At 39.5% G+C, this 288358-nt stretch overlaps 2 protein-coding genes and 1 long non-coding RNA gene across 10 annotated transcripts; all 3 read right to left on the bottom strand.

Annotated features, from left to right (window-relative positions):
* Positions 1 to 45654: 45654 nt before the first annotated feature.
* LOC148224879 (uncharacterized) lies at positions 45655 to 47257 on the bottom strand. The gene is made up of 3 exons (XR_015801988.1): positions 47163 to 47257; positions 46339 to 46421; positions 45655 to 46244 (listed from the first exon to the last, which is right to left on the bottom strand). It is a non-coding gene; the product is annotated as an uncharacterized LOC148224879 (long non-coding RNA).
* Positions 47258 to 86465: 39208 nt separating this feature from the next.
* Positions 86466 to 286925, bottom strand: DHRSX (dehydrogenase/reductase X-linked). Of its 3 annotated transcripts, none has more exons than XM_088159907.1 (8): positions 286781 to 286925; positions 283294 to 283435; positions 209441 to 209548; positions 197028 to 197096; positions 144704 to 144805; positions 131922 to 132129; positions 115993 to 116200; positions 86466 to 86924 (listed from the first exon to the last, which is right to left on the bottom strand). In XM_088159907.1, exons 2-8 carry the CDS (start codon positions 283358 to 283360, stop codon positions 86727 to 86729), a joined length of 960 nt encoding a protein of 319 aa, XP_088016033.1. In that variant the 5' UTR covers positions 283361 to 283435; positions 286781 to 286925; the 3' UTR covers positions 86466 to 86726. The 3 variants fall into 3 exon arrangements, 2 of the variants coding, with proteins under 2 accessions (XP_088016033.1, XP_014747586.1); XR_015801604.1 differs by lacking the exons at positions 283294 to 283435; positions 286781 to 286925 and adding exons at positions 96619 to 96748; positions 245226 to 245525 and having other exon boundaries at positions 86793 to 86924; XM_014892100.2 differs by lacking the exons at positions 283294 to 283435; positions 286781 to 286925 and adding an exon at positions 245226 to 245525.
* Positions 233304 to 283431, bottom strand: ZBED1 (zinc finger BED-type containing 1). 6 transcript variants are annotated; one of them, XR_015801603.1, is made up of 3 exons: positions 283294 to 283431; positions 270471 to 270583; positions 265513 to 266380 (listed from the first exon to the last, which is right to left on the bottom strand). XR_015801603.1 is itself a non-coding variant. In XM_088159906.1 (2 exons), the coding sequence occupies exon 2, from the start codon at positions 238263 to 238265 to the stop codon at positions 236178 to 236180; it is 2088 nt and encodes a 695-aa protein (XP_088016032.1). In that variant the 5' UTR covers positions 238266 to 238316; positions 283294 to 283419; the 3' UTR covers positions 233304 to 236177. The 6 variants fall into 6 exon arrangements, 4 of the variants coding, with proteins under 4 accessions (XP_088016032.1, XP_014747565.1, XP_088016031.1 ...); XR_015801602.1 differs by having other exon boundaries at positions 270475 to 270583; XM_088159906.1 differs by lacking the exons at positions 265513 to 266380; positions 270471 to 270583 and adding an exon at positions 233304 to 238316 and having other exon boundaries at positions 283294 to 283419.
* Positions 286926 to 288358: the final 1433 nt, after the last annotated feature.

The raw sequence follows: 288358 nt of genomic DNA, 5'->3' as shown, positions 1-288358 counted from the left end.
TTCTGGTGCCTAGTACCTGGCAGAAGACAAGTGAGCATTTCTAGCAGCAATGGCAGTAGAGCCCAAGTATCCCAAGCTTAGGTGTGCACAATTAAAGCTGTTACCAGTAAAGCAAACTGTACTGGTTAGCAGTGTGCATTTAATCACACTCTGGACATAGAATCTTAGAAATATTAAGGTTGGAAAAGATCTCCAAGATCATTGAGTCCAGCCTTTGATCCAACACCACATCAACCAAACCATAGCACTAAGTGCCATGTCCAGTTGTTTCATGAGCACTTCCAAGGATGCTGACTCCACGTCCTCACTAGGCAGTTCATTCCAATGCCTAACCAGTTTTTCAGTGAAAAAATTCTTCCTGATATCCAAACTAAACCTTCTGTGGTGCAGCTTGCGGCCATTTCTTCTAATCCTGTCCCTGGATATGTGGGAGAGACAACTGGCACTCATCTTAATATGATTTTCTTTCATGTAGTTGTACAGAGCACTAAGGTTTCCACTGAGTCTCTTTTATTCCCCTCAATGTCTTTCTTGTAGTGAGGGGCTCAGAAGTGATCACAGCACTGGAGGTGCAGCTTCACCAGTGCTGAGTGCACGGGGAAAGTCACTGCCTGGTCCTGCTGGCCACACTACTGCTGATACAGACCAAGATGCCATTGGTCTTCTTGCCTGCCTGGGCACATGTTGGCTCATGTTCAGCTGCTGTCAACCATCATTCCTAGGTCTTTTTCCACCAGGCAGCTTTCCAGCCACATTGCCCCCAGCCTGCAGTGCCATATGGGGTTCTTGTGACCCAAGTGCAGGACCTCTTACTTTACCTTAATAAACCTCATACCATTATCCTCAGCCCATTGATCCAGCGTGTTCAGTCTCTCTACACAGCCTTCCTAATCTCCAGCAGACCAGCACTCCTGCCCAACTTAGTGTCATCTGCAAAGTGATTGAGGGTGCAGTCTATCCCCTTGTCTTTGGCTGCATCAACAAAGGTTTTAACAAATGCAGAAATACAGCAACGTGAAAAAAACCAAGCAACTCACACCTAATACTTCATTGTTTTGTTCAAATGAAAACTTCAGTCTTTGAGAATGAACCTGTGCTGGTCGTCTGCCCTCCTCTGTGCTCTGCATTTGTTCTAGGCAGCCTGTCCCCCCAGCTACTGATGTTTATTGCCATTCCACTACAAATTCAAGCTCTTTAAAAATTAAATGACAACACCTTCTAAGCCTGATATGTCACTAAAAATTGTTTCTGTTACAAGCCATTCTCTCAGCTCATATGGTGTATATGGATTGAATAGCCTCAAGATTTAGCCCTGCTGTTCATTTTCCTTTCTAACTTTCTACATGTCGTAAAGTGTGTTGCTGTATTTTTCAAGCAAAATATTAGCATGCTTATTCAGAAATACAAAACTTATACAATTCTGTTTCAGCAAATCTTGTTTGTGACTTCTTTGTAAGATGCAGGTTGTAGCAAAACTAAAAGAAACCATTGATCCAGAAGTATTCTCTATTCACTGCAAAGTAGGGACAGCAAATTTGATAATGAGATTGCAGAATAGAGATGCATTCTTGTTTCAGCAGTCTGGAATAGGATTTTAAAAGGATTGAATTCTTTATCTCTTAATACTGAGTTTATCTCTGATGCCAAGGGCAATCATTATCACATACCCAGAAAATATCAGTCTTAAAAATGGGAATTCCTGTCTTCTGACTGCTTAGTGAGCAAGACTACAGTTCTTTAAAAAGAAGTATTACTTTTGTTATTTTTAATACTAGTTTTTCTGTGTAGTTTATTATTTGAATCACTAATATTTCTTAAAACAGAGATTTCTTCTCATGTTCATGGACCTGTTGAGTTTTTGACTATACCTTGCTTGTTATTTTTTTAAATATTTTTTCCCCTGTAGATACAGAACGCTTTTATTTATGCATAGGAGTATAAGTTAGAGAAATATTTCCTGACTCAAATTAAAAATTATAAGCTATCTTATTCTCTATCTATCTCTACATCACTTTTAAGAAGATAAGATAATTTTCAATATTTAATAATGTTTGAAAAGTGCACTCTACTGTTTCATGTTATGCCATGGAAGCTGACAGTCTACATACCAACTCAGACTTTATGTCTTATGATATCCATGAGCAACTGTGAGAAGACTTACTACATGTATTAATTAATTAATTAATATATTTTGCAAGTACTTTCAGATGGAGAAAAAATGTTTCTGTATTTTCAATGCTACTGATTATAGGTTTTAAAATTTTGATTATTCTGAATGTTGCAAAATACAAAGCTAGGGTTTTGGTGCTGAGAAATGAAAGTTTGTTGGTTTAATACAAATATATTTTCTAAAGCATAAGGAACATTGAGAAAATAGTTTCCGAGGAATTTCATATTGTAAACATTAGAATTACATATGTGTCTTGTCTAGAAATTCATTGTACAGATTCAACCTATTTTTCATGCCAAATGTGAAAACAATGTAGCTTTATTTACATGGTGATAGGGAAATGAATATTTATGGCTATCAGTATTTAGTTACTGGGTTTGGTTATTGTATATGACTCAAAATAGAAAATGACGTGGCATTGTACTGGCTTGATAAGGCTTGTCACAGTATTAGAATACATTAGTTGGTCTTTAGTAATTTCAAAAAGATGTTAGGAAGTTGCCTGGGAGACAGGAGATAAGATGTACACATCTAAGGGAAACTGCCTTCTCAGCAGTCATCATTATGGCTATGTCTTGGCTAGCCAAAATATTGTTTAGATCTATTGCTTTCGCTGCTCCTGCAGCTTTCCTTGTTGCTATAAGATGACGTGACAAGCTTATTCTTCCTAAGACCTTCAAGAATAAATTATCTACAGAAGTAGAGAATATTCCAGTGAAAAAAGGAGAGAAACCCATTTCTTTTTAATTTGTCTTCCTCAGTCAGGCCAGTTCTGCAACATATAAACACACACTTGTCATTTTTCAAATGTCTTAATATTGGTGCCTCTTTATAGCAAAATGATTATTCCAATTGCAGCTGTTGTCACTGGCCCTTACATGGCTTTGGTGGTTCAAAGGCTGCAAGGGAATTTAAAGCTGGTTCTTCACTCCCAGATGTTGTTGAAGGTCAACACAGAACAACAAAACCCACTGTAGCACTGAGATAAATCATCGGCCTTGAGCTGATAGTAAAGATTAGTTCATACCTTAGGATAGTACAAAAATCACTGGAAAGAAGCAACAGGCAGGAGGGGAGCCCAGGAGATACCCTCCTGCCATGTGCAGAGCACACACCTGGGCACACACAGCATGAAAGCCATCACAGATCAGGCACAACAAAATCCATCAGTTGCTGCCAGTGCATCTACATGGACTGAAACAACTTTCCCTCTACTCTGGCCCAAGCTAATGAAAAACAGGGCACCTCCAGTCCAGCCATTAGAGAATGGTGCTGTGCTTAGGCTCTCACTCGCCTGTGGCCAGGCAGAGTCAAAACTGTTCTGTGTAAACGAACCCTTCCTACTCAGCTGGCACTGCCTCTAAATGCTGCTCAGCACAGCACAGAACCCAGTCTAGCTCTGAGTGTTCAGCATCCTAGCGAAGGCTTCAAAGTACATTCAGTGTCAGGCTTGGAAGATAAGCAATAGTTACCAGTATTGGGACAGGGGGCAGTCTTTCTAACAGCTAATGTACCTGAAGTATTGACATATTTACAATTTTGTTTGGCAATTACCTGAGATTGCTGGCATTACTCTCTGTTTTCAATTGTATCTCTGTTTTAGTCAAGGTAGTTTTTCTTGTTATAGGCAGCTAAACCAACATACCTGTGTCCACTGTGGGGAGAAAGAATTTTTTTCTCAGGGACAGTTGTACAAAGCCAATCTTAAATGAGCCTGTTTCCTTGCACAGTCCATGAACAGAATACCACACTCTTGTAACTCAGTAGAGCTGCATGGGCACAAGACAAATCTTGTTCTCCTGCTGCTCCTTCTTTCCTGAGAAGATGAGTTCATCGCAATGTCATTCAATACTCTTAAATATATTATATCTTAAATATACAGTCACAACTGTATTTAACTGAATAGTGCCCAAAGTATAGTGAAGCAAACTATTCTTGCAAGTAAATGAACATCAAGAGGCTAAATATTCAGTTACTGTTAGACATTTCAAGGTCTGAAAGATGAGATCAGAAGATAATTATGGGTTATAAGAACAAAAAATGTGACTCCTTTTAATGTAGTTATTAAATAGAAAAAATGTATTGATTTGCAGAGTATCATTAGGAGGGTTTATCTTCACAATATATCCTTCTTTATTAAATGTTCTGGACTATGCTATTTAGAACAAAATCGGTACTGTAAAAGTGAATGTTACACCTGCCCTTCAGAAAAGAGAAGAAATGTGAATGCATTGCAATGGAACACTGCCTAAATCATTTACATTAACCGAAACAGAAGTTCAGTTTTGTTTGCTGTCATAATCACAAAGGTTTCAATGGGTTTATGACAATTTTGACCTGAAAAGATTCTGCTTCATTATTCTAACTGCAGAGAGGATCATCTGAGTTTTCTCTTAATACCTTATACTTGAGGTTAAAATCTGAAGGAGAAGGCCTGGTTTGCCTCTTTGGCCTACTTCTCCCTTACTGTTTCTGCTTTTGCCTTTTAAAAGTCTCTTTTATAGAAGTAAAAGGAAGGAAAATGTGTGGTGGTGATAGCCAGAGATGAGTGAGGTTGCAGAGAGTGCCACAGCCTTTTGAGGCATCCTGGGATTCACATGGCTCTATGGGTTTAAGGCTATAACTGAAAGAAATCACAAATCTGCAGACAATCTAAGATTTATTTTTTTTCCATTTCTCACAATCTTGTGGGAGGGAACAATCTGGTCAATGGAAACAATTATTATTTTTCTATCACCTACTCAATAATTGTTTAAATAACATTTCTTCACCAAAACGTAACCCATGAAAATTAAGGAATGATCACTTATCTAGGACAGATTCTTTACAGCTGAGACCAGTAATGTATATCTCTAGTAAAATACACCGATTTTACATAAGATGTCACTTCATGCTACTAATTCAATACACAGAATGGGAACTAGATAAACAAAGAAACAAAACTACTGAAAAAGAGGTAACAACAACAGAGATTGTAATTTAATGTTAATGTTTTGACTGATTTCTGTCCATATACACGAGTTTTATATAACCAGACTTCAGACTGCCTCTGCCTTGGGCTGTCCTTTCTGCTTCAACTTTGTGTTTCCCATTAGCCTCGAGCCTTGGTGGATTCCTTTCTCCCTTTCAGAGGGACAGGCTAAAGCAATGCTCCACTGCTTCCTCCTGACTTCTTCCCTGCAAATGCAGGGTATTCCCACAATGAGCCAGGCAGGATTAGCCTTGGAGCTGCTCCTGGGATCATCAAGGCAGAGGCTCTGGCCCTGCTGGTCACTCCAGGCTGGAGATGGCAGCCACACAGACACCTGCATACACACTCAGGGTATGTGAGTTCCTTACACATACATGAGATTCACAAACAACATTCAAACCACTGGATTTTTAAGAGTTATAGTTGACACCGAAACTATGCTTTGTTCTGCTCCATTGTTTTGATAAACCTGTAGTGCCAGAAATACTTTGTGGCATTAAGCTTAATGAAACATCAGTTTAAAAAGGAGTAATAGAAGAGAACTTTCCGGACATTTGTAGTGAAAATAGATAAAGTTACTACCTCATACTAAAAGAACCTAATTGTTTGTGTGGAGATCTTCATTTAGAGGACTAATTTGCAAGTCACATGGGACTGTTTGATCTCTTCATGTGGAGAATGGCAGAGCTCTGTTAATTTGAAGCAGAGACAATCACATAATGAATTTACCCATCAGGAAAACAGAGGTCATTGAGCAAGTGTGCCCAGAGCTGTTAGTGCCAGGGAATGACCTCTCATATCTGATTTTACACTGTAATGACCGATGGCAGAGCTCTCTGAATTTACATCTTTGCTCAGCAAACTTAAAGAGAAAGCACTCAAAATATTTTAAAGCACAACTTCTGTTTTGCTCCCTCAAAATAAAACCTTCACCTGACACAATGTAGGCTTGTAAGTATCCGGAGAGAAATGTTACCTCTACTGAAAAATTGCTTCTTCAGGAAGTACATTGAGGAAAGATGGTTACATTTTTTTCCTCTTCATTCATTAAGGAATAATGTCACATTTTTCTCCCATGTGCTGTTCCCTGGGAAGTAAATCCTTGCAAATAATTCTAATTCCGTCTTATTTCATAAAAAAAAAAAAAGAGCCAAACAAAACAACAAACCAAAACAAAAATAACTCCACCAAGCCCCATTTATTAGGTGCAGTGATCATCTTGACAGGAGCACTAAGAATAGAGGTGCTTCTTGCCACTTCAGCTTCCATTAGTCTCTCAAAATCTTGACATAACAGAAGGACACTGTTTGTCCTGATCTTTGTCATCCACTCTCTATTTCCAGAACCATTTACAAAAATCAGACTGGAGATATATGCAGCTAGGCTCTAGCTGTGACAACGGACCACCTTGATTTTCCACCCTGGCTTCTCTTCTCACTTCATCTATTTTAAATCTGATGGCACACAGTCTGCTGTCTGGATGTAACAATTTTGATGTCATATAGGTTAGTTTTTAGAAAAGAGTAATTTTGCAAGTTCAGAGTAGTGCCAGTCCCTTCACAGAGGTGGGAAAGAGTGTTCCTCCTCAGAAAAATAATGTTTTCACACAAATGCTGTGAATTACTATGCAATACAAAAAGCAGGTAAAAAACCAATGTGACAGAGACGATACACAGAGAAAGCATGAACTAGCAGTTTAAATAGTGCAGGGGATATTTCCAGACCCTGAAAGGAGTCCTTCCCCTGCTCCACCAGGGAGTCCTTCCCATGGCAGACAGGTCTCCATGGGTTTCTGCAATATGAGCCCACCCCATGGGCAGCTGTCCTTCAGGAACTGCTGCAACACGGGTCACTTCTTCAGGAGGTGCTGTCCTTCAGGAGCAGCCTGCTCCAGAGTGGGTACCTCACAGGGTCACAATTCCTACCAGGAAACCTGCTCCAGCATGGGCTCCTCTCTCCAAAAGCCCACAGATCACTGCCAGGAGTCTTCTCCAGCACAGGTTTCCCATGGGCTCACAACCCTCTTTCAGAAATCACTGCCCTGGTGTGGGTCTCCTCCATGACCTGCAGGTGGATCTCTGCATCCTTGTGCTCCTCCAGAGGCTGAATGGGAATCTCACCCCTGGTTCCTGGAGCACCTCCTGCCCTTTCCCCACTGACCTTTGTGTCTGCAGAGTTGTTCCTCTCACACACTCTCACTCTTCTTTGAGAGAAATTGCATCCAATCAATAACATTTTTTTCCTTTTTAAATACGTTATCACCGAGGCATTACTATCATTCCTGATGGGATAGGTCTTGGCCAGAAGCAGGTCCATCATGGGGCCAGCTGGCATTGGCACTGCTGCATGTGGGGGAAGCTTCTGGAAGTTTCTCACAGAAGCCACCCCTGCAGCCCCTCTCACTACCAAAACCAGGTCACACAAATCCAATGCAGGCTGTCTGCCCATTGATTTGCTGAATAAAGAGAAAGAGATTTAGGAAAGATTTCCTCTGAGTCCTGTTTTGACAAGCAGAGACATTGGAGCCTTTCAGCCTTCTTACTATGAGCATGTCTAGTGTCTCTTGCTTGTTGGCCACCACAGGCATGGCCCACGTGGCAGAGACAGTCTGGCTCTGTTCTGTGAGGTGAAAGCATCAGAAAACTGCCTGACATTTTAAGTCTGTACTTCTAACCCTAAGAAGTAACCATAGAACATCATTCCCTACTTGCTCAATTGCACATTCTTGTCCAAGAGGAAAGCTCTGAAAGAGGAAGGCATATCTATGGAAATCTATGAAAGAGGAAGATCTACATCTCTATGTGCAGGACAAGTGCTTTTGGGTTTTTTGTTTTTTTTTTGTTTTTTTTTTTAATGTGGGTCTAAGAATGGGGGGTTTGGTAAAAGATGACCAGAACACAGCATTCTCTGTCATGTCATTAAGGCTTTCTTCTTGGAGAGCGAGCACTGCACAGATAGTGACTATAACAGAAAGGGAAAAAGAGCAAAAATATATCCTTTTAACTTCCTTGTAAAAAAGTATGGTAGAGGCCCATCAATGGCCTTAGCCTTCTCATTGTAATCTCTGTTTTGGGATGTCTTGAAAATGCTCTTTTCGTGTGTATTACACACTGTATCAGAGGTCTGGTAAGATGAGGCTTCAGTGAGATATACCGTTCGCATAAAAATGACAGATTTCAGTCACAAGATGCTATCAGTAACTTGGGAGATAGTGAAATGAAAACTCTTCAGAAAGCAGACTGCACAGAGCAATTCTGCTGAAAGATGACAGTGCCACAGGACGACCTCACACATCTGATTCCCTGCCAGTGAAGGCAGATGGGGCTGTGTGGTGTGCTGTAGGCACTAGGTTGCTTCCCTTGAGTGATCAAATACAAGGGCTGAAACAATCACTGAGGCAGAGAATTGTGCAATGCTGCTGCTCCTATCCACACACTTTCTACTGAGCATCTTATGAAAAAGTGGTCAAGGGGAAACAGAAATATAGAAATGTAGTGGTGCAGACTTCTTTTGCAAAGTGTTTTCTGACCAGAAGATTAAAGCCAAATGTGAACCATATTATTATTAGCAATACTATTTGGCAAACAAATGCATTACAACATTTGGAACAATGAAATTTAGTGTTTGCAACTTTTAAATAGAAAAATCCCGCGAGACACGTACAGAGCTGTCCCTTTCTTACAGGAGATGTAACACAGGGAAATGCTTCAGAAGTTTGTTTAAAACATGATTAACTCTGTTGCTTTTCACATTTTCTCCTCACATTTTAAAATCATCTTTGAAAGTAAGCGATGTCATTGCTGTACCAGCTGGAGAATGGCACAAACAAAGTGTACTGGAACAGGACTGACAGACTGCAGGGCAGCTCTAATTAATAAATGACTTGCTTTGCCAGGCACAAAGCAGTTGGGTATTGACCCTATGAAGAAATGGAGCTTTTGCATGAGTAATATAATACTAAATAAAGCAGTGTATGCATGTTTTGAAAAAGTACCTAGCAGGGGGTTGTATGGAAAAGAGAGGAGTGTTGGGGTTTTGTTTCTTTGTTTACTGCTTCTTCCTTTTGTGCTTTGCTGTGCGCTTTTCAGTCTGAAACTGGAAGGGTGGCCAACAGGGAGCGATTCTTCTGCATCAGCAAAGGGCTCTACCACAGCTCTCATTCCTCTGGTGCCTTCATCTTCTTCTCTGTAGACACCAGTACAGAGCACTGACAAAGTAAAAAATTCTTGCAGCAGGTTACAGTCACTTCCTGGAGTAATATACGTTTTTCAGAGTATGATTTGTCATTAGATATATTTATTTTTGATGACTACGCAGGTTTCTGTTAAAGTGAACCATCAACTGTCGACGTATATTTTATTCTACTCTCTGTATGTTCATTCCTTTCTATACCTGTGGAAACCTGCAGGAAGTTGTTATGTAAGGGATATTTATCAAATGTGCTTTCTATCTCTTCCACCCACACTTCTTTATTTGTTGTTGAAATCTCTCTGGGCATCACAAAGCTGAATAAACTCATGTTGTAGCCCTATGGGCCTTTTAATTTCCATATGGGTCTTTAAGCTCCATACAGATGATGCATACATCAAAACTTCAACTTTGGCTTGCTGTGCTTGCAAAGTTTTCTGGTAAGGCTGTGTTTGTCTTGGGCTTCTCCCAAAGTCATACACCCACACCACTATAGACCAGTGGGTTGGCAATGCACCTTTCTGTGTCTCTAACCTCAGGCTAGGCCGCTTGTTCTGGGAGACACAACAGTGGATATAAAGTGTTGTAAACACTAGAGAGAGATTTTTAATACAAAATGTGTTGTTCAAACAGGGAACAGACAAAATAATAATCATCATGGTCATCGTCATTATCTCTAAATTGAACCTGGTCTCTTCTTATTCATAACTAAATATTTTTTGGAGTTTGTTCACTCATTTTCCTGATCCTCTTGCTCTGAGCTTTCTCAGTATTTATCTATGGCTTAGAAGTGTTTTGCCCTTTGTCCCTCCTATAGCCAGCTTGCTTTGTCAGATGCAGAAATTCATTAATCAGTTCCATTGCACTTGGAAAAGGACTGCTTTTCTTTCAAATACATCTTATTTTTTTGGGGAGAGAGAAGTACTTGCTTCCTTAGTTTCTTATTTCATGCCTGTACCCGATGAACTGGTAAAGTTGGTTTCTGTCTGGACACAAACCTGTCTCAGAACCAGACCAAAAGTCATTTAGAGTGAACAGTGTGTTTTCCTATTCTGGAGCTTCATCATGCATCACACTTCCTCCAGGCCCAGTAGTGATTTAGGGATTTATTTCAAATTGAACTTTTGAGTTACATGTGAAACTTAGAATAATAAATTGATAAAAGGTCCTTTAAAATATTTTTAATAACAAACAAAAAACTAAACCAACCTGAAGAATTTATTTTTCTTTCAAATAAAGTTAACCTAGGCCTACAAAACACTCTTCCCTAACACTATGTTAAGGAACTATGTCAACTATGTTTTAACTATGTCAAAAGTTAAATAGTCTATTCTACTGCCTCTTTTCACACAAGCGGAATTGAGTGGGCAATAAAATTAAAGTCAGGATCATGGCTTTAGAGATGGTCCTTTTCTCATTATCTGTTGTCATTTGCAGCCTATGCACACATATATGAGCTACTTGGTCACCCCTAAGTATTTCTAGAGAGCAATTTATTTATCCATTGCACATACCTACCTGCATATCATCTCTGTAAGTGCCTCCATTCCTGCCTTGAATGCAGTGACTCTGGGTGAGTGTCTCAGGAACCTCACCCCACATCTCTATGGCTGTGCCTTGTAATTCCAAGGTCATACAGATAAAATTATCTGGGATTATATATCTTGGTGATTACAATGGAATCATTATCAAGGACACATTTGCTTCCACAATTGCGGCGATGGAATTACATTTCTACTGTAAAATTGGGTTCTGTTAAATGAGATAGTGGCTTTCCACCTTCAAGGTGTTACCAATTTCCATATCCTACTTTCTGTGTGCACAAAGAAAAAAGGATTTTATCATCTCTCCCCTCAAACTCATCTCAGATTTCAACAGCTCTGCCCTGTTTTTTTCCAGTTCACACACCAGCACCTCTGAAAGTTAGATAGCAAATGGGATTACAAATGGAATCCTTAAAAATAATGGCAAGCTAACAGTTACACAGGTATAAGTTCTATTTTAGTTTACAGAATATGCACGAAATGACAAGCACATTAGTCAGAATAGGGCATATCAATTCAGAAGAACAAGATAAAACCTAGAGAGGGAGAAAATATAATGTCCAAGACTTACAGTTTTGCTTACAATTCTACTTTTAAACAGAAATAATTAGAAGTTATTTCCATATATATTTAACATTCACTAGACCTTTTTTCATGCAAGAAATATGCAAATATGATTTTTTTTTCCCTCTGATTTCTTACTAAATAACTATACTGACTTGAGATCTGTCAAGGACATACCTATTACTGAACCTCCCATGCATGTGTTGAACACTCTATTAGTACCAGGAAATGGTATAAATCTTACAATTAGGATAGAGGGATTGCCAAAGATATTAACTTAATACTTAATTTTAGCATTAAAAAAAAATTGGAAAAGCTTTTATCCCCTAGGAAAAAAGTGCCAGACATTGAGAACAAAGAAACAATGTAACACTTTTGCAAATTTCTCATAATAAGTTTGTAATTGTCATTTCAAAGAGCCACATGTTGTCATGGAGTCTGTTCTTGTGCCCTGTTTCCCCAGGGTCCTGGTTTTAAAATTGTTATGCAGAGAACACTGCTGAGGAGAATCACTGTTAGCAAACTGGCATAGCAATTTCTATTATTGTAAGGATTTAAGGAGCACATTTGCCTGTCTTAAACACTTTTATGGTGACAGAAGGACTTTGCCACGAGATAAGCACAGAATGGAGCAACAGGATGGTGCTAACTCAAAGCCAGGTGGAGGCAAGATCTGGTTAGCTCATCCTGGTTAATGAATCCAGACAAAAATTCCCACTGTGGCAGACAGTGTAAATAAGCAGTTACTTATATGTATATATAAGTCAAAGAAAGATCACCCCAATTATGGAACAGATGGCATCTGTGACCTCCAATGCCAACAAAACACCCCTGAATATGGATCCTCTGTGGATACCTGGAACATGGACTGTAAGAGAAGCCACCACTTTGGGAACTCGAGATTAGAATAGATGGTACTATTTGCAGATGTTGTCTCAGACATTGGGGGGGGAGGTTAACAAAGCTTAGGGAGCAGAATCTATCACTGATAATGGACACGAATGCAGAATTTATGGACCACAAGGAAAGCCAACTCTGAAACTGTGCTGAAATCAGCTCTGATGAGTAAAAGGTACTTCTGGCAGGAGGAAATTGTGATGATGGACTCACAGCCCATCAACCCAAGAAACCCACAGACTCAAAAGAAGAGAAAGACTGAACCTACAGAATAACGAGCATTAGAAGTGAGGGAATCATTTAAACAATAGTATAAGAGAACCGTGTATCTAGTGAGCCTGAATTCCTGTGTTTGCTGAGATGTATAAACAGGGAAAAGTTTTGAACCCCAGTGTAAAGAAGCAGCAAGGGGATGCCTCTGGATCCATGTATGGTGACCATCTTCTTCTTCTTCTCTCTCACTGTCTCTCCTCGCTTGTCTATTTCTTGTCAATTTCTTTCTCTTCTCTCTTTCTATGTCTCTACCTCACATTCGTTCTTAAATAAAATGCTTATTATTGACTTTGGCATATGATCTTGATTGAACCTTAATTCTGACATAAAAGTCTTTCACTAATCAGATCTTAACAATTACATAAATTATTTGGTACCTATTTCTACCACAAACCTTGTGGTAGATTTGTAATATGAGTAGGTCTTATCACTTGCCAGGCTAGATCTGCTGGGAGAGCCTTGCATCCAGCAGAAAGTATTGTGGTATAATAGGAACCAATTTCCAGAGCATTAGTTGCAACTGAAGACCTGACACCCAAACTTATCTGCATTTCAAGACCTCTTTTCTTTGGATTAACTCTAATAAGGACCAATTTGGTCCTGGTGTCTGAACACTGACTGAAGAGTGCTCTGGGGTCCTGTTATGTTTTTGTTTCACATGAGAATCAGAGCCTAAGTACTATGAATAGTTTCTGGACAAGAACCAAAGTGCATTAGGCAGGGAAATTACAAGATTGGCTTCAAAACCTCAATTCCAGCCTGAATGGAATCACTGGGTGCAGGTGCACCCAGTAAGCCCTATACTCTAAAGCTAACAGCAGGTCTCCCCAGACTCCTTCTACAGTAAACTGAGTAAGCTGGAAGTGCTCTTGAGCATTAATTCTGGCTGTACCAGCAGCGGTGCCTCCTCTATGGGAGCAGCGACTGCAGGGAGAGCGCAGAACTGGCATTGAGACATCCAGGAGTAACACCAGAGTTAAAAATAAATCAGCATTTGGCTGTTTTGCTGGATCAGTTTTGGTTACATTATCATAGTTGCTAAGAAAGGATTTTTCAAAGCCGTGTGCTGCATGAAAGAGCACTTCACATTCCACTTTCTCTTGTGCTCACAGGAGGCACCCCTGCACTCTGTCCCAGAGATTTCCAGGCTGGGCTGGTGTCCAGGCTGGATTGGTTCCCAGCATAGTCAAGCCCAACTTTGGCCAGTCTGTATGGATTCAGATCTTATACTCAAATATGGAGCAGGTGAAGGAGATGAAGATGTCTTACTTTCTTTTCCTTATGTGCTCAGAATATCTCCAGTGATTGATTCAGGACCTAGAACTATTGTAACTCTACTGATGAGAAAAAAACAGCTGTTCATTGAAACACAAATCTATATATCAATATCCTGGTTTACAATGTTTCCTTGATAAAACTAAAAATAAGAATTGCATTAAGCTTATTATTTATATAATTATAATGCATATTAATGTACACTAAAAGGAATTTACATGCAGTTTTTTGGTCTATATAATAAATTTTATCCTATTGAGAGAAGGAAATTTTGGTTTTCTGGACTGAGATCCTATTGAATTTCCTGCTGGTCCTTGAAAAATTTAGAATATCAACTTTTGTTTAAATTTAGAAAAGAAACATCATTCCGATCAGATTTCCCATAAGAACAAAATTCCCTTCTCAGTCCATCTCTAGGCCATAATTCTTCACTCTTTGCTTCCTTACCAAGAATGCTGTATTATGTCTGGCTCTGGTGAGAGCTTACAGAGTGTGCTGAATCCTTCCTCTGTGTTTTATCTATATCTCACCTCTATATCTTTATATATACTCTGTGTGAATGTAAGTTCATCCCACAGCCTTTGAAGGAAACACTGAGAGATCAGGAGGAGCAAAGCTAAGGCCTAAGGCTTACAGCACTTCAAATGAAAGCTCGTGAACTGATTGATTCATCCTCAAACTATCCTTTGTCTTCATGGACACTCCATTTAGAGGCAACTTTCCTTCTGTGTGCCATCAATGGCAGGATCATGGCCATAGACTTTCTACCTTTGAGTAGGCAAATGTCTCCCTGCATTTGTCTGATAAGTGACAGTAAAACCCAAGGATGTTGTGGCAATGAAATAATAAACGCTGAATTTCAACTAGTGTGCACATTTTGCATACTTTCTTCTCCAAATTCAGTACATATTTTCAAATGTATTATATGCAGCCAAGTTCAAGATTTTAGAACATGCCTTTGAGAAATGTCTGCTAATGTTGTACTATAACTCAGTAAAATTTATTCACAGAAACATACATCATAAAGCTGTTTTGTTCCTTAATAAGGAATGTACATGTAGAATGAATTTTAATGCACTGCTTTTGCACCATTGATTTATTTTTGTTCTAATATTTTGAAATATTGATCAAATTTATTTGAGAATGCTGAAAACTACTGCATTAAGGCATGCTTATTTATATTTCTATCTTACATAAATTCACAGTGTATTTTAAAATTATCAATAAAAATAACTGATATGCATCTAATTCTATTTTTTTGGAGTAAAGGTTGGATATGTAATCTATTTCTTTCAGGATCATATGCACCTACAAACACTGCTTTTTTTGCTCTCTTTATAGATTATTTATAGGCAACCAAATCAGTAGAGATTGAATTATAAGAGCAGAAAAGAAAAAAAAAAAAGAAAAAAAAAGTTTTCATGCCTGGACTGAAGCCACACAGATTTTCAGATCATATTTTCAGATCATAAGTAGAAGAAACAGGATTTGGGTGTTTAATCAGGCATTCAGATGCAAAGATGCAACATGTCCTTTCATTTGGCTTTCCCTGCAAAACAACTGTTTCTTAATCTCTCAGTGGTAAAATCTTCATCTAACATCCTTTCAGCAAATTAGAAAGCATGGTCTTTGAAGGCAATCCTTCTTTTAATAATGAAGGCTAAGAAGTCTGTCAGAAGGGACACATAAATTTTCCTGGAATTAGCCCATGTAAAAAAAAATGTTGTCATCTATAAATGTATTGTGATATGAACAGATGAAAATGCCTACTAGATTTTCAGCATATTTGAACACTAAGTTGTTAGTGGCATTTCTCTCATGACAAACAAATATAAAACTTACTATCTGCATCAGCAGTCTAAATTTCCAAAATCTTAGCCTAAAACAATATTTAAAATTACATAAATAATGGAAATATCTCCCTAGTTTTATAAATTAGTTTTATAAATGCTGGAATCCAAACAATGTTAGCTGATCTGCTGGAGACTGGAAAGCTCCCAACACGAAGTTGGGAATGTTCACTGTGTTACTCAGCAGAGTTGGAAATGAGAAATTGATTAAGAGTGATGAAGGATGGGAATGTTTGCATTCAACTCTGAAGCTTTTAACCACTGTGATGCTGCAAACTCCTGAGACCTCACTCTTTGGAGAAAGTCTCACTCAGCAGGCACAGCAGTAACAAATGCTGACACTTTTTTTCTTATGAAGACAGGTGTTCTAGATAATTTTTGTTACTAGAAATTATTGTCTGTCTTTTAGCTGAGAAACCTCTGCTTACTGAGAATTTAGATTTTCATACTCTGAATTGCCCTCTGGATGAAGCTGTTTCTCTCCATCAGCTGTGCTGGCCAGGGAGATAAGGTTTGCAAATTTGAAGCAGTCTTTTAATTGAGCTCATAAGAAGCTCCACTTCCTAATTACTTTTCCCTGGTTTCACTTAGCAGAGGCTGTCTTCTGGGACACATTCTTGTTTCTACTTCAGCCTTATGACATAAGCAGTGGACTTCAAATAGGATGTGCACTGCTAGAAGTACCTCATGCAGCTGTTTCCTCATAATATCTATGCCCTTGACCATCTCTAGGCAGTATTATCTAAGAGGAAGTGTGAGTAGAGATGAGACAATGATATTTTATGGGTGATCCAGGAAATTCTGTTCTTAATTTTCAAATTAATTAGCTTTGACTGTTTTACTCTACTTCCATGTTTTGTGTATGAATATTCCAAAACCCAAGAAAGCAGATTGAAAATAAATAGCAAAATATGAAGGAAATTTACTGTTATAATTTAATTAAGGCTATTCACTCTAGAAATCCAAGTCTACGAGGTGTATTGAATTATGAACATAAAGGTGTGACATAATTGATGGAGCCAAACAGCATATTTCAAACCAAATAGTCTTTGGGGCAAAGTTCATCTCTCGTCTGTGACCACTGAAAATGCAGATATGTAAGTCAGATCAAAAGGGCTTTCTTTAGCTGCACTAGTCAGTTTGGAGGAGTAACAGCTCTAGAAGGAAACTCCTCCCCACTGCTGTAGGCATCTGTGAGAGGAAGATTTTGAGCTTTCTAGACAGAGGCTGCAGTGACTAGTTCACATTCAGAAGTTTTAGAAACCTAAGTGTGTGACCAGTGGATAACTTCCAGCGGTGCACACCCATGAGTCTGAAAGATGTAATCTGCTAATGATGAAAGCCAGCAAGCAGCAGCTCCAACAGAGGACCAGATCTCATCCACAGATAATGGAAAGCACAGTACAAGAGGCAGAGAAGATTATGATAAAATTATAAAGTAAGGCACTCGAGATCCTGACCAATGGGAATAGCATTACAAATTATTTAAATAATACCCTTTACTCACATGAACCTCAGGGAGGGGGAATGTATTCATTCTACAAAGAAGGTGCATTCCTATCTTAAAGTGTAGAAATGCAGGTAGGGTGTAGCTGATGAAGATAAGACTGCAAAACTGTTCATTGTCACTCAAAATCTCATTTTTCACTGCTTGTTTCAGATCATAACCTTGATGGGAATTATCAACTGTTGTTGGATTGTGAGTAGAATGGACTGGGGCAATGTGAAGGCAAAATGCTTTTTAAGATTTTTCTTTGGGAACATTTACTATTTCAGTGATCAGAAACTTAACATTTAGTTGATTAGGTGCTCTTTTCTAGGAATGCTTGAGCCATAAATAATGTAGTACATGGCAACACTGCCATAAACCATTCACAATGATATCCTTGGCCACACATTAATTGTTTCAGCATGAATCTTCAACAGAATTTCATCTACTTTTCCACTTAAATTTTCATGATTTGTGGCATAACTACACATTCATATATGGAACTTTCTAATAGATCATTCTGTCAAAATAAATTCTATGAAAATGCTATCAAAAATAAAAGTTTTCTGAAGAATAGAATGGAATAAAATTAGAGAACAAGTCTTATGAGAAGGGATTGAGGGAGCTGGAGCTGGTTAGCCTGAAGGAAAGAAGGTTCGGGGTGACCACATTGCTCTCTACAAATACCTGAAAGAAGGTTGAAACAAGGTGGAGGAGGTTTTTTTTCCCAGGTAATAAGTGACACGGTGAGAAGGAATGGCCTTAAGTTGTGCCAGGGGAGATTTAGATTGGATATTAGGAAAAATTTCTTCACTGAAATGGTGGTCAGGCACTGGAAAAGACTTCCCTGGGAAGTCATGGAGTCACCATCCTTGGAAGTGTACAAAAAACAGGTGGATATGGCATTTGGGGACACATTTTAGCGAAGAGAACACGGTCGTAGTGGGTTAAGGGTCAAAAGCAACGACCTTAGAAGTCTTTTCCAACCTTAATGATTCTATGATTCTATTAATTTTTCTGATTTTATTTATAAGTATGTTGTCTTCCTCCTCCCATAGCAAAAAAAAAAAAAAAAAACAAAAACCAAAATACCCAAAAAACCACCCAAACAAAGAAAAAAAACCCCAACCGAACAAAAAAAAACCCAAAAAACAAACAAAAAAAGCCCCCAAAACCTTAATGTCTTTCATGTTCAAAACAGAAACTTTTGCAGAGGCACAGATCTAATCACAAAGTAGCAAATGGTCCCTCAGTTGGCCTTAGGTGAAACCAGTGTGGTGGGATGGGACACGGGCAGATCTGAACTCCTCATAAAAGAAGTGGATGTCCTAAGGTCCTGTGTTTTCAGGAATGCTGAGCAGGTTACAACCCCCTCTTTTATGGCTTTCCAGTCACCCTTCCCCCACTTTCAGTGGTGCTGGGGATGCTTCAAGCAAAACACGGATTTGTTAACTTTACTTTTGTTAAGTGCTCACCTTTTGTGTATTTCATATTCCCCCCCCAAGCAATAGTTATTGTGATTCTTGCCCACACTACAAAGGATTATTCTAGACTGGATTCAGAACCTGGAAATAACACACATGCACAGCTGACAACGCATTGCTGGTTGGAGTTTGTGTTGCCCTTGATATGAGCAGACAATGGGCAGAAAGCTGAAAAAACTCACAACTTTGCTCCCTGCTGCTTTACTGAATAAAAATAAACAATCAATTCTCAAAAATAAAGTTGAGGGTTTTTTTTCTTACATTATTTCATGCAATGCAGTTGTTTCTCTTTTAACAGAAAGTATGAAACCAGGTGTAACCACTCAGGATCTAACCCCATAGCCTTTACATCTGGTACCATCAGATGTGACCATGATCTGTAACACACTTTTCGTGTGACAGGCTAATAGTAAAGTACACAAAATTAATGTTTTGGTTGCTCAGAGGAAATATGCTTTCCCGGTTCCTACTGACTGGTATTTGTTAATACCTGAAGCATAAAAATAACATATTTCTTTAGGTTTTTGGTTTGGTTTTCAATATGCTTGAGCATTCAGCTTTTTTTCCCTATCAATACTATACACAGTGTCTCAATCTATGTATCATTCCCTTTGCTTGTGTGAGTTTTATCATTAGTTTGAAAGATCAAAAAACTTACTTATAAAAGTGCTTGGCAATAACTTAGAATCTTATTCTAAAGACAGGGTGTATGCAACTGGCACAACCTTTCATGTCTGGAAGCTGGGAGCTATAAAACATGATCGGCAGGAGAGATATACTAAGTATAATACCTAAAAGGTATCCTAGACTAGTTGTTCATAGGACACTTCTCTTTGAATATAAAGATCCAGCCTTTTTTCTTCTATTTTCCTCCCTTTCTGGATAGTATGCACTCAAGAAGATGCCTGGAAAAATCCCTTGGGCTGTGTGGAGGGTCAGGTTTGCAGCCACCCCTGTTGCTTGGGCAGAAGCCCTGAAAGGAGTGGTAATCCTTTCCTATACACAGACCATGGCCAGTTGCTCCCTCTTTGGACAATTATATTTTCATCTAATTTCTCCAGATATTAAGCCTTTCCAATTCAGTCAGAATTATGTGATTTCACCAAGTTCAGACCCCAGACAAAACTCAGTGTTAATTTTTGCCCACTTTCTGCCTGCTGTAGCCATCCTGGGTTCCCATCTCTGACAGCCTTACTGACATGGAGAATCTCCTCACTGCCCAGTCCTCTCTCTTGGCAGCAAACCAATTTGGATACATAATAAATTCCACAATGACCAATCTAGTTGAATCTGTCCCTAGGGTGTTAGGAATGGATGTGGGGGTTTAGGTAAGACCTTGCCTTTTGCTCAGGCCTCTGGCAGCAGGCAGGAGCTATATTGAGGAGCATCCCAAAAACAAGTTCTTTAATAATGCTTGATTCAGTCTATTATAGAATGAATTATTTATTCAATGGACATAATACTAACAGACATAAGACTTAAAACAAACTTATGTTACACAGGAATAAGGAACTAAAAGAGACTACTAGTAGTCTACTACAGTTTTTCCATTAAAACCTAAGACCTTCATTGCAATGAAAATTGCATGCTAATTTTACAAATATTTCCTGTCATCATTGCAAGACAGCTTTTTTACATAGTTTTCATTGAAGCAACAGAGCAGAAATATAATTTTAAATTTCATAGCCATTCATCTCCATTATTTTGTTAATATGCTGTGCCATTGTCACATCTCCAATCAACCGAAAAATATACTGAATAGTTATAAGTTACAGTTATACCTTCCAAAATAATTGTTTGATCAGGTATAAAGTGTCTCTTTCATGCACAGTCTTTACATTAATGACTGGGTTTAATTAGGCTGGTTAAAAGTCAGAAAGAAGAAATTCGTTCTCAGCATAATAAATTACTAATGCTAATTAGTAATTGCAAGGAAAAGGTTATGGATAAAGAGGACTTTGGTATTAAGGCACATAGCAGAACAACTTCCATTCCCCTCACATTTCCTGCATTTGTTACAAACAATTGCAAAACTCTTTTCAAGGCTTATTGGTCTCTCTTTCCCTACACTACTCTGAGATAAAGAAGCAGCTTTAATGCCAACAGTACCATTTCCATTTTTATAGAGGGTGTAGAGGTATTAAAAGGAACATTGCCAAGACACTGAAGATAGACTCTTAGAATTTCTATTTTTCTGTTTTGTTTTTTTTTTTTATTCAGAAACCAAGTAACAGACACTTCAAAGACTACTGTAGGAATATTTATAAGCATTATTTGTGAAGCTTCATTTCATTTCAAAATACTGAGATTTGGGTCTAGAGAATGCCAAAGTAATCATAATTATAATCGTGAGTGAAATTGTTATGTGATTTTAAAACAAAGGTAACAGCTACCTAATGAATCTTTGATTATTAATTTTTTTTCTTCTTAAGTCAAAACAGTTCGTATTCACACTGCAAGACAGAGCTGTGCTCCATGACAGTCACCCCTGTCCTTGCTGCATGTGTGCATAACCCATGTTTGTTTGTGTGCCAGCAAGGCACTGACATGGCCTTCCATCCCTGTGGGATAATTCAGGCTGGAAGGGGCCTCAGGAGGTTTCTAGTGCAGTTGGATCCTAAGCATTCTGCTTTACTGTATTTAACTAGGACAGTGGGTTACAGGTCAGTATCTCAGTTCACCACCTGATTCAACAACCTGATTCTCAGTTCACCATTTGAAATTGTCAGAGAGACAGAGATGGAAAATCCTTAAATTCCTGATATTGCCATGATTTAAATATGTCTTCTTCAGAAGCTAATTCCACCTCTTTGCCTTTACTAAATGCACTATTTTGAGATATAATTATTCTTATAGTTGTTGCATTTGTTTTGCTACTATAGCAAAAAAAAGCAGAGAAAAATGTTGAGTAAAAGAATTGCAACTAGTTGTGTTCTCACTGAGCCACAACATCAAGAAAAATCAGGATATAAACTCCATTAGCAGATTGCAGGCTTTATAGGTTTATCTGCAACATGCAGTGTTAAAAATATACTCGATTACAAAATGTCTGTGGTTTTGCTGCTGAAAGCAATAATGAGCAACATCTGTGATGAAACATGTCTAAAATGAATGGGCTGATACGCTATTGCTTTCCAGGTATTTCTATTGACCATAGCATCCTAGTACTATTTTCCCTGAGAAAATGCGTTCTTGCTGGCAGTGCAGCATGTCAAGAAGACAACCTTGCCACCCACTTACTTTCACTTCTCTTGTTCTTCAATCTTAATGTTGAAAACCGTACTTTAGGGGAATGACAGAGGCTTCAGAAATATGATAAACAGATAGACAAGTGCATCATTAGGAAGCATTTAGAGTTTTGTGCAGAATCCACTGGAAAATAGGCAAATATTTGATAGCTAGTTAGAGGTCTATACAGGATATCAACATCAAAGAAGGCAGAAAAAAAATCTGTTATGTCTAAATTCCAGCAGCTACTTACTTTACATACTTCAAACCAAAACAAATAGTATGTCTATAAAACCTTACTGCAGAGGGTTGTAACTCAAATCACCCACCAAAACTTCATATAATGGTAAAACAAACTTTAAACACTGTGTACCTGCAGTATTCCTCAGTAATCCATGTGTCTTTACCACTGAGATGGCCAGATGAAGAGGATGAGCTCCTTTACAGCAGGAGTTCAATCTCCTCTCTTCAGGTGTCTGTACAATGATAAACAAGACGCCCTCATTACATCCCTGTCATAGCTGCTGCACAGAACTTGTTTACTGAGAACCAGAACCACTTCCAGCCATGAGAGGAAAGCTGGCAGCACAAAGAGCTGCTAATGCCTTGTCCCATCAGAGGCCACAAAGGTTCACCAAGCATCTCTCAACTTCCAGCAAAGTGGAAGCTGCTGTCAACTTTCCTTAGCTGATACTAGGACAATGTACTTAAGTTAAACCTTCTACTTGAAAAGAAGTAGAAATAAATTGCTTCAGATATGTAGACACACACATGTATATGTCTGTGTATATGCACGTGTGAATATTCACAGGTAAAGATTGTACAGATTGTTATGCACATATGTGAAAGGCATCTCTCTTTCTCTCTCTAGATAAATATACATTTAAGTGGGAATTTGTTTTAATATTTATTTCTTCATATCTGTTTAATTTAGTGTAATTTTATTTAAAGAATTAATCCTATGCAGAGTTATGTTTTAATTCAAAGTTTATTTATATAAAATCTAACATGAAGGTTAAAATTCAGGTTACACTTTTCTTACAGGGTATTGAAAACCTGGGGATCTCTTGCAGGGTCATTCACTTTAGACCCAAGACCTTTCCTGGGATACCTGCCAGGTGCAATCCAGATGAAGCCGTGGTGAATAACATTGAGAAAGCATGTCCTGGAAGCTGTTTGAAGGGCAGTTTCTTCCAGGCAAACTTGAAGCAAGAAACATGGACCTTTCCTTGGAAAAAGCTAACATTTTAAGAGGTTTTAAATACCTTTAGAGTATATGTGGTGTTTTTGAAGCACTAAAATAGCTCTTCCCTCACTCTGAGACTCAGTCCATAGGGTGGTGAATTTTAAGTGTTTTGTATTCAAAGCTCAAACAGTGCTTCTCTGTTTTAAAAGCATAGTTTAAAAGCATGCTCTTGGTGTGAAAATCTTCTGCTGACCACCACTGTTGCATGAATGTTGTAATTCTGCTGCAGAAGTGAGATACTCCCAAGGATTCTGTTTAGGAAGCAAACAGCTGCTGTGGGGGGCCGGGGCAGACACCTCAACTTTTCAGAGGTGTACCATGGGGAAAACGTCACATTTTTATGACATTTTACAAGACCATGAATTATTTCTTTCTTAGCAATGGAAGCTGCTGGATCATACAGATTTGTCACACAGCCTCTGTCTCTGCTTTGTCTGATGACTGATGAATTGCTGAATGTCATTCCTTGTTCCCTCACTGCCCAGGTCCTCGTCCAGCACAATGCCACTCATCATCTGAGCTCCAGAGGTGTAAATTAAAGCTCCTGTGTGCCTCCATTGGCTTATGACAGGTGCACAGTCACACCAGCCAGTCTGCTCTCCACACAGCCTTCTTCTTCCTTGTGGCTCTGTCCATCTCTTTCTATAAATGTTGTACTTCATTAAAATGTGAGACTATAATTTGCTAGGAGTTGTCAAGTACAGGTCACACCATGTACCAAAAAATCATGAGCAAGAAGAATGGAAACAGATATCAGGAGCAAGATAAATAAAAACAGACAAATAGGTGCATGTCAGAAAAATTGTCAAGTATGCCAAACATCCCTGTCTTCCAGAAGTACAATATCACATTCACAAAGGTTATGTTTGCAGACCAGATCCCACTGAGATTAACAATGAATTCCAATTCACCGAAGCAAAAGTTGATTTAATTTTTGAAGACGGCAATTTTGTTTATGCTCCAGCAGAAGTTCAGGCAATCTTTGTTCTAGATATTTACTCTCAAGTATATTTTTACAGAGTGAAAAATTATTTTTTTGAAAGTGCTTCAGAACTCAGAAACTCAAATACTCTAATCTGAAAAATTACTGTAAAAGTAATATCATAATATCCCTTCCTCTTCTCCTCTACTTTATTTCTGATATAAGTACACTTAATGATTAAAATAAGAAGTACTTTAGAAATGAGGAAGTTTACTACAGCTAGTGACAATGTGTCTTCCTGAAGTATGATCAGCAAAAGCAAAATGCACTTTGCAACTCAAGGAGAGATTGTAAGTTCTATTTATTTTTTCACACAAGTGTTTTCTTTAACCTGGGCACAAATAAATTACCTATTGCTTCTTCTCCAGAAGGTTTTACTTATAAGAGTAATAAAAAACCAAACATACAAACAAACAAAACAAAACAAAACAAAAATGCAAACAAACAAACAAAAAACTAAACAAACAAACAAAAGAAAAAAAAATCCCATCAAAGATACAGAACGAGTCTCTGAAAAAAAAACCCAAACAAACACATGCATTTTTTTCCAAACTATCAGTTGCTTTCTGCATATCTCTTGCTTTCTGTAGAAATGAGCATAACTTTTCCAAGGAAAAAACACCCGAAAATGTTCATCAATGGATGAAATTGGTTTAGTTCCCTTTTCTGTATTAGACTTCATTTTTCGTAAATGGAGGAAAATCAATTCACATCACATCAAGGGCACACTGTTTGGTGCATATAATTCCTCCAGCAATATTTCCACATAAAAATGGAGACTCAGATGTTCCTGGATGAGAGTGGAACAATAGTAACCAGAAATTCTATTTAATGTACTGCTCAATGATAATTACAGGCAAATATACTCTGCTCCCTTCTTCCAGATTCAACAGACAGCTGCTGTCATAAAAGTTACTGACTGTGTAAAGACCATAGTGTGGCCAGGTATAGATTACTTCAGTTCAGATATGCAGTAACTTGAACTGTTTCAGATGCCATTAACCTTCCTATTCCTATTATAGAAAGCAAGAAAATTTATAAAAATCAACCCCAAGCTTATGCAGCTACAGGCCATGCAGTTATATAATTTGAAGTGCAACCTAGAGTACATTCTGGTGTTTTGAAAGGCTCAGAGGCCTGAATCAATGCCATAAATCAGAGGAATAAATTCTGGTACAGAAAATAGATTTCTGCTTAAGTTCAAGTAAAACTCAGACATTTAAAATGTATGCCTCCATTCTCAAAACGACAAACAGAAGATAGCTGGAATTTAATTGTCAGTACAGGTCTGATGTGTGGGCTGCATACCCTACTTGCCTTTATAACACAATGATATCCTGACAACAGTGGGCACATTTGATTTTTTAACATGACATATATTATTTTTCTGTAACCAGAGGGACCAAAGTCATTTGATGAAATAGTATTATTCATGGTGGCTTTATAGAACAAGTATTTCATGGTATGTACCACAGTGCATTCCATGCATTATGGATGGTTTTGCTGTTAATCAAAGGATTCTCTGTTTGCCAGAAAAGTCAGAATTGACATATGATAGAAAATCATGAAAGCCCTTTTATTAGACACAGCTTAGTATGTCAGAAATTGTTTCTGTTCCCAAAGAGACCAGTGAATTGTCAAAAGCAATCATGGATGTTCCAGAGAGACAATCATCCAGGGAAAATTACGTACAGCACTTACTGGCTGCAAAAGAGTTGTATAGTTTTGCTGCCCCCAAGATGATTGAAACCATCAAAATCAGTTTCACAAGACCCACGGTGGGCTGTACTTTAAACAACAGCAACAACAAAAATCTGCCCTTGTATCTTCCACATATTTTAAACTATCCGTTTCCCTTTTACATTTTCCCAGTTCCATTTCTAATGTACTCAAAATAAAATATCAAGAAGGGTTAGGCCAAGAAAAGTCTATCTAGCCGTCTGTCCTTCAGCATGCCTGGAAGGGCTACAAACATATTAGCAGTATAAAAAAATATCAATAATAATTATCTAAGAATATTGACATGCTCAGCAATACTTCCTCATAATGCCTTTCCAGTCTCTGCAAACTGTGGCTCAGAGACCTCCTGGGCAGGGATAGAGTCTTTTCCTTTGAGAGTCACTAATGCAGTTTTTGTCCCCTTGATTTGTCCAACTGTTTCTTGACATTATGCAAACTTTTAACTCCACCATATCCAGTTGTAAAATCCATCGTGCAAGATGTGAAAAATAGTCTCTTTTTTTTTGTTGTTGTTGATGCTTTAAATATACAATTTATTGCTTTCACTAGGTCCCCCTTGAACTGAAGAAGACGAGGAAAATCCATTCCCTGTTGACAATGAAGTCAGCCAGCATATTACCTGCTCTGTGTTCCTCCATTTCCCACCTGGTGAGCTCTTACATCTAGTCATTCTTCATTTATAAAACCATTTCCCTCCTTTGGCCCTTGTCACTGCCTTCAGTGAATCTTTCCCACTTCTGCTTTACTAGATGGAGACCTAAGATCTCTATTAAGTGTTCAAGGTGCAAACACCCTATGAGTGTGTTTATACTGAGCCATGACACTGTTGTTGTTTTGCTGCTTCTCCTTTCATCATACTTCCCAATACTTGTTGTACCTTCTGAAAACTGCTCCCTGCTGATCTGGTTGTTGTGAGACTCTCCCAGCAGCCCCAGCCCTCTGGTCTGGGGGACAGCTGCTGCCTTAGAGGACCAGGGGCTGTGGCCATCTTAGTACTTGGGAAAGGATATAGGGAGTTGTGCCATAAAACACTCAGGATTTAGAGTTGGTTGAAGACTCATGTTCAGTGGTGGAACCGACCTTTCCATCATATGGTTTTTCTCTGGAGGAAGGCATGAACTGTATTTTTGGACAGACTTTGGCCATGTCAGTAAACTTTCCCCATCTTTACTAGCACACTTTTACAGCAGTCTAGTCTCCATGACAGTGCTGTCCTAGACTTGTTGTTGCAGTTTTAAATTTAAATGTTTTGCATTGGAGGCATGTTTTGTGTTCCATACCCTTATTATACTAGTTGAAGTGCTGTTGAGCACAGTGTGATGCTTATTATTGTAATGATATTAAACCCCATTCGGGAACTAAATTTTGTGCAGTTATTGTGGGATTTTTATCTCTTAGGTTTGGTTTTCCCACCCCCATTAGGAGGGTGAAAGGTTTTAATGAAGCAGCCCATGCAGAGAGAACTGGCAGCTAGAAGCATGCTGCTGCTCCCTTTCAAAGCAAGAACTATGAGGCAATCTGGTTGTTTGGTTTTTATTCTATTCCAGTTGAGGAAACATGTTTATAGAGCTTATAATCTCCTTGCAGGACTCCTGGACATGCACAAAGAGCTGCCTTGCAGTGGGAGGATCTAATCAAATTCTCTTTAGAAAGCATTTAAAGTTCTGAAGAACAGACATGCAGGACCAGTTGGGGGCTGAAATTAAGAAATAAAGTGAACAAACAAAACATACTGGAGCCTTGTTGTTTCATTTAATCATGGCATTATAGTTTATTATACATTTCAACATCATCATTGCTATTTAAGAGATTATCATTGGTGTGTTCTCTAAAAAAAAATTAAAAAGGAATGGCAAGTTTTGGTTCATTTTGGTTTTGCCATTGAGCTTTGACTTGATCAAGAGTGATATGAAAGCATGGGTTGGGCAGAATGGAACTTTGATATAATTGATATAATATATTATTACCTTGATATAATTGGAGATGTGGGGAGCATACTAACTTGAAAAAACTGACTTAAGGAGTTCAATGAGGAATCCACAAAGGTAATAATTATTGTCATTGACTGTTAGGGAAAGTGTTAAACAAATATTAAAGCAAAAAAAAAAAGGGCAAAGAGAGGAATGAGGTTTGCTATTGTATATAGTTTCAATGATACTTTAATTTTTTGAATGCCAGATGTAAGGCTCTTTGCTTGGCTCAGATGCTTTGCTTCAGAGCTCTGATGAAGACATCTAAACAGAAGCATGGCAGTTCTAAAAAGGTATGCAAATTCATCTATGACCAAGTATAGCTTGTTGCTGTTTCCAAAACAGACAGCTTTTTACTGGTTTTCATATTCCTAACTCTTTTTTTCTTCTTCACATGCTTTTGACTTTAATTTTTATGAATTTGACCATGGGTAGGAAGGTACTGAAAGTCCACCTCTGGGGGTGGGACTTTCAGCAGTCAGACCCAGAACTAGCTATGGAAAATGGGGCTGACACCATCAATAACTTGGCACCATTCACTCTCTGCTTCAGATTCACTCACCTGTTAGATGAAACCAGGGAAGAACAAGCAAGAATTTGTCTCAGCTTGTAAGTGTGATATAAATTAAGTACTAATTTGGAAAAAAAAATTGCAAACATATTTTCATTGCAAATCAAAAGATGCATTGGAACAGTGTTCTGGTTTCAGTTTCTACAGTAGTATTAGGGAAAAATTCAGGTGCAATAAAACCTGATAGCTTTCTTGACAGCTGTAACTATCTATCTTGACAGTGAATAAAATTACTGTTCATTTAAATCTGAATTTTGGTTGAAATGTATATGAATATGAGCAATCTGGTATGGCAGAAAAACACAACAGTAAATGATGAAGGAGAGTTTGATGCACTTTCAACAGAAAACCAAAACTACTATTTTACTTTGCTATCACCTTAAAATGCCTCTCTTTCCTGTGACAATCCTTTTTCTCTTTCAAAAAGGCTTAATAATTATCCATCCAAGGTAGCAGAAGATTTTCTCACAGTTTTAAAAACTAGAGCACCTTAATTTCTCCATGACTGTCATTATGAAAATGGGGCGCTTATGAAACTGGGGCACCTGGTGACCTTACCAAAGATTTATACTGAAAATAATAATGTTAAAAGCAGAGAAGCTATCTAAATTAATCACATTTTTTATAAAGCTAAACCCCTTCCTGTGTAAGTAGGAATGGAATTTGGAGAGTTAGTATCTGTACACTTGCATTCAGCCTGTCTGCATGCACACAGCTTGGGTGCTTCCATGAGCACATGGGCAGAAAGTCAACAGGCATTTGCACATGGCAGTGTGGCCACTTCTGAATGAGAAGATCTGAAGCTGTGCCACCTGGGACAGCATGGCAGCCTCTCCACTGTTGGAACCACAATCTCATGACACACCTCAGCAGCAGGGCTGGATCAAGGAGCTCTTCCCCTGACCCCTCTCACCCTTCCCTGGACAGCCCGGTGAACGAGTCCCCAAGTCACATCTCAGTGGGGAGTTTCTGAGGACCAGCTCAGTGATGCCTGGGCCGACTAGAAACACTCCTGTGTGCAGACCAGGCCACCAATGGAGAGTCTCATTCCACCAGGAGCTGCACAAGAGGAGCCACGGGGCAGCCCCATCAGACAGGCTCATGCTGCAGCTACCAGGCTGAAGGACTCCAGCCTGAGGGAACACACTGGTTGTGTGATGGAGCTCATCCTGAGCAAGGGCATCTTGCTCAGTGGATCCATGCTCTGCATCAGTGTCCAGAGTATGGACAAGGCTGTGGGGCTAAAACCCACCTGAGCTATACCAGGGCATCTGTGGAAATAGGGGCCTAGGGATGCAGGGGAGATAAAATATAGCTGCTTCTGAGGAACAGATGCAAAATAGCCTGTACTAGCCTTTTGTCCAACGTGTCAAAAAGATAGTCTGAAGGCAAAGGGATCTGAGGGAATCTGCATAAGTAGAGTAGATGCACACCTAATTTATTAGAAATCTAAACTGTTATGGGAGTCCTCAATAAATATACAGTTTGAACTCTGTCTGCAGTGCTCTGCTGTTCATCAGCCAGGCAGGGGATATCACTATTCAACTGCCTGAGTGGAGAGGGCCACTTTGGGGATAATAAGCTTTTTCACCTTAGAAACATGATGGAAAAGAGCATGGAAAATTATTCAGTAGCAGAGCAAAACGCCCAAAGCACACCTGGGAGCTTTGGGGAAGGGGAGATTAATATATTATCTATATATCTGTTCATAGCTTTGTACATTTCTGTTGTAGTTATGAAGAGCTTACTATGTTTACAACATTACAGGCATTGTCTGTGGTGTGTTAGACCTGCATGTGCCCCTGATAAAGCCACATTGTAAATGGCACTGACACCAATCACCTTCCCAGAAAATGATGTACTTAGTTAATGAAGCAGCTTGGAGTTCCGAGGTTATGCCAGAGGACTGAAGAGACTGGCTAAGGTTGGATTTGAGGACTGTTGTGGCTTCCTTTCAGGTTTCCCCCAGTATGCTTTTGTACTGACTTCAGGGCAGGACAAACCTGTGGAGATGCATGTGGGAGAGAAGGAGCAGAGCAAGCCTGCTTCTCTGGATGTGTAAGGCAGCTGTAGAGGTCAACACTCATTTTCTTACACTTTTAGGACTTGCCTGCATAGTAATGTGAAAGCTGAGCATGGCTGCTGGTGGTCTTCTCTACCACACATCATAGAGTTTTCACACATGCACTTGAAGGGACAGTTTGGTTTTCACAATTCCAAGTGCTCCTATGGTTTTTTTAATGGTACTGTATCACTTAATAGTCTGTCTTTATTTATGTATACATTGCATTTTCTGCAAGACCGTCATTGAGAGCTCCAAATTATTCCTGAGATAGTTATTCCTATCTTATGAGGCATTTAAAAAAAAAAGTAGTCATTACTCTCTCCCATACTGGAAGAACTTTTTATTTCAGCATTTATATCTTCTAAAAGGTAAAAACAAAACTTAAATGGGGTTAGAGGGGGAAAGCAATTACTGCTTTCTTGTGTATGTTACAGTTTGGGGATCTTACCAGGGAACCGCAGTGCTCTTGATGTATGAGTTCCAGTCCTGCCTTTGCTCTGTTAGAACATTTGGCAGCAACAATGAAACTGGAATCTAGTGTACACAATGTTAAGAAAAATTGCCTTTTCAAAGCCAAGTTCAGTCCTTACAGCCTGATTATGGAGGAGTTTTATTGTTTGTTTAATTTAGGGACAAAGCACGGAACAAACCAGAGTGGCTTAAACCTGTATATTTTCAATATCACTGAAGCATGACATTTTTACATAAACCACAGTGGCTGTGGTGGGACATTGCAAAAGAGAATCAGTCATGTACCCTGTGAAAACAAAGCTCTGTTTCACAACTACTTATTGACTTTTATTCAGTATGTAGTGCTAAGAAAATGTCGCAAGAGTACTTGTTCTCTGATATTAAAAAAATAAATTCTGGAGTGCTGTAACTTATTAACTTTGATTTTGAGACTGTCTGTAAGTGTTTATAAGGACCATTTTCTGTCACTGTTTATCAGTGTTTGCTGGCAGAGCTTAGCACTTGGAGTTAGGAGCAGTGAATACTAATTCAGGAGCTACTTACAGCTGTTTGCACCTTGACTTTGACAGTGTCCATTTCAGAGGGCAGAAATAGTGGTTTTCTCCCTCCCTCTTTTTGCAGTAGGCTACCACATTTGCAAGATCCATATTAATTTATATCTCCAAAGAAGAATAAATTTTGCATGTTTTGACATGAGAAAATTTATCTCATTGCCTTCTGTCTGACCCCACTTTTATTTTAGTTCTTATTTAAATTCACACAGAGTCTTTATCACAAAGGTTATCCTAACATTCATCTTTTGTATTTGTCACTGGAACAACTTGTTCTTGTCTATTGTATGAATATAGCACTCAGATCTCCTTGAAGATCTCCTTCTACAACATAGTCCTTAACAAGACAAAATAATGATTTCAGTGGTGTTCCTTTTAAAAAAATAATTACACTCCCCTCCCCCCCAAAAAAAAGGAAAAAAAAAAAGAATAAAAAAAAGAAAAACAGAACAAATCCTTATCATTCAACAGAGATGAAGTCACAGTCAGGAATAGCTTAAGAAAGAGACTGAACAAGCCTTGCTAAATCTGCAGAGAGTTAGGATGAATAAAACTCATGGAATCCTGGTGTTATGATGGCTAGTGCAGTGTAGAAAATAGCATCATGAAGGCTGTAGGCTGCCCCATATCAATGGAAGCTAATAAAAACAAATACTCAAAGGACAGATCTCCCGTTGAGGTTGTGGATGAGAGGGAACTTAGCTTCATTTAGTGATGTTCAATGAAATAATTCAAAATGCATATATGAGTTTTTGTTAAACCTTAGAATCAATGTAAAAGAAGAAATATTACCTATTACATATTGCTGGAACTGGTACAAGAGGATAGAAGGCATCTTCGAAGACACTGAAAAATACTGAAGAATCTTTTTTCTGTTCAATGAATATATGTAAGAGTTAAGTGATCAATGAAAAGGTAGGAGCCGAGATGGCCATTTCCACACTCCAACCTTTACCATTAAGGTGCTCAGGTTTTCAGACAATTCACTTCATCCTGTGCCAAGTCACCTTGAAGGCTGGAAAAGACATGTCCCGAGGAAACAGGGGAGCCTGCCCTCCAGAGGTAACGATTTTTCTCCATCGACTGTAGAGGGAGCCTAGAAACTGACTTTGGCTTGGTGACTGACAGGCACAGAAAGGTGCAATCCCTCTGGCTGTGTTTACAGCCATGCACCACTGCAAACAGAGCTGGATGCATGCTCAGATGGGAGAGACCACCTATGACTTCGAGCATTTTGATTCATTCTTGTGTCTTTAGTAGTGTGACTCAGCAAACATCCTTTGTCACATTTATTTTTACTGCCATTGCATGACCATTACCCTCCAGGCAACTCCTAAACGATTCTGCTTAGCTAGGATTTTCTTAACAAGAAAAAAATGAAAAGCTACATGAAGCTCTTGTAGGCCTGGTCTTAAGAGTAGGTAAAGCAGTTTGTAACATAAACACAGGATTTCTTCTCCCTTTTCACTTTTGAAAACAAACAAAAAAGGAAAATAAGGAAAAGAAATACTTTTTTTGTTTTAATGTGTACCCACCTTTCCTCTATTATTGTGTATTTTGAATTATGATTTTTGTTCAAAAATATTCCTGTGTCCTGTCTGCAGGACAGGACGTACCAGTACAAAAATGTTATAGCAGATATTAGTCTTGCAGAAATGTTCATCAAAATACACAGAAAATGAGAAGATTTCCCCTTCATGCTGTTCACTTGATAGCTGCTTTTAAAAAAAGGCATTCATCTGTATCAGAACATTTTAGCAGACTACACAGTTTGATGTATTTGTATTTTGCTGCTTAAAATTGATTCTTGACCTTTTGACATTTCACTGTTTGGATCTAACATGGCACAAGAATGGAAGCAGGAGACAGTGATTAACAGATCATATCTTCTCTAGTCTGCAAGCTTCCTCAAGGCCCTTATTTTGAGCCACTCTTTCAGAAGGTGGAAGATGATCACCCAAGTGCCTATGCAGAATGAAACTTCTGCTGATGAAGGATGGGGTGGAACTGATTCATTCCCATTGTTTCAAAATTCCTTCCACTCCAGAATGGAAAAAAAAAAAGCTTCTGGAAATTCCCTGAAACTTCTACAGTTATTTGTGAGCTGGTAAACAACATGGCATATTGAGAAGTGAAAACAAAATATTTCAGTTTCTCGCCAGTCCAGGGAGAAATATCACCTCTAGCTTTTTTCAGGGTGTGTCTCTTTGTTGCTCAACCCTGACTTTTCTCCTAAATGAGACTCCTACTGCAGGCTCCTGTGGGTCTCAGAGCAGCTACGTCTTGTGCAACCAGGACACTGGTCTAGTCTACAATAACCTCTAAAAATAAAGCATTAGTGATTAAGAGTCTTTTCAACTCTAAATGCAGAAAACAAATATATTTTACACACATCCAAGCTGGCAGTTTCTCCCTCCTCTGTCTCACCACCCCTAGGTTCCTTTCACTCCCTGCACCAGCTATCACCCTCCTAGTGAAGCATCCGGAGACCTCACTCAGTGTGTGGTTTGAAGCTCTAGTCACAGCGTTTGCCTGCACTCTGCTCCCCTTGGCTGGCAGTCAGTAAGGAGTCAATGCCCAGCTGTGGACTGCCAGTGTGATCTCCAGGAGAGCATGTGCCATCTGTTTCCAGGCAGGCATATCTAGACAGGTATGAGCACACTCGGGTCAGCATGGAACTTTCACTCTCCTGGCCCAGAGAAGGCAGGAATCATATCCAATGCCAAGGAGACCTTAACATAAGGCAAACATACAGCCTGCACTGCTCTATTGTTTTCAGCTGGCATATGTTTACAATATGTTATTTTAATTTAAAAAAATGCTTTCAAAAGGTGGTTCTTTAATATCTAATCTTTTTCCAGAGTTGCCTTTTCATCGAAGTACATCAGATTTTTATAATTTAGTCTTAACAAAAACAAAACTGCAAAACTGAAACCAATGGCCACAACAGAACCAAAGCCCCGCTAAAGAACCAAATAAACCACAGTCTCTGAAAATTTCAGAATAGACCTTCCCTTGTTACCTCTTGCTGGATGATGGGAAGGGCCACATTCTGCTCCTGAAACCTTTTCAGGAAGAACTGTGGGATCTTTCATGGACTATGCCCGTGGCACATCTGGATGCTTAACAGGTGAGGGGGAAGCAGGGAAGGACCGTGTGCTTCCATAGCACTGGGAAGGGATTCTGGATCACAGATCCTCTAAAAACTGCTGGGCACTTGCCCACTGACCATTCAACAAATGCAGGGATATTGAACTAGAAATATAACTTTATTTTTTGATATTATGAGGGAGGAAAATACAATGTCTTTTTGACTGTGAACATCTAGACTTTACCTTTTCCAAGAAATCTCCTGCAAAAGATTTGATTGAAGAAACTTTAATATGAGCAGGCATCCAGTTATATGCCTCCACTATTCCCCAGTGACACTGCCAAGCAGTTCAGAGGAATGTGCCCATAGGATCCCATCTAGAACCTGCCTTGGTCTTGTCTTTCTCCATCCTAATCTCAACCCTAGAAAAAGTCACTTATCCATCCCAACCTTCATAATTCCATGTGAGAGGAATCCACTTGGTTTCAGCCATAGTTGCAGCAACTCTTTGAAGGAGACTTGCTCTGGGATCTTGCCTCTAATGCAATTTTTTACCCCAAGAGTTTGCACATTCTGGTTCCCAGTGCATTCAGGCAGGATAATATAGTACAGACCAAGGTAAAGGAAATCAGACAACATTTATTATACAGAGGCACATACTGGAAAGATAAAAAACAGTGGTTCAGAGGTAAGCAAATCTTTGCAGTGCCTAGAAATCAGTCATGCCATGATTAAATCATAGCTCTAATATTATGCATATTGATTTTCAAAGAAATTCAAATGGGTACCTTAGTCCTTTTGCATGCACAGTTGGAGACCTTGAAAGAATTTTGTTTCTCAGCCCTCATCACTCTTAATTGCTGCCTTTTCAGTGTAGTACACAAAGTCACCAGTCACCTTTCAAAGGTTTGACAGGTGTGTCTTATCACATCAGTTAAATCTATGCATGAACGGTCTTGGTTAGGAAACCTGCAACCAAGTCCAGTAGCCGGACCAGCAGTTAATTCTTCCCTGCCTCTCTGGCCTCATGTTCACCTCAAACAATAAGCCCAGTAATAAACCAGTTAAGCATAAAATATTTATAAAGGCAAAAATAAGAACAGAGGAAGAAGTGAAAACCAACCATCAGAAAATTGTGCTGGCATTTTATTCTTCACAGCTGATTTTTGTCTAGAAGATTGCTCAGTCACCCTTACAGCACAGGCACTGCAGCATTGCGTAATGCAAAGCTGGCTCTAGGGTGACTTTTAGTGCTCCCTGTCTGTGCTCTGCTCCACTCTTTCTGTGCATCACAGGAAACAGGACTGTGTCTGCTTTATAAAGAATGCTGTTCAGCTGTTTAAAGGAGAAGTAACAATCTCACCCTTTATTGTTTCCCCTGTAAGTAAGGAATATCCTTGACTCTCTGCTGCAGTTTGTACCATGGCTCAGCTTAGGCAGCCCTTTTAGAGTCAGGGAGAGAATGCAGAGGATGTTTTCCAGCAGACTTGAGCATCTCCTGCCCAAGTGGATACTACATTAGGAAGCCCTGCAGCTGGAGAAGAATAACCAGGACAGTGTGGTCCTGACAATGCTGTTCAGGGACCAGTCACAAGGAAGAGAACATCAGCTAGTGTCCACTTACAGAGCTTTTGTGATATGCATGCCTGCAGTCTAGGACATCCACTGCCAAGTGTAGTGTTCATGAAAAACACCAGGTATGTGCAACATAGCAGGGGTTAAGTGTGGATCAGCCATTTGGATCTCAGGGTAGAGAGCTTAACTAATTTACAGGAAATTTATCTACACTGTAGATGTAAAGTTATGTTAAACAGTCCTGCCCTCTGCACTGCCCTCTTTTTAACCACCTATTAAGATGCTCCGACTTTTGGCCAGAACTTGTTTTGAAGCCAGCTTGAGGGCTAAGGAATGGGAAAGGAGGCTTGCATCCAGAAGCCAGGAGCTTGAAGAAAGAATTTGTTATTTTTAAACATCATGATCATTATAGCTTTTCCCTTTGAGACATCTGTGAGAGAGATAATTTTTACTGGATAACTTTCTAGTTGTTTTTGGAAATGGAGGTATCATATGTCAAAGCTGGTTTTCTGATAAGTTTCTGCTTTGGCTGACTTTTTCAATGTTTCTGCTCCCCATTTGTTGGGGTTTTTTTGTGTGATGAACTGAAATTTAGTTACACTACATTTGGAAACTGAGCCCTATATTGGTTATTTATTGAAGATCAGTCGTGGTCACAAATATTTCTTTTCTTAGATATAAAATCAAGGCAACAGAACTGTACAGATATATCTACTTTCAGAGATGCAATCTGTCTTTCAATACAGAAAGTACTACATGACCATTCTCCACTCCTTCAGATGATTCTGCAATTTGTACCTTAGGTTGTGAACAGCTGCACTGTTATTGCCTCCCTTTCCCCACTTTCACTACAACTGATGATACAGGAGGTTTTACTTAACAGAGAATTAAGTGTTTGCAATTAAGTTCCTCAGGAATACTAATGACACCAGTAGTCCTTGAGCATGTGCTTAAATACCTAGCAGATTGTTTAAAAATTGGTAAAATAGGTACTACAAACCAAATTTTCTCCATTTCTTAGTTTTACAAAACAATCTGGTCTATTCCTCTTTCTGTCAAACAAAATGTGGTGTAATAACAGAGATGGAATCTGCTTGCAATCAAAAATAGCAATGAAAGCTACTGTGTTCCCCCAGAGCATCAAGGGAAAGATTCAGTCCAAAGCATCTGGGCTTAGCATTGCAAAAATTAAAAAGAACAATAAGACAAGATCTTCTTAAATGTAAGTTTAGATTGTGCTTTAGAACACTGTATCTGTACCTGTGGTATGATGTAATGCTACCACATCTTTCCCAACTTAATTCAGCACAAATCCTCATCTGATAGTTCACATTTTAATCAAAAGGTTAGAACAACATTTTAGCTCTCATTTTCCAACATGAGCTGGAAAAAAAATGAGTAGGCACAATATTCTGGCTAATCTTAGAGAGCATTTTTTTTCCCAATTTGTTAATGTTTTCAGATACATGTTTCTCACCTCTCTAAGGGAGAAATAAGTGGAGTTTGAGCACAAGAGACAAAAGATCCAGGGACTAAACATGGTATGTGGTACTAATGACTGGCAGCTAGCCATGCAAGCTCAGATCAAGTATGATTTGAAGGATATGGCAAGGAGGCCTTTTCAGTCTTTTTACGGTGCAGATGCTTGCTTCTTAAATTTTGAGGCAACCTCTTTCTCTGTGTGCTAAGAAAGTAGGTTCCATTTTCAATATCAAGTATTAAAGACCTACCTTTTCATTATTCTCTATCCATAAAGAAAAATAGTCTTCAAATTTTTCAGGGCACAATGACTATAATTCCCTGTTCTAGCGGATGAGTTAGACCTTCCTAAAACCTGGGAAATTTTGCTTTAGACAGATAAGGTGCTGAATTTTCTTTCTCAGCTGAGAATCTTTTGACATTACTAATCCCCAGCTGCAACAGTAAATACACTGAGCTTTAAAGATGACTAAATTAGATACAAATCCACAGGGGATTTCCTATTACCTTCATAAATGTAAGTATCTCCTGCTGATTAAGTGCCCTGTAAACATTCTTAGACAGTTGCTCATGCAGGTTGATTGTACAGTAGGACTAGAGAAAAACACCTACTTAGCTGAATAAGATATTGTGGAAACATTTTTAAGGCAGTAAGAGGCTAGAAGAAAAGCCCAGAAGTAAAGGCTAGAAGAATTACCACAATTTTGGCACTGAGAGGAAAAGAACAGCTAGGTACTGTTGGAGGGGCTGTGCATCTGTCCTGTTCATGCTTCCACTATCCAACAGTACTGCGGCTTAAGTTATCTCTATCTTATCCACACTCTAAACAGATATTTGTACCTAGATAGTAGGGCAAAATGCACAATCATTCCATTTCTGCACCAGTTAGATTAATAGGAGAAATGTAGTAAATTATTCCCTCTAAAGTACATAGAAATAGATTGATTTGAATGGATATGTGCAAATAATGAACATATATTTTTATGTGGAATTACTGTCACATTTTATTTCACCATCAAATTTTCCCCAAAAAATTAAAATAGAATTAGTTGTCACTTAAATGCTTATAGCTCTAATGGAAATATTTCTGTTTCTCTTCAGTTTTAAGTGCCTGTTATGGGGCTCTAGGTGGGCTTTTTAGTTATGCAAAAATAACCAAACATGACAATGTTTTTGAAAATAAAGTCTATAGTAAATATTTTACATACAACACCTATTGTTTTTGCTTGGTTTGGAGTTTGCTTTTAATGGAGGTGTGTGGGTTTTTTGTTTTTGTTTTGTTTGTGGTTTTGTTTGATTTGGAGGGTTTTGGTTGGTTGGTTTCATTTTTTTGTTTGGCTTTTTTTTCTGGCTGGTTGGTTTTGGTTTTTCTTGGAGTTCAAGAATTTAATGAACAAGGAAACAACAGTTTTGAGGAATATCGGTGATAACATAGCAATATTAATACTATTTAATACTAATGCAATATTAATACTAAAACAAATGTTAGAGTTTAACATTTAACTTTTGTTAGAAAATAAATATTTGGGAGATAGGTGAATCAAACAGTAATGAGTCATCTCCCATATGAATGGAACACAAAGTTCCACTTGATAATATTCCCAAGTTTCATTCTCTGACATGTTCCCACTGAAACACAAAGAGTACACAAGGGACAGATTAATAAATATTCCCCCAGCTCAGAATCCTTCTGCATCTTCTGCTGAGCCCACAGAATGCAAAAGTCAGTCCCACTAAGCAGAAAGAGATAGTTCTCCCCTGCCTCCTCCTAGCAGGAATCTTTGATATTGATCTCAAACACAGATACCTTTTTAGGAGATTCATATGATTTTGGAATCCTCTTCAAGTTCCTAGCCTGGGACAATAAGCACGGGGATGGTGCAGTTCAAATTGCATTTTGCTGGTCTTTCTTCTTCAGCTTCTAACTTCTCCTGTCCTCAAGGCACCCTCAGGGTGCCATCCATTGAGACTTCAGCTAAATATTTGTATAGACAAGGGCACTTTGTTCTTTTATGATTCATGAAAGTGTACTGGCCCATTAGCATCAGCAAGAATAAAATCTACTCTTTCTTTCATTTAAATAAATCTCTTGCATCTGTATGACTCCATCAGTCTGACAGCCTTAACACTGATGCACCTTTCTTTAAGTGTGTACCAAATCAAAGCCAAAAGACAAAATGTCCAATAAACAGGGAACTCTATTATTATTCTTTTAACTGAGGAAAAGGAAATGAAACAGAGTGAGATTACACAAGGTGTTGACATATTTAGACTTCTGTAAGGCACCTAAAATGTTAGACTGCACTAAATCATTTAGGAGAATGAATGATATAAAAGAGGTATGCTTTTCATTCAAAGGATGATTGTTATGTCTCTACCTATAATCATAAGCAGTAAATCACTTCAAATGGACATTTTAAAAAATTAGATCCTTCTAATCTTTGCAATACAACTTTAAAATAATTTTCTTATCTTGTTATACAACTTTCTGATATCCAAAGACTGAGAAAATTGGAATCATAAGGAGAACATGGTTACAGGGTATTCTTATTTGCTCAGCAAAGTGGAAATTTCAGCACCAACTGACGTGTACTACCAAAGCCAAGAACAATAATGAGACTGTAGGACAAGCAGAATAACAGCTGCTAGCCTGGGAAAAAGAATTACTCTGAAAAAACCCCAGAGGTAAATATTTAGATGAACATAATTTCTCGTGGAATTTTATGATCAAGAGATTAACATGCTAAAGTGAATGTATGCATCAACTGATGAACTGTGTAGGGACAGTGTGAGCAGAACTCAGCTGCTAGAACAGGGGTCTAGTGCTGTGTGAAGGGCTGTTCAGTGCCCAAATCACAAGACCAGGGTGCAAAAATGTGGCAAAGGGCCTACCAGAGATGAATACCTATCTGGATTGGCAAATAGAAGTTCAGCAAAATACCATCTAAATATTCACTAGACATATACAATTAGGCAAACAAACCCTACCTCTGTTACTACTGAATTTTAGTATCAGTATAATTACTACCAGGACATGGTTCCCTGCTCTACTTTCAACATCTTACCGTGTTGACTACGGGAAACTCAGCAAATATTTTGAGACTTAAAGAAAAATACAATTGACCATAGGCTAGAGTTTCCATATGAGAAAGTTAAGCCTGAGAATACGCAGGTTTCTAATGTAAAAGATGAAATTCTGCTAACTGCCACTCAAAGACAGATGCACTCTTAGCAAAAAATTAAATGGGATTTTTCACACAGGTGTCAAGGGTTATAGCCTGGGTGAGGACAAAGAGTTTTGTTAGTTTTCACTTATTACTGGAAAGTGGCAATTACATTTGAAGACTTCCCTAAAAGAGGAGCTCTAGTTCAAGCAAAAATTAAGTTTTGATCCGTGTGATGGATGTGGTTTGTGTTTTTAATCTGAGTTCATGAACTGGCTTCACTATACATTGCAAGAAAAGCAAATTATAGACCTGGGTTCAAGTTGATAGTGACCTTGAGAAGGGGGAGAAATGGATCAACCAGAATCTCATGATGTTTAACAAATGGAAAAGCAAAGCCCTTAGAATAGAGAGGAATAACCTCATGTACCAGCACAGGCTGGGGAGCCAGCAGCAGAAAAGAAGCTTTACAGAAAAGGTGCTGAGGGTTCTGGTGTACAGCAAAGTGTGGTGGTGTACTGTGCCAGTAAAGCCCCCTGAGGGCAAACAAGGCCAACAGCTTTCTGGTCTGCATTAGGAGGAGTGCTGCCAACAGGCAGCATCACTGCAGAGACACACCTGGAAGGTCCAGTTCTGGGCAGCCCAACACAGCAGCAGTGGGCAGATATGGACACACTGGAGTGAGTAGAATGAGGAGCCACAATGGTATTAAAGGAATTAATACATGTATGGAGGCCCAGAGACATGCCACACATGGAAGAAATGCACTGCTTGGTTTCAAGTGCTTGAATGAACTTAATGTTGATTTAATTTAACCCTAAAGCTAGACTTTGAAAACACAGAAATGAGACCAGAGACTAACCAAATGCTTAAGCATGTTCCTATAATTCCTTTCAGATAAATACATATTTTTGGAGAGTTGTTTGAAAAAAAGAGCATATACAAATGGAGGGGTGAAGGGGGGGTCACAAGCTTTTCTCAATTGGTCTGCTAATAGCAATTTTGACCTTTCTTTCATAACAGAACTTTTAGAAGATTAAAGGAAAGAACCAGTCCTTTGAAAACTCCAACAAATGTGAAGCATTTTAGAGAGTAGAAGCTATTTTTAGACAGTTCTTTTTATAGAGTGATTGAATTATTCTTAGGACAGATTTTCGGGTTTACATAAACAATGATTCATTGTTTTGTGATTTTCAGTTCTGTATGGCTGAATTAAATACTGCTTAGTGGCCAGTCATTGTGAAACTATACTATACAGAGGTGAATTAAAAGCGAACTTAACTCACACATAACAAGAAGAAATATTGATGACATACTTGTTCAATTGACTGCTTGAGAATTTACAGAAAATAACTACATGAATAAATATAACAGGCTACCAGGAAGAAAAATGGAGAAGGAACCAGCTTGCCCACCTCAGGTATCTAACTTGCACCTAGCTTTTGCCAGTCTGGTGTTGCAGTCTCTTCCAATCCCTTCTTATCTGCATGTGAAGAGGTGACTGGAGGCTTCCAGAGGGATAACTGGACTGACTTAGGTGCCTCTACTGAGGAGCTGAGACCTTCAGAGATGTTTGTTTCCCCCTTGTGCCAAAGGAACTGAAACATTTCAGGGAGTTCCTTCCATCTGAGCTCAAAATTTCTACCCCTGCTATGTGCCTAAGTGACACAATATTTTATAGATGCTTTATCACCATGGAGTGGATTACATATTCGAAGTCTTGTTCTGTCCTACAAAATAATTTCTGAACTTTCATTTATTGAAAATTTGACTGCAGCTACTGGTCCAGTAAAGCAGTGTCTCTCATCTTCCAAAAGTCTTTTTATCCAGTGTGAAAGTAAAGTGTAAGTACTCAACTACTCCATTACTTCCCAAGATGTCTCTGCTGTAACCACCTTTAGGTACTCAGCTCATTTACACAGCCACCAGTATTGCCATCATTGCACACTGAGAACTGGATTCAAACTGCAAAACCTTCTTGCATTATCACTGATAGGACCAGTCTCATACCACTCACTTAAGAGAAATGTTAATTAGCTGTTTGGAGGTCAAACCCCCAAATGTCAGTAAATCCAGCTACAAATAATGCAGCAGAGATATAGGCTCATTGTGCCTGGACACAGCTGTTTAATTTAAAATTAACTATCTGCTCAGTCAGGGGGGAAATATTTTCATTGGTACTTTTGGAGAAAGGGAGAGAAAACATAAAATCACTGAGATGTTTCATATGTCGGGAGGAGGAGAGAATTGCATTATGAATGAAGCAAAGTAGTCAACCCAGCTGTCCTTTCCCCATCAGCTTTAGCCTCTGTCATATAAATTAAGGATGCCCAACTGTTCAGAAAAAAATATGTAAAAAAAATTAATTATATTTCAGATTAATCTCTGATTTAGATTGATTTTTTTGTTGTTGTTGTTGTTTTGTTTGTTTGGGTTTTGGTTTTTTTGTTTGATTGTTTGTTCTGTGAATTTTCTTCAGGTTGAATGATTTTGTGGGAACCTTCATGCTGTGAGGAGTTCTCACCTGGATGAGAATGCATCTACAAATATGTAAGATACTTAAATATTAATGGAAATACTTAGCAGATTATTCTTCTGTTTGTGCTCTGTATTGTGAAAGCTGTGGGAAGAGAAGAAGCTAAAGTTAAAAAAGAGAAATCTGAAAACAGGAAGAATTTTGAAGACATACTGTTGTATTTGATGGGTTTTTTTCACTCCCTTGAAAACTGTGCCCATCCCTGAAATTATGGGAAAAGATGTACTGTGATATAGGGTTTGCTGCTGTCCTTGGTCTCTGTCTTTGGCAGAAAGTCTTGGTTTCACTGACATGGGATTGTCAACTTTCTGCAACTTAAGGGAAAGACTCTCTATAAAAAGATTTCCAACTTGAAAAATGCCAAGGAAGTAGAAGGTGTCAAAGGTGCTAAATTGAGTGCACAGGGTTCATTATTTCAGTAATATACTATATGGAATATAAACTGAAGCTGTGAATAAATTTTATGCACACACATGGTCTTCACATACCTTATCCTCTCATAAAATGACCTCCTTTATATGAGATAATACTGATTGCCACTATAATTATACAATTCCACCATTTTTGTTTAGGAGAAGGCTGAAAACCCTTTTTAAAAAATATATTTTACTTTTACACTCAGCAATTAGGGTGGCATTATTCCACAACAACTATGAGAAAAGATTGGATGCATAATTAGGCTGTTGTCTTCTATTTTATAGTAGTCTAAAAAAAAAAGAACTGACAGGTGTAAAATTTGATGTTAACCCTGACCAACAACTAAACACCAACCACCAACTCACTCTCCCATAGAGGGACTGGGGACACAAATAGAAAAACAAAAGCAAAAAACCCCTGAATCCTGAGATAAAGACAGTTGAAGTGAAGCATACAAATTCATCTCTCACTGCCTCCTAATAGACTGATGCTCAGTCAGGCTCTGAGCAGCAACTACCTTGGAAAATCTAGTCCCCCTCCCCAGTTTTTACTGAGTTTAACCCAGTTTTTATGCATCCCATATGGTAAGGAATGTCCCTTTAGTCAGTTTGGGTCAGGTGTCCTGGCTGTGTCCCACTCCAAATTCTTGCCAAAGCCCAGTCTGCTCACTGGCAGGACAGAGTGACAAACAGAGAGAACCTAGAGAGTGAGTAAACATTGATCAGAAACAGCTAAAACACCCTTTGAAATCAACACTGTCTTGGTCCCAAATTCAGGAGAGCACTACATGAGCTACCAAGAATAAAGTTAGGCCCATTCCAGCCACTTGTCTAAATTAATACCTGAGTCACACCCGTATTTCTTTAGGTTTCCAGCCATTGTTTCCCTTTCACATATTAAAGCATTCAAAACAAGTATAAAGTCAGATTGCAGTGTAGAGTGAAAATGGGTTTAGTGTGTTTGATTGCCTCCACTTGTATTGACCAATTAAGCTCCTCTGCTACCTGTCATTTACCTAGGCTTGACTTTCTTCTTCACCACATTGCATTGTATGTGTTTTTCTAATAACAGAGGATTACTTTTCATGTTCTCTCTGCCATTCCAGTTGTCAGGCACATCACACAGGTTACAACTGCAGCAGCTAGAAACTGAGATTCCTCTATAAAGAGGCAGACAGCCCTCTTATTTTAAGATTATGTCTGTGACAGAACTTAGAAGATAAATTGCAGCTGGTGGACACTCTTAAACTTGTCTTGATAACAGCGAAGCTGAGATACCACGAAGCTAAGGACAGAATGTAGGATGCCAAGATCCCAAAATAAATATTTATGCAGTTTGCATCAAACTAACTTAAGTATCTTTACAACTCAAAATATTTAAGTGTAGTAGTTTTTTTGTACAGTAGAGAATGAAAAAGCCATTCTAGTTGATGCCCTGTCATAGCTCTTCTCCATGGGAGGCTGAAATCGTGGATTGGTGTAACAGAAATAAATTCTCTGTGACTGGAAAAGTTCTTATCTGAGGTATATAGATAATCAAGGTGTTTGGAGTTTTATCTAGGAAAAATCCAGGAGCATAGATGATCTAAGAAGACACTTTCTAGATGTTGCACTCAATGGATGTCCTCAAAGTCTTGAAATCAAGCAAAACAGGAATGGTTGGATATATAAAGCTGTGGTTTAACACATAAAAGAGCGTACTTACAATAGATCCTCTTTTAAAATCCTATATGAAAGGTCCAGATAACTCAATTAACTTTCCAATTTTTTCAGTAATTATTTCTGAGAATTTTCCCAAACAGAACAGGCAGTGCATTAGCTTTTTATGATAAGAATAATTTAATTAAGGGAAATACAGGTTGGATATTAGGAAAAAGTTTTTTGCAGGAAGAGTGATAATAGAATGGTCTTCCCAGGCAGGTGGTGGAGTCTCTTCATCATCCCTGGTTTTAAAACCATCTCTGGATGTGTTTAAAAAAAGACTGGAAGTGACACTCAGTGCCACGGTTTAGTTGAGGTGTTAGGGCTTGGGTTGGACTTGATGATCTTGGAGGTCTCTTCCAATCTAATGATTCTGTGATTCTATGATTCTGTGATTTTATTGAGTTCACTAAGAGACTTTTAACTCAGAGCATACATACTAGAACAGCCATCAGTAGCACAAGAAACCCACATGTTCATTGCATCTTTTGTTCTAAGGGATGCCCATTAAACTCCACTGCTAATAGAAATTTTAATTTCCACTAGCCTATGTTGCTGAAACAGTTCCAGACACCTCCTCTGGAAGAGTTGATCAGGCTCCTTCTGTGGTCAGTGGACATGGCAGACAACCCCAGAGCTGGTACACACCTCCAGATACATCCAGCAGAATTACAGGGAGTTCACAGGTTAATTTGGACTACATGCAATAGGCTAGATGCCTTCACTGTGTGTCACGTTCACATTAACATTAGTCTGCAACAAAGCAAATCACATTGAAGACAATGATTTTCCCAGGCCCACCACAGTATATCAGTGACATAAAAAGAAAAAAAATTGCTGCCCTGACCTGAGTCTTGGCTAGCAGGGATCTTGGGTCAGACAGTACACAGAATCTTAGATGTTTCTGAGGGAGAACGGGACTTCAGGTGCCTGGAAAAAAAAAACAAAACACAGAAATGTCAGTGTTAAATGCAAAATAAAATAATAATAAATAAAGAACCTCTACTTCTCTTTCGTTCCTTTTTTTTTTTTCTTTTCTTCTGCAGCTTAAGGAGACTATTTTTTGCATTTCTTGTTACAAGTGGTATTCTAATGAAGGTATCTTTCAAATCTGTTTTCTTTCTTGTCAGCTCCTTTTGGAATGAACAACAATATCTTCAATTCTAGCATGACTCGCATCTAAATTTTAAAACATATTTTGATTTATAGACAATGAAGGAAATAGTTCTATATACTGCAAGTTTCACAGAACTTTGTTTTTCTTAAGACAGCAGATTTGCTTGAAAGAAAACCAAACAGTTCTAATTCACTGAGTATTCAAAGGATACTGTTGGCACAAACTATGACAAAAAACAACTCATCACAGTCCTGCTCTACAAATCAGCTCTTTTTCTCCATCTTATACAGAAAAGAATCTGAACAGTCATCAAAATGTTGACACAAAATTTCTTTGGACACTTTGGACATGCAAGTAGCAATTTGTAAATATACTATACTAAATGTTTGCTGCCTATAGAAAACTTTATGAGGGCTGTTTAAGATTTGTAAAGCTGAAAGGCCAATCAAATCATACACTAGTAAGAAGTTTCTACAGCTTTCTGTCTCAATTATGCTGAAATTTTTGTGAAACTTAAGGGAGTAAATTAGCTCAGGCAAGAACCTGCAGCCTACCCTGGCATTCTTTGCCTTTCCTCTCCTCCAAGGCCATCCAAGACAGCACAGGGATAGCAGCAGCTGCCAGGGTCCATGGTTTGCTGATTGTACAGGCAGAACCCACACAAAAAATTCTCTGCTTTCCACTGCACCAAGGAAACTTGTGTGTGTGCCTGTGGTTGGTGACTCTTCTGAGCTGCCTCTTTTGTCATTCAACAGTGAACTGTCTAAGGGTAAGGACACAAAAAGCACGGGTTGCCAGGCTTATTGGCAGAACTCCCATTCGGAACAGCAGCAGAGCAGGACTCTGAGGACAAGGTTTTGAAACTCACATCCTAGAAAAGTGGATGTGGATCACTGACTCCTCTCCTGAATTTCTCTGAGGTCTTGGTAGTATGCAACATCAACTAGATGAAAATGTACCCCTTAGATACAGTCCTTGAGACTTTGCATGCAGAATCACTAGAATCTGGACTGATTGGATGTAGTACACAATTCCAACAGCTTGCACATCATACTGCAAGCATCCAGTGTTAGGTTAGGTTTTCCTCTCTATACAGAGAGAAAAAGAGATTTCTTTAAAACCTTCCCTCAGCCTTTATAGTTGGACGGCCTGAATCTCCATACAATTACACTCTGTAGCTAGATGCCTGAAATAGGAAGTTGAGTATTCTTTCTACCTACAAAAGTATCAAGTAGAAACACCGACGTGGCTTCCACCCCTGTCCAGTGAAGATCCATTCTGTTCTTTGCAGCCATTTTCTATCTGTGGCCCTGGCTCTTAACATTCAAGGAATTTTCTCTAAATGCTTAGCACTAAAGCAAAATTGCAAAGAAAACTCATATATCATGTTTGAGTCATGTGGAACACAAGGCATATTTTCCTGATGCTCTGCAGCTTACGTGCAATTAGAAAACAACCTGCTCTTTTTTATTGGTAATATAATATAGAGCAGAGAAAATGAAGACATATTATAAAAGTTCAGAAATAAAGCATCTGTCTGAAAGCTTATCTAATTCTTTAATACACCATTTAAATACACTATTCCCTAGTCTTTGCTTAGATAATTTCATCCGAACAGCTTCAAACCTTTCTTTAATCCCAGTTGTCTTCAACAGCTTGCTATATGGCTCTGTGCATTGTTCTAGTGAAATCCATTTGACACATATAAGAAAAGGGCATTTGCCCTGTAGAATTCTTTCGACTTCTTACTGAACCAATTTTAATTTCATTTTTTGTCATTCGAAATAAGGAAACATTCCCTGTCTGTGAAACCAGACACGTTGTGTCTTTAGGAATTTGCAGAAGGCAACACCGGAACAGTTTCAGCGGGGACTATCAGCAAAGCATCAGGATGTGTTGAAACCGGGGATTAACCTTTTTGAGAATAGGATGCAGTTGCTAGGGCTTCCAGCACAACAGAACCTTTCTCGTTGTGTTCCCTTGCTGTTATCAGAGTTTAAGTCTCAAAGAAATACTGTTAATTCTGCAGTGTGTTGTTGTGAGATTCCAAATAACCCAGAACTGTTTCAAACCAGCATGCGTGAGACTACTGTAGAAGTAGCAATGGTAATTGTACTAAAGAATCTTAATGTTTTCAGTATGATGAACACTTTTGAATACAGTTAACCTTAGTCACAAAAAAAAATAGAAAAGCATGTGTGATTTCAAGCAACAGCAAAATAAAATTGTAATGCCCCTATATTTCAGTTTTATATTTTGCTGTCATTGCCTCATCTTTGCATTCATAACCCTTGTTCCATTTTTTATGCTCAGTTATGAGCCTAGTTATTTGTATACATATGTTTAAGCATATAGTCGTCTGTCTACATTGTTAAATCATCCTGTTTGCTGGAACAAAATGAGGTCTATTCAGAACAGCAGGCATTTGTGTAAATGGCTGGCATCTGTCAGCCGAGGTGTGAAATCCTCTGTAGAGTGTGGCCTTCTTTGTATGAAGGTGAAGGTGAAGCCTCTAAGTGCCAAGATAAGGGAGGTGCCAAATGAGTTACAGTATGTTTCCAGTAATATAATTAAGGAGTGATCAGCTAAACTTTGAACATGATTATCATAAAATGCTTCACCAATCAATATTTGCAAGTTGAGGTGCCAAGCTGCAATTCGAGGCTAAAGGCCAGGAGTCAGATGGCATGTGAGGGCTGTGAGGAGCCCTGTGCCCAGCCATGGCTATCAGCTGCTAGTCTGTGCTTTTTCAAAGAGCTAGGGGTCCTGGGGGCAGAAAAGGAAAAGGTTGGTGAATGATCAAAATCTCACAAAGTGTTCGGCTGGTGTAGTGTGGGTCTGAATTGCCAATAATGCTCGGCAGCTTTATGGTCCCTCACAGGAGAAATGTGAGTGTGCACAGTAAAAGGAAAACAAATGCCTCTGAGGTATTTTGTTTAGGCATTTCTGGAATGCCTTCTATTTGTATTCTACAATTAAGAGGAACTGGAGCTGAAATGTGAACTAATCACAAAATGAACATTCCTGGATTCTGCAGTATAAATATCAGCAGACACCTGGATACAGCTACTGCTGGCCAAAACCTATTTTTTTTAAGCTCAGGCTTCTAAAAACAGTGACAATTCCAAAATGGGGTAAGTATTTATTTCCTAGAAGAAGCCCTAGATGATTCTAGTAGCAAAATACCTACAGGCAAGTGTGAAGCTGTTGGTAGGATGAAAGGAGCAATTTTCTCTGAGCAGCAAAAACCTTCTCCCTCTTTTTAGCTGTCTCTGTCACTTAACCCATTCTCCTTGGTACACTGCCCCTGCCACTTGCCCTGCCTGGTAGGTTAGTGGTCGTAAGATAATGAGCACTAATGAGTTTCTGCAGTGAATGTTGTGACTTGGCTGAGGTTAAATATTACAAGCAGCCACTTGAATAATGAATGATAAAGAACATGAAGGCAACCTGTTGTTAGCACTTTGGCCTTCGAACCTCTGAAGTTGCTTGCTATTAGTTCTGACATTCAGCAGAGCTATAGCCCAGCCAGCAGAAATCAGCAGTAAAAGTGAAGAAAGTTGTTTCAATATGCAAGCAAGTACAAACTTTGAAAATGTCTGTTCTGCACTGGTTTTGCAGAATTTTTTTCCCAGATAATCTTATTTAGCTAAATTGTCTGTTTTGACTACTTAAGTATATAGACTTGTGGGAGGAGCACTTCAAAATGAACTTGTCAAGGTTATTTTTGTTCTGTTCCCCTTCAGGAATAGCTGTGATATTTTTGGATGAAGTATGGAAAATAACATAATTAACAAAAGTGAGTTGTCATGAGCAGAACCCAATGATTTTAAAGTTTTACACAAAAATACTGTTTTGGTTGATTCAAAGTTATTTTAAAATTCTAGTCAGATTCTCAAAATAGTTTTGAACAAATAAAATTATATATAAGAAACTTTGAAAGAAACCATCCTGATATGTTCTGAAAAAAGTATCTCAAAAAATTTCAATGCTATTTCAATAAACCTGGAGGTAGAATGGAAGAAGAAATAATAAATATTTGTTTGTCAAAAAAGAAACTGAAAAGTAATCTAAAATGTTAGAATTCTTGCATGAGAAGTGAGAGGTTTTAATTTCAGTTCATGCTTCCTTTGTTTTTAAATGCTTAACGAAAAATTTTGAAGCTGGAGCAGAAGAGAATGAAAAACTTTAACATAGAATCTCATCTAGTCCAGCAATGTGGGTGTTCAATGATGAATAAAACTAGCTTTTTGGCTTTTTAGAAGTGTTCTTAGTCAAATATTTTGCCTATCCACACTGTTTTGATTTGATAGCTTTATTGACAAAATTGTTTGAAGTCAATTTGGGAAAAAATATTTAGAAATTAATTTTGAGTACCAACCAAAAGCAATCATGGTCATAACCATAGCTTGTAAGTGTCAAATATTCTTAACAGGGAAGGAATTGTTTTTACTCCCACCAAGAAAGAAGCAGAGATAACTGTTAGAAGAAAGAAGATTTTTTTTTTAAATCCAAGTGTCTGCCATCTAAATATATTGCTGTTTACCAAAACAAATTAAAATTTGATTTCTTTGGTTTTCTGCAAGTTCCTGAGCATGGTAAAAAAGCCAGGGGATATATTATACATTGTTATACATTATTATACATAAATGAAATGTTTCATGCTTGCATACACAGCACTAGAATGGATTCACTCCTTTATTACACCACTTTTAAATGTAGGCTTAGCAGTGGGAGTGTGTGTGTGTGTGTGTGTGGTTGGTTGGTTGGTTGGTTTTATTAATAGTAGACTTTGTAATATTGTCGCGAGGATTTTTCCTCATAGCCATTCTAAATGATTAATTTATCAGAATTAATCTTTATCATCAGAATCATGTAAATTTGAAATAATTTTAATTAGATAATTTTTGGCAAAAAAAATATTTCCAATGAACTTTGCTTTAATTGCATGATGTGTTTTTGTGGAGGAATGGTTAATTTATTGTCATTTCTTCAGGTGTAAATATTGGTTCTATTCGCTTGGAGGGTTGGTAGGGGCCTTCAATTTACTTTTGTGTCTATTCATGCTTCTCATCAAAGTCTGACTGATGTCCATGCCTTCCTGTAGTGTTTTCTACCTGCCTTCTCAATGTTTGTCTGGGGTATTTTGTACCTTTTTAGTTCTCTGGATCTCATTTGCATGCCAATACTGAAGAAAATGTTTCTGTATGGCTTGGTCTCTCTCTTCTGTTTTACTAAAAAAAGCACCATTTCTTAATACCCATAAATTAAATATTTCATACCCATAGCCTGAATTTAAGATGGTATTTATACGCTATCTCAATTTCTGAGTTATCAATACATTAATTAGCTTCACATCTTACTTTTTTTGTCTGTTTGTTTTGCATACTAGAGTGAAAGAGTTAGCTTGAAGTGTTTCCATAATATAGCTATTTAAGTTTCCCTAACTATTATCTAATGCATCTACTCCCATTATTATATAATATTAATTACAGCCATATTTCTTTCTGGACAGAGGATTATTGTTATTACTGTAACACTTTCTAGTATGATCTAGGCTTATAGTGGAAAGAAGTAGTAACAGTACAGGAAAGGGCCAAAATGCTTGGTCTTTTGAATGTATGCCAAGGAAAATAAATTCATTATTACCTGTCTTTATCAGGTAATCTTGCTGGTGCTGAGTAGGACATAGAAAAAAATGTTCTGCTGCCATGCATAAACATCTCACCTGAAAGCAACTTAAATGGAGTAACCTCAAATACATACTTATGCCAAGAACCAGAACCCAGAGGTTTAGCTCTTCTGCTTATTTTCAGTGTGCTTTCCATGTGAGAGATACAGATGAAATAGATGTCCACCAGCCTTACACAGCCCCTGCCATTCAAACGCAGACCTAGACATTTGTTTGAAAACTCAATTTGACGTCTGTCTCCCTAAACTGCTTCTGATGGGGAGATAACGCTGCTCTTGCAAGTGGTTTGGCTTAACACTGAAAGTTGTCTTGCTAACTTTGTCGTCAATTTATTCTTTTTACAGCTAACTGATGTTTCTGAGTAAAAACATCAAAGAAATCAGGTATCATACATGACTCCCTGGACAAGATCAGTAAAGACACTTAACAGTTTCCTTGTTCTCTTTAACCACTCTGGGAGGTTGAAACAAATGACACTAATTTCTATCATCTTCCTTGCTTCTTATGGGTGAAGAACTCAATTCACTTTTGTGAGTATCTTTCAGATGCATAATTCAGCTGACTTCTGGCAGTTCTCACTTTCCTCAGTCTAAGGTGATAAACATCAAGAATTAAATCTGTCATTGTGGGCATAACTTTCAGTATTTAGACATATCTACAGTCATAATATAGAGATCCTTGATCCATGTATATATTTAAACCGCAGGGCTTTTCAGTGATTCATCAAATTGTCTCAGAAGAAATATTTTAACATCCTTTCCTACATACTCTGCAACTTCTAATCTGCTACGGAACCCTCATTCATCTGAGCCCTCTTCAGCCAGGTTTCAATACTACAGTGATTCAGAAGTGTCACTTCACTTTTCCTCTCTTCCATTCCTCATTTCTAAGGCATCCACATCACAGCCCAGTATCCCTGACACCTGCAATGGTGTCAGTCCTTCAAGATAAACTTTTTTTACCTGATTGCATACCTGTTATGGGAAGTTAGATATTTTCATCAAAATCAACTCATGTTGTTTGTTTTTAATTCTTGTTGCTATGCACTTAGATTCCTCCCTTAGGAATGGATGAATTCCAGAGATATGACTTAAACCTTTTCTTTGCACATTTTAGCCTAGCGTAGAAAGTCTTGACCAACTCCAGTGTAAGTTCTTGTCCGGATGCCAAGACAACTCAGTAGAGTCCTCTCTGATATTTTCAAGAACCCTAATCCAATCCTGCTTTTCAGTTCTGGTTTTCTTTACAACAGGTCCTGTGATAGGATTTTAATTTTACTTTTCATAATTAGGGCCTTTTCCTGGTACAAGTTCTGGTTTTCTCAACACCAGCTACCAAGCACTCCTTGGCCCTCCATTTCTCTTTCCTTTGTGCACTAAATGTGCTGTCTTCTCATTTTCCAACTTATCTTGTGTTCCCACCTCTTCTTTTTCTTATTTCATGAAGCAGACCTCCAGCTCTGACTTCTCTCTTTTCCTGTGTTTCCAGATTCTCTTTCTTGTTCTGGAGTTTGCTCTGTAGTTTTGATATGCAGCACAGTTGCTGAACATTAATATGCCCAAAATTCAAGAGATCTACAGCTCAAGCATATTGTCAAGTATTACATCTTCCATCTCTTGGACATCCTCAGACCCTGAAGTCTGTCACCACCTCTGGTTATGCCACTCATTTCTCTTCATTTTACTGAGTTCCAGATGATAACTCTACAGCCAAAACAAATATGTGTACTTGTATACTGCTGGCAGGAAAAGAGGAGGAAATTATACCACCAAAGGTTTTAATAAAGTAATTCAGCAGACTTGGTCTTTACTAAGAGACTTTTTTTTCATTACAAAGGCTTTGTCAAGCTCCTGAATTCACATTATGTTCTGGAGCCTTGAAACACTTTGAATTATTATAGCACAAATGCATAAGTGTTTAGCTTTAATTTCTAATATATGTAGGGTAATTTATATTTCTTTATGGGAGAGGGGTTAAAAAGAACTCATATATATATTTTTTTCTCCTGCTTTATTTTCTTTTTTTTTTTTATGCTGCAGAAAAGCTAGTATCAGGTTAAGATCTGTGCAGCTATAAACCTTTGCCACTGGCAGGAATCTAGCAGTCACAAACAATTAGTTCTTTCTGTGAATGGTTCAAGGTTAATTTTAGCCTCCTAAACTGTCTCCTGCCAGATCTGATAAGTTTTCTGCTTTAGCTCCAGCTGTCTGGTCCCTGATGGGATTTGGCTACAAGGAGGATGGCATTATCAGCCCATTAACTATCACTAGCAGGAGAACTGTGATGCTGATGAATATTGATCACCGGTTCCACGGGGTTATCAGATGATGCTGAGTGAACCTGACGCTTGGTTGTTTCTGTGGGCAGATTTTATTTTTTACTGGCTGATGGCACTTCTCTCCCTGGTTCTGCCAGGGAGTTCTGAGGAGAGAGCACCACAGCAGGGAATCTCTGCTTTTGCCAGCCATCAACAGGTTATGTTTGACTGCAGGAAGGGATTGGAGCGAGTCTTTTGCCCCCTCTCTGTTTCCCTTCTCACATAGATTTGCAAAACATTTTTGTTAGTGAAGCAGGGTGGATAGAAAGGATTCTGAATGGGCTTGCAATCACTGGAGGGATCTGTGTGGTACTCTCTAGGGTGGGTAGGTGCACTTCTACTGAAGTTGTGCCAGGGGAGGTTTAGGTTCAATTTTAGAAAAAGGTTCCTCCCCCAGTTGGACACTGGAACAGCTCCCCAGGGCACTGGTCACAGCACCAGCCTGACAGAGTTCAAGAAGAATTTGAACAATGCTCTTGGGCACACTGTGTGATTCTTGGGGCTGTCCCCTGCAGGGCCAGGAGTTGGATTCTTTATGGGTCCCTTCCAACTCAGGATATTCTATGATTCTAAAAGATGTGGAAGGTCTACCCGATAGGAGAGCAGTGTGCAACCCAGATTCCTGTGGACACTTGAAATCAGAGGGTGTGCTTGGTTGCTTTGTTTTTCGAAGCAGACAGTTATGAAAAAAAATATCTGTATACTGCTGATATTTTCTTTCTAAACAGAGCAATATTTCTTAAGGTTCTGGAGGCTAAACATTACTTTGGGTTTTTTTTCTAAATCAATTTGGAAAAAAATAAATGTTTTATTACTTTTCAAGGCATAGCAGCACAAATTCTGGGACTAGAATCAGGAACAAGGCATTGTTTATTAATACATAAAATATCCTATCAATTAATAAAGTAATAATTTTACAAAAGTCCGTTATTTTTGATATTACTTCCCCTTTTATTTTATTACTCTAACAGTCACAATTAATTCAAGACATGAGGGGAGATAGGAACAAATCATGGTTATCATATTAAGACAAAGAAAATGAACAGATGTTTCCTAGGAGAGGTAGTGCCTTGGAATAAAGAGGGAAGAAAAAAATCTAAAAGAGATAGTCTGAAATTTTCTCAGTGTCTGTTTTGCCCAATCTTGCTCCAGTGCATGGTAGGAGAGGAATAGACTTTCTATTCAAGATAACTGAACTTCCTTTGAATTCTAAATTAAATGCTCAACAGATTTTTAAAAACCTTATTAATAACTGTTGCAATTTAGTTTGATAGTTTTAGGGAACATTAGAATAAAGTTGATTTTTTTTTCCTTTTGCTTCTTTATGCAAGCATCTAAGGGATGTTGTCTTTGTGTACAAGTATGCTTTCTAAATATGGAAAATTCTAGTAGCAATCAGCAATTCCTCAACTTTTTTTCCAGCTTAATCAGTAAAATGGGTATCAGTTTTAGCATGGGAACATCCATATATGAATGGTGGAGGAAAAGGAGATTATAGTGTCTGAAATGGAGATGATTTAAGTGTTGCGCTCCTACTTTGGAAAAAAACAATCTGAAAAAAACCTTTCCTAATTTAGAAAGGGAAAAAAATGTCATGCCCTTCAGCAGATGGAAGCTTTGGAAAGCTTGCAAGCTCCAGCTGCTGCCAACTGGCTGTGACCTGTAGGCAAGGCTTCCCCAGTATCACAGCAAAATCTTGGCCTGCCCAATGCTCTTCATTTTGAGAAAGAAGACCTGCCCATCAAAACTGTACCTCTGTTCTGCTCAAAACACATCACAACCAACACGCTTCTACCAGTACATTTGCTTCAACATATCAGCCCATTTTATAAATACTGGGGTTTCTGTGAGAAAACGTTTTGTCAAGAGACTCGAGTACTTCAGTGTTTAAACTCAGCAGCATTAGAATGCAGAATGGTAGTTGAGAAATTGGATGGGAAAAGAAACAAAAAGGAAAGCAAACAGAAGAGGGACATAAGAGTCTGTTGGGGTTTTTTTTAAGTTCGAGATCAGTAACACTGAGATGGTCTTGATTACTCAGTGGAAATAGTTTGAGGAAAGCACAGAAATGTAAATTGAAATGCTCAGACACCAGTTACAAATGTGTTCCTCTTGATGGCAGATTATTTTCATACCTATACATTTGCAAAAGCTATTTATTTGGACTTTGCAGCTCCCAGATTTTTGGCCTTTATTAGCAAAAACAAACCAAACCACCAAACAACATAACCCTGAAACAAACAAAATGGAAAATCACCATCGAATCAACTAGCACAAAGCACTTCAAGGGTGAAATAATTCAAAACCAATTTTTGTGTGGCTTCCATCCAAACTCCTGATGCCCACTATCTGCAGTGTTTTTCTTTCTCCCAATTGGGATATCTGCGAGATGTAGTTGTGACACCCAAAACTTGAAAATCACAAAAATATATTTTTTGATCAAGTATCACCTGTCATAAGAAGAAGAAATCAGTAAAATATCAAGAAATTATATTTTTGACATAAATGTAATAGAGGAAATCTAATCTTCTTTGCACTTCTTGACTTCTGAAAGTTAATTTCTGATTATATATTGTAGTAGTTCCAGTAGGATCCTGTGAAGCTCCATAGTGCCTTTGTAGAGCTTACATATTTGTGTTCCTGTGTGAGTTTAAAAAAGTCAATCTTTCCAGGATTGCTAAATGATAGAAAAGCTTAATTCAATTAATACTTCCCTTTTTATGTCAGGAACTGCTCAGACCAGCAGAAACCAATCCTCCATGAACATAGGGTTTTACCTTCACAAAGCATTTCTGAAGTCCCAGACGAAAAACAAACAAATAAATTAGAGATCCTTGCTGAGTGGTTAAGGCTGGACACAGGATGGGCTTCCAGACCCAACACATTTGAAGGTCCGTGTATTTGACCATAAAGGATTGACTACTAGCAGCTCTCGAGAGAAGGAGCAGAGCACTCAGTACACTAATGTCACAGCAGTGCAGTCCAGTATCACCTCAAGAGACATGCTGTGACACCCATGGATTGTTCAAGAAAAACTCCACATGCAAAGAAGGAAAGAAACAAGAAAAACCAACACACACACACACAGTCTCACCCTTATTGTTGTTTCACATCGCTTGTTCCCCTCTATCTCAGACCATGGCAGAACAAATGCTGGTGTATAGATGCAGTCAATATTTTCTACAGGTTCTTAGAAACTCTCTGAGGACATCACTCAAGTCCAATAGACCAGAACAACCTCTGGAGGTGACTGAGTTCTCTGTGCAATAGAGGAACACTAAATGACACAGACTTGAGCTGTCTCTGGAGAAATGCAAAGGTGTCTTCCACACCTCATTAATTGTGTGACTGTGACAGATAAGGGACCTCAGTTAGGGACCTAAACAATGGGGCAGAATTCTCTCCCATTCACTGATTTTTCATAGCTCATCTTAAAGAGAAAATAAGAAGAAAATAAGAGCTGTCACTGTTCTGTTGGTTTCTCTAATAGAAAAGAATACAACTTCTCTTTGCCTGACAGTTCACATTCAAGTATATTTCTATGAAAAAAAAATGGGAATTGTGGCTCCCATTAAAGCATTCATATCTTCCTGAGTGACTTATGCAAATCTGGACTTGGTCCAGCTTCCAGCTGAGCAGGAGCAACTCAGTCATTCTGGAAGAGCAGCATCTACCTAGGGCATAATTCAGATAAAATAACTGTGCTTTGAATTCATAATTTGTTTAAAAGTGATTTAGCTTTTAAGAAGCACTAATGTACATGCAGTCAGGGATTAAAAAACACAAACAAATTCCAGAGAAATATGAGAATGAAAACATCACAATAACCACACTTGTGGATGTCGCCCTACATTGGAAAATTCAGGAAAAGCGCTTGATCACAGGTTTGGTTTTGGGCACAAGTTTCTTGAGCCTTTTGAATTCTGCATTTGGAAGCTTTGAAGTTGTTTCGTCCTCTCATGCTGAGCCTTGTAGGGGATGGATGTGCATACTGTCTTTCTGGCCTTTGAATCTTCTTAAACCTTATATATTTTTAATGTTTTTAAAAAGCCACCAGAAAGCCTACAAAACACAATAGCTCAAGCCATAGCTATAGAATACATACTTCAATGGGGCATTACGCATCAAAGGACTGTGATAGAGCAGGACTATGAAAACACTGATACTGGGACAAGTTAAAATACAGTTATAAACTAAGACTGTGTTACTCTGTGACCCCAAAAGTCCTTGTTCAACAGGCAAAAAGAGTATGTGGTGAATTCATGATTGTAAATGAAAGGCTCAGACATCCAGCAGCATGAATCCATCAATCCATTCATAACCTCTTGAAATGTTTTCTAGAATTTGCAGAATTAGCCCTCTTTTCTGTTTCTGATTAATCATCTTTCTGGCTCTGCTAGGGGTGGACATCTTGGAAATAATGGCATGGAAATGAGGCTATTGTGGTGCTACCTGTTGTGCTCAGCTTGCCTTTGGTGATGGTTAAGCTCAGCACAATCGAATCAGGGATCAAAGACCAAGTGAATTGGGCAAGGGGTCATGGGCATGGTGCTCATTAATTTCTGTTCATTGATCTTGACGTGGTAAAGAGATGCCAATTTTGGAGTTGGATATTGTGCCTGTTTAATGACAGGCAGTGTTTCCTATCCCTCTCTGCCTGTTATTGTCTCCTTTCCCTTTGCTGCGAATATTTGCAGCATTTGTTTTAATTTGGATGCAGTGGCTGGCACTCCAGTGGGGAAAAAGCTGCTTAGGAGCTAGTTATTCCACATAATTCTCTGCTTCTTGGTTTGGTGGGGATTATTTAGCATAGGAGTGATTATGCAGAGAAGAACATTTCTGAGCTGCTGAAATAAAAGCTGCTCTTCACAACGTATTAGAGAGGTAGAAACTTAAAGGGGCATGCTTAAAACGATAGCTTCTCAGAAATTAGGAAAGATCAAAGACAAAATAACTCTTAATAGTATAAAAAACTTTGGCAAACTGACACAGAAATATAGAACTCTAGAAACCAGATCATACATTAGAAAGGCATTGATAGAAATTACTGACAAATTACTGTGCCCTTAAAAGTTCTGGGAGTCTTGGACAGAGAGCAATTCTGCTGCTCTACATATGGTGCCATCAGCACCTTGCATCCACCAGTTTCCCTACCTCAAGTAAGTGCCCTAACCATTTGTCACAGTTACCAGAAGTCCATTCTGCCCTGAGGAATCCTTCTGAAAACATTTAATTGCAACCATATGTTCCCATCAGAAGCTTGAACAAGTCAGCATTTCCTTTGCTTGTCATCAAAGCTTTATCACCCAGCTCTAATTGCCAAATCTATCAGAAGGGGCTGTAGAGACAACTAAAGGAGTGTATTGCTCATCTGCAATTAAACTTTGCCTTAAAACTGATTGCAGGTACTGATACTCTGGCCAAAGCTGCTGTGAGTCCTTCCTACTCAAAGCAAGGCTGATAGACAGGCTCTGGTGTGGTCAGGGATTGGGCAGAAGGTGGGGGAAGCCACCTGTAAAAGGGCACATGCCCAGGGACTGACTGCATTTTTTTTGCCCAAGGGTATGCCACCCACATTTGTTGTTTCTTTAGAAAAGTTGAACTAAGGCAAAAAGTTAACAAAAATTTTTCTGACAAATTATTGAAATAGCTGAGTTTTAGCTGGCAGCTCGAGGAGAGCTGCCTGATGAGCTGTTGTGAGGACAGAGCTGGAAAACATCACAGAGCCTCAGAGCCTCAGAGAAGGCTGAGCACAGTGACAGCTGAAGTTTTGAGAACAATATGCACAGGAATGCTTATTTGCTTCTGCTCAGAAAACTAACTTCAAATAGTGAGGTTATTTTGTTTATCAGCTCCTACTACAATTATTTATTTACCCAAATTTGTTTAATTTCTACAGAAAGAAGATGAACATGTTTTGTCTTGTTCATTAGATTTGTCCTGAATGATCTAATATTATGCTTACAATAAATGAAATAAAAAATACTAATTGATTCTTTAACTTCATTGCTGACCATTAGTGGTACCTTCTTTTCAAAGCCATGTGTATTTGTGAGAGCTACTCTTATGAAGCCCCCTGGCTATAGCTGTGCTTTCAGGCTGTACTTCCATCTGCTTAATTCATTTCTCAGACTTTAAAACTTCACATCATAATAATCTACTAAACTCCATAAAAACCTGTGCATTGCTTATGTCTTAACCACAGAATTTTTCCTCTACATTAATCATGATCTGCTTGCAACACCAATAAGGGAAACCAGTGCCAAATGATACTTCATTAATGAAATGTCTGATGCTCTCAGAAGAAATAAAGACAGAATCACAGAATATGCCAAGTTGAAAGGGACCCACAAGGATCATTGGGTCCAACTCCTGGCTGGCCCTGCACAGCACCATCCCCAAGCGTCCCATCATGTCTGAGGGCATTGTCCCCATGCTTCCTGAACTGTCAGGCTAGTGCTATGACCCCTTCCCTGGGGAGTTGTTCTAGTGCCCAGCCACCCTCTGGGTGAAGAATCTTTTCCTAAAATGTAACCTGAACCTCCCCTGATACAACTTCAGTTCATTCTCTTTGGTCCTGTCACTGGTCACCACAGCGAAGACATCAATGCCTGCCCCTCCTCTCCCCCTCACGAGGAAGTTGTAGACTATTGAAAGAAAACTACAGTATCTGCAATAATGAAAACATTAGAATATTTTAGTAGTGTATAACGTCTTTCAGATGATGGTGTTAGATTTATTAATAGCATTTTAGAGACTGTGCACTGCTTTGATAGAGAGTTGAATGTCACCTGTTTCAACAGGGTTAAATAACTTCATAAAAGAAGCAATGTACACGTATTAAGGGCTCCAGGCACTTCTCTTATCTTGTTGCAGCTGGCTTTGGAGTCAGATATTTCTACCAGGATAAGATGCTGCTGGGCTAATCCTACATCAAAAGCAGTGTGGCCAGCAGAGCAAGGGAAGGGATCCTCCCCTTTTCTCTCATGAAATGCTGTCCCAAGTGCTGCATTCAGCTCTGGAGTCCCCAGCCTAAGAAGGACATGGACCTGTTGGAATGAGTCCAGTGGAAGGTCATAAAGATCGGAGGGCTGGAGCACCTCTCATGTGAGGTCAGGTTAAGAGCACTGGTATTGTACAGACTGGGTAAGAGAAGGCTTTAGGGAGAATTTAGAACATCCTTTGGTAGGTTTAGATGAGATATTAGGAAGAAATCCTTTACCATGAGGGCTGTGAGGCCATAGCATTATGTTGCCCAAAGGAACTGCAGATGCTGCATCCTTGGAAGTGTCCAAAACCAGGCTGGATGTGGCTTTGAGCAACCTGGGCTGGTAAAAGGTGTCCCCACCCATGACAGGGGGCTTGGAACTAGATGAGCTTTAAGTACTCTTCCAACCCACACCATTTTATGATTCTGTTATAAGATTCAGTCAGGTAAGTAATGAAAAATAGCAGTTACCACATGACAGCTATCTGACCGTCAGACTTTTGGCATTTCAATTGAGGTAAGTTTTGAGAGGAAACTTGAATACGGACAGTGAAGTCACTTTGCAGAATTTTCTGCCATGCAAAGGGAGCGACATGGGAAAAGAAAACCGTGTGACTCATTTCCGAAGATGTAATTTTGAGTAGTATGGCCTCAGTTTTGGAAAAATATTTGATGTGATAGATAATGAAGATTTCAGACCCCTCCAAGATCTGGACTCCAAATGTTGCTGCAATAAATGGGACAGGGGAAGGATGAGAATTTTCAGGAGGTTTAACAAAGAAATAGTATCATGAAATGCAGATGATGAATATGGGAAAGTAAACTCAGGTCATGGAAAGGATTTATTGGCAAGACTGTGAAGACTCAGACAGGTAACTTCAGGGCATATATGAAATGATAAATCATGTGTCATGGACGACCTACACTTGTTCTTTTTAAACTTGAACTTCGCCAGTGCAGAAATGAAAGAGCAAGCCTTAGTATTTCTGCTAATTTCATAGAATTTAACTTAAATAACTATAACACATTTTCCTTATCTTTATATCTCCCTTTCCCAAGTGAATAACTACAAAATGATGAAACTTTTGTTTGGCTGCAAATAAGAATTTAGAAAATTGGAGAAAATTGAAAAGAAGATTAATTAATCGTTGTCCCCTTATAGGGGAAACAGAATAGATAGAAACACCTGTCATATGATTTGTAAGTACAGAATAATACTAGGGTTTCATTTATGTCTTATCTCACCATGAGCTTGTCACAGAAGAAGAGAGAGAGAATCAAAAGGATGAGACAAAAGCCTAAAGGGAGCTATTTTGCACCAGAGACTTAAAAACTGCCCTCATTAAACACATTCTTTTAGCACTATGCACAGGAGAGCAGAAGAACCAAACCAACTAGCTGTAAAGTCTCTAAAGCTTTCTCACCTGCTCCTATCTGTAGGTTTTCCATTGCCCAGGTATACAAGGGCGTGTCTGCTGACCTGAACTAGCCAAAGGGATATTCCATACCATAGAATGTGATGCTTAGAATGTAAACTGGGGAGAGTTGGCTGGGAGCTGCCCATCACTGCTCAAGGACAGGCTGGGCATTGGTCAGCAGATAGAGAGCACTTGCTTTTCTCAGGTTTCATTCCTCTTTCTTTGTTGCCTTTTTTGCCTGTTTTGTTACAATTATACTACTACTACTAGTAGAAATAACATTTTCATTTTAGCTCAATGATTAAACTGTTCTTATCTCAACCCATGGGTTTACCTTTTTCTCCAATTCTTCTTTCCATCCCACAGTGGGGGCATGGTGGAATGTGGGTGCGAGTACGGAGCTGCATAGTGTTCAGTCGCCACCAGGCTTAAATGATTCCATTGATGACACTTCCAAAGATTTGATATGAATCAAGATAATGTTCCATACTATTTGATTGCAAAATAAGAAAATTAAATATCAAAGGCATGTTAAAATACTTGGTTTTAATTTTCTTTTTGCACTAGTGCAGCAGTGCAGTTAAAATTAAAGGAGAATAACATATCAGATTTGAAGTTTGAGAAATACTGAGATCTCCATTATGCCCTCTAGAATTCTTGCTTTGCAGATCAACAGCAGTGAGAACACAGGATATGACTTGTTAGATGCATAATTTTCATTTAAAATTAAAATAGTGTCAGTACTGACTAAGTCGTTCCTGGAATTTATATACATTTCCCAACCCAACTGACAACAAACTTCAGCCCTGTTATGCTTCTGTGATCTTTCCTTCATTAAAATGTGTAAATAAATGATGTGGTAAATTATCTCATGTCTAGCTCTTGTCTTGCTAGTAATCTAGAGGGAGATTAAGTTCTTAGAACAGGGCAGGAAAGACAGAAAATACAAGATTATTAACTTATCTTCAATTTCACTAACAACACGATTTTTAAAAATAGATGTTTATTCTTTAAAATATGTTTTTCTAATTGCAGAGAAGTGATCCTTTTATGACAATAATCTTTTACCTTGAAGTGGTAAAGAAAAACACCCTCTAATAGAAGTTCCCACAAATTGAAATTAATCCTGCAGGAGTTAATTACAGAGAGCTAAGGATGAGGTTTTTTTACCTGTTTATTTGTATTCTGGATAAAAATAAAAATGAAAACCCTCCATTGCTCACTCTTATATTAAAAAATATAATTATTATTTATTCATTCCTCATGCAGATGATAGTTGTTGCCAATAGGCAAATAAAAATGAAGCACTCTGTCCCAAAGAGTTTATAATTCATATTTGCATGTAATGGATGGGAGAGGGATAAGTAAAATGGAAGAATAATGGCTACAGAAAAAGGTCCCTGCAGGCCCTTTGGTTTATTTTGCACATGTCTAGGTAATATGACAAATAAATGTACATCTGTGTTTGTATGTTGTATGAAGCACACATAGCATGAAATCCTAGTTATGGTCCAACTAAACTTGTGAGAAGATTTACCCTCTGTTTGTGGACCAAGGACTCACAGGCAGAGGGGAGAAACCATCAAGAGTGGCAATAAAAAGCCAGTGGAAATAAAGCACAAAGTGGATGGGGAGCAGGAAGGGGAGGAGGTGGGAACAGGAATGCATCCCAGGAGCTGGTACCACAGGACAGGGAAGCCTCATTCCTGCCATGCAGTTTAGCTGGAGGAAGATCTATGGGCTATGCCAGCAGATGTGAATTCCCCAATGACAGTCCCCTTCCTGCTGTTGTAGGGAATGGTCTCACATTCCTCATGCTTCCCAAGAGCCCAGAGCTGTCTAATGTGGACAGTGCAACAAACTAGTCATGCTGAGCTCAGATGTGCCAAGGTGCTTTACAGAAAAGGATCTCTTGGAGAAATTGTTAAAGGTTCTTTCAGACAGAAAAATTAAATATGTTCTCTATCTGTCAATAAAATGCCAATTAAATAATATAATGATCATTGAATCGCACACGGAGCACTCAGTACAATCTTCTATAATGACTGAAAAATGAACAAAAATATTCCTTCTGGAAAACCAAAAAGTGAAAATTAAGTACCGGCATCTTTCTTCTATAGCTGCACAGGCTTGTTTCTTTAATGAGGAATCCCCCTTTGTTCTCTCATGAAAGAGAGCTCATGAGAGCCAGGAAGCCAAACTTCATTTCAGAAAAATACTCCTGTATCAGTAAAAAGGATGATTATGCACACAAACCCCAGGGAAAAAAAAATTAAAAAAAGAACAACAAAAAACCTTCCTGGCCATCTTGCCTACAAGAGCAGACATCTGCCTTTGCATTTGAAAATGACCAAGCAGTGCCAGTTGGCATTTAGGCTGGCGAAATGTGCACAAGTAGGGCACAGGCTCAGAGTGGTTATCAGCCCATTGAAAATGTAATAAAAAATCTGTGCACATCGGTGGCTTAGAGATATTTAAACATGATTATTAAATGTAACATGACTGTAGTTTAAGAGTCTGTCTTGGTGGACATATTTAGTCTTGTAAAAATTCCAGAGCAACCAGGCTGCTTCCTTAGCTTTAGTTGTAACTGGTTGTGTAGACAACTGAGGGAAGTTTGAACAGGAAACCCAGGATTGTACAGGCAACTGAGCATCAGACCAGGGGAATGATGCAAATAGAAAAGGTGATTTAGCCTTTCTGTGCCTAGCAGGAAAACAAGAAAAAAAATGCCTCTTCTGCTGGGCCAGGAAGGAGGCCTAGAAGGCCTTGCCTGCCTGTGACAATATCACAGGTTCCACCAGGGTCTGAAGAGGCAGATTTGTAATTGCTCACCAGGAGCAGAGGGAAGGGACAGGCTTCCCTCTGGGACATTGGTGCTCCCCTGCCATCCTGAGGTGGGCATCTTTGAGGAACTGTGTATTTGTGACCTCTACTGCTCTTCAGTCTCTTTGAATACTGGGGATTTGGGAGAAGGGTTTCGAGAGAAGAAAGGCACTGGTTGACATCTAGCTGACCCTGTGAAAGGCTGGATAAGGACAATGACAATGGCTCCTCTCACTCAATAGTCTATTAATGTCAGCATCTGACCAGGACACACTGAACTCCAGCTTCCCATATCCCCAAAGTGGAAGGTAACCCAGAAGATACCTGGGAGAAAACAGCTTTGTTTTCTGCATTTTTCGGCTGCCGTGAGATTGTACTTTAGAGATGGGAGAAAGGTGCAGAAGTGAAATATTCCATTGCTTCAGTTTCCATCACCTCCTGTTACATGCTTTCCCCCTGTGTTCCTGTTAGACATTTCAGCTTGCTTTCATGGTTCACAGGGAGTGTATGGCAACACCTTTCCCGCTGGAATGCAGCCGCTGTGCTGTGCCCTCCCTGCTTGGCTGACAGCACCAAACCAGCCCCCAAAGGGATGTCCAGCAGCAGGGATGTTCCTTCCTTGCACACCGGGACAGAGGCACTTTCCTTTCCGGGCCGTGTGATGCAATACAGAGCAGAAACACATCCTTGCCCCACAGAACAGATCCTAGAAGGCAGAGTGCTCTCTGCAGTTTGCAGCCACCCAGAGCCCTGCAGATTCTCACTGGTCAGCCAGAGACTTCTGCATGAAACACTGTAGCAACATCTCTATGAGGTATGGCAGCAATTTACTTCATTATCTAGCTTATTCTCTTGATTAATGCTAAATTAATTTATTTCAATGATTTTGATGGCAACAAATGCAGAAAACAGCAAAATAGTACTTTATAATTAGACTACAATATTGCTTTTCTCCAAGTGCTGCAGCCTGTTTCTGAGATGCTGAATAATTTCTGCTTTCAGAGGCCTGAAATTATTTTTCAAGACTCAAATCAAAATAATTTTCTCTTTCAGCTTTTCTTGCGTCAAATGTTTTTCAATTTTATGCAACGTTCTTATAAAGTAATTTATAAAGCTTTTTAGCTTGGACCAGCCCTGCAAAAGCATTTCGGATATTGGATATATTAAAGCATATTAAAGCACTATATAAAACACTATTAGAAGCGTCCATCAAAGAGCTGATAGAGATGTTTAGCTCTTGTGCATAATACTGGTTTCACTGAAAACTGTGAAAGTTTCTGATAGTTTCAAATATATTTGTCTTCAAGTTTTTTCCTTTTTACTTCATTCATTCTTTACTCTCTTTGAAGAGAATAGGAGTTTGATGATGCTTTGATGATGCTTGTGGATCCTTCCAGCTCATGATACACTATGATTCTTCAAGAATGCAAAATTCAAAGTCTGAAACATGTAAAAGCAGGAAAAATCACAAGGGTAATTTTAAAAAACTATTAAAATAAAGACAATCATACACCAAATCCCTTCTTTCACTGAACTAAGCATGGAGAAAAAAAATCACTTCTTGGATGGAAAAAAAATGAAATGGTTTTAAAAAGAATTAAGGGACCTAAAAGTGTTCATTTCAGGGATTTAATTTTTTTTTTTTTACAATTTTTAGGAAAACCATTTTAATTTTTTTCCTCTTTTCCTATTCAAATAGTGTAAGAAGCAGATTTTTTTAACCTAGTTTCATTACTTTGTGCTGTAATGGTAAACCTTGGCACAGCCAGCTAATTAGAACCATATTCAGTCAGGTGTTGCATTCATTGGGACAAAGTTGCTTAATTTGTAAATCTGACTGTAAAATAATTTGGACTTTTCCAAATTGGACAGAAAGGACATAAGAAGGACAAAACCTGAGTCTTTGTAGGCAGTTCAAGGGCAATCCTTTCACTGGCAAATCTAATCATTTAACATCAATCCAATTTAGGTTCTGTTGAATAATAAGAGCAAGCGGTCACTTGGAGGCATATAAATTCCTTCATATTAAACATTTATACTTAAAAACAATAAGTAAATTATTGTCCATACTGTCTGTTTCTAAAAAGTCATTCACTTCATGTTGCATCAATTTGATTGGAATGGTTCTGGTTTTAAGTGACATTGTGACACTTGCAAATGGGTGATGGATCTGTCACCGTTACTGACCTTATCTAAAAAGTAACCCCAAACCCTCCAAAATTCTCTGTAATGAATTTGCACCTTATTTTACAAAAGTGTAAAGAATCTAATGGCCATAATGAACATGTGGTTCTTAGCCAAGTCTGTCTGTCTGAATAGACTGTTGGCATTGGCATTTTTGGGACATTCTGTCTACTGGCTGGAATTGAATTGAATTTTAGTTCTAATCATTATTCAGTTAATGGAGGAGGGAGGTTGCTGTTTGGGTCTTTTTCCACTTCTAAGGCTTCTGTAGAAATTAAATCTGCTGTTGTGCATATATCACCATAAGATATATTCCTCTGGATTCTTGACCTCTACCCCTCTCCTACCCTCTTCTGAGGATTAGGATAAAATTTCATTGATGCACTGGCTTTCTGCTGATCTTTTCCATAGGGACAACCTTCCTGAATAAAACCTTTGAAAATACAAGCAGAATTGGTTTCATTTCAGGGATTAATGACAATTCTAAAAAGACCAATAATAAATTCTTCTAGGTTGCTTAACTGCACTAGAGCGTATCTGAACCACTGACTCACTCCAGGCTACCACTTTCTGCTGAATAATTTTATATGAAAGTTATTTTAAATGTAACCTACAATATCCCAAAGTACCCCAGGCTCATTTGCTTTAATATTATAAGCATCCTGTTTCTTGAAGACAGCATAGTTATGCAACTTTTGAACAAGGATGAAAAAAGAGGTTGAGGCAAACAAACTGCAAACACTGCTCTTGTGTTACTGGAGGAAACCTTACACAGAACAGGTAGACTTGATCATGTCAAATGCAAGGCACTTATTTACATGCATGTTATAAAGACTAATATTTGGCAGTGGTAGAAATTGGAAGTGCCGTCTTCTCTTTTCAAATCTGCCTTTAATATGCAGTATTCTCTAAATAGGAGATATTAGCATGTTTCTAGCCTCAAGAAAATTATAAAGGGGAACTTGGGTATTCACTGCAAATTATTTCCTGACACTGCAAAGGTCTAGGATTTTTTTGGCACCACGCTACTGCTATGCTACCCTGTGATTTGCCTTTTCCCCTTGGTAATTCATAGTGACAGACTTTTAAACAGAATTACATCCCCCTAAGCAGTTTCCTGTTCTCTGGTAATGGGCAGGACAGCACAAACAATAAGGAAACATGACTGGAATACAGACATGGCTGTCCTTGTTTGGCATCCACACAGAGATAGGTGTTCAGCTTTTGTTTTCTCCAAGAATGAAGGAACCCCCTGTGCCCTCCATGCCTTTTATTTCGGAGGCAAAATCAGTGTGTTTGGGAAGATGCATAAAGAGGGGAAAAGTTTAGAAAAGAAACCCCTAATAGACCACTGTTTCTCAAAGGCTGAAGTTTGTTATTCTCACAAGATCAGACCTTTAAGGCAGCTCAGCTCTTTCACAAACCTATTGTTGCTATGCCAGAATGCTCTCATTGTGGACACACATTTTATCCAGTCTCCTCATCCCTTATGTCTGTGCTATGAGTCCATAATTGAGAGGCAATATAGCACTACACCTTTTAAAGAACTTCAGAATAGAATGCATTACTGCCACACGTGGCTGTAACAGAACAAAAAGCCTTTTTGAGCATTGATTTTTCTGTGGGGAAAGAAGGAACCATTGTCTTTTACGTGAAGAACAGTTAACACACAGCCTGGAACGTGCCCTAATTATCTTCCTCCAAAATCTGTATGTCTATAGGGAAGATAATTGCATATTTTTATGTCATTTACATATTCAAACACTTTTCATGGCTTTGCAAATGAAAAAAAAGGATAAGCATGCAGATACCTAGAAGCACCTGTGGGGTAAGCACAGACATGCACTACTGAAGAATCTTTATGTGTTTTGTGTTATTTTGTATGTATCTTCCCCATCTTTTACATACCATAAAAACATAAAATAGTATCACAGTAACAGATTATGAACTGGTAAGGTTTCATCCACTTCCATCTACTTCCATTATGGATTTACTGTTATAAATCGAGAAGACAGGTCTGACTCAAACCTTTTTTTCCACTTCCTTATGTAGAATGAAAGAGTTTTTCCTTAATGCCAGCCAACTATCCGAGACAGCAGTGAAAACTGCAAGAGAGAATTCATAATTAGCCTCTGTGGCTCTATTGCCAACAACCTTTTAATCATCAGAGATTTTTTTTGAAGAAATTAGTTTTTGCCCTTGTTGCTGAAGAGGAAGGATCTGATTCTGCTCATAAAATTTATAAGACTCTATATGTCATTAATTTATTTTCCTTTTTCTTACAGTTTTGCCATCCTGCAGCACAGGAATCAAATGTGAACTTGCTTATGGTCAGATGCACACACCCCGTGGATTGCATTGCAATAGTGTGGAAAGGTCACACATGGAAGAAAAGAGCAGGATAGGATCAACTGGCACTGAAGCACTTCCCATGAGGAAAAAATTAACAGAAATCTCTTAGGTAGAGCTCTGGTTTTGGGTGGAAAATATGAAAGTCAGACTCCCAGGCCCTGCTCTGATCGAAGACCCTGGTACTTCATGGTCAATTTTGAGGCTCTTGTTTCTCCAAAGCTGAACCCAGGCCTCTGAATAAGTCTCTGTTATAGTCAAAATTTGTTCCCTTACAAAGGGAACTAAAAGGGAGGGGTTTTTTGAGTTAGAAGCTCTCTAATATCTTGCATAAATGAAACTTTTCAGTTTCCAAGTACGTTATCTAGCTGTGTATTGAGATGTCTCTATTACAGATATGCAGCCCAGAAGACTGTCATAAATGTTAAATGCTGTTGCCCTTCACATAAAAAAATATGAAAAGGTATACTACTAGATTCCTGTGGTGGTTGAAGTGCAAGGCTAATCTTTATTTTTAAATCCTGGAGTCCTTAGATCCTGTACACTAGTTAGACTACAAGTTAGGCAGGACAAATCTCCTGTCTTATGATTAACACAAAGTTTAAGAACCATGGACTATATTTTTGATTGGATTTAGCATACTTTTACCCTCCTTGCTCCAGACTAAATGGACAATTGAAGATGACTGGACCACAAGCCATGGGGTTTTTTTCCCAACCCACAGAATCCAACCCCTCCTCTTCCCTCCCTCCCTCCCCTCCCTTTTCTTCAAAAAGGACAAAGTTTGCCATCAGGGTACCCTGCAGAGACAAGGACTCATAGTCTTGGTGAGCCCTTCCAGGTGGAAAATATCTCTACAAGCCACCTGGTCCAAATCTCTGCTCAAAGCAAGGTAAATTCTGACTCACGAGACCTTCCTTGGCTTTGTCAATCCCAGACTAAAGTATCTCTAAACTGCTCTGAGCAGTCTGGTGCCTCTCAGGAAGCCACACACTTCCTGGCCCTGTTGGTTTACACCAGCTCTGCTCTGAGCCTGCTGCCTGCCTCCTTGGCAGGAGCACCCAGAGGGAGATTCATCCAGCCTGAAAGCTGACCTGGACCTCAGAAGGCTTCAGTCTGCCACATAGAAACAGGTGCTTTTAAAAGTGAATTGTGTGCCACTTTTTCTCCTCTTATTATACAGCTTGCAGCCTATTTAGTTCCTCAGAGAAAAGCTCCTTTCACAGGTTCAGGGGTTTCAACCTAAGCCAAACAAGAAGAAAATACTAAGCTTGCTTGAGAGCAGAATGTGGGCAGAGACATAATTAAAGCTAGCTGAGGAACTTTTAAGCTATTTTGGTGAAGTAATGTGGTTCAGAAGCACAGATTGTGAGAATGTTTGGTTCAGTTCACTGTTTCAGATTTTTTGCTAACACCAGGACAGTAATTTAAAAGTGCATCAAGGAAATAGAACATGTGAAGATTTACTTCCAAAACAAACAGGACATCAGGAATAATTAGAGCTTCTCACCTTTTTGCAATAAAATAGTGATAAGTAAAAGGTGTTTCTCTCCAGACAGCAAAATCTGAAGCAGTATTTCAAGACAAACAGAAGGGTTCTATTTATTTACTCTGTTTTCTTCAAAGGGCCTAACTGGGATTATATTCTCTTTTCTTCTTCAGCTGCCTTCTCCACAGTCTGTTTTATCTCTGGCAATTTGCTTTTTCCTTCTTAGATTGCATCATTCATATTTCTTTATCTCACCTTTTCTCAGAAATTGCTGTCCAGCCTGTTGTTTTGTTCTTTAGCCAGCATACTTATTTTTATTTTTGTTTTCTGCTCTGTCTTTTCACACTTTCCTATTGCAATTTACCTTTGGCGAGCTCCAGTTACCTAACACAGCCAGACAAGATCTCCCTCTGGGGAGCTGCAGACTCCTCTCAGTCTCCACTGACTCTGTGGTGAGCAATGGAGTTACTGGAGTTCAGAGGCTGGTTTCACTAAGACCCTGGAATTTAGAAGCAAGCTGGGTAGAGAGAACTAATATTTCTTGTCATACAGACTTTTTGATGTTTAATCCCTTCATTCTACTATTTTTCACTTGTATCCTCCGGCTTTCTCCAGATTTTTTTTCTCCAACATTTCCTACATCCCTTTTAAAACTGTGCCTGCACAGACAGCAAAGCCCCTCTCAAACTTGGATTGGTTTGAACACCTCATATCTGAACATAATACCTTCTTTCTTTGAAGCATTTATGTTTCAGAACTTCATCTCTGGCACTGCAGCAATACTGGGGCACCACAGGAGAGCAAAGTCTCTGAATTCTGCTACAGTTCCCACACTGGAAAAGTAACTGGATGCAGTAAGAGCATCTCCTGGTCTTTCTGCATTCACATATAATTCAGATACATAAATGAAGCCTTTAAGTAAAAATGTTGCTCTATTTTTCCTTCTCTCAAATGTCATCTATTTTACCTACTGTTAGGAATGACCCAAACTCCCATGTGTTAGTCCATTTTTGAGCTGATAATCTCTACCCTTTATGCCCCCCAGACATGTTTTTTTGTCATGCTTTCACTCATAGCAAAAGTTAAAAAGGAAAAGGCTGTACCAAAAAAAATTATAATCTCATCTGAACTTATATGATCTATGCTGACAAGCAACCATCACTCACTACCCTCATCCTTGCATACCTGCACAAGATGAGGAGAGACACCAGGAGCACCGTGCCAGCCCCAGCTTTCCAGAATCCCTGCTGGCAGCACAGTGTGCTTAGTGCTATCTGCACCTCATCAGTCATATCTGAGAACATAATACCAAGAAAATTATCTACTTGGAAAGTGTGGGAGGGGAAGAGGCATTTTTATATCAAATTAGCCAACAAAATTTCTCAGAACTGTATGACTGAACTCAGTAGGAAAGCTGAAGGAGTTTAACTACAGGAGGTTTCCCAATTTCTTGGAATAGAGAGCACCAGGCTTTCACAACATCACATAGTGCTTCTGGGGTCCTTCTGGTCCCAAAAGAATCACCTATGATGTGGTCAGAATGTGTCAAAGCCTCTATCATGTAGACATGGATTTAAAGCACTCAAAACCAGGATGTGAATTCAAGAGTAGCTAAACCAATTTTTTTACCAGACCCTACTCCCCACCCCCATTCGCTCCTTCTCCTCCTGCCCTGAAAAGGCTAATTCAGACATTTAGAACTTAACTGTGTATGTGTTGTTTACAGGTATGAAGACTGAAAAATCACCACAGAGAAAGACTAGATACTCTGGTCAAGACTACCCTTGTAACACGCTAGAGACCAAGTTCCCTTGGAAAGAGAGGAATCTCCGAAGTAAAAGTAGGGGATTCCTCTGTTCCCTCACTATACTTGGATGCTGAGCTACAGAACAAGCCTCTAATGTGGTTTAAAGCCAGAATCTTTATTGCTTTCTGAATAAAATTTCTAATAGGATCCTTGTTAATTTCTCTTTTCTTTTACAATTCTAGTCAGTGCAAGAAATCTTTGCTAGTGGAAGGCAGCCTAGGCCTGTCATTCCTAAAAATCCTGCAACAGTTCTCATGAGTAACCAGCATTCACCAGAATGCAAACTGCACTCCAGAAAGTGTGATGTTAAATATGTCAAAGAATTAAAGTTTGCAAGAAGCTATTCATGTCATCAAGCTCAGGTCCACTGCAGTGTATTTAGCCACCTCTGCTCTAATGGGACTCCAGGTTAAATTTCTTAAATAACACTTAAATTTCTTTACTTCCCCTAATCCTGTTAAAACTCTTCCTGGGACAAAACTCCAGATCGTAAGAAATTTCTACTGCTGTTCAACCTTATTTTCCCATCACTAAATTATTGCTCTTTCTGCTACCACCCCTGTCTTTTAGCTTAAATATTCCTTTTCCCCCTCAGTGTTTACAGATGAGAGCTAGAGTTTCTCTACAGAGAAACAGGCACTGGGCTGTTTCAAAGAAACACTCCTGTACCCAGTGCAGCTGGGATGTGTTTAGACATCTACCATCTGGGTCTCACCTTACACAGATGCTGTTTGTAATTACATGTATTCTTTTGGAGGAAAGAGGGAAGGAGAGCACACAAAGAACAAGTGCAATGGCCATCCCTTTCAACAGTTTGGCTTTTGTATTAATTTCATATTTTTTTGTCAGGGATGTTTCTTTTGGGTTTGATTGCTCCTTGTGTCTCCTGAAGTTCATTTTCGTGTTCTGAACAGGGAGGATTTTGGGTGCCCAGGGCAGGCAGATACCCTTCAGCCCTTGACCAGCTGCTGCCTTGTGCTGCTTTCCCACCAGCAATAAAACGTTTCTGATCTGGCTGCTCTAGCACTATGCTCCAGTGAAAACATACCAACCAACCAACCAACCAACCAACCAACCAACCAAAACTTCTAAAATAAGACAGAGATGAACACCCTAGTATCAAAATGTCCCACCAAAAATATTCCTGCTTAGTACTTACCTAAATATAAGGGCAGTCCAACTCATTAGAAGTCTCCCTGTCTCACCTGGGATTCCCTCAGGCACCCAGAAATCTGCTAATGTGCATGACAAGGACCTTCTCCATCTTGACAGTCGATGCTCCTATAAGAACTCTTTTACCCAGGAATTAGGCACATCCATGCTTAAATCTTCTACAGTCTGAACTGTATTCCGAGCTCCCCTAAACTTCTTTTGTAAGGTTTGGATACCTACAACAGGAACTGGGACTGTTTTGTTTATAAATTACCAAGATCACCACCTCTTCAGTGCTAGGGGAGTGAGTTCCCTCTCTTTCCTCACTCTTCCAATTAGTCTCCCTCTTTCCAGGAGCACAGCACAGACATCAAAGGATTAGGAGCTCTAGGCAGGTAGGCTCATCTTTCACAGCCAGTGCTGAAATTCTGCCAGGCTGCAGAGCAGCAAATACAGGAGGAAAACAAAGCAGGAAGTCTGAAGCTCTGCAGTTTCCTGAACATGCACTCACCTGGAGCAGGGAGGTGCCAGCCCTGCTGCTTCCTGTTGACTGGAGCATCATCTCAGCTCACGTTTACTTTAAGCTTGTTTACTTTCATTGTCTACTAAGAGAATTCACATACTACCTTAGCCACATCTCACCCCACCAGACTCACCAATTTTTTCTAACACCTACAGAGCAATTTTCTTCGTTTTTGTTTCATTTCCAGCAACATTCAGGCCACTTGAATGCCATATAAACTTGTCCTGCTCCTTAGTTTCCTCTGCACAACTATCTCATTCCCTGGGATTGAAAGCTCTTGTTTCCTTTTGCCAAGAAGATTTCTTCAGGCCCATAGCTGTCAGTAAAGCTTTTTCATTGATTAACATAATGAAGTTAAACTGAGAACAATTAGTCTCAAGATCAGTAATTGTATTTTTTTAGACCCATAGAAGGCTTTATGAGCTGCAAGCTTGACTGTTTCTCCCACAGCCATACCAGCTGGTGTGGAGAATGATGCGTGCTTTGTCTCACTCCTGTTTGTGTTCCCAACAGCTATAGTACAGGCTCATCTCAAATACACAATTTTAACTGTGTTTCATAACTCCATGTGCATTTTTGGGGAGGTGGATGGAAGAGATGGCAAGAGGCACCTACTATTTTGCCTGGCAGAGGGAAGATGGAAAGCAGGCCAGCTGCAGGTAGTCAGGGTAAAAAGCTGCTGCTGTGCCATTTTAGAATTGGCAATTTGCAATTGTGAGAGACATTTTTTCTATCCTGCCAGCTGGAGGCTCTTGGCAATGTGGTTATGTTTTTAGAAACCAAACAAATCAATCTTTCGTAGTTTTCCTCTGAGTTTTGGATTTTACCTCATGAGATTTGATCTGAAGCTTTTTCTCTCATCTGACTAACAAAAGACTCATTAAAAATTAAAGAAGACACAAGAAAAATAGGAGGAAGTACAAGTGTTCATCTGTATTAAGCATATCAACTGCTTTGAACATATGAAAACCAAGTGGTTCTGAATTTATTTTCCATTCATGGAATAAGCCATTTCATGCTGGCATATGGTTACCACTCCAGTTTAAATCCCTGTAAAGAAGTGCAGGGGTTTGAGCTGTTTTGTAGTACTGCGCATAAAAACTCTGTGCTTTTTCTCTTTAGCAAGCTTCGATGTATGGTTTGAACTTATAGAATATGACTATTTGTTCTGCAATAGAGCACTAGTTTTGGTTTTCTATTTACAAAATATATTTTATTGTCTGTATTATTTTTCTCCGGAGGTTATGCAGACAATGATTTTCTGATTGAAACGGATTGAACTAAAAGGCTTAAAGTTTAAACTTATCTTTTGTTTAGCACAGATGTTTATGAAAAAGCTTGTAAACATGGAGACCATTTGTCTTTGTCTTTATTTCAGAGAAAAATTATCCCTCTAACTCATACTGTGTATTATACCTACTGAGGTGTGATTTCAAACCCTTTTTGTCACTTGTCCCACATTTGTAGCTCAACACACTGTAGCACCAAGTCAGTAAAGCACATGCAGAAATTTGAGCATATCCTTAAAAGGAATTTACTTATTAGAATATGCTCAAGTGTATGCTTTTATACTAATGTGCTTTATAAGTGCAATGTCCCAAAACATCTACTCTCAGGGCAATTAGGTCATGTAGGTTTATGAAACTTCACTGTAAGGAAAAATTACAAATTCAGCCTAACCTATTCCCCAGATCTTTTCATTGGCTTTACAAGAATGTAGAATAGAAAGGTATTTGTAGGATCAAAACATTAATAAAACTACTTTGCAGATATTCAAGTTCAAAAGCTGTTGTTTAGATAACTCTGGTGCTTTCTCCAGACCTCAAAGTCTTTAAAAAGTAATCGAATAATTCTGCATTAATTTGTCCTTGAATTAAGAGGCTAATATTTCAAAAAAAGAGCAACACCCAGCATTTGACTTTTTCAGCTGTACTGCAAACAGCAGCCACTTCATATTACCAGCTATGGTGAACAAAGGTGAAGAAGCATGGAAGCTAAGACTCATTTTAAGAGAGGGTAAGTCATACCCATAACATATGGGACAAAATTCCCCAGTTCCTCTGACCCTGAGAGCTACTCTTCAAGAACATAATCAAATCTGAGATATAGAATCACAGAATCACTTAGCTTGGATAAGACCTCCAAGTTTATCCAACCACAAACCTAACACTGCCAAGCCCACTACTAAACCATGTTCCTGTGTGCCACATCTACAAGTCTTTTAAATATCTCCAGGAATGATGACACAGCCTGGGCAGCCTGTTCCAATGTTTGACCATTCTTTCCATTAAGAAATTTTTTCTGAATCAACCTAGAAAAATCCCAGTGAACACATCAGGTATATGAAGTACTTAGTCTGATGAAGATTTGGATAACAACTATTTTATTGTTTGCTCTTTTGTAATGGAAGCAAATTGCTGGTAATTTCCTTCTCCTGTTTTCATACAGCCTTCAGACATGAAACAAGTGGAGGGAGAGGAGATGAAAAATCAAGCATATATATTGTATCCTCCTTTCTGGATCTTCATGGACCCCAGCAGTGTGATGTGGAAGAAAAATTTCTATGCAATGAGTCCTCTCTTATAGTTTAAGTCATCAAGTCATTGTCAAAAGGAAAATCTCTTCTAAGTACAATTGCTAAAGATACGAAATTTAATTTTCAGAGCGGAATGAAAGGCATGCCTTTCACTAACAGACTTTTCCCTGAGCTGGTTTGAGAAACAACTTTATTGCAAAATGCTGCACCATGTAAACAAAATATGAAGGACACAATCATATTGATCCAGATCACTTCAAACTTGAGTGAAATCTAGAAGAGTCAGTATTTTAAGATTTTAATAACACCAGTGCCTTTTCAATGTTATCTAAATCAAACCTTTGGATTAGACAGCTTCAGTTTGCCAAAAGAAATCACTCAGAACCTGTGTTCTGCAGGAAATACCTGCATGTTGGGATTTTGTTCCAACATAGGATGAGAATTGTACTTTTCAGTATTTCAAACAATGAGCTGGTGGTAAAATGGTTTCTGCTCTACACGAGAATGGGTGATAAATGCAGCAGTAATTGTGTATCAAGTAAATGTGGTATGAAATGTGGTTTAGAGTTCCATAAAACAGATGGTAATGCTTCTCCTCATAATAAGCAGAAAAGCTGTGAATTTGCAGCTTGAATTCAGTGTCCAGAAATAAGACCCAGCAGGGCAAGAGGGAGTTACAATACTGCAATCACAACTGCTCTGCCAAGTGACTGCGTAGAACAAAACTTGTTTCTATCAGCTCTGGGAGAAGCCCCCCATCTTTACAGAGGACCATAAAGAGAAGTCACATATGAGAGGAAAACAGAGGCTAGAAAAGAAAGATTAATACTAAATTATATAAAAAAAAGAAAAATCTCTGAGAGCCTAATCTGCTTTTCTGTATCAGTCTTCGAGCCAATGTTTGTAGCCAAGTTGCTGAAGCTCCAGCACTGTGCTGAAGTACTGTGTAATTGCTGGGGGATCTCGTCGCTTCAGAGGTGCAGAGCAATATGCATTTATCCTGCTAGTTCAGTCTGGGATGAGACAGAGAAACATCTTCTGGGAGATTCTGTCAGAATGATAAATAACAGAAATAATTTCTAAAACAAAGGAAATTACTGCTTTGGTGAAATTTGTTATGTTCCAGATAAAGCAAGTCACTGTGCACTATTTTATCTATGACTTCAGCTGCTGAACTAGGGCACGTTTCCATGATGTCAGTGCTCTAACTCTCAGGCCCTGTTGCATCTCCTGACTCAACGGCTCCAGAACATTCTCAAGCACTCTTTAGTGCAGATTTGGGGCTTTAATGGTGGAAATAAATCATAATAAAAGAAGCATTTAGAGTTCTATTAGATCATCCGTCTTGAAACAAATCAAGTAGACTGTATGTAGAGTATAAGGCTTTACGTGTCTGAAAAAAAGCTTATAGAATCTCCAAATCTGAGTTCCTCTATGATGCTTCAGGAAAGGAGGTCCTTATGGTCTTGGGGTATAGGAACAGAAAAAATAAGCTGACTAGTGAGGCTATATTACCAATGTAAATCAAAATGAGCTGCTAAAATCTCAAAAGCAGGAGGAAAGTTGAAAAATCAGATAAGATTCACAAAGACATAAGAAGATGGTTGAAAGATGTAAAACATGACTTCCAATGGAAGATTCAAAGAGCTTGATCAAGCTAGTTCATCAAAAATATGCCAAGAGATGCCTTCCTCACTGCCTGTCCATCTCCATTAGGAGAGCATGAGTTCTTCAGCCCAGCAGATAAAAGTGTAAATACATCAAATAGCTGTGAGCTGAAAAGCAACTCTGATTCAAAAATTAAATAAAGCTCTTTTTTTTAAGCTGAAAAATATTGTGGCTGGAAAGAACATATATAAGATGCTCTGTTTCACTGAAAATTTTTAAACTTGGGCTGACAAATATCTAGAAGAGATGGTCCAGCCAGTTCAAATAAGGGTTAGATGATCTTTGTTGTGCAGAAGATCAAACTTACTGTAAATTAGCTATGGTGCCTTTTGAGCTAAGAAACTTAGGGGGGATAGCAGGGGAGGAGGAAGAGGGGAGTTGGGAGAAGACAAAAAAAAGAAAACAAAACAAAAAAATACCAGAAAAGAAAAAACCCCTTTGCTCTCAGGCAGTTTAAGTGCATGGAGAGCTGCGTGAGTCAACAAGAGCTGATACAAGCCCTATGAGGAGTGGCTGAGGAAGCTGGGGTTGTTTAACCTGGAGAAAAGGAGGCTCAGGGGTGACCTTGTCACTCTCTACAACCATGAAAGGAGGCTGTAGCCAGGGGAGGGTCAGCATCTTCTCCCAGGCAACCAGCGACAGGAGAAGAGGACACAGTCCTAAGCTGTGCCAGGCGAGAGTTAGGTTTAACATAGGGAACAAGTTCTTCACAGAAAGGGTGAATAGATACTGGAATGGCTGCCTAGGGAGGTGGTGCAGTCACCATCCCTGGAGGTGTTTAAGAAGACTGGACATGGCACTCAGTGCCGTGGTCTAGTTGACAGGGTGGTGTTGGGTTATAGATTGGATTTGATGATCTCAAAAGTCTTTTCCAACCTAATTGATTCTGTGATTCTACAATGTACAGGTACTGGACATTTACCTTAGGCTACCAGTCTGTTTTCCCTCTCTGGACAGCCAGAGAGATGGCATCTTGACTCATTTCCCACTCAAACAGCAGGCAGAGGAGTTGTCCCATAGGAGTATTATACTCATTGACCACAGATGGAACCTAACTCATAGGCTTAGATCATCTATCCTGCTCTTAGATGATTTTAAGTAAGATAAATGCTACCCTCTTTTCTCAATACACCATATCAGTGGAATTTTTAGGTTGCACATTATTTAGACTAATTTCTTTGAGATAAAGAGAGCGTTTTACTATATTAAAATAATATAGTAGAAGCACAAAGTATCTTTCACTCCAGAGATAATGTACTGAGGCATTATCAAATTTAAATGATACAAGGTTTTTATAGCTTCTTCTGCTATTAAGTTACTTGTCTTTGTACAGTGATTCTGGGATGTCTCATTAACTTCAGCAGAGCTGTGTAATGTAGTTCAGAGAAAAGTTCTGTGCAAATGTTTTACGTTAACTTTCTTGAATGTGGTCTTACTTTCCTTATGTCAGTAAAGAACTGACATTGTCTTCAGTGGAAGTTTTCCCTGAGGAAAAAGAAAGAAGCAGGATTTGGCCCTTAGCTATCCTGTTCATCTTAAAAGGAATTTATTCTTTTCCTTCATATTATTAAAAAAGCCTGAGATACAGTACACATTTTCAACATATGCAGATCAATGTGGAGACTAAATAATCAGTTCCAAAAATGTGGACAAGCTGAAATAAATTTTGTTTCTACTTTCAAAAGAGGGAAGATGAGTGATAAATTAAATTGATCTGCTTGTTTGCAAATACTGATGTTACTTGAGCTAATTTTGAGAGTTCAGGCAATGCTAAGATAGAGGAGAGAGAAATGTTTGTTGATCTGTATTCTTTGGAAAGGACATAAGGCATCTTAGCATCTTAATGTGTCTTGCATTCTGACTGTGAAGAGGTGACCAGGTTTAATATCTCAAAAAGTGCCATAGTCTGGTTTTTGGCTCTTCACACCCCCACCCCCACTTTTTCTTTTCTGAGATTAGGAAATCTTGTACTTTAAAGTGATTGTTTTCAATCTATACAGTTTGTCTGAATAAATGAGTCAGTGCTACATTTTGACTCTTCTTGACTGCCTGTGTGAAAGGAATTCTTGGCTAAGGTCCATTTCCAAAGGGAAAGAAGCCAACAAATGTTGATGAATACAGTATGGAAGCCAGTAACTATATGTATTTGGAAACAGCACTCTTGGCCACTGGTCTGTTTTCTTCCTGTTACTTTCCTTCAGTGTTGCCACAGTAGATTGCCAAAACACAGTAAATTTGTTTTAAAAAGGAATAAAATTACCTTCAAAGAATTGTTTGTGGCTTACTCTTCTTGCCTGGCCGGATGTTGTGCAATATGTTTTGCACTGACTTCCTCAGTTATTACAAATGGGTCAGTATACTCAGCCTTCGCCCCCTTAAAATCATGGGAGCTCTATCTTATCTGTTTTCATGTTAACTTCACTGGAATCTGATTTTTGTCTTTCCATGGTGGCAGCTGAAGCAGAAATCATGTAATGGAACAAGGCAGCCTAACACCAGAACTGAACAAGAGCCTGTACGTAGAAAATTTATTTAGGATGAGCATTTAAATATCTGCCATGTGTTATTATGATTAGAGTTAACACTACTGTGCATTTGGAAGAGGGGCAGTAAACCTGATGTTAAACAACAAAGTCTTTTGTTTCTACAGTACCAATTCTCACTGTGTACTGAAGTAATTGATAGTTGTATAAAGAGTCAACTATAATGTCTAAATATTTATAAAATACAATTTTTTAGTGTGGCTGATGGCTCCATATCTAGCTCTTAAACTCAGTCTTGAACTGGAAGTAAGAATGTAGCTAGCTCATCATGTACAAATAATAGTGTATTCACACACAAATTAGAGAACTTACCTTTCCAGTTTATAAATAATTTCCCCACAGTTGACAAATAAAGCAGTTAATTATTGAGGAAATTATAATTCTTTTTCTAAGTAACTTAGAGCTCTTTTGTCAGCAAGTTATTTATTTTCTATACAAGTTCGTTGTTTAACATTGCCTTATCAAATTCCTAGACAACTTAATTCTCATAAGATGCATTCATTCCTGTAAGATCTATATTTATTTATTTATTTGAACTATCCTTCATAACAGGAGTAATCTTTTTTTGGTCATTTTTTAGAGAATTTTTTTTTTTACTTTTAAATTTGCAATCTATTTTTAATAGAAAAGCAAATTGGTTTGACATGACTTCATTCTGCTACCAAAGGCAGTAGACTCAGATCACCTTGATACTTAGAGGATGCTTCTGTTTATCTCAGACCTGAACTTGGCAATAGATTTCATGTGTCTTTTCGTGCCAAGGTAGAGGGGCTTCGATTTCTGAACTAAATATTAGCTTGGGAGGAGTACTGGCAAGGAAATATCCATTTTAGAAGTTGTGAGCAATGGGTCACTCTCATATTAGTCAAGATTAATGCTGCCATTGTGGACGTGAGGGAGAATCTAAGTATGACTTCACTGTGACTGACCTACTTTTCTTAGGAGCCTCCCTGGCCTATTTGCCAGGTGTCATTTCAGAGGCATCTTTTAATTATCTTCAGATACCAGATCTACATGTTCTAATATGAAATCACTCTCAGAGAGGATCTGCTTTCCTGTTGGAAGATTAATATGTTTACCTCCAATTTGCCATTACTGGGGCATGTTTAGCCTTTCTTTGCAAGGTTAAAGAGCTCTCAGGTATTTTTTCTATACGTGTGTACCTACTACAAAGCCACCCCTCAGCCATGTATTCAGTGAAGTGAAATACAGCTCTGCTCAGATCTCTGGAAATCCCATGACCTTAAAACGTGAAATTAAATCAGTTCTAACCATTTGTCTGTGCAAAAGTAAAATCATTGCCACCAATTTACATGTTTCATATATTTTTTCCCTAGATAGTTATGTTAAGAATTATTTTTGATTTTTGCAGCAGTATCACGAGTGATTTTTCTCATTCACACTGGGAGTACTTTATAATAATACTGGGTTTTGCTCCAGAGAAGCTCACGTGCTTACGTGACATTGCAAAACTGTTTTCTGCTTTTAGTTCCTGAGATAACAGTTTTGCAACTAGCTCAACTGTATTTTCATGAGCTGCAATGCTCTAGAAATCCCTGGCTTTAGGATGCCTTTTTTCCCCCCTCACTCAGCTACATCTGTGTTCCTGGTTCTCACAAACCGTGCTTTCACTGTTTAAAACAGATTTAATTGGACTGAGAGAGTTAATAAATTAGTTGAGATTACACTGAAAGTGTAACTAGCTGACTTTACTGTTTGCTAATTCACTAATCCCTACACCACTTGAAACTGTTTGTGCTAATATTATGGAGCTTTGAGAGAGTTAAAACTGATGGTAATCTCATCCCATCTAGTTTGAGTAATCCTGGACACGCTTTTAGCAGCAATAATGTTCCATGGGAATGCTATGGCAACATCAAAATGTTGGCTGTCTAGCAGGCTTACTGCATCCTGTGCATGATCCGTGAATAAACAGAGGAATTTAGTTCCCGGAGTGTCAGTCTGGCACATTTCACAAGCACTACATTCACTTACCAAAAAAAAGTCAGCCAGTCATACAGAGAAAGTGCTATAGTGACTGAGTGATGAATCTCCTGCTGCTAACCCTTGTATTTACTAACTCTAAGAAGCTAAAAATAGATCATGCATGGCTTAATTTAGACAGGAAATATGCTCTCCCTCAATTGTTTATTACTTTTGTTCCAGATGCTTTTATGAGTTTTGTTTTGTTTTTTGTTTGGTTTTGTTGTTTTGGGAGGGGGGGTTGGTTGGGTTTTTTTTGTTTGTTTTTTGGGTTTTGTGTTTTGGTTTGTTTTTTGTTTGTTTGTTTATTTGGTTGGTTTTTTGGTTGGTTTTTTTTGGTTGTTTTTTCTGTCAGTGCATCTTCTTCCTAGACTCTGGACATATGAGCATGCTTGCTTTTACTTAGCTGTGATCTTCCTCTGAACCAAAGGTTGGAGATAAGGTCACTTGGAGTGAAGTACCACGTTTGAGCTAAAAAGCCCAAGAGAGATATTAGTCCAGGGTTCAGTGCATAGGAACATATTCCTATTGTTTCTAGTCTGCTGCAAATGAGAGCACGATGCTGTGTTTGCACTTGGTTCTGTCATGCAGTGATTTCCAGCTCCTCAAAATGAATATAAACTTTTATATTAGCCCACCTATTAGTCTTTCCCTGTGTATCTGGAAAAAAATAAATGCAAGGACATTCATAGGATTATGTGGCTTTTTTAGATGGCATCTAAAATCAACGAGATGGGAGCAGGACAGACCTTACTCCATTAACAATAAGACCTCAAGCTCTCTAGACACACGTCCCATGCTTGGGAAGACTCACTGAGAAGAGATCAAAGCATCACAGAATGGATTTGATCAGAATGGATCTTAAAAACCATCTGTTTCCAACTGCCCTGCCACGGGCAGGGATGTTTTCCACTAAACAAAGTCCCATCCAACCTGATCTTGAACACTTCCAGGGATGGGACATCCACAGTCAGTGTGGGCAACCTGTTCCAGTGCTTCAGCACCCTGACAGTGAGGTATTTCTTCCTAATGTCTAACTTAAATCTTCTCCCTCTCAGTTTAGAACCATTACTCCCCCATTCAATCACTACACTGCCCAAGCCCTTCCCCATCTTTCCTGTATGCCCCTGTAAGTACCCTAAGGCTGCTGTAAGTCTCCCCAGACACTTCCAGATGTTTTTTGTGAGACTTACAATCTTGACTGAAACTGTCCAGGGAAGTTTCTCTGCAAATTATTCTCATGGTTTACCACTATTCCCATGAAACTATTTCTATCTCCAATCCAGTTTTTTTCCTCTAGTTATTTGAGCTTGTATAAATTCAGGCTATCTTTGTGCTTTCCAATGTCTGTTTTGTTTTTTACTCCACGAATGTGAACATCATTTGTAAAGATTCTCTTTGGCAGACATAGGTAGAGTTCCCTGAACTGTACACAACTGAGGTGTGTTCAAAACTGACAGCATCTGAACCAGCTGCTATCCCACAGAGCGGGGGGAAGCTGTAGTGTTTGCTGAAAAAAGCTCCAAAAAAATAAATCAGCCCCACACTCAGAGACAGTCAAATGAAATTTAAAAAAAAAATAGCTACTAAGAAATTTTAGGGAAGTCATACACAACTAAAGGGAAGATACCCTCTTGTTCCTATGTAAGTCAGATGAATAGGCAGGGGCTACTCTTAAAAATGGCAAAGAGACAGTTTAAGGAGGATGCATTGTACGTCTCCAGAAAGAGGCAAAAGTGGGCTGGCATTAATTACGGTCTCTGCCAAACTATGAATTCTAGTTCTGAAACTAATTGAACTAGGATCAAAACCAGCAAAAGGTGATTCTTCATGCAACAGTACATGAGTGACTCTCCTTGTCAAAGAAAATGAATGAAACTGCAGATGCAACATCACAGGGGTTCAGGAGAAAAAAGGGGAGAAGTAAATCTTAGCCCACTGACAAGACAATAGGTCAACTGCATCCTCTGCCAAAGTCCTGTGTTGCCATTATGATGTTTGATCCCTTCCTCACCTTTATAGGAGAGACGAATTTAAACTGGAAACAAGTGAATTTAATATCCTGTTTGAAGAAGACCATATTTATTTACTTTTTCTTGTTGTTCTGCCCTTCAGTTAATATCTCTGGATAAAGGCTGACATATAAAACTAACTTTAAGACAGAAACAAGATCATGATCATGAATGCCAAGCTTCTGCATTAGAACAAGCTGATGAAAGTGTCTTATAGATTAATGAAGCTTAAGGAAATAAAGATACAACTTTTAAAACGGATTTAAAAGAGTAACTAATATGTACAAAGGTGGTTTAATTCAAAACCTCCCAGCACAATATGCTCAAGCATTATTTTTGTTGAACAAAACAATGAAAACTCATCTCTGCACATGTTTAAAGATTGTATTTTAATCACAGACTGAAACAGAATGATTTACAAAACTGATGGTTAGATTTAAAACCAACCACTACACCTTTCTTTGGGAATATTCCCCCCACACCCTGGATTAGGGATTCAAGTGAAGAACAGAGCTGTTCACGTTTGCCTTTGGGACTGAACAGTGATTTCCAGGATGATGACTGATGCTGCAAGAATTCACCTAAGATGCTTTTCAATGCATTTCATTTACCCAGCTGAAAGTGGCTTCTTCTAGAGAAGCCTGTTGGCTTCATCAGAAATCCCAACCATCTTGCAGCTTTCTGTCCAGAGCATTCTCTGCAGCTCCTCATCATATGCTACATCAGCCGATTTTGTCCTTTCCTCATTGTAAAGGTAGCAGCCACCAGCTCCTTCCACCTCGGGCGATACTGCTGCATAGATGGTTGTAGAGGCTCCTTCTTCTGGGGTCTGCAGAAACAAAAAAACCCAAATTCAAGTGAGGCAGGTACAGCAGAAGAATTATATTACCACTATAGGATAAATATCTTCCCTAATTTTGCTTTACACTTCTGATCCTTATGCAAACCTGAAGCCTGTAATAACAAGAAAGCCACTTATTCAATTGGCAGAGTCCGTTTCTTCAACGGTGCTATTTTCAGTTAGCTTAAAGCCAGAACAGATATATGGAAAACTCCAGTCTATTTTTTCAAGAGTTAGTCAGATGGAACATACAAAATAATTGATTTAGCTTTCACAGTTAGAGCTAACAAACCCAAAAGCAAGCACAAATATTAAAATCCTAGTTTAATTATTCATTTTGCAAGGATGAAAGGGTCTGTGCTCTGCCTTAAGAAGATGAAGGCTATGCTGTACATGCAATGTGTTCATTGTAACAACAATGTGGCATAAGCAAAGGATCATGGAAACAATGACAGCAAAATAGGATTCTGCAGTTCAGTCCAAGCAGGCAGGTAAATAAGGGAACAATATTTTAGACACAGCGGTTATCAGGGTTCTGCTCTGTCATAAAGCAAAATGATGACTGATCTTTAATGTCTGATATACTATGAGTATTAAATGAAAATTAAGAAGTGAATAGCATAAAGTGATAACTCCTTTCGTCCTGAATATATGCAAAAATTTTACATTCTGCATTCAGAAGGATAACTTAACTACCACTGAAATTATTTCCATGGCATTTTTATTCTAATTAAAGGATATATTTAAAACACAACTTTTGATATGCTTTGCCTTTATCAGTGATATAATTATGATCAATGCCTGCTAGACAATAATGTATGATTTTGCAATCCTTGAGTCATTATCTGAGGCATTAACAGTTCTGATGCTGCTCAGAGTTTTTTCTGCAGCACCTGACAGGATGTCTTTTCCTGAAGAACTCACTTGATGAATGAGACAGTAGTAAATAGGTCACCCAGTGCCTTATAAAAACTAGTAAATCTAAGTAATTGGAAGCTTTTTGTTATGTTTGGTTTTGTTTAAAAAGTGATTGTACTATGATATTCTATCTAAAATCACTTAAAAATGCTCATTTAGCTTGGTTTAGGACCTACAACTACTTCAGAAGCCTTCTTTATCCTAAGGAAAATAGTGCTATTCATACCCAGTACATAATGTAAATAAAATAAAGGGCCTGCACAACTCCTTGCTCACAGAGTGGCTAATATAATGATCAATTATGAACAGCGGTATAAAATGTCTTGATATTGTAAAGTAGCAGAACAATGATGAATATGAGCATTCATATTTTATACAACTTATTCTGGATGACAGAGAAAAACTGAAAGTTTTTTACATACTCTTGTCCTCTGCTTAAAAAAATAGTGACACAAATAAACCATTACTTCATGTGATGGTTCACTGGACTTTATGTTCCTGAGTTTAACAGCTCTCCAGCACAAACAGGCATAAATGTCAATATCATGACTCCCAAATCTTAATGACAACAGCTCAACACTAAAATGCTTTAGAAAAATTGTCTGTGGGTGGAATTTGTGTGATTATGTTCTTATGAGCAGGGCTCTCTACAGCCTCAGAGACTGGTCTGCATGGATATTGTCACAGCATCAGAAATACCACGCTGCCTCTGCTGATTCCATAGTAAGGTTCTCCCGGGATATGCAGAATTTTTCAGGATTTTTACTTTTGATGATACGTCATTTAAGTTCCCCACAGAGGAAATCTGTAGCAAGAGAGTAGTCAAACACTGGAGCTGGCTTCTTAGAGAGGTAGTTGGTGTCCCAAGCCTGTCAGTGGCATTTGAACAATGCTTTAAAAATATGCTTTATCATTTGGTCAGTCATGAACTGGTCACTGCAATTGTAGGTCCCTTTCAACAGAAACAGTCTATTTTATTCCCTTCTATTCAAAATAATATCAAATATTTTAAATAAAGGTTATGCACTTACATGCCCACACTGTGACTTATAAGCACAGTAACACTGACCATCCATTAAAGTCAGCTTGTGTAACTTTTCATATGATCTACTCTGCTCCTCCCATCCACCATATGTAACATACTGAGTTAAAAGTTCTGTGCAAAAATCCTGTTTAGCTTCTACCACCTGTTGCTAGAAGCAATTATCGAAACATACAATGAAAAAGACCAACTACATTACATTAGGGAATTAGCCATCACTTGAAGTGTTCAAGGACATGTTGGATAAAGCTCTGAGCAGCCTGATCTAGTGGAAAACATCTCTTCCCATGGCAGGGGAATGGGAACTAGATAGTCTTTAACGTGTCTTCCAACCCAAGCCATTCTAGGATTCTAGGATTCTAGATATTGTGGAAATATGATAAAGAAAACAAATTTTTCACTGCAAAAGACAGTGAGTTCCTCATGAATGACTAATGAATTGTCCTATTCCCTCTTTTGAGTGCTTAATTAATGATGAAAGTTTTAATTTTATCTTTCTTTATAATCTCTTCATTGTCTTAGCATGTTTTCTGTTTTAATGAAAGTAAAAATGAAACCCTACACCAGGAGTGCCCTGACCTTCCTGCGGGTGACCTATCTGTTTTGAGAGGTTGGAAGTAAAGCACTTGTTGTGAATCCTTCTCTGGATCTTGTCCATGACTACTATGACAGCAACTGCACATCCACACACAGTCAAGACTTTCTGGGAAAGTGCTGGGTCTACCATACATCCCAAAAACCAACTGTGACAAAGAGACAGACAAGTGCAGATATCTAGTCTGTACACCAGTGCCTGAGGACCTCTTGGGAAGGGTGACGCTGGCAACAGGCTGCAAACACTGGAGCAATTAATTTGTATCTGAACAAGGAGCAGGATTAATTGTTCCATCAGTGGCAGACTCACTCCTGGTTGCCAACTTTCCTTTGAAGAGCTTTTCCATAGCTTTCTCTTTTACATGATGGGCCATCAAAAGATGAGGAGGAGCCACAAAGCCCTTGGAAAAGAAAACAGCCACAAACAGCAGACTACTGTCAAAGCAACACATCTGACCCACCCTTTGAGGCCAGTGGCTTTCTAGGAAGGAGAGCACCTGATAAAGGACCAGAGAAATCACCAGCCAGTGGACAAATATCTTGACATATAAAACACCAGGATGTTTCTCATGATGCTCTATACAAACATACAATGAAAAAAAAACCAAACTACACTACATTAAGGAATTAGCCATCACTTGAAGTGTTCAAGGGCAGGTTGGATGAAGCTCTGAGCAACCTAGTCTAGTGGAAGATGTCTCTTTCCATGGTAGGGGAGCTGGAATTAAATGGACTTTAAAGTCTCTTCCATTAAGTATTATATCATGAGTTCCAGGTAGACAGGAAGTAATGATAAGTATAATTCAAATCACAGGGGAGGATTCTCTACACATTGTCAGTGTAAAAAAGCCTTGAAAACCAGTAAAAGAATAATATTCATATATATAGAATCAGTAACATCTTGTTCATTAATTGACTGGACTTGTCCTAAGAGAAAGGCAATGCCTATAAATTGCACAACGATTCTTCATTCTTCAGTTACCAAATTATTGGTGCTGAATTTTATTTTAAATTGGAATTTTATTTACAAACTGTTATTAATATCCAATGAACTATAACCAGTGGCTTTGTAATATGCAAGTAAAACTGATTTCTGCTCAACTTCTTAATGAAATTCTGAATCTCTATTTCCCTTTGCTTGTTATAGTATTGATCACAACTTTTACTTTCTTTTTCAATTAATTATATGTTTGTCTTCAACAGTAAATAAAGGCCTGATTGAAAGTATACATCTTTGCTTGTTAAATGTATAAGTTGTGGAGGGAGAGAAAAGATAGTATGTGACCAGCTTATTTAAGCAAAATGTTGCCTAAATATATAAAATGACATTATTTTGGCACTATCTATTCCCAAAGAAAAAGTCTTTTTCTTTTTACAGAAATTCTGATTTTTTTTCTTACGTATTCATCAATTATAACGCATCGACAAAGAATAATTTTCCCTCAGTATGAAATGGAATATTCTGTTCTAGGAAAACTAGGACAAGTGCTAAGAGGGTTTGCATTTTAGCGTTGCTTTTTAAGTACTTGCTAGTTCATGCATTTTGATTAACGCAGTTTTAAGGGACATATAATTTTGTCCACACTGTGTGCTAATTCTTGCAAAATGTGTTAGCTGACAACAGTCAGTTCCTACAGCCATGTCACTATGAAATATTACATCCTTCCCATTTGTCTAAACCTGGAGCAACAGCTTAACTCTTTAGAAATCATGTGTCTGCACAGTTACACATGATGGCTTTGTGGTGCTTTCCATGATAATCCATGTACTCATCCACTTCCACCTTCACCTGAATTCATAGCTCAGAGTCCTTGGTAGGCAGTGTGTAATGTTCATCAGAAACCACAGAAAACTGGACTGGAAGAAAAAATTATAAGCTCCTATAGTTCCTCCTCTGTAATCCCTTCATTGTCTGCAAGTACCATTTGCAGTAGCTACCAGCAAACAGTGACAACTGTTCTATGTGTCTTAAACACTGTGACAAATAACTTGAATGGACTGCATGCATATACTTCTATTTGTACTGGTTAACAGCTGGCCATACGATTGAAAGGGCAGCAGTTATACAAACCATGGTATAAGAGAACTTACGACTTTGGAATAGCTTCCCCTCATCCCACTCAATCAGAAAATTGTACTTGGTTTGTATTTCATGAATCCAGGATTCTGCCATCTCGAGAGATTATAGGAGAGAAGGTTGGGCACAGAAGACAGAGAGTAGCTGGCAGAATCACTCACTGACATCACAGCTGAGTTTTGAGAGACATGAGCAAGGGGTCAAACAGAGAGATGCTCACACAGGACTTCCTGGTAAGCTGGAAAATCACTTAATGCTGAGAAAAAGACATGTTAAAGCACCTTTATCCCTATAATTTGTGCTGCAGAATACATCAAGTATTGATGGAATAACCCACATCAGCAACATTAGGTAGACTGCTGTGGGAACTCTCATCAAAAGTGGGCTTACAACACTGGTCCTAGCCCATGTACCATTCATTAAATCATGCACTTTTCAGTTCATGTGGGAAATCTACTCATGAGCTGATAAGTTAAATGAGCTTGCAGATGTTTTATGGTTTGAGAAATTTACTCATGAGCTGATGAGTTAAATGAGCTTGCAGATGTTTTATGGTTTGGGAGATCTGCCCATGGGCTGATGAGTTAAACTATCTTACAGATGGTTTTCGGTTTGGTTTTCTTTTTCAGGTGTTCATGGTGTTCGCTCTATGGCTTCGTTTTTTTTTAAACGAGTGATTCCATCAGGCCATTCCTGGAGTGGATAACAAATTCCCTGGGTCCAGCTAGGAAAACACAGAAAGCACTGAACTGGCCATCTTCTGGGCTTCAGTACTCAGGCACTTTTGCCTGTGTTCCTTCACCTTTCTCAATGATAATTATTCTGGTAATATTTTTAAAATGTTGGTATATTACTTACTTGCTTCTGTTCTGAAAAAAATCTGTATATGCAAAGTTTTCTTCTTTTTCTGTCTTTCTTCAGGAAAGGCAATTATGATCTGTGATATCTGAGCAGTACTATGCATATATACTGTAGGGATTAGCAATAACAATTAGCAATAGTAATTACTGTTACTTGGTACAGCAGTCTTTCATCTATTTGGTGGCAGCTAGTGGAGGAGTGACACCCAGTCACCCTCAATGCACTGCTTAACTCTCAAGAACAAAGGCAAACACAGAACACGCAACAGTTTGAAAAATTTCACAAACAGAGTAGCTGGGATTGTGTTCCCATGAATATTAAAGGAAACAAGCTTGTGAGAAGCAAATTACCTTTGTTCTAGGGTGCACTGATTACTATGGTCTGTGAACCACTGAATTGTTTCAAAGCCAGGTGTTTTGGGAAGACACCAGGTTACTTTCTGCAAGAGTCCAAGGTGAAACAACAACAGCTGCTGTAGAGACACTGCCTCCACGTGAAGACAGGGGCTGTGTGTGTTCAGTGTGCATTGTGTAACTTGCACTGTCTAGACCTCCTAACGTGATTGTTGCTTTGAAAATGCCAGACAAAAGTAATCCATTGAAATACTGAGTATGAAAACAAAGGCTAGAAAGGAAACCATGACGCAGGTGTGTGGACGTGTTCAGCCACCTTTGATCAATAAGGCTGCAGCAGCTGACTTTATGTCCTGGTGAAACCAGTGGCCAGGACCAACTGCTGGGTCCCTAGGAAGACAAAGCTGACAGAGAAGTGTGGCAGCACAGCTTTTCAGCAATCTCTGCCTTCACTCAAAAGCCCTGGTTTCTATCTGCATTCTCTCTTTCCTTCTATTCTTTCATATGTAACTTGCTATTATGCTATTTCTATCCAATTTCTGCCTTGATAATAGACTAGAAAGAGATATTTTATTGAATATAATTCTCCCTAGATACCCAGTCAGCACTACCAAATTAATTTCTCTTCAATCCCCAACTTGTGACAATGAGAATTCTTTAGTAAATTCACTCCATAATAAAATTCTTCAGATTTTCTCTTTGAAAGAGATAGCAGAAATGGCTCAGTTAAAGTGTGAAGCCTTTCTCCTGACAATGTTGTGGCCACAGAGAAATAATTTCTTAATCAAATATATAAATATATAATAAAAGATGAAACTTCAATGAATTAAAGCAATTTTCATACTAAAATTGCATCAAAATTTGGAAGGAAAGGAGCTTTTATAATCTGAATAATTTATTACTATTCAGAGAAAAAGTTTTCCCTGAGCATAAGATACTGAAAGAACAGAAGCAGAGATAGCTGGCAAACAGAGACAGAAAGTATCAAATCCTGAATCTCCTTTCCTTTTGAAAGCAAATTTTCTGGAAAGACCTTAAAAAAATTCAGGTAAACAGAGAAACTGGGAAGTCCCATCTAATCTTCACATCAGCCCTGCATAGGTGGCTGGGATGCCTGTAGATAGGGCAGACTACAGAAGAAAGGAGCTGTCCTCAAAAGACAGTCAGGGTCAGCCTGTTGCTCATGGAGCCCAAGAAGCAGGCACGTGCTCAGGTATGAACACCTCCTTTCCTAAGAACCTTTTGATGGAGTTGGTGGTGGAAGGTTTTAGTTGGTTTTGTGTCAGAGATATGCCTTCTGAGAAATCTGCTTTGCTGAAAAATGGCCAAGTAGCTCTAGTCTGAAGCCATGGGATGAGTCTTGTTGCAGATTCAAATTATGAGCAAAATTTTACTGAGGAAGGCAGCTGCCATGACCCTGAACCATCTTCTAAAGCAGCTACTTCAGGCTAAGCAGGTGTGCTGCCTTTGGCTGGGGTAGAGTTAATTTTCTTCACAGTGGCTGGTGTAGGGCTGTGTTTTAGATTTGTTCTGAACACAGGGTTGATAATATGGAGATATTTCTGTTATTGCTGAGCAGGGCTTACACAGAGCCAAGGCCTTTTCTGCTTTTTACTGCACACTGGCAAGGAACTTGGGGGTGTGTGGGAGGTTGGAAGGAGACACAGGTGGGACAGGGGATCCCAAATGACCAAAGGGGTATTCCAAACAATATGACATCATGTTCAAGATAGAAAGTAGGGGGAAAAGATGGGGAGATATTTGGAGTGATAGCATTTGTCTTCCCAAGTCACCATCACATGGGGCCCTGCTCTCCTGGAGATGGCTGACTACCCATGAGAAACAGAGAATCAATTCCTTGTTTTCCTTTGCCTGTGTGCACAGTTTTTGCTTTTCCTATTAAATTGTCTTTATCTCAACCCATGAGTTTTATACCTCTTACCCCTTCTAACTCTCCCACAGGTTAGGAGTGAGCAAGCTGATGCATGGGGCTTGGTTGCTGGCTGATGTCAAACCACAACAACAGGACATCATGAGTCATGTCAAATAACATGAGATACTTGTGTTCTCAGGCAGATGAATGAAGCTCCTGTTGGCTGGCCAGCTTTCTGGGCTAAACTGAAGAAAACTCCACTGATATCAAGGAGCAGCTCCAACAGTGAGGTCACTTGTGGGTATTATAAATAATAGATATAATAATAAAATTATATTTGTCTCTTAATTTCAAACTGAATGTCTCTCAAGTTAGAATTGCAATATAATGTTGGTGATGTGAACAGGACTGTTTCTGGATTCACACTTTGCATTTTCTAAGATATTGACTAGAGCACTAAAAGAATAATGTTCACTTTTAAGCAATTTTGAAATAGAAACAAGAACCCAACTTTACATGATTGAATTTGAGCAGGGACTTGAAACTTTGGGTCAAAGTCATTAATCATGTCTGAGTCCTTTATTCATTTTGTCAAGTGCATTGAGGAATATTACTTTGCCTGGAGGCTGATCCCTCAGTTTGCTCTGCAGCAGACAGCAATGTCTTCAAAGTCAGAACTGAGATATCACTGCAGCCACTGAAATCACATTACACTTGTTACCTCGCTCAGCTCGGTAACTGTATGCAAAATTTGGCAGATAGGAACCTGCTGCCCCAGACATTGCATAAACATCCAACCAGAGACACTCACTTGCTGGAACATCCAATCTCTAGGAAATAAGACAGGCAATAACAGGCAGAGAGAGCTGAGAAAGTACAGGTGCTTCACAAAATACTGAAGCTTCTGTGAGCATAACACTCTGCCTGGTCAACGAGCTCTCTGGAAACCAGGTGATGCCCTCCAGCTACCTGTTGCTGAGGATGCATGAGTTAAATCACTGAGAATTGTCCTGGATATCCTCACATCACCTGGAATTTTCTGCAACATTTCTATTCAGAGACCCACAAGAGATTTATTGAAGCAAATGTGCAGGTTAGAAGAGATGAGGAAAGAATGAGTCTCCGAAATCCTAATCCTGATGCCTCACGCACTAGGCTGTAACTCCTGCGTCTGTAAAGGAAAGCACACCATTTATTTGTTTACTTCCAGCTTAAATTTTAAATGCATTATCTTACACAAGTACATAGGTCCGCCTTAGTTTCTTGAATTCTTTCAAAGATAGATTTTGGCAGTCAAAACAACACAGCGAAGCACACAGAAGTACTTGCGTTTGAAGTGGTAGCTGCATTTTTAGCAGCCCCAGAGAATGGGGGACACAGCAAGGCTCAAGGTGCTGTTGACAATGCTCCTGAGTACATATAGCTCTGAACAATTTATTACCTGACTGCTCATGCAGAGTAAAGTATCTGTGCTGGCTTTTGGTGAAAACATAAGACATTAGGAATAATATATATGGCAACTTCTGACTTATAGCCCCCTACCATCATCTCTACTTTTTTACTGTTTAATATTTGATGAGTCATGCATCTTGTTTTCTCTTGTTAGAAAATAGAAACTGACACATCTCCCACTTCACAACTTTCTTATAATAACTGTTTTTTATTTTTTAATTACTAAAAGAACTCAGGATGGGCATGGAACTCCTAAATATTTAAAAGAAAACCACAATATAGAAAGCCTTTATGAACTATGAGATCAAAAAGCAAAAAAGACTGTACAGAACACAGACAAAATGAAATAACCCAAAATTACCTAAGTCAGCAGCTACTTCACAGCTTCTTTTGTTATAAATTGCTACAACCCCCATTTTGCACCCCAAACAACAGCAGGACTATTTCCAGCTGTGTGCTCAGCCAGGTGGAGGAGGGCTGTGAGAGAGCAGCTGCCAGCCTCAGTTTCCTACCTTTCCCACTGGAAGCACATCCTGAAAGCAGACTATGAAGGTATGAAGGTGCAAATCCTTTGCTGGGTCAGCAGGAAAGGTCAGCAGAGAACACTTTTCCCCCAGGACTCAGGCAGGCCATATGCCTGCACTGCCAAAGATGAGAACCAGAACTAGCAAGGTGCACAAACTATCTCAAAAAGACTACAGGGTGCTACATCTATGCATTAAGAGCATGCAAGATGGAAATATGTCTGGGAAGATGGGAGAGATGAAAACAAAAGTACACTTTAGCCCAAATTTCTTAGCTCTACATTGCAGCGGCAATTACAGCTGGGCTGTAATATGTCCTGCTGATGGGTCTGCTCCGCACAAAGCTCCTGCATGGAGCACTCACAGTGCTTATCCTCACCCTGGGTCTCAGCCATTGTCTCCTTGTCCCTGAGCTGCCAGGAAGAAAGGAGTTTAAAGCAGGTCACCAAATACCACTGTTGCAGTTCAATTGCCAGCTGGCAATTAAGCTGCTTACTCCCCTCCCATCCCCCAGTGGGATGGGGAAGAGAGTCAGAAAAAGATAAAATCCATGACTGCTCACTACCAACTGGCTGACGCCTCCTGAGCAGCACCCAATGGCTCCTGGCCAGTGGTCCCCAGTTTATACACTGAGCATGGTGTTCTATGATACAGGACATCTCTTAGGCCAGTTTGGGTCAGCTCTCCTGGCCATGCTACCTCACGGCTTCTTGTGCATCTTCTCACTGGCAGAGCACAGCAAACTGAAAAGTCCTTGGCTTAGCATAAGCACCACTTAATGATAGCTACAACATCACTGTGTTATCAACGTTATTCTCATACTGAATTCAAAACTCTACCAGTCGCTAAGAAGAAAATTAATTCTATCTCAGTCCAAACCAGAACAACCATTTAGTACTGTCCGTGTCCCAGCTGCTCTGAGTTTCTGGGTTTTATAGGGTTATTCTTATTAAATTTTAGTTTCATAATATTCCCCAGACTAACAGGAGAAAGTCAAAACTGGAAGACAGATAAAAGTGGTGGGGAGGGAAGAAATCTTTTTTCTGGAAATTTGTTTCACATAATTCCAGTTGCTGGCAATTTCATAGTTTAATCTTGAATGATAAACCAAAAAGATATAAACAAGAGGGTTAATTTACATCTGTCCCTAGTAACATACCATAAAGATGGAAAACAAGAAGACCAGACTTATTTTCTATAGTTATTTTAGTGGAAGACTAGAATTAGGTGAGAGTGGCTCAGATTTTCTAATCATATCTTTTTAAGAGATAGTTAGTTCAAATAAGTAATTATAGATTTTTACATCCTCGATTTTGCATTGAATAAGTTCAGGCCTTTTCTGTTTAAGTAATAAAACCCCTGAAAAATTACAGTTCTCTTCATTTTAATCAAACTCTATTTTATCAGGAAGCAGCTTGTAAAAATAAATTTAAAAAAAGAAAAGTCATCATGTAAACAGAACTACCATTTCCCATTTTCTATCACAATGCTATCAGATTGCTAAAGTCATGCAATAATGGATACATTCTGAAACTATACCATTATGGAGCTGTCTATACAGCTTATCCTTTGTTACCCAAGAGAAGTTCTAAGTTTAAAGGCAAAGGCTACATTCAGTTGCAAATTGACATATCTGAATGCTTATTAACCACCAGAATCAACTTGTTTTTAACAAAATAACTAAAAATGCAAATGTAAAGGATGACTGAATCTGATTATTCAAATCAAGCTTTTTGTTTGTAGACTGAAAATGAAGTTAAGCTCTGTAACTTAAATCCTTTTGTTTAAATCAATCAACCTCAGGGCTATTCACTATCTGCAAAGGAATCTATTGAAAGCTTAAATTCAGAGGAGACCCAAAGAACATGTATAACTTTAGACAGGCAAAGAGTGCCATTGATTTCAATGAGATTAGTCTCTAAAACTATGACAGAGAAGATCTGAGGCATCATATCTCTAACTGCAGAGCTTAGTCGACAGAGAGAAAACACACAGACCCTCAGCCATACAAATAATTCCCAAGGTTTGAAATGGAAGTAAAAAACTTTCATCTTGAAAACAATTATTCAAGACTTTAAGCTCATCACATTTAACCAGCTAAATTGTCTGAAAGAAGGGCAAGGTGGTACTTATAATGCAGAGAAAGGTATAAGCCTATGGAGAGGTGATATAGCTATTCATTTGCAGGGGGTCTAAAGGAAAAACAAGCATCAGTTCTTGTCAGTGGAACACATAAAGGAAAGTGTGAAATGGCATGTACATAAAATTGTTAACTACTGTTAAATAGAAAAAACAGATCTACTATCCACTGGAGCTGTCAAATTTAATACCTAGGCTTATTTCTAAGGGTTTTTTGTAAACTTTCATTAAGGGAGATGGACTTTTAAAAAATCGTGTGTCCATTGCAAAATGTAGAATTGGATTTGGTGACAGATGTGGTCCTTGCCACGTTCTTGTTTCCTTTTCTGGATGACAGAATCACAACAGAGGTGTCACATTGCTCTACAGGTGATACAGCATACCCCATTCCTGTGTGAATGACCACACTGTCCCAGCTTTTGTTGAAGGAAGAATTAGTTCAAATTCCAAAAATGAGATCCATAGTGAATGATCAAATCGTATTAACTGAAACAGGACAATGAAAAACTGGAAAGGAGAAAAACCATTTAATCCCTTTTCCACCAAACATCTTTCCCCAGTCATCTATTAAAAAAAAAAAAAAAAAAAAAAAAAAAAGAGGGGTTGTGAGGCATGAATGTTAAACATTTCAACAATCTTCCTGAAAGTTTTCTTATTCCTTTTATTTCATCTTCAGGTAACTGCTGTTTCTGCAGTTTCTGACTGGGGCTTTGATACTGGGTTAATTCAGGGCTGAGGTAGCCATGGCCCAGAGGCCTGCTCTTGGAGAACTATTGATAGACAAAATAAAACAGTGAGAATTAACCTTTTCATTAAGCTCCCCAGGAGAGTTTCTGTTGCACTGGAATTCATAGGGCTTTTTGACATAAAGGTTAGACCAGTTGTTTAGAATGGGAAACAAATACTGTGATGTTTTGTGGTTTGATGAGTACATTTTACTGATTCATCTGGTGTTGAAATAATTCACTTTCTTTAGAAAGCTCAGCATTGAACTACACTCTTTGGTAGTTTCATTTTGCTACACATCCTTTGGCCCTGATAGTTCAATCAATGAGTCCCCCTTACCCCCTCTCATTCATTCACTTGAGGTGATACACTGAAAGCAGCAAAGCTCCAGATGATTAAACTTCTGCTTCCCAGGAAAAAACCCAGCTGAATTAATGCAGAAGTGTGCTAAGGTTCAAGCAACTGCTTTTAACTCATGAAAGCACAGGCTGAGGTCTGAGCAGAGCTCGAACAGCAGTGCTGGGTGCTCCCCCAGCCCTCCCCTCTGCCTCTCCTGCCCGCACAGCCGCTTGCTTAAAATTCTGCTCTTCACCTGCAAGTCTGCACAGCTCCGCAGCCGCCTATTGTTATTTAACATGTACTTCACAGTGGAATTGAATTGTTCCAATCAAGATTAGTTTCTGTTTCTCTGTGTGGTATGCAAAGCATGTCTGCAGACAAAACTTTCATCCATTTCTCTCACCTGCCTTTTCATTGTACCCCACAACAATCTCACCGACAGTTCCAATGCTTTTTCATTCCCTTTTCTTCATGAATTCCTAAATGCCTCTTGCCAGGCCCTCTCTGAGTGTGGCTGCTACATCAGCGTGCCACTTGCCCCACTGGCTCAGATCCCTTTCTGCAACACATACACCGTGTGGAGGAGGAAGGGGCTCAGGGTGGGAGGGTTTCCCAGTGCAGCACCAACAATAACCCTCCTCAGATCACCCATCCGTGTCACCAAGCCCCTTCAGAAAGCAAAAAGGGGTAAAAAGCAGACTTCAAAGCATGAGCTCTTGGGGTAGATGGTATTTACAATCTGTGGTGCAAACAAAGGAGCGAGCCCAAGCCTTATCATAGTAGAAAGAGGAGAGGAAGATACAGGGTGAAACCTTGTCAATGCATTGACCCAGCCAAATCTCATTATTCAGGAGAAATGGTGGGTCCGCAAGCAGTGCCAAACGCCTGGGGCAGGTCAGACAGCAAGGCTCCTCTTTGAAGCAGAGTGGTGTGACAGGATGTTTCACTGCTGGACACGTGGGGCTGCAGTAAAGGACTGCAAGCCAGGCTGGTCCCTGGCCACCAGCACCAGCCACGATCCCGACTGCTGCTCGGCTCTTGCCAGGGCATGGGACACTCCTGCAGCCAGAGGAACAAGCTGCCAAGCCCCCTTTACTCTGCCAGTCTGCTGAGCTGATGTGGCTATAAGGCTGCCACAGTCAAACGGATTCCAAGCACGTGGAAATGGTTGGGTTTTATCAATTGCATAAACTCCTGAGTGTCAAAAACATAACTGACCTTTGCTTTTAAATCTATGTTCAATAAAAGATGATTCCAACTGATTGTGAACTTTGCAAAGCCTGTGACATGGTTCAGGGAAAAAATGTATTTAATTTCCCTAATAGCTGCTGACAGTCTGTGAAACAAATAGTTTTAATTATTTTCTCCTTGGTGAATTTCAGCTCTCATCATTTAATCAAAAAGTAGCACATTACCAACAATTGAGATTAAATGGAGAGACGTACAGTAGGGAAAAAAGGAAATTGTATTAGCACTAAAGAGTGACAAATATGTCCTTCTTATTGTACTCTTGTCCTGATACAGCAGAACATTTACAATGCCCTGATTAAAAAAACTCATAAAAACCCAAATGAGTCTTTTAGATATTTCCCACTTATCCGGAGATTTATAGATACTGAAAATGTGGATGAAGTCTCTGCAATTAAAGAAAAAAAAAATTAAAAAATTAAAAAAAAAAAATAAAAATTAAAAAAATTAATGACTCCTTTCACTTCTTGATGAACAATGTACAGATCTTACACATTGGTGTAAAATAGGTGTTACTCATTTTTTACTGGCACTACTGATGCATGAAAATAACTACAGAGCTAATCAATAGGTAATGACGGTCTTTCAGGAGTAATGCTCTGTTCAGAGGAAAAAAAATGACTGCAATTCACAAACAATTATTGACACCATGAAGCACATGAATCAATGCCCACTAGAGATCTGCACGTTATTTAAAATTTCTTCAGCAGTATTTGTCTTTGCTCCTTAGTCCCAGTGTAATTTTTCCTGCCTGTTATACTGTGAATATATTAAATGTTAATGTGAATATATTGATGAAAACTAGAAAAAAATGTAAAAGCTAGACTTCTGATGGGTAAGTCCAGCTACTAGCAGTGGCATGACGATTACTGGAGCACTGTAGCCATGGGATTCAATGCGAAGCTCTTTCTTGCATAAGACATTTTATGTCACAGAATGATCAAGATCTCACCTCTTAAAGTTCCAGTATAACTCTGTTGGGATTCAATTTTTTTAAGTCTTCCCCATTGCTTTTTCTGCCTGCAATGGTTTACTGCTGAGAGCAACTAGAAGGACATGAAGTGGCCAGAGCTGGAGGTGGTGTGCCTCAGGGCTTACTGAAGTGTACCAAGGAGACAGATTTATCACGACTCCTACAGGGAGCCAATGAATTCCAATTGGCCTAATTCTCTAAATATAGCTGTTTGCCTTGTTTTTATTGTTATCTCTGTGTAGAGCAAGGGAAAATTGTGAAACAGTCTAAGGTACAAATCTGAATTCTCATTTGTTAACACTGGGGAGAGAACAACACATCTGTTCTTCACCTGCATCAACAAATATCCGAGATGTACAGGGCAGTGAAGGACATAATTGCCACTGGGTCTCACATTTTTCTTTTTTTTCACATGTGGCTTGAGACATGTGGCTACAGCCTGATATGATACTCCTTTACTTGAGGTTTTAGCTGCAAATCAATTCTGCTTAGCCTAGAAAAAACATCTGGTCTTTGCTTAGAAAATGAATTGAAACAACATCATGCCTGCCATCAGAGCACAGCTACTTGAACATCTGACAACAGTTACCAGCAGCACCTGATAGGAGGGACAGATTTTCGAAAGAATAAATGCCCAGCTGTGATGAGAAACATATTTGGGTGTCTTGCTACAGTTCTGCATAAGAAAACAGCAATCATTTTTAATTACTAACATAATAAAATGAGGAAAAGCAGTTTGGCTCTTGAAAAATCAGGGAGATTCCTCTCCTAGTCTAAATTAATATTAAGATGAATTTACAAATATTTTCAGACAACCACAGCAGAAAAAAAGCACGCCAAAGAACAAATATAACCACAAAGAGAAATCCAGAGAGAAAATAGCACTAAGGTACACATCTATACACCACATGTTTGTCTAAGGGAAAATAGATACCTGAGCCAAGTATGCTCTTGAACTCCTTCTCTGAAAATATAAACTCATTTCCAAAGAGCTCATCCAGGGTATTTGTTTCTTTTTATTTAGGCAAGTATGAGAAATCATAAAATAAGATTGAAAATTGTCTCAGCATACACCTCACTTGCAAGTAGTAGACAGCTGCTCAATCTCATAAAGTTTACTTTTGTGTTGAAAAGGAAATAAAATCTATACAGTGCTCTAGCTGGAGCTAACTACTGCTACATTAAATAAGTACAAATATAACCAAAACTATAAACGATGAAGTAGGCTCAATGAAATGGAGATGAGAGTATAGCCCAGAATATATTCACATAATTTAAAAATAAACATTAAAAATGTATTTATGGGGGGATGAGCAGGAGAGGAGCTGCTCTTCCAAAGCTCTGAGCATACAGCCTGCTGACTTCTGATTTTCTAGTTTAATTTAGACAAAAGGTTACAATCATCGATCTCATTCCACGAGTTGTCAGAAAAGCCAGCCCTACGTATTTCATCATTAAGAAGCCCCACTGAAGAAGTGTTTTAAACACTTGCAATGGAGGTTAACTGACCACTTGCCAGCTGCTCTGTAGCTCTGCCCTTTCTTCTAATTCAAAAGTATATTAACTGGAGGACAATTGCAGATGTTCTCATCCATAATCTACAGTGACAATAAAAAACAGCAGATCAAATTGAAAGAATCTTGCAGTCTCCCAAAATATTCAGTGCTTTGCATTTTGTTAGGGCTATTTGTCTATCCTTCCTAAAAATTCCTAGGTACGGCTGATGAGTAAGGTTAAGAGTGGAAGAATATTATTGAAAACTACTTATATTATCTGTTTAACTTGTAAACCTACAGTAGGTAACAGTTTTGGTTAGTGTATGATTAAAAAGGAAATTACATTTTATTAATATAATTTTGCATATTAAAAAGTTCTCTACTTGAAAGTAAGCAATATCTTAACATGAAAATCATCTAATCTCCACAAATTTAATCAAAGGGACTCCACAGCATGAGAGTCTCCTGGATTTTAAGTATATCTATTTTTCTGTAATAAAGACACTAAGTAACAGGATTAATGCTTGAAAAATTCTGTTAATAAATACCTACTGTCATCTAAAGTTTTACAGAAATACTAGTTGATAGTGAAAACATGTACAAACATGAAATGAAATTATATGCACTTGCTTAACAAAAATACCTTCCATCTACCACACATAAAAATAAAGAATTTTTTATGCAAGAAAGATGCTTACATGAAGAAATACCTGGTAGTACAAATGACCCAGCAATGTGGTGTTTACCACAGAAACTATGGAGTGCTTAATAATTCCTTCAACTGGAAAAAAAACCACATGCATCTCAGTGACATGATTCATTGACAGATATTTCCATCATAAATATAACAGAAACCCTACAGGCTGCTGACAGCAATGAAAGGTGAATGAGAGATTACTGAAATACAGCTAAATTGTGGGTGTCTTGAGACCTATGTTTCAGTTCACCACACCATTTATTTCTTGACAGTTTAAATTTTCTGTATAATCCAAAGGATTTATTTTGAAATCTAGACAGTCATTCATATCAGGGGCAAACTTGTACTCAGTCTTTTGGAGCATTGACACATTTTAGCTGCAGCAAGTCTACTGCTCTGATTTGAAAGACTCACCTAAGAAAGATCAGGCACTCAGTCTTGACTTCCCTATAATATCACATCATGGTTTAAATTAAAAAGGCCACAAAATCAGAAAACAAAGAAAATTTAAAAAAGGAAAAAAAAAAACACTTAAAAAAAATTAAATCATGTAGTATAATTTCTCCATAAGAAAAATACAGCAAGTAGCAGTGAAAATACCAATTAAAGTCAAGGAGAGCTGACATCACAAAAGAGGAATGTAATTATTTTCCTTCCCTTTTTCTCCTGTAACCAAAAGCAAGGATTAGACTGTTGGACAGTTCAACACAGCTCATCAGCAAACTGGAAGAACTACTGCCATGAAAGGCAAGGATGGAGGTGAGTGCAAGAAATGGCACATCTTCACCATAGGTTTTCCTAATGAACAATTTCCTAGGTACTCAACAAGTTCAAAATCAAAATGGATGTTTCTTGGAAAATCTTCACTTTTGTACTCTTATACTGGATTCCTTTTTTTCTTTTCAGCATGGGAGCAAACCAGGTAAACCTGGGGCAAGAAAAAAAACTTATTCTAAATACAAAAATAATTCAGAAGCAACAATCCATCTTGGGACATCTCTGATCTAATTTTGCAGATAATCTATCAGCTGATCTTCTTCTCCAAAACCTATTTAAACTCCATCATAAAAACAACACTCCTCTTATAGCTGCCTCACTGTGGAAGCCATTCTCAGAGTATGATTTGAAAGATTAGAAACAAGCTTCTTCTTTTTTATTTTTTCTTTCTCTGTTTCTCAAAGTAAATGCATTTCTAGTCACTTCACTTTAATTCATTCTTGTATTGAGTAAATTGTTTCCCTAAAAGCATTCTTACTTCTGCTTGATTAGAGACTATTGCTAGATATAATGATATAAATTGACAATAAAAAGAAGAGAAAAGAATTGCCAAGAGCTTCTACAGAGTCAAATTGAAACCAGCCCACGAAAGGTGTGTTGTCGTTATGGTGAGGGTGACAGCACTGGTTCCAACCTTGAGCATGATGGTGCCTGCTCATATCTACAAAGCCTAATGACTCTGATACTGCAAATTCTTTCTTTCCAACCAGGAGAGCGTGTGACACATCGTACATCAAATGTACAAGAGCTGCTTCTGAGCATTGGAGGTACTTTATGATTCCCCTGACTCCTCTGAGGAAACCACTGAGTAGTGACCTGGAGATGACAAATCCAGGTACCTGAGCACAAACACGTTTCATATTTTATCATTTTTTCAAAAAGCTGAAAATAATGACACCAACAATCTGCCTTTAACCTAGAACTATACCAAGTGGGTCAAAGCTCTCATGGGAGAAATTGTGCAGCCAAGATATCGGGTTATGGATCTATTTTGCAGTGAAAATAGTGCTTGAGGCTTGCCTTACAATGAGAAGAAAAAAACCCTCACCATTAAGTGTATAAAAAATAATATTAACAGGATAATTTTAAAAATCCCAAGGAAAATGCCCTGTTTCCTGTCTTCCAGATCTTCTTGAATGCATTTCAAGCAACATCAGCTGAACCCAGTAATATAAACATTTGAAATACTTGCTACCTCTGGAGATTTGCAGGCCCTCTAAAGCGATTAGGGTTCAGTGTATCTGTGCCAGCCTTAATCCACTTCCCGAGATAACAGGCATATAAAATAGGACACATGTGCCACAAACCTAAACCAGGCAAGAAAAATAAAAGGCCAGCCCCAGATCAAGGAGAACCTCTAAGGAGCAGGATCAGACATGTCTTACATGCTTTACAAAAGAACAGTACTTCACACAGAGGATGTGAAATCAAATCAGATAATCCTTAGTAGAAGAATATGCAGTAAGATTTGGGCCTGGATGATTTTATGTTCAGATCTTATTTACTTCTTTAGCAGGTTCTGATCAACTACACTTGTATAAAGCCACTGATGAAGTACCACAAACTTCATGATGACGGAAGTAATCATTTCATGTACAAAGGAAAATGGGGACTTAAGTTCTTGTTACTGGTTTTGTTGCATGAGAGTTGTGATAACCAAAGTCCTCCCTGAAAAATTACCAGGCTACATTCACAGCTTGGGCAGTCATAAAAGTAGCTTTTGTAACTGGACAATGTACAGCCCTGACAGAAGAAACAAGTATACTGCCTCATAGTGTCCTTCCTGTATAATTTTTAGAATCAAAAAACAGTTTGGGTTGGAAGGGATCTTAAAGATGACCTAGTTCCAACACAACTTCCATGGGCTGGGACACTTTCCACTATCCCAGGCTGCTCAGAGTGCCATTCAGCCTGGCCTTGAACACTTCCAGGAATGAGTCATCCACAACTTCTCTGGGCAATTTGTTCCAGCACATCACCACCCTCACAGTAAAGAAATTTTTCCGAATATCTAATCTAAATGTACTCTTTCAGTTTGAAGCCATTTCCCCTTGTTCTGTCACTACATGTCCTTGTAAAAGAAAAAGTCTCTGTCTTGTAAGCTCACTTCAAAAACAGTCAGGTAACCATGAAGTTTTCTCTCTTCCAGGCTGAACTATCCTAATTCTCTTTGCCTTTCCTTGTAAGAGACATCCTCCATCCATTTAATCTTCTTGATATCTCTCCTCTGAACTTGCTCCAACAGCTCAATGCACTTCCTGTGCTGGGGAGCCCAGAACTGGATGCAGCATTCTAAGTGGGAGGCACTCAAATATACTTACAGTCGGTATAAGTTTATTTTCAACACTCTGCGCTCCAAAAACAACAAGACAGCTTTTCTCTTTCTACATTTTTAAATCATCTTAGGATAGTATATGACAAGTGACAGACTGTGGAAGACTGAATTTTGCATCTTAAGCTTGGCAGGCAACAATACTGAATAAGTCTCTTCATGAGACACAGCCAGCCTCATCATACTGCTGCTGGCTGCAGGGAGGTGACACGGCTGGGCTGGGGCTCACAGCACCTCTCACAGCAAAGCCCTGGGAAAACAGCACCAACTCTGGCCCCTGCTATTCATTCAAAAAGTAATAGATATACTACATTGGGTAAAATATTGATAAGACAGTAAGTTAAGCTTGTAAGTAGGTGGTGGCTAGCTCCAAGACTTTGATGAGCAATTAAGAGAAATGGGGAGCAACTCAGTTTTTCAGACGGTGCCTGAGCCTAGGACCAGCAGCAGCACCTCCTTCCTATTCCAGTGACAGCAAAGTAGGTCAGCACCATGGGGCAAAATAAATACCACTACAAATCCCATCTCTGATAAGCTGTCCAAGTTCATTCTTGTTTTATTGCACATTGCTCTGGTTTCATCCAAATCCTCTTCTGCATATATTCTGTATTTCCTGCAGAGTGCCTGGTCTGTGGCAACATAACCCCTGTGGTTACTTCCCCTTTCCCCAGCACTGAGATGGCACCACACAGATGTAGTCATTTGCCCTGAAGAGACTCACAGACACAATTTAAACAGAATGTAATAATGTACACAAACCACTAGCTCTTGAGAGATTGCATTAATGATGTGCTTGATGTGCATCTAGGATCAGGTTCCTTCTAGAAAAAAAATGGGGACTAGAGGCACTAAACCAAAGTCCCTTCTTGTATTTAATTATAAAATCCACCAAATCCCAAGTGTTTAGCTCAGAACATAATGAGAACAAAAAGAGCCATATGAACTACATCTCGTAGTATTTCTGTAGTCTTTCTAAAATGCAACACAGAAGTTTGTGGCTTGCAATCATAATCATTATAGTCATTATAGTCATTACTAAAGCCAGAGATACTCATGTGCCTTCTGAATTGAAAGTTTTCATAACTCATAAATTGGGTGATCCTGTTAAATTAAAAAAATGTGTTTACTGTTTCCAATTTGTCCTCAAATAGTAGATGGTGCTTGCTTCCCATGGTTGTCTCTTGTTACAAACATTAGGCTATTGTAAATGCACACAGGGAGTACACACAGCTACCCATGTAAATGCATGGCGATATCTGCGTGATAAACTAAGGAGGCACACCATGAATTGTAAACACTTATGAGAAATATATTTCATAAGTAACTGGGATTTCCTAACCCAGGGCTGCTGTAGTGAAGGCACACAATAGATTATAAACATATATGAGAAATACATTTCATAAGTAACTGGGATTTCCTCATCTGTAGCTGCCCACGAGCACATTTCCCACTTATATGGGAAATGGTCTAACACCTGAGAGCTGCCATTTGCAAAACCAGCTTGATAGCAGATTACTTGTGCCCCAGATCTAAGAAAAAACCTTTACAGTTCCTATTCTCTCCTGTGCACGTTCAAAATCCTACTATCTTCAATTTACTTCTTAAAAAAACCTAGAAAATGAACATTGTGTACCTTTGCAAAGGATTCATCTTAACCAGCTTTATACATCTACAGCTGAGCTAGTCACCAGAGGACCCCTTTGTCATTCACAGGGATGAACTGGCACTTGAAGGATTTAATTCAGCTGCCCAAATCTAGATATTTATCTCAGGACAAGACAGGTTATGTAGTAGCAGTGACCATTAGGAAATCACACCTCTGATGCTGGCATTCATATTGCAGACATTTATGAACCAGAAGACCCGTCAGAGTTGACTTCCAGGCAAAAATACCTTAGACCTCTAGAAAAAGAGATGTTTTCAGCTTCTTGATAGAACCTGACATTTTTGTCAACCTTTGAAAACTCAGGAAAACCACCAAAAATTGTTGTTCATGGAAGAATTTCCTTACTTCACACTGAAAGGTTTTTCAGTCTCCTTCAATTACTGGTAACTTACAGACTCTCATATTGAGAGAGGGGGAAAGGAGAGTCTGTAGATCTCCAAAATCTCCTAAAATTATATTTCACTGTAGTGACTTAGATCTTTAAGTAATGGGGCTCTGCAATACAAATGTTTTGTTAGGGACACATAACTCACAACTAACAAAGCAATGAGGAATTTAGATAGACCCTACACTTATATATGATTATATGAATATGAAATATATGAATATATATATATAAAATATACCTGAATATACACTCCCCACAGCCTACTCCTCTGCATCTTTTTATTTTCATTCCAGCATGCTGCTCACCCATAAGCTCATTTGGAGGATTTTCCAAGGGAAGCCAGTGGTCTTTCTCCCTAACTCTGTTTTACAACTCATTCACATGGAAGACAGAAACTGCCAGCAACTCCTTTTCCTACCCTTGCTGAATGGGTCATTTCACTGGGGCTGAGGTTGTTTGCTCTCTCTTTTGTTCTTTCTCTGAGAGATATACTGATGAGAAAGATTAGTGGCTGCTCTGTATCCTGCTGCCAGTGGTTTCAAGTTTCCAAGTGGTGTTAGACTACCTGATCAGAAGAAAACAGAATTTTAGCACGTGGTGATTGACTTAGTACTTTACTTCTCTGATGCATGAGGAAGAATTACAGTAGTGTGGTGCTATAACCTGTAATTTAAAAGATTGTGCTAATGGTCTAGTGGAAATTTCAAGATTCTCTAATTTCCCAATCTTTCAGCCTCTTTTTTGATACCTTTAAATTAGAGGCATTGAGGAGCTTTTCTTTTAAACTGAGAGGAATCAGTCCTGAGTGTCTGATATGTGTTTGATCCATAGCAAAATTATCCTCTTTTTTTGTGTTTTCTCCATTTTCAACAAGTCTGTCTGGGAATAGATTACCACACAAAGTTATTAATCAAATACTTAGGAAAGTCCTGCAAGGAATAGATTGATTGATGGAAAATGTCTTTCCTAACTCACTCTGCGGTTTCTGAATATGAAACCAGTTACAGATTGCAGGGATAGGTGCTGATGTGCTAACACTGGTTAGGCTCATATATTTTCACAATTTCTTAACTGTTTACTTACTCTCACCCCAGTGCAGCAATGGAGGGACTATTTTTCCCACTCTTTTGGATACAAATTTAAACTCTTTCACATAAAATGAAATCATCTTCCTGGGCTGTCAGGTTAAATCAGCAATCCTCTACCACACCAGAGTTAAGGATAAACCCTTTCTCACAGAGTAGGACACACAGCTTCTGACATTTCAGTTGCTTACCACTCCAAAACAATTTCATATAGGGCAAGCATGGGTTTTCTCATAGAGCACAGTGTAGTTTTAACCTGTTTTCCTTTAGACCATTTTCTGGGCTAAAAAGGGTGAATCCTGCAGGCAATGCTAGAGATGGAGACAGTTTTCCTGTCCTGTGAACAATTTTGAAAGATGGAAGACAATCCTCCCATTTCACACCGTCAGAAGGAAAAAAAAAGGAAGAAGGGATGCTTCTTTTAATTAAAGAACTAAAACTGCAGCCCAGGATGTAAGATGTAACTCTGTGCACACTACCACTGCTTCATTTTCTGCTTGCTCCATGGCTGCGTTTCAGCCTGTTCCAACTGGCACCCTTCAAGAGGAAGATTAGGTGTGGCTTGGGGATAAATCACACCAGCAGCTGCTCCAAATAAGTTATAAACAAGAGCTTCAACATCTCTGACTCGCTGTGATGCACTGAGACACAGTCCCAGCCATTTTGTGCTGCTCTGTACAGCAACCATACACTCCTCTGTGTGCCATACACTGAGGCAAGCAACACAAATCCTTCATTTTCCTGCCATCAAAACACCCTGTCACAACTCTCAACGTGTCTCTTGAAATAAATATTTTAACCACCTAGACCTTAGAAAACATGCAGGAAAACAGTGATATCTTGGGATGCAGGGGAGTCACAGGCCCAGTGGACACCAGGGCCAAGTGCTATTTATGTGTGCCTTGGAGGGGTCTGATGTGACTTTGAACAGACACACAGGGCTTTGTGTTCAGAAGGCTCTGTGCTCAGCAGTTACAATAAATAAAGTGGTCAAGCTCCTTCCACATAGCCCATAACAGGCAGGACCTGGGTGCTTAACCAAATCCAGGGGTTCACACACAAGCAAAAACCCCAGATCACCAGGATTTGAGAGCTTAACAGTAGGTTATTCACTAGCCTTCTCAGGCCAGTCCCTCCATCGTTCCCTCCAGAATCATTCTATGGCTGTACAAATAATAAAATACTTAATAAATGGAAAAAAGGACTCTGAAAGCTTAAATCCCTTTACCTATGTGTACAACAGTGGTATCTGCTGAAAGACCAGTGTCACTGGATTCAAGCAGACTGTTTTCTTCTCTGTGTTTTTGACCAGAAAAACCTTTTGTAAAAATTAGTTGCAAATTATACGTTTCTGCAAGTTTTCATTTTGTGAGAAAGGCCCAGATTAGCTTTATGTGAGGACCACACACTCTCATGCACAGAAGATGTTGATGCTGATGAATTGCTGCTTTCAGCTGTGGGATTTAATTACTCTCATTCTCTACAGCTGGTGTTATTGTGTGGTGATGTGTTTGTCTTCTGACACCTGGGGGGTAGGATGAAATAAATTTACTATATTCACAGTGCCAAAGGGACAGTTTGAATAAGAAAAGCTGCAATAAGACCTGCATGACTATGTTCTCTGGCATGAATAATGAATCCAGGTCCTTTAGATCTTGTTTTCTAGACGTGCTTACAGACTGGAAGCGTTTTTTAAAAAAATGTTATAGGAAAATTACACTAATGTTAAGCCTATTTTGAGAAGGGGAAGGAAACGAATTAGTTTCTATCGGCTGATGTCTATCTATCCCATGTTCCTGAAGCCTTTCCCTTCATTTTTACAGGCTGGCAGGGTCACTAATCCTACTCATTTTCAGTTTGTCAGTCAATAATCACTTCTGTGGCACTATGTCTTTGGAAATGACAGCTGAGACAGGATCTGATGCAAAGCCTTCCTAAATACCAATCTGAGCCAGCTGAAAGGACCAAATACTCTACATCTGGTAATGACATGTTCACCAAGCTTGTCATAAACAAGGTTTTGGGGAACTTTACAACACCACTATCTGTCAAATGTCTCTACTTTGATGCCATAATGAAGTCATGTGAAGCAGAACGGTCCATATTATCGGACATTAATGAGAGTCAACGTTTTTGTTTTGTTTTAAGGCATTTTAATTGTATCACAAGTAGAGAGCATCTGGCTTAAGAATGAATATTCAGTATCTGCTGCAGATGCAGAAATACTTGGGAGAGAAATGGTACTTCCTGGTTTCCATCTTGCACGGTACCCAAGGCTAAAGCTGGTTGCACACTTAGCTAAATTGCAATTTGATGCTCAAAGAATGACTTTTTAGGTTACTACTATTTCATTAATTAGTTAGAGTTTATTAGTTTGGACTTTATCTCTTCAAAAAGAAGATAAATTTATGTTAAAAATCACTAAAGGATAATATACTTCACTGCATTCTGCAGAGGAACGTGTCAGCTCATCAAGCTTTATTTACCAGAAGTCATAGGGATAGAAATAATTTTTTTAGGAATAAACATAATTTGTCTCTTGTGTAACAGGTACAGTCCATGTTTATGAGAACTACAGAGAAAACATTTGCAAAGTGCAAATTTAGAGTATTACAGCAGACAATAACTTTTCTGAGAAATAATTGAGCTGAGAAAGAATGAAACCATCACTTCTAAAGGGCAGGCATCAATATCATAAATTTTATGACTGTCACCAGAACCTTTAGTTTGGCCTATCTTATTTCTACAGGAATGCCTCTCACTGCAACTTGCAGGGGGAAAAACACCAAACTGATTTGGCTAAGACTTTTCTAAGCCATGTATAAAGTCTAGAAGATAATGGTTTGTAGTTTTAAGAAAATCAAGCTGTTAATACTTTGAGTAAATTATGCATACATATCATGGCCTATTTACAAGACTGTAGGTCTATTTGTTTAAGTACCTAAATATCTTGAGGCAGCTCCAAGGAAGATATTGAGTCAACAGCCTTGTCTGCCACACTGAGCTGCCTCAGTGAAGGTGGGGGCCAGGCTGCAATCCCTAAGAGGTATTTGACTTGAACATAACTGGAACCAGTGCTGGCAGAAATGCATTGAAAAGTAGTGGGGGCTCTGCCACTTTATTTTGGAATTAAATCAAAGATGCTGACTCTCTCCTGAGGGAATGTGGTGTGATGCATTTCCTCACTGAAGCTCTCTGGGCTGTGCAGGCTCTCAAGAGCTGCCATGTTGCAGTGAGTGAAGCAATTTCCAGCACGCATTTAGAACCCACTCTGGAATACTTCAGGGTGACAATAGTTAGTTAAGACAATATTATTAGAGAGCTATCACCTCATTTTCATTGCATTACTGCCATAATCTTAGAAGGAAGATTCATATAAGTGCTTGGGAACAAAATTCCAGGGGAGAAAAAATCCATACTAGCAACTATCAGCTAATATTATGAGACAAGTGAATTTTCTTGTACTTGCTTTCTTACTTTTCTCAGGGGAAATTTACCCTAATGCACGAGACCAACACAAGACTCACACTGGCTTGAATGTTGAATACTACAGCCCTCAGTAGAGCACTACTAAATTTTCCAGGCAGGCTTTCAATGTGAGCTTGCTGTGGAGCTAAACATCTCCTTGTGACGCTAAATAGGGTGTGCCTCTGGGATGAAGCACTTCCAAACACATAGATATATCCAAAGCAATAAGCAAAGAGCAGAAGTTGGAACTGTAGCTCAGAGGTCTAAGAAAGGATGGGAAGAGAGAAAGGAAGAATTTCCCTCTCCTCTGACTTTTGGGAAAAACACATGGGGTGTTAAACAAAAATGTGAAAATCTCAACCTTGATAATTGAAGCATTCAGATATCCAAACCTGAGGTTATTCTGGCTCAGAAAGCAATTGATATATTTGCTTTTCAGGCAGTATAGGCATCACTCTTCCATACAGATCAGTACGTCTGTCTGTCACCTATTTCAAGACAGAATTTCTTTTTAGCAGTATCTCATCCAAAGAAGAAGGAAGTGATCAGGAACTATCAGCAGCAAGACTGTTAGGGTTGTAAGAATGGGAATCTCTCTTGTGATGAATCATTTTAAATGTTCAATGACATCCAATTCAGTGTCTAAACATCAACAGTATAACACAAAAATGTCTCCTGGGCACATCAATAAAACTGGGTGGGATTGAGTGCTGTAAACAAGAGACTGGAAACTCACTCTCAGACACAAGAATTTAGTCTGAATTTTGTCTCTCCAGAGGAAATTCTAAGCACAACCTAAAAATCTACATGAAACTTTTATATTAGCAAGGTGAAGTAAGTCCAATGAGAAAACACCACCACCTGAGACTGATATTTAAAATGGCAATCACAAGAGGCAAAACAAGTTTAATGTACATGGTTTGGCAAAGCTGCAGTCTGTTTATTTAAGAATGCATCACAGATTATGAGCATTCTTATTGCAATTTTATTGCAATATTCAAGGTGCACTCAGAAGATACTATTCTTTTTAAAATATGGGTCTATTTGTTTGCATCTTATTTTACAGTCACTCTTCCAGCCTCCAGTTCATTTCTGAAATGAAAGCAACTGATATTTCCATATCAAAGTTTAAAATTAATTTCCTTTGTGGGACATGCTCCTTGATGTAAAATACTTCATTTTAATTAGGACATTTAATTTTCTCTAATGGAATCAAATTCCATTTACTTAATCCAAAACTACTTTCTGAAAGAGCAATAAGCAGTACATTTTCTAAGCACAAGCCCTTCAAAGGCCTGTGTGCATGAGGAGATTGCACCTACACAGCTAAACTGATTTCAGCTTAATCTACTTACACTCCTACAAAATGTTGCCCATAACTGAGTCTGCCCCACTCCTGGACCAGTTTTATGAAACAACTTTTTGTTTCCTAGTGCAGACCAGGATTGGACAATAAAAAATCAAGTACCATTACAAGTATGTGTTAGAATGAAAAACTTAATTAAAAATTATCCCATCTGCCTGAGCACAAGTTTCTGGACCCCACATCTGGAGCACAGCCAGTTCCCACTGCCCTTTTGTACAACTTCCTTCTTCCCCTTGCCCTCCTCTCTGTAACACGTTGTGTACCTGTAGACCATGAGAGATCATGCCTGCTTCCCTTTAAGAGAATGTACAAGTCATTTCTGAGGAAAGCTTTGCATATTCTGGCTCCATGTTAGGATGATGTCCTGCCCCATGCACGCACAGAGGCACGTGGATAGATCAGAGCAGAGATAACCAGTGCAGAGGCACAGACTGTGAAAGGCATTCCCTTTCCCTGCTGTGACAGCCTGCTCCCTCCATTTAAAATAAATGTTTTTTTTGCTGGAAAGCCTGTCTTTATTGATTTTGTACATCTCATCAGCACAGAGAAATGCAATAAATACCATACACTATTATAAACTCTGAAACACCTTCAGCTCCAGGCTGACTGCAGCTTTCACAATTCAGGGGCACAGCAACAAAATTATTTTAAAAACAAAATACCTTGAAAAATAGCCAGGCTGTCATCCATTTGACCACTTTCACAACCCAAAAGACATGCCTGTAGAGCTCAGTATTCACTACTCCAGGGTCTACTACATTAGCAGTCACATGGCTTCCATTTGCAGTCAGAAGATGCTGTAGTCGATAGGTAAATAGCACAAGGGCAAGTTTGCTTTGGGCATAGGCTCCATGGGGTGAATACGAACATCTGTACACAGGAGAGAAAAAGAGAGGGAGATGCATGTAAAAATAACCAGAAGGAGAACAGAATTGCACAAATATCAAATGTACCACATGTTGCAATATCCAGATATACACTGAGTCGTTAGAAGAAACAGCTTATCACTGGCAGGTGTGTTGTTTACTCAAGTTCTGGTGATTATTCAATCAGACACCAAGTCTTATTTATAGTAGGGAAAAATATTAAAATAAAATGACACAATACCTGCCAAAATCTCTCTGTCAAACTCTGTAAACTAGAAATGCTGAGGCATCAATCTCATCTAACCTTTTCTGTGCTTAAAAGGTAAATGGTGGCATTAGAGACAGCTCATAGGCAAAGCAGGCAGGAGCCTAAAGCAACAGGCTCCTGGGAAGAGTGAAGCCACTCCAGCCCCCATCCGTTTTGCCTCTGCTGAAGCCTGGGGAGGTGATGCTGCATGCTGCAGCTGCTGCCCATGAGGACTCTGGGGTTAGGGCCATGCAGTAGCAGAACCTTAACCTGTTGGTGAAAGGTGATAGAGAGGCACCCACCCAAGAACAGACCTCTCTTTCCTAGTTCCTTCCTTTCCCCTGGGTGTTGTCCTGTCTCTGTGGTGGCTGCAGCTACAGCTCCATCCTCTACACCTTCACCCTAAGTGCAAGAAATGCCCTGGCTAGGGATGCTCTTACTCTGCTGGAAAGCTTGCCTGTGATCGCTGTGGCTGTTACTATGTGCAAGTTTTTTATTTTGAATGAATAGTAAACATATGAGTTCATTTTGTTATCTCATTCTTGTTGAATATCTTATTTATAATATCCTGTGCACTTCATCACAGAAAGCCCTGGATGTTAAGAATCAGGTTGACTCTCTACAGAGGTATAAGGCTACTGAAGCAATTTAACTGTCCATGTTATCTGAAAGGACGGAGAAATTTGGAGACACCACATTAAATAATACAGCTTAGCCACAGGAAGTAAAAGACTGAACCTCCAGTGCAACTCTTTCTTTTTTTTTTTTTTTCCCTCAGTCTCTTTTCTTTACAAGCAAATCACAAGCAGTCTACAAAAGCATGATATAAATTGAGAACCAAAAAGGACAGCTGATCATAGGTGGCTCTTGCAGCAACCAACGGCCTCATCTGTACCGTGCTGGATAACATACCTTCATTATCATAAGGATATCAGCTGCACCTTTGGGCAAAATGGCTATTTAAAGAGTAGAGAACAATCACTGCATGAATATAAAAGTGACTTGGCATTAGACAGGAAATTGCAGTTACATTTTAAATTCAGTAACGTCCATGCTCTGATTTGAGACTCTCAAAATGTCACCTTATGCTTCATGCATATTCCAAACCCTTTAACTTGAAGGACCAGATCCTCAGCTGCTGCAAGCTTCCCGTGTGCACAGCCGTGCAGGGCAGAGCTCACACCACCCATGGGAAGCAGCATTCATCCCAAGCCGCCTCCGGCAGCCAGCTGGCAGCCAACCCTGGCACTCCTCCATCCGCGCCACCATTCCCCCGCTCAACGCAAGCTGGGGCACGGGACAAGCCTCCCGAGCTGAACTGGAGTGATCTTGTCAGGCAAGTGGCTCACAGGGAAGCAGAGCTGGGGACGACTCTGACTTGTTCTGCCTGGGTTTGGTCTGGCCTTCAGTAATCTTCAGATGCCAGGCAGGAGGATGCTGAGTGCTCCCCATGACTCCCCATTCCCACATTTTGTGTGAGTGCTGTTTTGACTTACCTTGTGGCAATGAAGCATGAACTACAAAGGCTGGATCCTCCAAAGCCTTGTATTTTGCATAGGTAAGTATGTCAGAGAAACATGAGTGCTGAGAAGATATAAAAGCTACCCAATCAATGAGGAAGCCTTTTATATCACAGTGCAGAGATGCAAATGATCTGCAAGGCAGCCAGGAATCAGATTTCAGTAACATAATATAGATATGAAAAATATAAAATTGGATACACAGAGCGAAAACCTTTGGCAGAGTCTCTGCAATGATTACCTTCTCTCTTCCCAATTTCTGTGTGTGTGTTTTTTGCTTTTCAGGAATCCGACGTCAATGGACTACATAAGACAGAGGAATAATGTGATACAGAACTGATGAAGATTTATCTTGAACTGTCTTGTTTGTCAGACCTCATTTTAGTAGAATCACGTTATTTAAACACCACATTGAAAAATAAATCAACACTGGTTATTTGACTTCATTAGATCCAGTGTTGATTTTATGCATCAGAAAAATCGAAAAATAGTACAGAACCACATAGGCACCTGTACTTATACCATGATTCTGTCTCCTATGCACACACATGTAGAATCACAGAAGGGTTTGGGTTGGAAGTTTAAAGATCACCTACTTCCACAACCCTACCATAAGAAGAGACGTCTTTCCACTTGACAATGTTGTTCAAAGTCCCATCCAACCTGGCTTTGAATGGATGGGGCATCCACACTGTCTCTGGACAACTCATTCCTGTGTCTCACCATCCCCATCATAAAAATTTCTTTCTTTTGTCCAATCTAAATTTATCCTCTTTTAGTTTAAAACCATAAAATGTATTCGTCTTACACATGGAATTATCTGGCTTTATGCATCTAAATCTAGCCTCTCTCAGCACTTTATGCTCTGTATGCACATTTTTTACAATGAATTGCATACTAAATAAAATAATATTGATATTATGCATTTCCACATTTTCTAAAGGTTCTAAAATGTTTCTGAAATCAAAGTACATACAAGATGCAACCATCCAAGCAGAACACAGCTTACCAGCAAACTGTGCTAGCAGAGCAGTGCACACGAGGTGCCTGTGATGCTTTGACATTTGCTGCTTTGAGGACACAGGGTATTGATGCTTCACAGCCAGGCAAGCAGACTCTTAAGCAGAGAAACTGCCTCCTAACTAGGCAACCAGCCAGGCAAAAGACTGGTAGCTCCCAGCTCCCAGGGGGATATGTGGGTGCTGGTCAGTTAGCCAGGGAGCTAGGGAGGTGCTGGTGCTGGATGCCCAGGGATACAGCCCAATAAATACTGCCCACCCAGCTCGGGTGATGCCAAACAGCATGTGCTATGTCAATCTTGTACACAGTCAGCAGCTAGGAAAAGTGGAGCAAGGACTTGGTGGGAAGAAGTTCAGTGGGACAGCACAGCATGACTGGCATCAATAGCTTGGAGAAGTTCATGCTCACTCCCTTGTTGGAGTGGGGCTTGCTGTGGACCACTCTTCCTACCACAGAAAACAGTGGCATGCCCCAGGAGATGCCCTCCATAGCATTTTGCTGAGTCAGTGCTGATAAAACAAGGCAATGCACAACTCACTAAATGAAAAGAAGTTAAGGCAGGCAGAATTTAATTCACTGCTTTGAAATCTGTCCGAGAGAGCACCATACACAAGACCTTCTCCTTCCTTTGAAAATAATGTTTTATGGATTCTATGCTGATGAATAAGGGATCAGGATAAAGCAGGTTCTGAATTTTGTGTCCAATTAATTTTTAGGGGAAGTTCTGACTTCTGGCTTAAGACTTTTTGATATAAGACACAGGTTTGGTGTACTATTACAAAAATTAAGGAGGAGAAAAGAAAGAGATTGTTTTGAATTTTTGAAAGAACAAAATAGTAGGCATTCAATTCTGGAGTGAGTGCCTTGAGGTTTGCTGATTTTTTTTTCCTTCTTTTTTTTTTTTAATTTTTCCTTCTTTTCCACTAGAATCTGATTAGCTGATTTTGCCACTTATCTCCATGGTGCAGTCTCCAGCAGCAGTCTCCCTATGGAATGTATTTTCAAAAAGTAATGAGAAGTCAAATTTCAAACTGAAGCCTGCAGTGGCTAATTAGGTGTTTAAATATGGACTCAGCTGCTATCCCAGTTTGAAAACTGGATTCATATTTAGCACATCTCTTGGCAGTCTTACTTGTTTCTCCTCAGGTTGGCTTTAGTTGGTCTGTTTTCTACAGTGGTCTCCCAGTTATGTCCCATGATCCCATATTTTGTGAAGAGCATTAAGTGAGATCACTGAGTAACAGGGGAAACTGTGCTTCTTAGCACAGATCACTTCCTTCACCCTCCTGTGCATGAGACTCTTCTGATGCTTTCAGCTTTCCCACTGTCACTGAGGGCTCCTTTCACGTTGTGCACACAAATAACAGACATTATGGACTCACTGACAGCACCCTGTACCCCTTCACATCTTGCTTCAGCAGAAAGAAGAGGACCTGTGACCACCCTGACTGGCACACAGATCAGTTTAACCCAGCCAGTGAAGCTTTCCTGATGTGAACCTTTCACAATTGTCTTGCACATCATCCTCCTTGCACCCATCACCGTGCTCCCCAATTTCCAGTGTGTTAATTTGCCTGGAGGGCAGAGTGCACCAAGATCAGACTGCAGAAAACCCAGCTGCTATGTGCTCCATTAAAAGACAAGTGATGCAAAACGTGGCTGACATGCTGGGCTTTTTAATGAAAGGCCACAGAAAATTTCAATATATGCCTTAGGATGAATCAGGGAGTTAAGCAAAACATGGGCTTGCTGTATTAAAATGACTAAAGCTTCCTAATGATTTATGTATTAATCTTGCAATACATCATCACCATTGCTTAGTCAAGACTATAAAAGTCTATTATTAAACACTCATGAAGCTTTCACAGTCTTAAATTTTCTTTCTTCAGGGAATGCAGCGCAGGATTTTTCAAGTTTTGATAGCATTTGCAGCTTATTTTGAAGCAGCTAGAGAAATGTACTGGAAAATAAGCATGTCTTTAGTGGTTGTCATAAGCAGTTTCTTTCTCTTATGATAAAGTTTGAGTCCTAAATATTGTTTATTAGATTAAAGCAGGCTTCCTGGCAGGGCTACCTATATTTATCCTGTGAACACATTTTCTGAGTCTCAATAATTGTGATTTTCTCTCAATAAAAAACAAACAAACAACAAAACAAACAAATAAACAAAAAACCCAACCAAACAATAACAAACAACCCCCCCAAAAAAACCCAAAAAAACAACCAACCAACCAACCAACCAATCAACCAAACAAACAAAAAAACACAAAAAAACCCCCACTCAAACAAAAAACCCCCCAAAACAAAAACAAAGAACAAGGAGAAAAGACCAGGCTGGAGACATGAGAATAATATATTCCCACTGACAATCAGTATTCTACTACTATAGGCTATTGCACAGTCACTCATCTCATGTACATGACTGTGCATTTTGTGTGTTCCTGGGCAACTTCTCATGTACTTCTTCATGTACATTTCTTTCATATATGTGATATGTAACCTTAAAAAGTAAATTGGGACAGTATACATATAACAGTTAAGGTGGTTGAAGCATAAACCTTGAGTGAATAAAGAATGCAGCATTAGGGACTTCTGAAGAATCCTTGTGACCCTGTGATGAACTTGTTCAAAAGGAAGGCTACTAGACCAATACATGAAATTAGTGGTTCTACACGAGGTAAAAAGCAAATCTTTCATGTCCTAATTTGTGGCATGGGGGTTACTTAAGCAGTCATAGGCCAGTGGCAGAGAAACCCATCTTGCCTTTCATTCCTCTTCCTGCAGTGAGCTCTTCAGTTCCACATGTTGCTCGCACACAGCTCTGGACAAATCCAGGCTTTGTCTGGTATCTTTCAACTGTAGTAAAATAACTTTTTTTCTACCTAAAGTTAGAGTGTAAGGGCAAAAGCCCAGAGGTGGGAAATGCTCTCTCTCTCTCTAGCAGGTAAAGTGTTGGTAATGGTCTCAGTAACTGGTATCTCCTCAGCAGATCAGTGACTCCTGCCTTGTGCTTAACCCACAACGCAGTAGGAGTCAGAAGCTGGAAGTTGGGTGGTATTTTGGTTTTTGTTTCTATTTTAAAGCCATGCTTCCCAGCTTCCAGCACTTCACTCTATATATACATAGCATTCAGTGACTAGCCTCTTCTAATAGCCTTTAGGAATGCAGAGGGAACAAAGATTAACTTACTGTCTCTTGAGGACTACGTTTAGTAAAGAAACACACAATGTCTTTATTTTAAAATCATTTATAACAGGCAAAATAAGGTAGGGCTTGTCATCCTGGGCGTTACTGTCATCCAGATGGAATCAGAGCATCATTTTTCATTTGGCTGATCCCTACTCCTAATGGCAGGAGGTGAGATGCCGAGAGCTATTCTGGTCTAATGAGAGTTGCTGTGTGCAGCTCAGTTGCTGTGTGCTCAGCATAGCTCTCAAATGCATATAACATGCATTAAAATATCACCAGAATCAGTACCTTTAAAGAAGTCAATTTTTTCTGTTTGTGTACTGTTGGTGTTGATTTCAAATGTTTTGGATTATTTTAAATATCAATGTCAAATTCAAGATATAATTACTGTAATTCCATTCTTCCAGGAAATATATACCTTTATTTAGAATGATATAAATTGCCACTTTTCTACAGTCAGGGCATTTGATCAGTGTTAAGTACATGCTAAGAGTTGAAGTGGTATTTGAGCATAATAGTATCCCTTCGTTCAATTAAAAATCTCCATTAAACAAATGAATGAGTAAATATATAAAAGGAAGCAAGGGTTTGCATTGCTTTACCCAAGAAAAAGATCACAGCTAAAAGACCTACATTCTGTGTCCTTATGACTCTTTTGAGGGATGGGGAAACAACATGGACACATATCTTTTAATATTATTTCTTGGGTAATCTGGATCTTGGGTTATTGAAGATTGTCACACATCTTGTAAGATTATCTATAAGATTATAAATGGGGGGAGGTACTCTCCACCCACTTGTGGAAAGCTTCCTACCTCTCCTGCAATAGAGCTTTTAAGCTGAAGGAAGTAATTGGGGGTTTTATGATTTCTTTGCTTCCACCAGAATGCACATAGGACCACAAAAACCCCAGCAATAACTTGAATTATCAAAAATATTCTTTAAAATCATCTTGAAACTGGTGTAGACTTTTGCAGATTAGCTGCAAGTTGTGAGATTTTCATTCTGGGCCTGAGAAGGAACTGTAGGGTCTGAATAAGCATAATGAGGTGCTGCCATTTCAAACCCAGTGCAGTGCACCAGCTGTGGTTGGCAGATTTACAGTAGACTCTGTTGGTGTATATGCCAAGATAATTTAAGGTTTAATTGTGGTGGGCTCAACCCACTGCACAGCCTTGGATTTAAGGAGGGGCTGAATATGTTGTGCAAGAGTAAATATTCACCACACTGAAGGGCTGGTCTGTCTTACCAGAGATGTCCCTGCAAAATAATTTTACCTTTGAGATGTCTATAACTACTGTGCAGAAAATGCTATGCCATCAATCATTGTTTACAGAAATAACAAAATATTAGCAAGTCTGGCACAACATACTTTTGAAAATCACTTTCTGCTTGTTGCAACAATTTAACAACTTCTGTTTTTTAGAAGTTTTCTTATGGAGTGAGAATACGAACATCACAACCTCAATCTGAGTGGTAATAGTGACTAACTCCCAGTATATGAGGTGAGACAAGGAAAAAACTCATGAAAAAGGACAGCTATTTGTTAAAAGCCATCACAAGATGCCTTGTCCCCAGTTGGAAGGCCTTCTTAGGATAAAGAAGAAATACAGCTGAATGCCAACAGGTACCAGAGGAACTAAAATGTGGAAGTATTCTGCATCCATGAAATGACTCACAGTCCAGACACAGCATGAAAGGCTTTTGTTCTTGTGAGACTGTACATCAACAGCATCACTCATCCACTATTAGAAATCAGGTGAGATTTAGTAAGATTTAAATATGAAAGGGGCCTGTGAAGAGGGAGGATCTTATCTGAGGAATTTCTTTAAATAAAAATACCGACTTCCGCAAAACACAAAAACCTACAAGAAAGGAGTAAGATACAAAGCAGTCCACAGCCAGCATTGCAAAGTGTTTTTTTCTAAGTACCTTAAAGGACAGTGTCAGCAATCATTTTGCTGACCATTTGGCCTTAGAGCTGAGTTTTGGGGTTTGTTTTATAAATTTCCCAACACTGTTTCACCCTGAAATACTGTGAACAGGGATCTGATCTTTCCACTGAAAACCAAGCATTTCATAAGAAGGGGCATAGCATGGCCTGGGACCAGAATGCTAAAGACCTCTTACACTTGCAGACATGCCTGAACCTAGTGAAATCTGGCAGGTTTAGCTTTCCAGGAAATGACAAGAAGTTTCATGTCCTGGAATACCAACAGTCACAGAGCTGCCTTGCCCCAGCCCTCACTGAAAAAAGAATGTAAAGAAACTGCTGCTTTGACTGATTGATTGATTGACTGATTGATTGACTGATTCTTTTGTGCCAATTCAGGTAGTGAACATGCCTACCACTCCTTTAACATCACTGTTAAAAGATCTTAGATCTTGAGCTTCCCCTAAAGCTACAGTGAGCCACAGTGCTCCTCAGTCTCTGTCCCTCTTGGGAAGCTGAGACTTTGCAGTGTACAGCCCCTCTCCCCCTCCCATGGCAAGAGAGGCTGGGCTGCCACAGCACCCAACACATCATGAGAACAGAAGAAATGGAGGGACAAAGCCACAACCATATCAGGCATTCTGGCAATATTAAAACTCCTGGGGGGATAAAATATTTTATTCATTTTTACTTAGAAAGCATAGTTTTAACAACTTTTTTTTATCAAGAACTTGATTTAATCGAAAGGCCAATTTTTCTTCACAGCTGTAAGTTTCAACTACTTCGTCTGCTTTTGAACAGATGAAGTTCTCCTTCCCAGAAAAAAGAGGTTTAGGATGAGGACTAGAGAAAAGGTTAAGAGTTAATAAATCTGCCTTCAGCTGCCTGCACAATACCTCATAATCTTTAATGTATGTGGCAAGACATGGATTGTATGGCTATGAGGAACTGGCAGCAACAGCAGGGCTGAACTGGAGGAGGTTTCTGGGAGGTGAGCTGACAATTTTGACCATTTCTCAATTATTCCACAGATTTATAGGCATGTGTGCCAGCCTTCCCTAGCTATGCTAGGCAGCCCAAAGAACAACTCCACTGACAAGATACTGGGAGGATGGTGGCAGTTATGGCAATCAAGAGAAATGCTTAAAACATTTGAATAATCACCCAGGACCTGAACTCCAAAGATTTTAAGGTTCATTCAGGCTTAATGAGTCTTTTTGCTGAAAGAAAGATATTGAAGTAACTTTCTCCTCTCAAGGGCAACAAGCTCTCTCTCTGCTTCCAGTTCTCCAGGTCCTTTTGCACTCTCTATCACATGAATGCAAGATATTAACTTTCAAATTACATAGAACTGTCTAGCCTCTCTGGAAAGCAACACATCTGTGAGAACCACTGTCCTGAATGCCATGCAGAGCTGGCCTCTCCCACTCAATCCATGGTGCAGGGAGAGGCTGGGCAGCAGGAGCACCCATACCTCACATACTTCCCAGCTGGCTGTGATTTCAAATTAGTTCAGAAACACCATGTCCTACTAAACCAATAACCATTATTAACACTCCTTCATTATAAACATTAATTCTTTTAGACAAAAAGGAATTTAATATCGTGACAACAAAGTAGCTACACTTAATATCCCCAAATACATATAAGTCTAACATTAACTTTGTGGTATCAGTGTTACACTCTGTTAATGTTCTTCAGAAGTCAATCAAGTCTAAAAGCATTTTGATTAGACAAAACAAAAATACATTGATAAATGTAAAATGAAAGCTTTCTGGAGTGGGCATCATGACATAAATATTCCTTTGTTATTGGTTGCAGGAATGGACAAGAAGAGATAAAAACACTTGATGCATTTGAGCTAGAACTCTGTCTTTTGAATTGATGAATGGGTCTGCCGACTGTGTAGCCCATTTATTTTTTAAAATTAACTTATAGAATTTGAGATCTGTGCCTTCCCCGGTACACTCATTTTCCAGGCCAGTCAATTTTTGCAATTAATGCTAATTGCTGCAAACACAAGGGATCGTTTTGCAAAGCAGCAAATAATCCTTTTGCATTTATACAGAAAGTGTCTGGCAAAGAAGGATTTATGTGTGTGCAGTAAGCAGTTAAATACTTATCATCTAGCTCTGTACAGGAAAACTTGATAACCTGCTGCAGGAAGGACATGTCTAAATGAATACAGCACTGTACTGCAGTTGGCTTTTGGTCTTGTCAAGGCAACATGATTTATCTTGCAAATAGAACCAGAATATGCAACAGAAGATATCGTGGAGAAGCTGCTTAAACACCAGAACTCAAAGAAAAGCATATATTCCATGATTTAAATAAAACTTATGATAATATGTATCTATCTAATGATCTAGAACAACCTTTTATTATTAAAATTTCTGTATTTTTCACAGCATTTTATTGAACAACAGTCCAGTGACACGGCTCTTTATACGTTATTATGAAAGACTTCTGTACTGACTAAATTGGATTTACAAAAAAGGGGTAATAATGAAAATCTCTCCTACTTCCTTTTCCAACTTTTCCTGTACTATATAAAAAATAGAAAAATACTCAACAACACTGTGCTGCTACTATGCTACCCCAGCTTCATGTCTGTTTTCACTCGAATATACGATGGTATACTTCCAGTTTTTCCAGTCAGAGAGAATTAAAAAACTTTAAGTGATAGATCAATCATGAAAAGGCACTGAAGGAACTAATTGGGTATTTTAAAAATAGAAGCCTCCATTGGAGAAAAAAGTTGACTCATCAAACCATTCCTAGGAAAAAAAATATATACATATATTTTACACAAATGTCCAGCTTGGGGAAAAAAAATAAAAAGAAAGAGAAAAAAGAAAAAAATAAATTTGAAACTGATGGAGATACTTGAAAAGGATAATTTAGAAATTAAAGGTTGATAGTTTCAGTTTTACTGTTGTACTTCCAAATCTGGATACCATTGTACTCATAGAGATAATTACAAATAAATTTTAAAACATTTTTTAAACACTGAAATCAAATGTTTTGGTTTCAAAAATGGATAAATATTTTCTGAAAGTAATTCAACTTCTTAACTTTAGTTGCTGTTCATGGAAAATATTTTCCAAAATTTCAGTAATGCTGATGGAAAAAAATCTTCAATTTTCTGCCCAAACTTAATACAACTTTTTTAACTAACAATCATCACACACATGGAAGAAGAGAAGATGAAGGACACCCCTCATCTGAGAACAGGAGGTCTCCAGACACTTTGCCATCAGTACCTAACACTTCCTGTTACAGTTCCTTATGAACTGCCTAACAGAGGAGATGAACTGGAGCTGCCTGGTCTCTCCAGAATTTTCCCAGGTCTCAGGCAGAGCTGTTTATCCTATTTTATACCAGCTAGGACATACATGTGGCAGCTGGGAATTTTGCAATTATTTTCATTGAACTTGTATTGTCTCTGACATGATTCATGCACTAGAGCTACAGGGAAAAATACAGAAATTATATCTAATGTATTATATTCAGCTTAGAGAGTTTCAAAAAAACCCAGCTCCTTCTGCCGTTGGAGAGCAAAGGAAAGGGAGCAGAAAAGTGTGACTAACTGTTCTTGAATATACAAGAGATGTGAACCAGAAAAGGAGCTGTGTTTCTGTGGCTGGGGAGTTCATAGATCTGTGATTCACAGCATTACAGGGCCCATTTGGTATGCAAAAAGAGAAGATGATGAAAGGAATAGTTAGTCATGGAGAAAAAGCTAGACAGAACACACAAAGATGCTAACCCCTGGGAAAGGAACATATTCAAGTGTGATCCACAGCCTGGGAAAGAGAATACAGTCTTTCTTTACTTTATTTCCCTAAAAATACCTTCTTACTTTGGTAGGTAGAGCACTCAAAGAAGTTTCCTACATCTCAGTCTTGGAAGAGCACCATGAAATCCAGTGCACTGCCCAAGCCTATCTCAACCCTGTGGATGGTACATTATTCTTCAAGCTTTTGCTGAAACCAGACAGCCATATTCTCTCATGACCATGCTTTTTTCCTCTCAGTTTAGAAAGTATTATTTAAGGCAGGCAAAAGAGGAAAGAAAGCCATGCTAGCTGTGCTGCTGGAGCACGCAGTGTACTCCCCTCTGCATGCAATTGCTGAAATCACCTTTGTGGAAATGCTTGCAGGTAGGTTGTGTTTCTCTTAAACTTTCACCTCCCTGAAAACAGTCATGTTCAAAGTAGGGATGAAGGAAAATGATTTGCCTTAGGGATCCCCTTGTCGACTCATGTGATTGCTGTTGAAAATGGTCTGGATCTAAACGACCACAAAGGCGTTTGATGTTCTTCATTTATATCCTTCAGCAAAAGAACTGGGAGAACAGTCAATGCTCTTGTGCATGTACGTTTGCATTTTCAATAACACACATGAAACAAGCTGTGCCCTGCCTGCTTGGAACAAGCTCTATCCTGCCTTTAAGTACCCATACCATGTCTCTTCCACTGATGTGTATGTGTGTGTGTGTGTGTGTGTGTGTGTGTGTGTGTGTGTGTGTGTGAAGAGGAGGGGCAAGAAGGGGGAGAAATGGCATTCATAGGGAAGAGAGGGGCTAGGGAGCAAAAGATAAGAGGAAGATAAATGGAGAGGAGGAGATAAAGTGGTGGATAGAAATAAGACAGCCTCAAAGAAAAAAAATATGAGATAGGGAGGGAAGAGGCAATTCAAACAAAAAAAGCTCAAAAGACACAGATGAAGAAGCAGGAAAGCATGAAGAAAGAGACAACAGAGGAAGGAAAATAATGCAAAATGCAAAAAGACAAAATTAAATTAACCATCCTACTGAAAAGAGCTAACCAGAGCAACACAGGATAAATCCAGTTGGTAAGATGGCAAGAAACAAAGCAAAGAGGAAACATGGAGGACGGTAACACAAGCTTCATTTAGCACTGTTCATGGGACAGGCCTTCCAACAATTGTTTGTTATGCAGTTGCCCTGTGGTCGCTGATATGGATGATGGCTGGTTTCAGATCAGATCTCTCAGCAGCAAGTACAAACAATGAGGAAAAATGGCCAAAAATGTGAGTGCCAACCTTAAGTCTCCTGGGTGAGAGAAGGATTCCACAGAAAAGTCAGTGGTAAAGCAGAGAACTGAACCTCAGTTTACTGCCTCCTTTAATTCAAGTCTTCTGCCTTTCCTTCTCTGCCATGCTTGATGGATGAATCCCTGCTCCAGTACTGTCACTCACCTCTAGTCAGCACACTAGCCCAACTAGCATCTAGGAATAATGGGACAAGACTATGGTAAACAAGTCAGCCTGCTGCCAGCAGTAATTTCTCCAGCACAGAGTACAGCCCCCCCTTTCTCCCATAATGACTCTAGATGGTTTTGCTGCTTTCCTGCTAGGTTAGGACTACCAGGCAATCTGGGTACATACACCCAAGTCATGAAATGAATTATGGCCAACTGCCAACTGAAAAAAAAAAAAAAAAAAAAAAAAAAAGAGAAAAAAATTTTTAGACTTATTTCCCATTCACACAAGCAGCAGAAATGAGACATGCTATCACCAGGAAACTGTTTACCATGGGTGTCTTTACCACCTCCATTAAAGCTCTTGAATGTTGCTCTGAATCACAAGGCATGTCCAGGGCCCTGTGGAGTAGGCAATGCCTGGGTATGATACCCCCCAACAGCCCTCCCACTAAACCCCCTGCTCATGCTGTGGGGACACGCTCAAACACACAAAGTGATATTACTGGTTTCTGCAGCACTATTTATGGTGATGTCAAACTATTCACCTGAGTGGGGGATTATTGGCAGTTAGGCTAAAAAAAATAATACCCAGGAGCATCTTTTTACATATGAACCAAGGAAAGGGTTGGACCTGAATTTACAGCCCACTCTGGGTTTCACCAGTGTGCATATGTGCAGGCAGCACTGCTGCCCCTGAGTGATTCAGAGCATCTGTGTGGGAATGAGTAGGCAAAATCAGTCAGAGTCTGTCATTCTTTATGGTCCTTCTTACATGAATAATGTTGAAATGTAAAGGACACGAAAGCTGCAGGTAAATCTCACTGGTATATTATTATTTTTTAAGTCAGACTAGTCATGTTCTTACTCAACCGTAGCTTTCCAAACTGAAACATTTCTGGTTCCTTTAAAATATGAGTTAATAATGATAAATCAAAGATAGGGATGATCTTAAATTAGAGAGGCACAGTACAAGGCCTTGCTATAATCAAGGAAACTAACTACTGTTATCTAGAGACACAGAACAGTCACATTTAATTCTGCATTCCACACTTCAGCCCAAAGAAATACTAATCCCCTTAGCCCCTTTGCATGGTGCCATCCAGCACGTGCCCATCAGAAACAATGAATATATACATCAAGTGAAGAGTGAGGGTAATTTCCTGTGGTTGTTTAACAAACAAGAGATTAAATTGTGACTAACCTGCAGAGGATTAAACAATGACTTGTAATAAAACTGATGCCATAATATGTAATCAGAAGTTTGACATGCCTAATGCAGCATTCATATGTAAAATGTCTGCAGTGGAAAGAGCCCAGCCCTCTAATTTCCGTCTTTGTTTGGAAATGAAAGCTTGGGCCAGGTACCTCTGATCACCTGCTGAAGTCTCTGCCAAAGGATGGAGACAGATTTTCATGGAAATGACACACAAGTCAGAGTGGCTGCATGCAGCCAGGCAGAAGCTCTCTGGAGCCCAGGAGAAGGCAGGCTCTGCTTGAGCCTGTTAGTAAGCACATCATTGCCATGCATGACTGCACAGGGACATTTTGAAATTTATCTGTTATCCTGCCCGTTCCTCCGCTAACTAAACCACTCCACACGGCTCCTGTATGATACCGGAGACTCCCACCACATCATCTGATGTCTTCCTAATGTTAGAAATATCCCACAGACATTCATCCACAGTTTTCCTAAATGAAAGCCGGAGGTCAGAAGCCATCCATTCATTTAAACCCATTTTACTGGATTAAAACCCAGGGTGTCCACATTCTGGCTCTCAGTGAACTCTTGGGGGTGACAGGGGGTGACGTGGACTCGAGCCAGGGTCTAGCGCTGGCAGTGGATCGCCAGGCTGATGTGTGAGAGGGCAGGGACCACGGGTCGGGCAGGGACAGGGACAGGCAGGGTGACACTGGCGGGGTGACACAGCCGGGGGCCGGGGTGATTGAGGGAAGCTGGAGCTGGGCTGTGAGGGAAGCCACGGGCGGACACAGGGATGTGAGGAGCGGAGCAGCCAGAGGCACAGGGAGCTGCGGGCGGGCGGGCAGAGCTGCCGGGCAGGAAGGAGCAGCAGGCAGCCGAGCGCCGGCACAGCAGCTGGGAGGCAGCTGGACAGCAAGGGCGAGCTGCCTTCCAGAGCCCAGCCAGCATCCCTGAGCAGCCACGGGGCCTCTGTGCACTCATCCTCCCGGGGACCTGGCTATTAGCATCCACACAAGCCATTTCAAAGCATCCCGGCTATGGAGCGTCTCCCTGATTAGGCAGTGGCGAGTCCGGGAGCTGCATGCACCGCAAGCATCACTTCAGTATCCGCATCAGAAAGCAAAGTGAGCTTTTCAAAGTCCAGAATAAAACACGCCGTTCAGAATTTATAAACTATTTGTACCTTCGGCTCAAGGCTGCAAGCTTTGATCAAATATTAAATATATTAAGCGAGTGCTTGAGAAGCACCATATACTGTATAAAAAAAATAATAAAAAAAAAAAAAGGCAACAAACCCCCGCCTCTTTCAGTAGTCAGTAACAATTCTCTTGTAGTTTAATCTGCACACGATTACTACAGATCAGTGAATACCAAAAAGGAATGGGTACCTGCTTTGTAAGTCGTTTAGGTGCAATTTGCCTACATAATGGGTGGCTGATGAGACAGTGATGATCCTAGCGTTGTGACTGTGCGTTCCTGATTGCTTCAGCGTATCCAAGAGGAGGTTAGTCAACAGGAAGTGTCCCAAGTAGTTCAAGCCGAAGTGCTCCTCAAACCCATCCTCCGTCTTCCTTTCAGGGACCAGCATCACCCCAGCTGGAGGAAAAAGTAGAGGTAAAACCTGTTGATTTATTTCAGAGGAGCAGCAAGCTAGAAGGAGTACGGATCTACTACTGCAATTAGAGCACTTAGAGCACTGAGTGACTAGTGATGGCATGTAAAGTCGACACTGATTGATTCCTGACAAGAAAAATGTCTAAACCCCCACGTTTTTTTCTTTAACGTGTTGATTGACTCTCTCTCCCCCTCCCTGCAGGACTGTGAGTTCATTTGCGAAGTGTTTTCAAGAGGTGGGAGCTGGGCAACATTCCCTCCATCAAAGCTCTGAGCAGTGGAGACAAGACCAGGCTGAGCAGCAGACCTGCTCTCCTAGACAGCTTTCTCCTGGAGAAAACTCCTGGCTGGAGTTTAAAGCTCTGGTGAGTCTACATCTGAAATCTGCAACTTCTGTCTCCCTAGTGTGGGTGAGAACAGATGTAGTAAATTTACCCAATATATCTTAATTACCATGCTTACAAGCAGCTGCATATTGAAATTAGGTTTTCAATGCTTATTTTGGCAATATTTTTGCATCAATTTCCACAAACCACAATTTTCAAACTCAGTGTCTAAAATAAGTATCCACATCCCCAACATGCAATGTTGATTTCAGCATCTTGCAGAGAATTCTGAGCTCATGCATAAATTATATCATGTATTGAGGCTGTGTGAGGGATAGTTACCCTGCTCAATTATAGCACAGACTTGAATGCTATAAATTATTCTTAATTTATTAAAATTTAATTACTGTACAAGTGGACATGACCTTTATAATTTAAATGTAGATGGACATATCTCATAGAGAATCCTGTTATAGAATGCTTCTCTCTAACACTCATAAATATGATACAGCAGAAAGGCCACCTCTGCACACAAGACATGAGAGAATGTCAGCTTAATCCTCATGCTACTTCATGTGCCCACCAAAAAGCCTTTGACATCCCATTTCCTGATGTCAGCCTGACCTGATGATTGCACATAAAATGACCATTTTAAATTGCACATGCTGTGCATCTACATCACTGCTTTGGGGGTTCCTGGCACCCGACAGTCCTGCTTTGTTGCTGTCACTTGGGCTGAAAGAGAGATATTTTTGGGACCTTTTTTAGTATGGCAAACACCCATAGGGTGTGGCTGTGGCTTCCTACTGCTTAATGGAGCAACTGGAGAAGCAGTGTGAGGGGAAGAAACTCAAGAAGACCACAGAGAAAACAAAAGTTTAGGGTGGAACATAGCATACCTGCAAATGGAGAACTTAAGACTGAACATGAGCGATGCTGACTGGTGGTACAGTGAAAGAAACACAACACAAATTACATAATGATGTTCCACAAAAGCTCTGATTAGCATCTCTCTATGTCATTTACTGCTGTAAACTGTGTATAATCACATCTGTAACAGTGGCTGGGACTGAGAAATGGCGTGAAGGTTATGGACAGATGCAAATACAAGACAAGCTCAGCTGTGACTTGTTCTTGTTTTCTGGGAAGAAGGAGAGGATGGAAATTGCTTGGGGATGGAACAAACCCCAGGCTCCCAGACCAAGTCTCAGCCTGCTACAGTGCAAGTTTTAGCACAGACAGAACTCAGCATGAGCTGTTGGAGGGTAGATGAAAACATTGCTGCATCTCTGAGCACCAGGGCTAGTACAAGGAAATTATTTGCATATCTCTGAGGCCATCCTGCCCTCCGAAGCTCTGGTACTTGGAAAAGGTGAAAGGAAGCAGTTTGCCAGTGTTCTGTTTGCAGCAACACAGGTAAAATACAAGCCCAAGAAAGGCAATCAATATAAAAGAGCCCTGGCGCAGCAAGGCTGACCTGCACTCCAAATGCCACTTCTGCATCTGCTGGGATTGCTGCAGAGCTCGATATAGGACCCCTCCGTGCACAGACACACTTCTGTTGGTAAAGTCAGATGGAGGGATGGAGAAATTTGTCCTGAGAGAAGCGTGTTAGACAACTGCTACAGCCCTTCAGCTTTGCACCATGGCCAGCAGGCAAACACAGGGCGGCTGCCATCGCTCACATTAGCCACAGCAACTTCACCCTCGACCTCCAGAGAGGCACAGGATTTCAAGAACACATAGAGGCTTTGCCCTCCACCCCAATTAGTCTCCACCATCTGTGCTGTACATCCTGGAAGCAAAAAAAAACAGATCTGACCTCAGGTCAGGAGAGAGAAAAAAATTTCATTTATGCGATGTACAACTGTAAAGATACACAGTCCCCAATATTGTTTTGCTCATTCTTCAAGAGCATCCCCTGAGCAGAAATTCTGGTCAAGTCCTTGAGCAGGCACAATCACCTCTGCCTGCATCTGATGCTACTACAATTCCTTTTTTGTCTTCAAGAGCTGCTCAAATAATATTAAGCCAAAACACCTTTGAAAGACTTTTTTTGGGGGGGTTTTAAAGGCTCTCATCTTTCAGGTAGTTTATATCAAGGCAGTCATAAAAATCTTACCCTGTAGTCTGAAGGCAGTTTCTCTTACTTGAGGAAAAGCCATTTTTAATTCACTAAAAGTGAACATGCAAAGTTGCCCAACAGGCAACTGAATCTGTCTCCTTCCTTAACAGAAGGAAAAACCTTGTAAGTGTAATAGCAAGCTCTCTTTTTTAAATTATTAACTACCTAACATTCAGTAGATAATAGAAGTGGCATGCTATTGATTTTCCCTTTTCCAGAAACATCCTCATCTTTACTTAAGAGTCCCAAATGTTAACTCAGAAATGAAAGCTGGTTCTACTTGTAATTCTTTGAATTAGTCCAATACTACTTGAAATATTAACAAATTTCATTTGTTTCATTGTAAACTAAGAATGATATGCTTATTCTTCTGGTATGGAATCAAAAAAACTCAGTATCTTTCTCATTTTAATTATAAATAATTTATATATATATAATATAATTTATATAAAATATGTACTTCTGTATAATTTTAATATTTATACTTTATACATTATAATTATAATTTTTTCAGAGTGTATATGAAATTTGAACTGGCAGCTCACAAACCATGAATGCCAAACACCTCAATTCTGATATAACCTTATATGTTTTCCCCTGTGATTTAGCTGGATCATCTCCAGAAGATTCAGTTTTAAAATATCACTGATAACATCATGGCATAAGAAAATGAATTAATAAGTAAATTGAACATGAGTTTCTACTTTGTAATTGATTAGCTCTTGCTGAAATATTCTGGCAAAAGACTGATAGTATGGGAACAAAAAACTGACTAAACAAAACATGGATGTGTGATTTTGCAGAGGTAGAAATAAATTAGAATAAGGAAAATTTTTTTTTCTCAAAACTATGCTGAACAAGTGTTCTTATAGATATGGAAATACATTCCAGTGTGCTGCAGTTTTGAATTTATTGTAATATGTTCAAACTACGCACATTTTTAATTCTTTAATGAATAACAAAAATTACATTCTTTTAAAATTCTATGATTATGTAATAATCATATTTCTCACTCAAATAATCAATACACTTCAAGAGAGCTGTCAGTAAACAGGAATTTATGATGATTTTCTACAAAAGTTTGTAATGAAACTCTTGGTTTCTAATCCATCTTGTGTAATTTTAAAAACAAAATGGATCTGACACTTCATGCAGCATAAAAAAAATTATGACAGCTGTAAATATTATAGGCCAGACATACAATTTTTATTGAATTATACAGGAGAATTTGCACTATGCCTGCTTGTACTGCAGATGATGATAAATGTTGCTCTAACTCCCATACCTCCCACTTCAAAGACATCCTTCATCTCCATTATAAAATGTGTTTTAAGAGCTGTAAAAATACAAGTATTTCCCTCATCTGGATTTATTTACAGTGAGCTACTTGGAGGTTTTTTAAGTCAGGTCTCTCAAACTCACTGTAAAAGAAAAATTTAGAATCTCTTTTTCACATGCAGAACAAAATGCCTGCCTTCCCAGCCAGGCTCGCAGAAGAGGGTTTGGAGGCAGATCCCCCTCACACAAATTCTTTAATCTCCGGACAGCCAAAGAGGGGGCAGATAAGGCAATAGGTCAGCCACAAACACACATAACACCTCCACAGCAGGAGCTGAACCTTTATAATCACATTCACCCAGTCCCTGCCATTTACAAGGAAGAGATACATACTGTACCAAAAATGTTCCCAAGGGGAAAAATTAGGAGACAGTTACTTTCAGTAAAAGCACGAAGCCCTTCCTCTGTACAGGCTTTGCACTGTCTTAGCTGATGCCTTTAGCAACATTTCCAATCCCACGAGTGCAGCCACATGGGACAGCCCACTCCATCCACAGAATGTCAGAACTGCTCTGTTCTGCACACCCATGCAACAATACACCTCTGGGGTTGTGGAGAAGAACCATCTCCAGAGGACTAGGTCTCTCCTGCCTCATCCCAGGACAACTTCTCCACAGGAGTCTGCCTGAGCCTCTGCTCCAGCACTGAACAAGTTGCCATGAACTCTCATCTCCTCCTTCATTCTCCAAAATGCCCTGTACCACCCATTGCCTTTTTTGATTACCTTTCCCGACAGCTTCCCCAACTCTCTGTGCCAGGAAAAATGCATGGCCATGATGAACCAAACACAGTGTTCTGCATCCCAGCCTTCCTTCCTCCCTTAACCCCCACAGTCCAGTGATCCCATTCTGCTCCTATCGAGGAACAGCATGTGTTCAAGAAGAGGGCAGAGGTTCAGTCCCAGTCATGCATATCAGCTCCATCTTCCTCTCTGCTTCCCTGCAAAGGTAAGTTCCTTCTCCCTAATTCTCTTATCCAGCCCCTGTAGCTCCTTTGTGTCTCAATCCCACCTCACCCTGCACCATGCAGGCACACCTGTCACACACCTGGCTTACCATCCCCTCACTCCTGAGGGTTGTTTCCTGCTGGAGCCACAATCTCGGCTCTGAGGCTTCTCCCAGCTTCCCCATCCCCACTTCAGTATCCACCAGCTGTGACTAAGTTACAAGTCTCTTTGTGCAAATTACATCGAGGGGAATGAGCAAGCAGAAGAGAGGTTCCAGTCCCTTCTCACCAGGAGCGATTATTCACATCTCTGCTAAATATCAGTAAACTTGCAAATTAGAGATCAGTCAAGAATGCCCTCATGGAGAAAAGATTCAATCACATAGTACCCAACAGAGATTCCAGTCCTCAAGGTTAAGGACTCAATCCTTGTGAATTATATGGTGTCTGAGTATTTCCAGCCTCTGATTGAGACATCTCCTACAGTTCAGACATACCTAATGACTCTCTTTGTCCTCATTACCCACCCCAGCTTTATCTCAGTACTTGCTCTCTTATTATTTTTCTGATATTTAACAAGAATATATGCTATGTTCATAGTTTAATTCCCTATAAAAGACTTTTAATCAGAAAATTCAAATGTTTTGCAATCAAGGTTTCTGTCATCGTGATGGTTCCCAACTAACTATCCTGTTCCTCCCACCCACCAACTCTTCAGAGTCTATTTTTCATGGGAGAAAAACTTGTCACAGAAGACATGGAAGACTGAGGCCACCAGTCTGGATAGAGGAGAGGCTGGAGAAGCCTGAAGTGAGACCCAGTGCCCATCTCCAGCAAGCTCAGAGGCAGCCAGGAAGAGTAGGTGGGATGCTGGTGCCCAGTCTCAGCACTGGTGCATTTACCTGCATGCAGCACCTCCCACCACAGCTCAGGGTTGTGATTTGGGCAGAAAGAACTGCTCAAGCTCAACTCAGGACATGCTTGATATAGGCAAAATACTCAGTGAGGAACATATAAAAGGTGGCTTACAAAATGCAGTGTTTAGCGGGCTTCTGACTTGACCCATCAGGGGAATATTCCATATGTGGCAAAAGATGCAGCCACCACTGACACAAGATCTTGTGTGTGTTCAATTCCATACTGTGTGTTAACACCACAGCCTTTATGAAAAACTTTGCCATCATTTTTGACATTTAAAACAAACAAACAAAAAAAAACTCCTAAGATGTTTGTCTTATTATTGCTGGAAAGAGATAAACTGTTTTATCTGGCATTACAAAATAAAGAAAAAAAAGTCAGCTTAAGGCAAATACTTGGCATAGAAACTCTTAGCCCAAACACTAAAAGTTTGGCTAAGTAGTAAGGAACTGAAAACTGAGTAATGTCTTCTGCTGGTGCTCCCAGATCCACCTATAATGTCCACAAAAACATTAGTATTACCTGTGCCAAAAAAGGTAAAGCAATGTGTCTTTCCAGAAAAAAACCCAAGTTCTTAGTTTCTCAGTAAGTTAAAGAAAAGGGAAAAATGCAGACAATCCACATTCAAGGAGTGTGAGAACAACAATCACATTTTGGTAGGTTCAGAACATAACTGAACTGGCTGTAATACCTCAGTAAGAACAGATTCACATTCTGAATCAATGTCACACTGCTACATGTGAACACAGCACAAGGTAGTTCCTTGGAAAATGTATCAGTTAAAAAATGTAAATACATTCCATAACCAAGGTTTTGATTTTACACTAAAATAAATCAGAGCATTCCTAATTAGGTCTGGTTGAAAAAAAAACCCTTTGTTTCCTAAAAATATGCTCAGTAACTGTTTGGTTATTCAAGTTGGCACAACAATGAGTCAGCCCACTCACAATCAGAAAATAGGAAAGTCAATCACAGCTTTCTAATTCAATAGGATATTCTCTCAGAAGTAAAATATTTCAAACTGCAATTTGTCTAAAAAATATTTTTACCTAAAAGCTATGAAAGGATTAAGTAAAAATAAAACATGGCTCACTCCTGCCTTTCAGAAAAGCCAATGGCAAATGTTCCACACGCTTAAGTAGAACCAGTTGGGTTTCCTAATCCATCAGTAGCTGAATTTTGTATCTGTCTTACACTGATAAAACGTTCACATTTAAGACATAAAAGCAAATGGGTCAAAAACCTGCAACATGTGGAGCGTGAGATATTTCCCCTTTCACAAAGTGTTTGATATCACAGAGAGAGAAAAAGCTTTGGAAATAATCAGAAAGATAAAGATAATATCAAACAAAAGTCAGGATTTTCATGAATGAAATCCTTATTCTTTGAAAGCCAGAAGAGTCTAAGGTTACCCCTCTAACTTATTAGTTCTTCAAATAAAAAATAAAACCTTTTATAGGAAATCTGACATCTTCTTATAAGATACATATAATTCTAGCAGACAAAAGTGCTATCCTAGCACAATAAAATCTCTAGCTGACAACTGCTGCTCAAAGTCCATATGCCAGATAAACGTGGGCATGGCACAACCCTCATTTTCTCTGAATGAGCCAGGCTGGGTCCTGTCAGCAGTGTCATGGTGCTCTGACCCCTGTGCCCAGACAAGTTATCACAATACCCAAGGCACCTAATACCTGTGAAGAGCAGTGTGTGAGCAGGCAACCCCCCCACAGTCAGCTCTCCTAAAAGATTATTTCTTCTGAAAAATCTGAGAAGATGGCACCTGCCGTGCACCAAACTTCATGAAAAGATATGGCTCTGGGAGTTTCTTTTCCTTTTAGAACATGTTAATACCATCACATCTTAAGGTCCTCATGAATCTTCCTGTTTTTCCCACCATACATGGAAGATCCATTGTAAGCCAATCTCTCCACCACCTCAAATTAACTTTTGCAGGTAAAACCATCTCCCAAGGGCCCAGCTCTTCCATGATATCCAGTACTTATCATCCATTGCATTCAGGTAAAAGTTATTTACTCTTCTGCTCATCCCCTTATCTCTTTGTTCCTATCCCTCTACACCATTTCCATCACAACTTTGCTTGGTTATTGCTCTAATTTGTCTTCGAGGAAGGATAGAGATGAAACATGATGTTGTAAGCAAGACACTGGAAGACCTTTAATGATATATCATACTCTGAATTCACCACAGCTTTCCTGTGTGGCTGGAGAAGAAGCATTAATTTCAATTAAATCCGAATTTCACTGGAGTAACAGCAGCCCTCCTCACTAACTTTCCCTCAAGGCCTTCTCCAGTGAATTTCCACATCTCTGAGGTTTCTTTCCTTTTCATCAGAACAGTCAGTGTAGCCTGCAGCTGCTACAGGCAAGGGAGCTGGCTCTTACCTAATCCAGTGGGACAGGATCTTTTCATAGATCCCACTGTGATAATTTCAAACAATTTAACTATTAGTAAATTCATCTTATAAATATGACCTGTGAGTAGATAAGTATGTGTAGAATTGTTTGCATTTGATACATGCCCTTGTTCCCAGCCCTCAAATTTCACTCTTCTTCTGATCTGATCCTGCAAATACTCAAATGCAAGAATAATTTAATATATGATCAACCATGACAGCATCCATGGGACTATTCAAAGGACTCCTGGCAAAAGATTATGACCTTCACGTGGCTGGATTGTGTGTAGGCAACACAAGGAAATATATATATTTCACATACTCAGCTACTGATACAGCTTTTAATGTGCTCTAGGAACTGAAGAGGTAAGCTTATACAGACTTATTCTATCAAGAGACTGATAATTTCTCAGATGATCCACAAAGTACCAAATATGATCATCTGAATTAGCTAGCAGTTCAGGAATATTGATTTTAAATTGCCTTAGATAGGCTTCAACCTGAAATATATTAACTGTAATCTGTCTGCAATAGGCTAATAATAGCCTGAAATCTCTAAGTTGGCATTTCATTGTTATGAGCTAGACAGTGCATGTTTGGCATCCAGAGGTATTCTGGTGTCACTAAATATCTGGTGATTTTTGTGTTGGCTCTGTTGGTTTTAAGATCATTAAGTACTGTAAACAACATGCAAGCAAAAACATTAACTACAACGTGCTGAGGAACAGTTCTAGCCAGAGGAAATGACTGCCTTCAAGGTTAGGAAAAAAACACCTCTGGCACGAAACAGACTACTGGAATTTTTGAATTTTACAAAGTGTTTTAGTATCTGTCCCCTTTTCAACCACAATAAGAGAGCAGACTTTCTAATGCATTTTAACAGCAATGACATTTTTAGGAATGTATTAAATAATTAACACTAGCGTACATGCTGTAATTTGCTAAATGCTTTTCTGCTGTACAAAGACATTTCTTTCCAAAACAAAACTAAAAATTAGCACCCAATTGCTAATTAGCAGACTAGAAGACACATTCTTCTGACCTTCTGTCAGATTAAGCATTGCACTGCTTGTGCTGCCTCCCTCTTTCTGTGGCTCACAGTTCTACCATTTAGTTTACTTCTTGTTTTCTACAGAAAGTGAACATATTTTCTGTATCATAACATTTTTCTCTTTTTAGCGCTAGCACATTATATTTAAAAACAAAGGTTTATATAATAGTCTAATAATATTTGCATTTTTAATATGTTTTGTTTATTTTAAAAACCAAGAGCTGAGCATGCACATTACTGATGCAGAAAGCATGGTAATGGAAAAACAGGCCCTTATTTGTCAGCTGAAATAATGTGTGCATTCAACCAAATTTTTCCTATTAAATTAGAAATTAGAAAGTTAAATGTACATACTAAAATAAGCTATAACAAAAAGAGGAGGTGACTAGTGCACTAATCTCCATTTAGTTGGATACCTAAACCTACACATGATTATTGTGGGACCTGGATGTTTAACTCTAGGAGAACACTTTGAAACTCAAGATTTTAGTATTAATTTAATTTCCAACTAAATCCTTGAGTTAGGTAAGGAATAGTGATGAAAAGACATTTTTTAAAAAAAAAAGTCACCAGTGACCTTAAAAATTGCTGAACTTCATAACAATCTTAGGTCAGACGTAGAATTGATTATTTATTTAGTACAGTAATTCACATTAAATCCCTTGTCTTTAATAATATTTCAATGTTATTTTCATACCTTGCATTCTTGTAAAATGTGGGAACTTTTATCAAGTCATCTTCAGATGTTTGGCTTTTTGACAGGTTTGCACAAGTCCTCAATGAATATCATACACCTTCATATACATGTGGGATACATACCCATGGAGATAATATGGGGAAAGTTCACTAACATAGACACATGATTATATCAATCAATTTAAAAGATTTAGATTTAAGCAATTAAATAATACTAGTATGTAGTCCAAAATTTTCAGTGTAACAGTTCTTGCATTTTTGCAATAAATGTAACAGCGGAGTACAGTGCTGATAATAAAATGCTTGGTCCTATGAAGACAGAAATTTTAAAAATTTACTAGCTTGCTTATAGTTTGATCCAGAAGTCATGTGATGCATACAAAGTCTGATTTCCCAAATATAGAGGAAAGGCAGAGGAACAGGCAACTGTGATGAGGCTTTTGAGAGAGTAGTGCTTCCAGCTCTGCAGTCCATGATGGACTGAATCATCCTCCATAGTGCAATGAAACAAAACAAAACAAAACAAAACAAAAAAACAAAAGTAAAACAACAACAACAAAAACTAAACAAAAAAAATTTTAAAAAAATGAGGAAGGGAAAGGGAAAAAGAAAAGCCAACTAGATAGCCCAAATGTCAGCACTTGTCTTGGTTGTGCTCAATACTGGTGATTTTTGCATCATGGCATTTCTCCTCTATTAAGTATGTTCATTTTCCTCTTATGTAGCAAGGAAACATTTCGGGTTTCACTATGAAACAAAAGTTACTGGTGAAAGTGGGCTTTCTTGATAACAAAACTAAAGGCTACAGATTATTTACAAAAGCAAATAAAAAGGACCGTTAAAACATAAATAAATTTTAAAAGGTATGGGAAAAAGCATTCAAAAGTGGAGTCATTGCCAGGCAATGGCCAGAGACTAACCTAATTCTATGGAATTCTTTACCTGTGATTCTTTACCTGCTTTGGATGTGATTTTGTTAAGGCAAAAAAATTACTTGGACCATTCATTTCATTGTAGATTCTAAAAGGATTTTCTCAAACAACAGATTTCTCTTGCCAACTGTATTTGGTAAAACAGCATAAATGAAATCAAATGGCTTTCTTGCAAGTCACAAATATGTGAGAATATATTCACAGACTGAAGCAGGCAAATTTTACTCTCAACCTCCTTTCTTAAAATAAGTTTTGGGCTTACGCAATTTGGTCTTGTAACATTTTAGGAACATTAGGAGAACCATTTTCATGCAACTTTGTTTCTTGGATAAGAAGACACATTTAATTTTCATCCAACCCAATTCAGCAGCAGCTAGGGCAGAAAAAAATCTTGTATTCCAGAGGGCTTCCCAGTTGCTTCAGCCTCATCATTTTTCCTCCAACTGGCCTCCAATCCCCTGCTGACAATGCTGGCTTTGCTCATGCTGAAAACTAGTGCAGGGCAGGGGATGCCTGATGGGTGCATAGAACTGAAAGCTTCTTTTCCCATAAAATGTTTTTTGATACAGTGTTGTTCCCATCTGTGTAACAGTTTTTACTCTGCATGTTTAGAAGTAAATCTGGAAAGACTTTGTAACTAGGCTTAGATATCCATTAATTAACTATAACTATAACTAGACTTAAATATCCACCTCTAATTATTGCATGATTAAAACAATAATGGTAGGCTTTTTTGACTAATCAAAGAAAAATGAGCTCTTAACTGAACATTTCAAAAATGTGTCATATCTATCAGCAAATAAAAAACACTTGAATTTTTATTGCAGTATTTACTTGTGTTACTGAGAGCTCTTTAAGGCATCAATGAATATAACAAAACCATTTATTAACAGCATGTTTGCTCTCACTAGGATTGAAGTTCACACAGGAAAACAGAAAATGTTCTCTGGGATGTCTTAATAAAAACATATGTAAATAGTTTAGAAAACAAGAACAGCAGCATATAACAGCAGCAAACAGCAGCAAGCCAAAATTGTTGCTGGTGGGTTTTTCCCCTAGTTAAATAGACAGGTGATAATTCCCCTTTAGGACAATTCATGCAGAGCATGCATGGTTTCTGGAAGAAAGTTATTGTACAGGCTGGCTCCTAAAAATATTGTAGCTATAATAAAAAATGTAATAGCAAGTATGGAAGAATAATGAGATTCATTTGATAATTGTATGAATGCAAGATAAATATTATCTTTTTAATTTGTGCTCTGACCACTGAGAATGCAGTTTTATGAACAGCTTTCCAGTAGCACCTGGATCTATGCAGTGACTTCTCTGAGGTTGCTGGATAATTTGCCAGATTATATTTCAAGTGGATTAAACCCCCAGCCCAGCTCATCAGCCACCCACAGTAAAGAAGTGTTTATACAGGGAAAAACATAAGGGGAGAGAAAGCAAATAAAGGTGAAAAGACAGATTTTCTACCAGTATAAAATACAGCTTCTCTTTCCATTCTTATTTTTGCTCAGATTCTTGTATAATCACATTCTTGTTCGTGCTGGTGAGCTAAAAACTCACAGCAAAGGAACCAGGCTTGCAATAACAACATGAGCAGATGTGGCATTGAAGTGTTCAGACTTCTCACCTGACAATCTCTCAAAAAAATGCAATTTACCTCTAGAAAGACATACCACAATGCAGCCTTGTGGTAACCTGCTGTATGGTTCAGGTATTCTATTTGAAATGTGAAGTGATAGACGAGACCTCCATTTGTCACATCTTCCCTTGCAGATATGAGAAGAAAAAAACAGAACTCACCATTATTCACCAGGACATGGAGTGGACAATTCTTTTCTCTAAACTGCTGCACAAATTGCCGTATAGACTTCATAGAAGCCAAATCACAGTATAAAAACTCCACTGGGAGAGAAGAGGAGATAAAAACAAAGATAGTTAAGTCAGTTGCAATGACATAAAAACACATAGAGATCAACAAGGACTCCTGTGATAACTTCACTAGTAAAGTAAAAGTTTTAAAAAGAAAACAAACTTCAAAATCATGGGTGAAGCTGGTATCAGATTCTTTGTTTCTCCTTTCTCCCTTCATTTCTGTTTTTAAACTATTGATTCTTCACAGAGTGAATATGGGGAAAGGAGGTGAAGGAGAGCATCAAAGGAAGTAAATATGCACCAGCCCTACTATTCTCACAGGACACAGCAGCTGGAAATCAAATGGGGGGAGGAGAAGGCACATCAGACACCACAAGGTTTCCCTTTGTTTCTGATGCAAATACGCTGCCCTTTGGTTTTTCCCAGATTATCTGCTGAGTACCTGTGGTTTGAATACTTTATAAAACAAAGCTTTAATGCCAATAGGAGAGATGAGCAGCAGCACACCCTGAACACAGCAACTGCACTGATCACTAAAAGCAAATAGAGCATCATAAGTAATGCTGTGGCTCCTGTGGGCATCCAGGGACATTTGGTGTCCAGGTCGCCTGGGAGCAACAACCCACCACAAAAATGCCATTTAAATGTGGGTAAGAGTCATACCCACAGAGACCCTTGTCTTTGGCAATGGCAGTGTGATTTGAGAGGAACATACCTCACATTAATATTGTGGGTGGCATCCTGCCTACACTGCCGATCCTGCCAGTCAAAGGGCAGGGTGGCAGGGGGCTGGCAATCTGACTGCAACAACGAGATTGCTCAAGGGGCGGGGTATCAGTGGCCCAAAAGGTATTTGATACCAGTATATCTTCATTTCCAATAAAACACATGGCAAACAAGCGTCCTTTTATTCAAAGCATTACTCAGCCATTGACCTGCACTAGAATGCTACAAAATTAATTAGTCAAAATGAAAAATATTACTTTAATTCCCCAGCAGCTTTAAACCCATCAGGTCTTAAAATTCTGCTGCAGTTGTTCAGCTTTCAACCCCAGGCTCTCACAGCACTGCCTCATCGATTGCCTTGCCTTGCATGAAGCTATGGCCGGAGTTATGAAGTGAAAATAAGCAGTGCCCCCTGCCAACAGCAGTAGCTGTCCCCACACAAACAATCCAAATTCTTTAGAAGCTCTGCAAACGGGGAAAAAGAAAGAAAATTATGACCTTGTCAAACTGTTTTAGCCTTTAAAAAAGTATATATTGTATGCCAGGCTTTTGGGTTTTTTCAGCATTAGCTATGTTTTAAGGAAGAAAATGTGATGCTCTACCACAGATATTAATTAGTCTCTCTTCTGGTTTCCTTCTTGTCACTGTGGGAACCCAAGTCAGCCAACTGCTGTCATCTCCACCCTGCCAAGACATTAGGTTATGAGGTGGATTTGCTTGCACCTCCTCCTTTAAAGTGAATTTTCCAAGGAAGAGAAAAAGGTGTTTCAAACTGAGAAAGTAAAAAAATACTGAGCAACATTCTGTGACTAGATCCATCAGAGACATAGGCAAAGTCTGTACAAAGCATCTCTCCTTGCTCACTGTGTCCTTGCAGGGTGAGCCCTTACTATCCTGTTTCGTTTCAATGAGCTCCCAGATTTCCCAGACTGTGGCAACCTCTGCACAGATGCTCAGTGTCCAGGATGGTTTTGGCCACCACATCAAAGGACTGGGGTTTCAGAGGCTCACCTGTTTTCTCCCCTCCCTGCTGCCCTCCCTCCTCCTGGCCCCAGGGCTGCTGCCCTGTGCTGCACAGGAAGGAGCAGCCACTCCCCTCCTTGCACATTGGTTCCCCCACCTCTTCTTATGAAAGAATCAGCCTTTGAAAGAAGGGGAAATTAAAGAGATATAGCTCTTCAAAAATGCCTTTCTGATAGGAGGATTAAGCTATTGGATAAGTAGGTTCTAGTGCAGCCTGTAATAAGAGACTTTTACTTTCTTCCCTGGTCCATCAGGGATGTTCATCCTGTCCCTACCAAGGCTCTGAGCTATACTGCCTCTTTATAGCATGTCAGTACAATAAGAGATTAGGAATGTCTGCAGGCACAACAACAAGATAAATAAAAAGATATTCACAACTGTTCTTTAATTCCTTTCCAGGAGAACAGTTTCTTTAGCTTCCTTAGTATGAGGCTTTAATAATCCTTATGTATTTGGAACTTAGACAGTATTAGTTCTCTGAAATGGTCTTAGTGAATGTATATAAATTATTCAGTGGTCTTTCCCAATAAAAACAAACAAACAAACAAACAAACAAGAATGCTTAGATTCCAGTTATAAGATAGTGTAAATACATTTTTTCAAAGTGGTTCCAAAGTAATACCATTTCAACAACACTGTCCCATGAATAGAAGTGGACAATTCCTTGATCTCTCTGCAGACCCTTAGGCACTCAGCAATTTTCTTTAATTTCACTGGAGCCCTGCACCTGGAGATGGTAAGGAAATGCAGAAGTCATTAACTTCTCTCCATGAAGAGAGTTGCTCAGGCCATTCCTCCTGTGGTCTAGCCACTCTATAAAACCACATTAATGGCACTGTAATTGCTCAGATATCCAAAACCTGGTCGTAATAAATTATTAATAATTAGTGCAACGAGTGAAGACCTAGATGAAGTTTTATGCTGACTCTGCTGTTCTATTTCATTAGGCAGCTCATCAAGGAAAGAGATTAGGGAAAGCATGATCTGCTTCTTAGGAGGCAGTCACACTGCCAGTGGAGGAGTCGCTTTCAATACAAAAATATTTATCTTGGTACAGGGGGCATTAGGCCTTCATTAGCTGTGGTATTTTGTGGCAAGTGCTGGTTGCCACCACTTCTTCGTCACCAGTAAAGACTCTGACAATGTTATTGACTGGATTGCTGTTAGATATGCAAGAAAAGCAGACATCTGAGGACATCCACTAAGCTAAATTTTCATCTCTTCCCTTATCTGACCTTGTATTGCCAACAAGAATGGTGGCTGGATAATGTGTGCCAAGGCTTTTTTGCCTGACCAACACAGTCTCATCCTTCCTGATAATTAACTTTTTGCTGCAGCTGTCTGATCTCCCCTCCCTTAATTTTGCAGCTCTGCACAACAAATTTTGTCCTTCATTATGACTGTACAGTGCCCAGACTAATGGCACACTAGACCAAGGCTATCATTACTAAACTTATTTATTTGTTTACTTGGGAAGCATGTCATCATACTCAGTATTTGTAATGCACTAGCTATCAAAAAATGGGAACATGCCTTGGAAAGGAAAACAAACCAACAAATCAACCCCAAACTTTTCTTTTTGCTCACAGGACAGAAACATTGGTGGCCAGAGCCCTCGTTGGTGCTCACTCGTGCATGGCAGCTCTTTGCCAGGGAGGCAGATTCCCTGGCACAGCTGACCAGGCACCATGCCCCACGAGAAATGTGCCAAAATGTGGCTCCAACTCTTGTGCTGACTCAAGGCCTTGAGCAGAAACTGAGTTTCCTATTCCTCCCATCATGATTTTTTTATCAGTGTACTGAATTGCAAATTTAGAAGCTAAGAACAGTGGTAAGTTTTTAGAATATTTTGAAGCGTTCACAAATATACTAAGCATGACAATTTTTTACATGCCTTAGTTAATAAAGATTAGCGTTTAATGCTGTGAGCAAATGACCAAACTGGATTGTGAACTAGGAATGTAACTTGAATTACTTAATGGAAACAAGAATGACAATGTTTTTCCATATAGGATAGGTATAAGCAAAAAGATGTGCATTAACAAGAAAACTGAAACATGCCAAAATTCTTGTCTTTCACCACAATAGTCGCCTTTCTGCTTTAGAGTTTAATAATACAATAAGTTTTTATAACTACCTAGTTCTTTTCATTTTCTTTATGCTGTTAAGTACAAAAATGGAGAGTAGAAGCTACATACAGAGCATCTGCAGATAATGCTACTGCAATATTCAAATTTCTAACTCTACCCCATTTTATCTCTCCTTTTCCTGTACTACTTGCTTTCAGGTACTTCTGTACTGACAGACATGCCCGTATTTCTTTCTTCTACTGGATGTATCCCATGTTCTTATCTAAATAATGTTTCCAATGAATGCGAGTACATCCATAATTGTCAGACACTGGCTAAAATTTTCACTCTTAAAAATATTTTTATATTATTTTATTGTAATTTGATGATTCACTTGTCAGAGAGTTATTAGGTATTGAAATACAGAAGGAGCAAAATTTCCCAAAAGACAGCCAGAGTTACTTATGCTATTAACTACATATGAATAGATACGTATATGATGGTGCTACAATTGCTGCTTTCCCTAATTACTTTCTTTCAAACAAGTATCTGCCTGGTGCAGCAATTTTCAGCCACAGAGAAGGCAGCACAATGTTTTCTGGCTGCCCATACAGACCCCACAAAGCCACACTGGCTGTGTGACACTGCTGAGTACCTGTACTGTGCAGTGCCTGCTCCCACATTTTGCACTCTTCACTTGCCTGCTCATGGTAACTAAAATGAGAGAGCATGAATGACTGGCATCTAGTAGCTCCTGGAGAGCTTTCTGACACCCTGACCCTCACAAAATCCAGGTGGAGGCCCAGCATTAGGAGAGCCTGAGACAGCCCCTGAGTGCTCAAACTCCCCTGAGCTTCCCCATCAGGATCAGCTTCCCCATTTCTGTCCACCTGCTTCTTCACACTATTACCACACCTTTCTTCACCTTCAGGGTTCCCCTCCTTTGTTTTCCACACCAGCACAGAAGACTGTGACTGCACATTTCCTCTGTGTCTTATCACACGGCATAGAAAGCATGAAACGGGAACTTCAGTCTGGTATGGAAGGCAAATTCAGAAGCAAAAAAGAATTTCAGTGAATGATCAGGGACTGTAACTCCTGAGATGTTTACTGATCATCTGAGCACAGGAAAATGCATTGCTTTGATTCCCTCAAAGACTACGCCACTTAGGCTTGGTTTAGATCAGATTGAGATAAACCCACCCACCAATTATCACTTTTTATGCATTCAGCTCTAACTCACCATGTTGAAATTTTTATGGACAGTTACAGCTCTGATTCAGCAGAAATCATAAATCAAAGTCTACTTGCTTTTAGAACTTATGCCACAGCAGTTTTCGGTTATGCTTTCAATTCCTTTGTGTTAAAAACAAATGCAGAGGATACATTCTAAGGAAAGCTGCAAGTCTACCCAGAACTGTGGGGAGCTGAGGGCTACAAAAAGGATTGCTTTGCCTCTTCCTACTTGCCACCCATCTATCCAGTGTCCGAAGATAGCAGAAGGAAGAGTTACTTCTTCAGCAAGGAACAAGAAATGTTTCCTAGACAAGATAACAAAAATGGTGCTCAGTAGTCAGGTACTGATGTTCAAAAAAACATCTCACAGGTACATCACATTCTGGTTTCTGTATCTCCACAGAAGAGTTATACTTGGTCATCTGCACAGCAGCAAGAAAAAATTCTGTCATGCTTATATACAACTGAGCATGATTCTGAGAACCTGGACAGTGCCATAGAGACGTTTATCAGAAAGGACCCTTGACAAGTCAAAAACCTACCGTCTGCTAGATGCTGCACTGCAGAGCTAGGGAAGCTCTGTCAGCAAGGTGGCAGGTGAAATGAAGTGGAGCAAACCTCAGGAAAGAAAGAGCATGAGCTGTGAGGGGAAGAAGACGTGAAGCAGTACTGGCTGGAGTCTACCAGCCTTTTTTCATCACAGCTGTCCTTGCTGTGAGTGGAAAATGCAAAAGCAGTTCTATACTGCTAACACAAACTTGTGGTTTATCATTCTGCCAGCTGGGTATGTGCAGCAGCACACAAAGTCCCCACCTACAAAACATAACTCCCGTTAACAGAATTTTCCTATATTGTCTGGGACTCACACAAGGGCTGTAATGTAAGTTCTGCTGAGACATGCATGATGACAGAACACTGCATGCTATTCAGGACCATAAAATGCTTACTTTGAAAGGACTTTTCAGTAAACAAAACCAAACAAAATCCTTCAGGTAAATAAGGCATGTACCAACCAACTGCATATTGAGCACAATGGGAGGCAGCCAACACAAATGCAGCAAGCACAGTGTCTCCTCCATGCACTTGATGACCTCTCTGGCCTCTACACCACAAGCACTATATAATTTCCTCCATTCTGCGCTAGCAGCCAAGATTCACAGGAGTAAAACATTAGAGTGATTAGCACACAGAAAATCCTAGTATGTGCAATCCTACCCATGACATTGGTTGACGTTGAATTCCAGTCATGGTTATGGTGACAATTTGCAGAATTTTGATTCCTAGTCCTGATCAAATTATTATAAACACGTGACCTTGGACAAATGTCTGCAGGACATTTTATAAATTCTCCCCAGTATTATTCTCTGTCTTTTATTAGCCTGAATAATTTTGTGGCCCTTTATCAGACCACTGATCTTTCACAGACTATTAGCAGAAATAATAAACCATGGGTAACTAGAGCAGATTTACTGTTCAAGCTGATGCTTGTGATATACCACTGAAGAAGAAGACAAATGGAAGACATCCATCTGGCAAAGTCTGTGAGTGCAGTAGCACAGATCAAAATAGTGAGTATATTTAAAGATATACCATTTGAGTATTTTTTTAATATTAAAAGATTCACTCACAATTTAAGGCAGCCTAGTTTGTCTACAGCCTTTCAGCAGGCAAGCAAGAGTACCTAAATTCAGCTGCTTCTTCTCTGAGTCATCCATTCCAGCACCTCTAACTTTAAAGGCAGTATAAAGAAATGAACTTCCTGTGCCTAATGTCAGCCTTTGTAAACAGCCTCTGTGTGTCATCCTCCAGCCAGTTCAGAGGAACAAGAGCTCTGCATTAGTGCTACAATATAAGGAGAAATCACATTAGGCAAATATTAGAAATTAATGGTTTTTTGGTTTTTTCCTTCTTCATGAAAGCTTGAACTTTTTCTGCTCAAAGAGCTATTATAAAATAAATGCACTTTGTGATACCATTTCTTGACCCCAGAGCTTTACCCCACTGTACTAAGAGAAATGGGGGAAAACATCTTCAGCTGGGAGCTGTTTTCTTTGTCAGAGGTGGTAGAGCAAAATAAAAGAAGGAATTGACTTTCAGAAACTGAACAGTCCGCCTTAGCTACTTCCAGCTTCCACAAGAGAAGTGTGTGGCCTAGCACAGTGATCCTTTAACTTGTTACATTCAAGAAACGCTCCGGTAGCTCTCGAGTACTGATTAATCAAAATGGACAAAATTTAAGGAAAATAACAATGTTCCAGTTCCATCACGACCAGCAGCTCCCATTTCTGCTAAAATGTCAGCTCATCACAGCAGAGACGCCTGAACAGCTTCACAAGGCACATTGCCAGGGTGCTGGGACCTGACAGCAGTACAGAAGGGAGGGAGTCCATCTAAAGCAGCACAAATGCCCACTTGTGACTCTGCTGTTGTGCTGTTGCAACACCAGGTGGGATGTAATTTAGATATGTTATCTTTTCAGCACAGTTCATACAGGCATGGCATGCTCTGGGTTTTCCAAACATGCAAGCAGTGCTTTGCTGCATATTACTTGACATTTTCTGTTCAGTGGGGCCAGAGCTTGAAAAGAAAAAAGCTGCCATCAGCTTGTCAGAAACGTAACCTTGGGAGATGATGGCAGCAGTGGGATCTACAAGCATCTCTCAGGGTGAGAAAGGTTATCTCAGCTTCCCATGGGTAAAATTTCCTCCAGATTATTCACTGGGGAGGCTTAGCTTTTTTAGAATAGCAAATATACAACAATAGATACATAGAAAATTTCCCCACGTGCTTCCTCCTCATGAGTTGAGGTGCTCATCACCCAGGTTTCTGACTGTAGAGATAAAGCCCTCTGACATCCTCTCCTGTTGCTATGGGAAGACTTTGTTTTCACCCCTCTGAACAACTGTTTTGAAACCTCCTTCTGTCACCATTTTGAGTAACTATGGCTGTGCCTTCACGTAAGCTGACAGGAAATATGACTTTGGCTTTTCATAGGACCATTTAGAGCCCTGTAAAGAAATGGTGGGAAAATGCCATGGCCACATTAATTTCAGTCTGAGCAGAATTTAAAAAAAAAATGTCACAGTGAAAATGCTTCTCATATCTGTTTCTGAGGACTGAGGAAGGCAGCATTCCTCCTGCTAACAGCTAAGCACGCTTTCTTCCCTCCAGAAGGATCAAAACCAAAAGGACGTGCCTAGGTAAAATCCCTCTGCTTCATGGGGACAGAAGAACCCCCAGTGAGCTTCTGAAGATTCATCATTTATGGACAGAAGAGAAGATGGTTTAGAATACCTTCTTTATTATTATTACCCTCATTGCAGGGGGATTGGACTGGATGATCTTTAAGAGTCCCTTCCAACCCAAACTATTCTCTGATTCTGTATACTTTTAGCCCTACTTTCCTCTTGCTCCCTGGTGAACAGATTTTATATTAAATTTCATTGCTGTATTTTGTGAATTGTAGATATGTTTTTTTTTTTTTTTTCTCAGGTGGCATTTAGTCTTTGGAATGGCTTCACTCTACACTGTGACTTATATCTGATTTAAAACCTAAAAATATATGGCACATATGGGGTGCACACAACACAGTATCCTCTATTGACACTCTCTGTCTGGTCTGAAACTAAAGTGAAGAGCTTTTTGGATGTAATACAGAGTCAAGCTGTTAATGAAGATAAAAGTCAGCAAGGCTTATACAAGATGACAAAAGGAGAATGTACTTCAGAGCAAGCTCTATTTCCAGTTTCTCAGCTCTGGATTTGCACATTCCCAATGCATCTTGGGTTGCATAGCTTCAAAGCTAAAAAATCAAATCACTTGTATGATCTGATGATCAAGGACACGTACAAGTATATGAAAGAGAGATGGCAAAAAAAGGGCCAGAGACCTTTTGCTGGTAGTCTTCTCCTTCAGAATATTTTATTAGATGAGTATCCTGACTAAAACAAGCATCAGCACTCATCTTGAGCTGTTTCTGTCTCAACTTGCAGAACTTTTTTCTACATGAACAGCTTACTTTTCACAAGAAATTTAAATTTCTTTATTTATTCAAAACATTTTCCCCAAGCTAGCCAAACCCTACCAAATTCAATTCAGTTTCAAATTAGATACTTGCTCGTATCTGTACACCCTTAAATCTTGCTTCCTTCAGCCTCCCTAATTTATTTAACTTTTAGTATGAAAGAAGTCCTCACATTCCTAATGCACACATTTTGGAGGGAGAATCAACATGAGCATCAATGAAAAACAGGCTGTTCAGAAAGTGAGTGGTTTGCTAAAACAGGGCTTTAATTACAGACACTCATAGAGCCATAATGTTTGTAGAACTGACAAACATTATTGTTTTAGTTGCTACAATAATAAATCTCCAAATCCAGTAAGTCTTTTGGATTGAAATGGCTTAGTGCTGATGATACCTCAGTTCCCACAGTAGCCCAGGACTGATCTGGGCCACTTGGTCATTGTTGATGCAGGTCTGACTTCTGTCATGGATGTAATTGTCAAGAGATGTAAACTGAATTGTAACCTTCAGTCTTCAGGTAAATTTTACCTGCCATTCTAGATTTAAGTCTCAAATGCTTCAGTCAAAATTCAGAATGCAACCAGCATGTCCTAGTCTGTCATGCAGGAGCTTCTTTCCATAAGCCAATATCAAGTATATATTGGAGATCTGAAATAAATCACTTCTAGTAGGACATTTGTTAGTCTGTCTAGATATTTAATAGATAATATAAAATTTTGGTTCCTGGCCAGACTTTAATACCAGAGAAGCATTATGTGATGGCAGAACAGATCTCCCATTGGCTACATTTCCTGAAAAGAACATGCATTTTCTGAGAATACTTGCTTACCTTTACAAAACCAGGAAAATAAAAACCTCTGGTGTGAAGAAGCATGTTTGTAATAAGCTTCAGTATTACCACAAAAACACCTCAGCAAATATTCTGCCTCACACCCTCTGAGGTAACACAGAGAGGCTGATAATGTCTGTGCTTTGTAGTACTTCGAGGATAGAAACCTTGCAGAATCAAGGAAAATAAAAAAGAAGGGAATAATATTTCCAAGCTCCAGGCAATAACAACTTGGAGTCGTCCAGAATACTACATCTTTTTCTCTAGATGTGAGAACTATCCATAAAACATACTTTGACAAAGACTACCTTCCTTTTTCCCAGAGGTTTTCTGCTCTTCCTTCTCATGTCAGTCCTACTGCTCATGAGGCAAGCTTGAGGGGCTCTCAGATCCAATTTCAATCCACTTTTTTTTTCTTTTTTTTCTCTTTACTTGGAGATACTCTTTGCATGAATAATCAAATCACGGCTTCCCTGTGGCAGCAGAGGCAGCAAATGTGGCAGAGAGGAGGCAACAGGAGCAGGAACGGGGGGGAGAAACTGCAGGAGTCCAGGGCTACCCCTTCAGATTTAGGGCCAGGTTAATCACAGCTCACCTGGTTTCACCCAGTGGGGTGGCTGCTCTCCCCTCACTGTTTACCTCGTTTCATTCCACCCACACAGATCTGCTGGTGCCACTGCTTCTCCTGCTTCATGCCAGCCTATACCTGGGATGTCACCTGGGTTATGGTAAGGGCACATCAATAACCGTGCATAGCAATGCTGTCATCCTTTCCCACTCCTCCAAGAACCAAGGTACATGGGCTTGCTTCTCCCTTTTTCTACAGATCTGACATGAGACTGTTTCTCTTTATGCTTAAGCAAGCTTAGGTCTGTAGAGGGCTTCTAAGATATGATTCATCTGACCTGTTTCACAAATCTAGTTTAAGATGAGATGAATCACATCTTACAACTATTTATTCCTCTCCACAGACTGCAAAAGGAGCTTGGGGACACTGACTCAGATTAAAACCTCTGCATTATGAACCTCAAAATTTAGGGGATTTGAATCTGAGTGTTCAGTTTCAACTACTAATGAACAAACAGAAGAGGTGGAAAAAATCTGAGAACCGGGAATGTGTGCAGATGACTCAGTGTTATTCACTATACTCAAGATTTGGAAAAAAAAAAAAAAAGAGTGAGAACTTCCAGAAGAATCTTGCCAAAGGCTCATGAATAGCTGTAACAAAGAAAATTCTTGTTGGAAAGAGACAAGAAATCTTGCAGGGAGTGTTTAAATTCTTCCCTTATTGAGAATGCCTCTGAAATAACTGTGACTTCTCAACAGAAAATTTGAGATACTGCTTCACACTCTAAATGATGAACACATCCTGAGAGTCAGAAATGGTAAAGATAATTGTAGTGGCTGTTTTTGTTGAAATTGTGTATGTATATGCATGCAACTATGTCTGCTTAAGTAAGTCTCATGTACGTGCATGAGACTGAGCTTAAGCAAACTGCAAGACATCATAATTTTTACAATAATGACACTATAGCTATGTATCCCAGGTGAGAACTGGCAGCTTTGCAGCTACTCTATAAATCACACACCTCTCACAGCTACTAATCTGCTGCAGAGATCTTTCAGGCTAGCAAAGTGACAGGAAAAAGGAAGAATAAAATGCTAAGAATAGAACCAGTCTCTTGATTGCTGCTTCACAGGCTGCCCTGTGCACTGGATCCCACCTCCTTTCTCTTTTTACTTCTGTACAAATAGGTATTTCTTATTATTTTTATGAATGTATTAATATAAAAAAGGCTTTGATGTTTTTCTTTGAGATAGATTAATCTTTAGGAAACTTTAGATCTCTTCCCTCACCCCATCCTGTTTTGTTGCTTTATTATTCTTCTCGCCTCACCTCCCTTGCTGATCCTCTAGAACTTTTAACATGATCACTCTAATGTGGTGTCCCTAGTTAGTAATGGGGCTTTAAAGCAATTATCTTTTATAGCACTTCACTGCTAATGCTGACCTGAAATTTCAGACAATGTCAGCCAGAGCTGCTGAGCAAGGAGCCACAGGGTTCTTCTCCATCTCAATATTCAGTGCTTCTGGTATTTTCATGCTTCTTGAAGGCAAACTGACTTTTGGACATCTGTATAATTCATTCCCTCAGAGATATGCATCCCGTGTATTGTTCAGTATTGGGTCATGCTGTTGAGTTCTTTCATTAGACATTTTGTGAAAATTATTCCTTTTGTTAGAAAAAATAACCCTGGGAAGGCTATGTCCAGCTGGAAAAGGTATACTTATTTGGGAACTATTTAGGAAAGGAGCAAATACTTTTAACTGCCTATAACTCCCTTTTATTTTCCAAGAAAAAAACAAACAAACTGTTTTTTTCTAAAGGTGCATCTTGGGGGAAGTACCAAATGAATAAAAAGGGGATACTTATGTCTTTCTCCTATTCAAAAATCCAACTTGTACATGGAAGTCTTTTTCCACTGCCCTTTACACCAGCTTTAGAGAAAGAACTATCTGTACAGGTAAATCTGCATTCCCATTCAGGCTCTGGACTTTACAGAGATATTTCATTTGCTAAACTAATTTTTAAAAGATGTTGGCGAGATAGTTCTCCAGATCTGAATTTCTTGCCTGCAGAAGGGACACAAGGTATGGATCAATGTGTCAGTCAAACTACAGTGAAGGCAGCCAAGCTGAATTGGTCAAAAGAGATCTATAGCACATTTAAACACATAAGAAGTGCATAAATCTATTTCTATGTACACCTGCTCTCTCCTTAGCTGGGAGAAGACCAGCATCAGAAAGGTCCATGTTTTAAAAGGCAAAAGTCACAGCACTGTTTTTTCCTTTGGTGCACACCCTTCAGGGAAAAGCCTTTAAGAGAGGTGAGGGAGAAAACAGATTGCCATTAGTCTGCTTATTCCCAAGGATAGCTCAATACAGTTAAAATGGATTTTTCTCCATTCTCTGACCTAAGAAAAATGAACACAGAAAAACAAACCTCTTTTAAATTTTGCATCCTCTGCAGGGAATTAATAACGTATGAAATTATTCTTCCTATGCATCCTGATGTATTACTGGCATTTACTTAATGACAAAGCTAGAAATTCTCCTCACCATAGACTACTATTTCTAATTCAGTGAAAACTGTGATCCTGACACTATGAAGAAGGGAATTAGTGATCTGCATCTGGCAGGACACTGGATCTGAGAACACACAGATTTTGGATTTCTGCATGTCGATAAACTAGTACTTTTGGGGAAGATAATACCACATACACATATTGGGAAAAAATCAGATAATAACTTTTTTTTATTCATTTGAGCATGAGATTCTAGCAAACAACCTTTAACAGCAGGTCTGGATCTGAATGGTACTGTTTGAATACAGTTTGAATTGCTGCAGAGCACCAGATTAATAGTGCTGCAAGATCAAAAGTCTATGATGCAAAATTTTAGTGTTGCAAGTCATAACATATAAAGCCCACACTGCCTGCTTTTAGCAGATTCTCACCCACTAAAGCGCCTCCATAAGCCTGTGTTTGTGGTTCAGCTCAACATCTGTAAAAGGTTGAATTTGGCCTCCAATGACACAGGAGGGATTGTACAACCCACCCTGGTGCTGGGAAGGGTTGTGGGTCTCCTTCCTGCCCTCCCTCTCCTATCCAGGGAAGGGCAGCACAAATGAGCTGATGCCCAACTGGGAAAACATGTCAGCTCTGCCTGGGAAAAATGGGGAGTGGGGCTGCTGTGAGGCTTGGAGCAAGCACCCAGCCCTGGCATCACTTGTGTTTCCCCTGGTTATTTCATAAGAGTGACACAGATTCCCTCAGCTGTTATTTGGGGGACCAAAGTACAATTGGTTAGCCGTGTATAAAGCTCTGGAACAGCACATTTCTAATAGGTAGGTAGAGTGCTAATTTAATGGTAAATTATATATTTGGGTTAGCAGCTTGGCTGCTTTGTTGTTTGGTTCTTTCAGACAACTTGGATGGCAGCCATCAGCTCTCTGTGATTTATCTCTATTTAATTTTTCCACTTTTTCAGACCTTTAGCTGTTGGTAATTCAGTTTCTGGCAACTGCAGACCTTCACTCCTATTATAAGTTGCACCCCAAGGCAGACATACTGCCATCTGCACTGCAACGGTGGTGGTAGCTAGTGGATGCAGAGAGGCAAGCGTCCAGATGCCACTTGGGCTCTGGAACAGCTTTAATATACAAATGACTGTTTGGATTAGAAATATTATCTAAATCTAAATATGAGCCCCTCAAAAACATTAGGGTAGTCTCCCAAGGGATCAGTCCACTCTGTACTCCACTCTTGTATTTTGCTTGTCCTGACAGCTTTCATGGATGAGGAAAATGAAGTATTTTCCTTCGCTCGGCCTCCAAAATCATCAAAGGAGGAACTAATCCCCATCCAATCATCCTTCATACACACTCACTTCACTTCCCACATCTTCCTTGATCCTCTCCCCCCAGTCTCCACACTTTCCAGAAAAAAAAATCTTTCAGGAGATTTGTGCTTATAGCAAATCATCAGCTGTTGCTTTCCTGAGGAACACATCTTGTTCCCAGCCACTTGCAGCAGGTCTTCACAGGTGGCAGGCACAGAGTAGTGCCACAAGGTGCTGCTGCACTTAAGAGCAGGTAGGCATCATTCCCTGTCCAACAAACCTGAAAATGATACTAGTCTTGTTCTGAATTAAAGTGAGATGATTATGTTATAGGCATAAATTACCTCAAAATCTTTCTAAAAAGCTCAAAAATACATCACGTACCATGAGGTGGGAAGACAATTCAGGAATGTTCAGATCAGCCCCAGAATAGCCCATCTTTCTGACCTCCTGCATGACACAGAGCCTGACCCCACACTCACTCATGAGTCAAACCTACAACTTCTCAATGAGCTGTGGCACTGCTTGATGAGCTACTAGCAAGAAACAAGGATGCTGCCACTTCTCCATGAGCTGGTTATCCTGAGATTTAGAAAGCCTATGTGACCATGGTTACTTCTCCCTGTTCTCTGATGAGAAAGAGGTCAGGTTATCCTGCATGATAACCAAGGGGGTGCAGAGTTGCTCATGACACCACTGGAGAATTCCTTTGTTCCTTTTTATGTCTCCTTGGATAAATATTTAAATGTATAAAGTGCAGGTTTATTGGCATCTCCTAAGCAGAGATCCACCTGATACTATCCAGGCAGTGTTTCAGCTATCTCTACCCAAAGGCTTCAGTATCTGTTTGATAATTTATCTTTAAACTTTCTGGGCTCCACAGTGAGAATGTGAACATTTCATTTACTCCTTGTTGGTAAGCACAGCTATCTATAATACATATGCAAACAGCCTGTGTGGGTAACAGCCCACCATACTCAGCCTTCATTTCTGCTTTAGGGCTACCTTCCCAAAGAGAACAGGTGAAGTGGAAAGACATCAGGGTCTCTAACCCCTATCCTCTGATAAACTGTTCTGAAAGTCATGATAAAAAAAAGGTAAATCTATCATGAGTGTTTCCTATTAAAAACAAAACCTTCATTCTTGTTCACTAAAGATATCTTTGCTGTTGCCTCAGCGAAGTTAATGAAAAAGAAAGGGAAACCCAAGCCAGAGAGAACAGAGAACAATTTAAAGACATTTGGGGAATGCGGAATTAAAGCCTGCTGGAAGGCAATATTCACTTTCCACATAATTTTGTTTTTGTGAAATAAAAGACTTGTTACAGCTTGGCAATGCTTTTTAAGAGATCTAAATTTCTAACAGAAAACAAACCCTTTAAGATGCTTGACTTGCATTGTTCCAAATTATTACATTCTTTAGCTCTAGTCAAGATGTTTTTGATATTTTAATATCTATTTTATTAACATAAGCAGAAGTTGCATTGTGTCTGCACATGATGTGACTCAAAGCAATGATATTATACTACTTCAATGTAGGACTGTTTTCAAAAATGTATCAAAAAACCTGGGAAAGCAATTTGTACCTCGGCAAAGATTTTTTAAAAATTAAGAAATCAAGAAGAAAAAGGTTTTAAAAACCTACTTTATTCAATATCTCTCTTACAGAAGCAGCAGGTAAAGCACCAATATTGACAAAACTTGTCACTTTCATATTTTAAGAAAACTTTCAAACACTCAGAAAGTGAAGCACAGGCTGCAGAGCCTTAAAAGACATGGCTCTAGAAGAGCCACTAGTCATGAAAAACCTTGACCTAAGTATTCAGGTGAGCTAGCAAAGATTAAAGTGCAATATGGTTTATATACTTGAAACATCACAAGATTAGCAGAACCATAGAAAAAGGTGAGATTGTTTTCTACAAATAGTGAGAATCCTGTGGGCCCTTGCTGCAGTTACAGTTTAGTGGGATCCCTTTGAAGCCAGAGGATAAGCTATCCTGAGCGAGAACATCAAAGTAGTCAAATAGTGACACATTGGTGTGGCAAATGCTGCGGCTTTCCCTTATCTGTTCACAGCTCTGCATTCCTGCAGGGCAGCGTGGGCAGCACAGCAACGTGCACCAGGATGGCCCGACAGATACGGATACTCACCCGTGATGATAACAAATGGTACAATTACCAGGTTCACAACAAAGCACGGAACTGAAAAATTACTAATTCAGCGTTCATATCACTTTACCCAATCTACCTGAAAAGAATGCAGTGGGAAAAACTGTTATGAATTTTGAAAAAGTGTTAAAGAAATCATCAGACCATGCAAAAGGCATCTCCTTAACCTATGAGCCGTTTCCTGGCCACTTATCACATTTATTCCAGCAGTCTGTGTCCTCGATCTGTTAAAATGTAGCATTAGCTGGGGAAGGTATTCAGTGCCATCTGAATGTTTGAGAGCTCCTTGAATCCAAGATTTCAAACAGCTTTGTAAGCAAAAGTGGCAGTGTTTATCAGGAAGGGTAAAATACAGGAAAATAATTATATACACTTGTAGTTAATTATTTCACTATTGAAATGCAAAAATTGATTTGTGAAAAATAATTATTAAGAACTCTTAAGAGTGAAAATACAATGACAATTTTCTAAATTAATTTAACAGTTGACTTACTTTAATTAGTGATAAATTGTTTATTGCAAGTTTCTTTAATCACCTTCTATTTACACATGGGAGCCCCAAAGTTATAGAAATCACTGTAATAATAAACAATGCAAGATATTATCTAATCCTTATGGCCTTGAGTTCATTTGTGGAAGAGACAGCAAAAGGATTGAAAGACTTACTTTTATTTTACTTTATTAAATTATGTGCAAACCACCAATTTGAATTTAAAGTTAGGAAGCACGGAGTGAGCATGACCTTTTCAAATCATAGGCATACCCACATGTCCTATGTCATATCCCATCAAAAACTCATCAACTTCTACTTGAAATACATCTTTACTTGCAGTATTATGGGAAGCCTAAGTCCTAATTTCACTTATCCAGATTATGGGAAAATAACTTCTAAACTTCTAACCTTCATGGCTAGTTTACACCTCATTGGTTTTGCAAATTGCCTTTTACTATGAATGTGCGTCTACTGGTTTCATTATTTGTCCTAGTGCCATATCTATGAGCAGCAAGAGCATCTTCTCTCACATTGAATTATTTTTGGACATAACCAGCTAAGTTCATTTAGTCCTCCTTTGTTAAAGCAGACTCTGTTTACCTCAGAAAGCGTCCTCCACTTCAGTTTGAGTTCATTTTACTGAACTTCAAGAGCAGGAGAGTACTTTGTATTTTAGGTGGAATGCAATGTAAGTTGAATATTTCCTAATTTCCTTTGGGTATATACCACCAAATGAATCTTAGGATCATTTGTCTTGTACACAGGAATATGAAAGCCTAAACCACCACAGACATGGCTTCCTCTGACACCTTTAGTCATCCTAATAACACTGAACACACAGATGTCCTCCTTTTCCTCTGCTATTTTTAACAGATGGGCTTTGAGTTTATAGCTAAAATCTTATTTTATGTTACAGCTCAGGGAAGACTTTTGATACCAGACAGACAAAAAATCATCTCAGTGTTAATATTTTGCAGCTTATTAGCACAGCATACTTCTGCTGAATTTCATTGCACCACACAGAGCTTCATTTGAGATGATTAAAATTTAATATAAAGACGTTCAACTAAGCTATGCTGGAAAATCTGCCATTAAAATTCGTTTAAGTTTCATCACACCGATCCATGGAAAAATCAGCTATGACAGGCTCAGGAAAGTTCACATTTAAATAATGCTCTTTATACTCATATAGAGCACATAGAAAAAGTCAGCACCAAATATCACAGCAATTTTTTAACACATTACCCCTTCTTTGCTCAATCTTTGGGAGTGTATGGGAAGAAAATGGGAGAGCAGAAGAAAGGACAGTGCTTCGAGGTAAAGGTTTCTGATCTCATTGAATGGAAAAACACCAGATAAAACATGTAAAGAATGCAAATGAAAGTGAAGACTTTTTCCACAATGTATAATAAGCTGTAGTAACGTGACTAATAAAACCACAACAGTTACTTTGGCTTGAATTTTTGTTGGAAGGAGATAAATTAAACAGCAAAGTTTTGAACAACTTTTTTTCTCAAGCAAGTCTGGTGACCATGATGAACTGTTAGAAAAGATAAGCATGAAGATTGTTGGAGTTTGGGGTCTGTTTGTTTTCTTTTTTTTTTTTGTCTGGACTTGTGGCAATAGAGGCTTTTTCCTTCCGTGATGTTTTTGGTTTTGTTGTTATTGTTGTTTTGGGTTTTGGTTAGGTGTTTTGGGAAGGTAGATGTTTGTTTGTGGGTTTTTCTTTTATTTTTAATGGAGAGAATTTATTTTAAAATTTGTTTCCAGTTTTATCAACAGTACTTAGCTCTTGGAGGGCTGCATCTCTATTTTTGACTTGCATTCTAATCGGAGAAATCAAAGTGCTCCAGACACACTGACTCAGTCACAACCAGCAGACCAGCTACTGTGGCCTGGCTGAGTTCCTGGCAAGCAAATTTCTGCTCTGGAACTACATAGCCATAAGAATAAACTTTACTTTCCTGACTGTAAACTTCCTTAATATTTTTCATTATTCCCTCGCTCCTCTTTGATAAACCATATTATTACAAGCTATATTGATTTTTTACATATTTTTTGTACTCTCTTTGTCATTATTGTACATTGTCCTACCAACATGCATATCCTATCACAGTTTCCATCAATACATCATATCTCTTTTGATTAATGACTTTTTTTTCTAGTGTCAAATCATATCCCTTTTCACCACATTCTTAGTTATAACGGGAGAAGGAATTGGTGATTCAAAGCTTATTTTCATTCTTCCTTCATACTTTGCACCTGCTCCAGAAAGAATTGTTTTTTTCCCCAGTGTACAGATAGCTCTTGCACTTATGCTCTGTGCAAGCTGTGGTGGGTAATTGAAATCCGTTTGTTCATGAGTAATTGCTACGTCCAACCCAAAAACTCGCTATCTTGTCTCCTTCTTCCTGCAGCTATCTGTGGGGTCAGATGTCCCTCTTTTGGCCTAAGTCTCTGTCCTGTTATTTAAACATCTATCTCCCTGTGCATTCCTTCTCCAGCATGGGCCAGACCTGGAGGATCCCAGAGTAAAGAGTGGAAGATTAAAGAGCTCATCTTTGTTCCATCAGACCTGTAACCCGGGTCAGGATAGACAAGCTTGCTCTAACCCTATCCCCTCAAAGCTTGTGAATCCATCCCTGACATCTGTACCAATGCATTTGAACAGCTTAGGCCACAGTGTGTTCCAGCCAGTACACTGGCCAAGCCATTTTTAGTTATTCTTATCAAACACTCTGGAATTCATCAAGGCTACAGAAATATAAATTGTGCTAAATTGGGAAAGAAGAGGCTGAAAAACAGAATACCAAGATTGCAATAACTAAGATAAAGAAGGGCTGTGAAGCACTGGACTGTAACCAGTCATATTTCCTGAAAGGTGGGGGCAGAGCTGGTGGACAAGATAGAGGCACCAATGAAAAAATGCGTGGTCACACGGACAGTAGTTTTAGAATGTATAAGTAGAGCATAATGTAAACAATAAAATGGCTTCTGCTTAATCACACTGGTAAGTTGTTCAGAGGTCCTGAGCTCCTGCAGACATCTCACAGGATTCACTGCACACCAGTGCTGTCACTCATGATCATATCCTTACTCTGGCCTGATGCTTATGGATTAGAAAATGTATCACATGTTTAAGCACATGAAAGGCAAGCAGGTAGCATGTGATCTTTGTTTTCTATTTTTCTTTTAATGGAATTCCATTATGTTGGAAAGAATTTTAATGAAATGCATGCAGGAAACAAGCAGAAATTGTTTCAAAATTAGATTTAATTATATATGAACTGCGAGTCTTGCATGCAATAGCCTGATACAGTACTTAACATGTTTATAATTAGAAATTTAATGATAAAAACAACCAAAAACGCTTTTGGTCCCTCTAACAGTTGGACAAAAGCATAATTTAATTGGCTTGTTAATGGGTAGAAAGTCAGAGGGATCCAGGAATGTGACTATCTGCCTAGAGGATTAGAATAAACAAGTATGATGAGAAAGCAAAAATGTTTATATTTCCATTTTCTCGGATGATAATTTTTAGCACTTATATAGAATATGAGTACTAAGAAAGTAAATTACTTCCCCAGTGTCACATTTGTCAGAGGTATCTCAAAGAGTGGTAGCTGGAGATGTTTTGTGATGTTCATGTTTGCTGCAAAAGTCTGTGTCCAGATGTAATAATTATCCATGAGAAACTGCATTCTTTGTGCATTCTACTTCTACCATGACGCTGAAAAATGAAACCAATTTACCTGCTTATCTATTCCAGCTTTTGTTCTTCTGCTAAGAATCCATTGACCCATGTAACAGTTTTCTTATTCACCTCATAACAGTTTTCTCAGAGATTTGGTGAGCTCATTAATTTATATTTCAAAACCAGAAGCACCTCTTTCAGAAAGGAAAGCTATTTTGATCTAAGACTAGCCAAGATGAAAAATTCATCTCATCTGGAAATTTTTATTTCATTTATTTTGTTTTATCAGCCTTGTTATTAAACCCGATTTCTCATTTGACCTTATTTGCCTTTAACTGAGGGACATACATCCAATGATACCCTCCCTGTTCAAATTTTTCAATCCAATTCTAGTCTTCACAGGAGACCACACATATACAATCACTGCTATAACCATCCAAAATGTTGTTGTTACAACTGTTTTTCAGCTCTCCCTAACATTGCTTCTGTTGTGCCTTTTATTTTTCCCTCTGCTGCTAACAGCCCTTTTGCTTTCGTACCTTTTGCATTTTTTTCTCTTAAAATTTATGACAACGGTCTGTGCTATTCCAAGGAAAATCTACAAAGTCAGGCAGAAACTCAACACAGATTTTTTGCCTGGGGTGTAAACTGGCAGGATGCAAGCTGGCTCTGGTCTGGAATTTGATATAGAGTTGTGCATAAGCAAATACATTTGGCCAATACTTGGATAATATCTAATTTCCCCTTTAAGGCACTTTCTCCAGCTCTTCAGTCATTTCCTTATGTGTGTGTATGCATACATGTATGTATGTACACATATATGTATGCACGTACACACATATATATTTTGTTGCAGCAAGTCTGAGTTTTGGAGTATCATTTCAGGGAATTAAAGTGCTTCTCCTTCCTTTGATTTTGCACAGCACTTCACAGAGTAAGTATTCTTGACTTCCTTAATCTTTGGGTCTTGTTTTTTTGATCCACTGTTGTGTTTAGTGTTGTTTTCCTTTTTTTTGTTTTTTCCCTAGGAAAAAAGAGACTGATGCATACAATTATCAGGAGCACACAGAAAATTAGTTAAGACAAATTCTTGACTTGCCTACTTTTGTGTGGCCTATGGGCTATCCCAATTTATTAAGGTTAACAGTGAAATTACTCTAACGTAAGGCAAGTTATTTAACAGGTATGCAAGTTGAGGGGTGGGATTTCATTCTTTCTTTTCCAAGCCAAACTGTAATTCTGCCAATTGGAGACACTTTGCTCTGCCCCCAGAAACCAACCACTTCCAATGAAACATCAGAAGAGAATATTTTCTAGCCAGATCTTTGCATCAACAGTGTGCATGCAGCTGAGAAGCAGCTGGCCAGATTTTAATTGAGCTTTTTCAAGTAATGGACCTCAGCATGGGGTCAAGCACAGGGAAGGTATGAAGCAGCTGAAGAGGAGGGGAGGTGACAGACATTCAAATAGTAAATGAAGCAGCAGTAGCTGCCGTGGGTAGGAGTCTCAGAGATCTGCAGTAAATTTCAGTCTGGAATGCCTGGCTGATAGCTCCTTCACACCTGGCCTCCTCAGGTTACAAACAATCCTCCTGGAATGTTTTCTCCTGCTGGCGGTTCCCGCATCTGTACCAAGGCTGCCAGCTGTGCGCTGGGGCTCGAGCACCCACGGCTCTGCTCCTCACTGTGCTGCCCACTGGGGCTGTGTGCCCACGGGGCAAGAAACCTCCTCCTGCTGCAAAGAACCCCTTGCTCTTCATGTCAGCAGCTGCCAAACATGTTGACAGTCTCCTTCGCCCTTAAGACGCCCAAACCATGGATGACTGATGGAGGCTGAAGAGCAATTCAAACCCAACAAGTTTTGGAAATGCTGTGCTGTGATGAAACCGTGCAAGAAACTCATCTTCTAGGGAAAAAAGTCCTCATTAGATGAAAAGTACATAGAAATAGCTACAAAAAATATATCAGAGCTGTACTGCAGGGTTTCAGTATCATTTGCCTCATATTCATTACTGAAATTAATTCACAAGACTTTCCATGATATGCTGATAGAATACAGCTGTAATACTTTAAGCTGTTGTTAAGAATTCAAAACATGACAATCAGAACAGTTCTCTTTATACACAATTAGAACATTCATTTGCTTGTTCATCGCAAAATTAGGTAGTAGAAGCAACCAGGAGCTGGGAAAGCAGCCAAGCAATAAAATTGATTGATTGCCCAAACACATAAAAATCATATCCACAGCTTTCAAACATTCTCTCAAAAGCAGAAAATCATCTTTTCAACATTACTGAACAACCTGGTTAGACAGGATGGCAAACCTGTTGCTATGCAGAAGACAAAGTTTTCTGTGAGGTGTAGCTTACACAATTACTGATTGCTCAAAATAGCATGTACCTCCATTAACTGCTTAAACTAATTACCAGAAATTATTAAGAAATGTAATTTTTCTTTATTTTTCAATTACATCAGACATATAGTTGTGTGCTGAGAGAAAACACACCAGTCACATCACCCATGTTTTTTTATTTCTGAAAATATGCACTCATTTTACTTTCCAACTACTTCTTTCACAAGGCTACAGACCACTTCCCCACAGCACAGCAGTTTTCTTTGGTTCATACATTACAATCAAAGTGGATCAATCCTTACATTCAAAGGATCCAGATTTCAAATTATATCCATTTCTTCTGGACTGCCACATCATTTTCTCAAAGTCAGCATTGTCCAAACTAAGTATTAAACAAATATTTATAGTACGAATGCAGTATAAATTGCAGAAATGGAAGGAAATTCGGGACATTAGCAGACAGATTTTTCAGTGAAAGGCTGGTATATTCAACCTGTAGTTGTCATCAGAAGAATAAGAAGAACTTTTCAAAACTGGGCAAATAATTCAACTAAAGGTATTTTAATTAAGCAAATTAACTGCTTTTTCATTGAAAGAATTTCCAGTAAGGAATCTGAATTCAGCCTAGGAGAAGGTGTTGAATACAGCTCTCTGTGTTTTAAAGTAATCTCAAAAACTCTTTCTGATCCTCACTGACCGAATCAAGGCCACAGGTGTGCATACAAAATTCACATTGGTTTTCGTTATTATTATGTGTGACAGCTCTAGTCAATATGAAGGGTCAGAATTCATGACACAGAGCATTTAGAGGGATTCAGTGTCTTGTCCTGGCAGAAGCTATTGAAAATCCAAGACTTTTCAGACTCTGATCATGGAAAAAGAAAATACTGCTGACAGGTCCAAAAACTTGTTGAAATACTTTTCACAGGAGAAGTTGCTTATGAGACAAAAATCTAACAAATATATGGCAATAAATATCTTCAAAGACTTTTGAAAGTATTAACTAACAAAAATTAATTTCACTAAAACTTCTACTTGACTCTTAAGTGGTTGGTTAAACAAAACAGCCAAACAAACCTACCTGCATGCTTAAACTAGAGCTTCTAAAACAGATTTGATCCACATTAATTACTAAAAAATAATAAAGCATCATGTATTTTACCTACATATATTGAATGGACATTACTCAGCAATCTCTGAACTGTAAGAGTTGCAATAGTTCTTTTTGGTTTTTAAATTGTGGTTCAGTTTTCCATATCATTGTAATTACTGCAGCTGCACTGTTGCCAGCAAAATCCTAGACTCGAAGCTCTTGGCTATGACAGCACATCTAAGTAAGCACCATGGAATACTAGGCTCAACTCAAACAGGTTTCTTTTTATGAGCTATATACATGAGCAAAAGCTAGAGCATGTTTAAACAAAGCAAATCAATTCAAGTCAAGCCTCCCTCCCTAATAGATTCACACAGCTTATTAAGAAGAGCAAACATGCCTTAATGAAGAACACCCATCTTCTAAATGAGAGAAATAAGGCCTTGGTTGTGTTATCCAGGCAGGGCAGGGCATAGCCCCAGTTTCAGGATGTCTCAGTGCTCAGAGAAGCAAATCCATTATGAAATGAGTTTACTGTGGACTTTTCATTCCTCTACCCATTGCTTGTTGTCCTACTTTGCTACTTGGAGGAGCTGTCTTGATTAGCTGATGATTCCTACCCTTTGCAGGATAGCAGGAGTCATGGCTAAAGTGACTTCTTATTCAGCTGGGCTTTTCAAATGACAGGATAGCTTCTTCCACTTCCCCTTCTAGAAAATCCCCAAGTACTTCAGAAACTTGTAAGGTATAAACAAATACTGGCTCTAAAGAAATATTTGAAGTAATATTCTTAGTGGAAACTACTGCCATAATTTCCTATAATGAAAACTCTTCACATATTTTATTCCAACCCTAGAAAAACTTGAAGAAATTGTCAATGTAAGCTGATCAACAGCTGTGTTATCCTTGGGCTGTGACAACTCAGATGATACAAGCTTTTTCCACTGACTGTCCATTATAGGAAAAAACAACTGAAATGGCTCTAATTTGTCTGTGAGATAGCCATTGCCACGCTAGGGCCTGTGAGTGATGAATGCCACACTACAAACATTATTTTTAAAAGGTACTCAGACACACAGATTTGGAGACAACAGCCCCAAACCAAGAAACTCTACTCTCCTTAGATTACACCATACTTGGGTAGGAAGGTGGTCAGAGTATTACAAATAACATCTTTGAGAAGACACGGTTGGTCTGATTTTCCTTATATTTTGCCCCAGTAGCTGTAAGTATGGACAGTATAGGCAATAGAAGTGCAAAAAAAGGCTATTATTTTAATTTGCAGCACTTAACAACTCCTTACCCGTGGTGAATTTGTCTAGATGAGTGACTAGAATGAACTGGAAGGCTCAAAAGCTCCAGAACAGGAATTGATTAGCTGAGAATCTCTTATCAGAAGCACTGGGCATAGGTCCATGGTTCATATACACAGACACACATCACATTCAGAAATTAACTGCTTAGTTCATTATGTAAATTTTTACAGCTAATTACAAAATACATGCTAAGCAGTGTTTCATATTCCAAGGGATTTTGATCTCTATGAAAATTATTAAATACAGAATTGGTAACTAGATTAATAATTTAATAAAATTTTAAAAGGAAAATATAGGAAAATTAAAACAACTACTATATAACACTGTGACTTCATGCAGAATTAATTCAGAATTTCAAATAGAAAATCCAGTTTGCTTGGAGGTTTTCCTGTTTATCATATTTTTTTAAACTGTCTATTTGACATCATCATTTACTGTGCACAGTACATCTTGCAGTCATTCCTATTCTCTCTTTGATTGCGTCACCTCTCTGACCAAACAACCTGAAAATACATGATTACTTATGAAGAGAATTTAAATGGATCAAATGCTAATATAAGCGGTATTGAATGGCATTAGAAAGCTCTCCAATATTACTGAACAGATTAAATTAGTATTCTTCTACAACATTAAGACTATCACAGAATGCAGCTCAGAGTACATGCCTTTCTCTATCTTTTATTCAAATTAACGCCCCTTGTTTTCCTTGTTTTGTGGCTTTATACTAATGGAGAATTATGCTGGAGCACTCAGATGCTGCCTAGGTATTACTACTCACAGTAGTCCCAAACCCCACCAGACAGTCAAAATATATATTAAATAACTAATGTGATATATGCCATATGAATGTCTGGTTCTGTCATGAACAGAAATATTTTAATACTTTCTTTTGTTTTCTTCTCCTCTCATCAGTCAGGAGATACTCTCATGAGCTGAAGATACTCGTAGTTTTGTGGTTAGAGCAGCATTTCCTCATTATCTACTACATACAATACTGCAAAGGGCCTGAAAAGATAACTTTTCATGCATCAGGATTAAATCATGCAAAAAGCTGCAGAGATGCTATGCATTAGCTAAGGCATAAACCCAGGTTCAACCTGTTTTATTAAAACAGAGACATGTCACACCATGGCACCACAAAAAATTACAATTCAAGCATCTTAATACAGAATTTAGACGCAGTTGTTAACACTTGACAAGAAGACCCCTGTTTTTCCTTGATCTAAGTTTTCCTCTAGGCCTTCAGCTTCAAGAAGATCTGAAAAGTATCTTTTTCCTCACTGACAGAAGTGTACATGGGTAAGCTCAATGCCATCTTGACATATTTCTCTTGGCTGGATTTTTTTCCTATCTTGACTTGCATTTCTTCTTCAGACAGGGAATTCTATGTAATTGCCTTTATGATTCTGTGCAATAGTGGGACCATTAAAGAAATACAGGTTCACAGGCCAGAGGAATCCATCTGTTTCCAGATATTTTTTGTAAAACATCATCTTCCCTCCTGTGAAAACATGAAAGCTGCAATATCACAGTCTATGTTAGGTGTTTCCAAGGTGGGATCTCCTCTACAATTCTATCTGCAGTGGGTTCTTTCCGAAGAATTATTTCAATATACTATAGTTAATGTGTGATATCTGAACTACAAATCCTGTATCTCTGGCATACAGGAATTTCTTTCATGAGATAAAATTCAAGCACTCACAAAAAATTTATGGTGTTACAATGATGCTTTATGATGGGAAAAAAACCAAACACACCCAAACAAACCAAACAAAAGCCCTAACTGAAAAGCTCTGCATTATAAATTTTCATTCTTTTATAACTTTTCACTGACATCAGGTGATCTACCCTCTTTGTACTGAGCATCCATGAATAAGCTGAGAAGTAGCCAGCTTGATCAGAAGTATTTACAAAGCAAATCTCAAAGTGTTTCAGCAGTCCCGCAGTGTTGCATGTGGAGCTTGATATTCTTTGTGCTGAAGTCAGAGATACATTTATATCAGTGGGAGGCTTTAGAGAAACAAAATGAAAAAAGGAAGGATAATGATCAAAACCGTTGAAGTCCCAGGGGAAGTTGTGCATATTGACCCAGAATAAGGCTGGGTAACATACCATGATGTAAGAAACTAGGGCTTATAGGAGGAAGAGATGAAGCAGGCAGATGGAACAACAGATAACTGAAGGGATTTATCAGAAGAATTTACATCACAAAAGCTGAAAATAGAGGTAAATATGAGCAGTAACCTGGGGAGAAAAAAAAAAGATGATGGAGATGGTCAGCAATTTAGATAAGCTTAAAGTGAGATACGCATAAGACTTGGAGATGAAATGATTGATACCTTAAGCAGGGAAAAAAAACAAAGGGGGAAAAAAAACACTAAGAGAAGCTTCTGTATTACCCTATTTCTAAGCAGAATACTTCTAACTCCCTCAGGTGTTGCATGTTCTAGAAAACTTGTAAATTTTTAAGTTATAATTGAATGCAGCTAAATCAGAAACATTTGATACAAAAATCAAAAAAATAAATAAGACAGAAAAAAAAGAGATAATTTGAAAGAGCTTCTGCAATAAAGCCTCCTGCTGAAAGACATGAAACAGAACATAGAAAAACATTTAGCAGATAATGTTTCTGCAGCTTTACAATAGTCTATTTCAGAGCAGCCAGGATACTTTGCACTCTATCATGTCAGACAGTCTGTGAGACTGAGAATGAGCAATCTGACCAACTGGAAGCACAACAAAGGACCAGCAGGAACTCTACTAACAACAGAAGATTAAAGGAGATGAACAATTGCATTGAGTGTCTGCTTCAGAATTGCAACTGGAGAAGGAATACTGCTGGGGAAAAAGAGACTAGAGAAAAACAGAAGAATTCTATTCTGGACTAGCACAGACAGAAAACAAGAACACACTCAGACTAGGGAGTCTCAGGACAGGTCTACTGTGCATAATTTTATCAAAAGGAGGCTTTAACACTGATCAATACATAGGATTTCCTTTGGGGAGGGAGAATAAAAATATCTTTGAGCTAGGGGGAAAAGCATTAATAACTTCAGTGAGAACGACATATATTGATACCAGTTTGTGATGTCCTTTGGAGAGCTGTAAATATGAGGGGTCTCTAGGAAGATGAAAGTTGTGACTAGGAAGCAGCAAGATGAACTAGAGTTATGCAGAAGTAGCTACGGGAAGCCACATAGGGGTAGGTTGTATGATACCCCACTCAAAAGTAATGCACAAGATATAAATCAGTGACTATAAAGAAGAAACACATACACCATTTTTAGATTTAAAATAAATGATGGTGGAATTGCCTTCATTGGTACTGCAAATTCTATTGGCTTATAACCACTTTTGCATGGCATTTCTGGATTTTCCCAGAACTCTGAGCTGGGTTCTGCATTGTGTCTGCAAGCAAAATCAATAATTTCTGAAAGATGCAATGGGAAGCGTTCTCATGTATCTACAACAACCACTTTCGTTTCAGCTGCAGGTAATGTTTAGAGAAAACAAATGTGAGATAAAATAGAGCACAGAAGATCATTCAGAGAAAGTGTATTTGCCCCACTTGGTGAAATATATTTTCTGGATTTTGCCCAAAAGGGAAAAAATGGTGGCTTAGTCAATGAGTATTTTTGTTTCTAGAAAAAAGTGTTTTGAGTTAATTAATACCCTTGACAGTACTGAAGAGGGAAATTATTAGAAAATTGTATTGGAAATATTACCTTGAAGTTTTAAGCACATGTTCCAATAATCTGAAATGAAATAATTCAGCTCTCTAGGTATTATTGACTGACAGTAAGGATACTAACGTTTAATCAGAATTGCACTTCTTTTTCAAACTATACATTAACGAAACATACAGTTTAAAGGAAAGCGATACATTTGTTATGATTGCATTAATATTAGGCAGAGTTACAACACATTGCAAAAACTATTTAATTAAAAGTAATGTACAGCAAAACTACTCAAAAAAATTCACCAGCACAGAAGATCTTAAAAATATATAGTGAGGTAACTCTTCTTTATAGATAATACAGAATATTGTTTATTTATAATTCTACTGAAAATTTACTCTAATTTCTGCTTCTCTCATCTGTTGAAATCTGAAGCTTTGTTCTGTCATTAACATTCAATCAATCTACTCACATTGACTTTATGAAGAGAAAAGAACCAAAAGTACTTCTCAACCAATTTGGACACTATGTCATTTTCAAGAGAGATCAGATTTCCTGAATTAATGTTTCTCCTTTCATCTTCATACAAGAGTGCTATCGTCACAAACACAGAGTATTGAAGGACATATTCAACGCTATTTTAATAGAGTATTAGGAATACTGGGTATTTATTAATTGAATCATTTAGTTATGTAAAAGGAATAATGCACAGATAGGTCATCCTTTGGATCCACAGACCCTGTACACAATACATGCAAGATTTCTTCAAGGCTGAATTTCCAGGCTCTGTGTATTACCAGAATAAAAGAAGGAAAAAAAAGAAGCTAGAGGCATTTGAAAAGCATGACAGCTCAGAGAAATCATCTGCATACCATCTATATGACACAGCTAGAATAAGTCCAGGAGTGTTCACCCAGCTGCAGCCTAAGGGATCTGTCACGCAGCCAGCTGCTGCTGCTATTTGACATCTGGGATCTGTAACTGGCATTGAAAAGGAAAAAAAAAAAAAAGGCAAAGAACTGAAGAGTTATGTGAGGTTAACTACAAAACAAAAATTCCCAACACTAAAGGTATTTCTAAAGAAAGAAGTAAATTTTGTTGCTACGGAACAGAGCCTCCATGCACTGCGTGCATACAGCCCACAAATGAAAGGTCAAACGACTCCTGGCAAATGAGTGAAATGAATGTAACACAACGAAACTCTCAGAGAAACACATTCATTCTGCTAAAAGCAGCACCCTATGCCCATATCTGACCAGCAGTTTTGTTACTTACAACTCCAGTTGCAAAGATTACCAGGGCTAATTCATGCCATGGGGGTGAGAGCTCCTGGTTAAGACTGACTCAGTGGTCTCAAGCATTATGCCAAGGGTATCCAATTCTCCACACAGAGGAAACCTCAGCCTGATTTCCCATGCCTGTGCTTACTGGGCACAGAGAGAAGTTTCAATTAGTGAAGTGACTTCCCTGAGAATCAGCAGAGCTGGGGAAGAAAAAGCCATCCTGCCAAAGAAATGCCCCTTGCACCAAAGCTGGGATCCTCCTACTACACCAGGGACCAGGTGCACAGCATCTGTGGGGTAATGCAGATGTGTGTGTTTTAGGTTTCAGTGTTTTGCAGATCTCTACAAAAGACAATAAAACTGTCAATCAGTGCTTCCAGATTACTGCACAAGCTGCAGACAGCCTCCCTGTCTGTGGCCTGAGCACTTCATCAAAGGTTAATGTCTCTGTCTGAAGAGCTTCTCATCCTCATATGACCCCCTCTTCCTCTCATGATTGAGAGCACTTGATATGCACATGGTTCAGATATGCCTACATGAAATCCCATGAAAGTGTAATAGTATAGAAGCAAATTGCCTGATTCTCTGAGCTGGATCAGCAATGTTTCCCCCGTCAACCTGCAATGCTAGTGAAGCTTTGAACTGCTGCAGTGACTCTGAGAGAGAGACCTCGCTGGCAAAGATCACGGGTGGGAAAAAATGACTTCTGTGCCCTTGCACGTGTTTCTGTGGCAGTTTCTATATTTGCATCTTTAGGGAACTAACTCTGGGCCAGATTTTGTCACTCCTATTCACAGTGAAGAGTATCTCACTGCACAAATAGTCCCGAGGGACTATACTGAGGCAATCTGGATCATGTTGAAGAGCTCTTTCCATTGTGAGAGGTTTATTTTTCTGTCTGGCTTAAAGATGGCTTCAGCTGAACTATTTGTAGCATTCATAGTGGTGGCAGCCTGAGACATTTACACGGGAAGGAACATATCTGCCAAGGGTCCTCTGCTCAGAGAAGGGACAGATGGCACTGCTTTGAGCTTGGAGCATCTGCATGAAATAAGGAATGAGAAAGGTTAGGAGTATCTGCATTACACTGATGCTACTCACAGGCACCTCACCAGCAAGTACAGACACAGCACTGTGCAAATCTCTGAAGAACAAATAAAACATTCCAGACAATGAAGACTTGACCTTTGCTCTTGGCATCAGACAATTGCAGTGTTGTGCTAGCCTGGAAATGACATTTTTGTAAGCTATGGAGCTGACAGCTGTATCTAACATGTATAGATGTTGATACTGAGTACATGTGCTAAAAGTGAGCGTCTGTTTGAGGCTTGGATGCTGGAGCTGTGGCTGTCACACCAGCAGCCTTTCACAGAGGTCAGAGCTTCTTCCTGAGGCATAAGGAAAATCCCACTGCATGAAGCAAACATACAAACATGCATAAGGTATGACTAAGCATATTCATAGATAACAGGTAGATAAATAGATCAACCACAAAAGTAACTCCTAATATTTTTTTTATGTTCCTTTCAGCATACCTACATTTCTCTGAAATCTTGCATAGCAAAGTATCTCATTGATGGATAAACACTATTTGACACAACTAGAAGGCAGTTTGAATGCCCAGAGATTTTACTGTGTCTCTAGCTTAAATAACAAGACACAGGCAGAAGAACTGAAATAGGGAAAAATATCAGTTATTCACGCTTGGCCTTAAGGCCAAACACAGAGAAGTATATAAAAATGCACTGTGCAATTCCAGGATATTCGGGGGAAAAAATCCTTGAACATAGTGATATATTCCTGTTACAAAGATTTATTACTGCCTAGGTTATTGAAAAATTATGATGGGCCCTTATCTAAACTATTTACTCCATAAATGACACAAATTATTTCATGCCCTTTCATTATTTCATTCAGTGATCCAAGTTGCCTCAGCCCCTAAACTAAAACCAAAACTAGAGAGAGAACAAACTCTTAGCGTTGCAAAGGTTAAGCCTTCCTTTCTGAGCCTGTGATCAATAATGATTGTGCTCTGGCTGTGTTTAGGTTGGGCTCAAATCCTGCCTGACACATATTGAATCCATATAAATTTCACCCAGGTTGAAGGATAAGGGACTAGGTGAGGGCTGGCATGCAACACAGAGAAACTGTAGAAAAGGAAAACTCTGTGAGTTCAGGGGTGCAAACAAATCTGCCAGGTTGATTTTTGGTGAGGGTAGGGAGTGGCTGGTAAACATAACCTTGGACCAGGTTGTGGTCTTTCCCTCTTGGGTTATCAAAAACTGCAGCCCAATAGGCTAAATGGATCAAGACACAAGATCAATGCCTTTAAAAGCATAAGGAGGAGGAGCTAAGCAAATTTCGTTTTGTGAAGGGTTACCCACGACTAATTGCTTTGTTGAGGTCAGCTACCCTAGCATACATCTCTTTTGAGTTTGTCTGGAAGTGGTAAGTGTATTGTTTGTTAAATTACTCTTCCTTACCTCATATGAAAAAAAAAAAGTATATACATTTTCCTACAAAGAGAGACATATTGTTTTATAGCAGACTGAAATACTTATATATATAGACATAGATATATACATATATAGATATATGGATATCTAGATAGATATATATATCTTCCTGGGAGCCTTTAATCTGTTCTTTCACTAATTCCAACAAACACTTGTCTTCTCTGTAAAGGGTTGAATTATGCATGGCAGCAAAGGTTCAGAAAGAAAGAAGGCAATCAGTTAGCTAGGGTTGCCTAGATGACACCTGTCTAGCTCCATCTAGCCACTTAGGCTGCCATCCTTAAAAGAGCTGTCTAAGGTGAAGAAAATCACCTTTTAGATGTGCCAGTCTCTCTCCTGTTGGTAGCGAAAGTGTTTGGGTAAAGATCTTGAAGGATTCAACCAGTTCTCAAGTGGCTGAAACTGGTGAGGAGTTCCGTAGTGCCAGGGAGCACAGCTCAGGACCACAAGAGCCTGAGTTCAAGCTACCAAAATCATCCTCACCAGCATTGTTGGTTTCTTTATTTCTTCATGGCCTGCCAAAGGGCAGTCCAGCTCCCCAGGAGCAGTTCAGTTTTATTCTACAATCAACTGCAGCAAACGTTCTCAAGCTGCAGCGACACAGCAGAGCTGCCTTTTACACAGCGGTTGCTGCTGAGACTGAGCAGGAGGAGGGCTTGTCCAGCCCACTAGCTACTGCTGATTCCCACAGCACTTCCCATCAGCTCCCAGGCACTGGTGGCTTAGACACGCTTACTGCCCAAGCTATGCCTTGGAGACACTTTGGCAAGTGAGAAGACCACAAGTTACTCAACAGAGTCCACAAAGGCTTTCTCAGTCACTGAGTTTAAGCAATAGCATAGATGAGGTTAGACAGACTGTCCATAGCATGCCCAACATTAGCCAAAGGACTGTTTCTAAAGGGAATATCATGCTGAGTAATGAAAGCCCTTGCTTCTTTCATGGAATAAAAAATGCATGAAGTATGCCCGAGTTTCTTCCTCACAAAGGCATCTGTTGCTACATGAATGAGGAAAGATACTTGCTCGCTGTCTCCTGACATCTTCAGAAAAAAAGTGCCTAAAACCTATATCTGGAAGAACTTGTTCATACCAGATGAGGTCTTTACACCAGATGAAATTGAGGTTTTGATTCAGCAGGGTGGATGAGATGCCTCATACAAACCTCTAGGATATATACCTCCCTCTAAACCCTCATTGCTAGCTGCTGAAATCTCCAACTCTCATAATGCTGAAATATGATTTTATCCCTTGATCACCTTGATCAGAAATTCAAGAATCTCAATATTTCATACAACATACATTCACCATATCTTACCCCCTGTGGAATATTTAACCATGTCACTAATGGTTTTGACTTGATGACTACTTCCAAATCAAGTATTTTGGTGGGAGCAGTTTTCCATAGTTTCCAGATTTCCTCTCTGGAAAAACAAAGGTGACAATCAGCATTGGTATGTGCCACTGTCACATATCCTGATATGTGATGCAGATACTACCAGTCAGAAGCACCTTCTTGGTCATTTGGTTTACACATAGCTCTTCAGGAACTATTGAGACCAGATTATATTTCCCAGTCCCAGAAAGCCATGTGGCTATATCACCCAAAGTCATGACATGGGTAGGTACTATATAACAGACACCTTAACTGAGCCTATTACAGTCTAAACATTCCTAAATAGGTACAAGGCTCTTTGATCTTGGAGATGAAAGAGCAACATGATTCAAAAATATAAGTTAGGTACTTCAAAAAGCTAAAGTTAAGCCTGGCAACAGCAAGCAATTTTTTTAATAGCAGTAACTAATAAGCACTTCATACTGCATGTGATATATTCTTCCTAAGTTGCATCAGATGTAGTCTTGGGGCCTCTTTCTCTTCCCATATAGGTCTAAGAAAAGGTCGGCTGACCATCTTATCTTACATCTCTCTTTTCAATATATTGCATGATGTTTTTCTTAAATAACCTTGAGACTTACTAGTTTGCTTATAGCATACATGAAAATTGAACATTTCAAATCATGCATTTATTATGAAACTATTTCACTGACATAACCACATTTTCTCCCCATGCTTTGCTGATGCCCATATTCTCCCTTCTGCACAGTAAAAACAGCTAAATCTTCACTTCTGCCTATTTTAACATCTCCCAGCTTCTGTCTCATCTATCACAACTGCACACTTTGAAAGGCTCCGCTCAGAAACTGCATTTGAGTTAAAAATCAAACCATTATTTAGGTAATCATCTGTACTTTTCCCTCTGTAACTAGAGGGAAAATCCAAACGGACATAGAAGTTCTAAAGCATTCTAAGGTCTCTTATTTCCCATTTCCTCCAGACTCCTCCCCATGAAAGTCTTTCTGCAAGTCTGAAGGAAACAAGGCAGGGAAGAATACGTTTTATGAGAAAATGTTTCTATGGGATCTGCATAAAAACATTGCACCTTTGTTCTGAAGCTCCGTCACGAAGAATTGTTCAAACATGGCAAAGATGATTAATATGCTGCAACATCTTAGGCAGGAAAGCTTATCCTTCAGGTGGATCAAGGAATCCAGGTGTTTGGAAAGCTGTCCCCTGCCTCCTCCAAGGATTCCAAAATCGCATACTGTTTCTGGAGCTTTTTCAAACCACCTTGTTAAAACACCTGGGCTCTCAGCTCCTTCTGCTAGATATTGCCATGGGGAAGTATTACATATTCCTCATGTGAGCCTGGATACAACTCACAAAAATAAGTGATCAATGACAATGTGAGACCCAGGCATTCTCAATTAAGATCATATCAGCTCATAAAATAGATTTTTTCTTTTATGCCTGCCAATTCTTAATTAAAACAGGTAAACACATAAGTGCTAAAATTGAATTTGGAAAGGTTGAAATTCCCAAAGACAAACTGTTATTGACCCGTTAGAGAAGAAACAAAATATTGTTTCCTTTACAAGTTTTCACTTTTGGCTTACATAAGAAAAGATTAATATCTAGCCAAAATAAGTCTCAATTTATAATTCTCCCTATACTCACATAGTGAAATGAAGCTTTTAGATCTTCACTGTAATAATAAATAGCACATTAAAAAAAGAAAGTCCAAAGAACAAAGGATACTCATGAATTCAGAGGCTGAGCTGACTGTAATTAAAAAGTCCAACATTTGCTCATATTTAGAAACCATTCCTGTATCTCATCCACACTGTTCTGCTTTCTGAGACTTTCACAAAATAAGCCAGGATACTGAAAGGACCATTTAGTCAGCAATTTATATCACTCTTGAAACTGAATATGGAGATTCAATACCAACTGCTGTTTATTTATAGTGTTAAGAAACGCGAAGGGTCTGTGTGTATACAGCAAATGTGTCCAATATAGCCAGCAGCTCTCCAGTTGCAGTTGACTTCACAGTCATCCCTCAGCTATTCCTGTCTCTTCCACCATTATTATTGCATCCCTAGGCTTGGATCTATTTCTTGAAACTCTCCCTTGTGATAAAAATCCTCTATGAAAGAAACTCAAAAATCTTACATTTATCTAGTTGTGTTATCCTCATGCATCCCTTTCAGTTCAATATATCCAGGTTAAAAGCACATGTCACAGTATTCACAAAAAACCTTTACAAAGCCTTCTGATGTTCTCACCAGCAGCTCATGTCGCCCTGACTCCTTCTCTTACTCCAACAAAAAGGAAAAAAAGCCTCCAAATTTATCCAACTTTTTCCTATATATTTCCTTGCTGCATTCACTTAAAATTAGCTTCACTTTCCAGACAAGGTTTCTGATCAGTCGACACAGCATTCCCATTGCTCTGTGTCTAATGGCTTGCTCTTCCATCTTCTCAGTAGACTTGACTCCCACATACTGAGGTAGGTAATACACTGGAGAACTCCTGAATAAAATGCCCTCTTTCCAAAGATGCTACACAACAGCAGATTGCATCCTAGTGTGCTACCATCTTTGTGCCTCCAGCTCCTTGTTTTTGCAACCTGCAAGTTTCATTCTTCAGTACCCCAGAGATTAGGACAACTGTTATTATAAGATGGGGTTGATTTGAAGCAAAGGCACTGGCTATTTCCAAATCATGATTGTTTGTTTTATTTGAGCATTTTCTGTTCTGTACGCACATCACTGGAAAAACAACCAACGAACTAATTAACCAACCAACCAGCCAACCAAAAAACCCAGTCCAGGTTTGTTTGGACCCCAAGGAGAACCTTTCCCTATGCACCTGACTCTAAGACTGACTCATGGTCCTATTCACCAGGAGCAGTCATTGCCTCAACCTGCTGCCAGTTCTGAGAAACATAGTGGTTCATTTGCTTCATACCCAAACAAGTTCTAGGTGCCAGGTGTTAGGAATTTTCTGTAGAGCAGGCTGAATAGACAGGTGGTGAAAGTTGCTGACAGCACAGAAATATTTAGCTTAACAGAGGCTTGGGAGGATCATTAGGAACTTCCTGAAAGATGGAGCGAAAGTGCGCAATTAGACAGCACTTAACAGGGGAATGATTGCAGATACGTGCAAGGTGCTGCTCCTGAGCAGAGAAAAATAAACAATGTTCTGGAAGAGTGTGACCTCCTCAGAATAAGCAGCTCATTAAAGGAAGGACTGCAAAATGCCTGCAACTGTGTGTGTACAGCAGGCAGGGGTGTATAGTATAAAGCAACTAAGATCTTTGATTTGTTGGCTGGAACTACCATGAATAAAAGAAAACAGCAGTTACAGAGACTATTTTTGGCTCGATTTCATCTTTAATAAAGAAAAGCCTGGTTCAGCCTCATTGCACTGGAACTGAAAGCTGTTGGGAACGCACAAGAATCCAGCTGCTTGTCAGGCAATGTGTAGACAAAAGGTGACTAAAAACAGCTAATAGCCAAGCTTTACAGGCTACTCTCCCTGCAAATTAGTCTGGTGCTATGCAGTGTTTTCTAAGCAGTCAGACTGATTAGCACATGTGAACTCTGGCATATACAGAAATCACACCACTATTCAGCACTGTACAGGGTAAATAAGGGTTTAGAAGCCTTCAAAATAATCCTTGCAATTAACTGTAAATTCACTGGAAACAAAAATATTACAAGGCACGCATTTTAAAATATGTAGCTGAATTACATTCTTACTGACTGAAGAAATAGAAAAATTTAGGTTGTGGGTCCTTTAGTAGCAAGTGTGTACATGGGTGGGAATAGCAGCTGCCTGCACTGATTATTATGATTCAGATTTGAAGAGCCATGAGACTCGCCCCCCAGAACAAATTTATGGCCAACTAGGATCAAAATTCTGACCTTTCTGCAGTACCTCTGAGTAACTGTCCAGATGAATTGATGGAATTGTCACTTCCCCTATAAATCTGAGGCAAGCTTCTAATTAAGGCAGTACGTTTGAAATGATGGGGTAGAATCCCTGATTACATTAAAGTCAATTGTAAGTTTAGCATTGTTTCAAGAAGACATGGAATTGCAGCCCTAAACTCCATTATTTAGAAGGCTATAATACTCCTCCCACAAGGGTTAGAAATATGTGGATGCAACAATCAAGTAGCTTTGTGAGTCACTTTTATTGAATGTAATCATACAAATTGTTAGGTACAGAATGGTTGACAGTTCTTTGACCTGCAAAAATGACAAGTTCTTTCCTGACCATAATATTATATTAATTTCCCTTTAATGTTCACTTTTTAAGGAGTTAAGGAGTTACTTGGCTCCTAACAGGGAAGGATACAGGTCAACTTAAAAGGAAAAAAAAAATCAAGAAGGAAAAGTAACATTAACGGGTTTTTTTCTCATTCTATCTTTCTAAATCTCTAGTGTGGTTTCACAGGTTTCTACCTGCTTGCTGTTTATGTCCAGAATGAACATAAAACCTCTAAAACATCTTCCCAGATTTTAATAATGCTTGAGAATTGGGTCAATATATGCTGATTGAAGCACTTCAAATGCACCTGCCACAAAAGAGAGGGGGAAGAATGAACAGGGCTTCTAAGCTCACTGGTGGTGATCTGTAATGCCCTCTCAGCCTCTATTGTACAAAACACAGGGAGCAGTGTGAGTCTCCAATCCCTAGACAGCAGGGGGAAGTTCTGTGCCTCCATGCCATGGATGGAGGCTTTGGCTGTCCTTCCTCAGGGCATAACTCAGGGGCTTTCCTTGCTCACTTAGGGAAGGAGAAAATGTTTATCTGTGCAAGGGATGACCAAAAAGCTCCCATGTCAAAGGCAAAAGAGAGCCACACTAACAAGGACCTGGTTGGAGGCAGTAATGAAAATACATAGATGGATAAGTAGAGGTTAAGTTCCTGCCTTTACATTTCTGTGTCTGCTCACTGATACCTACTTCTGCCTTGCCTTTGGCAGCCAAAATCAGAATTTGTAGTTCTGAGATATAAAAAGTGAAGCCAGAAATGTTTAGAAACGCATACAGGACTTGAGAAGGAAGGTTTGGGAAAAGGACAGAGGGATGGTTCATTGGAAATGGAGATGCCAGGGAGACACTGAGATAAAGAGGGCAGGAACACAAGAAAACCCATCATTCGCTATTTCATTCCCTTTAGAGAAAATTAGCTTAATGATTCAGTCACTCTTTGCTGCTTTTCACTTGGATAATAATGGAAGAAGCTATCTTTCAGGCTTTTCCCAAGGCTAGCATGATACCTCTTCCTAGGACAAAAACACCCACTGGACATAACATGTCACTCTTACTTCATGTTTTTTTTTTAATTTGACCGCTTTGAAACTAATTTAACAGAATAGTTGCCAGACAAAAGATATCATGCAATCCATATCATTCAGGTGCACTTTTCCAATACTGTATAAAATCATTGAAGAAACTTGTTTTTCCTGGTTGGAGAGTAGGTTTATGTCTCCATCTCAAAAGTCAGCTTTAGAGAAACTAAAAAAACTTAGCATAGTGAATGAAATATGGAGAATAGCAAATCACATTGTTCCATTTAAAAATGTGCATTTTTTCTAACTGTACAAGCACCATTAATCTGGGATTATTTTTAAAATTGAAAATGAAAAAGCACAATAAAGCTACAGGTTGTTCCCATAGCTATTTAATGCTGGCTTGCAGTACACAAACCACAGAACGCAAAGCAACTTCTGTGAGTACGAGTACCATCTTAAACACAATATGAAATAGACAGATACGATTTACAAAGCTGTATTTTCCATTCTGTATTTCTTTTTTTAAAGAAAGATAGGAAAAGAGAGATAGAGTAAGGAATGAAGAGAAAGAGTAAGGAAGAAAGAAAGAGAAAAGAGTGACATAGATGGAAATGCAAATGTGACAGGAATGCTGAACACTTTGGAAGATCTTCAGAGAAGACAAGGAAAGTAAGACAAGGACAGTTAAGCATATAGAATGGAAAGGAAAACACACAATTTTCCTTTATGGATCATTAGGGGGGAATATGCAAGCTGAGGGCTAAAATAAACTCTGTACCCTTACACATCCTGCCTGGGGGGTTAAAGAAGCCTTGTGTACACTGTGCTAGCCCATTCTTGTAAGCAGGTATGGCTGTGAAAGCTGTGTCACTGCTGACCAGGACGTGACTCTCTGAGAGTTTCTCTAACTTCTTACTGAAATAAATGCAACTTCCAACAATGAAATCCTGAACTATGGAGTAACTCCAATTCTTTATTCAGGGACCATCTACTCAATGGTAGCATAAAAACTAAATAAACAGTCAGCCCCTGCACATAATATTTTCTGGGTATGATCTTATGCTCCTTCAAACTTATGTGGCAGCAACCTCTTTTGAGGTTCTTCTTTCTGTGTTCATATGCTTCTTCATCCTTGTCTACTCCTTGCGTTGGTTTTCTCCTTAGTCTCTCTTTCCTCTCAGCCTTTAGTATCTCTCCATTTTTTTGGGCTTCTTAACGTGCATTTTAGTGTCTTAACTGTCTATTTTGTATTAAATTTAAAACTAAATTAAAATATATGACCATTCAAAAAGAAAATGGAACATGAAATGTGGAATTCATGTTGTGGGGGTTTTTTTTCTCCTATCATTCTGTAATCTGATTTCTTTTTTTCCACCCATTTTCTCTTATTTTATGTGTCTGATTCAGTTGCTCTTTGAAAACGTTGGTACATATTCCTTTTTATTGTATCCATTTCAGTAGAAGGCTGATTTTTATTTAACTCAAAGACTAAACTATATTAAAAAAATATTATCTGAAATGAATCTGCAAAATCTGAAATTAGCCTGCAAGAAAAGAGAAATTATTAAAAAAAAAAAAAAGTTTTAAAAATAAAAAGGGTCAGTAAAAAAAATCTATTTTTCAAGTAAAAGAATAATTTAGTGCTGGTAGCATAAATTTATATCCTCCTTCTGAGGCTGAATACTCCTTATATCATCAGTGACATATAATCTCACCTGGTGCTAAAAAGGAATTGAAGGAAAAACATCACTAATTTTTAGCACCAGAAGATGATGTGCTTTAAAAGGTTGCTGCAATGGCAGCTTGTGGAAAACACATGAATCCAGGCAGCAGGGAAAGCACCACCTAGGTCCATTCCCCATCCAGCTGCAGAGAACAGGCTGAAGCTGGGACTCACAGCCTCAGTTTCCTTCCAGCCCCCACCCACTCCTTACACAGCTGTCCCCCATGAATCACCACACTGCACTGGACCCAAACTCCCCAGAGCAGTGCTTCTTACTGTAGGCTGAAGGAAATTAATTAAATCCCATGTTCTGTCCTCATTTTGCTGCCTTACAAATCCCAAAAATTGGGGCTGGCAGGTAGCACTTTTCCAGCTGAAATGAAGGATTAACCATTTTGCATCCAACTTCTGAAAAATAAGCCCCATGGAAACACTTTGGAAGCACAAAAAAAAAAGGTTTTATTTCAAAACATTATCTTCAGAAAATAAGGTAAAATTACATTTAAGAGACTAAGGATATCGGTGCTAAATTTTCACACAACCTAAGAATGATATCTCTGGACTACCCTCGAAAAATTACCTTTGGCACCAGCAGTTTGCATTACCTGATGAGCTCTTTGTCATGTAAACAACAAAATAAAAATTACTAACATCTCTGTCTCAGACTCCAATAAAGTCTGTGCACCCACTGCACAAGGCTGAGGTGCCAGGCTCTGCCCCAGGAGGCAGGGGCAGAGCTCAGAGCTCAGAGCTCAGAGGGGTGAAAGACCCTCTCAGCCCAGCTTGGCAGCTGCCCAAAGGTGCTGCAGCCACAATGTTCTGCCCAGCTCCACTGACACACACACTGCCAGCACCTGGGGCCCAGTGCTCACCAGTAAATGCAAACATGGCCCTAAATGCTCTGCTTTTGATTGCACTGAGATGAAAATAAGTTAATTGGATATGGGAACACTGCAAAAAATTGTTCTCTTTTGCAAGCAAAGGCAAACATACTATCTCATCCTGTTGGGTGGAAACATAGAAATGAGTACTGCTTTCTGACTAGAATGTTTCTAGAGGTATGCCTCCAGCAAATTAAAAACAAACAAACAAACAAACAATATTCTGTCTCTTCTGTCTGTAGGGATGACTGAAAGGGCATCTGGAGAGGCAAACACAATACAGTTATATGTCACTGGTAGTCAAGACAACTACAGGATTATGGTTCCAGATTAAAAAGTTGTTTCACATATCTTCTATTATAGTCTTCTTCCAGCCACTTGAGATCGTCTTAACTGGAGAAAGAGCCCAAGAGTCTCAGGAGAAGTGCTCAGTGTATCAGCCTTGTTCTATCCAAAATAAGCACATGTTTGACATCTCCCTCTATTATCTATAGCTAGTGTTTCAAAGTATAGGCCTTCATGGTGCTGGAGATGTACTTTGTCTGCTACTTTCAGAAACAAAAGTCTTGAAGGAAATCACATTTGAAGATTTCACTTAGCCAGATCTTGAAGGAAATCACATTTGAAAATTTCACTTAGCCAGGGACAGAACAATTAATTTTTGCACCAGCTCAAAAAAACCAAACCAAAACAAAACAAAGCAAACCAAACCAAAACAAATACACTGATGGAAAGGGAATTCAGACTCACACTAAAGAAGAATTTTCCATAGGATATTTCTATTTTGTGGCAATTTTTAAACAAAAACTTTTTTTAAACAAACTTTTGCAAAATTTTCTTGTGAAATAAATCCCAAATCATTTATAGCATGCATTTGCAAATCAACACAAAACATTGAAAAGCAGAAGTTTATTAATTCAAGAATATTTTAAAGTCTAGATTCTAAAACAAAGATTGTCTTTAATAGTACAGCAGTCTGAGACATAAGAAACACAGTTGGGATGAAAAACCTTTGATCTGGATCAGCTGAACACAAACTGCCACTCTTCAAGTTAATCCCTTCTACAGAGATTCTGCACTTTCTCTGTGTTATTTTGTAGATATGTAAAAATGCTTCTGTAATGTAAATGTAAAACTGTAGAGTGTAAAAATGTTTCTGTCTCTCTTTTGACAATAAACACTCCCATTCAAACAGGCATATCTCTAGTAAAAATTCCGTCTTCAAAAAAAATTGTTCAAATTAGGGCCATGGGATTTTTGCATGGACTGACTTTCAAGTGTTGAGTATAAGCTAGGAGAAAGACTACAATATTTTAGGTTGGAAAATGAACTTGTTACAAACTTCCAGTTCAGAAGCCCTCAACTGCCATGACAAAGTTTTGAAAAGGAGACATTTCTTTTTTCCTTATATTACTTTTCCTTCCTTTTATTCTCCCTCTGATAGGCCATCAAAGTCATAAAGAGACAGAAGTATAGACACAGTATCATTTAAATGAGATCCATGTTCCAGGAAGCTTAGTTGTTGTAATTTTTTTTTTTTTAAAAAAAGCACAAGTGAGCATAAGTGAGATTGGAGTAAAATAAGAGGAAACACAGAACAACAGCAAATCTTACCCAGGGCCATGGAGATCTCTCTCCAACCATAGGCCCACGTTTTTCATGCTTGGGAGCTAAAACATTGGCAAGGATTATTTTTCAACTAGGTCAAAGTAAATGCTGGAAAGATGATTTGATTTATTTTGTCTCCTCGAGTCACATCAGTTGTGAAGAGCTGCTCCTGCCAAGCAGCCTGAAGTCAACAGTAATCTTGGTATGAGAAGTCAATGGCAGACATAATGTGAAAATTAAATAAGGAATGAAACACAGCTGAGCATTATCTTGGGGAAGTTAATGAGGTAGTGGTAACAGTTCACATCACCTTGTCCAGACACAGTGCCTCAACATATGAAGAGAGATCCAAACTGAGACATGATTACTAGGCATGTAATGATTCTCATGGTAGATTTTTGGCTTAATGGAAGAGTCTGTAAGTGCCTTTAGGAATATTTCTTTTTTTTTCCTTACAAGCAAGATTTTCTAGCATCAGGTATCAGATAAGACCATTAAAAAATGCTGTCATTACACACTTCTTACAAGGCTCTAGGCTAAGAAGGGCTTCAAAGTGTACATGAGCATAATTCACAGTCAGATGATAAAAATGTGCCAGAGATGACATGCATCATGTAACCTTGAACACATTCAGTTTGAAACCTATATTTTAAAAGTTAATTCTTAAAAAAAACCTCTATGCCCTGCACAAAAAAACCCCAAACAAAACAGCAAACAAAAACCAAGAACAAACCAAAAACCAACCAAGCAAAACACACAAAAAACACTCAAACAAACAAAAAACACTCAAATAACAGCAGCAAAAATAACGGCAACAACAATAAAAAACCTAAAATCCAAAACACCAAAAGAAACAAGAATGGAAGCTGCTTCAGAGTCATTCTTACTCTAAACATCAGCATTCCTACCCTTCTTCCCTTTGTTTCCACAGAATGGCTTCTTTTCTTGCACAGATGTGATTTCTTACATTGCTATAAAGTTATTTTCAAATACCTGCTTCCTTAGCAGGTATTCATTATGGTCAAATTATTGCTATTCTGATCACTCTATACACCTGAGAGTCTTAATATTGGCACTGTTTGAACACTGACACAGTTTCTGGAAGGCTCTGAAGTCCTGAAACTTGTGTATGTTACAGTACCTGTATTCAGGTCTGAACACACAAAGCAAACAGGGCTTCATGTGAGTTTTGCAGCTAAAATTTGCTAGACTTACAAAGTTACAGGGTGGCTGAGGCTGAAAGGAGATTGTCCCTGCTCATACTGGGCCACCTGGAGGTGGTTGCCCAGGACTGTGTTCAGATGGCTTTTGAATATCTCTCAAGATGGAGAATCTACAAACTTTCTGGGCAACCTGTGCTGATACTCAAAAGCTGTTATGTTAAAACAAACAAACAAACAAACAAACAAATAAATAAATAAATACATAGTTTTTCTATTTTTTAAATAGAATTTATCACAATTCAGGTTGTGTCCATTGATTCTTGTCCTGTCACTGGGCACTGCTGGGGAGAGCCTGGCTCATAACTCATTTAAGAACTGGGACATCTATTCAGAGCTTCAATTCGTCACTCTTGAAAAATAGTCCTTGAAGCACCAATTAAGCATAGGCACAGAAGCATTGGTGCTTTGGAGGTGCAGAGGCTGTCTCCTAGCACTGCTTCCTCTGGAGCTTTGCCATAGTGCTGCAAGGATGGAGCTGACAAGGAAAGAACAGCACTGCCTGTGCTCTCAGGCTGACCAGCATCTGTTGTTTGATGTGCAGCTCATACCTGTGAGGTTGCTCACACAGCATACAGGCTCTGCTTATTCCACGTTTAATACAGCCCACAAGTTCTCCATGCTCTTGGCAGCTGGATCCCCAGCACAGAAGCCAATGGCATTCCCACAGAAAATATTGTACTTGTTATAAGCAAATTAACTTCTAAAGCCCTGTATGTAACCCACAGAAGATACGTCTATATAACGTAGCTCTTGGAAGAGAAATATGAAAGCATTCCAGAGAGAAAACAAATTGTTTTTTCTTGGCTTTGTCTTTCAGTATCTGCTGGCAATTTTCTTGAAAACAGACAAGGTCTGGAAATATCTCACACAATCTGCCTGCAACTACTGCTAGAGATGGAAAAAATAATGGCATATTAAAGGAGGTGGCAAGCCCAGGAGCACCTTTATTCAGTCACTGTACAACACCATGACTCTACAAGTATATACAAGAGAATCAAAATCCTGTAAAAATCTGAAATGGGAGCTTTTTCCAGTCTTGAAGAGGCAATTTTAATTTGAAACTCCCTTTCTCCAGATTGCCTTCAGTAAGGCAGCACAATCAGCAAAATCCTAACCTCAGAGCTTCGGTGCCATTAGTCACACAAAGCTTTGGTGATTTGCAGTCAGAAAATAATTTCAAGACATCTGACGGGACTTTGTTATTCTGCCTACAGCTACACCTGTGCACTTCTTTGTCTCTAAGTTTCAATTAGAGATAATTTAAATAAGAGAAAATCATGTTTCTTAGTGGCAGAGCCTGTTAATGAAATGTGTTTCACATTTCCAATGGAAATGGGAATTCAGGAAACCAACAGGCAGAGCTTGTGCATGCATTATGAATACATTTCACATTTGAAAGACTTTATCTCCATCTCAGTATCCAGATATGCAACTCATCTTCAGCTATGTGAACCATATTCATATTGCTCTTAATTTCTGATTTGCTACACTGTTAACATGACCACTCAATTTCCACAGTGTTTTAAGAAACCCAAAAATAGGGAGCTCTCCATTGTTTAAAGTATCTGTAAGAACGGAGAGGGGAAACCTTGAATTATGTTACACTGGAAGTCAAAAGGAGAACACGAAAAGATACAAGCAGACAGGCTTAATGAATTTAACCATGGTTTTGCATCAAAGAATTATGTAAAACTAACAGAAAAGCAGGACAATTGATTTGAAAACTTTTCACCTAAGTGATTTTATCAGAGGGCTCTGGGGACACCTTTCTGTGGATTAAAATCTTCCCTGTGTAATATAAAGCAAAAAGTCACCAGCTTCACTGGATAAGGAACATAAGTGCTATAAGCACAGAGAAAAAATATTAGCCCATGCATTACTTTCCTACTCCAGAAAGGAGTCTTCCATCCCTTGTGCATGGGGAGGATCCAGTCACAAATTTAGATTAACACATCCAATATTCCAATATTTTCACATGGCTTAAATATACCTGATATATACCTGATATAACCTTAGATGAGACTATGAAAGGAAAAGAAATTTTAATGTTTAGGCAAGGTTCTTATACCTGTCATCAAGTGACAAAGCAGAAAGACTCTGCAGTTCCCCACAGGGTCCTACCATCAGCATACTGTCAGAATGAGACTTCTCTACTCCCATTCATATCACCACCTTGGCTTTCAAGATGTCTTCATAAACCTGGTGTTCAGCTGTGAAACTCTATCTGAGGGCAGTAATTCACCTGCCAAAGCCAAGAACTGGAGATAATGCACCAGCATGAGAAAGGAAGCCACGTACGTGGAAACTGCACTGTAATTGTCAGGAAGCTCTTTAAACCAATCCTACAGGTCTTTCAGCACCAGCAGTGGTAGAGAAAGGATATTCCAATAGCAGGATGTGGTGGAAGAGATGAAGTAGCCACATTAGGTCTAGCCACAAGCCCAGGCTATTATGCTTTTACAACTCAAAACTACACCACAAAAAAAAGTGACACAAGTAAGCATAAACTCACACATTCTTATGCACACTTGTAGAAGATATGTCTCAAATACCAGTATTTTCCACTATTTTTGACTAGTTGGATGACCACTTCCAAAATGACATCTTTGACATGCCATGCTAAAGAAAGAGTCCTGGCATTTTTTTATTAACAAGGCATCAGTCCTTGCTGAACTGAACTCTTTGCTGAAGACAACTCCAACTAATATGCTGGGAATATCATCATGAAGTTTAAAAGCTTGTGACTTTGGGAACTCGGCAGATGACTCCTCTAGCCTGCAGGGAAAGCTAACAACAGACTGTCTGGTACAGAGCAGAAAAAGTTGGACTGCTCTGTTAGAAATGGTGCCTGACATACAGCAAATGGGGGTGGAGAAACCACCCACGAGTTATTCTGTAATTACACGTGGTACATATTGGTTGTATTAGCCCTTCTTTCTTCATGCCTTCTTTCAGCCTTTCTTCAATCTCAGATCTCTAATAAAAAGGAAAAAATCCTTATTTATTAGCAAGCTATACTATAAAAGGGAGTAAGAGACCTTGTCATCTCCTTATTCCCTGTCTGAGCCACATGTAATATAAACATCTCTAGAGAAAGCTCTGAGGAAAAGCCAGGCTTGTTAAATACACATAAATTGTTTTTAAGACAATTCATCCTACTATTTGGCCCACGCTGTCTTGATGTGGGTCAGACTGTAAATGATACAACTTGGTTGCCACTGTGCTAACCTCTGCATTCCTTTGAATCTGAGGGAGAAAGTCTCTTCTTCCTTTCTCACCTGACTTCAAATGGAAGTCCCACAGACACTGTGAATTCAGCTCGTAGTTTTATAATTGTGGTTTTATTTGAATTGCCACAAAAATGTTGGGCGAGATTAAACGCAAGCTTCTCCTTTTGAAGAGGTCTGTGCTTAATATGACTTTTACACCCTCTTTGCTCACTAAATGTTAATTTTTTTCTCCTTTGACTCTAGGTCTCCTACACTCTGATTGTGAGAGCCTTCCTCTGGTTCTGTGCTATGTGATATTTATGCATAAAGTTTTGCTAATTGCTGATTCCACTGGCATTCATGAACCTTTGCTGGAATGAATGAAGCTTTCATTCATGTTTATATATGAGTTTCAAACATTTGTATGTTTGTAATCATCAGGCTAAAACCAGCCTTCATTTGCAGAGACATAAGCTGAGGGTAACTGAGTCAGGAGATATAACTCTGTTATGTAAATGGAGAGATTCTCTTCCAGTATCACTGAGAGCTGAGTTTATCACAGAAACCTCTCATTTCTGCAACCCAATTAAGTTTGTTCACAACTGGTAACTATGGTTATGGCTGCATTAACAGGCAGTTTGGATCAACAGAAGTCAATTTCTGGAGCTCATTTTGTGCTGGGCACCTGACATAGGCACTTGCTGCAGGTCTGTGGAAGGCTTAGCTCAGATAAACTCTTAAGTTTGCTGCCATGCAGTAATGCTCTGTTACTGCTGCAACTCAGCTCCCAGGCACCTTCTGTCCAAAGGGAATTCAGGCCAGGACCTGCAGTGCTCTTCCTTATAGGAGCCTGTGCTCAGCAAGCAGCCAAGAGCTGAGGAGAGTCTGAAAAGCACCCAACTGATCTAACTAAGGAATACACTAACACAGACACACCCTATGTGCAAATTACAGAGATTTATCTAATTAGAATATCTCTATGGCAATCCCGAGCCATCAACAAATTTCCCAGCCATGTAATTGCTACTATTAACAACACGAGTTCCCAATTTAACAAATGGAAGCAAGATAGATGTCCATATCATCCTGGCTTCTCCCAGCTTTATGATTCAGGGTGCAGCAATCTGTTGCCCTTGGTCTTTTGGAAATAGTGCCCCTGTGAGAATTTTCATGAAAATGCAGCACTACTTCTGGCCTGTTCTGCATATATGAGGGCTGTGATTTCTTGATCATGGTGGAGGTTCTGATGGTTAAGCTAACTGGGTGTATCATGCCCCTAGGACTTGTAGCTTATTTACTTCCACTCAACTGCCCATGTATGTTCTCCCTCCTTACACTTTGCAATAAGCTTCTTAGAACAGAAACTCAAAAGCAAGGACACTTAAACAGTCTGGAATCAGCAGGGAGAGGAACAAGAAGGCTTCTGATGCAGCATCAGGGGAGAGGATGGGTGGAAGGAAGAGGTGAAGTGCTATATTGCTTAGATTTTCTGAGTCCTTTAGCATCACTGATTTGTAGGCAAATGGCAGCGGCTGCTTTCCTCTCCAATACTCTACTCTTTTTTGGCATTGGCTCTGCTTTCCATGCCTCCAGTGGGGGAAACCAGGCTTCCTTCCTCCCTGTACTCAGGATTTTTGTCCATCCTTTTCTCATGTCTTGCCATGCTTTTACAAAAAAAAATCCCATCACCTGCATGCATAGCCTTTTTATTACTATCCTTTATCCTCCTCTGCAACTATTAGAACATTATTGCTCATCATCTGCTTCACAGGAATTACTTATGTACATGCTTTGAATCTCACTTGTCCCAGAGGTAAGTACAGATTATGTCAAGTAAAACTACTTACCCTTAGATTATCAGACAGAGCCCCAGACAGACAGTGGGCCAAGACAGAGAAGGATGACAGTGCCTTAAAAACATTGTAATTACTTGCATTCAATAAGCCTGGCATTTTCCCAGAGCTGTCTCTGGGGATGTTTGTGCTATGTATGGCTCAGCCAGGCAACAAGGAGAGGACAAGGTCTTTTGCTCCCTTTTGCTGTCTAACCTGATAAAAAGCAAGGAGATTTTCTTTGTACTGAGATCTGAGATGTGGATAACAAACTGATGGCGTCCACTCCTGTCGTTTGTCCATAATAGCTATACTGTCCCAATCAATCCATGACCACACTGGCTGCTCTACAATACTATTTTGAGTAGTTGTCCTTCAAGAGTTTGATGCTCCTGATGGGAGTGGTTTCTGTAAAGCAGTGTTTTCATATGGGCCACGAAATATGCTCAAAAAAAAAATCAGGGGAAAAGAGTCAAGACAACCAATTACACTTTATGCAGTGACTAAACAGATTCTGAACTGTGGCTTTTGAAAAGATGATACTCTTGCACAGCCCTCTCTTAGTCACAGTATCTATGCACACATCCTATTAAAAGCAAAGTACAAAATCATTGATAAACAGTAACACAGGAGTGGCACTCAGTTCTGCACGAATCTTTTGTACAGCACTTGTAAATACAGATTTCCCTCAATCCGTGAGAAATTCTAAAAAGACAATACTCTTCCAATTTATTTTTAGGCCAAACTTATCGGGGCCTGAAATTACTTAAACCTTAGTCAAAATAATTATGATAAGGAACAACTTCAGTTGATTTAAATACACTTTCAGTTTCCTCAAACTGACATCTGTATCTTAACCGTTTATAACTGAGGGCTATAACTGACTTTACTTAGAAAAATCAAGAAAGACTGGAGTGGTAGTAAAGCCTGTGATCACACAGAAGGGAGAAAATAAGACAGACACTGGTTTATTCAGCTTCATGCAAGTCACATGACATAATTAATTCCAACTGGTTTTGGTCTCCGTACAGAAACTTCCAGCAAAATATTTTAATTATGTAATAATTACCTTTTTCCTTTCATGATCCTTCTAACTATGCCTTAATTTATGATGATTTTAACTAGCATACATGTATCCTGAGGCTATAATGGATGCACATTTATTTAAGTCAAAAGATAAATCTTAATGAAAGGGTTTTTTAACACAATAATTAACACTTATTTTGATCATCATAACAGTAATTATTAGAGGCACAAAAACAGAATCAGATCTCAGAAGAAGCCATGAAAATCCTAAATAAGTTGGACTAGCAACACTGCCCTATTATTTTGCCAAGAAATGATACATCAAAGTGGCAGAAATGAATCATCATGCGCCATTAGGAATTACACCCAGTGACACCCAGGGACAAAAATATGAGTTGCACAAACCTCCACCATAAACTGTAAATTACAATTACAGTGGAACATGCCTTTTCTTTTAGTTATCAAGCTATGTTGTCCTTATTCTTCTACAAATGTGATAGATCATCAGATTAAAAAAATAAGAGAAGAACCACCAAGAAAGTAGGAATTTAGGCTTGATATGAAAGGTCTATTTATATTTAAGAAAATTTGTTTCCTTTGCAAAGTATTATAAGCTCTTAACATGTGTCAAATAACCCAATCAAGCAGCCTTGATCTTTCACAAACCTATGAGCTCCTAAAACAAGCAAAGACCTGCTGTCATCCTGCCCTTAGCAAAAATTAGTGGTATTCTGAATTTTTTTCCATCTATTAAATCATACACATACGCATATGCAGGCAGTCTGTAACTTGCAGGCAACCCTTTTTCAATGACAAACAGTAAAGTCAAACAAGGAACAAGGCTGACAATGTATTTTAAAAAATATCCTATGCATTTTACCCCTGAGTCAGATTTATTTCAGGAATTTAGATAGAATATAGAATCACAGAATCATTTGGGTTATAAGGGATCTTAAAGTGCATCTAGTTTCAAACCTCCTGCCATGGGACACATTTCGCTAGACCAGTTTGCTCAGAGCTCCATCCAATCTGGCCTTGGACACTTCCAGGGAGGAGGCACCTACAGCTGCTCTGGGCAACCTGTTCCAGTGCCCCAAATTTAAAAAAAAAGTTCAGCAATACACAATGGGACCTCATATAAAAAGAGATGACAGCAAAAAGAGAAGAAAAATAGTTTCTTAAAGGAAAGGATAGAATATGGTACCTTTTCCAGTCAAAGTTTCTTCTTTTATTTTCCTCACTGCTTCTTGGCCATCACTTTCACTGTTTCCAGCTGTTAAAGAACAGAAAATGAAAAATTAGCAATGCAATCAATCTGAGGAGGGCCCCTACCAAGTGCCAACCACAGTGTAAAGCAGTATGTAGTTTTAGGTGGAAAGCTGTGCTTCCTGTTAGGCAGCAGAGGCTTTCAAAGAGGGCTGCACAAATGCACTGTGATTCACAGAAGTTCTGCCAGTTTATTTCATTTATTCATATAAAATAGTACTATCTACTGGACCAGCAGACTTGAAATTTGAGTAGGTGGGACTCAAGTGAATTGTATCATATCCAGATTCTGCAAACACTTCACTACAGGTTAGAGCAGACTTCCCCTTGCTCTTTTTCCGAAATGAAGAGTTCCACAGTTGGAGGAAAGTCCCGACTACCCTGTCTCAAATGCTCATGAGAGGATTTATTAGTGCTAACATAAAATGCGATTAAGCATCACATAAATGTTTTTTATGTCATTCAGCTTAGGTGGGTGGTTACTAATTGTCTGACATTTGTTTGGCAGTCTTTTTTATAACATCAAAGGAAAAAAACATAAGCCCAGCAATTGTTAATACAAGTTAATTTTTTTAAATTAACATTCAATTTATCCATCCACAAATATTTTCAATAGCATGAAACATCAAAATACCTACTGTTTATTATCTAAATTGGATAAAAATATTGATATCTCTTATGAACTTCATTAAGTTCTTTTTTTCCTCATTATATAAAATTCTGCCAAAGTTTCTATACAGATTTTTTTTTCTTGTGCCAGCCTACAATTACCCTGCTCTCTCTTCCACACCACCACAGAATAAGAGGAAGCTGGAAGAGACCCCAGGAGACTTCTGGTTCAGCCCTCTGTTCACATTAGCTGTTACATGCTTGTATCTACTCCAAGATGCATTCTTTTGAGAAGGGAGTCCTATCTGTGCTTCTATAGTAAAAAAGGACTTGAAACACATCTTTGTTTTCATGATATGCAAGAAAACTCGACTTTTACATAAATTTAGCCAAAATTAATACATTTAGCATTCAGATACTGGAGAGAAAATAATTCTCACATAAAATCTAGAGTCATACAGGTGTGCAACTGTTGTCTATAAATTCCATTAACTCTTATATTGCTCAGACTGACAGAGAGGGAAGGAAGGAAGGAAGGAAGGAAGGAAGGAAGGAAGGAAGGAAGGAAGGAAGGAAGGAAGGAAGGAAGGAAGGAAGGAAGGAAGGAAGGAAGGAAGGAAGGAAGGAAGGAAGGAAGGAAGGAAGGAAGGAAGGAAGGAAGGAAGGAAGGAAGGAAGGAAGGAAGGAAGGAAGGAAGGAAGGAAGGAAGGAAGGAAGGAAGGAAGGAAGGAAGGAAGGAAGGAAAACCCCAAACAAAACAGACATTTGCATTATTTTCTTCTTTCTGCTTTTCTCCCTTTAAAACCATCCAGCCTTGTAGAGACAAAAAACATTCAGTTTGATGCTAATTTCCAGATATAGATGCAGCATCAACAAACAAACCCTGCAGTGAAACTGCCATTTCTGGGGAAATTTGTGAACAGAGGTTTATAGGCAACAGATCAATTTCCCTCACTGTTTCACCTCAAGTAATGTACTAGAGTAGGATTTCAAACTCAACGTGTTGTTATTAGGCTGGATAATGTTGTGTTAGAAATAAAATACTTTTGTGCCAATTCTGTGAAGATCTTATTTGATTTCTCCTTTATTCAGCACCTCTCATGCAGAGATCAGGCTTATTAAAGCCTCCAAGTGTCTTGATTTAACTCACAGTATGTTCATTTAATTTGTTCTTTTAAAAGAGGTTGTGTTCACAACAAATTTTAATTTGCTTTATTTTGCTGTTATATAAATGGTTATTCATTAAAGCTCAGTGCTCTCCAAATGAGCTCATTTTATTAATATTTGCATATTTTTCACTCTAGACCACTGGGGGAAAAAAAATATTTCACTAAACAGTCACTTCAGATGTCTGTTTCCATCCTGATTCAACAGAGTTTGAAAACCAGATGCTGAAGGCTGGAGTATTGCAAAATTGAAATAGCCTTGGTGGAAACTGCCACAGTAATAGAGGTTTTTGAAATCCTTTCTTCAAAGAAAATCCTGTAAAAAAGAATAAAGACACTGAAAAAATTACCTAAATCTTTACAAAGTATTCAAAGACACTTAGATCAGAAGGATGCCATGAAACTGGGAGGCTAATCTAGGCTTCTGAGTTAGGTTAAGGAGATCAGCACCCCATTGCAAAGGGTGAGTGGAAGAAGAAAGGGATATTGCACTTTTGCACTGCTTCCCTTCTAGTACATCCTTCTGGGATCTTATAAGCAAAGTGACTTGTAGGCATCAAAAAGATCAACCTTCTTTTAAGTGCTACATTAATTATTCAAAATTTAAGAAAAGAAAATGCTTTTTAAGTCACCAAGCTAACACAGTCAGCTTTGGATTGGGAAAAATCAAAACTAATCTGCATCTTCTTGATGAAATTGGGTCACTAAAGGGCACAACCTTCAAGTGCACTGAGCAGGTGCACTGCACCCTAAACTCAAGGGGAGGATGGGTTACTAGATGAGGATCAAATTCTTACCACTATCAGCTGGTTTAAACCTTCAGTAACATATTTGTCTTGATTCTTTAAAAATTTTTTGCTACACAAAATAATCCTCTGGCTGGACATTTTTTCAATGATTCATCATAATTTCCATATGTTCCATATACCAGAATTTATCCATTTTAAGTGTCATAGCATCTGTAGCATAAGATCTACCCACTCTGAATTCAAGTGGTTTGAAGGGAAGGGTAAGAAAGGGAAGAGAGATCATGTATTTTATGCAGTGAGGGAATCTTAAAAAAAGCTTTGAGAAAGAGGGATTCATTGTCTTGGGAGCTTAGATCATCAAAGTACCCAAAACCATAATAATCTTGCTTTTCATGCTAATTCAAAGTGTCTACTGGGAACTCAAAATAGACATAGTTGTCTCTAGAACTGTTTGTGCAAGCAGTTCAGTGCCCTACCTGATGGGTTTTTTCCACTTAATCCACACAGATTAGTGAAAAATTCGTGTGAGACTTATTCAATAACAATGCTGACTAAAATCAATTCTGAAAAAAACCCTAATATTATAAAAATAAATTCATTCTAAACAGATGCACCCATTTAAAATCAGATATCATTTCAATGGCATAAAACATATAATTCTTAATAAAACACTGAAAAAAAAGGTAAATCATATTTAAATACAACATATTTAAATACAACTTTTAGTCAAAAAAATTTACTCATCTCCTCCAGATTCACTTACACAAACACGTCAAGTCAAAGCAAGTTGATATAATTCCACCAGAGAAGTACATATTAAAATTCTTAGTGGCACCAATAGGCTTTGAATCTTATCCTAAATGTCAGGCTCTGTCATCTTAGTCACTTAAGTAGATCCTAACTCCGAAAGTTATTTCAGGGATTTCAACAGAATTATGACAGAGATTGTTCAGTCTGAACAAGGCTGAAAAAAAAAGTACTGCCCATAGAAACCCAGCATGGGCTAGAAAAACATTATCATTAGTTATGGGGTTCTGATACATCTATATGTATTTTTTATATAATATTTTTAATTTCTTTGAATGTGACTATCTCTTCAAAAGAGTAATTGCCACTCACACACAATTTATGTACAAGAGTGATCCTCATAAAGAAAGCAGGAGTTTTTCCAAATGGTGTTTTGCAAAACTAAGAATTTGCAATCTTGATGTTTCAAGGAAATGTATTTCAGGGCATTATAAAGAAATTTAAAATAGTCAGTCATCAACAATAGAGCCTGTAAAGATTAAAGCTGCCTGGAGAGAATAAACACACAAATCCAAAAACCCCTTGCTTACCTAAGTTTGTCAAGGGAAAATTTCCTCACTTTCAGTAAGATAGCACAAAATGAAGATAAATAAAAACTTTTGGAGATTAATACCAAGAAGATTCAAGGGAACCAGCACGTGGTGTCCAGAGGAAGACCTGACCCCTCCAGCTTGGAGCCACCTTGTGCACAAGGCACCCCTCAGGCTGTGATAAACCCAATTCAGGGAACCCCAGGAGGGAAGGCAGAGCTGAGAGCTGCCCAGGGCAGGGCAGCTCTGCTGGCACATCACCTCCCAGCTCTCCACACACACCACAGCTGCTGGCAAGTGTGACCCCCTCATTCACCTGGGCCTGGGAACCTGAGATAAATGCTCATCCCTTGACTTATGGAGCCATAATTATGGATCAGTTAATCCCTGAAACAATGGATAACTTTCCAGGGTGTGAAGCATGTCCCATGGCCCTTCCCTCTCCCCACTGCTGACTTCAAGAAACCCAAGCTCAGAAGTGGTGCCCATAAACTCTTACATATATGTGCATTACCAGGAAAAGTAATCAGTTCTGTGTAAGTGAATACCATCTGATTAGGGAATTGCAAAGGATAATGGTTAGATGCCTTTGTGCAACAGAATATAAAAGTTTCCAAATGGAAATTTGAATCAAGATGCCTCCTCAGAGTAGCATAATCCTCATTATGATCGAAGGGATCTTCTTTTCAAGCACAAGCCTGAAGACAGGGCTTGTGAGGGCACCCAATGCCTCAAGAGAAAAAACAATCCTACCAGCTGGTGTCAGGAAGATTATGATTTTATGAGTGTGCACAACAAATAGAATATGCCTAAAGAGAGGAATGACTGCCCCCAAAATCTCCAAGGATGAGAAATTTGAACTCAGTACAATATGAGCAGGTTTTTAAGGAATTTATAAGGTTTCTTTTAAAGGAATTTATAAAATCTTCAACAAAAAGGAATACAAGTCTCGATCTCACCCATAAAACATTTAAGGCATGTATTTCAATAGAGCTAGGTATAAGGATGTGACCAGCTATAAAAATAAATTGTAGACATGATACAGATTTATGTCTAGAGAGACCACACGTCCTTTGTTGTTGAGTTCATCACACTGCAGTCACAATTAAATACATGCCTTTTACTCATGAAAGGTGAAAATGTTGTTGTAAATGCTCCTTTGAGGAAAGAAGCAAAAAAAGAGCAAGGGAGGGAATGTAGATTTGCAAAGAGAAAAGAAATCATCATTATTGCCTTATGTTTCAGCTTCCCATCTGTTCCAACAAGAGGCTAAGAATGACCCTGTTTATCGAACCCTAGATACATCTAGAAAAGTGCCCTTTTTCCAGTAATAACCTGTAGCAGATGCTTAAGGAAAAGATATGACAGCAATAGATCTAAGAGTGATTTTTTCCAATACACCCTCCCAGAAGCAAGAAGTTTCAGAGATTTCCTGAATCAAAGGTCACATGTGAACGTGGCCTGCACTACTTCACCTAATTGCATTTTCAGTTCATTAAAGCACTTGACTGCCAAAGAGTTCTGGGACAGCTCCGTGATTTAATGACACACTTAATTACATGCAAAATGTTGTACTTCACTAGTTTCTTTGTTTTGTTGTTGTTTTGTTGTTGGTTTTTTTTTATTTTGTTGGATGCTCTCTACTTTGTGTACAGTAAGACAGGGAATGACCACTTCTTGTTCACTTTCTACACCATTCATAACTGCATGATACCACACCTCAGTCATCTGTTTGGAAGCAGAAGGGCCTTTGTTCTGTGCCCCACCTTGTACAAAGCCGTCCTGTACTCCTAACCATCACTCCAGTTTTTTCCTGTTCAACCAGACTCCTTTTGAGTATGCACAACAGGATGAACCAATGGTTTCTATAAAGGAAGAGGGACGCTTTCTGTCCTGTTTTCATCTGCTTTCCTGCTAAGTAATACAATTTTATTTGCTTTTATGACTGGCATGAAATATCGATGATGTTATACATAGAGCTTTCAACAGTAAATCACAATATTTATGTAACTCTTTGAGTAGTTGTTAATTTAGGTCCTATTCTTGTAAACACATAGGTGTGGCTGGTTTTTCTCATATTCCGTATTTGCATTTACTAACACTCTGTATTTATCCATCCCTTCATAACACAGTCATTCGCTATTGGGAGACTATTTGCTATTCTTCATAGTAGTTAAGATTTCACAAGGCATCTCTGGATGCTACCCAGTCCCACCCTCTGCTACAATTGGTGGCCCAGGACCATGTCCAGTCAGATTTCAGGTATTTCCAGAGATGGAGACTCCTCAACCTCTCTCAGCAGCCTGTGCCAGTGTTTGACCACCTACCAAAAAAAAAAAAAAAAAAAAAAAAAAAAATATATATATATATATATATAAGGGGGGGGGCGTTATCCCATTAGGGACTTATACACTGGAAAAGATCCCCCTAAACCTTCTCTCCTCTCCAGGCTAAATACAGCTCTCTCAGCCTCTCCTTACATGTCAGAAACTAATAACCTTTAATTATCAATAGTCAAATAATTTTGACTATCTTAAACATATTTAAACAAAATACATCATCTCACTCTTCACCCTGTATTTTGTATGTATCTTTTATAAATGTACTGAACATCTATGTATATATGACCATGAGTATCTTTGCTCCAGCTCAAAGCTGATAAATTATTTCTCAATATTGTTTTCTGCCTCCTAATCTATTACTAAACTACGAGAGATTTTTCTTTTATCTCAAGACAAGCCAGACACTTTAAATCTTTTGGCATGAATCTTAACAAAAGCTTTTGAAAACCAGGATTAATTTAATTCACAAAGTTGTTGAATATTTCAAAGCATTAAGCACAAATTCTTAATGAATAAATTAAACAAACACCTAGAAAAATGCACTAACTTCTTCCAAAATTCATTAACATGTATTTAACCCTATATTTTTTAAATGCCTAACTTATTCTTCAATATAAAAAACATTGGCCTATGCACAATATTCTTTCCAAAACTGCCCATCACCTGTATTTTTCCACCTTACACTTCTCCTTTACTAAGGATGATTTAAGGTTCTATGCAGCAGATTCTAGTCCAGAAATACTTTTACGTTTCTGATGGATTTTGGTTTTAATCAGAGTGACTTGTTTTAGACTGTTTTAATTTCTTTTTTATATATAGTACTGTATTTATACTGAGTTTGTAACAATCTCCATACTATTTTAAGCTCTGTATCTTTTTAGCTGCTCATTTTATACACTTCAGGGATAGTGAACAGATTGAAGACTCCAAGCCCATTTGGTTGCTCCTCATAAGGATGACTTTCCTTCCCCCTAATAAAACTTGTTTTCTTCTAAACCTTTCAAAACCATTTTGAAATAGGCAGATCAGAACACAACATAGTATTTCAGGTTCTGGCCCATAAAGGGTTAATTCAGTTGAATCAACTCATATTGTCTGTTTAGCTTGTTCATTTTTTAAAAATTTCTAATATTTGTTTTGATTTTTGTACCCTGTCAAGCACCACTGAATTTCATAGAATGATCTATTTTGGTCCTGAGATCTACTCCCAAAGTGATGATGGTCAGCACAGAATTCATCATGTCTTTTTCTGGCATTAAGATTTTTCCCCATGTCTATAAGTCCATAGTGATCTACATTGAACTGCCCATGCCTTTTAACACTCAGTTTCTTATGGTCTTCCTGCAATTCTTCACACATCCCTGGTCTTTATCACCCTGAATAGTTTGATGCAATTCGAAGGACTTTTCTCTTCATTGTGTGCTCCTCCTAGAAAATTATTTGTTGAAAGCACCATATGTTAAAACAAGCACAGACATGACATTCTTCCAACAGAAATTAGGGACTAATTCATAAACAAAGTGTTTGACAAAATTCGTACATATTTGGAAGACTGCATGTGGCTGTGTGCACATGTATGGTGCATAAGTAACAGTACTGTAAACAGAATTTTTCATAACCCTGATTACAGTGCACTGATATGATAGAACCTGAACTGAATTACAATTATAAAGTAATCTGCATACATTTCCTTCACGCTCATACAGAAAAAAAGAAATCATCACCTACTTTTTATAGGCTGGTAAAATTTTCACACTTCCTGACTAACTTTGAAACACATTCAGGCCTAACAAAACCTGGCTGAAATTAGGAAGATAAATAGTTTTCAAGAAAAAAATTATAACCAAAGCATCTCATAGATCTATGTATATTTTAAAAAAGACTATCAAAGTAACCCATAGAAATTTTCAGTAGTAGTTGAAATTAAATCAAAATGTCTTTGAAAATGAACAATTGCACCATTTTCATAGGATTTAATTATCCCTTTAAAGTCATTTTGTAGTATTATACAATATAACAATTGTCTGATTCATGGTGCAGAGAACCCAGCCTGAAAATTGGAAACTAATGGGAATGAAAGAGGTGACAGAAATATCTCTTGCTTGGTCTCCTGCAGGGCTTACTGAGGTCACAGAGAACTGCTGAATCTGGTGATGGAAGTACATTTATTTATGCCAAAATTGCAGGGCTCAAGCCAAAATTGCAGAGCTCAAATAAGTCACCTGAATATATATGCATATATAAATATAATGAGGTAGTGTGATCCTGTCTGAGAAACCTGTGACACTGATATACTCAGACACTAAAGATTGATTACATTGTCCTGAACCTGGTGTTTTATACCAAGGAGCTTATATGTAACACTGTAAAGGTGCAAATCTTCTGATTTTCATTCACTATTTTCAGATAGAATTATTAAAACTTCTATATTATATATTATCACACATTATCTCAGCCTTCTTTTATTAATGTACTGAGGGGGGAAAAAAATCAAATTGAGGCACTCCTTTTTTGAGTCAATAATTTTAACATGCATGCATACAATCCTCCCAAAATTAAATAGCTCTGAACAAGGATGGAAGGAATGTGAATAGGTTATGCTTTTTTGTCAGTCTAAATTGAGACTCACAAAACTGTGGCAAACACCTTGAACCACAGCTGAGCCTACTGGGTTTTATGCCCTGAGCCAGGGGAGGTCATTGAAATGTCCAGGATTTCCTGATTTCCAGTGTCCTCATTGTGAAGAGCGTATTTATTTGTAAGCGCACACAAAACACTACCTCAAATATCAATCACCACTGAATACAGTGTGTCATTTACCTTCTCTCTCTGAAAACAAAATTGCAATTTTATTTATCACCTAGTAAATCACACAGGAGGGAGCAGGAACTCCCTGAGTGCCTTGATTCTGAAGATTCGTCACAACCATCATCCTATCGGGAGTTTGCTGTCTGCCATGAGATTTTTATGAAGTAAAAGCCCTGCTGACTGTGAGTAAAGCTACCACGAAAAGCAGCCTGGCAGAAAGCCTCAATGAAATCTATCAAACAAACAGAAAATTATTTTCATCATTTCAGCATTCCTCAAAACCTCTTTCCCAGGGAGAGGCTGAGGGCAGGGTGAGCAGCACCTGCAGAGGGAAACCATCCGTGGGGGAATGGAGTCTTGTGCACCAGTGCTGGGACTGCAAAGGAAGAAGGTTTAAAAGATCTATGAAACCACTTGCAGTAAAAGCTCTGAGTGAACATACTGCCTTTTCATACAGTGCCTACTCACGTTCCACAAGGTAGCATGTTTCTACTTATTTGCTTTCCTCATTCCATTGGTGGATTGGATTTAAAAGTAGGTTGCTTCAAATATTTACTCCTTTAAAATGTCAAACTGAATCAAAATCACATCCATCACAAATGGTGAATCATTTTTCACATCAGACATTCAGGCTTGACTCATTTGCCTGCTGCAGGGATATCATCCCTTATTGCTACAGTGCCTATAATGGGAAACAAGCATTCAGTGACTGAGCATGATTGACTGCAAGCTACCTGTGAGTCTCTCTTGCAAGCCCAAATTCATTTAACATCCACACCTTTTTCAGGGAAGTTCATGTCCATATACAGGCATAGGGCGAAAACATTTCTAGAGGAGAAAGCTTGAGCACACTTGCTGTCTTATTTGAGCCTTGTGTGGCCTGAAGCAGAATGTGCTAATGCATGCTAATATGCCAGCAGATATTTCAAACATGCTCTGGACACTTGGGCCCAACAGTTAGGAGCAAGGATGGAAGGTCATTGCATTGAATGTGCTTTTAAGGCTGTTATGATCTTGCAGCTGGAAAAGTGCCTGGGACTATCCATTCTACTGACAGGGCTGCTTTGGTCTGAAGAATTTCACAGGCAAAGAAGATAGCTGTGACTCACAGGGCTCAGTGTTTAGGTCAGTTTGCTTGGAAGAAGTGAATCAGCTAGAAGACTTACTCATCAAATGCTTCCTATAATTAATTTCATTAATTTACATTTGTAGGGATTCGTAATGCAATAGTAAGATTGTAGAGTGAATGAAAGAGCAAAGTGTTAAAAGAATGCCTTTTATTGACAAAAGATATGTTTAGAGGACACTTCAGATGCTCCTGTGCTGTGCATGTCAAGGCTACAGACTGGCAGGAGACGACCATGCATTCTGCCATCAGGAGGATAACATCTCCAGGTTACAGAATAATACCCAGACCATTATTTTTCCTGTTAGCCCAGCCTAAAAATAGGCTATAAACAGAGCCTATATATTGCAGATAAGAAAAAATGCACTGAGAGCTGCTGAGCAATATAAAAGATCACAGAATGGTTGTGGTTGGAAGGAGCTCTGTCCAATCCCCCTGCTAACACAGTTTCACCTAGAGCAAGTAACACAGGTCACATTCAGACAAATTGTTAATACGTCCAGAGAAGGAGACTGCACAACCTCTGTGGCAGATCTGACCATGAACTAGCCTGCCATTTCTGAACAAGAACTACAGAGACAGGATAAGGACTCAGCAGCTAGCATGACCTTTTTCCATACTCAGGTGATGCTCACAAGATCACATGAGCTCTCTCACATCTTGATTCTTATGAGAGTGTGAGTGAATGAGATTTATGAGGGAGTCATTGTGAGTTGAAAGAATTCAGCTTATTTAGAGATTCTTCATCTAAATCTCATCTTCCCATTCCCAAAACTCTCACACTGAATTTTGTTACGTGGATTATCCCAAACTTTAAGTGATACAATATAAATCTTAAAAAAAAAAAAAAATAAAGAATGTTCTGTGCTTCCATGACCCTATGCAAAGAGAAGAAAATTGCTCTTTTTGTTTTCCCACTGAATATACTTTTGCAGTCCATCTTAAAGATGAAAAGCAATTTTAGTGAAATATTAATGCTGACATCATTAGCTACATCTAGCTACATTAGCAACATCTAGCATTTAGCTACATAAAGCAGCATCTACCTGCATTTTGTAAATGCTTGGGTTTGACACATCTATTAAAACATGTATGAGTAAGTGGTGTTCCACATTATACCTGTATGATTCCAGGACAACTCCATTAATGTTACTGACTGCACTACACTAGAAGTACATGGCTACTATGCTCTCGTCAGTTGTTTGGAGTGGATTTGATATGTGTACAAAACCTTAGAGAGAGCAAATTCTATATAAAACTTGAACAAAATGGCAACACCAGCCTGGTAGTGTCCAATGAAACAGCAATCTCCAGTGACTCTATGGAATAAAAGTTACAGTGGTTTAGATAAAAATCTAGTTATGGAAAGATGAAGTGAGAAAATATAGCACTTTAAACATGTAAGCATTCATTACGTTACATTCTGATTGAGTAGACATATTAGTGCATAAATTTATATATGTACTAGAGAAAGCTTTGAAAAATAGGATGTCTCCTAAACAGTGTCTGTAGTAGAAAGAAGAAATGGTGCACACAGGACAGTTTTTGAGTTCGTGGAGAAATTCACCTAACTTCAAATGTCTCGTTCTGACATTTGTCACTGTATCAACTCTTCACTATCAATGGAGAGAAACAGGCACCTCCAGAAGGTGAATTGCCCAGTCCATCTCAGACTGACACAACTGAATCTCTAAGTATTTATTTCCTTGTCTTGCCTACAGAGGCTTCTTACAGTGACAAACTGAGAAGTACATGTGCAATTTTTACATGGATGAAGTTATAAGGGTTCCCTCTGCCCTTATAACACAGGTCATCCCCCACTAAACACTGTAATATTCCTTCAAGTCTTGAATTTGTTTTCCTCTTAATGAACATGTACACCCTAAAGCTGATGCATAATCCATCCCCAGTAACAAAGAACTAAAATTTTTTGTAATATTTATATTTTTAAGGTATTTTATTGTTTATTTCTTATCTAAAGTAGTACAGCTCTTCCAAGTTCTACAGAAAAAATCCCATCCACCATTTTTTTTTAGATCTCGCAAAACAAAGCATAAATCAATCTTCATTTGGCTGAATGCTAGCAAAACATTCTCCTATAGTCCCCTGACATATTCTTACTTATGCTGGAAAGAAAAGACAACTTGAAAGAAAAAAAAAAAAAAAAAAAGACTTTATGAAACAAAAAGTGTATTAAAAATATAATGACTTTACCTATTATCACATGCATGCCAAGTCTTGCCAAATGCTTCACAGTTTGGTAACCAATTCCTTTAGTGCCTCCAGTCACTATAGCAACCTTTCCATTTTGTGTAGGGAAAACTATATGAGAAAAAAAGAAACAACACAAGGTTAGTTCACAATAGTAACACAATTAAGAAGTTCAGAGGCATTTTAAAGTGTTACTTAATAGACCACTCAAGCCAGGCCAGTAATCAATCTCAGGAGCAAACTGTAAGGAAATAAAAACTAAGGAACATCCACCATTATTTACTGCACTATAATTTTCCAGTATTAACAGGAAAGACTGAGGTTGACGACACGAAAGGCAAACACCCACTTCAGAAATTTTCTCATTTTTATTTGCATGCATTTCATCATCCTGCAGTCATCTGACCTTTAAAATTTCCACCATAACTTTGTTACTGAGCAAGGTGGCAGCAGTTACGTCAGCTCAGGGATGGCTTACTCTACGTGTACAGGGGAAAAAATTTCAATTGGCAGCATGATACCCTGAAAAATTCTTGAATGACAAAAGATCAGACTCTGCCAGTAAAATGGAGGAAAAGTCTCAGCCAAAGGTGAGCCATCAAAAGTACACCAGGTGAACTAATTCCCCTGCAAAGCTGAGCACTCTCCCTCCTGAACATCACAAGGCCCTGAGCCCCAAAGGAAGGAGGAAGCAATTTTCTCGCATGAAAGCCCCCACCTGCTTTTCCCATCCACACCAGCCCTCTCCCACAGAAGCCAGCATCCCCAATTCCCACTGTCAGCCTCACTCTGCCTCCACTCCAAGTGCTCCTTGACCCACACACAGCCTGGCAGGCAGGGAATGCTCCCAAACTCCCCCTGCTAGAGGGGTGGCTTAGACACAGCCCGTGTCTCCTGCATCCCCAGGCAGCCCTCAGCCTCCAGGTGAGCCAAGGAGCATCTGAGATGGCCCTTGCAGAGCAGCTGGCATTCCAGCTATGAGCTCTCACACTGGGTGCAGGTTGCACAGCACATCCCCTCACCATGCACGGGGTCCTGCAGCCAAAGCAGAGAAAAGGTATTAGAATTTAATTGCTTGGGAAAGGTGCGAATTAGGTCTAATATCAACTATAATCTTTTTGGGTGGAGAATATTTCATGTGAAGCACCACATAGTCCTTAGGTGACCAAGGTGAATTTCTAATTTGCTTTGGAGTAGAAGTCGTGAAGTATTTGCACAGAAAAAAACGGGACTGAATACTTTGTTTTGCTGTGGTGCAGTGTCTGTAGGCAAAGCTATAGATAACAAATGTTAAAAAGATGCCAACTTTCATCTATCAAAGGACTTTCTATTTTGATTTCTAGGTTTTTAGGGGATTGCTTTGTTGTACAACACCAACTCATATTTTACATAGTTATGAAACACAGGACTAGCACTGATACAAGCTTCTTTCTTCACATCAGCTTCAAAAAGGATCCACATTTCATCTTTTTTAAAACACAGTTCTTTCCATCATGATTCAACATGAATTTCTGTTCTCTTCAGGTAACAACTTGGTTCTTCGTATCCATGAAGAAAAGGAACTGTTTGCAGTTCTTTGAAGGTTAACTCCAATTACAGTGATATGCATGCACATAGGTATCCTGATATATATAATGCAAGCTAAGTAAAACTTCCCCAGGAGCTTTCTTAAGGGGCTTCAATTTAGTTGTAAGCAGCCCTGCAATTTCCAACAAAAATAATTCTAATCACAAACTCTAAACAAAATACCCACAGATCCAAATCTTGTCAAGAGAAATTACATTCTTTTGGGCCTGAGTACCTTCTCTTCTTCTTCTGCCTCCCCATGCCTCCCTTGCTTCCTGGCCTCTCACCTGACATTTGGATTTCACATGTTTCATGAGCTGCTGTCACTCATTTCCATCACTGCACCACTATACCTACCTATTGAATAAGAAGTGACATTTAATGCAAAATTCACTTAGAAGAAAATTAATGAAAGAAAAGGAAAAAAAGAAGTCAGGACTGGGGAAGAGGCAATGACACGAAGTAAAAATGGAAAGTCAGAAGAGCAAAGTGATAACAGGTATCACTGTGATAAAGTGGTTCTTAGCAGAGGACAGGATTTATCAGATGAAAGAAGATGTCCAGTCCTATCTTGTCCATGATGGCTGCAAAGAAAAGGACAATTTTTTGGTCTTAATGGTCACTTAAAGACTCCTCTGTAAAAATGTATTCTGTGAGATCCTATATCACAGAGAGGTTTAAAAGAGGTCTGCTTGTAGCCGCTAGCTCCAAGGACCTAAGAAAGCAGAGAGGGAGAAATGAGGGTTGCAGACACACAGATAAGTGGTCATTATCTGTTTTATTTTCAAGAGGAACAGTATACAGCTTTCCCAGGGCATGGTTTTGAATAGACACAACACTGCATGGCACAACTCAGGCTATCCACTCATTTCAGTCAAATGGGTAATGCAAAGAGAAAAACTGAAATACACTGGGGAGGGGAACAGGAAGGAAAAAAAACTCTTCAATTAATACTTAATTGTTATTAATTTTAAAAATATGTACAGTTTCCACCAAGTCAAATATCTTAATGTAAGATGAATCTTCATTTAAATGAGACAGAACTAGTAATTATGTCAGCAAAAATGGTCAAAATCAAATACAGGCTCTGTGTGTGAGCCAGAGGTAACTCTAGTGAAAGGCAGTGCCCTGCTTCCTCTAGAACCCCAGTCTCATGTGGAGTTCACAGTACACACAACTTTCAGTGTTAAAACACCACTTCTATGATGACACTCGGCATGAAATTTTCAAAGCAGACCTGGGCTCAGCCTGGTTTTCAGCAGATACTGGTTTATTTTGTGTGAGAGGTTGAGCTGAGTGCAGCTGGAGCCTTGCAGCCCCCCAGGCAGGAGGCAGGGGAGACCCACCAGCTCTGCAGTGCCCAGAGAGGTTCCCTCTGGCATTTCTTGCATCTCATTTCAAACACCCCAGGTCTCTCTTTCGCTCTGCTCCTGGTAAGGAGGTAGATACTGATCTCAAGTTCAGAGGCATAATGCCAGTGATATCTCTGTGGGACATGAGAACAGTACAGCTCTGTGCTAATGAAATCCCCTGACCAAGCAGCAGCTGTTAATTTCCCGTTGTGTTCAAAGAAACCAGCCTGCAGTCCTTAGGTGCTCCTTTATCACACCAGTGTCTGAGAGAAGCTTCTCTCAAGCTGCAGGTTCTGCCTGCATTCCAATGTATTTGGATGACATAAGCCTGTTTACTTTGCAAGTGGAGTACCCTAAAACAGAAAAATAAGGCAGATTTATTATGTCCTGATATGAAGCAACTTAAAAATAATTTTTTTCCTTTGAAATATACTTCTCCTTAATCAGAAATAAATTCCTTGTACAGAAACATCCTCACACAAATTCAGTACTATAAAGAATGTAAGGCAATTCTGTAATTTTTAAAAAATACTAATTTTCAAGAGACTCTAAAACAGGGCTGCCAAGACCATAGAGAAACGAGACAGTCTGCAGACCCATATCAATGACCAGTTCCTGCCAGCAAAATCTCAGCTCTGGGGCAGGGATAAGAGTCATTGAAGCAGCCAACCCAAAACAAAAGCAATAAACTTTCTCTCCTTTTTTTTGCAGAAAACCGTGCAAACACAGACAATGCAAACCTCAGAAGAAGAGCTTCCCTTGAAAGTAGCTTGCTTTGGTATTCTGAAATCTTTACAGCACATTGTACTTGAAGCCAAGGGAAAAAGGAAGAAAAAATATCAGAAGTTTATTTAAAGAAAATTGCATCAAATTTTTACAAAATTCCATTTGCTACCCTACTAATCCAGCATCTGCATTGTGGCACATTATGGGTCATGTGGACATAAAAATATAATTTCTTTATATTAATTTCCTCATTTACCTTCTTTTTAAGACACTGAAGGCCAAGGGTAGAATTTAGATTATCTGAATCAGCCACCAATAGTTATCAGGCAAGACCTGAACACAGCAGAAGGCAACCAAAAAGTTGGTCAGTGTCCACCTGCGAGGTGCCATGCTGGGACTCTCCTGAGCTGGCCACATAGTACAGGAACTTTGATGGTATTTGTGCTGGAGAGATCTCTACAGACAAATCCCAACAGTTTTGGGGGTTTTTTTTATTCCTCCTATAACTGAATAATTTACATGCAAATATTAGGCCTGAAGGTAACTGGCAGAAGCACAGATAGAAAAAAATGAAAAGAACCAACAATGAATATTTAGTTTCATGACTGAATAACAAAATCCAAGTTTGGAGCCATTCCAGTATAGCAACACTGAGTGAGAAAGAGGGCAAACTGTAATTTCCAATCCTTGTCTAACACCACAGGAAAAGTCACAATTGAATTCTTCTAGATGAATTAAAGAAATCATATAGCTCAGTGTACCACAGAATTATTGAGTATTTTTTTCCTATTGCAAAATATTCCGACTCTTTTTCCCTGATTTATGCTGTGGTGATGTTGAGATTATAGCCATTAAGCAGATGTAGAAAACTGATTCATTTTCCACTCTGAGAGGCAATCAGTAAACTGCTGGGGAACCCATGCAGCTTTTAGCAATAGCCTGTTTTGTGTGCCTTACAGAAACATCTCCGTAAAATTCTGGTTTGGCAGAAACCAGGAAAACAGGGTCTGGATTCAAATGTCATTCTAGGACTATCCTAACAGAAGACAATTTAGGTACTCAAATCCTGACAGTTAAGCCAGACAAACTGTGTGTGCCTCAAGCCTGTCATAAGCTTGTGCAGATGATTTTTCAAATGTAAATTGTCTTCCCAAATTTGCATACCAAAATCTCTTCTGCCACTGCTGCTTCCAATCACTTTCCTAATGAACATCAACATGCAATCAAGATTGAAGGCCTTTAAGGCTGGAAACCAGGTAGGTGGCAACCAGCCCAACTAGTCCTTCTGTGCAAAGGTATCCTGCTGGTTTCAGAAGCTGAGGCCATTGGCCCTTCTGCTGATGAACAAGTGCCATGAGCACATGGGGATCCTCAGGCACACGGCCAACAGATCCAACAGATCCAACAGATCCAACAGATCCAACAGATCTAACATACCTCAAATGGCTGGATGCATTGTGTAAGGGAGACTTATCTGTCCAGGGACAGCATCTGTTTCCAAGTACAACTGGAGTTTGGCATCAGATAGGTGACAAGCCTCCCAGCTTTTAAGAACCATGAGGAAATGGAGGTATCGGAGAGAGGCTGGCGCTGGAGTTACTCATGGGAAGAGAAAGGTGTTGAAGAACCAGAACAGCAGGAGAAACCAATCCATGGAAATGTGTCCCTTGCCCTACAAACTCACAGGTATCTCAAGGTGCTATTAATGGAACAGCAGCAGTCAGATGGCTGTAAGAATTTCAGCAAACAGGGGAAGACCTAATTTAATAAGGCTCCCACGCAGCCACTGACGGGAATACAACTGGTAACAACGGCTCACAAAACCACAGCAAAACCCCTGGCACACACAAGACTAAGTTTCTTGTTTAACCCATGCACAAGGCACACACAGAGCCTGAAATGCTGCATGCCAATGAAACAACAAACAACAGCTCACACTCACCAGTTCTGGAAACTCACAGAAGTTCCATCCCTGTATTGCAGGGGAATGCACACATAGCCTGCGCCCCATGAAGTGGACATTTCCACAACACAGCAGCAATTTGTCTGGGCTGCCTGAACACCTGGGAACCCAACCAAGGCACCACATATCCAGAAAGCCTGGACAAATGGCCAAAGTACAGCAAGACAGCAAGTGACACCAAAGCAGAAGAGTTGGCAGATACGCCAACTAGAGAGGCAGAGTGCTCAGCCAGCTAAGGAGATAATGTGTTTACTCATCCCTTCCTGACACTGTCAGCACGGGAACAAGTGACATTTCTTCAGAGTTAGCAGCAAACATCTGCTGAGCCAGACTAATGATTTTTTTTTTTTAATTGCCAATGAAAACAACTTGGAAAAAAAAACAAACAAAAAAACCCAAAAAACCCCACAAACTTAAGGCTGCTTTAAATTTATAACATTTGTTTAGCTTTTTGATAAGCATGTCAGCTTGTTTATAGGGATGAAGTGATAACATTTGCAGGCAAGATGACAAGCTCTTCACAGAAGGCTGAGATACAACTCCCAAAATCCATTACAGGACTTGTTCCTAGATATCTCATTTAACATATGTGAAAGTTATACTATAAATGAGCAGAATGGCTCATTTTCCTCTTGTTTTTTTAACCCATGATCACACTGTGGAGCCTTGGGGGATATTAGAGAGCAACAGGTATTATTAGAGTCCAATATCACAAGTTTGGAGCATGACTACCCACAGCAAGACCTAACTAATGAAAAAGCCCCCACATATTAGAAAAAATGTAAGATAAACTGGTGCAGTAGTAAGACAAAAGTTATGATGCCAGCATTCCAATCCTGAAAGAAATATTACTAAAGAAAAATGACAATATCCTAAATAAGGCAGCTGTTCAGAGCAATAGTTTTTGGCACTCAAAAATACAAGACCTGTGGAAAGAGATCTCTCTATCAACAGTGGAAGGCAAGTGGAAAACTACACTAAATATTTCATTTGCATGACATACCTATCTTCATTTCTTCTAGTGATTCTTGGAAAGACAGCATAAATGCAGATAAAGGGAGAAGAGTGTGTGGAAAGCAGGGTGTGGAAAGGGAAGCAGAAGGAAGCTTACTTTCAAATAAGACACAAGAAAAAGTTTTTTTGGTCAAGATGACGTCATTTTCAAGTGCTTTGTTCCCCTTTCCCCTCTCTTCACTTTCCCCCCACCTTCAGGTATTTAGATGAAAGAGATACAGCTCTAAGCAATTTAATACACCTGAATCATAAATCTCTGCATGATGATGTCGTCTTCAAGGCCAAAAGAGGACCCCAGAGGGGACACTGGCACTGCTACTTACAGATGCAAATCAACCGTGGTTTGGTGGGGCACTGATACACAGACTGCTAGAAAAGCAAACTACAGCCATTGCCAAAGTAATCAAAAAATATTTCCTCTCCACTTGCACCTGTATTTTCAGTGCCCTCTCTCAGAGCATATGACTGGTGTGTTTGCAAGTGAAGAAGCCCTACCTGGTTACAAGAGCCAAGGAAAGATGCATTTTCACACACCTTTGACTGGAGCCTGAGTGCTTTTGCTTTATTTGTTAAGCAGGATGCTCAGTAATGTTAGTCTTGGACTCTGTGATGCTGCTAGACTTGGCAGAAGGGCTGCATGGAGAAAAAGATAGTTGGAGTTTTCAAAAACGCCATAGACAGTAATTTTCCAAACTGATTTATGATGATTTATTCACTCTGTCTGTGAAGAACCTCCTCCTCCAGTAAACCCTATGCAGATCTTCTGCATCAGGATCATTGACCATACCAGAAAAAAAGCTGGATGTTGCCACCTCTTCCCCAAGAAAGAGGAGGATGAGAATGGAGAAAACTAAGGAGGACTTTTAATTTGGGAGGGTTTTTTTTGACATTTCTGAATTGCCTTCCTCTCAGACAATGGGAAATAAGGCTGCATTGAAAAATGGTTTGATGAAGCATATATCTGAGCTTTTTACAATGCAAGCTCAGGATGATTTCGACAGAGATATTAGGAAATTTGATCCTAACAAATATGGAGCTGCCCTCAGGTAAAAGAAAGCAAAAGTAGATGAGAGGGTACAGTTCCTGAGTCCTGAATCTCACTTCTGGCCACATTTTCCATTCCTGAGTACTTTGTTCCTTTTGCCAAAATTCAACTGAAGAGAAGATATTTGATTTTTTTTTTTTTTTATGAGTGCCAGATAGATAGATTGAACACACCATTATACAAAACAGTCAGATGGAAAATACCACAGTGCAGCATTAAAATCTGCTGAAAAATTAATCAGGAATCCAAGTTTGCCCACAGTCTGCTCTTGGGAGTAATGTTCTGAACAGAATGTGTAGGAAAGGGAGAGCATTTGATCCCTGGGAGGGGCACGGGGTGATAGAGAAGGAATCAAGAGATGGAAAAGTTGCTTACATCTACAAGTACAAATTATATTAGTGAAATTATGGCTCTACAAGTTCCCAACAGACATCAAGCAACTTCTGCCATCACACACTAGTCCTTGTCATAGGTATTCTTGCTATTCCTGGCTTAAGCCAGTGTTTGTTTGTTTGTTTGTTTGTTTGTTTGTTTGTTTGTTTGTTTGTTTTTCTGGAGAAACACTAGCTTAAGGATTATTTCAGATAAAGGCTGAAAGTACATTTGACAAACTTGTGCAAAAATATCTGGCACCTGACTCCCCACTGGCATTACACCACACATGGCATGTTTTGCTCCACTGTGCAATCATTTTGTGTTGGGACAGATGCCAGCTGGGCCCTTGGATGAGGCCACGAAACATTGCCTTCTCTGGGAAGGGAGGGCTCTGCTGCTGTGAGGCTGGACAGCAGAGGCATGGGGACAGCACTGCCACTGGCAAGGCACAGCACTAACTCAGCTCAGTGACAGTGATCCATATGAGAGCAGTCCCAGCCTCAGTCACAAAAGGCACTTCACAAAAATACAGCGTTGGGTTTTGTGAAATAAGGGCAGAATGGTTGTTGCAATAATATGAAGAAATCCCACTAATTCCTTACACTATACTGAACAGAGACAGCCTGCACATGAAAGATTACTGGATTTGTTAAAAATATCAGAAGAAACATGATGCTAGCTCCAAGAAGAAACTAATCTTCCCTACATATGCATATATTTAAAGGCTCCATTTACCCATATCATTTTTTACATGGGAAAATACTATCACAAGAATAGAGAAGGAGATTTTTCCATTTGTATTCTCTGCTCTGCTTATCTTTAATTACTTTTATATATTTACCTATTAAGTCTTACTCTTTGGCTTTCTTCTCTTTTACTTCAGTCACACTAAAGATAGGGAAGTTATATACAGGTATATCTTTAAATCAAGAGAAAGCATTTGATTATCTTTTGAACAGCTTTACTGATGCTTACTCCCATACTCCCTCCCTCTGGGCAAATGTAATTCTGCAATACCTTAGGCAATGTCATTTTATGTAAAACTTCTCAATGCTCTTCAAGTCATGTCATCTTGCAATTATACTTTTTTCCTGTTGTGAAATGAGACATGAAAAAGAGGAGCTTATCCCAGGAGATTTAAATAAGGGTAATGGAAATAGCTCTGCATAATCTAGTGGCTGCAGAGTGCATTTTCCCATCCTGCAAAAGTTTGAGACATTAGAATTATTTTTTCATTCTCTACCAGGAACTGAAGATTGTCTAGGCTCCAAGATTTCCCAAACAGCTAACGAGTAGATGCAGCTGCAGCTGACAATGCTTTACATCTCTCAGGATGTAGGAAACCATTTCAAGTCCTTGCTCTCAGACATACCCCGAGCATACAGAAGCCTTCCCAAGTGCAATTCCCTATTTCCAGGTGCTATTTCCCTACAGGGAAAGTTTCATTTTAACCAAACATTTGACATTTAAAGACAACTTTTCTCACTCACTAAAGTTCCAAATAAATGTAGTATTTCTCCAAATCATGTTCAGAAATCCAGTGAAGAAGCCATAAATAACAAACAAAATGAAATGTGAGTAATCTCAGAGAAGGTATTCCCTTGGAAAGACCACATGCCATATATCCCAAAATACTTGATAGTTATCTGCATGAAATGTGGCACAGAATTCCTAAGATTTTAAAATTTCCTGCCTAACTATGAAAAATTAGCATTTGGGTTATAGTTTTGACCAAAAAACAGGGTAATGGCATTGAGTTTGAAATGCTGAAGAAAATAGGGATCAGCAAAGCATGATGCTGCTGTCATTCCATTACAGACTGAGTAAATGTCATAACTGACTGCAGAGCAGAAACATCATTTCAGAAAACTGTAAATTATGGTTATTTCACAACAAAGAGAGATAAGAAAAGGAAAAAGAAAAAATAGAAAGAAAAAAGGAAAAGGAAAGGAAGAGGAAAAGGAAAAAAAGAAAAAAGAAAGGGGAAAGAAAAAGGGAGGAGAAGGAGAAGAAGGAGAAGGAGAAGAATGAGGAGAAGAAGAATAAGAATAAGAAGAAAAGAACAGCTGCTATTCTTGATTTAATCCCAAATACTGTAGAAATAAACCTAAGCAGGCAAGTCCCTACACCTTGCATGGAAGAAAGGTTCCATCATAAACCTTCAAGTCTGGAGAACATTTGAAGTTCCAAAGCTCAGAAAATGTGGAAACTCAGATATTCAGCACCTGCTGAAACTAAGAATGCTGAAACTCAGCATTCTCCTGGAGAAAATGACTGCTCATGGCTTGGACAGGCATACTGCTTGCTATGTAAAATCCTGGCTGGATGGTCATGGCCAGAGTGTGGTGGTGGATGGAGCCACATCCAACTGGTAGCCATAAACAAGTGAGGTTTCCCAGGGCCCAGTATTGGCATCAGTCATGTTTAACATCTTTATCAATGGTCTGGATGAAGTAATCAAGTGCACCTTCAGCCAGTTTTCAGATGACACCAGGTTGGGCAGGAGTGAACAGATGGAGAGCAGAAAGGCTCTACATAGGACAGGTTGACCAGCTGGATTGATGGCCCAAGACAAAGGGCATGAGATTCAATAAGGCCAGCTAGGTCCTGAGTTGGGGTCACAACATCCCCGTGCAGTGCTACAGGCTGGGGGCAGAGTGGCTGGAAAGCTGACCAGCAGAAAAGGACCTGAGGGTCCTGGCTGACAGTATCTGAGCATGAGCTATCAGAGTGTGCCCAGGTGGCCAAGGAGGCCAATGGCATCCCAGCCTGTATCAGCAACAGTGTGGCCAGCAGGACCAGGGCAGGGATTGTCCCCCTGTACTCAGCATGGTGAGGTCACACCTCAAATCCTGTGCTCCCTTCTGAGCCCCTCATGACAAGAAAGACATTGAGAGGCTGGAGGGCAAGAAGGACAACAGAGCTGGTGAAGAGTCTGGAGCACAAGTCGGATGAGGAGCAGCTGAGGGGGCTGGGGGTGCATAGCCTGGAGAAATGGAGGCTCAGGACTGACCTTATTGCTTTCTATAACTACCTGAAAGGTGTTTTAGGAAGGAGAGGGTAGATCTTTTCTCCCATGTAATAAGTGACAGGACAAGAGGAAATGGCCTTAAGCCATGCCAGAGGAGGTTTAGATTGGATATTAGGAAAAAATTTCTTCCCTGAAAGGGTCATCAAACATTGGAATAGGCTGCCCAGGGAAGTGGTTGAGTCACCACCCCTGGAGGTATTTAAAGACATGTAGATGTGGCACTTAGGGACATGGTTTGGTCATGGACTTAGCAGTGTGGGTTAACTGTTGGAATTTTCCAACCTAAATGATTCGATGATTCTATGATTCATCAGCACTTTCATATGCAGAAACTGAAGCAAAATGTGATCTCGTTACTTATGGTCAAACTGGAAAGACTGATCTACATATGATCAAACTAGAAATCCTAACCAAAAGCAAAATGCTGTTACCTGCATTTTAGCATCTCACCGGAGGAATTAAAAACATAACAGAAAACAATTTATACTTTGCACTATGATCTATATATACCTTTCAAAAAAATATTTTAACTTTTATCTTCGAGACAGTATTGACAGTATCATCATATGGCTAGGTAGTACAGGATATATTGTATCACAATCCCCAATATCATCTTTACAGCTTCTACTTTTACTGCTTGTGAATTCTAACATCTCTTATTCTGACCACATGCTATTAAAAGATTGAATTAATCATTCCATCTTGCTCATAGCACAGATGGAGAGATACAGTTGGGCAACCAATACATTGGGAAAGTCGATTATTTAAATATTCCCATATTATTTATATTATATTATATTATATTATATTATATTATATTATATTATATTATATTATATTATATTATATTATATTATATTATATTATATTATATTATATTATATTATATTATATTATATTATATTATATTATATTATATTATATTAATGTGAGGGGTGTGTGTGTGAAGAAAAAATCATTGGAAAGATCATTAAGAATAGTTTAAACTGCAGCTCCTCTCTTCTGAGAGACAGAGAATGTAATTTCCATATCCCAATCAAGCTTAAGAGCATCCAGCTGAAGGTCACATTCAGATCTGCCTCTTCCAGCAGACAAAAATGCTCTGCTGCCACTCAAAGAGTCCCCTCTGCTTCCCACAGCTTCAGGGTGACAGTATTTCCATCAAATAAGTAAGCAGAAGTCACGAGTTGGTATACAGAATTTAAAAGGTAATTGAAAGTTTCTGGAGTAGTTCACTTCAAAGCACTGCAATCACTTGTGAACTGAAGTGCTTGTTATCATATACAAAGCTCTACTAATTAGAATCAGGAAGAGAGGTACAAGGTGATTAGAGAATATTGGGAAAAATCTAGTTAACAGGAAACACATAGCATATAAACCAATCAGTACTAAAAATTTCTCTGAGATACCTGCAACTTATTAAAATACAAGATGTTAAAAAGCACATTTCCATATTATTAAAATTTTTTGAAGCGACTAATTATCAGAAGCCATTACAGCACTGACATTAATGTGAGATTAACCTCAAATGCTACTGACTTAATAAAAACATGGAAAATAGTCTCAACATCCCTTCCTCTCCCTCTCTGTCCTGCTTCCACGTCCTTCAACCCCAACCCTGGCCAGCACATTTATTTCTTACTCTGGCTGGCACCTGTGAAGAGTCGGGGCAGTGGCAAAATCCGTCTGTGGATTGAAACTCCTAGAGGTGCCTGTCTGTCCTAATGTCCCAGCTGCACCAGGCTGCCCAACCTCTGCTGCCACACGCCACCTTCCCAGGGCCATCACCCAACCTCCAGCAGCAAAAATCCCTGATGGAACAGAACTTTGTGTGGTTTTTAGTTCATTTTTTTAAAGATAGTTTTACTGAAGCCCTCTGAGCCTCTGGATGGAGCTCAATTTCATATTCAAAACTACTTAAAAATCAGTTCTAACTTGGAATGAGAAAGTACAGAGACCACGCACATATTTTGTCTTCAAGACAGCTACAACATTTGTGTTCTAAATACGGAATTGTATTCATTTTTCTCTTCTTTGATAACACAAGCAGGTCAGGGGTTTCAAATTGAGTATGAATGTGCAAGTACAGAAGTCTAGACTATACTACATATAAAATTTCCTAATTCTCTCATAATAGTCCTTTACTAGGAAAAAACTGATTTCTTTGAAAACTTCTCTTTCTCAGCATGTGCTGGAGTGATCTCATATTTGCGGATTTTCTTTCAATTTTCATCTTTCTTATTCCTCATAAAATATGTACTGAAGTTTCCACGGGAAAACAACTACTTTACAATAAAGACAGCTAATTATTTTGAAAGAATCTTTTTTAATTAGATGTTTTTATTCTTCAGTGAAAAACTTAATTTTGAATGAAATTTTGTAACCCATTAATCTACTGCAGATTCATGAGATTTAGGGAATCAGTTAACTTAGAAGAACAGCTACTGTGCATGCTCCATAATTGCTCTTCAACGAAATTGTCAAAGATTTTTAATATGCAGTTAACCACACAGATTAAAAGCTGTTAAAGTGTGTCTCCATTTAAGAGGCCAACATTCCACATTGTCATTATCTGCTATTAATATTTCAATTAGAGAGCATCACATGCTCCTTTGAAGAAATGCGCAACTACTCACAAAACAAGTCCCATTATTGATAATGCTCCAGGAGCATGACAAAAACATCCTATTTTTGTTCCTACAGTTAATTACCTTCTATAAATATCTTGCCAAAATTTTAAGGGATTAGCTCCTTTCATACAGAAATATGCATTTGTGTTGACAAACACCTTCCAACCTTTTTGCTCCTAAGAAGGGAGGTGGCAGCTATAGGAATTATATTGGCGCTTCTGCAGAGCCACTTTGCAGCCTCACTCTTCACCAGGTGTTCAAACAGGCTGATGCATCAATAGTGCATCCTGACAGTTCTCAGAACATCAGACAGAATTACCAGCACTTTTCAGGCATCACTGGTAGCATAAACAGGCTTCATGTCTACTTTTTTATCCACCTGATCAGAGGATTTAGCTCAAATATTATGGCTCTGTAACAGCCAATTTGGTCCAAAATATTTTTTGAGGCATGACTCCTTTCTCTTTTCTGAGAATTAAAAAAAACTGCAAACCACTTTATTTACTATAACAGACCTTATATCCTATTTTCATCATGCCAAGCTGATATTCAATTTCCAATTGAATATCCTCTCAAAGGATGGACCTTGTCTATCTAGGTAACAGTGACAGGACCAGATAAAATGGCCTGACATTTTGCCAGGGAAAGTTTAGATCATGTATTGGAACAGTTTCTTCACTGAAATGGTGAAGGCATTGGAACAGGATGCCCAGAGAAGTGTTCAAAATACATGGGGATGTGTCACTTAGAGACATGGTTCGCTTATGAACATTGCAGTAGTGCTGGGTTTATGTTTGGACTTGATGATCTTGTAGGTCTGTTCCAACATAAATGATCCTATGATTCTAGGCCAATAGAAAATTTTGTTCCACCTCACACTAAACAGCAAAAAGTTATAGCTGTGTTTAATTTCTGCTGGGTGCTAAATAATTTAAATAATTTGAATTGAGCTTTCCTTTTAAGAAGCATAAAGGAACTTAGTAATTTAAACATATCAAGGGGAGGGGGGAAAAAAAAAAAAGAGCTTGAGGAATAAAAGCCCAAGAGCTTGCACTGGCTTGTTTGGCAGCTCTCTGCTGTTTCCAGTACTTTTCTCTCTAGGCCTTTTCCCATAAATATACAAGGCATTTGAAACACATGCGATACACTGTGCACTGACTTCTAGGTGATTTGAAGGATATGACCCTAATATGGAATTTCTTTTCCAGACTCCAGCCTTACATCTCCATCAGCCTCCTGGTAACACACTGTGTAAAGAGCCAGCCCACTGACACTCAGCTCTCTGGTGGGGCTTTGCCACCAATTAGCACCTCTCCTAGAAAAAAATCCTAGTGATGCAGAAGGTAAAAGGTGAACAGCTCTTTGCAAGAAGAGAAAAGTGAGCCCCTGCCAACTCTGCAAGCTGCACCAGCAGCTACTGCAGCCCTTACATCAGCATTTCTTTTGTTATTGCACTTGAAGCTTTGCAACTATCAATACAGAAAATCCAGCAGTGCTGAGGGTCACACCACCTTCATTTCAGCCGCAGTACCACCTCCTCCCAAGGCATGCTAGGACATCAGGCCAACATGTCTGTGTCCTCATGCAGTCTGTGACCAGTGCTGCTATCCCAGCAAAAGCCCAAACTCTGCAGTTACCAGCATTTCCTATTTCGCTTGGGGAAACAGAAAACTTTATCTTACTGAATAAGCTGTTCTGCAAGTGTTGCCCTGCTAATCATTGTGGTAACTTTACAGGGGAGTGCTTTGCCCAGCATGGAGTACACCAGCACAGCCAGCCCCATGCAGGTTTATCCTGGAGGAGAGAAGCATTCACGTTAAGAAACAGTAGTTGCAGTCAAACCTGAGGCACACAGGAACACTGTCAGTACAAAGAGGGACATCCAGAACAACTCACCAGGATGACATTACCTACGCTCCTGCGACAGCAGCATCATTTCTCTAGGGAGCACAGGCACTTTGCCAGCCCTGTATTTACTCAGCCCTTTTCGTAGCTGCAAGTGTCAGGGATTGGGCAGGAAGAAGAGGTCTCAGCATCTCCCCGTCCAAGCTGCAACATGCCAAGCCAGAGGAGCACGCTGCAAAGCCATTTTGACACAGACCCTGGTGCCTTTGCAAGGAATAGATGACACCTGCAGAGAGGCTGCTGGCAGAACAGCCAGACACATGCTGCCCACCGAGCCACCCTGCCTCAGTCCCCATCCCCACAGCCCTCAGCAAAGCCACGTGCTAGCTGTCAGCCAGACCAAACTTGCAAAGATGATTTTGTTCTTTACAGCAAAGAGTGGCAGCTTGGAAGAATCTGGACTGAAAAAACTGGACTTCATTGCTAAATTGCAATCATTTTCTGTATACGTATGTGGGTATGTATATGGTTTTTCTTCTTTACGGAAGAAAACAAATACTTTGATAATTGAATTAGAAGACTGGGAAAAAATCATGGTTTTCACTTGTGCCTCACTAGAATACTTTATGACTTGCATTAATGAGTAAATATTGATAAAAATAGATTGACTCCAAAAAGGAACCGATGGAGGGAGGACCACAGGAAGAATACATGCCTACAACCAAATGCAAAGAACTCTGCTAGCACCTACTAGGTACTACTAATGGCAGCATTTGCAGCTCTTGACACTTGCTTCTGACTCAAATTAGTTGGTCTTCAAATATCTGTATCATATAATTAGGAAGTACAGCATCATCGAGAGAACATGGATTTTGCATTTCTTGACCTTTTTCCTACTAATTTTCAGCAGACTATTTAATGTTAAAATTATACACCGTGCAATGCAGCAATTCCAGTTAGGAATGCACAAGCAAGACCAGCATATCTAGGTAGTACTATTAATTAGAATAAAAACACTACAGCCGGCAGACTAGGTGATGGCTGTATTCACCTGGATGACTTTATTCATTAACAAGATGTTATTTGGAAAAAATATGTCCAAGAAGTCCTTGTACCTCAGCTGTAAGAAGTGTTTCATAGCACAGATGTCCCATTTCCAGTTACTGAGGTTATATCCAACTGCCAGAAAGACAACTGCAGGCACTCTGTTCGCTGGGATATATTCAGTAAAAAAATTACAAGATCATCGTGTCAGTCCTGGTCTGCAGAAAGTATAGTGCCAGTAACACTTTGTTTAAAAAGTCCTTTCAGTCTGTGTAATTCTTAGAATGTGCAGACTTTACAAACCATTTGCAGTGGTACCACTGAACTTTTTTTAAAGAATGAGGTCTGACTCCAACTCCTCTGAAATTTCCTTAGTCGGGACTGGTTGACATGCTTGTTAAAAAATACTATTAGACAGAACTATCTGTTTCTGTTTTAAAAACAACCTTTCTAGAACAGAGCACATTTTGTGGGTTGGCTTTGTAAAGAACATGGCCCTGGGGCCCTAGTCAGCAGTTTTGGTACAAATGGCTAACATGGGGCATCACCTGCCTCCTGCTGCAGCATATCACACCTGGGCAGCTGGAGCTGGCAATCAAACCCTTGCCCACAGCATAGCAGATTAAAAACTTAATCCCAAATCCATTCAACACTCATAAGGTTCATTAACTTCAGTCCCTGGTTTGTACACAAGAGAAACACCAGCATGAGATGTGAGTTCAGGAGGTGGCAGAGCTTTACTTTGATTTGGTGTGACTTTGTTTCCTCACGCCAGTGAAGTTCATGTCAGAGAGTAACTCAGTGCAGAGCTTACCAGGTGTTATATCAACGATGTTACCAGTGTTACCAGTGTGTCAACAAGAAAAAAAGAAAGGTTTTAACTGTTCCCTCAAACTCCTCCTTCAGAAACAAATTCAGTGCATTTTGTGGGTCCAACTTTCCTTTTTTTCTTTACCTCTACAGGATAATTTAAAATATTGAGCAATGTTAGCAATCATGGTTAGGCATTCCCTCAGACAGCAAAATGTCCATATCCCAGAAAGCATACTCTGGCAGAAAACAGGCACACAACAAAATGCAGAAGTGTATCAGAGCCAAGTACTCTAACTCAGCTTTATACAACTCAGAGAATGTATTGGGTAGGATGAGGGATATCATTTTCTTGCCCAATGAATATTCTGTGAAGTATCAAAGCTCTCCTAGTAGAACATAAATACGATGAACTGAAAACAAACGTCATTATTCTATTACAAAACCATGTCACTTCTTTTTTCTTAAAAGCAATCCTATGTGAAGCAAAACTTCCCTGCATTTTTGGTTCTCTGCTTTAGGAACCGCAGCTCTCAAATGTTTTCTTTCCTTGCTGGCAATACGCCCATTTGAATCTTGCTTTATTCCACAACATCTGCAGCTTTAATGCAGTAATTCATACAATATGACAAAGCCACAAACCCCAAATCACTGTCTGTAACGACATCTGTAATTTAGAAACTTTGAGGATAGAAAGGTTGAAACTGGCAAATGACAGTTTCTGCAAACACTAAGAGAGGATGTATGTGTGTGTGTGTGTATATAACATTTTTACTCTTAACTGCACAAATCTTGATCCTTGCCCTGTCTGTAAGGCAAGGCACACGTAATCTTAGAGACATGAGTATTTAAGCATTTCATAAGAATGCAATTGTTCAATACATTAAAAGTTTTACCACGACTGAGTTGAATCAAGAATCACACATCAGTGCCCATGGAAGCTCAACACTACTCCAGCACTGCGCAAGGGAGCTCCAAGTAAAGCATTTGTGGTCGGAGAGTACCTACATGGTCTAAGAAAATTGACTTATTACTTAGCTACTACAAAAACATCTCTAAAAATGACATAATGGGGTCCATGACTACTTCCACCTGCCTTCTGGCCATGCAAAATGTTAGGAGACTGCTTCAGCACTCACATCTAAACCAAACAAGACTTCTGGTTGTGCAACTTGTCCTACACAGGCACTTTCATGGTGGCGTCCACACAAGGTCCTGTGTGACTCAAGATTTTAATCCACCCAACTGCTCTGTCAGTAAAGCTCTTACATTCCTCAGCTGAGTTTCTACAACCTCCAGTGCCTTCAGTGAAGCACGGCTGAGTGGAATTTGGTTAAACAATTATTTTTATGATGTAAAGGAACAATTACATTTTCTAGCTCATTTTCTTGAGTTGCAGTATCTCATCATTAGCACCAGAGATACAAAAGCTAAGAGTTTGCTCTGTCACCTAAACAAGATCTTTGGCCAAACAGCCACAAAACTGCAGAGATTAAAAGACATAAGTTGAATTTGCACAACCAGCCACTGCTTGGGAGAGTGCTGACTTGAAGACAAAGACCACATACCTTTAGCAAAGATACCCTCTGCCCATCGTTCGACTCAAATGCACAGATGGAATTCATCACTTAGCTCTGAAATACATTACTGCTTCAGCTGCATGAGCAAAAAGCAAACTCCCAACCTTCCACCTATAATAGTGCACCCCCATTTGCCTCCTTTCCTTTGTTCTACATTAACAAAGGAGCCCAAGTTCCTGTTTACCAAGGAAGACCAATGCAATAGAAATGTGCATTCACATCTGCTGAAACTCTTGATTTTATGCTTGTTATGACTAAATCATCAAAGCTGAAACATCTCACAAGCAGAATAATGACTAAGTAAACGACGGTTGTTCTTCCACTTGTACCCTCACTGAAATTCCATGGGTGTTGCTCCATATTGCCATGATGCAGGTAAGGGCAAAAAATGAGGCGCTTACATTTAAGCCCTTTACTCGGAATTGTACCTAAAAATGTAAATACTTACACTTCATATTCTCCCATATTTGGGAAAAATGCAATTATAATTGCCTCTTTCAACAATAGAATAATTAAGCCTTCCAGCTTATGAATTGTGGGGGAGAGTATTTCTCTTCTGAAGCTCACCTACATTTGGGACCTGAAGTGTTCCAATAGCTTTCTAGACAGAATAATTCTGCAGGTACTAACCTTTGAAGCACAATGGAAGACAAAATGGACACGATTAAAATAAAAAGTTGTGGTTTGCATTTCATACACAGTCCACTCCAAAATATCATTATTTAAAAGATATTAAATGAGACACACTTGTGATGCTGGTATTTTTAGAGGGTCTGAAGGCAGAGCATGAAAAATGGATTGCTTTTGTGATAAGGTCCCTAAATCTGCATTTAGACACCTAAGTCAAGGAGTTAGTATGTAGACTCTGCAGACTCCTTTTAAGGCCACATTTTGTATCATTTTAATCTTAGCCTAAATATAAATATAAAATGAATTAATCATTTTGTAGTTCTGGTGTTTGCAAACTTATCACCCAGCGGTGTCACCTTCTGCACAATCTTGTTCTAGGGGTGGCCAATCAGCCCAGGGAAGAAGCAGAATCACAGCAAAAGCCCTGGCATCCCCTTCCTTCAGGCATGTGCAGACCAGAAAGCAGCCCCAGCAACACAAAAACACAGGGAAAACACTCTGGAGGAATCTGTTTTTCCCTCTGCAGAGCACAGCAACTTTCCTAAACAGCCTAGAAAAAAAGGCAGAAGTGCAGCCAACAAAACAACTTTGCAGACTGAGCTGATCGCCTCACTGCAGGGAAGGGCTGTCCCTGGGATAAAATATTATCTTCCATCAGCTCTAGCATGCATTGCCAAAAAAGGCACAAAAAGCATATTGCAATGGTCTTAACAACTGACAAATCGTTTCATACATTATCTCTGAATTTATCTCCCCAAGAAGAACTGTGAAATCTTTGTATTGATGAAGAGGAGGTGGGGTGGTGTGGGCAGAGCATGCGCAAGGTGGTTTGTCTGCAAGACTACAGCAGAACTTGTTCATGTTAGTACTTTAAGCCCACTTGGGCACTGAGTCATACCTTCAGATACAAAATGCACAAGGTTGTGCTTTTCTCACTTTATTTCTCTGAGTAGGTACACAGGAATCTCTGAGCAGCAATGCCAGTCTCACATTCACAACACCACGGGGCAAACACCGTATTATCCTCAACCCACTGCTCACGGAAACCAGGCAGCAAATAATGAACAGTGCAGGTAAATTCTGCCTGTATTCACCAAGGCTTGAAAACATGCAGGTCACATTCTCCTATTCCTACACTTTGAATACAAGAGGCACAGAGCAAGTAACACAGCAAAGAGCAGCACCAATGTACTTGCTGCCTGCATAGGAAATAAAGTGATGCTTGGAATGAGGGACTAGAAGGGATACATGCTCCACTCATCCACAAGACTGGCTTTCTCACCACAGCACTCACTCCCTTGGGATCAGCTGGATTTACAATCAGTGGCAAGTTCGTAGACTGCAGGTGAATGTTTATCCATGTAGATCAATGTATCAAAATATCACCTGGAAACAGCCCCTTCAGCCCACGCTCACACAGGCTGGAGGCCACGTCACAGTAAGAGCTTGAATCTCCCTTCTTCTCCAGTACCTCATTAATGAGACCTCCTCCCTGGCCATTTGGGAGTGCAGGAGTCTTTTGAAGTTAACAGAGCTCATTGCCAGCAGCATGTGAACACCAGAAAGTGTGTAAAACGATTGTTTTACAGAGTTCTAAAATGTCAGACTACAGGAAGGTTAGTCATTTAGCATTTTTAAATGCTATCAGGATTTTGGACAGGAATTGGAGACTACTGATAAAATTTCAGTATCTTCCCTAGATGGACCCACTTCCTATCTGTTCCTATAAGTAGAGCAATTTCGTTTTTCACATTTGTTATTAAATTCCTTCTGTTCATTAAAGTTTTGCTGTGTGCTCAATAAACTTTTATTTCATGCCAAACCACTGAGTGCATCCCAGAGCACAAATTCACACATAACTGTGCTATCACCCATAACACAGAACTGCGCATTGCTTGCAAAAGCAATTTATTTTTCTCTCACACACACATCAGAAGGTCATGTTTGAGAAGATGAAGGTTTCCCTTGGAGCACTGCATTCATGACATGGGAGAGGACGTTTCTGGCATGAGGTCTTCTGATGCTGACTTGACATCTTCCTTGTTATGACTGCAAATTCCTATCACTGTAAACCTCACTGATGACTCATGAGAAAAAAAGCAGAAAGAAAGAAAGGGAGAATGAAACCCTTTCAATTGCAGTGTCTGTAAAAGACACAGTGATAGACAAAATAACTCAAATTTAAAAGCAAAGCAGTATCCATTGGAGAAATAAAAAATTAATTTTTCATTCCTAACTGCATGTATTTGGGGACAATGAACAGACAGAATATTGCATGTAATCAAAGAAACTGCCTTTTTAAAAATAACCTTATTCTGCATTGTTTGGGGAAACACTGTTGAACATGACATACACATGCAGCTATGGACAAATACAATCATACTTTCAGTGAACTAAGCAAAACAAATGGATTAATTCTCTACAGATACATCTAAATTATGAGGCTAGCACAAACATTTACAGATGCATTTTAATGATCTTCTACCTAAGAGTGTTAAAATAAAGACAAGATTTCTCATTAATTTCAAATGAAAATATCCCCTCCTGTCTCTTATCCTTACAAATAGGACTGCCCTACAGCTTCTGATAGCTGAATCTTAGTGTTCTGAGGGACTCTTATTTGAAAATAGTTGCTTCAACACCTTTGAATTTTTAAAAACAGAAAAGTCCAGTTGTGTTTTTAAAACAGAAGGTAAGCTCAAAGACAGTGGTTTGTTTTTCATCTTTTTCCATTTTTTTAATGCTAAACTCATTACCCTTGTGGCATTTTAACCCAACAGCAGGGGCACTGAAGGGGATGCCAACAACAGTAAAAATATATTTAATTGATTTCTATTGTTCAATCTAAAGGAAATTCTTCTGTACTAAAAAACGACAGCATTATAAACTGCAACTGCAGAGATGTTTTGAAATTGCAGTTTAAATAGTATCATTAAGACATGCTTTACTGATGTGCTCTTAAGGCAGACATAAAATGAAGCTGTGTCTTTAAATTATCTCTGCAGCACCAAATGTTACTAAAAAAAGCAAAACCAATTTCCCTAATTTCCCTATGTCCCCTAAAAGTGTTTTCAATTTAGCAGAACATTAATTTGGAGGAGATAAGGCAAGACAGGCCACAGTCTGGTCCAAAGGAAAAAAAAAAAGCCACAAAACTTAAGAGACCATGAGAGTCCTTTCAGCAGAGCTAAAAGGAGTCTAGACTACCAGGATCACAAGATCTTCAGAGGCCACTCAGAAATGGAGACTACCAAAAGGAGGATGGTGTGCAGAGACTAAAATGTAATTTTTCCAATATAAAGTCTCCTTTACCCAATCGTCATGGAGTATGTAAAATATATTACTTCTGTGTTGATATGCATGCACTTCCCCTCCTTCAGAAATTGTGTCCTCAGGCACCCCCTTCTTTTTAAGCTGGACAAAAATCAAGAACTACCTGTCACTTTTAAGTTTTCAGCAGTCCTATAAAATATTATAAATAACCAATCTGTGTTTCTTTTGCTTTTGATATTCATGCCTGCTTACAAATGCTCCTTTAAAGCTAATTGGACACCATGACATTGCTTAAAGAAAATGCTTGAAATTAAACTAATAGACTGCTGCAATAGAAACTTAAAACAGTACACCCTACCTATAAACAATATAGAACTTTATTGCCCTCCTTTAAACCAAAGTACTTCAGACATTGTTTGCTGGAAAAATTCACCTTTTTGACTTCAGTATGCTTTTCTCTTTGTCTTCACATAATCCCTGATGGCAGAGGGAGGTGAAATTCATGCAGGAGTTGGTCAGAGACACAAAACTCCCTTTAGTTATATTGCTACCCCAAGAAATTTCACCTAGCCCACTGAGTTTTAATTCTGAATTGGCAATACCTAATTGGTGACAATGGCAATTTTTCTCTTGACACAGAGTATGTACTTTGAAAGCCTGTTCAAAAATTCACTTTTTCAGCATGAATGTATTCAAAAGCTGAAGTTCCTTCCTCTATTGCCTCTCCAAAAAGATGTCTCAGCTGTACTGAAGAGAAAAGGAAAGGTTAGGTCGTGGATTCAAAGTAGCTGTCAAGAAACACAAACATAAAGTTGACTTAATGGTGTTATTAGGAAATGTGTTCTGGGCCCACCCTTGGCAGTAACACCAGGGTTAACTCAAGTTGTAGCAACATTTAAAACAGCTCTGCAATCTTCCTTCTCCACCCAACTAAACAACAGAAAATCTTGTCAACAAATGAAAAACACCACACATATTTAAGTGAGAGAAACCATCTAAACTTCCAACATTTTTCATCCTCATTTCTTTTAATCCAAAAGATTTGTACATCGTTTTTAAAAAATAACTTACAAGATTGAAAGGAAAATAAATGCATAGCTTTAAATCCTTAGAATACAACCTCCCCCTGTTGCGGAAGAGTTCAAAGTCATAAAGTGCTGCAGATATGACCACACATCAGACAAATAATCTAGTAACTAACTTATTTTTCTGGTTTATTTAACAATATTCCAGGCTTAGAACATTAAATAAAAAATCTCACAGACAATGGGTAAGACTAACAGTGGTTTTGCTCTTTTTTTTTCTTTTTCTTCTCCTTTTTTTAAAAGAATGCTGAGACACATCAATTGAACCAACTACAATTTTTATTTTGGATACCAAAAAATAAAAAGAAGCTGGAAGGGAGTAGTGCATTGCACTGATCTCAGTAAAACTGCTTGTAAGTGTCACTGTTTATGTTCAGCCCTAGAAGGATGAAGATGGATACAATGCTGCCAACAGGGGAAGGCCAAGTGCGGACCAAGGGTGCTCTGGGCTTTGCCTTGATTGTGAGGGCACAGCTTTGAATTACGCTCATGTAAGACAAGATCCACACACCTCCCATCAGCATTTGTGCAAGTCCTGGAGGGAGGGCTTGCAATAGTGGTAACAGCTGCTGCAAGTCATGACCACAAAAACCAAGAGCTGCCGGGGTGTCACAGGAGCTCAGGTATCTCGGTCCCTTCCGTAATTTGATTTTGGTGCCCTCACAGACAGCCTATATTCTTGCATGATTTTAGGCCAAGTCTGCGCTTTGCACCTTGGGCAAACATATACACCTCTTTAGTGGACATGGAGAGTAGCAACATTCAACAGGATGCACAGTGCATGTACTTTGTACAAGTGCAATTCAGTTTTCAAGGGGCTGGAAAGTGAAACCCCAGGCTTACTAACAGGCCACGGAACCTGCTAACTGCATTTTTCCCAGGGTTAAACATTTTTGTTCTGTAGTTGCAATTACTTACTTCTCTGTTCCTTCAGCCTAACCTCTGTCTTTTCTTCTTACTCACCCATCCCTTCCCACCACCTACAAAGAACGCAGAGGCCTCCAAAAAACTATTAAAACAAACCATAAATAAGCTGTTTGGCAACAGATTAAATTCCATTGCCATTCTCATTTTTGTGTGTTCCTGCTGTCTGTGCCCATTTTCCAACCCAATGTCCATGGGTGCCATCATGATAAAAAAACCCCAACTTTCTTCCTCAAGAACAGTAACAGACAGATATTGCTCAATACAGTTGTAGACTAACACCGAGGTGGGGGGTGAGACACCAGCAACAGAAATAAAACCCCAAGCAAACCTTGATTGTAACTGGAAAATGCCAGGAGTCTGCCATTGCACCTCAGAAAATAAAGCTGGAGCATCCTACTACTTTGTGTCCAGCATGAACTCTGATCACGTTTATGACCTGCAGTATTTCATAAGAGAAGGGGGGGTGGTCTCAGGTTGGTTTCCTTTCTGTTTTTGTCTTTGTCAAGTTTTCAAAAGGACTTAAAACACTTATGCTTGGAGACACAAGGGGAGTAGCTATAATACACAACTCATCGGAAACAGTACTCAAACATTAGACTGGACAGGACTGAAGTCCACTCTACAAACTGAATCAAAGAGACAGGTGAAAAAAGTTTTTAAGTGCTAACATAACAAAAAATAATTTTAAAGATACACTAAATACATGTGAGGAAATAGAGGGGTCCCCTTCTTTTAAATATATTTACATAATATTAAAGCTTTTTATTTTGCTTTTCTTGCCAATAAAATTTTCTAGCTACCCTGGGCGAAGTCCCCATTAAATGAAGAGGTTAAGGATTTTATAACACAGATAAACCATTAAGACCCGTGGCCTGTGGACAATCTCCCTGCCCTGTCCTTCCCTCTCCAAAGGGCTGATGCCTGCTACACACCATGTGGCATCAGCCATGGCATTGGTACAAGGCAAAGGTAACACAACACTGCCTCGACCCCACACTTGGTTCCCACTTTGCAAAAGCACAAGAGACTACAATCAGGTCTTGCTTAGACACAAAGCAAAACAAAAAGAAAAAAAAACAATTTTGCCATTTAGCTGCAGTTAAATGGTAAAACTGGACTAAGGTGGACACAGCAATACCATTTTAAGTGTTTATACCATTTACACTGCACTGGAAAGGAAAATAAATTATCCTGGTATAAATGCATCCACACTACAGCCTATGCCAGCACAGTATCAGTTAAAATAATAACACATCAGTCCCCTAACCAACAGAATTATACCAGCTGAACTTTTCTAGCATAGACCAGACCTAAGACATGAGGTAGTGAAAATCAGGCTCAAGATCTTTTTTCATTTCATAGCAACAATATATTCTAAAAATATTCACTGCTCAGATCTATGGATTTTAAAAATGTTTTAAAATCCAAAATTTAAAGCTAGCATCCTGAGTCACACAGGATTTACAAACGGAGGCATAAATTTTAAAAACTTCCTCAAGGTCCTAACTCAGGAAAATAGTTTTAAGATAGAAAGCACATAAGCATGTGTTTGTCTCCCACTGAAACAAGTGGAAAGGAAGCACATGGACAGGTGCTTTCTGAAATCTGGGCCACAGTCTGAAATCACGGTCTTTGTAAAATGCATTTCCTCATTCATTTCAGTACTGTTTGATCATGTCATTCTTGTTTTAAGACAGTGGGAAAAACACAGACAATGGAAGCTAAATCAAGTTTGTTACAACTGTTCAATATTTACAGCATCCATAGCATAAAACAGAAGAATTTTTGGTAACTTAAGACAAATACCTCTTTTCTTTGTCATTAAATGTACCACAGCAGTCCTGTTAAACAAACCCACTGTCTCGAATATTAAAGAAGTTGTTGTTTATGTTTACCGAGTCATTTAAATTAAAAATCTGTTCCTGTTCCAAACCCCACTCTCCTTCATCTTCATCCTCCGGTTCTGCCTCAGACCCATTGCGACTGTTTTCATACAAAAAAATCTGCTCGTCCACATGAGCTGGGGCTAGCCGGTTTCTCTTTGCACTTACAACATTAGCAGAAGAGCCAAAAAGGCGTTCAGGGAAGACCCTTGTGGCCAGAATACACCAGTATTTTTGAAGAACCTTTGGTAAAACTGGAAACAGCGCTAGTCTGTCAGACCACCACTTCAACGGGTCTTCATTCAAACCGAGGACCTTTTGCGACTTGAAGTTGCTCAACTCCTCAATGATTTGAGCATGCCATTCCTCCTGGTCTTCCACGCCTCCTGTCTGGCAAAAGATCTCTGCAAGCATGTTGTTGATGACACTGGTAGGAGGAGGAGTAGAAGAGATGATGATTTTTTTCATAGGGGGCTCTTCTGAAACAGCAAAGAATTTTTCCTCAGTTCTAAAGCTATTTTCTTTCACTTTCTCCAGCAGGCTTTTTGCTTCTTCCACCACTCTGTTTTCCACCTGCTGCCTCTCAAAGGCTGAAAGGAAAGGCAATTTCTTGTAGCGGGGATCCAAGAAAGTTGCAACATTGAGAAACATGTCTATCTCAGGTGTGTGCTGGTAGGTGGTTGACAACTCTTTAGCAATCACCTCCTTTGCCATGCTGATTTCTTTCAAATCATTCTCTTTGATGTTCAGAGTAGTATTCAGAAGCATGTGGAGAAGTGGCTTCACCATACTTATCGTCGGGTACTTTGAAGCAGACATCATCTCTGCAACCTGCTTGAAAGGCTGGAGCAGCTCCACCAGCCCTTCGATTGTATTCCACTCACTGGATTCCAGCATGAGGTGGTGGTTGTTGCTGTCCTCCACCAGAACAGCCGCAATGACAAACTGCTGCTCCTTGAGGCGCTGCAGCATAGCGAGCGTGCTTCCCCACCAGGAAACACGGTCACTTACCAGCATGCAATGGAGAATATTCTGCTGCTTCTGCTTTTCACTCAGCATGTACATCGCGACCGTAGACTGCTGAAAATACTCCACCAGCTTTCGGCACCTGGCAAGAAGGTTGCAGAGTTTGGGGAGCTGAAAAGCTTGTTGTATTCCTGCGTTAAAAGTGTGCCCCAAACAAGGCATCTGTACGGGAATATCTAAGAGAGAGCAAGCTTTTACAATGTCTTTACTGTAATCTGTTGTAGCACCAAAGACTTTTGTATTGATCCCCCACTCAATGAATGTTTCATAAAGGACTCGTGTAATGGTCTCTGCAGTGTTATCCTCTGGTACTTCAAATGTTTTCAAACACCGTGAGTTCACAGCCAGGCAGTTGCCAGGACTGCTGCTGAGAAAGTGAACTGCCACAGTTACATACGACCTGTTCTGGTTTTCACTCCTCCACATGTCCGTGGATATGCCACACCACAGAACCTCAGTGAGCTCTTTCAGCACAATTTCTCTAATAGCACTGTACTTTTCAGGAATTGCTTTTGTACAGAAGTACTTCCGGCTCGGAAGTTCATACCTGGGGTCTGCTGTTCTCAAGAGGGCCTTGAAGGTAGGTTCATCAACAATGGAGGCTGGATACATGCCCTCGCAAATTAAGCTGATGACTGCAGATGTCAGCTCCTGATGCTTTTTGTTTTCGTAGTTCTGATAGGTCTTCATGATGAGGCTATCCTGAACAACCTGCTGCGATGACTCCGGCTTGATTTTTGAAAATGCTGTGGCAAAGGCTTCCCTCATTTGCTCAGTGTTACTTTTCACAAACTCACAGAATTCATCGGGGTGATTTTTCTCAAGGTGGTAGGAAAGGTTGGACGTGTTTCCTGAATAGGCAATCTGTGCCATGCAAATACGGCAGTAGATCTTCTTCCACTGTAATATGCATCCTTCTGCATTGGTATCAAACCCAAAGTACTTCCACACTTTACTCTTTGCTCTCGGGTGAGCCACTAACTTTAGGTCTGATGGGGAACCTTCTAAACTTTTATTCTCCATTGCTTCTTGGCCACCGTCCCACCTTTTGATCCTTCACTCATTAATGAGTACCTGATAAAGGCAGTAAGATAAAGATACAATGAGAAAGCACAAGTTTGACCACACTCAACTACTATGTGAAATCAGTGTTTCTGTGAATGCATCAAGAAACCTACTCACTAATTACATTTGCAAATTTAAAGATGAAATTTGCAGGAAGTATGACCTACAAGAAGCCCACTGGATTGTCAAAAATTAAAAGGGGTTTTAATATATCACATTCTGCTGTGAAACTGAGCTAGAAGACCTGAGTAAATATTTTTTTCTGGAATTTCATAATTCTGGGTAGAGAAAGCGTAACTACCACCACAGACTTGATAAATTACTGTCACAAAAACTGGTCATCTGCTATAGCATTTTCCTGCCTCTTAAGTTAGAACTAGACCAACATCTCTTGCCTAAGAATTACTGAACTTTGCTGTTAACATTTATTTCAATTGAAACCTGATACTGAAGGAGCAAAGGTTTTCATGTTTGTTTATTTTGAAAGAAGTTTTGTAAGCTTGATCTAACTGTTCCAGCTTTTGCTTTAAAAAAAAAAATAAAAAATCTGTGATGCAAATTATGGCAATAATCTGCTCCTCTCAAATGTAAAGATGTTTTCTGACTGAAATAAAAGGAAAAGGAGCTTGAACGTACATGCAGATCAACAATACATGTCTGACACCTTTCCTGTCCTTCTCTTTCTGAAATCAAAGTCATCTCCTGAAGTACTAGTTCACAGTTGTGGTTCCTGGAATAACAGTACATTATAATTACAGGAAAAGCAGACAGGGAAACACTAATAAATGTTATTATGCACATCAGCTGGAAAATAATTTTGCAGCATTTTCTTCAAAAGGCTACAGAAGTTGGGAGGGGATGACACTAGAGATGAGTGTGGTGATAAGGCAAGACTTGGCAATCTGTACTTTGATATATGCACAGGAAAATGCTTCTTGTGCAGTCACATGCAAGTGCTACTTGAGGTCTACAGTGCCTCTGTCTACAGTGCTGGCAGCTGGCACCCACCAGAGCTGACCTCACTACACCAAAAAGCCAAGTCGCAGCACAGCACAAATGCACCCTGACACTTCTCTATTTCTTCCACACCACCATGACAGCAACAAGCCCTTTTCCAGGGCCTTGGCCAGCATTGGAAAGGTGAAGGAAGACATTAGACATGGATGCAGCCTCCTTCACAAAAATCCAGAAAAAGAGAACTGGAGAGGATTATAAGGAGCATCAGACTGAAAACAAGGGCAGTGCAAGTAACTTCTCTGCTCCTCTGGAGCTGCGCCTGTGCCCAAGTCCAGAAGTCCCCAGATGGTAAGACTGGCTGGTTAGGGCAGAAAGAAACAATCTAACTTTTTCATATTGCTAAAACTGAATTATTGAAAAAAAAAAAAGTGTGAAAGCTTCTCTGGGGTGCTTTCTGCTGCTGTTGGTGAACATTCTCAAGAAAAGATAGTTTTCTCTCTGAACTACAGCTGGCATTTTGCAACATTTCCTGAATGTCTTGAATGGAAAACCAAAGACAGGTTAACCAATACTAAACATACTTATCTACTAAACAGCTGTTGGTTTAGGAGCAGAATGAGAGATGCAGGGCAAGCATTTTATTGGATTTGTTCTGAAGATTTACTCCTGGGTGTAGACACTTTGCATTTTTTCCTGAGGGAGGGGCAATGTTCTGCCTACTAGCATGCCTTCTATTGTGATTCATTCAGTGCCTTTAAGTTGCCAGGATAAACTATTGATTCAACATGGTAATGCTGCTTAATTCCAAACATGTGCATATCAACAGCACCAAGGTACGCAATCCCACAAAAACGGATGATTTTGAAAGACCATATGGTGTAATGTGTAATGAGGTAACCCTGCCATGCCATCAGATATGCACTGACATATCATATCGATACATATTATCATAGCTTTTAGGTTCCTCAGTTTCAATCCATGACATGGTGTCTCCAGGAAGCACAGAGGCTCACGGCATTTAATTAAATCTCAGTTTCCTCTGCAGTTACCTGGCAATTCCTGAAAGTAAGGAAGAAGGCACTGTAATAAAAGAGTTGATGCATCTTTAATATTTAAAATTAGTATGACACACCTTGGATCATAAAAAGTTCATCACCAACTGACAAAGTAGAAGTTATTTCAGAGCATGGGAGTGTTATAGACTCACCCCACTTTTCATTCTTATGTATGTCACAGCTTTGCTTTCATTTTGTGATGTATCAGGCACTTGGCAATAGTGGCCCAGAGTAGCATTGCCACAGCTAAAGATATGCCAGTACAACACAGCCTTTAGTAACAGCTCAAATATAAACTGCTCATCATCCCAGCCTCTCACTGAGTGTCATACAGCATAACTGGCATTCTGAACACAAACCGAAACTCCACACCTCTCATTTTATTCCAGGAAGAGATAAAATTTTCTACTTTCAGTGAAACAGCATTCGTAGTCTAGTCCTGGCAAAAACAACAGCAACCCTGAATTCTCAGATAGCAGGAGAGCACCTCTGGAGAAGCTTCCCTTGCCTCCTGCACACAGCTGGCCAACATGACCAGCCAGTAGCAGGACCGAGGCTTCTAAAACCCTGCAGAGAGGATACTCTGCTGGCTTTGCAGTGAACTCTGCTGCCACAGGAGAAGGAAGAGTCCAGACTTTCTTGCCCTAGCACCTCATCCCTGCTGTTCTTGGGGCAGGCTGTGCTGTCTCCTCACAGCTGTCAGACCCCCTCTCATTGTCCTAATACAAACACATGACTTCCCACTCCAGGGCAGGCCTTGGGCTGCTAGTGATGACTTGTGTCGTAGAGGGCAGCCGTGCAAGCCTTGCAGGCAGGGCTCTGTATCCCCACTGGCAAAGAAAATTGGTTCAAAACCCACATGACAGTCACTTGGATTGTGAAACCAAGCACAGGGATGTGAGGAAACGTGGGGTGTGCAGACACCCTGCAACTTTAGCTCTGCCTCCCTGGGCATGCACAGCAATGGCACCTTGTGGGTATCCTTGTCCCACAACCTTTGCCTCAGTCAGCAGAGGGGCAACCATAAGCCAAGTGATTCCTCATTCTGAAACTAACTTAATAACACTTTTAGGGGCATGCGTGGGGAGAGGGTTTAACTGCATTTTTGCCTGCCATCAATCCTTCCTACCTGGTCATTTTTCTACCCACCTCTGGATGATTTACAACCTGGAGCTCACACAGATTTGAGCATGTTGTAAATGACAAAAGCAGGAAATGCTCAGACTCTCACTACGCTTTAGTCATATAAAGTAAGAGCGAGCCCTCAAAACATGAATCAAAATTAAGAAATGAATGATTCTAAATCAACATTTCATAATTAACTGTAAAGAAACTTAGTACAAATGAGGATCCTGAGTAACTAGAAACTGAGGAAATAAAAAAGTATGAAATCTCAATCACTTTTAAGAAGAACAGAGTCACCTTTCCTGCCTCCTTAACTTCATCCAGATAACCACCTTCTTCAGATACAGTTTTCTACACATTACAGATTCCAAATTTAACTACAAAGACCTCAAAACTACTACCTAATATCCAGGATTTAGGTTCCCCCTACCAAATTTCAATGAAATACGTACAGTAGAATAAAAAATGCTGGAGGAAGATGCCAAATAAATTCTTTGAGAAGCTTTTAATTCTACGAACCATTTTTCTTATCAGTAGGATGACTTTTGGCGATCATACTTCCACTGGTAATATCCTGGTTTATCTTTTATCAATCTACTGATTAGATTTGTGTTTTTAAAAAGCTGTTTTCATCAAGAACTTTAGTCATGCAGGGCTTTTTTCCTCCCTCCAATTAATTAAGATTAAGCACTACAAAGAAGTCCAAGCAGTAATTTCTAACAAAACTATTAATAGTTTAAACCACTGAACACTAAAACTACATATTAGAAGTTACACTGTTTATGCAATTAGTATTTGGAGAAATATTTTTAAGTTTAACTTAAGTTCCCTTTTATTTCTGCACTTTCCTCTGTTGATTTTAGTTAGCGAAGCAATGCTGACTGCACACCCTGTTTGTAGTCTCAGCTCTGTATTTTCCTTCCCTGAGCTTCAAGATCAGAATTTCAGGTCAACTTCCCTACTCTGTGTTGAGGTGGGGGATAGTCACTTGAATAGAGAATGTTACTATTTTTTCGGTTTGCAACTGAAAAAAATTACCAAAAATTACAAAAAAAAATTACCAAGTTTTTACCTAGATTTCAGAGTTCACACTCTTTCCCCCAAAAAAGTCTTGAATTCCATCTATAAAGATCAGATGAACTCGAATAGGATATGAAAGAACACACGGGTCACTTTTAAAAGCATATGTGCCAACTCTTAAGCACACAACTCTTAAGTTAGGGTAAGGAGAAATAAAAGTGAACCTAGATTCATTTACTTGGATTAAAATCCTGAGCACTTCTTCACAACAAGGATAAGAAAGCAAGGTTTTCTTGGAAAATTCAGAGGCAGAAGGGCTGCACTGAGACCAGATCCTTTCATTCATCCACAGAGCTGAAGGACAAGACAGCAGACATCTCTCTCTTTTAAATCTTCCAAGTGAGATCTACAGCGCTGCTGCACAGAATGGGAATTCTTGACATGGAAACTGGGCCAAGGAAGCCAGGATCAGAGGAATGGCTGTCTCTGCCTCCCTGTCCTGTCTTTCGCAGCTCCCCTTTGTCACTCCAAGCTCTCTCCAGGAAGGCACCCTGACAATAAAATACCTGTACTTGTGAGAGTTATGGACACCCCCTCAAAAAGATACAGAAAATTTTAAACATACACACCTTTCTAGATTAGAGTCTGAAAAAGGTACTCGGGGTTTTCTTACAGGAACTGTAGTTTACTGATCCAAGCTTGTTCTAACAACACTTTTGCTTTTTGTAGCACTGAGATCACTATTTTGAAGTTATTATGGAAACGAGGTTCATCTGGGTAAAAAGGTTCCAGTTGTCAAGGTGAATCACTTCTTCGGCTGGACACAAGAAGTGAAAGCAAGGCAGCAGGTAACTGCCAAGAGGGAACTGCGTAGAAACAACTAGCTGAGGAGGAAACCACTTGTCCTTGGAAAAAAAAAAAACATCCCAAGTTAGGGCTCAAAGAAAAGTTTTCACATCTGTCAAATCTGCCTTGGTCCCACTTAGGCAAGTGACATTTCCTAGATTGGATCTTCATTGCCTTCCTCTGGCATTTCCAAATTCAACGCATTTTTTTTCAATAGCAGCAAACAGCAGAGTGCAACAAAACACTGGGTCACATTTTCGTCATGCTGTTTCTCTGTGGTTCGAAAAAAGATTTGGAAAGTGTTACACACCCTAGGCAAAATACCCAAATTTCTTCTGCCAAGAAACACTAATGCTAGAAAAATGCTCAGATGACTTCAAACCATATGCACATCTGCCCTTTTTGTCACCAGGGTCCTCTCGTTTGTTTGAGGGTTCCATTGCTGCCTTTTGAGAATGAAAAAGGGAATCCCAGGAGAAGGATCAGGAATGAATAAAAAGTACACAAAACACTACCCAAGGATGCGACGTGTGATAAGATGAACAAATAAGGTCCTATTGTGTGGTGTACTTGTTCCATCTCCTTCCCAGTACTTCAGATATTCTCTATACCAATATCCTCATCTACTTGAATTCTTCACTGAAACACTAAGCCCTCTCAATATTACTTTTTTTACTGCTCCTCTCGTTAAAACCATCGACAGAGCCACAAAGGCTCACTTGCTGATAAGGAGAGAAAGTTAAAGGCATGGACTTCAATGCAGCTGTATGGTCAGCTCTGATGACAACCTACACATCTGGCTGAATTCATAGTTTGCTCTAAGTTTATGAACTCAGAAACAGTTTAGTCTTCAAGAGCTACGGGAGCAGATTGTTGTTTTTCTGACAAACTGAAAGTTTCCCCTAAGTCAGCATTTAACACGCTGTTGATCCAAATCAGAAAAGTGCAGAAACCTAACTTCTCAAACGAAAGACTAACCTGAAGTCTCTTAGAAAAAAATCTACTACTGTCCCTCACTTGTCAACTTAAAGGCTATCAGTGAGTGTCAGCCGATATCAAACACTAAGCTTCTGGAGCACAGGTACATTGCCCTCCTAGAGCAGCCGGGACAGGGAGGCCGAAAGCGGCGGTCCCAGCCGCCCCGGTGGGGTAGGGGCACAGCGGGCAGCGGCAGGAGCCCCGGGCCGGGGGAGGCTGCCCGCCGCTACCCGCCTTCCAAGCACCTACCTGGGCTGAGGGAGGAAGCGCCCGCGCGGCTCTGAGCCGAGGTCTCAGGAGACACTGTCAGAGAGCCAAAGAGAGGAAGAAGAAAAGCGTGGACCCCCGGCCCACGGAGCCCCCACGCCGCCTCCCGAGGCCACAAGTCAGGCCGGCGTGCAGCCAGGCGGCCGTCCCGGGCCCTGCCCCCCGCCCCGCCCCGCGTCCGGGGCGGCCGCGGCCCGGGGGCCGGACGGGGCGGTGGGGCCCGGGCCTGGCGCCGGGAGCGAGGGCGGGGTGCGGCGGGGGCGGGGAGGGCGCCCCGCCAGTCGCAGCCCCGCTGGGGCCGCTGCCCTCGGGCGGCGCGGCGGGTCCTGCTCGGCCGGCAATGGGGAGCAGGGAAGGAGTCCGGCGGCGGCGGCGGCCGTGCCGGGGCCGCCGCGATGCCTCAGTCCCTGCCCCGCTGCGGGGGATGCGGCACGGCCCGGGCGCCCCACGCTACAGCCAAGGTCGCGGCTGCCCTGCTCTGTTCTCCCCTTCCCTGTCCGGCCGCTCCCGGCTGGGCCGCGCGGTCTCGGCCACAGGGCCCCGGAACTGCCGCCTGGCCATGGTGGGTGGGGGGAAGCGCGGCAAACTTTCCCCTCTCCGCGGCGGGGGCTGCCGCCCCCCGGCCCGGAGCCGCCCCGCCCCGCCCCGCGGCGCCGGCTGCGGTGCTCACCTGAGGCCGGGGCGCAGCGCGGCTGGAAGCGGCGGCGCAGCTGGTGCAGGATGACGCGGAGGCCGATGCAGTACACCCGGAGCAAGGGCACCAGCGCAGACAATAGCGACATGGCCGCCTCCCGCCCCGCGGCGGCAGAGGGCCCGGGGCGCGGCGGAGAAGGCACTGGGCGAGCAGGCGGCCGGCGCAGTGTTTCCGCCGGGCCGGGCCGGGCCGGGGGGCGCGGCGCGGCCCCCACCCACCCACGGAAGGGAAAGCGCCGCCGCTGTCACAGCAGCGCCCGGGCTCGCCGCGGCTCCCGCCCTTCTGGGCATGTGCGGTGGCGGGGGAAGGGAAGGGGCGGCGGCGGGCGGACCGGCCTCGGCGGCGGCAGCAGCGGCGGCGGCTCAGCCCCCGCCGGGACGCCCGAGCAGCTTGGGCAGGGGGAGACGGAGGCGGAGAGGGGCGGCAGCAGCAGCAGCAGCGAGGGGGGAGGCGGTGTGACAGTCCGCCCGGTGCGGCCGCCGGCGCTGGGGCGCACAGACTCTGGCTGCCAGGTCTGTGACAGCTACAAGCAGTCAATGCCTAGGCGGAGTGAGGCACACGGTATTGCTTCAGGATCCCGCGGCTGAAAGCGTTCATCGGGTTGTCTGACCATTTCTCTTCACTCTGGCACAAATGAGGGGCTGCTGCGGACTCCTACGGCATCGCTGGGTCTGGGCACGGCCCCTCTCACCTCGGGCATCCCTCGGGCTCACTCCTCTCGAGGTCTCAGCTGCAGGTACCGATTTCTCCAAATGTAGCTCAGTGTAGGGAGCCTTCCTGCCTCAGGAGCCAGAATTTTACACCTGTCTAATACCGTCTTTACAATGATAACTGGTATATCGCATGCTATATCTCGAAAGTTTCCTGTTGTCAGTTTTCAATCTTCAGCCTTATTTGAGTACTCGGAACAGAAAAGCGGGTCCTATCTGCCAGTTCTGGTAGGTGACTGGTTTCGGCTACAGGAAATAGAGTGCCTAGTCCTGATGCCATGGTTTTCATTCACAGAATCGGTGGGTTTTCAAAAATGCGGATGAACCTCTGTATCGATACAAACCAAATATCAGCCATTGCACAATAGGAGACGTTGGCCCATATATTCCGTTTCAAATCTTCAGGTAATTTTTTTGTCTCTGAGTAAGATGGGAAGCCATACAAAGTTCTGGAAGTGTATTTGAAATGTAGTCTCCTAGCCATTAAGAAAATCCAAAACATACTTTTTAAAAAACAATACAATTAACAACATACTCTTTCAGTATCAGATTGAATTGCTCAGAACTGACTTCATGTCTTCTGTCAAAAATACACATAAAGTAAAAGCATAGTGTGTAGTTGCTCCAGGACAAAACCAACCATTTAATTTTATGGATCTCTGGTGATTATTAATTTTTTTTATTATTAACACATAGAATTAGACAAACATAAATGATAGACATCATTAAGTCACATCAATGAGGGATTCATTCTTAATGTATATTTTTTGCAACCATGCACAAAGTACTAGAAAGAGCAACACATAAAACAACATGAAAGAAGAAACACATTTACTAAAGGTGAATTATTTCAACTTATCTCAGTAAAAATCAAATCTGTACTCTTTTATGTTGCTTTACATCCTTTTCTCAGAACTATACCATTAATGAAAGCCCTTTCAACATTAAACTGTGAAACTTGCCTACAGTGTATTTATACAATCTGTATATAAATAAACCATACTTTCTCAGGTTTTCTAGTATAATAAAATCAATTGATGCATATCCAAGTTACTACAATAAATACTCCTCTGTCTTTTTTCAGACAATGCTATTCAAAGAATTAGACTAAGAGAGGGAAAACTGATTACAGTCTTAACATTACAGTCTTATTGAACCCACTACTTTTTCTCAGCGTGTTAACAATGCTTTTCAGCCCTCCCATGATTCATGAGTACAATGTCACAGAAAAGATGAGAAAAAATTTTTACAACAATATATTAAATTATTTTTTTCTAAAGGCTAATGGGGCATGGAGGAGAAATGAAAATAATTACAAAAGGCTGTAGTCTTTGATTCTTTTCAAATAGTCTTCTAATATGTCTTTATTTTAATCAATACTTTCTTTGGTTTTCAACAGCTTGCATCTTCTTATTGACACTTTGGTTTTTTCTTGCAATCATTTACTGCAAAGCCCCAAGTATTCAGGCTGGAATCTCATCCATCTACTTTAGATACCTCACTGAGACATTATTACCTCAATGAAATTTCAGGTGTCTTAGCCCTGGAAGGGACAAAAGGAGCAGTCTAATTCCTCAGCTTTGCTGTATGGGCAGAGGACACAGAGAGAGGCACTTCTGAAGACCTGCAGAAAATGACAGCTTTCTTTGAGGCACTTAGAGTGCCTCCTTCTTTCCACTGACTGAAAGTGAGCTCACAGTGCCAGTGGGCAAAGCCAGCCTGCAGCTAGAACACTGATATCCTCTTGGAAACTCATCTGAAACACTCCTAACACTCTATTGACACAGGATCCAGCCTCTCTATCCCTGCTGCAGGACTGACGTTAATGAGATCACAGTGCTTCCACCCACATTTTGCATAAAGATGCAAAAACCTGTAAGAAAGGAAGTGGGTGATGTTTTTAGACTCTAATTAAACCCTGAGCTCCAACTTCCCAGCAGAATGGCATAATCAGCAACCATCGGGTAGTGTGGATGGTAGGTGCTGCAGCTGAGCCCCTGTGCAGCCTTGAACACATGAGGCACAGGGGACATCAGAGAAGACAAAAGCAAACCCAAGGTTGGCCTAGCAGTCCAGATGCTCTCTGGCACAGGGTGGAGAGTTACAAGATTATGCTTTGTTTTTCTTTTCTCCTTTATGGCACGTCTTTTCCACATGTGAGTTTGCTCCCCTTGTTTTTTCTTCTCTCGAGATGAGAATTAGACCAAACAACTCTGCATATCCACACACAGGAGGAGAGGTTGATGCTTTCTGCTCAAGCGTGGTGTAATGGCTGGAGTAATCTTGTTAGATGTCAGTGACACATCAGTCCCTCTCTAATGGTAAAATTTGCACTCCTGTGCTTAGCTCAAGTCATGCTCTCAGTCTTATGACTACCACCTATGTGGAAGCTGATGGCCCATGTTGGAAAAAGCCAGACATAATTCTGACTGCTGCTAATTTTCCAGGCTTCTAAAAGGGATTTAAACGCCTGTCTTCCTAAGCTGGATTATATTGGGACTTGAGGCAAGAGATAAATGCCTATCTTCCCAGAACAGGATCTCCTTAACATGTGTGGGTGAATATAGTTAAATGCCTGAGGAACTTTCAGGTTCAGTAGGGAGTTGCTCACAGTAATAGGCAGTGCTGGGAAACAGTCTGTTGGGATTGCATCTGGAATTCATGGTAGGGGTTTTTGCACCTGCAGACAATTTTGACAGGCTGTCCTTTTTTTTTTTTTTTTTTTTTTTTTTTTTTTTTTTTTACCTATGCCTTTTTTTTCCTCTGGAACAAGAAGAGTAATTTTAGGTAACCTCAAAATAGACATCATCTCGCCAAATATGGGGCATGGCAGGACTATACAGAGCAGTAAGCTCTTAGGCAGCCTTCGTAGTAGCTTGGAGAGGGTCAGTTACTTAGAAAGGGGAAAGAAACTTTGCCAAAGGGAAACATGTCTGCAAGCTACACAGTAGAATGTTCTGAGGACTGAGAGCAGACTCGTCTGCTATGGGCAGTCATCTGACGGGACATACTTACTGTTCTTCAGTAGCACTGGGGAAGATAGGCAGTAGATTGTTCTATGATCAATGTTCTGTCTAACAGAACCATGCTACAGTATTTTCCCGTGAAGGGGGATGGTTTTTGGTTCCTCTCAGCCTTTCTCAGCTATTTTGCTTTTCAAGAAAATGGTCTCACTGGGAAAAAAGTTATATTTGCCAGTGTGGCTATAAGGAGGTGGCATCCAGGAACACAGTAAAGAAAAGAAATCTGAGGGTTCTTTAGCCTAGCATTTAAGTTCGTGGGAATGAGGCAACAGTGCTCAAATCCATATTCCCTGGAGAATCTATGCTTTTTAGACTAGAGAAGAACAGGACGAAATGCAGAAGTGCGGTAGAGTCTTGGAATAGGGACAACTTCCTCTCTTCCACAAAATGCTCAAACCACTCAGCTATTATGCAAGAAGCATAGTGTGCTTATTGTTCCTGCTGAGTTGTTTGGTTTTTTCAATCAACCATATCTGCAGCAACTGTTATATTTGTGCATCTAAGTATTCAGTGTATGTCACACCTTCAAGATCTATCTGGTGTGGAAAGCCTGGAGCATGAGCAGTTTGGTCTGGGTTTGAAATCTCCATCCCTCATATGCCTTCTCCATATCAGGTAAGTTCTGAGCATCCCTCCTGCAGCTCAGTCAAGACTCAGAGGCCAAAGAGTAAGAAGAAGATACGCAGAAAAAAAGCAATTGCAAAAATAAAAATATTTTTTAAAAAATCTCCAAACATGGGCTTACCCACAAAACTTGCATGGAGACATAAATATAAAGCAGGTGAGGTGCTAACAAAAATACACAAGCTTTTGTTAAAAACTTCTGTCATAAAACACTTAAAAAGACTGCATGTATTTAGAATTGAGCAGGGGTATTAACAGGCTTCAAACTGTACATGGCAATTTGACTTGGCTGAAAGAAGAACAAGTCACATGGAAATTCTAGATGTAAGCAGCCTTATTTCAGCAGTGGAAATCAGTTCTTACGTAATTCCTGGATTTATTGGAAAATGTCTGTAAGTAGATTAACTGATTGATTAACATACGTGAAGTTTCAAAAGCCCTTTGACAAAATCCTATGCACAAGGGATGATAAGCACTCAGGGGGTAAGAACCAGCATATTTGTGAAACAGAAGAATAGAAACAAAACTCTACAGAGAGTGAAACAAAGGGATTGATATTTATCAGAAAATCACAGCAAAAGAAGAACAGGGTGTCAAGGTTCCATTGAACATCCAACTCTGGCTAGTACATTCCTTAATGCTTCCGATGGAGTAAGGGAAAAGCTGTTGCACTATAATGGCACTGTGTTATTTCTGTTTGTCAGGACAGGAGGGGACCAGAGGAATTTCAGACATTTAAACAAGCAGGATGTACTGGCAATATTCCAATACCAAGAAAATAATGCTATTAAATAAAAAAAGATTAATTATGCCCACTATAGAAATGGTTTTGCTGGCAGTTCATTCATTTGTGTTAAAAATATCTAGTGTTGGTAACTGCAATGTAATTATTTCAGTGTTTGTCTATGTCTGCAAGCACCTGTGGCATTCCCTATGCAACACTGCCCAACCCATAGCTAAGAGTATTTTGTTAGGGTTCAGCAAAAGGACAGGAAGATTATTATGGTCCAAAGCAGGAGTTTTCCGTGACACCCAGGTCCTCCACATGTTTTTGGTCTCTTCCTTAGCAATACTGTAAGAGAAACACATCTTTCATCAGAAGTGTGGCTAGCACCATTCTGATATGAAGGAAATAATAAAGCAGAATCACCCCTCAAAAACTGGGCATTGTGAGTTGATCTGCACCTGTATTTCTGTTGCATCTTCTAGCAAGGATACCTGAGTGCCACATAAAATAATATTGCACAAGGCAAGATTTGTGGGGAGAACGTAGCAGACCAGCTTTCAGGTACATGTAATCCTGCCCATCCCCTTATCCAAATGGGACTGTGACAACAATGCTACTGTTGGTATTGAAGGTCTGGAAGCAGAGTGCACTGGTCTCATCTTTGCTGTTTGTGGCACTTCCCTGAAGATTGTGCTCACTGCTGTTGCAGCTGGCCAGTCAGCTTCAAGAAGCAGTGGTATTGAATCCTTAGAGGACGTGAGAGTCGTGGTTTTGGGCATGTCAGCTATAGATAAGCAGATGACTTCATGCCACAAGCAAGGTGTCCTCACGCTGATGTTGAATGGATGACCAGGTCAGGGAAGCTGAGAGATGGAGTTTGAGTGTCAGGATCTTCAGAGTTGGACAGAATTGGCTAAAGTGGCAAGAATTGTGCTCCATGTACATGCATGCGAGGTTGGGGCTGTCGCTGATGTTTTAGACAGTCACTGGGGGCACCTGCTGCTGCCAGAAGAGGGCAATTCTTAGCCGTTGTGAGCTTTTCACACAGCTTGAAGTGTGCCTCACATCAGTATGAAAATTCTTTTCCATATGTATTCCTGTTTCAACAATTGACTTCTTAGATTGGATTCTTACATGTTGTCTTTAGGACCCACACTGCTTTTGCACTTGGCTCCTTGGGGGCAGGTTCTGACGTCAATGCTCCCCCAAGCATGGGAAGAGCATCTCTTACTTTTGTTGATGTTTCTAAATACTGTCTGGGGTGTTTACAGCTGCCTGTCTCTAAGACTCTGGCATATGAGAGAGCAAATGCAGTGATGGGTAAAGAGATGTGTAGAACAAGCTGGAAGGAAGATCAGGCCAAAACATGATGCAAAGGAAGACATGCAGGTGACAAAAGATAGGAACTGTGAGAAAGCAGAGAGGTTGATTCACATTGGTTTAACTTTGCTAAAAAATGGTCCAGCTCACTGCTAACCTCTGTCATGTCATGCAGTAGGAAGGATGAAGATGGGCAACCTTCTGGTCCATAGGGTGAGGATGTTTGAAAGCAAGTGGAGCTGAAAAGCCTCGTGCAGTAAAATAATCTCTCTTGTGGCGGCATTGGGGTGGGGGCCAGCTGCCCCTCCCTGACCCCAGGCAGAGGGCTGAGAGATGGACCACCAACAGGAGGGATGCAACAGTCACCTGAGCTGAGATGTGTCCAGGATGTGTCCAGGTTCCTTCTATATCAAATCTATTTGATTATTGAGAGAGGATTATTGAGAGTAGGAAATAGTCTGGCAGTTCTTTAAACCCATTTTACCCTTCTTTTTATCCCTTCCCTCTGGCATAGATGCTTCGCACTCCTCTTTGTCAATGGGTCCTGTCTCCTTAATCTCCCTAGACACTTATTACTGCTGCAGCTTGTTCCTCTAACCTCTTCAGCAATCTCTGCACTATTACTTCTTCTTGTCCTGGGACAGCCAATGCTCTCTCCCATTTTCCCCAATTCCATCTCACTTTACTTTCTAATCACCCAGACAAACCTGTCTCTCTATCTGCCTACAATCACTGGATTCTCTGTTCTCTTGATCACACCTGGCTGTCAGTTGTCCAAAAAGATTACGTATGCCTTGAATTTTCCACTTACTTTAATAAATGAATGATTGCAGTGTTATATAACTTGTTTATGTTCGGCTTGTGCCCTACTGGTTTGGACTTCTGCTATTCTATAGCATTGCATTAATTTACCAAGCACAAAGGAACTGTGGGAAACGCTCACATGGCCAAGAAATTAAGACTCAACCTTTTAAATTTAAAGGGAAAACTTAAACAAAAGAATAAGCAAGTCATGCTATTCTTGAGGACAGATTCACATATGGCATAGACAAGGCAAGAGGAAACCTCTGTCTGAGGAGACATTTCTCATTCCTTGTCCTTGGGATGATCCAAATCTCTGTAAACAATGAGCTTTATTTTTATTCTTCATCTCATTTTTGTAAAAGCAAATCATAGTGTGATCAATGCCAAATTGTGTTAAGAACAACTGCAGAGAAGATTCAGCAGGGTTCACGCCTTACACTTTCTCTAATATTTGTCTGTGAGGATGTGCAAAATGTTCCAGAATTGTAGTTTGACCCCCTAGAATGTACGCCCTAGAAATTATAAAAGAAAATTCATTCTGCTTATAAAAATAATTTAAAGGGTGGAAAAAGCCAAGGGCTCATCCTGACAGCTGTTAAGAACACACTTTCAGTTTTGATTGATCACTGGAACATGTTCCCCAGGGAAGTAGTCATGGCACCAAGTCTGCCAGAGTTCAGGGAGCATCTGGACAATGCTCTTAGTCACATGGTTTATTTTTGGGCAGTCCTGGGAGGAGCAGGGAGCTGGAATCAATAATCCTTTCAGGCCCTTCCAACTTGAAATATTCTATGATTCTATGTCTGATTCCAATTTTACATATGATATTAGTCTTCATATTTTTTAGAGGTCATAAACTATTTTGATTATATGTAATCCATTACGTATGATAATTTAATTTTAAAGTCTATTAAGATGGCAGTTTAATTCAACATCATCATCACATCCCAGTCTGCTGAGACAGTACAGAATGAAGCATCAGCCATTTTTAAAAATCTCTCACTAGATATTCTCAAATAAGCAACAAAGTGGGTAATTCTCAGTCCTCTGGCTTCCCTGAAAGCTGAAATTGCTCAAGCCTGATAGATGAAATTTAGATTCCCATGAGGTGCAGTGGTTAGAAATGATGCATTTCAGATTCTGGATTAGTCTTGGCTTCGTATTGCTTTCTAATCTGCTGCTGCTGTTTCAGTAATATCAGCCATTTACATTCAGTATTTAATTACAATAAGCCTAACCTGAAGGACTCAGCTACTGCTGCCTGTATATATGTTAAATTCTTAGTGTCTGAGTTTGGGGGTTTTTTTGTGTGTTTGTATGTCTAAGAGCATGTGTTTTAAGTACCAGCATTATATTATAAAATAACATAGGCATTTTACATAAAAAAGCATAAGAAGCTTTTAAAACAGTTTTATAAAAAGTATTTTTCATCAAGTAAAAGGCCTTAATCCAAACCAACCAACAATTAAAGAGATGACTTGCAATCTTTAAACCTACTTCTTAAAGCTAGGCTATTTGTTTTCTAGAAGCTTGCAAAAATACCATCACTTAATCAGAAGTGTCACTCTAACTGTTGATTGATAAGTATAGGATAAGCTACTTTAGCAATACAGAACATTTTATTCCATAATCCCAGCTATAAGATGTTTTTCTACTCCCTGACTTCACTTCAAAGTGGATTTATCTAAGGTTTAGATTACTAAAGTGAGTTTAGACTACTTCACTAATTTAAAAAAAAGAAGGTATATACATATACATTATAAAGGTATAAGCACATTTATGTGCACAGAGAGTAAAGTAACATTTTCAAATTGTATTAAGCCTATGGAAGGGGAATGGCATTTCCTGCACCCAGGAGTGAATAGAGAAGTGTTTAGAGGTATTAGTTGATACTGTTACTTCTTTCCTCAAAAGAGTGGGGATTTTTGTATATTAATCACGTTACAGCATTGTTACTACTTTGAATAAAGGACTTATACTGGTTATAACACTCACTAGCCACAAAAAACTAGCAATGTAGTCCAAATTCTCCTGGTAAACATACAGTCAAGTTGCCAGCCCTAGCAAACAAGTTTTTATCCATCAAAAGTATAAATCTAGTAGCCTTTACTTGCTGTTTCAGATTAAAGAAGTAACCAAAACCATACATTATGTAAAGGATGAGTGGCTTTATGCTCACAGTTTCACTAGCTGAGTTTCTAATTGCAAAACAGGGGGGTTTCCTCCAACTTACATGTTGGGTCTTGCACCCATTTCACTTCTGGCCAGCCTGCCTTTCACTGGGGTTTTGCTTCTTAATTACGAGACTATAAACAGACAATTCACTGTTTTTAAGTTGGTTTGTTGGGTTGTTTTTTGGTTTGTTTTTGTCCTTTTTTCTCAAGGATAAGCCAAGATAAAAACTACATTTCATATCTGGCTTCCCTTGGTTTTTGTTAGTCACGATATCAATTACGCCCTTGTTTTTTATTGTCTTGCAACCAACTGTTTACAGTATGTCATTAATAGCAATCAAAAATCTGATTCTGTCTTTCTTGCTGTTGTTGAATTAATAGGGAAAGAATGAAGTGAAAGACAACTTTACTGCTTCATCAAAATGCAGTTTGTTTACAGAAAAGTGCACAAATTGCCTGTAACCAGACCCAAAGAAATGGCCCCTTTTTTCTACCTGCAGGTTTAATTTTTTTCTCTATTTAATTATTAACTGTTCCTGCCGCTAATCAAAAAGTTAATTTAAATTATGATGTTATGAAAAAAGTTTTACTCAGCTCAGAAATGCATATGGAAGAATGCATTACCTGTAGCTCAGGGACAGGATCAGGCACTGAAGAGCAACACTGGATGAGATGGAAAATCAGCACGGATTTGTATATATCAGTTACAGCAACCAGGATCAGGTATCTCAGAGGGAAGTTTAAAATCTTCTCAGCAAACAGCCTCTTACATGTAATCTCTACTTTCCATCTCTACCTATTAAACTGCTAGTTAATAATGGTTGTTATGCTAAGATTCTAAAGATTTTATATCCTTTTTTTGTCTTGTTGCCATTAATTGTCTTTTTATGCATATTTGATATGTATATGATCTTCCAAAATATTTTTTAATTTTATTGTCTCTTCTAGCTATGCTGTATTTTATTTATATGATTATATATATCATGTAATGAAAGATTATAATATTTTATAATTTATCACCTTCTAATTTCATTGCATAGCCCTTTCCTTTTGTACAAGGCAGGAAAGAAAAATTCTCAGTCTGTCTTTAAACAACTTATTTTATAAACTGCTTTTTTGTCTTACTCATTTCCTGTTTACTGTAAAAGGTCTTCTATGTCTCTTCAGAGGGAATTCACGATACAACACAATCTGTCAACTTTTATTTAGACACCCCCTGTTCAAACTGTACAATGGAGTGTATTACTGTAACTGAGACTTAAACACGGAAAGAGGTGTTGATATAAAGAGTATTTCATATATTTATAGAGCAAAACTGCAACGGTAAACTAGGCAGAGACTAAAGGATGAGTAATAAGTGAACCACCGACAAGGGATGTTCTTGTTAAGGCCTGCACAGAATCAGCTAGTCTTGCCAGTCTGCAGTCTACCCTATTTTAAACGGCAAGGTCATTTGAAAATACAGATGACAACTGCACTAGATATTTTCCTAAAATTCTGCTCCTGGGCCCTCTTGGCTGTCTCCAGCACTGGTGCACCTCATTACAGCCATGCAGCCCTGGCACTAGAGGGTGAAATCTCTTCACGTGCTGAGAGTGATGAGATCGGTACCAGCGATGGAGATGAGCCAGGATATCTAATGCTGCAAAATGCCTTTGAGAGCATCTGCCCTCTCATCAGCACATACAACTGCTCTCCATCTGTGCCACACTCCGGGACTGCATCACCCCTTCACCAATCAGGCCATTATGCTGCTAAGGACAATTTGTAAGTAGAATTTTTGGTGCACTTTCTTTTTCCAATTACATTTGTTTGCCACTTAAAAGAAAAAGAGAGAGTGAGAAAAGAAAGAAACAAAAGGTATTTGCAATGAGTTCCTGAAACAGTTTAAATAGAAGGCTTGGTCTCAACTTTTCTTCTTTAATTATCTGCTCCTGCTACTTGGAATTTTCAGGACTGTTTCAGCCCTGTAATAAACTTGTGTGATTTATAGTTATAATGATTTATTCCTGGTGGGGGGGGGAAACCATGCTGATTACTTCTCTCTTGTTTTTGCTGTGTCATTCCCTATGCTCACAGTATGTATTGCAATGGGTTTTCTAAAAAGACAACAAAATACAATCAATGTAATTTTCTAAAAGCAAACGATGTACACATTGATACACGAGCTGCTAGCTATACCATAGGTAAAAATAAACACACCTGTTGAATGTATGTATAGATGCTTCAGTTTTTTTCTCAGAAAAGAAAAGTGATTTTCCATATATCAAGAATCAGATGTGTTCTCTGCTATTTTCTTGCTTACACAGACAAATCTACTGCAGTCTATTATCTTTGGGCTTTTTACTACGCACTAGACTGATAGTTTCAATGATTTTCCCTTAATAACTTCAGGCCATTTTTCTGATCATTGCACTGGGTGATGGGCCTACTTAGTACACATACTTTAGCTTGGTTGTTGGTTGGGATTTTTTTGCTCCCAGACCAGCCAGTTTACATTTATACAAACTACAATGATTCCAGTAGAAAAGAAAAACAACTGGATGTGGTTTTATGTGATTAGTTTTTGTCCTTTGGAAGAAATTCATTCACACCTTTGAGAGGGACAAGAAGTACATAATTTTGAGTGCTCAGGAGGTGATTTTTGGTGCATTCAGGCCTCCTGCACAAAGGAGAACTTTGCTCTTCTTTCAGTATTAGCATTGTGCCTGCAAATAGAAATCATATTACCTTCAATTACATTTACTATGCATCAGTGGCACACTGCTCACTTCAGGTTTATTCTGTATTTAGGAGAGGAGAATAGGTTTCACTACCCAGAAGATACATTTCTTGATAACTTGTAGCCACCAGTAAAAAACTAACATAAATTATTAGTGGCTAAAAACCACATGTATTTGAAGTGTGGAGTGATTTTATCACCTCTGTCCAGTGTCTCCAGAAATTATCATTGGCGATGATAGGAAATATTTGTGTCAGGGGAAGACAAACAAGCAGGTGAAGATGGTGCACACCAGCTCTATGGTCTGCTGCACATTAGCTCATTTTCTTGTCTAGGAATCACTCCACAGATTGACTGGTTTTATTTACCAGCCCTCCTAGGCAGAGTTTGGAAATGAGAAAAAAGTGTGTTGAGTTTATTTAGTATATAGTTTTCTTGCTTCAGCCCATTCTCTGCAAAGCTTCTGTTTATTTTTCTTTGTCGCCTTGTACCTGCACTTGAAGCTTGAGGCTGCTGCCTCTGACCTTTCTACAGAGAAACCCAAACCCATGCTCTCATGTCACAATGTTGTGACTCTTCGGAGGAGCTGGCTGTGAAGGGAGGAGGGTCACTACCAGAATATCAAACACTCCCTATTGCCACCCAGCTCCAGCAGTCTTGGAAGCAGAAGAAATCCTCCTGTATTTTGTGATACTTAGTGGATTTCCAAAATCTTATGCTTTGCCTATTTTTCAGTGTCCTTTTTTATTTGCCTACAGAATAAACCAATGGAAAATATTAAAACTAAGAAATAAGACCTACTGTGTGCCTAGAAAGAAATACATCTGTCAAGATCAGTGACAATTACACGACAAAACCCCTATGGACTAATTAGTAGAGTCAGAAAACAAACATTGGTTTCCTTACAGAGATTTCTTTTTTTTGAATTTTTTTTCCCCTCTGATAATCTGCCAGCTCCTCAAGCATATTTCTTCACCTCCTAATATTTTGAAAGGCTGCATCTTTAGCGCCCACCAATTCCAATCAAAATATCAGCAATGAAGATGGATATCCCTGTCAGGCATCACTTCATCTCCTAGTAGAGCAAGGAAGGCAAAGCCAGTATCATAAATCACTTTCAAGGGTATAGTCAAGTGACATGAGAAGTTAAAGGTTTAAAATGAAGTTTCAACTTCACCTGTCACTTTCTCTGTCGCAGAATGACAAAACCCCAGTGGATACAGTCCAGCTCAAGGAAGGAGAGAGAGGCTGCATGGTCTTATTGCCTATATTGCCAACTATCTCCAGGCCTAGTGCTACTCGTGATCCTTGGAAATCCTCCATGTGATTCTCTGTTTCTATGGCCAGGAAAAGACAATTTGCAGCTGCTAGTATCTTTTCAACAGTTATATAAATTCCTTAAGCTGAGAATTTTCTCTGTTAATGATGAAGGGCAAGAATTAAAGTCCAGCAAGTCCATGGCTTCCATCTCAGTATGCTTTGATTCTCTTTGGACATGACACCCAACTGCAAAATGAAAGGGCAGAGCTGCACAGAATATTCAAGAATACTGTAGAAAGGAGGATGGGGAGGGAGGGCTGGCTGGAAATACCTTGTGCTTTTTCAGGTCTGTAAAAACAGATGATAAACAGAAAACAGCAGCCAGAATGACCTTCCAACATAAAATGTTTCTCTCCATCAATCCTAACAAAAAGGCTTAATTTCTCTTCAGTAGTCTCTTTGAACAAGCCAGGAACCAATCCTTCATCTTCTAAATCTTTGGGGGCTTTTTCAGCCCTAAGTGTGGCCATTCTGGTTTTGGGGCAGGTTTCCCAAGAGTGGAAAAAAAACAGTGATAACTGAAATGTAAATGCTGTAGAAAATCTATTATCCAAACCATGACTCTTCTGCTTTATCACTAGTCACTGCAATACTGCCTTTGAGTATCAAATTTATTTACTGACCATCAGGACCCTGTAATTAAGCCATGATTTTATTCCAGAAAGTGACCCTAGATTAAAAAAAAAAAAAATAAGAGGGAAAAAAGGCATCATATGATTCCACAAAACTGCAAATCATACCCTCAACTAACCTCATACAACATCATGAATTGTCAGTGGGCTTGCAGGTAACTGGAAGGTGGATTTGGACTGCAGAACCATAAATCCTATGGGACAGCAGCTAGAAAAACACCAGTCAACTTGTGCAAGCCAAGCTGCAGAGTTGATGGCTACAGCTAAATCATGTTGTAAATGTATATACTGAAAAAATGCTCCAGATGGTGTGTTCTTCCCCTTAAATCCTCTCAGGTCTCACCTGGGGATATGAATATCACTAGAAATAGTCATAAAAAAGAGATGCAATACCTAAGAAAAGAGGTCTAGTATACAAAAAATATTTGAGTTCATACTTGAGTGGATTACTGGAAAAATCTTAAACTTTCCATACATATTTTTCTTTGGTTATCAATAGCCTATTCTTCTCTAATCTCATAACCTAACCAAGAAGGAAATAAATCAAACAAATGTCGTTATAAAAAGTCAGAGACACTTTATGTTTTGCTAAGATACCATTGCTGAAATATCCGATGTTAGAAACAATAAAGCAAAAGATTTAAATGACTAAAAGTTATTTTAGAATAAATGTGTCTTGCATAAGTTGCATATATAGTAAGAAAATAAAAATTAAACCTGCTCAAATAAAAAGCTTAAGAAGTGAATTTCAATAGATTACAACATGTAGGCCAGCATATTCTAGCTGCTATTGCTCTATTTGGCTTCAGAAACAAAAGCATTTAGGATAATTATAATTACAACCAGTAAGAATTTCCACGCTTGGGGAAACATTAATATTTCAACATTGGTTTTTTTCATGCTGAATCAGAATTAAAAAAAAAAATAAAATTCTTCTCAGAGAAAAATTCTGAAAAATTCTGATTTTTAGGTATTCCATATAGATACTGTCAAAACACTGCCCTACATATTATCCATATCTGCAGCACTTAGTAGAAACATAGCATTTAATTAATTATTCCAATATGATTACAAAGTCGACATGAAGGGAATAGGAAAATTTTACTCTTCCAAATCACAAAACAGAATATTTTTATGTTGAACATGAATGTTGTGGAGGAGATTCTAAGCACTGTGGAAAAGTCTGCATACTAGCTAAGTTTTGACACCTTCCAGCACCACTTTTCTTTCACAATATCCTGATCGTGAAGTCTGTCTTTCCTTGTTTCTTTCCTTCCTTTCCTTTTTTTTTTTTTTCCCTTTATAGTAGTATAATGATAAAGCAATTTTGCTAGTGTATGTGAATTTACTTTTGTTTTCAATTTATTTTTCTTTCAATGCTTATGTTGAAGCCTTCACATCTTAGGGCTAATGTGCAAAATTGAATCCTCATAAAACCCAGGCAAGGCAAGTAAGCAGATAAAATGATGGACAAACAGAGGTGTGCATTTCAGGGGAGAGCTAGGATTAGAAGCAGTGTAGCCCTGGGTTTTAGACTGGGCTTCAAAATGTCATGCTTCTGGAAAAACAGGTCAGTGCATCAGTTCACAGAAGAGATTGGCCAGCTAAAGTGCTGTGCATAACCTCAAATTTTATGTCTATTTCTGACCACAACATTGATGCCCGTGGGAGTGCAGGTAGTGGGTGGTGCACCTGCAGGAGTCTGTTAGTTCAGATCAAGGCACCCTCCTCTTGAGGCAGAGCTCCTGCCTGTCCCAGCAGCCTGCCTGGCTCGCACCCTGGGGGCATCTGGGCTACAAAGAAGAGGCTCTTCACGAGACACTCCTGGGTGTGCAGGTGTGCAGGCCATGCCATGGACTTGGTCCAAACTATAAACCCCTGGAGCACCAGATCCTTTTTCCTCCAGTCTGCTTCTGCTGAGCTAGTGCAGACATAGCCATAAAATTCCACATGCCATCCACCAAATTTAGAATATTCCTGCAACTCCTTAGTTGAGATTGGACCTTTTGAAAGTATTTGTGAAGCATGATCCTTAAGAAACGTGGTAAAGATGCTATGGAAACATACAAGTCTTATGGCAAACCACAGCACAGGTGCTCCTGTTACCTACCCATGAAGGTGATGCTTACACTGGAAGGTGGAGAAGTTCTCCTGCACTCCCTGGCCTGTCTCTGTAGCCCTTTAGTCTGCTTCTCCATGCTGGAAACTGAGGCAGAGTGTCTTCTGTGACACCCTCACAGTGGATGCGTCAGCTGCACTGGGAGGGGACCAGCTCTCCTGAACACACTCACAAATGCCTAGTTCATTGAAAACCCAAGCTGCAGCACACAATAACCTGCTGTTCTCCTTCTGACAGGCAACTGCATCAAAGGCTTTGCTGGAAGTAGGGGAAAAAATGCTTGGCGATGGCGTGTCTCTCATCCCACAGCAAGAGCCGCAGTTCCACAGCCCAGCTCATCCTGTCCCTGCCCTGCTCAGGCTGGGCTCCCAGCCCTGGCCTACATGGTCCCCAGAGGGAATTCTGCAGTGCCTCCCTGAGCAACTCTCAGGCACCTCTGCCACTGCTTCAAGTGGCCTGCCTGTGTGTTGGACAAGCAAAGGATTTCCACAGAGCAGCCCCCACATCCAGGCACCTGCACTTGGTGCCTAAAGATGGGCACTGCTGGGATTTGCTCTTCACTTTTCTTTTCAATAAACTGTCTCCGATAATTGCCTTGGCTTTAGAGCTGAAGGCCTCTGGAGTAATGAACAACTGTTATTTCTAGTACAATGGGATCGTTGCCTGTAACATTATCCCTTAATTGCTACTGCGGTGCAAATTATGAAAAGCAAGAATTTCCAAATATAGAGACACTTGGCCCTTGTGACAGGAAATTAAGGTCTCTTCTCTGGCACTGCTGCATGCCCTGAACTCCCACTCAAGTCAAAATGAATTACATACATTCAATATTTTGAAAAACAAGCTCTTAACCTCTACAAACAAGCTTATAGAGTTCATATCATATGTGTTCTGTATGTATCCCTATAAATATCCAATCCTTTTTCAGATCCTCCTAATCTCCTGGGCATCCTGGTCCCTTCAGAGTTAATGGCAAAACTTGGCTGAAAAGGATGAAGTACATTTTTAAAAAACAATGCATAAATCTGTGAGTGTATTATCTTTTAAAGTTTTAATGCTTTGGATTGTTTAATTGGTTATTTTTTATGTAAAAAAAAGGAAGCAAATACTTCTGTATCACCCACAATATAAAATATCCTATCTTCTTTCCTATTTTTGACACCTTGAGAGTCTACCATTTTCGGCATCTTGGATAAAATTATTTTGATACCCGTTCATGCCTTACTTTGGTGCTGTACTCTTTAGAAGCAATAATGACCAGAACAAACTTAGACTTCTGAGACTGAGTGTGTTATCTCTACAGTGCCTTTTTAATATTTCAGGAATTAAGAGTCTAAATGTTTAATCTCCACTATGAAGTGCCTGAAAACCGTGGTATTGTCAAATAAAAGCGGTAAAGTGCTGAGGAAAGGTGCAATCCTTCTCTTACTGATGTCAGTGGGAATTTTGCCAGGAAGCTCAGCATGATAAGGGTATAGACCAAAGTAATCAGTTCTACAGATGATTACATGAAAAGCCCTTCATTATAGCATGATGATTGAGTATCATTACAGTCATGAGACACAGACATCTTCTGGAACCAAAACCAAGAAAAATAATGTATTAAGGCTATTCCTCCTCCGAGCTGGGCCTGTTTGGCTTCTCATCAGATGACTTTTCACATGTTAGCACAGCTACTTTGGTTTTGGCCACAACCTGATATGCACAGCCAAATGAGCCCAGATTTCCTGCTCCACAGTTCCTCTCCACTGAAAGTCTCTCAGCCCATGAAAGCTGAGTCGTTTGGTAAGTAAAATATTTTTGGCAAACTCAGGAACATTACACTTTTTTGTCCATCTTCTCATTTCAGTTCAAGGGAACGTCTTGCTCCACAGGTACCTCTTCCAGGCTGGAGAAGGGCAAGTAGTTAATGCTCGTGTGTGATGGCTGATGTCTTGACAAAGGGACACTGTGGCATAAACCCCCAGAGCCAGATGCCTGCTTCTGCAGCCTCACCCAGCCTGCCCAGTGCTCCAGCTGAGAGCAGGAGGAAGCAGGAGGCTGTGGCCGTGAACTGGGCACTGAGGGCATGGACGATGTGTGCAAGCTAACGTGGTGCCCTTGCAAACACGTTCAGGATCTTCACAGTTCTTCAGGGAGCATTTGTTAGGCAGATATACTGATGCAGTTTTGCACAGTTCATCCAAGAAAGTGAAGTTGCACAGTACCCTGCAAAAGCAAAGTCTGTATGAAGATGGGAATATGACTAGAGTTTGTATCAACTTTGGATTAAAGTGTTTTGTTATTACTTATATGTAAGGAGGTTAATTTTCTCTCTATTATTTGGGGTCAAACAGAAGCCTGTGCTCCCTACTGAAATCGGCAATTTGTCAGCTTAGCAAAATCTGTATTAATAAAGATAAAATGTAAATATTTGTAAAACATGCACAGTTACATCACTCAGCGTTATTAAATCATTAATATTGTCTGGTTCTGGTTTGTATTGTCATAGTCAAAGGAAGCTGCAGTGAAGACAGCAGGAAAACACACATCCACATCAAGTTTTAGATACATTTTGGGGAGAATTTTCTTCACTACCTTAGAAGAGAAGTTTTAATGGTGCATTTTAACTTATTTTCCACATCTGTATGTTGCTTATGTGTCTTATCTGAAAAGAACTGTGAAACTCTCCCACTGCTTCTTGCCTGAAACTGCTCTCTGGATTGCAGTTCTGATTTCTCTGTCATGATACATGTTGTCAGGCTTTGTCTCCTCTTGAAATTATCATTAAAATGGTGCACTGGCAAAAAAAACCCATTTGTAATGGTTGGGGATTCTGAAATATTTTCTTTTATTTTCATAATATCTGTTAATACTTCCCTGAAGCTATGCATTCGATTAAATACCTTTTCTTTCTGCAGTCCTTTGAAACAGTGGTAAAAAATCACTGCTATTTCATTTTAGCCTCTCAACTGATAGGCAAAAATCAGTTGCCTAGCAAGCAGAAGTACTATTGTTTGTGCTAGAAGGTCAAGACAAAAATGTGCTGAAAACTTTCTGGATACTTATATAAAGAGATGAGTTATGACTTGGGAGTTATTTATTGCACAAGTCTGTATTTTACCCTCTGCATCCTGCTTTCACATACTTTATGTCACTTTAGGGAAAGGAATAACTATTTCTCAAACAAACATTCTGATATTACAGAAAGATAACAGCAACCTCTCAGTTTAGATGAACTCAGAAATGTGCCTAGAAAATAATTTGTCATCTGCTATAGAAATTTCAGAGTCCCAGCTTAAGCAATAGCAGTATGAAATCCTTTTCTCTCTTTGACCATGTACTAAAAGAGCCAGCAAATGAAAAGCTATTGTGTTTATTTTCTATGGGCAGCTACCACATAATAATGTGGTAATACTTTTCATGGCAATCCATCACACAATATGCATACTAGAGTTCAGAATATACCATCTACTCTAACCTATACTACACCTCAGTTCTCAAGATCTTTGTATTGAGCAGCTGGTGTTATATGTTACAAACATGCTGCACCTCTCAGCTGCGTGGATGTATTTCTGGGGTGCTGCAAGTTCATTTAGAGTGCAACATTAACTTCATACAGAAACCTTTAGAAGTGAGAGCTCAGTCTGGGTTTAGGCTTTGTGCAGATCGTAGTGGGAGGTATGAAAAGAGAATCTATGTGTTTTACACAAACAGACTTGGCACACCTATAGCTCCTATGCTCTGTAAATGCAATTGAATTGCCTATCTACCAACAGTTTTAAGAGGGAGGGTGTAGATGGAATCTCAGCTGTCTTTCTCATGGCTTTCAAGACACAGGAAAAATTTCTAGTAAAAACAAGAGGGAGCACAGCACTTTTGTCAAGTGTTGTGCAAAGCTGTCCTGTCAGCCAAACAGTACACTAGAAGGCATCACTGCATCCTCCATCTCCTACAGTCTACAAAGAAAGTCTGACAGACAAAGCTTTCACTTTAACACTAAGTAAGAGATCTGTCTGGATTAGGCACCAAGGTGAAGCAAAATGCTTCCCCTTTTCTGACCTACTGCTATGGGTGCATAAAAAGTGGATTGCACATGAAGACATGAGGAAGGAGAAAGAAGCTTTGTATCTTTATTAAGCTCTTAAACTTTACCACCAATTTTCCAGTTCAAAATATTTTCTTTTTCTGCCTCATCTGTCTCAGCCCAGACCACCAGCTAGTTCATGTCTGTGTCCTGTGGTGAGCTCAGCTGGGCTGGCACAGCCTCTGGCAGCAGCTGAACTCCAGGCAGGTTCAGCATCCCACCTGCAGGGACTCTGGCAGGGTCAGGACTCTGACAACAGATCCAGAAATCTAACTGACTATGAAAATGTTTACAGAAGCATTAAAAATTTTTTTCCTTTGTATTATTAATTTTTCTTTCCGTCCAGCTGTATTGTTTGCATCAACCATTTCTGAAATTACTGTTCTGGAAGCAAATGTACTTGCATTCTTACAAACTATTTTTTTGAATTTATGATCTTTCTCAAAATGATAGAATCACAGAATGTTAGAATGGTTTGAGTTGGAAGGATCTTAAAGATCATCTAGTTCCAACCCTCCTGCCACGGCCAGGAACACCTTCCACTATACCAGGTTGTTCAGGGCCACCATCCTATGTGCCTTGGACACTTCCAGGGATGAGACATTCACAACTTCACTGGGCAACCTGTTTCAGTGCCTTAATACCCTTATAGCAAATAATTTATTCCAAATATCTAATCTAAACCTGCTCTCTTTCAGTTTAAAGCCATCCCTCCTTGTCCTACCACTACCAGCCCTTGCAGAAAGTCCCTTCTCAGCTCTTTTGTAGGCCTTCTTTAGGTATTGGAAGGTGCTATAAGGTTTCCCCAGAGGCTTCTCTTCTCTTCTCTTCCAGGCTGAACAATCCCAACATTCTCATCCTGTCTTCGTAGGAGAAGTACTTTTCAACACCTTAAAAAAATAAAAAAAATAAAAAAAACTGGAAGAAGAGGTGGAGAGGTATTTATGATCTAATATCCTTCCTTAATAACCACAGTAACCTGAATCTTCTAGAGAAAATTAGCATTTATCTGTTCCCTGGTGTAAATCATTCTAGCCCACTTTCCCAATTTTCCTGATGGTGAAGCATTGCTAAGCAACACCAAACTTGCAGGTCAGCTGCCACTTCTGGACTATGCCAATGTCAATTTTTTTAAGGCCTACACTATATATTTTTCAAAGATTATGTTGCCATTTAAGAGCATTTAAAACTACTTAGCTCATCTTCCTACTGTAATACTAGCTCTTGCTTAGTCTAAAGCTGCCTTGCTATGGATGAATATTGCTTGAAGTGTCTAAATATTTGGAAGTAAAACCAGCCATTTTCTTCAGTGGTGAAGTATGTATATAATGAAGTATGGTATAAGATCAAGCCTGATTTTAATTATAAGTTGTCCTTTCTCTTACTCTGCCTGCCTTCCCTGTTTTTCATGCCAACAGCAAATGTTTAATTTGACTTGAAGGAAAGCTAAACAGCCTCAAGTAGCAGATGAATCATTCTAATATCTGATAACTTTTCCAAATAAAGGCCTTCCTCTCCAGGAGCAAATGTCAGTCTCCATCACTTAACAAGCTTATCTGAGCCCATGTATTGAGCAGAGGGACATGCTCACACTGAAAAGCTAATGGTGGGATTTTCAGTGTGTTGCTAAACTGAGTAGTACAGTGATATTGCTGATTTCCAGACAAAGTTCAGCACACAGCCTGTGCCTGAGCAAGCGCTGTAAAGTAGCTGTAAAGTATAGGATGTATAGCAAAAGTTCCAAACCATGCATCCCCAAAAGTGTAAGGTGCTCCTCAGTGGGCCACCACTGGTGCCAGGGCATCTCCTGCTCTTGCTTTGCTCAGGTGCTGCAGAGGTGCCCTTCCTGTGGGTAGCCCTATCATTACCCTTACAGTTTGATCCAGACACTCATCAACTTCAAAGTGCCAACTAAGTATGGGTTTTCATAAAAGTAAGCACTTGGATACAGCACAGAAACCTTTTTAATGGCAAGTATGTCATTAAATTGTCAACTTCCTTGCAAGCAGCACTTGGAGTAGCAAGAACAAGCATGGGAGATAAAATTCTCCAGCGACCTATGCTGGTAAACCAGGACTTCCAGAGCCAAGTGCTCAGGGCTGTGAGTTCAAGCAGTGCTTGGCTTGCACCCAGGAGCCCAGAGAAGCCAAGGCAGAGCCATGGAGCAGGCGCCTCTCTCCACCCTGGTGGCAGGTTTGCTGGGCAGCATCTCCCTCTGGAGGCTCTCCCCAGATCCTGCGTCCCATCACCAGCCCCAGCTGGGCAGGAGAGTCCACCCCAAACCACCATCTGAAGGTGAGGCTTGGGTGAACCTGACTTCTCTTAGAGCACTTTAACTTTTTAGGTGGATGTCTAGCTCAAAATAGTATCTTCAGACTAAAAGAGCATTCTGTAAAATTAGTATTTTAAGAATTGTTTTTCTATCTGTTACTGAGTCTGTGAACCTTTCAAGATGGTAAAATGCTACTTTTTTCTCCAGTCCTGATCACTAGACACACACTTTTCCTAAAACTATGGGGAGGCTAATGGAGTCAAATGAAATTAGAAATTAAAAGTTGAGGATACTAAGAACAGAATCTAATCAAATACAAACATGACAGTTGTCATCACTGTCACAGTATTTACAGCAATTTTTCTGTTAAATTATCCATGTGTTTTCACCAACACAGAGGTTAGTCATTCAAGTAATTTTAATTATACTTTTATATCACTGTTCCATTTTTATTTTTGGGGGGGGGTTTCTTGATTTTACTGGATCTTTGATGGGATCTGTACGGACTGAGGTTTCTCATACTGTTCTGAAGCTACATTTGGATTATCACAACCTTCAAAAGCTTGAAGACGATCCTAAGAAAATTGAAAAGATGGAACCAGAGTTTTCACAGAGATCCAATGACTCCAGTAAACTTCCACAGAGCCCCAGGATCTCCCTCGTCATAGGGACAGCAATATGCTCCCTGATTTTTTTTTTTTTGATGGAAACCATAGAGCACTCACGTGCATTCAGCATGATAAAGACTGAAAGTGAAAAATATATATCCTGCTTCCTAAAATGTCAAGTAAAATGTCAAGTAGCACTGTAATAAAAAAGGAAAACCTAACATAAAATAGGAGTACTCTGATTAACATGTTGCTTTCTAATGAATGTCACATATTCAGGGAAACCACTGGGCTTCAGAAATAATGAAATAGTGACTGGATGAAAAAAAATCACAGCAGTTCACCAGTAACTCCCAGAAAAGCTTCTTTATGAAGTGAATCTTTCTTTGGATACTTCTGTAATTGGACACATCTTAGGATCAAATTCTCCCATCAAAGGGTAGATATTACAACCTCACTAGAGGCAATGGATCTTTATGGATCTAAGAAGAAAAGTTGGCATTCACTAATGTTCCTCTAAGGAGAAGGAAGAGTAAAAAAAAAAAAAATTAATTAAGAGAATGACAGATTTTTCTAGAGATGGTGATCCAAGGTAATTAAATTAGATGATGGAGACCTCTCTTGCTGCCATTCAAAATACAAGATCGAAAGAAAAGTGGCCATCCTAAAAATAATTATTTATGAATCCCACAAAATAGATCCAGTGGAACAGACTCCTGAACATTATAGGAAATGAAACTGAACTAAATCCTGCACAGCAAAAGTTGTCTTGCAAATGGGGAAAGTGAAATTTGCAAAACATATCCTTGATTTTTTAATCAATTATTATTACCACCCTGTAACCCAAGGGAGGTCTACTATCAGGGAAACACAAGATCAAGGATGCTTCTTGCCAAAAGAATTTGTTGTCAAAGCAGACCACTCATGAGATGTGAAATAAACTATGCCTTGCAATTTTTTTCATCTATCTCACTGCAAATGTTCCTGTCCAACTCCTAACACCTGCCACCTTTAACACAGACCTCCAGTAAGCTGTTTGTCAATGTTAGTACAAGTGTTTAATGTACCAAAATCAGTCTTCTCTTTTTCAACAGTGCTTTGAGAGATACAATGTAGAATGTTTTATTACCCTCTAGACATTTTACAATGTCTAGTAGTTTTATTTTTTTCGCCCCAGAAAGATGTCGCATAATCTGATATGATTTTATCTTTGTAAATTCATGTGTGCTGCTCCTCATTCACTCATACTTCAGCTATTCAAAGACATCCTTTTCTACCATTTGCATCAGTAATTAACCATAGCTAAACAGGCAACTTACTGAATGGCAACAATGGGATTCCTTGCTTCAATATTTTAAAGAATTTCATCCTTTCTCCACTACACATTTATTATCCATTTACGTATGTATTGTCTCTTTAGCTAGCTACATGGGTGTTTTTCTTCAGCTGTTTCTCAACTGGTTACAAATTTCCAAAATTCCTTATAGAGGATCAAACCATTATTCTGACCTAAAGATCATGTGCAGGTCTTGTTTACATAATTTTTTTATAATTGATAGAATTTGTACATAGATCTGCTGGTACAAGATTATCCCACTTCTTTTTTACAGACTCTGTAAACATCCTATTTGAATTCTCAATAATTTGGTGTTTATTGCTATCCTTTCACTGTCCAATATATTGGAATGCCTAAAAAATCCTGACATTTTTTGGCATCAGCTTCTGTTGAAGTTCAACAGGACATAACACCTACTGTCCCTTGCATCTTTTCACAGCTGCACCCACAAAATATTTTTCGTTTATAATATAAAAGTAATCACTTGGCAGAATAACAGCAACCCAGAGGGCCAAGTATATAACAGCTTAATAGATCAGAGCTACAGGTTCATAAAGAACAGAACTGCAGTATTATCTATATCTAAAATGACACAAATTCTCAAATTATAAAACCACAAAATTTGAACAGTTTAGTATTTTCCCGATACTAGCCATAATTAAATAATATTTTACAGCTATTGCTATACAGTTCTAGAACTAAAAAAAAAAATTATCAAGTACAGGATGTTGCTGGATAAAAAAGGGTCATCAAATATGAAATACCCACGATGGAGAGCTTCAGTTGCCAGTACACAAGCTGCCCAAATGTCATGAGACAGGGTTTACAGATGCAGTTTCTGGACTCCACCAATGATTGCTTCATACAGCTGAAAATCCTACAAAACATGGGAGAAATCACTTTTGTGGATTCAAACCTAACCAACACTGTGGAGTAAGCTTGAAGGTATATAGAAGCTGAAGCACTTAAAGTTACAGTTTCTGGAAAGTTCTGTAGCTTCCAAAAGACATCCATATTTTTCTGGCAGCTGTGTGTGACCAGTATCACTAATAAATGACAGCTGGAGCACATCAGGAAAGCTTCTAGACGGCATTCTGTGCTACTCAACGAGAAGGCCCCTCACATGCCCTGGGAGATTTATGTATGATGTGATCCAAGGTCTGCAAAATGGCAACAACCAGCAGTCTCATTTTAAATACATGCTCTTGATCCAAATCAAAACACTAATGTAGTTGCTTTCCATTAATCTCATGGATTGGTAGTTAAGTCCTATTACAGGTTTGCAGTGCTGTTGCTGCGTCATGGTGCTTGTTCTTGACACATTTTATCTTCAGTAAATAAAATAAAACTAAGACTTAGAAAAAATATTGCTTGACAGTGGGCCAGATGGGTACCCTGAAAGTACAATTTAGCTTTCTGGGCTTTTGTCTTGAAAGAAGGTTTTTTCCTAAAATAAACAAAGCAGGAACCTTTGCAACTGAACTCAAGCACTTCACAGACCTTGAGAAAGACTGTCAGTAGGGAATTGTCACCTGTAGATAAACAGAGATGGGGAAGGCAAGAGAAAGGAAGCCAAACCCAGCCAAGCCAAGAAAATGGAAGGCAAAGCAAGGCAAAGCCAGGGAAAGCATATCATAGCTTGTTGTGAATTCTGTCATGTTTGTTATCTCAACACGTTTGGTATCACAAAGCTGCCAAGTGCAAGATAACTTTCACAGATCTGTCAGGCAGCCGTGTTACAAACCCTGCCTGCTCATGTCCAGTGCTAAGGACTCAGCTGGGCTGCAGCCACAGCTCCTTCTTCAGTCTCCTCAGAGACTGCTGGGGAAGGTAGGTATGTTGATAAAGCCACATAACCTCAAAATTCACTGGGGGCAAACGTAGACCTGGATCAAGGAGAGAAAGAGGCTCGGTAGTATCCATTTCCTTATGTCCTAGCACTTCTGCATGCTCTTAAGGTGCACTCTGAATCTCTCTAGATTTGCTGCCTCCTTGAAACAGATCTCTCTGGGCATTGCTCTTTTGCCTCCCCAATAGTCTTCTCCATTTCTTCCATGCAACTCCTCTGCTCCCAGACTTTAATACAGCAGCTACTGTATCACTTTTTCATTGGTGGAAATATCAATTGAAAATATATGAGTTGTTATTTTCAACGGCAAAATAATGAGTTGTCATAGATAAGCACAGAAATAAAAGTTTAAAATCCTCAAAATATTTATTACCTCTTCACATAAAAAACAAACCTTGGTTAGATCCTATAAACCTAGATTTTGCAGCTGAGCGTTTAATAATTTCCAAAAAACTGGTGTAAGAGAATACATGAAACATACAAACATAAAGATTTTCTATGTCATATGCTTCTGTATGTTTCAACTTATATTTTTGTATAGATAATGAATGCATGAGAGGCTCATTTCCCCACAAAATACAAAAATTAAAGTGCGTGCTGTAAAAATGCAGACAGACAAGTTTGGCTAGGAGATAACTCTAGTTTAGGATGGATTAATTTGCTCATTATTATTCTTTACAAATTTTGCAGGAAGCCTGACAGATAAAAACTGGTCCAAGATCTGTATTTTCACTGTCAGTTATGCTTGTGCAAAAGCAAAAAAAAGAATATATATCTTGGCAAGACAGGAAGGCACCAACATAAGCTTAAGGCTATTCCATTTCTACACAGATTTCAGTGAGAAAATGGTAGGAAAACCAAAATAATTTTCAAGCTGCTAGAGGGTACTGTCAACTGTGAAAAATAGAAGGACAACTATAAACATAATTATTCAAGTGCACCCTCTTAACTAACAGAAAGATTTTAAGGGCTAGCAGAGAATTTTTTAAATATGCTAAGCAACACAAATAGAGAGTAAACAATTATGGTGGTTTCCTCCTTTGCAAAATACTTTACAAAAGAGATATTAAGCAGATTGATTTGGTTCCCAGCAGAATGCATGTGGAGGGTAAGATCTGATGCAGTTTTTAACTTAATTTCTTCAGCATCCCTGTTAGATGTTTTGCACAGCAGTACGTTCTGAACGAATTTGCTTGGGATCAAATTCTAAGTATCAATTAAGACTTCACTGGAAAATCTACAGGACTGAAGAATGAATATTTGGTCCTTAGGCATGTAAATGAAGTGGTCATATTCTAAGTGTTTTTCCTTTTGTGAGAAGAAAGAGAAGATTCCCAAAGGATCACTTGTGTGCTGTCACTGGTCTGTGAGCCCCTTCAAAAGGTGCATGCCCTGGAAGAAAAAGGCACCCATTGCTGTGGTGGCACCTGCTACTGTAGCTGCTGCTCTTCCAGGTACACGGCAAAAGAGGGCAGTGGAGCACTGTACATTTCAACAGATTAAATTAATGATCCCTGCAGATCTTTCCTCCACATTTCTTTGCTGCAAAAATTATTACAATACCTAAAAAGGCAATCATGTTGTATTAATAACATCCAGACAGTTTAAATAGAACATCTCTTTTGCTTTCACTGAAAGTGGCTTTTTTGTCCTAGTGAGCCTTGTAATCGATTGATTGAAATTTCATTACTTCCAAATCTCCAGTCACAGGAGGTATTGCATTTTCACCCACTAACAGGATTCTTCATGTTGCTTTCTTTTGCATTACCTCCTTCACATGCTCTCCAGGGAAGTGTGCATTCCTGCCTGTAACACAACACTCCAAGTTTAAAAAAGCCAACAGTAATTTAAGTGTCATCACATGGAATGGGGTTTGTTTTCATTTCTGTCACTAACAATTAACCCTGCTGGTTTTAGCCAATGTACCATGGCCAGTCATTGCTTCTGTTGTGTTCTTTCTTAATTTATTGGGCAGTTCTACCTTCTGGATCCTTCCTAAGTGATTCTAGACTTTATCTGTATCCCACTCGTTTCAAAATATGTTAGTTCATGCAGCTTTAAACATTCACAAAGATATCTTGTTTATAGTTTTACACTGTACTATAATCAAATCTGAAGTTCGGGTTCACTCTGGTTTTTGAATTGGAGTTTAGGATGATGCTTCCTTTTGCTGAAAGCAGCAGTTCCCACTTCAGTGTAAGTTGACATATATAATATGTTGTTAAAAATAATTACATATTATTTAAGAGGAATGGTCACAGTAAAGAACTCTGCCCTCTTTACCAAACAACCCTCTTTCATCTTGTCAAGACCAGCCTTTAATCTTTCTTTAAAATGACAAAGGTTTACAGTGTCAATATACTCCTCAGGATGGCAGTGCTCTAACCAGATTTATTGGCAAATCTCTTACTTTACCATTTGTAAGCCAAACTCTGGTACTCAAATGTCATTCATTTCAAAATCTCATGTTTTATTTAATGACTATAGCATGTCAGCACTGTCTCCAATGTTCCTTTGATGCAAAAAGACAAGGGGATGTGACAAGATGTGCCACATCCAACCTGAAGTTTGAATTATTTATAAATGTTTGGAAAATTACATAAAATGATAGTGTGCGATATGCAATCCATTACCACTACATTCTCAGATCAAAACACAGTAATCACCAACATCATTATCTTATTTCAGAGCAGTTTCAAGGGCAGCTCACTGGACTGGGATTACAGAGAGTCAGTTTATAAACTTTGTTCTTCTGTGGTTTAAGTAGCAAATTCAAGGAAGTGCCCCCAGCCTCCTCAGCCTCAGTTTCCTCTCCTTTAAAGCAGGAGAACTAGCACCCATCTTTTCTGTGAAGTGTTTGAACATCATGGTGTACATAGTTTTTGTATTTACAGTATAGATGCTGGATATTATTTCTGTTATTACAATTTTTGTTCTATTTTTACAGGGATGTTATATTATTCCTACTGCTACAGTTTTCTGCCTCCAGGGTGCTGGGTCTTGAGCAAACACAAATGCAGGCTGGTCAAAGTCGACTGCTGTTTACATTTGAAGAATATTTTAGAAGTGTAAGACCATCCTTTCCACACCAGTGCACTTAAACGTACAGAAAAATCAATACATTTCTCTACGATTGACTAGGCTTTTTTCAGTTGGTCTTGCACAGTTAAAAAGGCATAAACTACCCTCAAATATAAACAGAAAACCTTGCAGTAGTGCTAACTGTGCAAAAGTGCAATTTCTTTTTGTGAGATGTTTGCAGAAATACTTTCATGCTTTGGTTAACACCCTGAGACAGAAAACCTTTCTTAATGGAACAAATATTGTTTAGTCTTTACTTTTATTTATTCATTTTGCCCTTAACTAAGAAAAAAAAGCAATATTGTATTTCAGAGATGTACCTAACAAGCAATCTAAAACTAACTCTTCCTTTCTCCTCTCCTTAATTATTCCTGATTTCCTGATATAGGTTTCTATACACATGTGCCTTTAGATTGCTTTTTAATATAAAACGATACATTAAGATTTTATCATTTGCTTTTTTCATCAAATTATAAAATTTATAAAAAGATAGATAGATAGATAGATAGATAGATAGATAGATAGATAGATAGATAGACAGATAGATATGCATTCAAAAAACTAAGAGCTGGGTAAGACCAAGTCAGGTGAAAATCAAGTGACTTTCCAAATTTCAGTGTTGGTTATAACATTACAGAATTTCTACCATGCTTCACCACCAAAATAAGGACATTCTACATATCAAAGCTGAGGATTCTCTTGAAAGAAAGATTCCTTTACCCAAGGTGCTGAGTAGAAAAGGAGATCAGCATGGGTGGCCCATCATCTTGACCAGAGATAAAGTCCCTTCAGAAAGTTAATTCTGAAGTGCCTTTGATTTGCAAAGGAGTTCATTTCCATTCTCACTCCTGTTGGCATAAGTGTAATGAAAAGCCATAGAAACTTCACACTGTCAGGAGTTCCAGGAGCTGCTTTTGCAAACCAAGTGGTTTCACCCTTCACTTCTGGGGCATTGACCCAGCTCATAAACTGTGTAACAAACTGTACTAAACTGTGACCTAAAGTTAAGCAGAACAAGGAAATCAAGATGGGTTTGCTGGTAATAGGCAAATGGATTGACCACTTTCAATTCAAGCATCACTGGTAATAAACGTGTGCACATATGTGCATTTGTATAACATCTCTTTAAATTCCTGAATAACAAATCCTCTTAGTGCAAACCTTAATGTAACAGATATTACACAGAATGTTTTGAAAAACAGAACCATTACAATTGGTAAAAAAAGAAAATGGTAAAATGAGGTATATAGAAGGATTTACACGGGGGTTTAAATTTTTTAAAAATTAACTTTTTAGACATAGGAAAAACTAAGATGAAGCTTTCCTTAGCAAGGACCATTATTCAAAGGACAAATTATTATGGTCCACAAGTGCCATATGCTACTATTACAGCAAGTGAAAGAAAAATGTAGTCACTTCCTGCTTTGAAACTGCTAATTCTCCTCTCTTGTGACGCTCAGAGGTGATGGTAATTTTGCATTTTTCAGTCTGTCTCCTATCAGAGCACAAAACCTGCTGCCTACACATGAGAAAGGAAATCCAGCACAGGTTTCTAGCAGAACAGTTCTGATGGGAGGAGGATGAGGCTGATAGGTGGCTATAGGGTTGCATGTTAGGATAAAAAACCATGAAGAGAATGTGTTGGAACTGAAATCAAGCAGTAGACACTATCCAGCCAGTTACAAAAGCAACATGACTCTCTTACAACATAAGAGCTCTGAAACTACCTACTAACTGAAATGGCAAGAGAAAAACAAATGGATTTCACAGTTTAAGCAACTGCTTTACTCATACAAATTAGGTCAAAAAGAAATGAAGTTAGAGTTCCAGTGCAGGAATCACAGGACTGTAAAAGAAAGCTTAATTCAAACAACAGCTATCTTAAAAATGGCAAATTAAGAAATGCATTTTACTACACAGACCAACCAAAATGTAATTGAATTATATATCCAATAAATAGATGACCATACTGGGTCACAGCATCATGTTGTTTGATAAGACATATCACTCTAAACATCATATTGTACATCTGAGCTTCCTTTCAAGGCTGCATCAAAGTGTGGCTGCCAAAATACAGCATGTCCTGACATCACAGCTCTGCAGTTCCTCCCCAGACACTGGAGAGCCTCTGTCAGGGTAGAGTCTTCTGTCTTCAAAGTGCCTCTCACATGAGAAATGCACCTAGGGTTTGCCACTCCTCAGAGGATTTGCCTGACATCCATCCGTCCATCCATCCATCCTATACTGTATATTAATCTTTTCTTCCATCTACTAGCGAGGTATCCTGCAAAACTTTTCCCACCCCACAAAGCACAGCTACCACTGGTACATCCCATCCAGGATGCTGCCTTTCAGTGAATCCTCTCCTCGCTGAATTTCAAGAGGCTTTAAATTATTTTTACAGCTATCACAAGAGCCATTTGATTTCTCTAGTCATCCAGAGGGCCACTGTGTCTATAAGAAACCTAGTTTGCCTAGCTGACATTCATAAAATAGTAGCAGAATATCCATAGGCTTATCCAAGAATCCATTTTGGTTCATACAAAGGTTCTCAGGAGTGCTGATTCTTTCACTTTCTTTCATGAAATCTGCTGAACCAAAGGCACACATTACATAGCTATATTTTTCAACCATATATCATAAACATTTCTATTTCACGAAATAACAGCTTGCCTTTTAATTTAGCAGCATTTTGTATAAAACACACATTACACATTAATAGATCTTACTAGTTTTAAGTTCTGTGTATTATATCAATTATTGCCAAATCATCTCAATAAAGGTACTTGGCTACACAGGCTGAAGAGTGACAAAGGTGTCTGGATGTCATCCCAGCTGCATCACTTACTTGGTTGCTGCTTTCTGCAGCCTGAAGAAGGACTCCAACTGTTTATTAACGCAAATATGTATCCTCAGAACCAACGCCTGTGCTATCAGAAATTGGCACCACTCCACTGAAGTCAGCTGAATGCTTGTAACAAATGAACAGCTCCTCCACAGCAAGCAAAATTCTGCCTTTCTTTATGTATCATCCCACATGCCCATAGGATTTTGCCTTCGTGATTAAAAGAGAATGACTCACAATAGTGGCTGCAGTGTCTTCCAAGCCAGTCCCAGCTTTGTCTGTTGTGCTTTACCCTCCTTCCAGCTGACCTTGTTTGTGTGGCCAAAAGTAAGAGAAGAAACCCTTGGTTGACAATAAAGAAAATACTATTTCATAATACCATCACATGTTTATCCTTGGAATTCACAGCACTTCCAACATGCAGACTCAAACTAAAAGAATTTGGTATCAATGTCTTGTTCCTGGGACAGGAATAGTCAAAAGATTTAATTCCTAAAGTCAGCAGCAGGTTCATAGAAGTCTGGAATAAATAGATAATATATACTATCTATTCACCTGAATACTGTGTAAAATTTTTAAAAGGGAATTGCCATGTGAATCTAATAGACAATACAGGACCTTACTGCTTCATACATAATTTAGTTTAAGAACTGAGAGAGCTTTCATGAACTCCAGTAAAAAGCAAGTTTTCTTTTCCACTTTTAATTTAAAATCTCTCCAGGCTTGTAAGCCCACATGAGAGAAAAAATTAACGTCACTTCAGAATTCTCAAAAATAGCAGTTTATGCATTCAAATATGTACGGTTTTTTTCTAGGCTCAAAATGTTTTCATCATTTTTGATACATCTCCAAGTAAAAAAAAAACAACTGAGGTATAGAAATGTAGCTTTTCATGTATTTAATAAGGTGGGGGGTGGCAGTGAGCCTGTATACTAACATGAGAGAATCACTGTTTAAACCCCTGACAACAGATGCACTGCAGCTCTCATTTATCTTGGATTTGCACTGAAAATAATTACTCCTGATAGCTCCATCTTGTAAATTTGGATAACGCTCAGGTGTATAATGATTGTCAGAATAAAGGGGACCCACTATCACCTTGTGCAGCTTCCCTGCTCTCCTCTGAGTCTGCCCACCATCCAGACAGGCAGGCGGGTACCGCAGCACAGCTCCAACCACTGAGGAAAAGGCTTTTTCTACCTAGGAAGAAAAGGTACAATGGCTTTTTGCATTAAATGCTTTTTTTCCCTAGTTAGTAATCTGCTTTCCACCTAAATATAAGCTGAGAGTGGCCTAGGTATGAGATGACAGGTTTGGTGTTGAAGCATGCCATTCCCATGAGATTGCTTTTTTCTTCAAAGCCACAGTTCACATTTAAAACAGGCAGTATCTGAAAATCCTACTGTTACCAACTATCCATACAGTCATGACAGTTAATGTGACAGGCTTTGTACAGCTGAAGACAAACATAAATATAGAAACTGGACCAGATTACAGAAAAAAATTACACTACACATGCCCAGCATGATTATATTATAGTCAGAGCGATGTAACTGAATTAATTTCCAGTTCCTAGAAATGTGCTGGAGTCCCCATAGAGGTGTAAGAATTAAACAGGCTATAAGTATATTGCAATTTTTGTCTTCAACCTTCAGGCCACTATGATCTGTGAAGGCATCATCCTCCATGTATGAGCACAGTGATCATCCTGCTCTAGTGGTGCACTTCCAGGTACCACTTCAGCTCCACACCTCACCATATCCAGGAGTATGGTGTAGGAGCTGTAGATGTAAAATGTAAGGATGATTAGGACTACTGGGAACAGATTCTCACCCAGTCCCACTCCCAGTTCTGTGCCTCTATCCTTTTGGTTTACCTGTCTAGCACATATTAAGAGTCAAGGAAAGAGTGCATAACAACAAGCCAGCCAGTGCTCATTCCCATAGAAGACCCTCAAGAATACATGCTTGATAGGATCATACAATCCTAGTGTAGTTCAAGTTGGAAGGTACCTTACAAGGTCTCAGAAATTAAGGCCAGTCTTGAGGTCAGACCATGTTGCTCAAAAGGTCTTAAAAACTTCCAAGGATGACGACTACTCAACTCCAGCTCTGGAGGATTCAGTGCAGAAAAGGCATGGACCTGTTGGAGCAGGTCCAGAGGAGTGACACAGGAATGACCAAGGGAATGGGGAGCATATCTCCTCTGCTATAACAGACTGAGAGATGGGCTTTTCATCCTGGAGAAGAGAAGGTTCCAGGGAGAGTTTAGAGCACTTTTCCAGTACCTAAAGGAGGCTACAAGAAAGCTGGACAACTTTTTGCAAGGGCATGCAGTGATAGGAAAAGGGGAAATGGCTTCAAACTGAAAAAGGTTTAGATTTAGAAAGGTTTAGATTAATCTTTTAGAAAGGTCCAGATTTTACTGTGAGGATGGTGAAAAGACTGCAACTGCTTGTCCAGAGAAATTGTGGATACCCCATTCCTTGAAGTATTCAAGGCAAGGCTGGATGGGGCTGTGTGCAATCTGGTCTAGTGGAAGGAGTTTCTGAACAAATTCAAACACAAAAAGAAAGCCCTCAGAGGAAGCAAGGACACGTGCACGTTGCCAACTCATGTACCTAACAAAAAAGTTACAGGGTTCCTCAGTCTTCTTCCTGTCCTGGGAAACCACCTTCTGGAGAGGAGCCACATTTTCCTCAGTCTTCCTTTTATAACCCACATACCTACAGAAGGTATTTTTCGTTGCCCTTTTTGTCCCCGTCCAGATTTAATTCTATCAGATCTTTATCTTATCTAACACTATCCCTGGCTGCTTGGGCAATCTCACTGTGTTCCTCTCAAGCTGTCTATCCTTGCTTCCATCCTCTATAGGCTTCCTTTTTGAGTTTGTCCAGGGGCTCCTTTTTCATCCATATATGCAGCCTGGCATTTTTGCCTGACTTCTTTTTTGGGATACATTATTCTTGGTCTTGGAAGAGGCAATCCTCGAGTATTAACCAGTTTTCTTTGGGCTGCTCTTCCCTCCAGGGCTTTATCTCACAGTGCTCTACCCAGCAGATCCCTGAGGAGGCCAAGGCCAGCTCCTCTGACAAACAGGGTAGTGAGCTTACCATGCTTCCTCCTCACTGACCTAGGGATCTTAAACTTTACTGTTTCATGGTCACTGCAGCCAAGTTGAATTATGCTGTATCAGTCACTAGAAACATATACTGATGTCCTTCTGTGTACTCAGTCTTCCTTTTATCTCCACTGATACCGACACTTCATTAAACTCCCACTCAGTTATCGTCCCTCTTAAGTGTGTAAGAATGGTGTTGCAGTAGAAAACTAAAATAAGTCATTAGAATGGAGATTGGTGGTAAACTCATTTTTAAGCTGATTTATATACACATATCTCACAAGGGAGATGATGATAGTATGTTCAAGAGTGCATTAATCATAAGAGATATATAAGAAACATGCACTGCAGGCTACCTTACTATGTCACATATAGTGTCCATAAAGAGCACAGCTTAATGAAAACATTGTTTAATTTTTGCTGTAGGTATCACGATGACTTTGCTGGGTATTCATTTAAAAGGGTTCACAGCACTCACAACTCACTACTGAACTGGATACTGAGCAGTAAAAAACATTTTCTCTGTGAGTTCAGCTTTACCCCAATATGCAATAAATACAGAAGAGGCTATTCATACGAAAGGCACTTTTTTCCCCTAGCCTTGGTAATACATTACTGTATTTCATGCAAACCAAAACATTTTCTTACTCAGGTGTTACATAAAATACCATAATACCAAAAAGCATTATAATCCTGCAGGATGTTTCACTGTGAATAAATTTTAACACTCCTAACTTCAGGAGGATTTTTTAATCCTTTGCACTTAAAAACAAACACAGAAGATGTATTACATCAAAGAGTTGTACATTTGTACCTTTCAAGAAGATGTTGACTATTACTGGTTTGAGACAAAATACTACAGTTCTGCTATCTTCTCTCTGAGATGCTCTTTTCTCACATATATGTCTTGGTCATCATATGTTAATTACTTAATAGGATTTTTCCCTGGTAAGTAGTGACTTTTGAGGTCAATGGAAAACACAAGACATAAAATCTATTTGTTACTAATATATTTCTTCCAGCCCACATAACCAGAATTATTTTTTTCCAAAGAGAACAGAGAATTAGAATTTTCTTTATAAAATGATTAATTTATAACCGCAATATTCAACATCACTCAGGTTTGATCATTGAGTCCTCAAGAAGCATCTGCAACACTAACTGGGTCTCAAGTAAATTCCTACTGGGCATTAATAGAGTCAGGTTTCAGGCAAAAAGTCATTCATGTAAAGATTCTCAGCTTGCTCTAGAGTTGCAAATTTCTAATTTAATCACATAGACTGTGAAAATGTATATAAATACACACAGACATATGTATGCATGCATACTATGTACATACAGTTTCTATACAGGAAAGTGGCAATTTTTGTACTCTGACCTTCTCATTTTACTTCACATTAGCTCTACTTTTTAAAATTTGAACACACTGGTCTTTATTCTACCATCTTGATATAACACTTTCCTTTCTTTTCCCGATCTTTTGTCTTCATCAGTCACAAGCAATTTTTTCCACATCTTTTTCACAACCATAATCCACATTCAAACTACGCTCTGCAATGAAACTCTGAATGTCACCTTATTGGTATCCTTTATGTATGATTTAATGACTTGTGAAAACACCAGTAAATATCTTCAGTATTCCAAAGTAATATATCAAAACATTCAAACAGCAGACAGTGTTACAAGCCCCTCCAAGCTAAAGCTCACATTTTCTCACTTGGGTAAAATTTTAAGTTATCAGAATGCCTCTAACAAGAACAGATGCTGCTATGCAACTATTTGAACCATACTAGCAATGCATATTAAAAGTAACCCTTAATTTTTGTTTAAAGCCATTTTAATATATATTAGGATAATTCATTAAAAACTAGCTTAATGTAGAACAACAAATAAGCAAGTGTGTGCTGCTTTCCAATACACTCATCATTTGGTCAGCCCACTTCAGGAAAATCAATCCATGCAGTTTGTCTACAAACTGCATTATGCACTAAGTCACAGTTCAGAGGATTAATGCTTAGAAGGAAAAGGAGAAAACAGTCATGCATCAAAGAAAAACTGGGGGAAAAGTCATCCATTGAGAAATGGCAGTGAAATGTTTGAATGTCCAATTGCAGCCCTGACACGGTGCCATGCAGCAGGCGAGCATCTAATGGCACATGGTGCCCAGAGCAGAGATGGATCTTCAGGTGAAGAGAAAATCCGCCCGTTTTTCATTATTCCCTTGCACCACCTTTTCAATAACTCCTTACACACAGTTTGTATTAACATTGCCAATGCACGACTGTTATTCTAGCGAAGCAGGAAGCAAGATACGGCCTGCACTGACACTGCAGGTTTAATACACTTGTTACAGTGACACTGTATTCTCTAATACTGCCCCTAGATTTCTCATTTAAAGGACCCTGCCAGCTTCAAGGGTTAGAATTATGACATCAATTGTAAAATGAATCCCAACCATCCCACCTCTGAGCTGTTTATAAACATGCAAATTGGGCCAAGTGCTTGTCACATTACCAATAATCTAAGGCTCACAGATTTTAAGACTGAGAGGAACAAGTTCATCACGTTGCATAGAACAGACAGTAAAAAATCAGTCCTAGACTGGGCCCTCCAACAAATGGGGCTGGAGCTGCACAGGGCAGATCTGTGTCCTGCCCTACAGCAGCTGGAAGGCTTTCTGCTTTACACTCACCTGGAGGGGAAAATGTACAGTGAGCACTCGTGTGACACAAGGACGTCTCGAGGATGCAGCTGTCCATCCTTGGACCTCGGCTAACCTTTCATCTCTGCGGAGACCCTCTATGCTGGAATCATCTTCCATGCTCATTTTAACCCTGTTTTAGGGAAATGGCATAAGATGCACAGAGGGCACACCATGAAGACACTGATTCTGATTAATCCATTTAATAAGGAAGAAAATAGAAAATAAGCAGATCTGTGATTTTTATTGGCCAGTTACTCTTCTTACATGCCACTAACAGAAAATATTTAATAAATCTGCAGGGAATTTGCCTGACCAGGAATTAAGTAAAGAATGACTTATCCAGAAATATACTGCATGTTTAAGTCTGATGTGACAAGAATCCTAGGACCATGCTATAGCATGCTACCTTGCAGTAGGAATAAATCTATAAAATTCATTACACTTCTGCTGATGAAGCAGTGGTAACTTCACAGTCTTTTTCCACACAATAAAAAACGGCAAAGATTTGAAATATAATTTAACACAATATTTGAGTGGCCTATTTAATAGCTTTTGGACTAAAAACATACTTTCGTACCATGAAATTACTGATTTTTGCAATATGGTAAAAAATTTCTCTTGGTTCAAGTAGAAACATGATAACAAGCTGTCTTGGCCATAAAAAAAAGCACTACTCATGATGTTACAACCTGTCTTATTGCAAAAAATACTTACAGGTGATCTATATCTACCTGATGCACTGCATCTCAGTCGCAGGTGATATTTCAGAGTTCACCTTTGAAACACTACCACACATTAAGAGAGAACAAGATGGTAAAAATTCTTGAGTTGAGGCATGAGCACAAACATCAAATAGAAATAAAATCATCACCAAACTTCTGAGCAAACAAGTAAATAATTACAAAAATAAGGTCTCTAGGTATTCCACAGTAATTAGTTCTATCCTTTTTACTGTTTTGATATCTCTCTCAACTTTAATAACATCATGCTGTTACAAATTCACGTGCTAATGTGCCAATATATTTCTGATTCTGTCAAAGCCAGCTGCAAAATTCCACCATAGCTGAGCAAGGCCAGGATATCATTCCCTTCTATGAGGCATCACAGCAATAGGAAAAGGTGTGTTTCAGATCTTTAGGGTTTTATGTTTGCTAATACACGATAATGAACACACACAGTATTGAATTAAAGCCAACACATCTGTGAATACAACTACAAATCAAATTCAATACTGCTAACCATTGCTCTGCTTATTTTTCAGTTCTGTCAGGCTGGAAAATACCCATTTGACTGTATACAAATCTTATATGTATATTTATATATAAACACATATATATTCACCTTATTTAGAATAAAATTGGGTATTAGAAAAAAATTTCACATCTTGTCTCCTAAAAATAATATACTTAAAATAATAATGAGCCAGCTGGAAACACTAACGACCAGACAGTAACTGAAGGGACTGTTTCATGGTTTCTACAATTATTAAGTTGATTAACATCAGTTATGATGGGTAGTACAAAATATGTTTGGTCATATCAACACTTCAGATATTTAATCACCCATGCACATCTCTCTTGATATTTGAAGTTTTTTGGAAACCACATTAATTTGCCACATTTCATCCAGTTCTATAAATAACAGTTTGGTTTACTATGAAATAATTAACACTAAATGGCAAAGCCTCTATAACTGTCTTACCCACTAGTTCCTGCCAGCTGGGAGAGGGGCAGGTGTGCACTGATGTTAATTTGGAAGGGAACATGTGACACGACATGTCAAAGTGTGATGAGGTTTTTGCCGCTTAGGTAAAAACAAGTGTACTGACTGGGAAAAAAAAAAAATCCAAGATGAAGAGGACTTGGAGGTTGTTTTATTTCCACATCATTATACGCATAAGGGAAACAGAGCTATAGCCATTTTTAAATGTCTGTAAGAGTTTCTCCCTCCTCCCTCTTCCCTTGTTGTTCAGAGCTGTTGGGTAACAGACATTTCAGAGCGTGCATCGGGGAAGTAAACAAATGCATTGCTACTGTAGTTGCAGGGCAAGGAAACATTGATGTCACTGCTGTTATAATCACATTAGTAGCGTGTGTTAACGGTAATGTCATGTTTGATCAACTAATCAGGTCAAAAGCCCTTCAAAACACAGTCTGAACAGAAGCACAAAATGGCAAGAGAATCGCCTTCCGAACAGTTTCCTCCACGTACCCCTGTTGCAAAGCTGAGCTTTCGGTCACCAAGACTCAATGTCAAGTCACCCCAAATCATACGATTACACTTTACAGCTGGCTAGGTCCCTGTTCCCCCGCTTGAAACGTGGATTTGATTTTTCTCGTCCTCCCCACTGTGGACACGCACCCACACCCTGCGGCATCTGAATACATCCCGACAGGGATAACGCGCGCAGCTGGACTTTGCTCCTATTCCTGACAGCTTGTCTGTCAAGGACAGAAACAGTTACGGCTCAAGTTTTTAGGACAATTTTTCTTTCAGCAGGTCTTTTCCACTTCGAACACAATGTGTCTCTCTGCTTCAGCACCGGGTATTCAATACAACCGAGCAGTAAGAGCAGAAATCGCCAACAGCAAATTCTCTCAGGTGGGAAAACGGCTGGGCAGGATACACCCCCTCTTGTGTCCCAACACAGTCAGCACGTACATGTTCATCGATTGTGTACTTTTTATCAACATTTTCTGAAATTGCCCAGCTTGAATATGTGGTAAACCGTTAAGTGTTTAACCCTTTTCGAAAGAGTAGCACGTAGGAAATGCAGTGTCAGTGAGACCAGACACGGAGCGCTACCATCCAGAACTTCCCATGCACATTTTTCTGTCATCTCCCCCACTTCCTTCCATCAACCTAGCCCTAGAAAGGAGAAACTCATCCTGCTTCACATCCCCTCCGCGAAGTCTGCCTGCTGGCACTGGCCGGATACCTGACATCTTCCCTTCATTTTCTGTAACTTCCCGATTTGCCCATGGACTGATGAAGCATTGACTTTCCCCCATCCCCTGGGCTCACCTTTTAGGTCTGCCTGGCGGCGCATCCACCGCCTGCATACCAATGTGGGGCCGCAAAGGCAGCGCGGCGGCCGCCCTCCGGCACCCGCACCCGGCCCCGGCCGCTCCCGCGGGCGCGCTGCCTTTGGCGCGTTGTCACCTCGAAAAATTTAAAGCGGGGGGACGCGGGGACGGACGCAGGCACAATTTATCCCAGCAAGCAGGACGGGTCCCGCTCGTCCCCAAGGGACACGCATGCCTGCGTGCAGCAGGCGCTCAGGCACGCACATCCACGGGTGTGTGTGTGTACGCGGCGTGTGTATGGGGCGCCTGTGCCACATCCATGTGCGTGTGCGAGCGTGTGTGTGTTTGTGTGTGTGTGTGCGAGGGGAGGGGAGCAGAGCGGGAAGGAGGAAGGGAGGCATCCCCGCCGCACCCGCGCATCCCCCGCGCCGCGGAGAGCGGAGACTCACCGGGTCACCCTGGTCTCTGAAGGTCAAGCTCAGGTTGGTTTCTTGATCGCAGTTGTCCTCCGGGCTCTTTCGGCTCGGTCCTCCGCTCGCCTTTTTTTTTTTTTTTTTTTTTTTTTTTCTTTTTTTCCTCTTTTCTTTCCTTCCCCTTCTCTTCCCCTGCTCGGCCGCGGTGGCGGCGGCTGCCGCCCGGAGGGGCTCCCGCTGCCGCTCCCGGCCCCGCGGGGTGAATCCCGGCTCCTAAGCCCTGGCCCCGCGGCGCCGCTCAGATCCCATGGTCGCAATCCACATCGCGGCAGATGTACCACAGAATCACGTAGAGGATCAGCAGGATGGCGAAGATGAACAAAGCCACCAGGATAGCCTTGGTCACCGGAGAGATGAGGGACTGCATGTCACCCGCGGACCGCCGCCGAGGACAGACGACTCGAGAACTACACGGGGGCAGCGAGCGCGGACGGATCCCGCGGCCCCGCCGCCGCCCCCCCCGCCGCCGCCGCCAGCGACCCGGCGGGCACCGGCGGCTGGCGCCGAGCCGGTGGCGGAGAGCCGGGGGCTGCCTCGCTCAGCGCCCCCGCTGCGGCGCTCGGGCGGCTCCCGGGCGGGCGGGACGGGGCGGCGCGCACGGACACCTCGGCGCGGCGGGGCACCCGGCCATGGGCACCGCGGCCCCGCCGCGGCTTCAAGCCCGCCCTGCGGCGGCGGCGGAGTGCGGCCGGGCGCCGGCAAACTTAGGCGCGGGGGCGGCCCATGGGGGACAGGTGTCAAGCGCCCGGTTGCCCTGCAGGTCTCCGACGAAAGCCATCCACGGGGGAGGGAAAGTTGCGGGCGGGACGCGGCGGGCGCCGCCGCCCCCGGCCCCGGAGGGAGCGAACGGGGGCAGTGGGAGCCGCGGGCAGCGCGGGCAGCGCGGCCGCGGCAGCCTGGGACCGCGCCGGCCGGCGTGTTCCGCCCAGCCGAGGTGTTCCCTCCCCTCCCAGCCGCTCGCCCCTTCCTCCCTCCTCCTCCTTCTCCTCCTCCGCCGCCTCCTGCGGTCCCCCCGCCTCCCGCCGCCGCCGCGGCGCGGGGAGCTCCGCCGGCCGGGTCCGTGCTGTGGTTGTAACTGTAGCGGGGTGCGAGGGAACGGGATTTCTTTTCCCTGTCCACCCCCTCCGCCTGCGCTTCGCATCTCCATCACCCACATTCCCCATCAGAGACCGACCTGGAGAGGGGGCCGGCGGCGGGGAGGACGGCTGAGGCTTGTCTCGGTTTTCTCAGCAGAAAGGTCACTCCTCCCCACCTCCGAAAAAATAAAGGTTTTTTTTAATTCAGGCAGGTCGCCATGGGTCACAGCCTGCCAAGCTTCCCTCAGCGGCTCTGTGGCCTTTGGCATATGTACCAAAGGTGCACCAGGACAGATAGCACGAAAATAGGACAGCAAGATGGAAATTGGATGAAAGAGCATCGCTTGCATATTCACCCCCAGCAGCAGGTCTGGTTTAGCGTTCAACTCACCCCCGAGTTCTGCGGCGCCAGAAGTGCCCATGTAGTGGCACATCACGTGTACACCAACCTTGGCACTCAGCACCTGAAGTGTGTCCA

The sequence above is a fragment of the Sturnus vulgaris genome, chromosome 2 (genome assembly GCF_052056855.1).
Source record: "Sturnus vulgaris isolate bStuVul1 chromosome 2, bStuVul1.hap1, whole genome shotgun sequence".
Taxonomy (NCBI): Eukaryota; Metazoa; Chordata; class Aves; order Passeriformes; family Sturnidae; genus Sturnus; species Sturnus vulgaris.
The sequence above is the reverse complement of the archived record's forward strand: the minus strand, read 5'-3'. Positions and strand labels throughout refer to the sequence as shown.

Excerpts from the sequence above, each read along its gene's own strand:
- ZBED1 (XM_088159906.1), bottom strand. The coding sequence starts at position 238,265 with ATGGAGAATAAAAGTTTAGAAGGTTCCCCATCAGACCTAAAGTTAGTG.
- DHRSX (XM_014892100.2), bottom strand. The coding sequence starts at position 245,337 with ATGTCGCTATTGTCTGCGCTGGTGCCCTTGCTCCGGGTGTACTGCATC. Across the intron at positions 209,549-245,225 it reads GCGCTGCGCCCCGGCCTCAG|TTTTCCCTACACAAAATGGA; the intron begins GTGAGCACCGCA and ends TTTCTCATATAG. Across the intron at positions 86,925-115,992 it reads CAGCCTGGCTATTTTTCAAG|ACCCCAGAAGAAGGAGCCTC; the intron begins GTATTTTGTTTT and ends TTGTTTCTGCAG.